The sequence below is a fragment of the Bubalus bubalis genome, chromosome 2, assembly GCF_019923935.1.
Source record: "Bubalus bubalis isolate 160015118507 breed Murrah chromosome 2, NDDB_SH_1, whole genome shotgun sequence".
Taxonomy (NCBI): Eukaryota; Metazoa; Chordata; class Mammalia; order Artiodactyla; family Bovidae; genus Bubalus; species Bubalus bubalis.
This window is the reverse complement of record NC_059158.1, coordinates 170,975,040-171,218,205: the sequence shown is the minus strand read 5'-3', so window position 1 is coordinate 171,218,205 and position 243,166 is coordinate 170,975,040. Positions and strand designations below refer to the sequence as shown.

The following is a 243,166-nucleotide window of genomic DNA, read 5'->3' as shown; positions in this document are numbered from 1 at the left end:
CTCAGCGCCTACCGTCTTACTGGAGAAGGCAATAGCAAACCACTTCAGTATTCTTGCCTTGAGAACTCCCATGAACAGTATGAAAAGGCAAAAAGATAGGACACTGAAAGATGAACTCCCCAGGTTGGTAGCTACGCAATATGCTACTGGAGATCAGTGGAGAAATAACTCCAGAAAGAATGAAGAGATGGAGCCAAAGCAAAAGCAACACCCAGTTGTGGATGTGACTGGTGACAGAAGCAAGGTCCAATGTTGTAAAGAGCAATATTGCATAGGAACCTGGAATGTTAGGTCCATGAATCAAGGCAAATTGGAAGTGGTCAAACAGGAGATGGCAAGAGTGAACGTCGACATTCTAGGAATCAGAGACTAAAATGGAACTGAATGGGTGAATTTAACTCAGATGACCCTTATATCTACTACTGTGGGCAGGAATCCCTCAGAAGAAATGGAGTAGCCATCATGGTCAACCAAAGAGTCCGAAATGCAGTACTTGGATGCAATCTCAGAAATGACAGAATGATCTCCGTCTCCAAGGCAAACCATTCAATATCACAGTAAACCCAAGTCTATGCCCCTACCAGTAATGCTGAAGAAGCTGAATGGTTCTTTGAAGACCTACAAGACCTTTTAAAACTAACACCCAAAAAAGATGTCCTTTTCATTATATGGGACTGGAATGCAAAAGTAGGAAGTCAAGAAACACCTGGAGTAACAGGCAAATTTGGCCTTAGAGTACAGAACAAAGCAGGGCAAAGCCTAATAGAGTTTTGCCAAGAGAATGCACTAGTCATAGCAAACACCCTCTTCCAACAACTCAAGAGAAGACTCTACACATGGACATCAACAGATGGCCAACACTGAAATCAGACTGATTATATTCTTTGCAACCAAAGATGGAGAAGCTCTATACACTCAGCAAAAACAAGACCGGGAGCTGACTGTGGCTCAGATCATGAACTCCTTATTGCCAATTTCAGATTTAAACTGAAGAAAGCAGGGTAAACCACTAGACCATTCAGGTATGACCTAAATCAAATCCCTTACGATTATACAGTGAAAGTGAGAAATAGATTTAAGGGACTAGATCTGATAGACAAAGAGTGCCTGTGAACTATGGATGGAGGTTCGTGACATTGTACAGGAGACAGGGATCAAGACCATCCCCAAGAAAAAGAAATGCAAAAAAGCAAAATGGCTGTCTGATGAGGTCTTACAAATAGCTGTGAAACAAAGATAAGCAAAAAGCAAAGGAGAAAAGGAAAGATATCCTCTTGAGAAATTTGCATGCAGGTCAGGAAGCAACAGTTAGAGCTGGACATGGAACAACAGACTGGTTCCAAATAGGAAAAGGAGTTCGTCAAGGCTGTATATTGTCACCCTGTTTATTTAACTTATATGTAGAGTACATCATGAGAAACGCTGGACTGGAAGAAACACAAGCTGGAATTAAGATTGCCGGGAGAAATATCAATAACCTCAGATATGCAGATGACACCACCCTTATGGCAGAAAGTGAAGAGGAACTCAAAAGCCTCTTGATGAAAGTGAAAGTGGAGAGTGAAAAAGTTGGCTTAAAGCTCAACATTCAGAAAACGAAGATCATGGCATCCACTCCCATCACTTCATGGGAAATAGATGGGGAAACAGTGGAAACAGTGCCAGACTTTATTTTTCTGGGCTCCAAAATCACTACAGTTGGTGACTGCAGCCATGAAATTAAAAGACGCTACTCCTTGGAAGGAAAGTTATGACCAACCTAGATAGCATATTCAAAAGCAGAGACATTACTTTGCCAACGAAGGTTTGTCTAGTCAAGGCTATGTTTTTTCCTGTGGTCATGTATGGATGTGAGTTGGACTGTGAAGAAGGCTGAGTGCTGAAGAATTGATGCTTTTGAACTGTGGTGTTGGAGAAGACTCTTGAGAGTCCCTTGGACTGCAAGGAGATCCAACCAGTCCATTCTGAAGGAGATCAGCCCTGGGTGTTCTTTGGAAGGAATGATGCTAAAGCTGAAACTCCAGTACTTTGGCCACCTCATGCAAAGAGTTGACTCATTGGAAAAGATTCTGATGCTGGGAGGGATTGGGGGCAGGAGGAGAAGGGGACGACAGAGGATGAGATGGCTGGATGGCATCACTGACTCGATGGACGTGAGTCTCAGTGAACTCCAGGAGTTGGTGATGGACAGGGAGGACTGGCGTGCTGCGATTCATGGGGTCGCAAAGAGTTGGACACAACTGAGTGACTGATCTGATCTGATACCCATTTGAATGCAGAGTTCCAAAGAATAGCAAGGAGAGATAAGAAAGCCTTCCTCAGCAATCAATGCAAATAGAGGAAAACAACAGAATGGGAAAGATTAGAGATCTCTTCAAGAAAATTAGAGATACCAAGGGAACATTTCATGCAAAGATGGGCTCAATAAAGGACAGAAATGGTATGGACCTAACAGAAGCAGAATATATTAAGAAGAGTTGGCGAGAATACACAGAAGAACTGTACAAAAAAGATCTTCACGACCCAGATAATCACGATGGTGTGATCACTCACCTAGAGACAGACATCCTGGAACGTGAAGGTGGGCTTTAGGAAGCATCACTACGAACAAAGTTAGTGGAGGTGATGGAATTCCAGTTGAGCTATTTCAAATCCTAAAAGACGATGCTGTGAAAGTGCTGCACTCAATATGCCAGCAAATTTGGAAAACTCAGCAGTGGCCACAGGACTGGAAAAGGTCAGTTTTCATTCCAGTCCCAAAGAAAGGTAATGCCAAAGAATGCTCAAATAACCGCACAATTTGCACTCATCTCACACACTAGTAAAGTAATGCTCAAAATTCTCCAAGCCAGGCTTCAGTGTTACGTGAACTGTGAACTTCCAGATGTTCAAGCTGGTTTTAGAAAAGGCAGAGGAACCAGAGATAAAAGTGCCAACATCCGCCGGATCATTGAAAAAGCGTTCTATAAAAACATCTATTTCTGCTTTATTGACTATGCCAAAGCCTTTGACTGTGTGGATCACAGTAACTGTGGAAAATTCTTCAAGAGATGGCAATACCAGACCACCTGACCTGCCTCTTGAGAAACCTATATGCAGGTCAAGAAGCAACAGTTAGAACTGGACATGGAACAACAGACTGGTTCCAAATAGGAAAAGGAGTACGTCAAGGCTGTATATTGTCACCCTGTTTATTTAACTTATATGCAGAGTACATCATGAGAAACGCTGGGCTGGATGAAGCCCAAACTGGAATCAAGATTGTAGGGAGAAATATCAATAACCTCAGATATGCAGATGACACCACCCTTATGGCAGAAAGTGAAGAACTAAAGAGGCTCTTGATGAAAATGAAAGAGAGTAAAAAAGTTGTCTTAAAGTTCAACATTCAGAAAACTAAGATCATGGCATCTGGTCCCATCACTTCATGGCAAATGGATGGGGAAACAGTGGAAAACAGTAGCTGACTTTATTTTCTTGGGCTCCAAAATCACTGCAGATGGTGACTGCAGCCAAGAGGTGCTTGCCTCTGGAAGAAAAGCTATGACCATCCTAGACAGCATATTAAAAAGCAGAGACATTACTTTGCCAACAAAGGTCCATCTTGTCAAGACTATGGTTTTTCCAGTAGTCATGTATGGATGTGAGAGTTGGACTGTGAAGAAGGCTGAGTGCTGAAGAATTGATGCTTTTGAACTGTGGTGTTGGAGAAGACTCTTGAGAGTCGCTTGGACTGCAAGGAGATCCAACCAGTCCATCCTAAAGGAGATGAGTCCTGGGTGCTCATTGGAAGGACTGATGCTGAAGCTGAAACTCCAATACTTTGGCTACCTGATGCAAAGAGCTGACTCATTTGAAAAGACCCTGATGCTGGGAAAGATTGAAGGCAGGAGGAGAAGGGGACGACAGAGGATGAGATGGTTGGATGGCATCACCGACTCAATGGACATGAGTTTGAATAAACTCCGGGAGTTGGTGTTGGATAGGGAAGCCTGGTGTGCTGTGGTCCATGGGGTTGTGAAGAGTCGGACATGACTGAGCGACTAAAATGAACTGAACTGAATAAACAAGGGTGGTTGTGTTTCTTATTTTTTTCCCATTATTTTTCAAATAATTCATAAAATAGTTTAACTCCTTCACTGATATTAAAGTCATGCCTATTCACCCCAGGAATCAGATTCAGCTCTTTGGGTTTAGGGGTTTCATGGTGGGGAGAATAGTATTCAATCCATTTATTTACAATCCAGTCTGAAAAATAAACAAGAAGTCCTTGTCCATCTGAAGATCTTAATATATTTATTTGAAAACCAAGTTGTGTGAAAGAGAACACTAGTCATATACCATCTCTTCAACCAAAGACTTGCAGACAAGGTCAGCACAGAGGCAATGATACATGCAGTGAATAGCAGGTCTCAGCATAAATTTCCTCACAGGCATTTCCAATATGAGCCTGGACAATCTTCTTCAGGTGAGCAATAAGATCCTGGGGTAGTGGGGAGAGGGAGAAGCTAGGGTTACTCTTAAAACATTAAAAACCAACAACAACAAACCACCCCCCGCCCCCCATCGCCCCAAAGACACTAGATGTTGAACTTTAAAACTAGCCCCTAGGGACTTTCCTGGCGCGCCAGTGGTTAAGACGTCACACCTCCACCACAAGGGGCACAAATTTGATCCCTGGTCTGGGAACTAGGATCGTGCATGTGGCCTGGTGCAGCCAAGACATAACAAAATAAACAAAAAAAACAAGCTCCTAACCCTGCTGATACAGTCCCAATATGCCAGTTTGTACTAAGACAGACTATGGGTTTCAGATTCTTATTGGACTGAATGTTTTGCCCTTTTAAAAACTAACAAGAATCCAATTTTCAACTGAAAACTTCTACGCCATCTGGTAGTTCACGGCCCTGAAAGACTTAATTGGGAGGTTTTCAGTAAGGGATTGTGAAAGGCTGCCAGGGGCTAATGTGAGCTCAGTTCTGCACACAAACTGAGAGCTCAGGGTATTAATACTGCTGTGTGCTGGTTGGGTAAAGCTTAGGAAACCATCAAGAGCTGAAAGGTAATTTTCAAAAGCAGGAATGGAAATTATAAATCTGAAAATTGTCTCTTGGGGGTCTGACTATATGTTGCTACTAAGAGCAGGGTTTCCGCCTTAATTATTTATCTGAGAAAGCTTTAATTGTTACTTATGGAGCTAGATCTGCAACATGACATTTAAAATGTATTTTTCCTTTGTCATAACGATACTATTATCTTCTTTGAAGAGTACAATTCATGTTTGTTTTATAACCTATTTGTCCTACGGTGGGATTAGAGAACCTTGATTATACAGTTTGTGCTTAGTTGCTCAGTGGTGTCCGACTCTTTGCGACCCCATGAACTGTAGCCCTCCAGGCTCCTCTGCCCATGGCAATTCTCCAGGCAAGAACACTGGAGTGTGTTGCCATGCCCTCCTCCAGGGGATCTTCCCAACCCAGGGACTGAACCCAGGTCTTCTGCACTGCAGGTGGATTTTTTATCTTCTGAGCCACCAGGGAATTGCATCTTCAAATATGTAACACCCATTTGAAAAAGAAATAGAGGAAGAGATGATAATTTTGTGAAATTGCAATCTTTTGCACCTAAAAATCCCCTTCATTAGGAAACTAGCATAATAATTATCTTTTTCAACTGGACAAAGCTTTGTTTACAGTCTAACTGACCACAAGTACCAATAAGCACTATTGTCTTATACATATTAGATGTTCAGTAGCTTCACTGAATAAATGAATTGTAAGGCTTTTAGAGCCAGAAGTATTACCAAAGGAAAGAGAGAAGAATCATGAGAAATTCAGACTTGTGCTACTCAAAGTGTAATCTACAGAGCAATGCCAGTCCACAAACTATAACTGATCCACAAGAAGGAGCTTACATCAGAATGGAAATCAACTCCATTACTGAATAGACAGACAGTTCAGTTATTTTTGGGGGGGTTAGGGAATAGCAAGGCTTTTTGATGAGCGAAGCACTGAGTTACATTCTGGAGCAAGCCCCTTCCTCAGGGACCTATGAAAACAGTTTGCAGATCAGCCACTTTGAATAGAGCTGGCAGAACACTAGACTAGGAGAGAGACTCAAGAAAAAAAGAAAAAGGAATTGGTGGTTACATATTCAGGAAGAGGTCAAATAAAGAGAAGTTTTAATGTCATTTACATAAATAGGGATTAAGAACAGAAGGGGAAAGTGAGATCACGTCCTTGTAAAAACATTTGTGAAGAATCGACAGAGAGACTTCTCACGGTACACAGTTTTGCTCCACACGCACCTCTGGTCCTTAGTCATCAATATACTCAAATGGTTCTGGAGGTTCTGGCTCTTGTTCTTCCTCCTCGATTTTTGGGCCATGAGCTGCCACGGGTTCCACCAGCTCTTCAATGTCTTCACTGGTATCCTTCAGAATGATGATGCCTCCAATGGACAGCTATTAAACAGAGCAAGGAATGAAGATGCTCAAGCTCCACTCATATTTCCAGAATGCTCCACAATCTTGAGTGCATACTTGTTAAATGGTACCCCAAGAGAACGAGAATGATTTGGAAGTAGAAAACTGGAACTACACTCTCCTAGATGACAGTCAGGAAACTTGACATTTGTCCCTGTGTGAGGCTACACCAGTAACTTAACTTTTCAACTGTAAGATGGGGCTAATAATATCTTCCTCATCTATTCCTTCAGGTTAGTCTGAGGACTGAATGTGGACAGCACTGCCAGTGTACACAACAAAGGATAAAGATAACTGTCGGCTATAGGAGTATCTTCAAATTTAACCCAATGGCTCTGGAGGGTGGAACACGCGGCGTTGCTCTGTTTGGATGATGCATCCCGATTTAAGAAGCATTACCAAGTACTGTACTAGCCTTAGCTGGACTGCAGGGAAAATGTTTACTATCCAACGAGGCACTCTAATGCCGTGCTACTTAACATGTGGTCCTGGGCCAGTAGCATCATTATCATGTCAGAGCTTGTTAGAAATGCAGAAAACTTAGCCCTACTTTAGAATTCTGAATCTGTGTTTAACAAGATCCTCAGGTGATTTTTACGCATGCTAAAGTTTAAGACACACAATCTAATAGATCCTTTTATCATGTGTGTGAAAAGCATCATTTTGGACACAAAAGACAATTTATAAATGAAAAGAGTATTTTTCTCCAGAAATTTTAGAATGACAGAACAATATAAATATCACAAATATCTGAGTGTTTTTCATTTTAATCTACAAATCATTGTGATGCAAGACAGTGAAAAACTAGATGGGAAATAAAAGGGAAGTCGAATGTAGAAGCAATTCTATTAAGCCCTCTCCCAAACATATTAGCAAAAGGTAAATTCAAGCGCCAAACTGTTCGCCCATCTCTGGTGTACCAATCTTATTCTATTTGTTTGCCTGTGTCAAAGGAAATGGAAAGCTGCTCTAATTAAATCAGTCAACAGTGGAGGGCACATCTGGAAAAAACACATTTCTACCAAAGCACATTACTGGGAAGGAAAAGAAGCCCAAGCACATTAGTCAAATGATTCACATATGTATAAGCATCTCTGCGGTTCAACCTAATCTAATTTTCCCATCAGAACCCTGCTCTGCCACGCTATAAAACTGGTGTGCCTGCATTTCTAAACTACTTCCCCTGTCTCAATACACACATATCCATACATATTAATCTATAACCCTTTTCCTAAAAAAGTTTTCTTGAAAAAAACCATTTTATGAATGGTCCCTGACTTTACTACCAATATTCACCCAAGAACAGAGTTACTTGGCCACTATCTTAATACTCCATGGTCTAAAAGTGTGTATGAACCTCTAAAGGACTAATGGAGAGTCAGCAGAGGACTTCCTGCATTTTGGAAACAATGGCTCTAGGTTGTAACAGTACTATTTCGTGCTTAACTGGAATCCTCCAGCCCAAATCCTGCAGTATAACCAACATATAGGAAGAGCTTTTTATACCTACATGGTTTAGATTTATTAATGCCTTATATGTTAGAGAGTTCACACATTCTCTAATCAGAAAATAAGATACACGACAGTCTGTTTTCTGAGAAGGCTAGTGACAACTGAAGACAGAGGCAATGGGACACTTCCTGCTGCCAAAAGCTCCACACTCTCTGTAAGGCGTCTTTTAAGATGGACAGGAAACAGTAGGAATGCAACCCATTTTCAAGATTAAACGCAATGTCTGAGGAAGGACCTGATGACCCTGCCAGCAGGGTACTAGAGGAGATGAATCAGGGGGCACTCTTTTCTTCACCACAAACACACAGAGACAGTCTTTTTTCCAAAATTGAGATATAATTCACATAATAAAAATTAACTCTTTTAAGTATACAATTCAGTGTTTTTTATAAGTATATTCACAGAGTCATGCAACCACCTCCACTATCTAATTCAAGAGCACATTCTGATGAATGTTTAATCTAAAAGAAATTCTGCATCTATTAGCAGCCAGTCTTCATTTTCCCCTACTTCCAGCCCTTGCAACCATTAAAACAACTTCTGTTTCTATGGATTCGTCTGTTTTGGACATCTCAAATAAACAGAATCATACAACATGTGGTCTTTTGTGTCTGGCTTTTGTCACGTAGGATAATGTTTTTAGGTTCAAACATGGTGCGGTATATATCACTATGTCATTTCTTTTGGCTAAATAAAATTCCATTGTGCATATCATTTTTATTTATTCACCCACCACTTCATGGACATCTGAGTTATTTACACCTTTTGGCTATTATGTGTAAAGCTGATATAAACATCAGTGCACAAGTGTTTGTGTGGACATGGTTTTCATTCTCTTGGGCATATACCAAGGAGTGGAATTGCTGGGTCATATGATATGCCCACATTTAATTTTTCAAGGAACTGTCAAATTGGTTTCCATAGAGGCTGCAACAACATTGTACACTCCTACACCAGTGCCATCTGAGGGTTCCAATCTCCCCACATCCTTGCTAACTTTAATCTAAAATTTACTGTCTGTCTTTTTGATTACAGGTATATTAGTAGGTATGCTGAAGCATCTCCTTGTGGTTTTGATTTACATTTCCCTTACGATGAATGACGTTGAGAGTCTTCATGTGCTTTTGGCCATTTGTAAATCTTTTTGGAGAAATGCCTATTCAAATCCTTTGCCCATTAAAAAAAAATGTTATGTTTTGTGACTTTTCTAGAAAGTATTTTTATTGTATGTGACCACTGAAATCTCTCAGTTATCTGACTGGACAGCTAATAACTAGTGAGGAAGATCCTTAAATACTGGGAATAAGTCTCCCAGTCTTTGCTGAGGGGCTATGTGTATGACTGGGGGTCTTACCAACAGCCAGCCAGGCACAGACAAAGGAAATATATTTCCTCTGATTTGAGCAAAGGTTTAACAATCATTTAAGTTCCAGCTGAGGCAAACCAGCCTCCTCATATGGTGTCATGACACTGAGCATTTACTTTGCTGTCTTTAGTTCTTCATAACTGTCAAAATCACTGGGTATCTTGTGTGCGCTTAAAGTGTTCACTGGTTGTGTACTAATACAGCTGTTCTGGCAACAGCAGTTTCGAAAGCATGCTGTTAGAATATATTTTCTAGAAACATGTCACTTAGGTGAGCTGGGTTGCAGATTAGACAGTGACTAATATAATGTGTCCACTGGTGAGTGAGTAAAAGTCGCTCAGTTGTGTCCGACTCTTTGCAACCCCATGGACTGCAGCCCACTAGGCTCTCTTCTGTCCATGGGATTGATTCTCCAGGCAAGAATACTGGAGTGGGTTGCCATTCCCTTCTCCACTGGTGGTTCTAACAATTCATTCATTCAACACTACAGGCCAAGTAGTATTGGGTCCTAGTAATGCAAGATTAATAGGAGGTGGGAGAAGACCTTCAAACTGTTCTATCCTTCCTGGCCTGACTGCTGCTACCCACAGAAATGACTTGTCACCATCACCAAGTAATAGCTACTGACTGAGGATTTACCACTTATAGATACTGTTTTAGGTATTTCACACATAACAACCTATTTAATCTTAACAATATTCCTGAGTGGTAGGTAGTATCACCATTCCAATTATTAGATGAGGAAACAAACAGGAAGCAATTTAAGGAGCTGTCTCAGTCACACAACTAAGACATGGCAGAGCTGCAATATAAACTCAGTTCCATCCAGTTCCAGCTCTTCCATTAAAATACAGCTATCCTCCATCCTCTGCCCTTGTTTCCTGATAATCTAGTCGGGTAAGACCCTGACTCACAATTGTGAGTAAGAGTTGTCACCACCAGCAGGGAACACCTTCAAGCCAATGAGAATGGGTTTACTTTTCCAGAAGAATCTAGAAATCTTATCTATGACATTTCAGATTGGTCCAGGATTTGAATGTACTAAGTGTATCTACTAATGGTTCTCCAGTTTGCAAGATACAAGAACCCAAAAAAGAAAGACATTACCATGCTCAAATTTCTGATTAGCATTTGTTTCTAACACGAAACTTTCTGCTCTAGAATAAATTAAGTGGCATGAAGATCCTTTTCTAATTGTAAAACAGAACACTCTTGTGCTTGTGTATTAACTGTATATGCTTGTATACAAGCTTGTATATGCTCGTATATTACGTTGTTCAATCACATTCTCATGAGTTAGGGATGATAATTCTTATTTTATAGTAGTGAAAAATGATGGAGAGAGGATTAGTTCTTGGCTTAAGATTACTCAGGCTGAAAGTGGTAGAATCAGGATTCAAACTCAGGATGTCCAGCTCCAGAGTCCATGGTCCTAATCACTATGCTGTATTAGTAACTCTATGATGTAAACCTTTGGTAGATGAATGGTTACACAAAACTCAAGAATCCAAATCTCTATGAATGGAAGGGTATGTTCACTTTTGCTAAGAGATTTATTAGTACTAGAGAGCTGTTTCCAACATTTGGGCAATTTATCCTTCTCTATAAAGATTCCACTGCCTTATAGATTAACATCCTACTGGTACATAACTAAGGGCCATTGGTAACTTACTGGTTTGAAAGGCTGGTATCTACAGGTCTCCAGCATGCTTAGGACCTTAAGCTGGGCAGGCATAACTCGGGCTGGGTTATCCAATAACTGGAAGTTTGGCTCAGGTTCTTTTTTCTTCTCTTTTTCTTCCTTTTTCTCTGCTTCATCCTGTGGGGGAGGGAAAAAAATATAGTCCCATAAAGGTTCACTTCTGTTTTACAGCATTGTTTAATAAATTTACTGAGCAACTATCAGGTGCAAAAGGTAGTTAGGATTAGATATAATGGAAATAGAACCAAAATGATACCAGACTCAGAAGACAGAGATGGTAACTGCTTGGGGTGAGAGTGATATCTAACTTAATTGAAAAGGGTAAGAAGATTTTTCCATTAGCAGAGATATTTAAATAAATGATGTTGCCTTTGCTTGAAAGGGCTTTTCTTTCTCCTACCATCACCGCACTGTCTGATGAAAATCCTACTCTGCCCTTCAAAACCCATTTTAGTTGTCATTCCTTCCAAGAACTCATTCTTTTTTTTTTTTTGAACTCATTCTTGATTTGTACCCTACTATTATTCCCATGAATGAGTTTAATTTCTAAAGTCTCTTTCAAGTAAAATTTTATGAGTTTCCATGCTTGGAACAGGATAATTATTTAAAGAACTCAAGAACAAGGTATAACAACGTTCAACTAAGGAAGAATCTGGACCATGACAGAGATAGCTACATCAACCCATATTACCAGAAAGTTATACCCACCACTTCCATTTTCTCCTCTTCCTTTTTTTCCTTTTCTTTTTCCTTCTTTTTAGCCTTGGCAGTTATAGATAACACAGCAGTGGAAACCTAGAGGAGTGAACAGAGTAAACTATTGTAATACTTACATGGGCTTCCCTGGTGCTTCAGAGGGTCAAGAATCTGCATGCAATGCAGGAGACCCAGGTTCAATCCCTGGGTCAGGAAGATCCTCTGGAGAAGAGAATGACAACCCACTCCAGTATTCTTGCCTGGAGAATGCCATGAATAGAAGAGCCTGGCAGGCTACACTCCACAAGGTCACAACAATTGAGCAACTAACAGTTTCACTTACACACAAATGCACAAGCCCAGTGAGAATTCCGTTCTACAATGCTGTTGTTTCCTGGTAGTAAAGAATCAAAAAGAACAAAATAATCTGGGAATATAAGGATAACTTACTGTTACAGTCATCAGGTAAATCTTTATTTGCTAGAGGCTTTTGTCCAATATAGCTCTAAATTTTTTAATTTAAATCTGTAGTATACCTTGGATGTTAATTTGCTATGATAAGTCTCTGAGACAGAGATCTGGGTGCCGCATCCTTTTTTACTTGATAGGGAAAGCACTGGAAAACAATAATTTTCTCCAAACCTGGTTGTAAAGCTCTCTCACTGGACTAGATGCCCTACAATGGTAACCAACAGTGGCTAAGTGGTTAACCTGGAATTATCATCCTTGATGGGTCTCACTGAAACCAGAAGTGAAACAGGGACCTTGAAAGGCTAGGCAGTAATTGTGTAAAGCTGCCCTTGTTTTAGACTCAAAGGTAGGGGGGGCACCCTGAAACACAGCTGATGAATAAGAAACACAGCTGATGAACAAGATGCTATTATCAAAGGACACTATCACCTACCACCTGGAAATTTCGTCAATTACATAATTATCCCTACTTAACCATAACATTCGGAGAAGGCAATAGCACCCCACTCTAGTACTTTTGCCTAAAAAATTCCATGGATGGAGGAGCCCGGTAGGCTGCAGTCCATGGGGTCGCTAGAGTTGGACACGACCGAGCGACTTCACTTTCACTTTTCACTTTCATGCACTGGAGAAGGAAATGGCAACCCACTCCAGCGTTCTTGCACGGAGAATCCCAGGGACAGGAAGCCTGGTGGGCTGCCGTCTATGGGTTGCACAGAGTCGGACACGACTGAAGCGATTTAGCAGCAGCAGCAGCAGCAGCAGCAACCATAACATTTACAGCAAACAATCAACTGGCTAATACGGAATATTCTCTTAAGAGAAAAAGTCATTTTCCTAAACCTGAAGTGTCATAAAAGATAATTTTACTGCGAAAACTACAGGGACAAGCACAGCTCTCAATTTTACCATAGTTTAACTGAATATCTTTATACTCATTGGGAGGACTATAAATCGGTTATATCCATTTTGAAAGGAAATTCAGTTAATACTCATAAAAATGAACAATTTGCATTACTTTTGATCAAGCAATTCCACATCTAAGATCCTAACTTACAGATATTCTTGTACAAGTGCACAAATACACATGTATAAAAATTCTATACCAGTCTCATCTGTAACAGTGATAAATCAGAAATAACCTTAAATGTCTATCAGACAAGGAACTGGTAAAACAATATACACACAAAGCTTGCTCTGCAGCTTTGGAAAAAATGAGATCAATACACATTAAAAGAACCGCTAAAATGAAAGCAGTAAGATGCAGAACAGCATGTAGAAAACATGATTTGTGGTATAAAAAGTATTGACATGTGCAGAAAAAACATTTGGAGGATTCACAAATTATGACTCCTGAAACACGGGACCTGGATGACCAGGAGAGAAAAGGACTTTCACTCCATACTCTTGTGTAATGCTGGATTTGACCATAAGAAGTATTACTTTAAAAATACCTACTTTAAAACATAACAGTATTTAAAACAAACCCAAGTAAAACACTAAGCAGCTCCTATATAGGTACAAATGGTGCTCAAAGTAACAAAGAACCTACCTTTTCCTTTTCTTTTTCTTTTGGTACTTCCAGAGGGGCAGGATACGCAAATGTTGATGGTTTACAGTTTGATTTATATTGAACTTTCGGCATCTGAAGAAATAAGAGAATTCTTCCCCTTTATTAAAATAATCAAAATCAAGGTTTAAGGATTCTATACTCAAAATAAGCATACAGATGCAAAGGGATGCCAGAAGTTTCAATTCACATTAAATTACACAGCTATTCAATTATGTTACCACACTTCCCTTAAAGGCATCTGTCTTCTTTCACTGAGTTAGTTTTGAGGTGCTTTACAGAACCACTGTGGTTCCTATACTTTCTTGAAGCTCTGTGCCTTTGAACAGGCATCCCTTTCATTTTTCATTTTACCATGCACCCTGCTTCAGAGGGTTAAGTCCCAGTCATGGTGTGAGCATCAGATCAACTGTTACCTTTTTTGTAGTATCATCTGATTATCTAATCTGCACACCTAACTTCCACGTCCCTTCCTTACACTACAGAGTCTAGCATGAGCCTAATGGAAAAGTTGGCTTTGCATTACTTGGTGACCAGGTTTAAAGTTCTCTAGTCTGAAATTTTCTCTATTTACCCAATTTGCATTGATAGGGAATGGTAATAAGCATGACATTTACTAGGACAAGCAACCTTGTCTTTTCCATCCCACTTTCATTGTAAGGAATGGATATAGAGATCACAAAACTGTGTGCCAGAGGAAGAAGTCCCTAAGATTACACTGTATGTTTAACCACAATGTTAGAGATTGGGAAACCAAAAGATTCTTGCTCTAAGAGAGCAAACTGCTCAATATATATATACAAGTAGTTAATACTGAAACATTTACAAGACAATTAATTGGCTATACAGCTATACTGAAGAAAAAAAAAATCAATCCAGTGAAACACTCAATCTTTATCTGTCATTTTTTTACCTAAAATTTTTCCACCTTGAAAACTTAAAGAATATTTTAACAACAGTGATGACCAAATGTAAGAGTTATTTAAAGGTCAGAAAGCCTCTGAGAGGATGGAAGACCAAGAAAGTGAATCACTGGGCCAAAGGACTGAGAAAGACACAAGTGAAACCACGACCCCTGCCCCGTTCCCCTCCAAAATAGTGTGATGACAGGGAATGCATCACCTTAAGTCTTTGACTTATGTGACTAGTTTCATTCTATGACTGCCCCTGGCTCCTCACCTCCCTGGTCCTGTTTTGTCACTACCAAAGGGACATCCACCTATCTGGTTTTCCCTCAGTAACAATCCTTTCCTCCAGCAAACACTCTAGCACTGCATAACAGTGGAACATACCCGTCTCTAACTTTCCTTTCTTAGTAAGGTTTAGTTTAGGTCTCCCTTGCCCAGACGGTTGTAACAAATTTCCAGTGATACCAGAATGATGTTTCTAAACTGCAAATCTCACCATGTCATTTATCTGCATGAAATCCTACAACAGCTCTCACAGACCTTCAATATTAAATAAAATTCATCAATGATTATAAAGCCTTTGCCCCCTCTCACCATTTGTTAACTGATTTACCGAAGGTTACACTGTTAGTAAAGAGACTTAATTTTCAAAACTTCCACCAACACACTCCTCTCAGTAAGGTGACTCAGTCTGAGGGGAAAATATTTTATTAATAAGATGCCAACTAATCTTTAAGATTTTCATGAAAATCCTCATGAGTGGGTGGCGAACAGGATAGTGAAGATATTCTATAAAACTGAGCTCTTGCAAACATACCTTTAAGTCTTTGTTCAGGCCAATGACACAGGTAGGGGTATAAGCCAATGACAGGAAGTGTGAAAGAGGAAACCAGAACCAGAACTGGGTAAAGACAAGGACGCCAACCACAGAAGGCATATGGGTGTGTCCAGTTCTGGACTGCAAGGAGATCGTGACATTATGTCCACCTGCAGAAAAGGAGAGAAATCACGAACATGAATCTAGCAGAGCAAACTACAATTTCTAAGTACTGCACTAGAAAAGAATTTGGTGATTAGTTTGAGAGTATAGTTCATAAAATCTAATATGAAGTCACTGGAATTAGCCAGTGATCTATCAAGGGTCTCCAAAAGGAAATGCTGGACTCAGGGTAATCGAAAACTTCTTTACACACACACACACACACACACACACACACACACACACATACATACACACAAACATACACTAGGCATTTTTTAAAAAACTAAGCCTGAAGGACATCAGAACTTGTATGCTAAATTAAATATTAATCTATATTATACACTGGCTTTTAATGTACAAACTAAAAGTAAAATTTTAGTACATGTCATATTTGCAAACAACAGCATAAGACAAGAGGTAGATACTGTTTGCTTATTTTTGTCTTTCTGCTTTAGTATTGTCTGAACGCAGGTAGCACCAAGATTAACTAGGCTTGTGATCTTATACAAATCATTTTACCTCTAAAAGGTTTTTTTTGCCCCATTGGCAAAATGAGAGTTTGAATCTGACCATCTGCACTAGAGCACTACCATGAAAAAAGAAAAATTTTAATATCCAATCCTTGATTTGATTTAAAAAAATTTTGGAGGAAGCATAATATATAAAACAAATCAGAGCTAATTCTACTAAATCAGAAGAGATTTTGGGCTTGAACCTGACCTATTAATCTACCAGCTGCCATGTCTCCTAGACTACCCCCTGAGGGAGTACAGAGAAATACAGTTTGAAAGCTAGTAAAAAAGGACTAAGGGCCAAGTGTCAGTTAGCTATATCTTTACAGGCCCTCGTAAGGCTGGGATTCTAGGATGCTCTGGAGGTTGCAAACATGAATGTCTTTAGGAACAGGTCAGGTAAACAAATGAGAAAGCAGTACGGTTGAAGCAAACTGAAAAGTTCGTATCATATTTAAAGAGGACATGTTACTCGGGGTGTAGGTCCATGGTCATCATGTATTTTGTTTTTAAAAGTACACTTGAATCTGGATTTCTGACAATATTTGCAGATTTTGCTAGGCAGGCAAAAACACGTGTTTAAGCCAGATATGGCCCACGGGCTACTGTGTTGCTGCTTCTGGTCTACAGTCACAGTGTTAGTGTTGGACCCCAGAACTCAAGATGTGAACTTTGTACTTCATATAATATAGCCTATGAAAACAGGGCTCGTTTGCGCCTAGTCAACATCCTAATCTGAATTCCAATTGTGGATCTCCATTGCTTGATTCCACTTCATCTCAGCATCTCACAGATGCCTTCATGTTTTGCTTGGAATCAGGAAGTGAGTACAAACTTAAACCAAAACGCATTTTAATTTTTTGTAAGAATCAGGGTTCTACTGTTCAACCAAATAACCTAGATTTTTTCGTTACTCCTTTATAGATATTTCATTTACAATTTTACCTAGAAAAAATCAGGTATACTTTAAATGTATTTTTCCAACAGGAATGAGTTCTACTTTTACTGTTGGCTTATATTCCTCCTCATTCTGACCTCACATTCACAGAATGCTTACTACAGATTGAGAATTCTGAACAAAATGCTGAAAAAGATTCCAAGCAGCTTCAATCTAGTGAAGATGGATAATTTGATAATTAAAATAAGGCATAAAAGTATTATGACAGACATAAAGCTAGGCCCACCTAACCCATGGCAGAGGCTGAAGAGGGTAGAAGGGAAGGAAAGGCTTCCTAGAGAATGTGATATTTGACCTAAGTTTTGAAGCTGAATTTCCTTTTATTTCAATGAAATCTATCTTCTTCAGACTTAGAAACTAAACCTGCCTTTTGTTCTAACAGTGTGTGTTTGTTCTAACAGTGTGAGATTAATATAAAACAAGGGAAAGTTTATTTTACTGATAGTATTTGCACAGTTTTATAAACTTCAACTATAAACTTTCTTAATCTCCAGCTTTTCTCCATGAAGAGACTAAATCATTGAATGAGTTCTCATAAACTTCAACTTCACTCATTTCTTTGAAGTTTCCCTCTCCAGATTTTCTCTATTACCATTAACTTCTGAGACAAATCACAGTACTAAAATTTTTTCTAAAGCAAAGTGAAAAAGGGAAAGGAAATAATTTTATGCTCCTAATAGTGAACATGGCACTACAGAACTTTTAATAACACTAAAAAGAAATGGAAAGAAGCACCAAAATTTAATTGGCTCATCACAGATCAAGCAGACACAAAAAAAGTGGCAGAAGGAGAGAGGGGTTCAAAGAGGAAGGAGGGGAAAACACAGAGAGGACTTCTAGTAGAGATGGCAGAATAAAGCTAAAATAAAGAATTGTTCTCTCCCCAATTCCTTAACAAATGACTCTGATTTAGTATAAACCAATGAATGAATGAGTAAAGGGTTGAAATGTAAAATCATAAAATTCAAAACGAAGCAGCTAAAAGAAAAAATAAAAGATTACAGAGTGGTAAAACGTTACTTCTAAATCCTATTTAAAAACCAATTACCAAAAATAGTCAATCTGAAAAGGCTATACACTGTATGATTCCAAGTGTATAACATTCTGGAAAAGGAAACACTAAAGCTAAGAGATAGCAAAAAAGATTAGTGGCTGCTAGGGGACTGGAGATAGGAGGGAGGGAGGGATGAAAAGGTAGAGCACAGAGGATTTTCAAGGCAGTACAACTATTCTGTATCATACTGTAAAGGTGGATACATATCATTAAGCATCTATCAAAACCCACAGAGTGAACCTGAATGTATACTAGAGACTGACAAAATCCAGTCAGTTAAGTGTCAAGTCTTAGTATAGATACCCTGGAAAAAGCAGCAGCATAAAAGAAATGGTGGTAAGCAAGAATTCATTTAAACATGAATCTAAGACTAAACTGAGAACGATAATTTCACAAGAGAATGTATTTGTTATGAGCCATGACAACGAATCACAAGCTGGAATCAAGACTGCTGGGAGAAATATCAACAGCCTCAGATATGCAGATGACACCACTTAAATGGCAGAAAGTGAAGAGGAACTAAAGAGCCTTTTGATGAAGGAAAAAGCTGGCTTAAAACTCAATATTCAAAAAAACTTAAGATCATGGCATCAGATCCTATCACTTCGTGGCAAATAGATGTGGAAAATGTCAAGAGTGTCAGATTCCATTTTCTTGGGTTCCAAAATCAGTGCGGATGGTGACTGCAACCACAAAATTAAGAGATGCTTGCTCCTTGGAAGAATAGCTATGACAAACCTAGACAATGTATTAAAAAGCAGAGACAACACTTTGTTATCAAAGGTCCATATAGTCAAAGCAACAGTTTTTTCAGTAGTCATGTACGGATGTGAGAGTTGGACCATAAAGAAGGCTGTGAAGAGTGTGAAGTGAAAATCACTCAGAGAATTGTGTCCAATTCTTTGCAATCAAATGGACTGTAGCCTGCCAGGCTTCTCTGTCCATGGAATCCTCTAGGGAAGAATACTGGAGTGGGTAGGCGTTCCCTTCTCCAGGGGATTTTCCCGACGCCAGGGTCTCCTGCACTGTAGGTGGATTCTTTAACAGCAGAGATACCAGGGAAGCCAAAAGAAGGCTGCATGCTGACGAACTGATGCTTTTGAACTGTGGTGCTGGAGAAAACTCTTGAGAGTCCCTTAGACAGCAAGGTGATCAAACCAGCCAATCCTAAAGGAAATCAACCTTGAATATTCGCTGTAAGGACTGATGCTGAAGTTGAAATCCCAGTACTTTGGCCACCTGATGCAAAGAGCTGACTCACTGGAAAAGACTCTGATGTTGGGAAAGATTGAGGGCAACAGAAGGGGATGACAGAGGATGGATGGATGGATGGCATTACTGACTCAATGGACATAAGTTTGAGCAAACTCTGGGAGACAGTGAAGGACAGGGAAGCCTGTTGTGCTGCAGTTCATGGGGTAGTAAAGAGTTGGACATGACTTAGTGACTGAACAACAACAATGACAATGTAAGTATAACATAAAAACCTTGAAAGGTGGCAAAGAATGAGAAGGAAGAAACTATGGCATGTCAATGTCTGTAATGTTTATAACCACAGGAAAAAGAGAATCAATATTGTCAAGAACTGAAATGGTTTACTTCATCTGAAGTATCCGTAGAATATGTTCCTTATTTATATACAGCTGCAATAACTTATTTTTAAATTGAAAAGAGAAAAATATAAACTGTACCATAAACACTAAAAATTTAAGCAGAAAACTCTCAACTTCTTGGAAAATTAAAACAAAACAAATGCCATTAGACAAATGGATTAAAAGATAAGAGTATTTGCCTTAGAAACTTAGAAAACTGCACTAACATTACAAAAAAAGAGAGAGAGAGAGAGAGAGAGGAAAAAAGCAAATAAGAGTCAAGCCAAAATAATCTAGGGGGCAGAAAGACTAACAGTAGCATATAAACAAATATGAAGAGAAATCTAATAAACTTAATCAAGAAAAAGGTAAAACAATCAAATTAGAAAGGAGACAGATTTTTTAAAAAGCCTCATCTATAAGGGAGATTACCTAAAATTATAAAATAAGGACACTGAAAATCGTGCTATGACTAAAACATACTCCAAGTGGAAAATATGAAGAGGTTAACCAAAAAAACCTAAGGTATCAAAACATTCAGCTTCTTTTCCTGATCTCATTCACTAGAAATTTAAACACATTTCTAGTTGACCAATAAAACAGTGGTAATAAATATGGTTAACAGTTATTAGAAGAAATTAAGATAACTAATAAGTTTGAGAGCTCACCTAATAATAGAATTACTATGAAAACCTTGAGATACTATTTTTTACCTTCCAAATCAGCAAAGATTAATAAAAAAGATTATACAATTTTTTATTCTTTTATGTATAATTCATATATTATATACATGCCTAGGGTACAGTTAGAGAAAGAATCTCACTGAGTGAAATATCACCAATAATAACAGTTAAAGAATATGCTGCTAAATAAACCCAAAGTCCAAGGTCCTAAAACACACCATTCTATCTTGAAAAGTCAGCCCATTTCTTTTGAAACAAACCATAGCGTAGTAATGACGAATGTGAATTCAGGAGCCGGTACAATGTGCTATGCATATGAGGCAAATATTGCACGTACCTTACTTTAGGATGATTTGGTTGCTATAATTTATCTAAAACTTATTTTCCTCAAAAAATTTCCAATGTCAACTTGTTTAAAACTGATACATACTAAGAAAATCAAAGGAAAAAAATCAGCCAACACTCATCAAACACTTTACTAAGGTACTGGAATGGTTTTAATTGCTTTACATGTATTTTTAATCCTCCCAACACTATGAGGTAGACTCTACAAGACAAGAAAACAGACATAAAGAGGGGAAATATAGCTAGGACTGTAAAGTAACTGGGATTCAAACCCTGACAGTTTGCAGCCTTAACTGTACTAAATTATTTCTATGAACTGCAGATTCCAAATTTTTTCCAGAAATAATTTGTCTCAGACTCAATTTCTACTTTGTCATATAGTCAGAAAAGATATTTCATTAGATTTAGTTTAAAGAGATATATAAATCTGGAAGATTTAAAAACATTTACCTGCGTCCAGTATGCCCTGGGCCAGAATAGCGCCAAACTTGGCCATGACATCATCATGTTTATCATTGATGACTTTGGAATACAGCTGTCTGAACTGATTCACCTGAAGGAACAAAAAAAAGAATTACAGCCTAATTCTATTCCCTTGCTGTGTAATTTTAGAGCAGGGAACAGATTGCTCAAGTGGTAATGAAACCTCAATTCTGATTCACAACATGCAAAGAGAGGGGGGTCTGGACCAGATTTGACGGCAGACCTGTCCCATGGTTGAAGCACAGATGTCACGACTTTTCTGGTATCAGAGCACCAGTTCTGTTTTCAATCCTCATTCCACAGTGGATGATTCAGACTCGGGGGAATGCTGAATGCGATTTTGTACTGCACCACTGTTAGTCAGCAGGCTGAAACTGTGTGAGTGAACACAGGCTTTCGCTGCACTGTGAATTAGGGCTATTCTGCTCACCATCCACCTACAGGGCTCCTATGGGGCAAAGTCCTTCCATTCTACCCTAAAACAAACTACTCTTCACTGCAGCTGCATGAGTATGTTTTGGATTTATATTCACACATACAATACAGATTTTCATTATGCACGCACATTAACTTTTTGAGGAGTAATAATTACTCTTACCAAAAGAACACACCAAAATGGAACACACATGCTGACACATTTTGGGAGGGATTATGGGTAATTTCTATTTGCTTCTTTATTATTTTCTGTACTTTCTAAAATTAACATATATTAACTTTTATAACTAGAAAAGAGGATTTATAAAATATATGCTCTTGTTAAAGTACCTATGATTTTTGTGTGACAATAAAGGAAATATTTTATGTTTCTTCCATGTCTTACGCTTTTCTTTTCCCACCAAGCACTTTTCAAATGGTAGGTACTGAGAAAGAGGCCTGCTTGTTCAAGAAGGAATGATTATGGAGTTCCCCAAATCTGCCAAAAGCGGAAAATACCGAATTTGAGTTTCCTAACATAATGATTTTATCTACACCACATATTCTTTCAGAATCTCTTCTCCTTTCAGTTATCTTGGTCTGGGAGGTCACACTGTGCTATAATACAGAGTAATACAGGATCAGACAACACTGGCTTATAAATACCTCTGCTCTAATAAGCTGTTTGGGTAAGTTCTTGATACTGATCTTTTTTTTTTTTTTGTGGATACTGATCTTTTCTGAGTCTCAGTTTCTTCATGTCTACAGGGATTGTAACACCTACATGGCTGTTTTAAGGATCATACGAGGCAATATATACATAATGTGTCAAAGGCATTGTATAGTTCAATAAGCACGGCTGTCTTACCATACCAGAGAAGAATCCCACCAGTCCTCCATGACTATTACCTCTAACAAAACAATACTTCTTAAAATGGTGCTCACTCTTATTCATAGGCAGCAACAGAATGTGATGGGGAAAACAATGAGCTAACTGTGCCACTACCCAGCTTATGACCATTAACAAGCCACTTCTCTACATCTTACTTTCTCTAACTATAAAACCCTGCATGATGAGATCATCACCAAATTTCCTTCCAGCTTTAAAAATCCTAAGGTTTGATGCCTTTACTCTAGTTCAACAGGTCAAATTCCTTTGATTCTGAACTTATTTTAGATGAACACTTACATTACCTTATATAGGATGGAAAATTTATGTGCTAACAGTTTATGAAATGGTTCATGAACTTATAAAAAGAAACACTGGACAAAGCACTGTATGTACATTATAAGGAAAAATTTAAATATAAAATCACACCCAAAATAAGAAGGCAACATCTGAAAGATGGAATTAAAAAAAAAAAATCAATACAAATACATAATAGGTTTATCCAATTAACATTAAGTAGACTAGTACTTAAAAAGCCAGTTTTTGTTCATCACTTAAAAATTTTCCTCCTATTTTATTACTTATGCAGCAGTGACTTCATTTTCATTATTATGATTCTTCATAAAGAATTTCATGGCTAAGGATCATGATTTTCTGACTCAACTTCATCAGTATGAATAATATGGCCCCTACAGAAAACAAATTAGAATTTGTAGAAGAAAGTCATATTAACTTTCCATTTTATATCATGATAATCTCAAAGAAAAGATAATTAAATTTCAGACAATGCTGTGATCCATGCTTTCTGCTGTGCTTGATTAAAGTCTGCTGCTGCTGCTAAGTAGCGTCAGTCGTGTCCGACTCTGTGCGACCCCATGGACTGTAAGCCTACCAGGCTCCCCCATCCCTGGGATTCTCCAGCCAAGAACACTGGAGTGGGTTGCCATTTCCTTCTCCAATGCATGAAAGTGAAAAGTGAAAGTGAAGACGCTCAGTCGTGTCCGACTCTTAGTGACCCCATGGACTGCAGCCTACCAGGCTCCTCCATCCATGGGATTCTCCAGGCAAGAATACTGGAGTGGGGTGCCATTGCCTTCTCTGTGATTAAAGTCTACCCTCTCCAAATTCCTACATTTTAAACATTCATCATGTTTTTAATTCTACACACCTTATACTGTTGGGGGGAAAAAAAATAACCCATGCTTGTATGCCACAGAGAAAAATAAAGGTAGGGGAGAGAAGGGAATAAAATTCCATTAAGTCTCTTCTGTTGTTACTTATCACCTAGGTATGTCTCTTCCTCTGTCTCTTTTTTTTCCTTCAGTTTTCCAGGATATAGAAATGAAGCTGTACATGAGGGATCAGTTTCAGAGGGTTTTTCTTGCCCCCTTTTATCTTTCTATAATAATACATTAGCTCTTATGACTTCAACTAGGTCTCTTAATTCCTTCCACAAAATCCTTGAGGCCAAATGAATTTTGGAATTCAGAATTCACAGTTAACATGGTGCATACACCATTAACTATGCAATAACCTCAGTGGAGTATGGGGGTAGTATCCCATAATTAACCAAATTAATATTTCTGAAGCAGCAAAATGACTGAATATTTTACTAAATGGGATAAAGGCTATAAACATGTTCATACAAGGTTAGATTTTACAGCCAAATGAGAGTTTAAAAACAAAGAAAATTCTTAGTTTTTAGAGTTTTCTGGAATTTGGAATTGCAGATAAAGGGCTCTGGACTTACATAATTTATCTAGACTGGCTCCTATTTTTTTCTTTAGTTCTGATTATTTCCCTATGTTCTCATCTTATCTCCAAATGACTTGCTATAATCTCAAACTTAATGTGACTAAAGTGAAAATTATCTTTCTTCTTTTTCAAGATATTCCTGGCCATGCTATTATAATTTCCTCCTATAAACATACCAAATCATGTTTCTAGCTTCCTCCTCAATTTTACTAGCATAATTTTGTTCATGTTAGTTGCCTGTGCCTTATCTTTATATTACCAGCAACACCTGTAGTGTCTAAATCCCCTCTTACTTCAGGCAACAGTATGTAATATAGATTTCTATTTACAAATGTGTTATACCGTAAAATAAACCTTATAAAAGTTGATGCTGATTTATTTTAGAACTGCAAAAGCTTATCAAACTTGGCCAAATATGATCCTACTTCCAAAAGGGGTACCTGTCAGTGGTAGGAGAAGCTTCCTTGTAGCAGGTCTTAGGCTTGATGATATTGGACAAGGATGAGCACTAGATCCTATTCTTACACTTCAATATTTTTATCTGATGCTATGTATGTTACTTGCTATATACATGTTCAAGTAACCGCTAACAGTGGAGTTCATTTAATAAGAAAAACAGAAGTAGATTCTTCATAAAGAGTTTGGTTTTGGAGACAAAATAACTCTCAAGATCTATAAAAGAACATTATTCTAGTTAAATGGTTCTGATCCTCTGGTATAACAGCTTTTTAAATTGGGTCTGTAATCACCCAAAAGGGTATACAGGTTCTTAGGCCTATGTTTGTGAGAGTAAGAAACCGGCAGAAGAAAAGCAAAGATGTACTGGAGTTAGTTCAACTAAGACCACAATGTGTAGAGCTTAGTGTTAAGACAGCATTCTACAAAAGGATGTGATATAGATCACGATTACATAAAAAACATTTCCTTTGGAAATTTCCATTGAGAATCTCACAAAATGTCTCAGAAATATCTCTTCTGGATTCCTTTGAGGAAAGGGTTATAGTCTTGATTAAATTAACATGCGACTTTTGATTTCAAGGCATTTTCACTTTATTTCATGGACTGGTTGTAACCTTGTGACTAGGACCCTGTAGCCTCGAGAACTTCTCTTCAAGCTTGTTAACAGTTGTTTCTTTTCAGCAATAACACATACCACCCTAAAAGAATATCTTTTTTTTTTTTTTGCCTCGCTGTGAGGCTTGCAGGATCTTAGTTCCCTGACCAGCTTCTCTGCAGTGGAAGTGTGGGGTCCTAACCACTGGATCACCAGGGAATTCCCAATCAATGTTGTCTTCTTAGCAATTATCAGATAAAAGAGATGATATGAACTATAGTCTACAAAGCTCTTGATCATATGCTTCAGAGCAGAAAACAACAAAATAGAACTTAAACTCTAAGGATTTATGAAACTTTAAGGATTTATGACCTGAGTAACAATTTCACTCTAAGGGCTAGCGTTTATTGTATAAAGTTCTGCTTTTTTGTCCTTGGGGTACACATTTAACTTTCCCCCATGCAATTTATATTAATGGCATAGGCTACCAGGTATAACTACATTTCAACATTCTGAATCAATACCAAAGATTCTGATACAATGTGAAGATGGAATTGTGTTCCACATATTCACATCAGCTAAGACTTGCTTCAACAAATGTTTAAGAATGATTACAAAATAATAATTATTCTAATTGTTGCATTCTTTTTAACTTTTTCTAGATATGAAAAAGTTTTACTTATTAGTACTTGGCCATTGTTGGTACACAGTTTATGGTTATAAAATCAAATCAATGAAATTCTACAGCAGAGGATGGGAAGATGGTAAAACATATGTCATGTTCATAATACATAAACATGAAAGTAACAGGCCAAAGTGAATAAATATCAGGGTATATTACTGTTAGGGGAGATGCATTCCATGACCAAACTTCCTTCTTTAATGACATTACTCAGTTGGATAACTTCTAGCTAACAAAGTTCAACAGACGATCAAAAGCAGACATAAAAGATGCAGAAACTACTCATATTATAACTGCTGTATTTAAAAGCAAAACCCAAAAAGAAACGTGGTCTGTTTGAAAAGATGTTCTAGAAGTAATATATTATTAAAACAGGATGCGAAGTTTGATTCTATTTCTGCAATAATCCAGTTTTTAGAAGTCTTAGAAGTGATTTTGAAAGAGTAGAACTGGATTAAAAAAAAAAAACCCCAAAAACAGCAACAAAAATGATAGCAACTGCTCAGAAACTGAAATGTATTAAAGTTTCACAGAATAATCAATGAATTCTAAAATTATTTTTCTCCTTCACCCTCCCTTGCCCCCTTCCCAGTCTATCTACTTTGCTGAAAATTAATCTACCTGATGAGCAAAAAGACAGTATACCAATGGCATTTTCTATTGTCAATCTCTTTCACTGCTTCTCATACAGAAGAAGAAATAATACAAGCTTGTTAAATGCTCTAAGTTTAAATTAAGAATTAAAAGATCTGAAATTACTGCATAAACTATATACATCTATTACATTATGTCAAACATGGTAATTTTAGTATATGTAAATACGATCTATACATCATCTGTTTCTCAACAAAATGAGAAGTTCTGGCTGAGCTGCCAAGATCCATTAGACACAAAAGTCTGAAATAAGGTCTGAGAGGAGACTCTGTGAGATTTTAAAATAGATGCCTTGAAATCTGTTATGGAGTCACCCACATGGTCTATGTGAGGACTAGATGATAGAAGGATATGTGAAAAGGACTTGAATGGGGAAAGCTGGGCTTAAGTCTGTCCTCCTAACTCCAAGCCTAGAAATGGGCTTCAGAGAGACTACACCGTGGGCTTAATATGACCAGCGGTCACTGTGCACTGACATCTGACACATGAAGTGAGAGGCGTTTGCTATTGACTAAGGCAGAAGCAATGCAAGAGGGAGGGAGAAGAAAAGGAAGGAGGGAGAGAGAGGAAGAGGCAAGCAAAGCTGCAATGAAAACCTATTACAATCTGACCTGCAGGAGGGCAAAATATGTAAGAGTTGTGGATAAAGATCAGTCTTCCTGGAGCCACTTGAAACCCCGCCCAAGGGGTCTCCAATGAAGGCAACGACATTGCTACAGAGAATCTGGATGAGCTCTTTTCTTAACTGAGACTGTATACTCTATATAAAGTGACTGCAGAACTTTTTATTGCCCCAGAGGACGAATCAAAAAAGTCATGGACCACTGAGTTTGTATCATGGATTAGAGGAACAGGTCATCCCACTGAACAAACTTTAAAAGGACAGCAGAAGGCAGAAATTAAAGTTGATTTTTATGATTCTGCCAACCCATGAGTTCCAATTTTTCAAGTATGGCTATGTAGCTGAATTAACAAAGTGACCATAAATTATAAAAAATGCATTCAAAGAATATTATATACTTAAAGCTTTCCCATTCTCCTACTTCTTTACTTCCTATGCATTGTGTTCACAATAGCTGAGGTAAAAATGTACTCAAGAGAAGATAAGCTACTAAAGAAAAGTCTGAACTAGTTCTCTCCTAGAGAATATTTTTGTCCGCTCACCTTTGGACAAGTGATTTCAGTCTGCTGGATCATGATGAGAGCCGAAGCTATGAGAGCTCCTTGCCTCACATAGTTCACAGGGTCATTTGTCATTGGTTCGAGCAAATTAATTGCTTCCTGAAAGCATAAAAAAAAACTTTTAATAAAGTTCATGTGGCTAAATTTTCAAATTTGTTACTGTTTTTCTAACACAATATTTCCATCCAACATTGTATTCACAAGTTAATTTTAGACTACTTGGATGTAATGGTCAGAACTGAGCATGCTTTAAGTTGCAATATAACTGATGGTAAGTGAAAAGGAAGCTTAGAGAACAGGAGTGCCCCTGTTTTCAGGTAAAAGAGGTCAGGAAGAAAGTAAGAAAAAATGAGATTAATGTTTGATAAACAATATTATTTTCCAGGTGCAGTAGAAGATATTTTATATATTTATCACATATTCAGGAATGAAGAGGGTTTATTCATCCTAAATATATAAAATACCTTCCACTAAAACAACAAGAGCAATAGAAAACAATCTTTATAAATAAAGAAACAGAAAGGTGAACTGCCAAAAATCACCTAAGTGTAGCAAACTCAGGCCAGTCTGACTCTGTATCCAACTTCTTTCAAATACTAGAGAAAGATAATATCTTAAGATGATTTTACAAAACCTAATTTAAAAAATTAAATAAATCAAATCTAAATCGAAACAAACAAAAAACAAACAGAACTCTGAAAACAAGATTTTACTTGCTAGTAGAATGGCAACACAAATTAAATCAAACAGGATTAGAACTGATTCCATGGTTACACTTTGAAAGACTATATATGGTGGAATTTTCCAAAATGTTTACCAGGATTGTCCCAATATTAAATTCTTCAGAATATCAGTTCTATGAAAACAGGATTCCTTGATTAAATAAGTTTGGGAACTCTAGCATACTATATATTAACCCCTCTTGCAGATTCAAAAATGTATCTAGCACATCAAGGGCTCCAGGAATGTATATATCATAACAAAAGGTTTAAGAAACCTAGTTAAAGGAACCGCTAGTAAACAGACTCATAGATTTAGAGAAGGAACTTATGGTTGCCAGGGGAGAAGGGTGGGGAAAGGGATAGTTAGGGAGTTTGAAATCGACATGCACACACTGCATATTTAAAATGAATAACCAACAAGGTCCTACTCCTTAGCACAGGGAACTCTGCTCAATGTTATGTGGCAGCCTGGATGGGAGGGGAGTTTGGGGGAGAATGGATACATGTATATTTGTGGCTGAGTCCCTTTTCTGTCCACCTGAAACTATCACAACATTGTTAACTGGCTGTACTCCAAAATAAAATAAAAAGTCAAAAAAAAAAAAAAAGAGAAAGAAACAACTACAGCTTTGTATATTTGACCAGGAACTCTTTTGCTCTATTAAACACTCTGCAGGAGCTTTGTTTAGCACCTCTAACAAGGTCCTTAGGTAAGTATAAATCTGGAAGAACAGAACAATGAGTTTATATGATTATCAAACTTCTTTTAATATAGTATGTAATTTCTCAAATGTCCTTTGTTTCAAAGCCGGGTAAATGAATTGAATCCTTTTTTGGGGGTGGGGAGTAATGATTTCCTTACATGTCAATTTATTTATTAAAAAAAAATCAAGAGTGATTAACAGATAAACATCACATAAGTACATTCTTTCTCACTTCCCTGTAAAATGTAGTGTTGTTGTTTAGAAGAATAAGTTTTTCAAATATTATTCATATATTGTTAATATTGTTTATGAAGTAGTCATGATAAAAATCTAACAAAATTTCCAACTTATAAGTTAGAAGACACTAACTTGGCCTTTAGAGTATGTGATATAACCTCAAAGACATATTTTAGAATGAACAGAGTGTTTCAGGTTTTTCAGAAAGAAAATTAAAGTGCCAAACTTCAGAGAGATATTCATAAGTAGATCATATAAACTATCTAGAAATAAAGCAGACTTGTTTAGTAAGAGTAATGAAAAATGTTCATTGAATTAACTTGTCAGATGCTGTGTCTCAAAGAACATTTGCTCCTAGATACCATATTAAGTTCAGAATAATCTGGAAAGAAAAAAAATCTAATTTACATTTAACTTATGAGGTCTGACATAAATGTCTACTAAAGACCCGAGGGAGAAAATACTTTGCAAAACATTCAACTATATTTTTCCTTTATTTATAGAACAGATGTGTCTGGAAAAAAATGAAGGCCAATTTCTATAAACTGTATTTTTACACACAATGACTTTTCTAATAAAACTGAAGATACATTCTCATGTAAGAAATTCTCCTCCAAAAAATGAAAACATTTAAAAAAACAAAACTGTGAGGGCAGAAACCATGTCCAACTTGCTCCTCATCATATCCTTAAAATGATCTTCCCTCTATCATTCAATTGACAAATGTTTACTGAAACTCTACTATGTGTCAGGTCTGACTTTAGGTTTTAGCAGTGAATATTTGGTTCTCAGGGACCCTACATTTCAGTGGAGAGGAGACAGACAATAAATAAATAGGTCAAAATAAAAAGTAAAAAAAAAAAAACACGACAAAGAAACCACTAGAGCTTTGTATATCCCAGCATTTGTTCATTGTATTTGACCAAGAACTCTTTTGCTCAATTAAGTCATAAAAATATGTCAGGTGATGCTAAGTGCTCTGAAGAAAAATAAAGCAGGGTAAGGAGACAGAATGGGAATACTGGAAGGGCATGTCTCTCTATAAATTTTTTATACAATTCTTGCCACACAGTGAAAATGCCTATTTTAATTTCTAGCTTCAATAATGTTTTATGTGACTAGGAAAAATTATTTGTATCCAATACTAACCCTCCTTATTAGAGAAAAAGTCAAGCAAGTTAAAATCTAATTTCTGGAATCAATCAATAAACTAAAAATTATGCTTTACTTTAGTTTGGATAAGAAATGATTTCTAAAACATGGCTCCATTCTGATGTAAAGACTCTGGGGATATAACCATTTTCTTGTTCTCTCTTTCACACACAGACACACGCTTGTGCGCTGTTAAAAGAAAAAGTACACCTTTTGAGGAACTAGGCAAGATGTGTTCATGTGTGCTATGAAAGGCAAAATGTGATGATTATGTCATTGCTGTTGATCACGAATACCTGTTATTAAAACACTGGTGCATTTCTTTATGAATTTCATGAAAAACTGCTAGCCCAACTCTTTCTGTCACTTTTGAGGGCTTAACAAATACCATGTTACCTATTACGTTCTTGAGGAAAAAACAAACAGCAGTTAGGTATAAGGTTAAAACACACACACGAAAAATCAAACTGAATTGACCATGGTGGTCTCAAGAAGAACTTTGATTTCCACAATACTAATTATGCAAATTAAATATGTGAAATAACAATGTAAAATGGCCAGAGTAGTTCTTCAAAGAGAAAAATATTTTTTCTTCTTTTTAAAGAAATCAACGCTTTTCAAAAAATTCAACAGCATTGTTTCTACTAGAGCCACCCATATAATGTGGTTTGTTCTTAAACCGCTTTCAGCAATCCGGCACAGTAAAGTGGGGAAGTTCGGGAAAGCTTAGCTTGCAAGGCAAGTACAGATTACAGCACACTTGTATTTTTACAGCTGTTACATAAACTTTTCTGCTGGGAAAAACAGTCTGGCGCCAGGAAAGAGCTGCCTGCCTGGCTTTGGGCTTTACCTTGTTTCCTGTACCAGCACAGCAGATGCCCAGGGCCATGGCAGCTCCATAACGCACGTGAGGATTGTAACTCTCTGACAACAATGAAACAACGCTAGGGCATTGTTCAGGGGTCCTGATGAGAAATAGAGACATATTTTAAATCAAGATGGAACAACTTTAATCAATTTTGTGAAAGTTATGGGGAACAACAGAGTTATATTCAACACAGAAGTTGCTGACTTAAAAATCTCCAACAGAATTCTAATATTGATATTAGAAATCTATCATCAACGTTCAGAGACTGTAAGCAAAGAAAGTATCAGGTGATCCCTCGACCACCCAGCATCTGTCATTCCTTGTCTCCTCCAGCCATGGGGGGAGGGGGTGGGGGCAAACGCCGCTCTGCATCTTCTCATTACTCCTGCTTTACTCTGGGTCTTGCTTCAGAAGACAAATGTCACGTACAGAGACTCCAACATGATTCCAAATGATTTAAATCTTCCAGTTATTACTCTGATGGAATATTACATTGGTAAATAGGAGTCGGTATGAAAAGAATTCTGATTTTTGTTTTTTGCCTTCAGCAATTATTTTTGTGTTGATAAGAAAAGAGAAGTTGTTCTTTTCTTATCTTCTTCATTATTTGCAGCAAATAGAGAAAAGAGGACAACCCTGACAAATGAAGTATCTGATCTCCTCTCTGAAAGACTATCCTGTTAGGGTGGTTACTTGTGAGGGGCAGCCTGATGCGTATAATAACTGGAAGAGACTGTAAGGGGGATTCTGAAAGGCTGGTGCTGATGTTGAAGTAGGTCTGGTTACACAGGCTGTTCAGCTGTGAAAATTCACCAAGCTGTAGGCTAATTATGTGCATGTTTTTAGATGTATATTATACTTCAATAAAAACTTAAAAAAGAGACTATTCATATATTACATTTCAATAGAAAGTTAAAAAAAGTATCTTGTGAATGAAAGCAGTTATTACATACAGACCAATTCAAACCTATAATTCTATGCTGAAACTGTCCTCTAGCCTCAAACCCCAATGAATGGTAAATTCAAATTTCCAATGAAGTAGAGCCAAATTTATGATAACTGTCTATAAAGGTGAATTTGTGGGGAGAGGCAAGACAGGGGTAGAGGATTAAGAGTACAAACTACCATGTATAAAGTAAATAAGCTATGAAGATACATTCTACAACACAGGGGATATAGCCAATATATTATGGTAACTATATATGGAACATAGTCTTTTAAAATTGTGAATCAGTATGTTGTACATCTAAGACTTATACAATATTATACATCAACCATACCTCAAAAAGTTGGGGTGGGGGGGAAGAACTTTGATGAAAGGGAAGGTTGGATTATTTACTAACTTTATTATTTAAAAAAAACGTAACTCATACCCAAAAGTTCACTCAAAACAATGTAAAAACCAGTTGGATATCAAACCCAGGAAACTGATTATACCTAGGATTCTGACATCCAGATTTCTTCACTGACTTTCAGAGAGTTGGTGGTACAGAGAACACTCCACCCACTTTGCCCCTTAGCTGCAGCAAGGACAGGATAGTCCAGGGAAAAGTGACTCACAAAGACTTTATCTGAAATGTATCAAAATCTTATTTTATGACTCTCCCCTTGTTAAAAGTATTATGCTTAAAAAAAGTATTAACTATTTCATGAGGTTTAGAAAAAAATTTGCCTATGAACACAAACACAGACCTTTGTTTGGGAGCTTAATCAGAGAGCTTTACTTAGTTTATTACCATAATGACTGAGACAGGCTGTGAGGGTAGAAACTCAAAAAAGCACATAAAAAAATCCTTATATGTCTCTCAGTCTAATAATAATTATTCCAACTCTGACACATTCTTCAGAAAATTTGTTAAGACAAGGAATGACAAACTCATTAATAAATTAGCTTAGACATTCAACTTCTTCAAGAGCAAAATAAAATAATGCAAGAGTGCTAAGTCGCTTCAGTCGTGTCTGACTCTATGCAACCCTATGGACTGTAGCCTGCCAAGTTCCTCTGTCCATGGGATTCTCCAGGCAAGCATATTGGAGTGGGTTGCCATTTCCTTCTCCAGGGGATCTTCTTGACCCAGAGATTGAACCTGTGCCTCTTATGCCTCCTGCACTGGCAGGCGAATACTTTACCACTAGCGCCGCCTGGGAAGCCCCCAAATCATAATATTCTACGTTTACTTTAATTTTTCAATAGGCAGCTCTCAAAGTACAAATGAATTTTTCCAAGCAATGATCGCAATGCAAACATTCACTGAAATCAAAACTTCCTTATGTTAATCTTTATCCAAACACATACATACATGCTATTATTATTGTTTAGTTGCTAAGTCATGTCCAACTCTTGTGACCCCATTGACTGTAGCCCGCCAGGCTCCTCTGTTCATGGGATTTCCCAGGCAAGAACATTAAAGGGGGTTGCCATTTCCTTCTCCAGGGGATCTTCTAGACCCAGGGATCGAACCTGTGTCTCCTGCATTGGCAGGAGGATTCTTTCCACACAGCCATCAGGGAACCCCACACATACATGCTGGTAAATATACAATTTTTAAAACTAAGCTAATAAATGAATAAATGACAAAATGTATCAATATCATCAATATTTTGCAACATGTAATGAAATTAATGGATATCAGCATCATTATCAGACTGCTAACATCATGAAAAGAAAAACAACTAGACCTTATACCTTATGCACACTGCCAGCCTCTCCTTAAATTTAAAAAAAAAAAAAAGAGAGAGAGAAAAAAGAAGAAATGAGTGAAAAACTGACTCTGAATTAGACCAAGTCTTTAATGTATCAATTTATAGGAAATACAGAAGAGCAAAAAACACATTATATTACACAGAGATGCAATGAGGGTGGGGAGGGCTAGGCAAGATATGGAGGAAGAACCTGAAAATTAGTAGAAAATACACTAACTCTTTAATAACAGTTCATAAGACTTTCATTCAGTTGTTTTAGCTAATTCTGACATTCCTTGAATGTTAGTTTTTCTATGTAAACATTTATCTCTTAAGATAACATCATCAAATAATTTCTGTATTTTGTTTTAATGCCTTTGGATCAGTATAATTAAGTATTTAAATGACTAATCCCTAATCAGAAATAAAAGTTCATCTGTCTCCATGAACATTTCCTGCTCTATTTTTTGGCTAGTTTATAAAAGTTTAGAAAGTGAATAAGAGATTTAGAGATTAAAAGAGGGGCGATAGTATACACTTTGAATTTTGTTTTCATCTCAATATAAAAAATATATAAAATATTATCAGAAAAATAACTGAAAAAGAAAACAGTTTCATCTCCAAAAGACAGTGTCCCTTGAGATTCTGGATCCTAAGCTACTGCTATTTGCAGTTTTTAAATTAGTTTTTGCTGCAGTTTTTTACCATCAATTTAGTATTTAAAGAATGATCCATCTATTACATGTAAAGTACCATAAGGAAAACAAAACCACACAGACCCTGCCTCAAACCTTATGATTTCAGTCCTATCTTTAATATTTTTTTTATCATCTTAGTGTATTTTGAAAAACTAAAAATTATTATAGTTTTAGATAAGCTTGTGGTATGTTTCCAGATTAATTGCTTTCAGGTGATGCCAAAATGGAATGAAATCTTCTCAAAGAGGTGAGAAGAAAGTAGATTCATAAGATTTATATAAAGAAATTGCTACTTCACTATAAGAAGTGAAAGTGAAAGTCACTCAGTTGTGTCCGACTCTTTGCGACCCCATGGACTATACAGTCCATGGAATTCTCCAGGCCAGAATACTGGAGTGGGTAGCCTTTCCCTTCTCCAGGGGATCTTCCCAACCCAGGAATCAAACCCAGGTCTCCCACATTGGAGGCAGATTTTTTATCAGCTGAGCCACAAGGGAAGCCCAACAATACTGGAGTGGGTAGCCTATCCCTTCTCCATGGGATCTTCCCAACCCAGGAATTGAACCAGGGTCTCCTGCACTGCAGGTGGATTCTTTACCAACTGAGCTATCAGGGAAGCCCGTAATAAGCAACAAAGCTCTTAAAAATCTCCGAGTGCATTTCTGAACCTAGAGTAACATTCAAAAAGTTACAGCATTATCAGCATGTCTCCGAGCCCTGCCCTTTAAATGAGTAAACTAAGAAATGAAAAATTTACTAGAGGGGGCTCAACAGCAGAACAGGCAGAGATAATATAATCTTTCTTAGGTTAATTGAGAATTGAAGTTAGTTGGCTGAGACAATCCAATCTGAGGAGTAGAAAAAGAAAAGAATGAAGAAATGCGAACAGAGCCTAAGAGACCTGTGGGCATCACAAAACATACAAACATATGCATAATAGGAGTCCCAATGGGAGAAGAAAAAGAGAAGGCTGAAAGAATACTTAAAGAAATAACGGACAAAAACTTCCCAAATTTTGATGAAAGACTAGAAACTTAACAAACTCCAAGCAGGATAAACTCAGAGAACGGTAAACAAAAAAGACAAAGACTATACTCTAGTAGGAGACAGACAATAATAAGTGATAAAGTAAGTAAAAAGCTGAAGCTCTATGAAGAACAAAAAAACTAAATCATGGTAAAGGGCCTTGGAAGAGCCAAGAGAATGGGGCATTTTGCAGCATTCATTGGTGCAGTCAGGGCACCTTCAGTGATGAAGTGACATTTAAGCTAAGACAAGAAGGCAGTGAAGAAGTGAGCCAAGTGGCTACCCAGAGGAAGAATACAGGTAGTGGAAACAGCTCATGCAAGTGCCCTGTGGCAGAATGACACCCAGCATGTTTGAGGAGGGGCAAAGATGCCAACAGTTTGACGGTAGTGAAGAGGGAAGAGCAGATGAAAAGAGGGGCAGGTTATAGGAAACTGGCTTTTACTATGAGTGAAATGAAGGGCTATCAGGATTCTAAGCGAAGGAATGATATGATCTGACTTGTTTAAAAACAGTCATTTTGGCTGCTCTACTGAGACCAGAGGTAAAGGTAGAAAAAAGGCCAATTAAGAGGCTACCTCAGAAATCTGGTTAAGATATAATAACCAGTGACTTGGAAAAGGTTGTAGTCATGAACATAGAGGGGAAAAGTTTGAAATTTGTCACCTGATGTGAAGAGCCAACTCATTAGAAAAGACTCTGATGCTGGGAAAGATTGAGGGCAGTAGAAGAAGGAGACAACAGAGGACGAGATGGTTGGATGGCACCAATGACTCAATGGACATAAGTTTGAGCAAGCTCAGGGAGATGGTGAAGGACAGGGAAGCCTGGCATGCTGCAGTCCATGGGGTCGCAAAGACTTGGACACAACTAAGCAATTGAACAACAAAGAGTTATTTTGGTAGAGTGCTGGGGATAAAAATCTGATTGCAAGGGTTACAGACTAGGTAGGTAGTAAGAAGGAAAGTGAAGTAAAAGTCGCTCAGTTGTGTCCAACTCTTTGCGACTCCATGGACTACACAGTCCATGGAATTCTCCAGGCCAGAATCCTGGAGTGAGTAGCCTTTCCCTTCTCCAGGGGATCTTCCCGACCCAGGAATCAAACCAGGTTCTCCTGCATTGCAGGCAGATTCTTTACCAACTGAGCTATCAGGTAAGCCCAGTAAGAAGGAAAAAGGATAGGCAATTATCTAAAGTCAAATGATGAAGGAAAGAGACTGAAGGGATAAAGAAAGGTTTTATTTTTCATTAAGTGGTAAACCTGAGCACGTCTGCAAGAAAGAAGTTAAAGCTGAGAAAACGAATATTTAAGGCATGGATTCTATGTGTGAAAAAGATACTTTATTTAGCAAGATTGCAAATAATATCATAAAGAGTTGGGATTAAGAACTTAGGTAGAAGTTAGTTATGGAAAAGAGGGATGACAACATGATCCCAAAGAACAGGATGGATGAAAAGACATTTTAAGAAGAAGTTGAAAGCTGACTGCGCTTTCAGATTGGTTTAAGCCTTTCATGAAAATAAGCGGTAAATTCAGTCATCAGGGGAATATGAGCACAAAGAGTCTAAGGAGAACAGACTAAGTCTAAAACAGCTGCTCTTACTAAAGTTCAGTTATTTCACTGATCTCATCAAAAAAGAATGAATAAGAAAGAAATTAAAAAAAAAAATGTCAAGATATTTTTGGGCTGCAGTGCAGGTCCTGTTGAAGTGAGCTAGTCTTACCTCTACCATACCTATATTGTGAGTGAGTGAGTGGAGTTGCTCAGTCGTGTCTTTGCGACCCCATGGACTGTAGCCCACCAGGCTCCTCCGTCCAATGGGATTCTCCAAGGCAAGAGCACTGGAGTAGGGTGCCACTGCCTTCAGTATCAGTATACTGTTTCCACCCTTTTTGCCCCCTACCTCCCTCCTCTTCTTTCAACCTGGCTTTCTGTCCTCCCTTTGAAATCTTTGAAGACCTGAGAGATTTTCATTTACTCTGTTAGTACTTGGATCTGAAGTTATGTGTCTCTATAGGAGGTTTTCTGAGAGACTGTAATCTTGTATTTAAGGGAGTGTCTGATTAGGAGAATCAGATTGGAGCATCTGATTAGAGAAGGAAATGGCATCCCACTCCAGTATTTCTGCCTGGAAAATTCCATGTACAAAGGAGCTTGGCGGGCTATACAATCCATGGGGTCGCAAAGAGTTGGACACAACTGAGCGACTATCACTCACTCACTCACACTGTTTGCATCCCCCATAGATTATAAATTCTATATAAAGGCAAAACATGCTTATTCTGTTCTTCACTGTATCTCCACAAGCAAATGGAACTCAACAACTGCTTTACACATGAATGAATATGTAATGAACACAATCCACATATTGTCAAAGATTCATTAAGGTGTTAAGTGTTTGAAAGGTATCATGACTGAGAGGTATACACTATCCGACTAGCCAACCATCCCTGGCTGATATTTAAATTGCCTTCCTAGACCTATAAAAGATACTACATTGCCCCTTTAAGTAGAAGACAGATTCTGTTCAACAAAACAAAAGGCATCAGGGATAAAATTCAGTATTTTAGGAAAAAAGGCACCAATTAGGTGTTTTGGTTATAGTCAGATTAGAGTTTGAAACTGACCTTTAAGCTACTTAAGTAAGAATTAATTTATCTGGAGTTCTTGATAAATTAATTTATTTAAGTTAATTAAATAAACTTATCTAGTTCTCTAAATAACATAACACAAAATTTCCAGATATTTGAAATCTCAAAAAAATGCATTTCACTTATTCCAGTCATCCAGAACAGAGCTGAATAAAGATGATTTAAGCTCTCAGCTGGTAAAGACTCTGCCTGCAATGCAGGAGACCCCAGTTCAATTCCTGGGTTGAGAAGATCCACTGGAAAAGGGATAGGCTACCCACTCTAGTATTCTTGGGCTTCTCTGGTGGCTCAGATGGTAAAGAATCTACCTGCAACAAGGAAGACCTGGGTTCGACCCCTAGGTTGGGAAGATGCCCTGGAGAAAGGAAAGGCTACCCACTCCAGTATTCTGTCCTGGAGAATTCCATGGAGCCAGAGGAGCCTGGCAGGCTACGGTCCATGGGGTCGCAAATAGTTGGACGCGACTGAGCGACTTTCACTTTCATTTGAAGCTTTATTAAATATGTGATAGCCATCACTATATCAATTACCATACCACACAAGAGTTGTGGAGGGCTGAGTTATGAGAGCTACAAGTCTCTATTTTGAACAGAACTACATGCCTGTTCTTTGTAATTCTTGTTTTTTCAGTTGGCCCTATTTGCTATTACCAAAGAGCCATCCACCTTTTAATCTGTTACTCTATTTTGGAGAAGAGATGGAAATGTGTTTGTTAAAACTGTCTCAAGAGTGAATTTATCACTGAATATTCTTTTGTACTGCTTAGATTTACTACCATGGGCAAATGGTTTTTTTCATTAAAGACAGGGGAAAGACAAGTTTTTGTGTGTGTTTAGTGTAAAAAAGATTTGAAGTGGTGACTTACAGTCTTCTACCTAATGTGCATGAGGTTTTAGAGCACAGATTTAGTTATTTGTCAATTAGATTCATCTACTCTTTTATTTAGTATTATTATTTTGCTTTCTCTCTGATTGTCAGCTATGCTTCTAATAACTCAAAGTTGTTGTTAACTACAACAATAAGTTGTTGTTCTAACTTCTTATGGTCCCTAGCCATTAAGCTAATTAAAAATACAAATATAAAATAAAAACATTCTAGGAACCAATTTTAACTACTTTTAGTTAAGGTTTAAAAAAAGAAATGAGTCAATGTGGGTAGAAGGGTTAGTATTGACACAGAATTATATAATAATAATGGTCGGTATTTTTATAATATACTCAATGAATATTTTAAAAAACTTATCTGTAAACACAAATTGATGAAGGTTTACTTCATACACGTCTTTTCATTAAATATAATGGTGCTATTTCCAATCTGACATTACTCGTTTTGCAGATACCTACCTGCCTGCATGAGCACAGAAGCCAAACTGTGGTTCAGAATAAAGCACTATTTTAAGGTATTTCCATATTCCTGAAAAGAAATTCTGGCACATTAAAATTTATCTGATTGTTCTTGAGGATTATTTTGTCTTCACCCAAAATTATTAGTAAATATTTTTTTCTAAAATATTGAAGTTTGAGTTAAAATAAAGCAGCAAATATTGAATAAAATCTGAAGTGCTCAGCAGAACTGAACAAAACATTTTCTGGTAACTTTCACACAAGCTAAGGAACATAAATTTGAAACGGCATAAATGCTACTGTCAACAGAGAAGTAATTAAATAACTTAAAAATATGAGTGATCTATGATGATCTTTTATTTATTTCTGTGTAGCATGTGGGATCTTTAGTTCCCCAACCAGGGATTGAACCTGCACTCCCTGCATTGGAAGCGTGGACTCTTAACCACTGGACCAATAGGCAAGTCCCCTATTACATAATCTTTTAAAGGGAAGCTTTGAAAATGCCGAAGTTCTAATACAAAGCTAGTCTTTTAGTTTAAGGATGCTTAGATAGCATAGCTGTTAAGACTTCTACACTAATTTTCTAAAATAAGGCAGAAATATATTTTCATTACCTATCATACACTTTTCCCAATATATCCATGGAGGGGGGGACCCAAAAAACTGCCAATGAATCAACTGCCAAATCCAGAGGTCATCTTTTTAAAAATAAGCAATGAAAAAGTTTCTTCTAAAACTTATATGGTGCTGGTGCTAAGTCGCTTCAGTCGTGTCCAACTCTGTGCGACCCCATAGACGGCAGCCCACCAGGCTCCCCCGTCCCTGGGATTCTCCAGGCAAGAACACTGGAGTGGGTTGCCATTTCCTTCTCCAATGCATGCAAGTGAAAAGTGAAAGTGAAGTCGCTCAGTTGTGTCCAACTCTTTGCGACCCCATGGACTGCAGCCTACCAGGCTCCTCCATCCATGGGATTTTCCAGGCAAGAGGACTGGAGAGGGGTATACGCATGTAACAATTCAAACCTTCCTGTGTTCTTCTATATAAGGTTGTAATCAGAGCAAATTAATTATGTTCCACAACAAAGGCATGAAAGCTACATAAGACACATGTTTCACTGGTAGAAATTAAAACTCTGGAAATCACTTTAAGGCTCACTGGGCAGAATCTCCACAGAATTCAAGCTCCAGTATCTCTAGACTGTATCTTATTTTTTCTCAATTAGGAAAAACAGCCTAGGGTTAATTGAAAACAAAACTATCTTAAGCTATAATGACAGAGTTTATCACAGTCCCCCAAATGAAAGACAGCTCTTAAGAATATAACTTGAATAAGGATCATGAATTGGTTCAACATATTTAACTGGTGATTTTATGAATTATAATAAATGCTGCTACTCTCTAAAAATGAATGTATCGAAGATGAAACAACCTCCTTGGCACGCTTACAGCTACACAACACATTTGTATGATTTGAAGCACCAGTGCTGGAGGCTCAGAATAAGCCAACAGGAGGAGGACTCCCACCAAAGCAGCACGCAGGTCTCCTGAGTAGATCCGACGAAACGCTTAGGAGAGTAACCCGCAAATAAGAGGTAAGCACCCAATAGATAAATATAGAGTTAATCTAAAGGCTTTTCCTTTTCTTTCTTAAAAAACTCTGCTACCATAATTTTTTATTTCTACTCAGTGCTTTAAAAACCAAAATGAAAAATTTACAAATGTTAAAGGGAAGATTTTAATGTGGGATTTGTAAGGCTTTATGAAAAAATGATTTAATCTTCCTCCTAGCCTCCCCTCCTTGCCTCAGAAACTGGGAAGGTTAAGAAAAAAAGAAATTACTACTTAAAAAAATAACTGGTTCAAACTTGGCATAAAGTGATAAATTTGGAAAATATCTGTACAGAAACATGCTTTCTTTGAAAGATGAAACAAGTAAAAACAGTTATTTGGATCCTAGGAATACTTTCTCCTCTTCTTTCAAACTATAGAGGAGTTCTAGAAACCCCAGTTTTTTAGAATGAGTTATAAAAATGTTTTATAAAAATGGCATTTATATGAGTATTAAAATAAACTTGATCAGACCAAATCTAATTACAAATAAGGATTCCTATGCTGGTAAATCATGGTGGGGCGGGGGGGTGGGGGTGGGGGGCTTGGAGTCTTTCTAGGTAGAAGGCCAGTGTGTATGAAATGTTCTGTTTGGTGTTTGGATGTTTCTAATCTTCTGTACATATTCTAAAGTAAAGGTAAAATGACAATCAAGGGTCAGCAAGCACCTAGGTTTTCATTATACCACTGAAAAAAATTAATGTATCTCCCACTTCATTAATTGGAACATATCAGGCATATATATGATTTTAGAACTGGTTGTATTGTCACAAATGCACAAGAGACCTATGGAGAAGGGAGGGGCTACTAATAAATTCAACTGCTTTTTTAAACTGGGTTTTATTAAGAAATAAAGAAAATAATGCAATTGATATATTTTATATCTAGGGAGAACTCTCTGGCATTCAAATTCAAACTCGATTCTGCCACAACAAGCAAAAAAAAGGGAGAGAGAGAAACCAAAAAACAGCCTTTTTTTCCCACAGCTATCAGTTTCTTTCACTAAGCCTTCCGAAACCTGAGCCTCTGCAGAACACTAACCACTCGGGCCTCACCTACAGACATGGACAGATGTACTTACACTTTCATTTTATAGAACTTGAAATTCTCTTTTTAAGGAAGGAGTCAACTTTGGCCTTGAGTGTTTGGCATGGGTACAAAGCCTTAAAAAAGCAGATGACCAGCTTAGCTACTGACCATGCTGATCAGTGTCCGGAATCAGATCAAATCAAAGAAAAACAGCGAATGGCTTTCTCTTTTAGAATATTCGAGCAACGTACAAGTCCTGGGCATGTTTTGCAGAGCTCATTTGACCACTTAATCTCTTCTAACTGGTCTGGATTACAGACAGAATCAATAACAGAGAAAATGAAACAGACTGGTGAGGAACAGGGAAATAAACCGCGATGGGCAGCTCTTCTGATACTCATGGTGATAATACCCACAATTGGTGGCAACATCCTTGTTATTCTGGCTGTTTCACTGGAGAAAAAGTTGCAGTATGCTACCAATTATTTCCTAATGTCCCTGGCAGTGGCCGACTTGCTGGTTGGATTGTTTGTGATGCCGATTGCCCTCTTAACAATAATGTTTGGTAAGTATTTCACTTTGTTCCTGCCATCGAACCACAGAACTATGATATACTATTAGAGAAATGGATACTCATTCAGGGTTTAAATATGAATTTGGACTATTTAAAGATACAGGGAGTAAACAGTCCCTCATTTTTCATCATTTTCTATGGTTGATAATCAGTTTTAAAGAGCAAAAAATAATTTCTTAAACAATTCTATTCCCTCTCAGTCACCTAAAACAATCATTAAGAAGTCATCCAAGTTAGCAATATTCATATATTCTGAATGTATTACCTAAAACTTATTGTGAAGAACAGACGACTCTATACTTTATCCCATTACTAGTACTTTTTTTTCTTGATAAAGCAATAGCTAGAACACTACTGTGACAGTTAATGTGCTGGGTTAATTATTAATAATAAGATCTCTGAATCACTAAATGCCGAAATAAATCTCTAAGCTCAAATTTCAATTGGAATTGTTCTGAAAAGTCTTGCTATAGCTCTTTATAGTTTGTGTACTTAAACTGAAGTGTTACACATGTGTTGTGTTAACAAAAAATTATGTTTAGTTGCTAAGGAATGGTCTGGCTCAGAAAATCCCAAGAGATGATCCATCTGTTTAATTTTTATAATTTCTGACCATTCATGTCCTTGATGTATGTTAGAGGAATAAGACCTCTAAGTTATTAAAATAAATGACCAAATCTGAGTTATTACAATAATTTAAAACATAATTAGAACTAAAATTTTAGTTTGTCATAATAAAACAGAAAATGATATTAAAATGATGCAAGTAGTGTATGATTCATGCATAACATCTCTAGTTATGTAATTTGGGTAAATACAATTCTGATGATGAATTATGAAGGCTCTCAAGAATCAGCATTAAAAGGGTATATAACTTATTTAATGCTTGACACAAATTGATAGTCCATTCATTAATTGCTGAAGAAGATGATTATTTACAGCAAATAGAGCTTTTTAGAGTTGCTTATATGGTGAAGATAAAAATATTTCAGGTTATAGAAGTAAAATTTATTAACTAGAATTAGATTGCATGTTTGATTGTACTCAGGTTAAATGTTACATTTTTGTAAGTAATTATAGAAAGGTATCTAATATTAATACTTGATCCCTCAAATACAATTAGATGGTGACAGGCTAAAACTTTCCATTCTTAGCTAGGTGTTAAATTCTTTGGCGGGACAAATAGTAATGTCTTTTCTGCTTTAAAAGACTCTCTCTTCATTAGTATTCTCTATCTATCCCCTCTCTTGTAAGTCTGTAAAAATCCAGTGCAACACACAACCAGGGAAATGATTGAGAAATCTACTCTATAGGACAGCCTAAACAATCTTAATTCTGAATAAAGTTTAAAAGAAGTAAATGAGGATTATATAGGAACATTTATGCATATTTGGTAAAGATTGTACAGGCACCAATTCAAATTTTTATCTCCATGTGCACAACAGTTTAATGTGTGAAGTTACTCTTTAAACTGTGCTGTTAGGCATACGGAAAATGTTAAAATGCTCATACCAACTACAACAAAATTTAATTGACATGTTACATTGAATAAATGAGATTGAAATGTATTTTAACTTTAAAATCCATGAGTTTATAAATATCAATCATCTATTAGTATTTGCAAAATACTGTTGTAGACACTTAACCAACAGTTAGACATTTAAGGAATCTTAAAAGGCAAAGTTTCATGACATTAAAGTAAGCTGATAAACAAAATACAAGAGCAGGTAACAGTGATAATCCCATGTATTTCACAGGAAAACAGCAGGCATACAGCAGCTGAAAACTAAGTTTATATTTACATATTCGGGGCCCAAGATATTCTTAGCTATAAGAGCAAAAAATCCAACATATTTTCACATACAAACAAGCTAAACTGAGAACCACTATTTATTACTGCATTAATTCATTATTGAAAACATTCTACTACGAGAAAATGCATGTTGCCCTCTTAAAAGCTTCAAAAGGATGCATTCATAAACTTGGAACTGCGTATATTATAAATAGGGACCTGAGTTCAAATACTGTTGAGTTTTTAAATAACCTTTCATGTGTTAACTAAATCAATGCATTTATAAGAATTTCTGTAACTTTAAAATGCAGGGGTAGATTTTGTGCATTTTTCTTTCATTATAGGAAAAATCTTCAGAATTTCTGAAGTCTGTACAAACAAAAGTATCCCTGGTTATTGAAATTAAAAAAAATTAACCACTATTAGTGATAAGAGTTATTTCAGTTATCTTAGGGAAATTTAAAGAAAGTAACACTGAAACTTTATATTCTAACAAAATTAAATGAAAAAAAAAAGGACAGCACTGACAATTTTAAAGTGGCTTTTATACTGAGTAACATTTTATCTAAGCAATAATTTGCATATTTGATTATATAGTATTTGAATTTCTATTTTACCAAGATTATTATGACTGATATAACATGGTTTTTCAAATAAATTGTGCTACATTAACTTTTCTGTCACTTCCTCCTCCTTGGGAGCATTGGACTTAACCTTTACTTTCTAGTTTTTTCACTGTCTTGTCTATAATTCTTAAAAACCATGATCATGAATTAGTAGCTTATAATATAAGGCTTGAAGATGCCCAGGTTAGACATATTTGAGTAGAACGCAAAGGAAAAAAGAGTATCATATGCCAGTATAAAAAACACAGGTTATTTACAGTTTAAGAATGTCTCTGAACTTTCCCTTCTCCCATTAAACAAATTATTTAAAATGTAAAGGGACACATTTGGTCATCCATTGGTCATTACTGGCTTCTTTATAACAAATTTAAAACAATGTTTCATGATCTGTAAGTTGAAACAGTATCTGTGGCGCAGCTGAAAGTGGGCATATAAAATGGCTGAAATATGGGGGTTCATTTGAAGCAAGATACCATATGCTTTGAATCCTGGTTCTCTTGTATTGGCTTAGGCAAGTCACTTAACAACATACCAGAACTCAAGCACCCTGTGTGTAAAATGGCTATGCTACATCTTCCACTGCCACTATCCTGTGAAATTGTCAAGTAGGTCCCAGCACATATTATACACTAATAATTGGCAAGTATTTGTACAACAAGCAAAAGGTTTATATACTTAAATACAATATTTAGTTTAGATGTGAGTTTGACCAGAGATGAAATAAATGTATAGCAGTAAAAGAGAAAAAAATCAGTTATTCATTTATACACTGAAAAAACAAGGGAGCAAAGCAATTAAAGGCACTTCTTTCTTAAAAATGGAAATTTTAAAAAACCAATGTAAAATTTTCACAAGTATTAAATCACTCGAAACATTTATAACACTATATTAGACATTTAACCCTATGATCCTTCATATGCTCAAATACAGTGAAAAAACAACAATAACAAAAACAAAGAAGCTTTGTAATAAAAATTTAAGCACTGATCTAGCTGTCTTTTCCAGAAGATATATATAGAAACATAATAATTTCTGAGATTTAAAAAAAAAAAACATACTTGAAAACTATGTCCTTTCTGGACATCAGGACAATTTAGGACTTGTCCTGCTCCAGTATCTTCAAGAACTATGTACCTCAATGAACAGAGTCCCCTTGGAATGGCTTTAAAAATACTCTTTAAATCGTCAAGAGGGAAATCTTTTATGTCCCAGATTCAGAGATTAATGTCAATTACTTTCCAAACTAACAGCATAACTCAGCTTTTCAAACTAAAACTTGCCCCAAGGATAAGCAAGTTTCAGATGAAAATTAATCTATGTCATCAAGAAGCCAAGTTTGTGGTTTAAAAATTCAGGTTTCTATACCAGTTAAAAAGAAAGCCAAACAAACAACTCACCCAAAAGAAAACAAAACAAAAAAGGCATGGCAATGCACATAGGTTATTTATGCTTCTTAGCCATATTTGATATAAATAGTTAAAATTCAACTTTAGTAAAAGGCATACTTTCATGACAAATTTAGTTAAAAGTTGAACAGTTAAATATGTTCTCATGCCCTTTTTCTGAAGTAGAGTTTTCATTTTAATTGGATGCATTTTGCTACCGCAGGCAGGAAAACAAACACTGATTTCATACTGATGGTACGGCTCATTGTTTATAAGTGGGAGGGTTTTAATGGCTGGATTAGTTGGCTAGTTTCTGCCAAACAATAAGAGTAATAAGAACTAACATTTATTGGGTGCTTTCTGTATGCCAGACGTTGTTCTAAACACTTTACACACATCACTGTATTTAATCCTCAAAGCAGCTCTATAAAATGGTATTATTGTCCTCCTCATTTTACAAGGGAAGACATAGGAATAAATAAATGATATTATCTGAACCTAGGAGAACTAATTCTAGAATTCACACTCTTAACCTCTTTTACTCTGCTTTCTCAAATGAAATGAGAAATTGTATCAACCAAAACTGTTGTATTTGGCAAGCAGGCAACATTTTTATCTTAAATAACTTGATCTTAACAGGAGGGCCACAGAATTTTATCTAGAGACAAGGCAGAACCCAATATTGTTTTAAGTTATATTTCATACTAAATGATACATACTATATAATTTAAATGTTTTTTCTTCTGTAATAGTTTTTATTAAAAAAATACAGCCTCAGGAATTTAGTTTAAGTATCTGATAACTTATTTCCCTTAGATTCTTAGATACACTTTTCTGTTTATGTAAATCTTAACTTCCATTTGAAATAATACATTACATTCTTATGGAAATAAGTTAGACATAATACATTGCAACAAATAAATGAAATTATAAATCTTTAAAACCTTTCCAGTTACTCTGAGTAGTAACAAACTTTTCTGACCTCAAGCCTGTCAAATCAATACTAACTGAGAAGACAATTTTAGAATGAAAATATCTGGACTAGGAAAAGTCCTTTTATAAACTGAGAATGTCCAGAGTTTTTAACTTGCATAAATTATTATATTACATGAATTCTACTTAGGCAATTATTTTGGCTTTGTATAAAAGATTTCTATAATATAATCCAATCATCTGTTACTTTTGTTAGTTTCATAAAAACAGCCTACTCACTAATATTTCATGAAACCTGGAATCATAAAGGTTAAACAAAAAGATCTATCACTCTTAATCCTAAATCTCAGTCTCTTTCTTTCTTAAAGAAAATTCTCTATCACGCTTCAACATTTCTAACTGTTATTGATTAAGAAAGCACTGACTAAAGCAAAATATTCTAATGATCTGCATTAATTTTAGTAACCCCTTTCTGCTCCAAAATTGTAGAGTTTATAAATTCTTTTTGCTGGAAAACAAAGCTAACAAGGCTTCTAGGCTTAGCTAAAACCAAGACTAAAGAGCGTTCCCTCTTAGTTCACAATCAGAAGTATGTAGGTCAAACAGTGCAATTCCAGAGATATATACTTTTAATATGAGAGTTCTACTGTGGCCTGCTGCTCGCGGCTACTAGATTTCTGACCAGAATTTTCCAGACGATAACTGAAAAGAACACAATCCAAAATTAGAATAGCTAAATAGGCAAGTGTAAATTATTAGCAACCCATTTAAAAGATGATAGAGAGCAGGCATTTTACAAGAGGAAGCCTAAGACATAAGACCTTAATTAACTGCCTTTTAAAATCTTTAACTATGATCAGAATCTCTGGCTGGTAGCTCTAGATTTGAGTATTTTTCTGTTTGCTGCTCAGTTCTAAACCTGAACTTCAGGACAGTTTAAAATGCAGCCTCACTTTTAAATAGTTTCCACTGCAAAACTATCTCAGTCATAGATGATTCTTTTCACTCTATTTAGGCCATTAATTTCCTTAAGCTCAGGTCAAAGAATACACTGCTGCCTTTGACTGTTCAAGGTCCTTTCCTGCTAGTTAAAAAGAAAACTGAACACCACAGCTACGAGGGAGAAAATCTAACTGATTAGATTCTTCCTAAACACAAGTATCTCTGCCATATTTTATTTCTTTTGTTTATTTTGAGCAGTCTCCCATTAAGTTTTTTATATGGAATTCTGAGTGCCTATCCTATGCCAGCAAACTCAACAAACAACCTTTTCAAGAAAGCAGGGCTTCTCAAACACTAATCTGCATACAAATCACCTAAGCTTATTTCCTTCACCTGCAGTCTGATTCAGCAGGTAGGGAGCCTGCCGTTCTAAAAAGTTCCCAGGTGACGCTGATCCTTGCAGATCTGAAGAGCGTATCTTGAGCAGCAAGGTCCTAAAGAACACTTTCAATTAACATTTACATTTTAGTAAGTTTTGATAAATAAATGCTCCCCCTCACATTTAAAGACTTAATTATACCTGATTTTACCCATCTGCAAAATCAGGATATAATCTCTAAGGTCCCTTCCAGCTCAGTGACTAACTTTTATTATCTCCATCCCTTATCCCCACCCCAATTCAATGAAGTAGGAAAAGCCTGATTAAAGTAATTTACTTAAAAGTATGAATTACTCCCTCCATCTGATGCTTTAAAGCCTTTTTAAAGAATCTGCTGAAGATGCAACCAAGTACAAAGGAATCATTTATTCTTTTTCAATAAAAAAAATCTCAATACGGATTTAAAAAATATTTTAATATTCCTGTTGGGAATGCCACATACCAACTGCGGAAGCAGAAGGCACCAATGGGAGTATTTGTCAACTTTGCTAGCTTTTTTGGTGAAATACCAAGTATTTTTCACTGAGATCCTACTTGATTCTTAAAAAAAAAAAAAGAAATTCAAGTCTATCTAAAACATCTTTCCCTAAATTATAGTCTTTATTTTGGTGGGGTGGGGCTGGGGTGGGGTCTAACCTCTCTCCACCCCTCAGGCTTCCTGAATTTAAACAGTTTACAACTAAAGGGTCTCTTGGTCCTCTGAAATCCTGAGATAATCTTGGTTCCCCCTCCAATTACCTCAATTATTTTATACCTGTCAAAGGCAGATACACTTGCAAAAACCAAGAAAAGTAGTTTACATTTCGTCAGCGGACATACAACAATTAAACCATACAAAGGGTTTAGATAATCTCATATGTATGGCATTTGTTCTACACAGAAGCAATGTGCCTTTATAGGAAGTTCTAAAATTTATGTGTTTATAAAATGGATTCAAACTGAAATACTCTAGGGCAAATGCTATAATAAATTTTAGTTGTTTTAAAACTGCAAAAAAATATAGTAGTGAGTATATATGTACAATGTATAGTCTATCAAATTCATATATGTATGGATACTCTTCTAAGTAAGTTTATTGGAAAACTACATAGAATATTCAATAGCATACCCTAAACCTGAAATTTTTAAAAAAATTTAATATTCTAAAGTGTTTAAGACTGTATGAGGTATAGGTATGAGGTATAAATGCTTTTTAAATACTTTGTTAAATTAATCACCATGCCTAATAATGAGATGTTCTTTTTAAACCCAAAATCTGTATTATATCTCAAGTGCTTAGAGTGAAGGACGGACTTTTGGAAGGGTAACAATCCACTTCTCTCTGGAATAACCTAAAGCCATTCCTACTGCAAACTTTATTTCAGAACTACTTCTGTCAAAAGGAAAACTCAAGTCATTCCACTTAGTTATTTCACCAAATTAGAGTTTGCTATAAACAAGGCTCATGCTGCTGCTGCTAGTTAATGCTAGAAATGAGCCCAAATCCCAGGCCTGAGACTCCCATGCTAATATTATTTTTGCCACATTACACTGCTTCCTCTATCTGGCAAAAGGTGTTGTTGTTGTTTTTAAATAGCAGCTTAAAAATAAATTTTATCAGAATAGCAAAATTAAGCTGTAACACTATATACATTTCTAAAAAATTACAAAAGAAATAGACAAAGAGTAAAGGTCAAAATCATGCTAAAAATGCTAAACTGATTTAGAAAGAGTTGTAATTACTATACAAAACAAAATCTATTTAAAAGGTGCCATCTATAGAAATGTATATATTGTCAACTTTATTATCTGAAGTTTTCTTGGAAGTTAAGTTGTAAAATTTCAGATGAATATTGAAAAAGGTTAAAAAATATTTATCAGTTAAAAAAGAAACTGCAGGAGAATATGATTTTGTTTTTTTCTTTCTTTCTTTCAGAGGCTATGTGGCCCCTCCCACTTGTTCTATGCCCTGCCTGGTTATTTCTTGATGTTCTTTTTTCTACTGCATCCATTCTGCATCTCTGCGCCATTTCAGTGGATCGTTACATAGCCATCAAAAAGCCAATCCAGGCCAATCAATATAACTCACGAGCTACAGCATTCATCAAGATTATCGTGGTGTGGTTAATTTCAATAGGTACGTGGGGAATGCCAGGGTGTGGGGTGGGGTATACATGCTTTTGGTTCCTTTTGGCTAGGAGATTATCAGGCCTGGCAGACAGTGATACATCAATACAAACTCCTCATAACATTACACTCATCATATAGCTTCTAAACCACTGTATCACAAAAAAGGTGAAAAAGCAGAAAAGTTCATGGCTTGTTGTTGACATGCAGGAAGACTAAATCTGAAATAGTTTTCATATTTGTCAACCAATCATTAAGGCCTAGGTAGCATACAGAATCTTGAAATGTTATTAAAGTAACACCAAAAAATGCCATGCATCTTAAATAACACCTAAGAAAATAAATAGGAAATGAGAAAAAGAATCAAAACATTTTATGTCGATATCAAAGTTCATATAGTCACCTTGGAAATTAATATGTATATAGACTAGACACATCAGTGTCTGTTTAAGTGTTTTGAACATGTTTATAATTTTTTTTTTGGCTATACTGCATGGCATGTGAGATCTTAGATCTCCAACCACAGGGATTGAACCTGTACCCCTTGCAGTGGAAGTGTGGAGTCTTAACCACTGGACCACCAAGGAAGTCCTTGAATGTGTTTAATTAGAAATGTTAAGAGAGATATAAATGACATTCAGAAATAATTTCTGTATATTTCTTAACTGTTTTATGCCCCTGTGCCCATCTTTAATACTCAAAGATAGCTGCTATAATAGAGTATCTGAGAATGAAGTAAAGCATAAATGGTAACTCAAATCTTTTATAAGCTAATATCACAAAAACAAATAGATTCACAACAGTTACAATGATCATTAACAGACTGACCAGTATGTTCACTTCCTCCTAGTAAGGAAAATTCAAAGAGGAAAAAAATCAAGAGAGACTTGAAATAATTGAGAGACTTGAAATGCTAGAAAGAAATCAAGTAAAGATGTGACTTCTTTCTCTAATGAGAAAAAAAGAGACACTGGGGATTAGGGGCAAAAAACAAGAAAGCAAGACATTGAAAATGACCTACATATTCTTGGAATACAGATACCAAGACCAACCCTCTTTTGAAAACTTTGGAGGTTAAAGGAAGGAGTGTTACTACTCTGGCTTGGGAAGAAATTAAGAGTCAAGGAGAAGTCTATTTATCTGCAAGCAGTGAGAAAAAGCTAACTTTGGGGAAAGAGGCTGATTGATAGAACAGAAGAGGTCCCTAAAAAAGAAGCTATGGAAAGGGCATCAGAGATAATGGGTGACAACTGCCAAAATTTAAAGTGGAGAGAAAGAAAACTGAAGTTCATGTCAAAAACCCCATATCTTTTTGGTAAGCTCAGGGCAATGAGAGGAAAGGAAAGGGAAACAGTGTGTGTTGCAGTAGGGTGGAAGCGAGGGGTGGAATGGGGGACAGGGCAAAGGTGGAGGGAAAATAGGAGAAATGGCTCCTTAAGAATTAAAACATTTGAAACTGAAATATATATTCAAGCCAATATAGAGCCTGTTGGTAGAAGCTGTACCTCGATTAAGCCTGGATGACATGAATTTATATTGATAAAACTGATCAAATTTATAGAGTGCTTATATGTTAGACACTAAGAATACAAAAATAAGAAAAAGAATCTTTTCACTCAGGAAGATGGTCTCATAGTAAGTACTAAGTATACAGAAGAAAAGAATAAAAAGATGATCTCAGATTTACAGCTTACAAGGGATCTTACAAACCTATTTTTTCCTTCTATAGATGAGAAAAGAAACCTAGAGGTTTTAAATAGTTGGCTTAAAGACCTATGGTTTTTAGCACAAAGGCCAAGATCAATGCCATTTTCATTTTATCACACTCTATGCTGTAGAACCAATGACAATTTAACAAATTTGTAAAAGAAAAGGCAGATAATGATGTTAGTTCAGTTTTTAAACTCTGAAAGTGCTGAAAAGAGCTCACTTTCTTCTTCTGGATTTACAGTTATCCCAGGTAACACCTGACAACAGTAAGGTTGAAAGGAGAGTAACAGGGTAAGGTATAAAAAATACCAGAGAAGACAAAGGTTACTGACCAACAAGTTGGTTGAGAAGATAACATAAGCCTTGATGGGAGTTAATGGAATTTGGGAAAAAGTGAAGGATGAACTAGAGGTCAAGATAACTGTGAAAAGAAGTTCTACAGTAATGAAGAGCAGCAGGACAAGAAAGGGAAATAACCGTTCATGATTTTAGATATGGGATAATTTTAAGTGGACTTATGGATGGCTTCTTGGACTGCAAGGAGATACAACCAGTCCATTCTGAAGGAGATCAGCCTTGGGATTTCTTTGGAAGGAATGATGCTAAGGCTGAAACTCCAGTACTTTGGCCACCTCATGTGAAGAGTTGACTCATTGGAAAAGACTCTGATGCTGGGAGGGATTCGGGGCAGGAGGAGAAGGGAACAACAGAGGATGAGATGGCTGGATGGCATCACTGACTCGATGGACATGAGTCTGAGTGAACTCCGGGAGTTGGTAATGGACAGGGAGGCCTGGTGTGCTGCGATTCATGGGGTCGCAAAGAGTTGGACACGACTGAGCGACTGAACTGAACTGATGGATGGCTTCAGTAATGCAAACAAATAACTGGAGGTGAAGAGTTCAAGAAATATAAACTTAGGCATTAGAAGAGTCATCAATGGGATGAAATTATGGAAGATGATAGAATGGAACAGGGGATAGAAAACTATAGCAAAGGGCTAAACCCATTAAGGAAGACAGACAATATATCCTGGAGGTTGGTAGAGGATCCAGATGGAGAACAGTGTAAGTAGCTTACACACGCTTTGAAAGAGATGTGCTTTTGGGGGGGGGGGGGTGGGGTGGGGAGAACAGTGTAATGGTTACTGGAAGTAATAGGACAGAAGGACCAGTGAAAGTTTTCTGCAAAGGGCAAGATAGTAAATGTTTTGGTCTTACAGATTCTGTATGATTTCTGTCAAAACTACTCAGCTCAGCAGCAGAACAAAAGCAGCCACAGACCATATATTAACAACGGGTATGGCTCTGTTCCAACACAATTTTATTTACAAAAATGGAAGACAGGCCAGATTTGGCCATTGAGCCACAGTTTGTTGACCCCTAGAGTAGAACAGAAAGTATACAGATCATCTTTCTGGTGATATACCTGAGAAAAAGCAGACAAGGCAGCAGCCTTCATTAGAAAGGGTTTGAGGAATACATTCTTGTCAAGGTCTCTATGCTACAATAAAAAGGCGATGTAGATGACAGGAATATGTTCAGATTCAGAGAAGTGAATCCTTCTATGATACCTCAAGAATCCTAGAGGTGTCTAAAGATCAATTAACTCAGGCTTACTTTAAAATATCTGCTGTTTCAAAGGGAAAAGATTAGGGCCAACCCTTGTGTTCTCTTCCTAATAAGCTATTTCACTAATAAGCAAGATCATATTTAAATACCTACTTCATAATATTTAAAGTATAAGAAAATTAGCATGAAATATATTGCTTTCATTTCTAATGGAGGAAAATGCAATCCTGAAAATAAATTTCATGATCCACAAACTCTTAAGTAACATTTAATAAAAAACAATGAACCCTTAGTTTTCCCTAAGAAGTCAGAAAGAAGAAGTTAAAAGACATTCACAAATATCAAAAGATAAACTGTCTGTTAAATGAAACTGGGTAAGCTCAGAGATTAAAAAATAGGTATCAACTCAGAACTAAGATACTGCATGAATGTATTCTTAAGTCTTTTGAGCTCAATCACATGGGATATTAAGATAAAAGCAGCTTCTCTCCTATATTCCTTTCTTTAACCTGGGATAGCTCAAGAAACAAAAATAGATACTCTGAAGTGGAGAATAAATGAAGACATTCTCTATGTCATGGGTACAATATAGTTTTAGGGACGCTTTAATTATACAATTGAAACCACTAACGTGTCTCTTTAAAAACAGCAGGTTTGCCTACTTAGATTCTGTTTGTCAAATCTTCCATTGATTAAGTGCTTTGATTCTGCCTTGCGGGTACCAGGAATTAACATATACTAATAGTGAAATGTCAGTAAGACAAACTTTAAAAGGATCTAATCAAAGGTCATAACTCAGTTTATCTTGTTTTCCTTAGGCATTGCCCTTCCAGTTCCTATTAAAGGGATAGAAACTGATGTGGCTAACCCAAACAACATCACCTGCGGGCTGACAAAGGATCGTTTTGGCAGTTTCATGCTCTTTGGCTCACTGGCTTCCTTCTTCACACCTCTGGCCATCATGATTGTCACCTACTTTCTCACTATCCATGCTTTACAGAAGAAAGCTTACTTGGTCAAAAACAAGCCACCTCAACGCCTAACATGGTTGACTGTGTCCACAGTTTTCCAAAGGGATGAAACACCTTGCTCATCACCAGAAAAAGTGGCAATGCTGGATGGTTTTCACAAGGACAAAACTCTGCCCAATGCAAGTGCTGACATACTTATGCGAAGAATGTCCACAGTAGGGAAAAAGTCAGTACAGACCATTTCCAATGAACAGAGAGCCTCAAAGGTTCTCGGGATTGTATTTTTCCTCTTTTTACTTATGTGGTGCCCCTTTTTTATTACAAATGTAACTTTAGTTTTATGTGACTCGTGCAACCAGACGACTCTCAACATGCTCCTGGAGATATTTGTGTGGATAGGCTATGTTTCCTCAGGAGTGAATCCTCTGGTCTACACTCTCTTCAACAAGACATTTCGGGATGCATTTGGCCGGTACCTCACCTGCAATTACCGAGCCCCCACATCAGTAAAAACCCCTGGAAAATGTTCTAGTAATATCTACTTCCAGAATCCAATGGCAGAGAATTCTATATTTTTTATGAAACATGGAATGCGAAATGGCATTAATCCTGCCATGTACCAGAGTCCAATGAGGCTCCGAGGTTCAACCGTTCAGTCTTCATCCATCATTTTACTAGATACACTTCTCCTCACCGAAAATGAAGGTGACAAAACTGAAGACCAAATCAGTTACTTATAGTAGAAATGGCACAATTTTAATATAATGATGAGTAAGATGATTAAGAAAATATAAATATACCAGAATTATATAAAGAACTTTATATCATGTATCAAAAATCATCTCTTAATAAATTAAGAATTATGTATTAAGATTATCCAATTTTCTTTATTTGGGCAAAACTATTCTACTACTAATAAAAAATCATTTTTGTAGAGTTGAAAATTAAAACAATCCAGCACACTGGTTAAATGTTAAGATAGTCAAATGAAATAAAATTAATAAATCAATAAACTTGTGGTTTAGAAAAAAACAATGTCACCATACAAAAAAACAATGCTACCATAAGAATTTATTTAGTTCCTAACTGCATGCTAAGCTATGCCAAGAATGAAATAAACAAAACAAACAAGCATTAACCTTGTCTTCAAGGCAGAACAACAGTGATAAGAGGTCTAAAAATAAGAGTATCAAATAATGATCACATCTGAAGATAAGCTAAGACTGCCATTTAAGTTTGGCTTAGTTAAATGTGGGCTTCCCTGGTGCTTCCCATGGTAAACAATCTGCCTGCAATGCAGGAGACCCAGGTTCAATCCCTGGGTTGGGAGGATCCCCTGGAGGAGGGCATGGCAACCCACTCCAGTATTCTTGCCTGGAGAATACCATAGACAGAGGAGCCTGGTGGGCTATAGACCACCGGGCCACAAAGAGTCAGACATGACTGAGTAACTAACACTTTCACTTTCACTTTAGTTAAATGCAGCCACAATTTTGCACTGATCAGGAAACTGTCTTGATGAAAGGGGGTAAGGGAAGAGACTATCTGGATATCACACAAAAGAACTGGATCTTGGAATTACAGCTCTTTGTTAAACGGCTCATACCAGGCATTTACTGAGCAGAGGCAGGTTTCCTAGAGGAAGAAAAAGCAAATGAAAACAGTCTTGGGTACATGAACCTTATGTTTCTCGAAGAGCATGTGTAAACTAGAGGCATGGGACTTTAATCCAGGAACCTAAACTTTAATGAATTTATAAATAAGATCATGGCTGCCCAAGCTTGCTCAAAGAGTTGGCTGAACTTCTGGCACAGTATTTTTTATTCATCGGTTTGTCATTTTAATTTGCACTGCTAGACGTGGAACAAATCCAATCTGTGTCATTTACTAGTTATTAATAATTTGAGAACTTGGTTTTAACTGCAGCACCTTAGACAAGTTGATTACATTTAATTTTCTTCATCCATGAAGTTTTAGATAAAAGCATTCCTAACATCTTTTATCGTTTCTACTTCTTATAAGAATCATATTATGAAGGAAACACACACACACCAAAACCCTGAATGGCCTTTTAGAAATAAAAAACACATAATTCATTAGCTGGATCTGAGAATTCTTAGCAAAGCCTAAAAGCAGCTCAGGGAAGACATCTGCTGCTGAAACTGGGAATTGAGCACATGTATGAGCTACAGTAAATACAAGAGCAGAAATGAATTTTGTTAATTAGAGATCAAAGCATGGTCAGGTTAAAAAAGGGAAAAAAAAAACAGTTTTCATGAAAACTCAACTTCCTGTGTGGCAGAATATACACACGAGGTGACTGAGTTATATGATATAAAATATAAAGTGACTAATAGGAAGAATTAGTAGCTGATAATGAATAAATAAAGGAAGAGATCCTGATGAGTAAGATTCTTTATACAGGCCAATAGTTACTAAGGGTACACCTAAAAGAATATATTTCTCATATGAAAATTATCTTCTCATAAAAAACCCTCCCTGAAAGGCAAAAGTAAAACCATTAATTTTTGTTTTTAAATTGTGTCTAAGCTTAGAGCAAAAATAAGGAAAGGTTAGCATCACAGGTTGGCTAGAATGATATGCCAAAGACAACAGGAAGGAAACAGAACTACTCAGCTTCTATTCTGCTTCCATCTTTTGTCTCAAGAGAATGATTTTTAGACCAGAAAAAGTAATGTTAAAACTGATCAAAATGTAAAATAGGTGAAGAGACTGGCTACCTTAAATGGGTTCAAGTCTCTAAGCTAAATGAATCACATCCCTGAAATAGAACCTGTGAATATAATTATAGAACCATCGCTGACAAATCTGAGGAAAAACAGAAAATGGCAAAGGTACAAAAGGACTGTAAGTGGCAAATATCCTAACGTTCAAAAAGAGAAAAAAGGGATGGGAATCAAGACATTTAAACTGTGGAGTCTGTTGTAGATCTTCTGAAAAAAATGTGGAATAGCTTAATACAAATAGGTTTTATCAGATCTTAGAAAAGAAATCAATGAACACCTGATACTTCTATGAATCTACTAAAATCAGTAATAACCAATTAACCACATACTCTGTTTTAGAGGTACGAGACTAGTTGTTTTGTCACTAAGTTGTATCCAACTCTTTTGCGCCCCCATGTACTGTAGCCCTCCAGGCTCCTCTGTGCATGGAATTTTCCAGGCAAGAAAACCAGATCTGTATAAATACCACGTCTTCAGGATTTAGTGAAAGCTCTCCAGTGTTTTTGTGAACAAGCTGGACAAATGAGGGTTAGAGGATAATACACTGAAGGAGATTAGTATTTTGTTAAACAACCTCCTTCAACAAAACTGACTGGTGAAAGGAGAAACCTATTAGCATGCTATATGGATCTGAGCTTTGCTGTTTTAGCCAACATTTTTATCCAAAATAGGAAAAAAGTATTTAGTGTCTACACTAAATGGCTAACTTTCTATCTTGCATCTTAGAGAAGGTCCTCTAACCAGTTCAATGGATGCTGAACGAGTATTTGTTGGAAAAAATATATATGTATATATATTATTTGTTGAATTACATTACAATCTTTACAACAAAGGTTTATTCCAGGAACTTGGGGTAGAAAATCTGTACCAGAGGTTAAAAGAACACGAAACTCAATCTTACTTGTTCCTTCAGATTCCCATCCCTAAATTACAGTTCAATTTCATCACAATATCCAAAAAAAGAGTATCCAATATCCAGCCAAAAAAAGAGCTGAAAGAAGTACTTTTAATCTTCCTGTGTTGCACTTTAAAGTACCTTAGTGAAAAGAAACTATGTGAGATCAGACAGCAGAACTATTTTAAGAGGTGTTATTGCACCTACTGCCACCATTACAATTGCTACTACTCACACCCACTTGACTAGCACTTACTAGTGCCAGATACCATTCTAAGGGCTTTAGATATATTAACTCACTTAGTTGTCAAAAAACAGTCTTAGATACTATTACTCTACCTCTTTTACAGAATTTTACAGATGAGGAATCTGAAATTCAAAGAGGCTAAGTAACAAGCTCTAAGTCACTCAGACTTTGAGTGACTCAGTAAGCGGCAGAGCCAAGATTCAATTCTGGCAGGTTGGTTTCAGAGTGTGTCCCCTGGATCACAACCATACTATGATGCCACGGGCATCTCCACATCTGCAAATTGTTCCCTCTTCTGCATTTTAACTAAGCCTATTACTTTTCACTCTCATTAAAGAGCTTCAAGAACTCTACAAGCCTGTGTGAAAGACAGCATCCCACTTGAATTACCAAATGAGAAGAGGACTGCTACTTCTCAAATAGCATCCCAATCTCTCGAAACATACTGGCTTCTTTTTCAGAGGAACAACACTAACTTTATTATTAAATGGTCCACATTCTGAACCTAGATAGATTTCTCAGAGAGTCAGTTACTGTGTAACTACTAATTACAAATGGGAATGGAATATAAACAGAATCAAAACTTAGAAATTATTACCTGAAGAGAATGAACCCAAGTGATTCTACTGCTGCCCTCCTGACGTCATCATTAACATCGCTTACCTAGGAAAAATTTCAAAGGATGATTACATTATATACTACATGCATTCTATTACTACAATCATTGTATTGCATGCATTCTATTACTAGAATAAACTGATATGAGTGGCCCACATCATTTAAATGTAAATTAGATCTCATCTGTATATTACCGTAGCTATCTTCCTATTCACAGTTTCACTTTCAGCAGTTTCAGTTACCCACAATCAACTGTGGTCTGAATTTATTTATCGAATGGAAATTTCCAGAAATAAACAACTCACAAGTTTTAAACTGCATGCATTCTCAGTATTGAGATGAATTCTCATGCTGTCCCACTCTGTCCCAACTGGGATATAACCCTTTGGTCAGTGTATCCAAGCTGTATTTGTTATTCACCCACCAGTCACTTAGTTACCCACTCATTTATCAGATCCACAGGGTTTTACAGTGCTTATATTCAAATAGGGTTTCCCGGTAGCTCAGCTGGTAAAGAATCTGCCTGCAATGCAAGAGACCCTGGTTCGATCCCTGGGTTGGGAAGATCCCATGGAGAAAGGATAGGCTACCCACTCTAGTATTCTTGGGCTTCCCAGGTGGCTCAGCTGGTAAAGAATCCACCTGGGTTCGATCCCTGGGTTGGGAAAATCCCCTGGAGGAAGGCATAGCAATCCACTCCAGTTTTCTTGCCTGGAGAATTCCTAGGGACAGAGGGGTCTAGTGGGCTGCAGTTCATAGGATCACAAATAGCCTCTAATTTACTTAATAATGGTTACTTAAAAGTTTATTATTGTTTACTTAATAATGGTTAAGTTTATTTAGTTAACTTACATTATTTAATTTACTTAATAATGGTTTACTTAATAAAGGTTATATTAGTTTACTTAATACTGGCCCCAAAGCACAGAAGTAGTGATACTGGCAATTCAAGTATTCTCTTACTATGCCTAATTTATAAATTAAACTTTATTACAAGTATGGATGTATATATGAAAAAACATAGTATGTTTCAGTACTATCCATGGTTTCAGGCATCCATTGGTTGTTTAACAACATATATCCATGTATAAGGCGGGCGGACTACTATATTCCTCTATTAGAATGTCTTACCCAAATTTAGAAAGATTCATCTGAGAATTTCTTCATTTTAAGACTTAAAATCCTTTACAGCTTGGTTAAGTTTAAGATTCAGGGATAGTTTTAAAGATTATTTCAGCTGTACTATAGCATTTGTGGCCCACACCAAAAATCTAATCGTTTCTTCATTGTTGTTTTAAAAAAAATATGCCCTAAACTTAAGCAAAAGACAAACATCTAGAACATACCACATGTTGCACTGATAAATAATAAATTGCTAATAAATACTGTGTGATGTGAACATCTCTAGGAAGAAAAAAATATTAACAGTATTAAACCCTTTCTTGCATAGGAAGATGACCTTGGGTCTACCTTCTCCCAGCACCAAGATGGTAGAAACGTCCTGGGTGAAGACATAGGGAATGTCCACTGTGTCATCAGACAACATTATTGAAAAACTACACCTGAATTGGGTGACTATGAGTGGAAAAAGCCTACTGGAAAACATGGGCACTGGCTCTCCTGTGCAGTGTGTCTCCTGTCACAGAGCATGTCCCTCAGGGTTACCTGGAAGCTAACTTCACAAGTAAAAAGAAGTTGTCTCTATTGTTCATCAGATTTCCCTACCCTGGGGTGGCTGCACACATTCACATGGTCTTGTCTCTTACTAACGAGGGTTTCCCTTGGAACAGAGTTCCAGAAGTTGCCCTGAATGACTTTAAGGACTTCTACTCAAATAAGACACACCATTATCTGGAAAAGCTAAGTGACCCTGGTGCTCAGTTATGGCTGACTGTATTCAATGGAAGAGAATATGAATCTGAGACCACTGGTGGTGATTATGTGGTGTGGGTGTTACAGTCATCAACACATTGAGGGTCCATCTCTATACAAGAAAGGGTTAGAATACTTACAGCAACATGTAGCAGGCGTCGAATAGCTTTGTTGTTACCTGAGCCACAATAAGCCATGGCTACAGTATACATTCCAGATCGTCGAAGAATTGGATCCTAAGAAATAATTCAACATCATCAACTTATTTCAAATAGTAACTTCTTACAGGCTTAGTTGCATCCATAAGGGGAGCTGGTTTTAGGCAGAAAATGAACTAAAAGAGAACCATTTTGTGGTTGGTAGTTTTCTAAATGAATGGGAAAATTAAAGGCTCTAACACGGGAATAATTAATTACTTTTAATTCCCAGTATTCTGTTCAACATATCTATGCTGCCTCACACTTTTTAGGATGTATAAACTCAAGCCAACTGCCCTATATCTTTCATTTGTCAAACAACAAAGAAGCTTGCTATTCTAATTTGCTTTTTACCTTATCACTTAATTCTTGGGCACTGAGCTATGAGTGGAAGAGATATGGAGTTTGACAGCTGAGCAAAATAATTAGTAGTTTTATCAATAAACTATAGCAGTGGATTTTTTTTATCCGATTACAGAGGACAGTACTGTTTACCACTATCTACTTACTTTATGCAATACAGAAAAAATGGTTTCACTGTTGTAAAAATAAGACACACACACACAGACACACACACACACACACACATCTTGTTTTTTGTTTTTACAACAGTAAAACCATTTTTACTATATTGTATATGGTAGGTAGACAAGACAGGGGCTTCCCTTGTGACTCAGTTGGTAAAGAATCTGCCTGCAGTGCAGGAGACCTGGGTTCGATCCCCAGGTCAGGAAGATCCCCTGGAGAAGGAAATGGCAACCCACTCTAGTACTCTTGCCTGGAGAATTCCATGGATAGAGGAGATGGGCAAGCTATAGTCCATGGGATCGCAAAGAGTCAGACACGACTGTGTGACTTTCACTTTTCAGTTTTTCAAAAACAAGACAAAAGGCAAAGGAAAAAGAACTCATCCAAATAAATAAGTCCAGAGATGGGCACTGTTTTGTGATGAAAAAACAATGAAGTAAACTTTGTATCCTATTAAATGTTTATGAAATCATCCCCAAAACATTATTTCTAAAATAAATCAACTTACAATTTCTAAAGATCTTTTCTAAATCTGCTTATTTGAAAACCACTGAAGTCTTAATCTCAAATTAGCCCTGCTCACCTCTTCTAATTAGTGTTTTTCTTGCCTAAATTTTATTAGGCTTTATATATCTTTCGAGAAGTTTCATCGATAAATGTACCTAGGAGTTCTGATGGGAACAGAGATAATTTCTAGTCAAGGTTAAGTGTTTCTGTAAATGTTAGATATAATAATTAAAGGGTGAGGAAAAGGAGGGAGGAAAGGATGAATAATATGTGATCTCACCTTATCACGGCAGAGAGATTCAATGAGAGCATCAGCCTCTTCCATCCTCCCGTACATCACTAACGCAATGCCAACTGCAAGACCACGGAGAATCTTCTCATGCTGAGTTTCCTGTGCATAGCCAACCATGTCCTCAATAGCCTGGGCATTTTTAGAGCCCAACATAACCAAACCTAGGGCCAGGCCAGCTGCTTCGCCTAGTGAATAAGCAAAACATTAAATAATAAGAGTTAAGTATGTAAATAAAACATATTCTACTGGAAGTGCTAACTATTAACAGCTATCAAAATAACCATCAACTTCTGTAGCATTTTTTCCAAGCCATCAGATATAAAGGAGGATAGTTTATATGGAAGTCCATCCATATATTTATAGCTATTTTCCTTTTAGATTGTGATAGGATATACCATGAAATCCTGCAGTGATTTCAAATGAGATACTATGGCAATATTTTTTTTTCATTATCACCAAGCAGTATAGATAGTCCCAAGATACAAGGAGATCACTCTAATAAATTTCTATTTGCAAAAGTCAGTAATCAGACATACACACAAGATATACTATTTTTAGAAGCCTATATATCATAAAACATATTTTTATACAATGAATTTGATAAATGTGGCAAAAATTAACTCCCTCTACAAGTAGAGAAATCTATTAGATTTTTAAGAGACCACAAAATACAGGCAGAAAACAAATGTTACAGTTACATTACTTAATCCTACAGTATGTCATCTTTGGAAAGAATCACTTACCTGTCACAGCATCATCCTGATAGAGGTTTGTTTTTAGCAAATCATACACATCCTGGCGTGCGGTCCCCATGGCAGCCAAACCAAGGCCTAGACTGCCACCATGTCTAACGATCTAGAGAAAAAGCATGGGCTCCATTTATCTGGTACACAGTACTTAAAATCCAACCTTTCATTTTACTTTCAAAATATATTGTGCTGTTGGCATGGAGAGCATTTGGCCTAGTGGATATTATCAAAGGATACAGAGGGTCAGTGGTAACCTCACAATTTCAGTTTTGAAAGAATGCTGCCTGCTGATATAAAATAATGGGGAGTTAAGGAAATGAAAACAAAGTGGAGACAGTACAGCTCTCCTTTAATAAGTTTACACAAGAAGGGAGGAGACAGATGACAACAACTAAGAGAGAGAAGCAACTGCAAGAAAAGAGTCTTTTTAGGATAGGTGAATATGCTTATGAACTGAGGGAGGAAGCACAGAGGAGAAGAAGGAATCTAACGGAACATGGTTATGAAGAAAGTGGGAGAAAATGGTGTCAGGAGCAAAAGTTAGTCTTTATTTGGAGAATATTTGTGTGATGATCTGTTACTTTTGAATCTACAGTATCCTTTTATTAGTGACAGTACCCCAGTCCTGCTTGGGGAATATTCCTCCCTACTGGTTCAAATCTTGGTGAGACTGTCATTGAAAATAAACTCTCATATTCCCCTGGGGAAAGTGTGGGCCTGTGACTCTAGACAGGCCAATCAGATGCTCCTCTGGAATTTTAATCTTTCTTAAGTGGAATGACCCAAGGACCAAAAACATTTCAAGTTCATTCATCCTGACAGCAGAGCCCCGACGAGACCATTCCATTAGTTCCTATTACCAAGATTCCCAGAATCACCCTGCTTTAACCTTTGTGAGAACTAGTTCACCAGCTTTTCCTTTAATTATATAAGCTAGTTCCAATAAACTCCTTGTTTAAGTTGGTCAGCAGAGGTTTTTGTTGCTGGTAATCAAAAAGCTTTATCTGCTAAGAAAATTTTTACCTGAGATCACCAGAAATTTCAGGCAGTGATATCTATAAATTACGTAAGATTTGTGGATAGGGGCATATTAGCTGAGACAGACCATCCTACTGATCTCAGTCTTTTCGCTAAAGTAGGACAAAGTTTTCTGGCTCACTGAGCTACTCTCCCGATAGCTTTCTAATAGAGACTACCCTAACATAAAACTTTAAAAAGTCTAAAATCCTGTCATGGCTCCTTAAAATAAAAACAGGGATGCTTAATAAGTTTTTCTAAAAGAGTTACATTTAAAAATCACCAAAAAGATTACACAAGCAAGAATTCTGACTCCCAAAAGAGTACCGGCAATTTTGGAGGGGCTTTAGTTTCCTATAAAATAACAGAAAATCACTCATGTAACATAACAAGACTCTAAAGTGTCTTACAATGCATACAATGTACATTTTATAAATATCTGATACTTTATTTCACTTTTCACACATAAGGTTTAAGGGACTAGAAACACAATTTTAGCTTACAGAGGAGGAGAGGAAATTACCTTTAAAAGATAAGATTCTATGAAAACAGTACTTTAGATCTGGGAATGTAGATTTGGGAATCCTACAAGATTTCTTCTATTCACTGAAATAATTTGGCAAATATAATGTTTCCCTCATTCTTAAGTAATGGGAATTTAGTTGTGCATTATAATACTTACGTCATTGCTGGCATTCTTAAGCTGGTTAAGCAGATAGTCAATTATATCACCACCATGATTGGCATGAATGAGACCTAGTGCATAGAGACCTCCACCTTCCTGATAGGCTGACCCTGGAGAGGTGTCCTTGGGAAGGTATGTTGCCATTAACTGTAATGCTTCCTTCTCATGACCCTGTAAATGTGAGCCACCACAGAGGTGTCAGTAAAAGAAAGTGAGAGAAACATTTTCTATGACTATTGCTTTTTCTCCAGAGTGAAGGAGGAAGTGGAGTTCTCTTCTAAGCAACTTTATCACTCACAGAAGACAGATTTAAGTGATCTTAAATCACATCTTAGTTAGAAACAAACGCTTCCATTCCCCTCCTCTTTGTTTCATAACATTTCCCCAAATTTATCTTAGACTCTGCAAATAATTATTTCAATTCATCTTTTAAGAAAGGGCTTACTCTTTACACAAAAAAGATTTCTACTTCTTATTAAAAAAAAACCCCACACATTTCTTATTTACTTCATCCTTCCCTGTATAAGGACTGATCTAATTTAACGAAATGTACTTGTCAATGCATTATAGTAAACATGTTTCTCTATTTTTGTTGTTGTTGTTGCACTACGTGGCATGTGGGATCTTAATTCCCTGGTCTGTCTGCTGAATTGGATGCTCCGAGTCTCAAGCACTGGATTGCCAGTGAAGTCCCGATTTTTTTGGTCCTTAACTCGAGAAAAATTGCTTCTGTTCTGATGCCTGCTCACAGTGACCAGTATATATTACCTTATGAATCACACCCAAACTGGCTGTAGCAGTAAATTTTGCCCAATTAGTGGCTCTGGCTAACCATTCCAAGTTATCTCTGTAAGAAAACAAAATTTAGCAATATTATTAAAATGAATTTCATAAAGCTTTTTATAATACTAAAGTCAAAGCTCTAACATTTTTACCTTGAACTGTTAAAAATCATTTTACTTTATGGATTTCAAGTTACTGATGATTCTGTTTTACCTCTTAAGGCCTCTTAATATTCTGAGGACTTTCTAAAAATACATATGTAATTACACTATGAGCAAAAGCAAAATTGTATCAAACTTCAGAGGTTAATATATTTCATTAAAAAATCTGTATTCAAGGCAACTAATGAAGAAAATTAATTTTACCTCAAAACAGGTAGATAAATGCAATTAAAAAAATTTATAAAATAGCAAAAGTAGAATTTAAAATTCAGGACTGACAAGCAGGTAAAGTTCCCCAAATCCATGTAATAGTGACAACAGAGTCTCTGTCACAGACACTTTTAAACTGAAGTGGGAGCCTACGAGCCTACGAGTACATTTACCTAAGAAACTGGTCACTGGTAGTGCCGCAGTGCATAAAAGAGTTTGCTATGACAGTTGCCGTATGACAGACAGAATTCCTTACTGCATCCTAAAAAACAAACACAGATATTTATCATCTGTATTCATACAAATGCAAGCTTGCATGCAAACACAATAAGAAGCACTATTTTGTGGTGAAAACATGAGTAAACTGAATCAGCATTTAAAATATGAATCTTGGAAATTTCTTTATAAAGATTAAATAGCTAGCTTATTAAAAAACAGCAAGTCAAAAGTTTTATTTGTGGTCTTAACTTGAGGTCAATAGATTTCAGGTAAGAATTTAATAGTAGATATTCTAATTGTTAGTTTCTAAATAGTTTGCCATTTCTCTTTGATATTCTGCTCAAGGTCTCCAAGAATGGATGTAACTTGAGGAACAATGGTATACCTCTTCTGGCACTGTACCTCTGGCAGCACCAGAGCAATTTTGTTTAATTCAACTGCACTATAAAGATAAGCATCAGAAAACTGACATAGATGCAAATTTTTCTCTTGCACACTTGTAAAAATTATTTTAAAAATCCAGAGAAGCATGATTACATACACCTCAATCAAACAACTTCATATTAATGAAATAATATATGACTATATAAAATGACTTTGGGAAAGGATTTGGGTAAATAACACAGGCAAGGCAGGAAGATTTTTTACAGTATGTATCTTTTCATACTAAAACTTTTTTGGAACCAGATGAATAGATTATCTGTTCAAAAATTAAAATGAACAACTGTCTTCATTATGAATATCTCAGCAAAGGTTACAATACCAAGGTTAAGAACCCCTATTCTCAAGGAGTCTGCAGTTCACTGGGAAAAACAAACACACAACCTGTATTAATGCTCTGATTGTGGTATCTGTCCAAATGCCACATGTACACATTCAAATAAAACTTAGCTATTACTGTATGTAAAGTAGATAGCCAATAGGAATTTGCTATATGTCTCAGGAAACTCAAACGGGGGCTCTATATCAACGTAGAGGAGTGGAATGGGGAGGGAGGTTCAAAGAGAGGGGATATATGTATACCTTGAAGAAGGAAATGGCAACCCACTCCAGTATTCTTGCCTGGAGAATCCCATGGACAGAGGAGTCTGGCAGGCTACAGTCCATGGGGTCCCAAGAGTCGGACACAACTTAGCAACTAAAACCAAACCATATGTATACCTATGGCTAATTCACATTGAGGTTTGACAGAAAACAACAAAATTCTGTAGAGCAATTATCCTTCAATTAAAAAATAAACAAATTAAAAAAAAAACAAACCACTAAACTTCCCAGTGACAGACTAACACAAAAAACAGTTCAATCAGTATTAATTCCCTTTCTTCTTCAGTAAGAGCAAGTGTCTCTCCCATTGTTATTTTTTCAAAAATGTATTTCCTTGACAAAATGCAACAAATTATTCAATAAGAAGTATTAAGTACTTATAATCAACAAAGAAATAAATATAAGAAAAAAGCCTCCATTACAGATGAATTTTCTACCTTTGTGTTTTTTAGAATCATGAGATCTGTATTATTGTTTCGTATTAAAAACTGTAGATGTAACTCAATAGCCATTTCACCACTTAGAATTTTAATCATTTTCAAAGTCTGGTCCTTGGGCTCTGGACTCTGCCAAAACAAACAAGAATGAAAATTATTATATTACTGAAATCCAGTAAACTAATTTTAATAGCCTTAAACCAGTGAAATTCAGTCATACACATAAAAAAACTTAAGCACTCTTCCAATACAAAAAATTTTTTAAAAATCTGTAAGAGTAATGATGATATGCAGGAAGAACTATTTTATACTTAGTCAACTCATAGTTTAGGTGAGAAACTCTCTCTTCAAAATTCAGGAAAAGCACCTTTAATCAACACATATATATGATCTCACGAATTATACCAAGCCACCAACACAACTCGTTCCAACCACAAGAAGAGTTGAAATTTATATACCTGATAACCAGAAACCAAAAATTCTGATGTAGGACACATTACATCCAACAGACTACTGCTCTAATCCTTGCCTCACTCGTAAGTACACTATGAATATTAAAAATAAAGACAACTAAACAGTCCTCTGTCTCTACAAGTTGCCATTTATTTGTTAGAGGCCATAGTTTTTTTCTCATGCTATGACATGTAATTCAGAGTTATTCTGAACAGAGTTCATTCTTTGGTAAGGATCTGGGGACTTGATTTCTTCTAAGGCAAGTGTTTTCTGGGATCAATCTTTTGCTTTTTGCCTGTGCTGTGCAGCTTGTGGGATTTTAGTTCCCCACCCAAGCAGGGAGTGAACTCGGGCCCTCAGCAGTGAAAGCACCAAGGCCTAACCCTGGACCACCAAGGAATTTCCTGAGATTAATTTTTAAAATTTTACTTTTTATACAAAATCTATTTTTATAAAATAACTTTGATATCAAACTTAATAATAAACCTCCATAAAAGCAGGTATGTAACACTTTTAAGTAATTTACAATATAGTGTGGAAATCTATGTTTAAATGGAAACCTCAACTTCAAAAAGCACACTTACCACTTCTGGTGTCTTTCCTACAAGTACACTACCTGTCTTTTCTTCCGTTTCCATCGAGTCACTAAAACGAAGAGAACCAACAGTTATCAATGTGATAAATCTTTTCTGAATGGTATGTGTGGGTGACTTTTTCTCTTTCCTTTTAATCAAACGGAAGATCTGAACCATGTCCATAATAAGTATTTTGCAAGGAAAAAACACTAAATAACTTTTAAAGTACTGCTGTTAAGAAACAGAAAAGACTGTAAAATAAGATGGAGGCAGTTCAGTTACCAAATTTCCGCCAGATAATTTCATAAAACACGCAAAGCAACTAACTAGGTTAGCAAAAAAAAAGGACAATAAATACAACGAAACCAGGGGACAAAGTATCTCCCAGATTCCCAGAACAGAGCCACCACCACCAGCCACAAAACCAGTCTGAAGTAAAGCAGTCAGAGCTCCAACAACTCTTAAAACCGACCGGCCAACACTCTCTTCTAGGTCAAAGCAAAACACAAAAGAGAAAATGCTGGGCATAGAATTCAAATTAAGAAAGCAGAAACGAGGGAAAAAGAAGGCCAAAATGAACGTGAGAAAGGAAACAGAGCCAGGAGATCTCACAACACAAGACACCATTCTGTTTAAAACTCCACAACACAACAAAACAGGAAGTTCTAGAAACTATCCTAAACAAGCCTCCTTTGTAAATACTTAGGAAAACTAATTTCAGTACAGATAAACTACAGGTTATAAAAGAATATTACTATAAAAAAATTTACTCGACCCACTAAATGACTTAAGTAAGGTTGTGGGATTCAATTTTAATATACAACAATCAAGTATACTTCTACATATTAGCAATAAGCAATTTAAATTGAATTGAAACTTAAACATACCACTTACGATAGTATCAAAAGACATAATATACTTAGAAATAACTTTAGGGGAAAATGTACAAAAGTCCTGTACCAAAATCTACAAAATAATGTTGAGAAAAAATTTTTAAAAACCTAGATAAATGAAGATTACTGGATTATAATAATTTTTATCAGTTCTAATAAAAGCATAAAAAAGCTATGAATGTTTCTACCTGTAAAAAATCTAACCCAAACACCTAAAATCTAGCCCAACCTACCCTACCTAAGATTTTTAAATTTACTTGATAAGAAAGCATGCAGGACCCACACCCGCCCCATCAGACAACCACTTTCACTGTTTCCAGAAGGGTCCATTTTTTTTTCATTTTCCTTAATGTGCCCAGCAGAGTGCAAAACACAGCAATAGTCTTCTTAAGAGTTTACAATCTATGAAACCTAATGGTATTTATTCTTAGACTACGTTGTCTAGAAATACTCTATCTACTCCCCAAATAAGATAAAGATAGCTGGATTAGTTCTATGCAGAAACAGATAGGCGTACCTTTCTCTCTCTGATCCTGGAACAGTGCCTGTGTTGGTGGACCCAGGCACAGAAGCAAGAGGGGTGCCAACAGTTCGAAGATTCTGGATTACAGATGACAAAAACTGCTGGCTAGCACTTTCATACAAATCAAAACAAATCTGATAGGCCATCAGGAGGTTGTCTTCCTTTACCAGTTTTTCTAAGATATCACTCACGGCCTGAGGATCATCTAAGAAAATTAGGCACTGAAACGCAGATAGAGAACAATTACATAATAATTGAAAATTTTGCTCTGTAAGATACTTAAAGAGTTACAGTCAACAACACGGGAAACCATAAATAAAAGTGAAGGCAAACTGCAGCAAACTATCTAGTCTAATAATAGCATTCCCCTTCTCATCCTGGCACCAAAATTTTCCTGAAAGTAGAATCTGCCTCCTATAAGAAAGTCCATACAAGTTATGCTCACGGCTCCTAATACTGTGCCTGGCAATTAGCAATACTTAATAATAACTGGTTGGTGAATGAATCCTGACTTCTTTAAAACTTACTCATAAATCACTATCAAGTGCTCTTTTACTTCTAATTTCTGCTTTACCATAAACTGTAGGAGCCATTCATTTATTCATTTATAACACACTGTATTGTGCTGGGCTAGGACAAGAGGCACTAACATGAACATTTGGAAGCATTTCTCTTACTACTCTTATGATCTGCCACATGTTTTAACAAAAGCCATCCAATAAACTTAGGATATTTAAGAGTTCAATTTACAATTTGTTTTAAATAACAAATAACTCAATTTCAAAATGAACACATTAATCAAAATTATTATAAACTTAAGAATAGGAAATTATGGAAACAAAATAAATGACCAATAACAGGAGACTGGATAAAAAAGGCAAAGAACACCCACTGAATGACTAATGCATAATCAAGAAAGAGTTTGTACAAGAGTTTGTGAAGAGTTAAAACATGGAAAAAACATTAAACTGAAGGACATATATAATTGATAGTTTGCTTCCAGGTAAGGGAACTTGGAAGCCAAAGGGAGAAGTGGCAGGAAGACTTTTAACTATATACCCCTTGGTCCTTCATGAATTTTGAATCATGTGAACGTAATATCATCTGTTCAAAAATAAATTTTAAAAACGTAAAATTCAAAAAATATTTTTTCAGGGACAAGGAATAAAATAGCTAAAATAAATAAAATTACTTCTGGGAAATAAAACTGAAATACACTGAGAAAAGAAGGCAAAGGACTATCGTTTTTCATGTAACTTTTAAAAAAACATTTAAGAAACTATTAAAAACTATTTAGAAGCAAACAAAACTCAAAAAAAAACTATATAGAGAAAAGTGAAAGGAAATATACTAAAATGTAAGTAGACTTCAAGTGACATAAAGGTAGATATTTTTCTTCCAACTTTTTCTGTGTTTCACACTTGCTTTAAAAAGCATCAAAAAGTACACATAAAACCGATGAGCAACAGAGTTCAGAGAACTATATTCACTATCTTGTAATAGCCTATAATGATTTTTTTAAAAAAAGCATTCAAAAACGGATGCATTAATCTAAATTTTAAATATGTATAGAGGATAGAAACACATATTGAGAATACATTATAGTGAACAAATAAAAAAATGTGTGATAAAATGCTATACTGTAAGCAGAATATAGAAATTTACAGTGTGGTAACTGTTAAAAAGCAAACTGAGCATTTCCAATCAATAAAAATACAATCCAGTCATTGAGAAGAACGACGTAGCTCCATATGTTTTTGGAGGAAAACATCTATGAATCTTTTAACTGGGAAAATGCCCAGGGAAAGGGATAGATACAGATTTCATTTTATATATTTTCTGTACTGTCTTAATTTTTTTTTAATTAGGCAAGGAAATCCATACATTAAAAGATAAAGAAAATACCCAAAGGTCCTGGTTGTGTTTGGGAAATGAAACCAACGATAATTTTTATACGTAAAATTCTTTTAGAATGACATAACATAGGTACTGTTTTTATCTTTATCTTTTCTTCTATTTTTTTTTTAACCTCATTTCCAAAAATTTCCTTAAATGACTGGATTATTTTCAAAATGAAAAAAAAGAACACAAGGAATACATTATAACAAAATAGCTTTTTAGTTTTGAGAACTTTAGTTTTTTTAAATCAGTAAAACAGAACATAAATACACAACTTATCTTCACAGGGCTGTTGTAAAGATCAATTGACAGATATATGCATGAAATTATAGTGATGTGATGAGGTACACACATGAGGTAGTGAGGCATTACCCAGCAATACAGTGTAAAATAATACAATGTTATTACCTGACAAACATTGATGAAATCAGGTTTCTCTAAATTCATGTAGATTTTAACTAGGACTCTCAGTACTTTATTCCGAAACTGTTTATTCTGCATTAAAGACATGCAGAGCTTCAAGCTATAAGCCAGCATTCCTGGGACATCATTCTGAAAGACATAATTTGAAGAGACATCATTATCTAGTTACTGAAGCATGTTTATTTAGAAATCAAATTATTTAAATCAATATTCTTTAGTCATTCTAGGCAGCTAAAGCTTTATTTGCTACTTAAATAAAATTTAAAATTTTTAACTATTTTAGATGAAAATCTTAAAAGAAAATTACCTATTTCCCCGTCTTCATGAAAAAATGGGTTGAAAACAAATATTTAGTGCTCATCCAGGATCATCACTATATGAACACAGTATACTATAACAGAGTGGTACTGTTAATTATTATAAAAAGATCTACACAACTGTCCATATACCAAGCAGACAACCTAGCTAATCCTCAGGATTTATCGCCTATATTCAATGACCAGGAACACAAGACGATAGAACTGTTCTCTAGCTCTGAGTGACTCAAGCTTTGACTGCTGTCACATCTAACTGGCACTCTCCTGAGGAAGTTTTGACTCCTGATTATTTATGTTTACCTTGTGGTTCTTCAAAGCATGCCTGAATTTTGAGATACCAACCTATAAAAGTTCTTCAGCATAAACAAGCATGCTGAAGAGCTACAGGAGTATTTCTCAAAAATGGAGTTGAGAAATGCAAAATTCAAAAAAATTCACTAATTCAGAAAGACTTCTGTTGTGCATCCCAATATTCATAGCAGTGTTATTAATAATAGCCAAGATATGGAAGCAACTTAAGTATCCATCAACAGATGAATGGATAAGGATATGTGTGTGTACATATATATGCACACACACACACATATGTATATATACAAGGGAATGCTACTCAGTCATAAAAAAGAATGAAATTTTGCCATTTGCAGCAACGTGGATGGATTTGGAGGGCACTATGCCAAGTAAAATAAAGTCAGATAGAGAAAGACAAATACCATATGGTATCACTTATACGTGGAATCTAAAAAACACAACAAACTAGTGAATAAAATAAAAAACAAAAGCAGACTCACAGACATAGGAAACAAACCAGTAGTTATCAGAGGGGACAGGGAAGGGGGAGGGGTGATAGAAGAGTAGGGGATTAAAAAGGTTTAATACAGGATTATATAAAAAGCATGCAAAACTTTTGAAAAGCTGTAAATTGCTATAGAATTTAAAGAAAGTTAATATTCAATGATAAAATAAAATTTATTTTGTAAACAAGTTGTGACAAATCAGTGCACACATAATGAAATAATGTCATAATGGGTCTGGCGAGCGTCATCACAGACAATGGTACCCAGTTTTAGGAATGTGGAGAAAGGAGTTCTGTTGATTCCGTTGTGGAATCTGTAGCGGTATGCATTCGTTCTGTTAAGAGCAACTATAGGAGAAGTACTTGAGCTGCTTGGCGTGCCGTGGGGGGTTTTTAACACATCGCTGGAGAGCACAGCCCAGTGTCGGGCCGGAGTGGCCGGCGCCCGACCCAAGAAGCATCCTCTGCAAGTGTGTTCTGCCACGACAACCACTGTCTCTGTTACCCATCCCGAACACCGGCGCAGCCACCCTGCCTCACCCTGAGTTTCCCGAGTGCCGCGGGTGTCCCGGGAGGTGGGCGCCTCTCCTGGGTCATCCAGTTCCTATTTTTAAGACGGGGTTCTGACCCTGCTACACTACAGGTGGGATGGTCTTTGAAGTCCACTAGCGAGAAGCGGGATGAGAAGCTTACTGCCATGACCCCGGTGGCGTGCAGAAGCGGGGCGTTCTCGAGGGCTCCGAGTGCTACACGCCCCACCGTGTCTGTGGCCCCCGAAAGGCGGGCCTGGCCCGCTGGTGTGGAGAGGGGCCGACGTGCTTGCGGGCTCCCTGGGGGGCTCCCGAGCCAAGTAGCACAGTTTGTCTGCGGTTCGTGATGATCCAAGGTTATCAAAAATATTTAAAGATATTTAAATTGTGAACCTATTGATAAAGAAATATTTATAAAAACTGATACGTAGGCCTGTACTAATCTCTACGCATTAGCAATATTGACTGTAACCCCCCACTCAAGAAATGCGGCGGGGATGCAGGAGCATCGCCAGTGGCCCCAGGACGGAGCCCCAGGCCTGGGCGCCAGGCTCCAGCCCGTCACGGTGAGCGGATGAATTGGCCTGGCTCCCTGTGGCCACACACTGCGGGCTGGCAACAAGATATATCATGTTTCGATTTTTTTTGTGCGTGAACAACAATGTGGAAGCTAAAATTGACATATTTTTATGTGAAGTTTTTCTATTCTTTGATTTTTAATAAACTTGGGAAACCAGAAAAAAAAAAATAAATAAATAAAATAAAATTTATTTTGTAAACAAGTTGTGACAAATCAGTGCACACATAATGAAATCAACTTAATAGGACTAACATTTTTCAAAAAAATGAAGTACAATTTTAAAATACCATGATTATATCACAAGCAGAAAAAGTAGGTATTATTTCATCTTATGGGCTTCCCTGGTGGCTCAGACAAAAAGAAATCTGCCTGCAATGAGGGAGACCTGGGTTCTGTCCCTTGGTTGGGAAGATCCCCTGGAGGAGGGCATGGCAACCCACTCCAGTATTCTTGCCTGGAGAATCCCCATGGACAGAGGAGCCTGGAGGGATACAGTCCATGGGGTGGCAGAGAGTCGGACACAACTGAGTGACTAAGCACAGTACATTTCATCTTAAGTTACATCTATTAATGTATGTCGGAGAAGGCGATGGTACCCCACTCCAGTACTCTTGCCTGGAAAATCCCATGGACGGAGGGGCCTGGTAGGCTGCAGTCCATGGGGTCGCTAAGAGTCGGACATGACTGAGAGACTTCCCTTTTACTTTTCATTTTCACGCATTGGAGAAGGAAATGGCAACCCACTCCAGTGTTCTTGTTTGGAGAATCCCAGGGACGGGGGAGCCTGGTGGGCTTCCGTCTATGGGGTCGCACAGAGTCGGACACAACTGTAGTGACTTAGCAGCATTAATATATGTACATGAGCACTGGGAGACAAAGTCAGATGTACTTCTTACTCTGCTTTACTCTTTTTTTAAACATTTATCACCCCTTTACCTTACAGGGAATAGGTGTCACTGCCGGTTCCCCTAGTGGATTATTCCATTTGAGCAGGAACTTTGTTCCTTGCTTCCCACTGTTATCTCCATTGCCGAGAACAGTGTTCAATGAATAAAAACCAGTATTTTAGTTCTAGTCACCTGAAGACAAGGAGTAACTACAACTGCACAAAACTCAAACAGCAAAATAAGGGCTATTCTATGACACTGGGCCATTCATATATTTACACTCATTTAAACAAATCTTACCACTGCTGCTAAATGCTGCCTTAGGCTTTGGGGACCCAGTGGTAAAAGCACCTGTCCTCAAGTAGGTTCTGATCTGGTGGACCTAGTTGGATCTAGGAGTTAAGGAGGATATGGCTGGCAGGGAGTGACAGAAGGATCTGTAAACAAATGACAGGTGAACTGAACTATGAATCTTGAACAGGAATAAAGCAGGTAAGGAAAAGAAAAGGATGTTTTCCGGAGGGGCAATATTTTTGGTAAGGGGAGTGAGGCACGGTCCATCTAGAAGAAGAGACAAAGTCAAGATGGCTGAAGTACAAAGAGCTAGCTCGTGGAGAAGGATAGAGGGTGAGGCAGGCTAAGTGGGCACTTAACAGATCAATGTTCATTTAACTCAGGCTTGCACCTCTCTGACCACATTGGTTGGTGACTTACAATTGTCATAATTATTGCAAAACACCCCCAAACTAGGAAAGTATAGTTTTAGCCGTAATACAGGCACTACAATAGTAGCTATCATTATAGTCTTCTTTAAAAGAGCAGAGGACTTCTCTGATGGTCCAGTGGTTAAGAATCTGCCTGCTAATGCAAGGGTCACAGGTTCAATCCCTGGCCTGGGAAGATTCCCCGTGCCTTAGGAGAGCCACGGCCATGTGCCATACTACTGAAGCCTGCACCCTAGAGCCCATGCACTATAGTAAGAGAAGCCACGGCAATGAGAAGCCCAAGCACAGCAACTAGAGAAAGCCTAATTAAGACAACTTCCCCATGCAAGACCTCAAAGGAATAAAAGTGGTAAGACAAAGGAGGCTATTCAACAAGCACAGCCAAAGTTCCTTCATAAATACATTAAAAATATAAAAAAGAGGCTATTCAACAAGCACAGCCAAAGTTCCTTCATAAATACATTAAAAATATAAAAAAACATATTTTAAAATCATAAAAATAAACTTTTTTCAAAAGAGCATTGCATTTTATTCTATCTAAGCTAGAGTTTCTTTTCACTATAATTTTCAGTTTTAATAATTTGCTCTGCTGATTCTTCATCAATAACAATCTCTAAAGTTGCACCCTCTACCTACCGACTCAAGTATAGTCTTCTCAAAGACGTCCAGTCTTCGTGTCTCCAGAGCAATGCCGATAGCTTGCTTATACTTGTGATCATCTAGACATCTTTGAAACATTTTATTCACAATGCCTTCCAATCTCTGGTCAATTGGTTTTTTTTCTCCTTCGGGCAAATCTGCATTTTCCACACATTGTTTGGTGTAGTGATCAATGCACTTTGCTACAGGGAAAATAAAATAACTGATTACTTTGTAAATTGGGCTGATACTACTAGAAAGGACAATACCTACATTTATCACCATGAAAACTTACGGGATGACTGTGGAGTAATAAGTAAATTTCAAATATTTTAAATGCTAGAAGTTACACCTTCAAACAATACTTCCCTTCATAACAGTTAAACTAATTCCATAAGTTGACATTATTTAAAACATTACTATCTTGTTACTGTACTTTGACCAAAATTACATTATTCAACTTGGCCAAGCTGCTTATTTTACAGAGTTGGCTACAAATAGCTGACTGTTTCACTTTTCAAAAAACAAACACTTGCCATTGAGAATATTAACAAAAACCTATTGTAGCAATTATCATGTGGCAATAAATTATCAGTCTTCACATTAATGAAAACTATTAGCTCCTTGAGAGTACAGCCTGCCTTAATCATCTTTGTAGAATAATGGTGAAATGACCTGAAATGTGTCACTGGTCCCAAAGGCAAACCCAAAGAAGATTTCCAAAACCCTTTCCAGCAATCAGCTAAAATATTCACTGCCTCAATGTGAGGGTGAACTTTTCACACATATTTCCCCTCTCCCTTAAACAGAGAGTATGAAAATTCATGCAGTGGTGCACATGCACTATTTGGCTTTCACATTTCACAATGATTTGGATGAAAGGGGAGGAAGTATCATGTTTACAACTTACACTACTTTACCATCATACCATAAACTTGTTAAGAGCAACCAAAAAGGGAAATTACCCTAAGACTTCTTCCACCTTCATAAGGAAGATAGCCACTCAAGCTAAATGAGATATATAACAGCTGTCCTCTCTATAACTCACTGGCTTGTCACTCCCCTTTTCAAAGAGAAAGGTACAAGGAAAAGATTAATGAGTTGCAAACTACAGCCTTAGCAAACAGAAATGATTGAACTAGCATGAAGAACTGCCGATCGACTACAAGGCCCATGTCAATGGGGCTATATTCGGGGGAAGCAGAACACTTTCCTAAATTGGAATATACCAGGTTCAGGATCGATCCAGGAAGAATTAGACAGGTTCAGGTACAGTTAGTAAGAATAAAGTGGCAGTCACAACACAGACCTTAAACAATTTTCATTGCAGAAAATCTTTACAAGGCCCCAACAGCTTTTTGAAACAAATGTAGTTGCGAGGAAACATTATCCCTGTCTCACCAGAGAGGAATCTCAGCTTTAATAATGGAGAAAGAAAAACGTTACCTCCTAGTTTCAAATGAGACTCGTGCTCTCACTTACCAGGTATATACTAACTGTAGCCTCATTTCTAGCTAAAGTCTTATTACAATTGGGAGAAAATTTTTAGCCTTGAGTTTTCTGAGTGTACTGCTTATGACATTCATTTAAGGTCCTAGGAAGGTGTTCCTAAATTCTATTTTATGTATCTTTTCACAGATCTCACTGACATTATGAAAAAAAAAAAAAAAAAATCCATTCTAATAGTCCCAAGAAAACTAGAAGGGTGAACCCCATTTCTACCTAAAGAAAAGCAAACAGAACTGGTCTACCAGTCAATAATCACCTCTTACAAGCTAAGATTTAAGATGATACACAGGAAGGAAGCTGCCACCTCATGGACCAACTGTCCTGATTAAAATCATCATTTGTAAAATGGTAACATTGCAAGCACCTGCAGATCACTGCTGGATAAAATTAGCAACACTCATCAAAATAAATCCTTCAAATAAAAGAAAAGAGATAAAAGTATTTAACTCCCCATTCCTAACAATGCAGGGGAAGTGTTCTGGTTTCAAATGATATGGTCTATTCTTTAAAATAATCTGTTCTTCCCACAGGATTCACAGATGAAAACTCCAATTTAATGAATCCCCAACAACAATAAAGCTTGAAACATCCTCTTACCATCATGGCAAAAAATTTTTAAATGTGAACACAAAATCTTACTACAAACTTCAGGGACATTTGAAAAGTACCCCTTTGGACTCCCTAGTACGGCATTTCCCAATTTCTGAAAGAGAATACCAATTTTCTCCCTTTAAGAGTTCAGGGGAATAATACAGATCTCCTCTTAATCAGGAATTCAAAAAACTAGCTATACTATACACATTTCCAGAAAACACTCTTGGGCTATCTGTAATTATGACCTAAAGCTTGATATTCATAAAGACATGTCTGAAGGGTACACAATCTCTTCTTTCATCTATTAGAGCAAGTGTTTTCTAACATTTTTAAAGCTACAAAAGCTCAGAACAAAATCTTACAGAGCTGATTCAACTTGCAAGATGGAGAACCCAGAGGCTTGCCTGTGTGCTACCCTCTCACTTCAAAAATACAGAAAGAAATAAGACAACAACGGTTACTAGTAGAAACAATATGGATTTCGTAGAGGTTAAGCCTAGGTTTTAAATTCTGACCCTCCTATTTAATAACCATGTGTCTTTATCATCTTGAAACCCAAGTTTTCTCATCTTTACAACAGGGTGAGCTCCCCCTTCACAGGGAAGCTGTGAATAAACCATGAAATGAAGAATGACCAAGACAGTGCCTAGCACAATGGAAATACTGAATAATGTTTTCCTGTGCTAGAAACAGTTCTATAAATTGCTATCATTTAATTTCTGTTATTCACAATAACCTGATTTAATTTTTCTGTATAAGCATATGCTTACTGGAAAAGAGATGACCATAACCACTGAGATAACTAACTTTGCCTTAAGTCAGCTGTTTCTGAATAATTTCTTAGAGTCACTCTTAAAATATTTTGTGAGGTGAGTGCTTTCATTAATAATTACTGTTATTGATGTTACTGTTTATTATGATAAATAACAGCATAGAATTCTAAGGCAGATCTAAAAACTCAAGTCTGCATAAGATTATTGTAGAAAGATTATGAACTTTCATTAAAATGAAACGTGCCAACATCAAAGAGTAATTCGGGGGGGAAAACGCTGTATGTAGGAGAGCAAGAAAGAGGCCAACAAGATAAAGCCTTACTAGATGGAAGATAATTACCTATAATAGTTTCCACATATTCAGAGTTATCATTGACATTGAAGAGGTCACCTGCTCCAAGTGCATAATTCAGAGACTCCTCAAAAGCCCCCAGGTGATAAAATACTTTAGATGCCACTAAGGCCGCAAACTGCCGACTCCGGAAACCTTCATCTTCATATAAAACTTCTCTGAAAGAAATTAGGAAGTATAGGCCTAGTTCAAACTGTGGTTCTCTTTAAAAATTCCAAATCTATATACTCAAGTCACAATTTAGTGGCAGCAAATTTCTAAATGAATTAATAAATCATAAGACCCACATCCATGGATAATTAAGGTTGATCTACTTTATTCCAATTAATAGAAACAAAGTCTTACATTTTGTCTACAGACTCAGAAATTTCTGCCCAGAAGTCATTGACAACTGCATTCAATTTGTGTAGTGCAAATTCCTGTAGAAGATAAAACCAAAATTCAATTTTGAGACAGGCTTATCATTCTATTTCCTTAAAAAAAAAAGCAAACAAATCAATGGCCAAATTCTAAGTCATATTTACTAAAAGTTTTAATCTATGACAAATATAAAAGTTTACCAACTAACTTACATTTTCTCTTTGGCTTACATACTTCCTTTCTGTTTTCAATCATAGAACATGAGACTAGCCATATAATGTCACTCCTTATCCATACTGAACATTTTTCTTCTTTGACAGTATGTGTAAGATTGACTCTAGGTTGCTGGTTTGGATATAAAGGAATTCAGGTGCCTAGAGCCAACTAAAGTATATTTAAAATTTTTGTCATATGAAAAAAGTTTTAAAATATGTGATTTCTGTTGATATAGAAAATTGGAGCGGGGTTGGGGGGGTTGGTTTCTAGGTACCATACTGAGATTTATTTGTCTCAGCTTTGCTAAACTCTAGGGAAAACCAACTGCTGTTGCCAAAACACTGTCTTCTGGGTCTAGATTTCAATGACTGGTTATAGACTGGGTACGATGCTATTTTAAATGATGGAATATACACAAATATCAATATAGCCAAACAGTTTCAAAGTACAAATATTAAGCCCCAGTTAATTTCCTTCAACTCATACCTTAAGCTGTGGTTCTTCTTCATCCAGAAGAGAAATAATTCCAGCTACAAGACAAAAGGTAGACTGTGATTAATTTAGTTGCTCAGTTGTGTCCAACTCTTGTGACCTGATAGACTGTAGCCCGCCAGGCTCCTCTATCCATGGGATTTCCCAGGAAAAAATACTGAAGTGGGTCGCCATCTTCCAAACCCAAGGATCGAACTGGGGTCTCCTGCATTGCAGGCAGATTCTTTACCAACTAAGCCACCAGGGAGGCTATATATTGTGATTATGCAATATATATGCTAAGATAAACTAATGCTTAATGAAAAATATATCACAGTTGGAAAATAAGTATTTTTTGAGGGTTGACTTCATTATAGGAATGATTATTTTTCTTTAAAACCAAAAAGTTTCTATTTCAAAGTTCAAGAGTTAACTATGTTATCAAACTCTCACGATACCACATATATCACATTATGTGCCTAATTCAACAGTTTTCAAAGTATGGCTCCTGGATCAATTGGTACAAACATTACTTGGGAACTTGTTAAAAATAAAAATTCTTGGCCCCATTACAGATCTAGTGAATCAAAAATTGTGGGGGTGGGGTCCAGTAATGGGGCCACAAGCCTTCCTTACAATACTGATATTCATTATAGTTTGAGAATCACTGGCCTAATTGACTGACCAAAATGAGAAACTTCCCTACACAATTTTAGAATAAAATTATTCACATGAAATAAACCAAGAGTCATAAAATTATTTACAGAAGCAGGAATATTTACTTGTCAACTCAACGGAGTAAAATAATTTGACTATTTCAAGATGCTTATATTAAGGCACCTCTGTTGTATCACAAGTAACCTACAAGGTTTCGCTAAATGATGAGCAATCTCACTTGTTCTGACATGTTACTGAAGCAAAGCAATCCTCATGCAAGCCTGAGGTGTTGGCACCAACAGCGGAGAGTAGAGGAAATAACTGTTCTCTCCCAAAAATGCATCCTGAAATACAGTCACATATCAAAGGGATTATTAAGGGGGAAAAAAAAAAGTGGGACATTATTGTCCTTGAACCATAAAGGAAACTAAACTGTTTCTCAGATATGTTTTCCATGTAGGTCCTTAAAATCATTCTGCAACAGTGAGTTGAAACTGTAAGCTGATACAAAAAGTGTCAAGGCAACTTTCCTTAGTAGATGTAGCCATTTCTAAGTGGTAAGTGTAGGTCTGCCAAACAGCTTCAGGAGTCTTTAAAGAGTCATATGGGAAAAGACACAAAATTCAGCGAAGGAAACTATGCCATGGTTCTAGCTAGGGCATATTACTATTCTAAAACTTTAAATGCAGATAAAAGGAACCTCTTGGTGCTATAGGCTGGTATAACAAATCCAGAACAGAGAGGCTGAATTGAAAGCATGAAGAGAAAACAGATTAAAGAATCCAATGTGGGGGGTGGGGGGAGACTGGGAACTAGTGACAGTGAAGAGCTAATAGAGAAGAGTGCCTTAAATCTGGAACAGATGGTAAACAGCAGAATGCTTTATCAAAATACTAAAAATGCTACCCATTCCCTTATCAACAATCAACGGTATGCCTGAACTGCTTTTACCAAAAGACGTGATGGATTCTTGTACACTCTCCTGTTTGGTTTCACTTATGACTAACGCATTACAAGGTTGTCCTGGCTAAGAAATGCTGCCATTGTCCATGGAACACAATGAAATCAAATACCTCACTTCATACACAAATATTTCCCATCTTAAAAACAGGAGAACTCACCTTTAGATGGGGGATCGGTGCACTGGGGAATGGGAAAGGTTTCAGATGCTAAAAAATCTCCTGTGCCATAATACGAAGTCAGCAAGTACTATCTAAGTTACTGTATCAACTTATAGCATTATTTAAAATAGCATATTATTCATAAACATGAAGCTATGCTCCAGAAGACACAGCTTGAAGTTGAAACAGTTGCCCCAAAGAATTTCATTCCAACATCTCCCTCTTAATAACCCCCTATCTCTATCTCTCCACTCCCTTTCACAGCCAAAACTCTTGAAAAACTTAACAGTACATGCTGACCTTTTATTCACCACTGTGTCTGTAGCATCCTGCAAGTGCCTAGACCATAAATGAACAAATAAACCGACTAATTCAAACTGGAACCTGTTAGCTTCTCTTTAGCACCAGGGACAGATCCTAAACCACAGCCAGCCAAAGAACAGGAAATCAGGTGACAAAAAGGTTTGGAGCAGAAGCTGATTAAGTAATCCTGTAAATGTAACCAATGAGTAACAAATAAGTACTATTCTACCATCACTGAGTCTCAGAGCAGGACTTCAGAAATCATCAGGTTTAAATTCTATTAAGTTCCGTACAAGTGTTTTCTTTTTAGCCTCTACTTCAAATACTCTAGTGACTGATTTATTGATTCGATTAGTTAACTGATTTCTTCATTCGAGATACACTTTTGAAGTTCTGCCATCTGCTTGGCAGTTCTAAGAATTATGAAAGGTTTCCTGCCCAAAATTCTACCACAGACAGAAAGACAGTAGTCAGGTAAGTAAACAAAGTAATTACAGGACTGTAATGAAAGAAGGGGATGGATGAGGGGGAGAGACCCAGCATGTTTTAATAGGATGATCAGGAAAGACTAAAATGTGATCAGAAACTAAGGACTGAGAAGCTAAGGGAAAACTTGAGGAAGAAGAGTTTAGAAAGGGGGAAGAGAATGTGACAGGACCCATAGGAAAGAAACTGACATATTCAAGGAACAGAAAGGCCAGTATGATTATGTAAAACCGAAGAAAAGAGTAGTACAAGACAAAGCAGGAATCAAATCATGTAGGTCTTTAAACTTGTATTTTATTATAAACACAACAGAGAGCACTGAAGGATTTTAAGCAGAAGAATATTATGTGATTAAAGTTTAAGAAAGAATACTCTGACTACAACAAGAAGAATAAACTATATGGAAGTAATGTTGGAAAAACAGAATCTTAGGGCTCTCAAAGCAACCCAGGCAAGAGATGAAGCTACTTTGGGCTAAGAAGATGAATCTGAAAAATAATGACTCCTACATTTACAAGTGGTAAGAAATTTAATGCTAATTTTATCCAGAATTCTGACTGGAAAAGCTTTTACTTATACTGAACTAAAACAAAAGTCTAAGTCTATGTACCGGTGGCATTTCTTCAAGTGTAAAATTATGCCTTCCAGGGTCCCGCCAATTTAAGCAATCTTTAGAAACATAAGTTCCTTAAAAGTACAAGTCACTGTCTTCTGATTATCAGTTTGTTTACAACAAAACACTTGCGGGACAAGTGCAGAGTAATCAGGACGAGAAAAAAGGTCTGTGAGCAGGCAAAAAAAAAAAAAAAAAACGGCACCAAGACTGTGGACAACTTTGTGCAGATCGATCTGTAGTGAGGGGCTTAAAAATCTCCACTTGAAAACTGACTTCGGAGCTGATACCACTGCAAATGTCATTCCACGAATCCACGCGCGCAAGGGTTAAGTAGAGGAAACCCGCCCGCACACCCAGGAGTTCCTTCTTCAAGGTAGCAGAGTTACCGTGCATCCAGCCTCAAAACCTTAGGCTGATTCTCAGTACACAGGAAAAGTTCTCGGGGTACCTAATTAAAATATCCTTGGAATAAACTCAGAAACGACCTGCCCCAGCCCTCGTTTAATTTAGATTTCACTCCAAAGAAGACAAGAGCTGGGTCAGGTCGGGAAGTACTGTGTAGCATGGGCTGCCTTACTGTCCGGCTGCACAGAGGGAACCATCCCACCCTAACCACCCGCGAGAAAGGGCTGGGATCGGACGGCCCCACACGCTCAACCTCGGGAGGGAGGGAATTAAGGAAAGCCGTAGGGGTCGGAGACCGGCCCGGGAAGCCCCTCGGGTCCGGGCACGGGTCGGGGGGAGTGGCTGGGGAGGGACGACGAGCCGGTCCACTCAGCGCGATTTTCCCCCCCGAGCCGGAGGTGGTCGCGGGGTCCCCCTCGGAGAGGCCGGGCCGCAGGGCCAGCTCCCTCCCGGAGGTGGGCTTCGGACAGCGAGGCGCGCGGCGCCTCCGCCGAGGTGCCCAGTCACCGGCCCTGACTCAGCTAAAAGCCGGCGTGGCGGCTCCTCCCTGGCGGCGCCGGCGGCGGCCCCACTCACCGGCCGAAGTGATCATGGCTGCGCCCCGCACTCGCCCGCCCGCTCGCTCGCCGCCCGGGCCGCGCCGTGTATCTGTCAGCTCAGGGCCCGCTCGCTTCGCCGAGCCTCCTGGCTCCCCCCGGTGCCCTGCTCGAGTCAGTCGCCGCCTCAGGCCGCCGGCTCACTTCTCACCCAGGACCCTGCCCGCCCAGGAGCTGCCCACGATGCCGCCTGCCGCCCGGCGCGAATTCTGCCCCCTGGGCCCGTGTCTCCCCGGGCCGCCGCTGCCGCCCCGCCTCGCGCGGGATGGGGGTGCACGGAGAGCTCCATGGTCTTCTCTAACCCTCCTCGAGGCCACAGCTCCCGCGGGGACAGGAACTCGCGTCCGCACCCGGGGTCAGGCTTCAGAATAGCCACCCCTAGAAAAAGGACCCCACCGTCACCCGCCATTGCTGAGAAAAGGGAGGTTGAGGGGAGGTTGCTCGCGGTGTTCTCAGCGCCACCTGCTGCCTGGGCGGTCTCCCTGCAGCGTCCCCCAGCCAAGCCTTTGAGGGTCTGGGTAGCGCAAAGAGCATTTTCTTAGAAAAGTGATTTTCAAATTTTTTAAAAACTGGAGCCCAGCTTTAAAAGAAATTCTCACATCAGTGCTCTATTATCGTATCACAGTGAATGCCTAAGTAATCACTGGTTTATCATAAAGTTGAACAAGGAAAGTTTTAATTTACATTTGGAATAGTGAATATTGTAAATGGTTTAAAAATCAGAAATATACAAAGATATACAGTGAAAAGTGTTCCAAAGGAAAAAAAAATGTCGTTGTTGCCTTCCCTCTGCCCAGTTCCTCTCAGCCTCCATAGCAGCGGGTTCCTGTTTTTTAGTATATGTGATTTGAAATGGCAGTTATGATTGCCATCCGCGGTTTTATTCCAGCTTTAGTAGACAACTTACTTCAATAGTCAGTACTGAGAAAGTCTTGACAAACATGAGTGACAAATGGTGGCATTTTAAAGCTTCTAGCCTCGGCACTATCAAGCTAGTCTTCAACAGGCTAGTTATTACTAAAGCTTATTTCTGAGGCCTTTTAAAAAAGGTTAACCTAGTTCCACAAACCATTGTTTCTCACTGGAAATAAAATTTGATTGATGACACACTTGAGTGTCATCAACTAAAAAAAATTAGTATTCTTAAAGCTATGTGTTAAAATATATTAAATGTAATTATTAAACACTTTTGAAGAATCTAGCTCAGATTAAAAGGCACTGCCCTCAGAAGTGTGCATGAAAAACAAACAGGCTGAGTACTGATCAGTACTCTGACTGATCACTCACATAAAGACTCTTGTGTGCCCCAAAGTCCTAAAAGAATCAGATACAAATGCTAACAGGTAGTGGAAATGAGTGAGGCGCGTCTAGTGTAAGAAAACACCGGCTCAGCGGGATAGTGCATGGAAACTGATACTAGTGTGTGAGGGGCAGTAGGGGGTAGTGGCAACTGGGACAAAGTGAAGAGTGATGCCCCGATTCAGGGCTTTCCTGATGGCTCGGTGGGTAAAGAATCCACCTGCAATACAGGAGACACAGGAGACACAGGTTCAATCTCTGGGTCAAGAAGATCCCCGGAGGAGGAAAACGGCAACCCACTCCAGTATTCTTGCCTCAAAACTCCCATGGACAGAGGAGCCTGGCAAGCTGCAGTCCAAAGGGTCGAAAAGAGTTGGACTGAGCGATTGCGAATGCTTGCCCACCCCATTTAAAGACAGCAGTGGCTGCTTGCTCCTACTGCGGTGGTCGGCACGATGCGGGCTACTGTCATGAGGGCTTATGATTTTTTTCCAAGAAAAGCCGGAAACCACAATTTTTTGTGAAATCCTTGGAATTTTTAAAGTTGGTAACTTGGGTGAAATGGGTGAAGAGGGTAGAAAGGTATAAACTTCTATTTATAAGAAAAATAAATTTCCCCTCTTCTTTTTTGGCTGTAGCAGCTCCCAACAGCCTTGACTTCCTGCTCACCACCTCACAATTCTGCGGGCCATTCTTCACAGCCAGCCTGGAGCACTACTCAAAAGAAGGAAGACAGGAACTCTCTCCTCCGAGCTCCTCCAGGACTTTCACCCAACCCTGCTTACCCTCCACCTGCATGCCCCACTCCTCTGCCCTGTGGGCCACGCTCCTGCCATCCTGAGCAGCTGTGCAGCCGTGCACCTTGTCTCTGACCGCCCTTCTACCTTCAAGGCCTTCTCCCTCTCATACCCAGCTAACCAGACTTGTCCTGAGTTCCAGTCAAGCCACACCTCCTCCAGGAAGCCTTTCGTGACCACCTTACGATGTGTCCCCTTACAGCCTTTACCCCACACAGCTATAATCTTATCTCCTTGCCTATGTTCCAAGTAGATGAGGAACTACTCAAGGGCACAGCCACATCTCATTCATCTGTGTCCTCTATGGTAACTAGTACAGGGTCACGCACGTAACAGATGATCAATAAATGTTTATTAGACCAATGGCACAAGGCTAGAACTCAGACCTATATCTTAGAAACCCCTGCCTCTCCAAGACTCTAAAGTGATTTCTTTTCAAAGGACACAGCAAGACCACAGAAAGAATTCTTAACCCAGTGCTCTGTTCATAAAACAACAATCTCCCTCCAGATTTAGGGGTAACACAAAAGATTTCAAAGCCCCAACGAGGTCAGTTGTGGTCTCACACTCGTATGGGCTGGGCCGGGGTCTCTGTCAGAGTGAAAGGAGGAAACCATGATTCTGATTTTTATTTGCAGATACACCCACCTTGGTGCTTCCCTGAAGCTCAGTGGGTAAAGAATCCGCCTGCAATGCAGGAGATACCGGTTCGATCCCTGGTTTGGGAAAATCCCCTGGAGAAGGGAAACGCTACCCACATTCCAGTATTCTCGCCTGGAGAATTCCATGGACTGTATAGTCCATGGGGTCGCAAAGAGTCCGACACGACCGAGCGACTTTCACTTTCACTTTCATACCCACCTGGAGCAGGATTCAGTCCGAAGTGTAGCGGGAGCATCTCCGTGGCCCGCGCAGCGCCCTCTAGTGGTTGCAGCGCCTCCCAGAAGGCGGAGAAAGTGGGTAAGGGGCGAGCTCTCCAAAGCCAGCACCGTCTATCCGCTGCCCCAACCTCCCCTCCGCCTCCGCCCAGTCCGTAAGCCTTCTGGCATTTAAATCCTGGGTCTTCGGAGGGCCCGGTCCTCCTGTGAAGAACTGGATTTGATTGCTTTCCACCTCCCCGCCCCCCGCTACTTTTTTAAAAATTTGGGGTTTTTTGAAAAATAAAAAAAATTTTTTTTGGCCTCCGTTTGGCATGCGGGATCATAGTTCCCCAACCACGGATGGAAGCCCTGCCCCCTCTAGTGGAAGCCCTGGGACTTTTTCTTTTTTTAAAAAAAAATTATTGATTAATTGATTTTTACAACATATTTTAAGCGAATTGAATCTACTTATTTGTTTTTGGCCTTGTCACCTGGAATGCGGGATCTTAGTTCTCCCGCCAGGGATTTAAAACAAACACCACCAAAGGACACCATCTACTCCAATCAAGGGCAGGGGCAGAACTCAAGGGATAGCTCCTCTACTTAGAGGTATTAGACACATATACTTAAGCGTTGTCCGATGACTGAATTGGGTGTCGGTTTTTAAATTTCAATGAAATAAAATTTTAATTTAATCTAAAATCAGTTCCTGGGTTGCACTAGCCACATTTCTTTTTTTTTTTATTTTTTTTTTATTTATTTTTGTTTTTGTTTTTTTTTATTTTTAAACTTTACAAAATTGTATTAGTTTAGCCAAATATCAAAATGAATCCGCCACAGGTATACATGTGTTCCCCATCCTGAACCCTCCTCCCTCCTCCCTCCCCATACCATCCCTCTGGGTCGTCCCAGTGCACTAGCCCCAAGCATCCAGTATCCTGCATCGAACCTGGACTGACAACTTGTTTCATACATGATATTATACATGTTTCAATGCCATTCTCCCAAATCATCCCACCCTCTCCCTCTCCCACAGAGTCCAAAAGACTGTTCTATACATCAGTGTCTCTTTTGCTGTCTCGTACCCAGGGTTATTGTTACCATCTTTCTAAATTCCATATATATGCATTAGTATACTGTATTGGTGTTTTTCTTTCTGGCTTACTTCACTCTGTATAATAGGCTCCAGTTTCATCCACCTCATTAGAACTGATTCAAATGTATTCTTTTTAATGGCTGAGTAATACTCCATTGTGTATATGTACCATAGCTTTCTTATCCATTCATCTGCTGATGGACATCTAGGTTGCTTCCATGTCCTGGCTATTATAAACAGTGCTGCGATGAACATTGGGGTACACATGTCTCTTTCCCTTCTGGTTTCCTCAGTGTGTATGCCCAGCAGTGGGATTGCTGGATCATAAGGCAGTTCTATTTCCAGTTTTTTAAGGAATCTCCACACTGTTCTCCGTAGTGGCTGTATGCACTAGCCACATTTCAAGTGGCCCCCTGGGGCTGCCAAAGACAAGTGCTGGTGGCTGAGGTGAGGGTGGCAGATCCACTTTTCTTTTTTAAAAATTTATTTATTTTAATTGGAGGCTAATTACTTTACAGTATTGTGGTGGTTTTTGCCATACATTGACATGAATCAGCCACGGGTGTACATGTGTTCCCCATCCTGAACCCCCCTCCCACCTCCCTCCCATCCCATCCCTCAGGGTCATCCCAGTGCACCAGCCCTGAGCACCCTATCTCATGCATCGAACCTGGACTGATGATCTATTTCACATATGGTAATATACATGTTTCAATGCTATTCTTTCAAATCATCCCACCCTCGCCTTCTCCCACAGAGTCCAAAAGTCTGTTCTTTACATCTGTGTCTCTTCTGCTGTCTCGCATATAGGGTCATTGTTACCATCTTTCTAAATTCCATATATATCATTAATATACTGTATTGGTGTTTTTCTTTCTGACTTACTTCGCTCTGCATAATAGGCTCCAGTTTCATCCACCTCATTAGAACTGATTCAAATGTATACTTTTTAATGGCTGAGTAATATTCTATTGTATATATGTACCACAGCTTCCTCATCCATTTGTCTGCCAGTGGACATCTAGGTTGCTTCCATGTCCTGGCTATTGTAAACAGTGCTGCGATGAACACTGGGGTACATGTCAGACCCACTTTTCATGGGAGTGATCTTGATCTCCACAGAGGTGATGAGCTCAGAAAACACAGGCAAATATTCAGAAGACCTCCCTGCACGTGCCCTTTGCTTGGCTCTGCCTCTCTGTCTCTTTCTGTGTCCCTGTCTCTATTTTTCTCCTTTCCTTCCTCTCTCTTTCTGCCCTTCTCCTTTCTCCCTCTTTTCCAGCCATGTGTCTTTAATCACTGACTGCCAGGGATTGCCTTCTAAGCTGCTGAGTGATAAGGTGCAAAGGGCCGCTGTCGGTTCCAGGACACCAGGGATCAGATCCCTGTTGCACAGTAGTTCTGCTGTATAGGGGGTGGGTCCACCTACGTGGCAGCCGGGCTCGTGCCGGGAGGTGCTCTCATCAAGGGCTTGGCAGAGAATAGCGGGCAGTAAAACTGGTCACGTGGCTCCTGGTTGCTTCACGTACAGCCCGCAGGCCACATGCTTTTTGACTGAAAGCACTTATTCATGGAGCAGAAATGGGAAATGCAGATGGGGACTTGGGCCTCCAGGGGTACGTGCTCCATTGGAGGGAAATGCCAGGCTGGGGCTGGAATTGGCCTGGATGGACTAAAGCATGAGAGAACCCTGGAAGCCATTGAAGATGTTAGGGTCTCTTTCCTCGAAGGACAGTGTCCAGGAAGGCAATGCCTATCTTGGGAAACTGGAAGTCTGCTATGGATGAGCTGATGCTGGAAGCCACTGTCCCCTCGTGGGGTGGGGGAAGGGTGTGGGGAGAGGGCATGGTGGGTATACGGTCCGGAGTGGGGGCTAGGGTGGCTGAGAGAGTGAAAGGTCTAAGATGACGAGCCAGCTCTGGGCTAGTGGCCAGGGGTGGGAGGAGTCACAATGAGCCTTCAGGAGAGGTCTCCTGCACTCTGGCTGGTCTATCCGATGGCTACTAGCCCCAGGTGGCCACTTGAAATGTGGCTAGTGCAACCCAGGAACTGATTTTAAATTAAATTACAATTTTTTCCCATTGAAATTTAAAAACGGACACCCAGTTCAGTCACTGGACAATTTGTAAGTGTATGTGGAACAATCTGAAGATGTAAATCTATTTTTGCAACTGTAAATTTAACAAAATCTAAATATAGAGTAAGTATTTTGAATAAAAACTTATCTGAAGTGTAAAATTCTCCCTGGGATTTCAAAGACCCAAAATGTCTCATTAAAATGTATTAAAAATGTTTGCGGTTGGAATGATACTATTTTGGACCTACTGAGCTAAACAAAATGTTATTAAAATGATTTCCCCTGTTTCTTTTGATCTTTTTTACAATATGGCTACTAGAAAAGCTAAAGCTATAGGTGTGCCTGTAGGTTCTCCTGAGACGAGCTGGTCTAGACTCACCCAAAGGCCGTAGTCCCTCTGCCCTTGGATTCGGGCCAGGCCCCTTGCCTTACTTCATAGTCATGGCTGCTCCTTGGTGGTGGCACAGGCAGGGCCAGACCAGACCAGGGGCAAAAGCTGAACACGAGACCCACCTCTCTCTGGGGTTAAGGGGCTGGGAGTGACCGCTGTGGCAGCTAGGAGTTCTGGAGAGCGCAGTGCCCCTGGGGCGGGGGAGGGTCAGGGTGGTCAGGCTGGAGGCCTTCTGGGGTTGGGGTAGTGATCTGAGGCCACACCCTGCTCTGCGAAGACCTTGTCAACCAGTGAGGAAGAGAAAGAACTCCTGTGACAAGACAAAGGCCCGGTTTCTGCCACCAGGACTCTTTATGAGGGCTTGGTCACAAGGACTAAGCACAGCACCTAATTACTCCAAATAAATGCAGAGCAGGACAGTCACAAGCATGATTTAAGACTTAAATCTGAATTTCTGTCTTGGAAATGCACTGGTCTGCACTTGCAGCAGGAGGCCTGGCTGGGACTGGGCAGCTCAGGGAGGAAGCCAGACAAGATTCACGCTCTTGTCAAAGCCCTGGTCCCACGGCAGCCTCAGCGCCCAGCCAGTCACATCCCATGGTCCCTCGGAGTCGAATTCCGAGATCTCTGTGAACCACAGCATGGCTTGGTCTCTGCCTCTGCTCCATATTGTATATGTGTGTTAGTCAGTCAGTTGTGTCTGACTCTTTGCCACCCCATGACTGTAGCCCACCAGCTCCTCTGTCCATGGAATTCTCCAGGCAAGAATACTGGAGTGGGTAGCCACACCCTTCTCTAGGAGCTCCTCCCAACCCAGGGATCAAACCCATGTCTCCTGCAATGCAGGCAGATTCTTTACCATGGAGCCACTAGGGAAGCCCCTGCTCCAATTAGGTAGCCCCGGATAGAAGGCAACCGGAGGGTTCTGGCCCAGGGACCAAAGGCTTCAGGGATACATGTGGGATTCTGGGTGTCACTCCTGCCTTGTACCCTGTTTCCCCCTGAACTTTCCACATGTAATCATGTGGCAGGCTGCCCAGGGCAGCTTCCACTTCTGTCCCAATCCTTGAGCCACTTACACACAAAACCAGGTCATGAGGGGGTTATACAGGCCTCGAGTACAAAATAAGCGGCTTCCTCCTAAATAACTGGCTTCCTCCGCTGTGTGGGCTGTGTTTGCCTCCCAAACAGGACAAAGTGCAGCCTCCTGACCACAGAAACAGCCCTGCAGCGGGGATCTGCTACAGCATGGATGGCTTTCAGGTTAACGTGGCCACCGTCAACCTTCTCCAGGCACATGGGGTCCTAGGTGGTCTGTCCCGGGTGAGAGGGGCTTGTTTAGACCACAGGTTTGGGGGCCTCAGCCCCTGGCCCCTTTGAAACTTTGCCTTAAGCTTGTGGTTTGATCACCAAGGGACCCCTGTGCAGGGTCCTCTTGTAGACAAAGGCTTTGAGAGGAAACCATGACGCATGTAGTATAAAGGGTTCTCTGAGACTCCGTTAGGCTGTCTCGGCTTGTTAAACATTCGCGTGTGCAGACACACACCCTAATAAATACCAAGTTAAATGCTATCTTTTAAAGAAAAGGCAGTCTCTTTTAAATGTTTACTGATACTTTCCAGCTGCCGGTTTTCCAATCCTAAGAAATGTGGTCGTGGACATGTCACCCTGGCCAGGACTGGAGGATTTTCAGACCAGATGATTCTAGAGGCCCTGCCATTCGCCCTGATGCCCTGCTCCCAAAGGTCCCTTCAAGAAACATTTTATGAGAATAAAGGGGAAGATCCATTTTGTTTTTGATTAGACAGCAATGAGGTGTGATTTTATTAGTTATTAGGAATTCTTGATTCAAGTCAGAACCACGGCCATATTAGAAAGATTAGCCCCCAAGAGTCCACACTGGGACCTGACCAGAGGCCCCTTGCTGATGGCTCCTGGTACCGTTGTTCTAATTGCCCCCTCAGACAGGCCCACCCCAACCTTTGCACCTTGTGAAGAGACTCACCATCAAGGGCATCCCTCTGGTACCCAACTCTACTGTCTGCTAGAAGACAGCAACCATACTTCCTGAAAGGATGGGGCTTGTCTTAGCAATTTCTCAAGATGGCAGAGAAGGCAGGCCAGGGCTTCCAAGCAGGAACTGTGGGGTGGGGAGGGGAGGAGACCCTGCCCGAAGAAAGCAAAGGTGGGTCTCAGTCCCATTTAACATTTGGGAGGCAGAACCCAAATCTCAGTAAAGAAAGACCTGCTCTCTTCAACTATTCACAGCAAATACTGAAGGTAATGAAAAAATCATGTGTAAACCACCCTTTGGGCTTCCTCAGTGGCTCGGCGGTAAAGAATCCACCTACAATGCAGGAGATGGAGGAGATCTGGGTTCGATCCCTGGGTCTGGAAGATCTCCTGGAGAAGGGAATGGTATCCACTCCAGTATTCTTGCCTGGGAAATCTCATGGACAGAGGAGCCTGGTGGGCTACGGTCCATGGGGTTGCAGAGGGTCAGACATGACTGAAGCGACTGAACATCACCAAACCACCCTTCACACCAGAGGCTTGCAAACTTACTTGCGGGTCTCAGTAGTGGCAGACTTTTTTTGCAGTGCGTGGGCTCAGCTGCCATCTTACTTTGGATCGAACCCACATCCCCTACATTAGAAGGTGGATTCTTAACCGCTAGACTGCCAGGGAAATCCCTACAAAAGATTTTTAAACACAGCAGAGGCTGCTGTCGTGTGACTTCTGCCTTAGACAATTTCCCAACTTAAAAAAAGCTCTCGCCCCCCCCCCCCACCAGATAAAAAAACTTCAATCAAATTATTACAAAGAGGTTAACAGAGAAATAGAAATATATAGCAGCTTCAAAATTACCAGCCTTCCCATTTTATTTAATTCCTTTTTATTTTTTAAAGTTTTCATCGTTAACGAAATGACTTTGGAAATAATGTACATTTCCCTGACACCAGTACTACAAGTTTTCAGAGTCACAGTAAGATACACAGAATTACATCCATAATTAATATGAATGCCAACATTTCAAGCAGTAATTTCTGTTACATGGCAAACAAAATTCAAGAAAGCAATCATCAGGGACTTCCCTGGCAGTCCAGTGGTAAAGTCTCCACCTTGCAGTGCAGGGGGTGTGGGTTCGATCCCTGGTCTGGAAACTAAGATCCCACATGCCATGTGGTTTGGCCAAAAAAAAAAAAAAAAAAAAAATTCCAGGATAGCATATGAGAACAGTTGCTGCTTCAGAAAAGGGTTTCTGGCATAATCAATGATGAGGCTGCCGAAGACTGTTCCAGTACCAGCACTGGAACCAGCCACTCCTGTTGTTGCACAAGTGCACCAATAAATGCGGCCGCAGTCTCAGCATCTCTGCTGACTGCACTGGTCTGAACTCCCCCTGGATTAACTGAGACACACCATTCTGGGCCCCACTAAATACCGTAGAGCCCTCTGCAGTCCTAGCCTCCAGTAGAGATAATACTGATGCAGAAATTGGTCTGCCCGCACCTCTGGATCCAGCTCGCAGTGGGGGTGCAGGCAGACAGCTTGCCTGGCTGGAGGACATGGGAGACAGGGGGACATGGGCTACTCTCCCGCTTCCTCTCTTCCCAGGAGGTGGCCATGGTTGAAGGAATGGGGCCCCTTGTTTTAAAACAAAACCAGCAGCAGTTCATTGATCCATTCTTGTGTATGGGCAAGTCAGCTGGGTCCTTCCTGTCATCCTACCTGCCCTCACATTGATATGGATTGTGTGTCTATGCTCAGTCACTCAGTTGTGTCCAAGTCTTTTTGACCCTCTGGACTGTACCCTGCCAGCCTCCTCTGTTCATGGACTTTTTCCAGGCAAGAATACTGGAGTGGGTTGCCGTGCCCTCCTCCAGGGGATCTTCCTGACCCAGGGATCGAACCTGCCTCTCCTGCATTGGCAGGCGGAGTCTTTATCGCTAGTGTCACCTGGGAAGTCCAATATGGATTAGGCTCCCTGTTAGAATAAACAGGAGGCCTGGAGCAGAAAGGCCTCCTCCTTAACATCAAAGAGCTCCTGGGCAGCAGAAGGTTTCCCATTCCATGTTTGGTTGCCATCATAGCAAGAGCTGAAATAACTAACACAAGTTATGTAGCATCTTGTAGAGTGCTGGGCAAATAGCAGTCACAGCTGCATGTCTGCTGAGTGAATCATGCATGGATGAATGCATTTAGCTGCTTCCCACAGATAATGCTTTCTACTTGGGAAAATCAGAGCTCTCCTTGCCATTCTAAAGACTGGACTTCTCCAGGGGCAGGTGAGAAGGACAAGGGAGGTAATACAGAGTTTTCTCTCTGAGTAAACACAGATGGTCTTCCTGACTTTTAAAGGAACTTCACTGACTCTGATGGACTCATAAGCAGAGCAAAAAGGATTCTGGAACTTGGTACCTCTGGGCTTCATCAGCTTTGATCTTGTGTTAGGACAGGATCTGAGATCCAAAACAAATCCTATGCTCTTGTAATTCCTACCCCTAACTTTCCTTCTGTTTGGTGACATGGTCAGTTCCCAGCATCTTTATTCTCAAAGAACTTGGTACAGAAAGTCAATGTCAATGTGGAGAATAAAGATGCGCAAAACTACTTATACTCTGGGGCTGCATCATGGACCATCTTCGCTCTGGCCCCAGAGGCCCCCAGGATGGCAGTGCATCTTTACTCTGGCTTGCTCTGGGAGCCAAAGCCCCAGGAAACCCAATTCCCTCCGCTCTGGGGACTCTTCCTAGAATTTGACTGGGAGGAGACAGTCCCACCCAGCGTTTCTCAAAGTTGCCACAATTGGCATTTTTTAATGGAACAATTTTGCACCATTGGAGATTGTCCCGTGCATTATGAGGTGCCCACTAAATTCCAGGGGTGCTCTACAGTCACAGTGATTCTCCTAATACGCACGCGTGCGCACACACACACAACACAATTTCCAATGCTGCCTGGAGGAGTAGCTTGGCCCCTGGTTGAGAGCCACTGGGCTGGTAGCGCTCCTACGTGTTTGAGAACTAGAAGCCCCAAAGGTTGAGTGAGAGGTCTAGGGCTCCTCTCTCAGATCTGATGATTTCTGGTCCAGCTGCTCTTGAAATGATGGATGCTCATGCAAACAACGACAGGACGCCACAGCACCACAGGACCTCAAAGCCCATAGCTGTCTGTTTCAATGGCATAGAGAAACCGAAGCACAGAGAGAAATAATAACCCCACTGTGACCAGAGAATGAGCAGACGCAAGGTTGGGGGGCAGGTTCCCAGAGGATACATTTTCTTAGGCCCTACTTAGCTTCCTAAGTCTCACTGCCTGGCTGGTAACATGTCAATGCAACAGCCCCCGGCAGGTGGGGCCTTGTAGTTACCATCATCCCAAGGTCAACATGGAGGCAGGGGGACTCAGTGAGAAGAGCCAGGTCCAAGTCTGCAGGTTAGGGCTGGGGCAGCCAGGGGTCCAGCCTTCATCTCAAGTCTCTGGCGGGCTCAGTGGGAGCAGAGGCAATTCTGTCACAGGGTTGTGACCCCTCTCCGGGATCCTCGCAATCTCCGTTGGGATATACAGCCGTCAGTACCAGCTCCTCCTCAGAGTCCCGGAGGTCACCTGGAACACAAGAGAAGGAATCACCCAGTCAGAGGACAAAGTTTCTGAGTGGGTACGCTGGGAATGAAAGTGAAGAAGTCGGCCCCAGTAACTATCTACTTTAAAAACCCAACAAATGCATAGCAAAAACCTTAAAAAGGTACATACCCTTTGACCCAGCAATTCCACTTCTAGGATTTTATCCTAAAGAAATAATTAGGAATAATTAGAATTCCCAGTGGTGGTGGCTCAGCGGTCAAGAATCTGCCTGCAGGGCAGGAGACAGGAGGCTGAGCTCAATCCCTGGGTCAGGAAGATCCCCTGGAGGAGGGCACGGCAACCCATTCCAGTATTCTAACCTGGAGAATCCCATAGAGAGAGGAGCCTGGCAGGTTACAGTCCATGGGGTTGCAAAGAGTCGGACACGACTAAAGCGACTTAGCAGCAGCATAGCAATCAGCAGCAGTGGAACTGCTCCAGCCATCTTGCTCCCAGCCTACCGATGAAACAGCATGGACAGCCCGGCAGGGAGAAGGAAAGAGCCTGGATCCTTGATGGGGTCGCTGGGCCCCTGACTCAATGAGCCCTGAAGCTGATTCCATCTCTAGACTGTCTTTTAGGTGAAATAATGAATTCCTTGGCTGTTGATACTGGTTTGCATCATGGTTTCTTCACCCGGAGCTGAGAGCACCCTAATTGATATGAGGTCTGACAAAGGGATTGGCTGAGTAAACTATCGCTTACTCAGTCATATGATGGGATTCAGGCATTAAAAATGATGTATCAAATTCCCTAAGACTAAACACACGCACAAACGCAAGTAGAATTAGGGAGATCTGAATAAAGCCTGTGGATTGTCTCAGTGTCCATATCCAGGTTGTCGATATTATCCTATAGTTTTGCAAGAAGTTACCACGGGGAGAAACTGGGCAAGATGTACATAGAAATTCTTTACGTGGTCTCTTCCAACTGTGTGTGAATCTACGATTATCTCAAAGAAAAAAGAAGATGAAAGATGCTGACATGTAATTGTTGCTGTGGAATACTGCACAGTCACACTGTTATTGATGAGGAGAGCAGACTCTAAAACAGTATATGTATGTATGTATAATCTACTATTTATGATTTACATTATAAATGTATACATATGGTCTGTACATGCAATTTGCATCTTAATGTATTCACTTCTACATGAGACTAAACAATCTGTTCTATGCTACAGAGGGAAGTGATCCAAGATTTACATAAAGTTGTTTATGATTCCTTCACTTTCTTTCCCTTTAGTTTCCAGATACATCCAAAATGATGATGCAGAGATTGAAGTCAACATTTTTGTAATTAAATATTTTAAATATGTGATGCATTTTGCAGATGATTTATCTATTATATAGAAGTGAATTTATTAAAATGTAAATAGTACAAGGTGCTATAAATAGGTAGCTAGGGAGACAGAGTAGTCTATCCAAATTATAGTTACCTTTGACTGAGGGAATTAAACGAATGATTTTTAATATTTGTGTTTCTCCTTTTGTATTTTTTAAGCTTTCGATTGTGTGGGCAGAATTCTAAGACAGCAAGTTTCCCACTCCTTGGGGCACTTATGCTGCATAATCCCCTCCTTTGTGTGCGGGTGGGACCTGTGAATATGATGAGATAGCCAGGCCATTGATTTTGGTTTGTGCCAAAGGTGACAGGTTGTCCCTCCTGTGATTACATTATGTTACATGAGGCTGGAGATTCTCTTGCTAATGGAAGGAGCAGCCACCATGAGAGAGAGCCTGGGAGAGAAGGCAATTTCAGGGCCTCTTGGAGGTGACAGCCTGTGAGGCAGGGACCCCAGCGCCCCAGCAGGGTGCAGTTCCCTCTTAGCTGGGCTCTGCCTCTGGTCTCTCCCTGCTCCTGCAGTCCAGCCACCTCTTTAACACCCTAATCTGCGCGCCTTTGCTCAGAAGTCGCCAGTGGCTCCCTATTCCTGAGAGACCTGAGCCCAGGGCCCTGATTTGGTTCTGATTCTCTTCTTCAGCCTCGGCCCTCACCAGTCCTCTTATGCGTCTCACACCCCGGCCCTCTGGGCAGGGGTCCCTTTTCTGAGCTTGACATCATGCTGTCAAGCCTTGGTTCATAGTGCTCCCTCTCCAAAGCGTTCCCATTTCCGTCTAAGAAAATCCCCCAACCCTTAGCTCAAAAGTCACTTGCTCTGGGGAACCTCCCAGGATCCTTGGGGGGAGGGGGCAGGGGTGCAAGGGTGGGGCAAGGCAGGGAACAATGCTTTTGGCTCCAGGTGCCCCACCAGGCAAGTCTGACATCTGCCTTGCGGCCCCGCCCACACGGCCTTCCTTAGGCGGAGACTCCTGGGGCTAGAGCCCCCACCCCACCCCACCCTGCTACTCCCCGCCTTCCTGGATGTTGGTCCACTCCATCCCTCCGGTCCCTGTGTGCACCTGACTGTAACCCCAACCCCACCCCCCCTCAGGATCCAGGAGTCCAAGAAGGCGACACACTCACCCTGAGCTGGACCACTGCGGGAGCTGGAATCTGGGTTCTTCCCCCGGCCCCAGGGACCCCAGGAAAAGCACGCCAGCAGTGCTGGAAGGCCTGGTCTCTCCCAGGCTCCTTCTGCTAGAAAGGACACAAAGTCTCAGAGGCCGTGGGTCAGATGATTCTTGATGCAACTGAGAGAATTTTCAGTTCAGCAACCAAAGTTTCAGCTGTCAACTGCCCTAGTTTCAACTAACTAAAAAATAAATAAATAAATAAAAAGATTCTAATTTGCAAAAGGGGGTAGGGTTTTTGAACTTAACTTTAAAAACCCAGTTGTTTTTATATATATTGATATTATTTCATTTCATTTTCACAGAAACCCTATGTAGGTACCATATTGGAGAAAAAACAGTAACCAAAACGATGTGAAGTTAATTACAATTATATAGCACAAAAGAAAAAATTCAAGGACCCATAAACCTCCTCCCTCGATTTTTTAGTTCAAACAAGTTTTTAAAATTTTATTGAAGTATAGTTGATTTACAATGTTGTGCTAATTTCTGCTGTGCCACAAAGTGACTCAGTTATACATTTAAAAAATATATTCTTTTCCATTTCTGTTTATCAAAGGATATTGAATATAGCTCCCAGTGCTATACGGTAGGACGTTGCTGTTTGTCCCTCCTATACATACTAGTTTTAACCCCAAGCTCTCAATCCTTTCCTTCCGCATGACCCATCCTCCTTGGCAAACACAAGTCTGTTCTCTAGGTCTGTGAGTCTGTTTGTTTCATAGACATGCTCTTTTGTGTCATATTTTAAATTCCACATATAAGTGATATCATATGATATTTCTGACTTACTTCATTCGCTCAGTAAGATAATCTCTAAGTTTATCCATGTTGCTGTGAATGACATTATTTCATTCTTTGTTATGGCTGAGTAATATTTCATTATATATATATAAATGACATTATTTCATACTTTGTTATGGCTGACTAATATTTCATTGTATATATATAATGACATTATTTCATTATTTGTTATGGCTGAGTAATATTTCATTATATATATAATGGCATTATTTCATTCTTTGTAATGGCTGAGTAATGTTTCATTATATATATATATATATATATATAAATGTCATTATTTCATTCTTTGTTACGCTGAGTAACATTTCATTGTATATATATCTCATCTTCTTTGTCTCTCCATCCGTCAATGGACACTCAGGTTGTTCCCACATTTGGCTATTGTAAACAGTGCTGCTGTGAACGTAGGGGTGGTGTACCTTTTTGAATTATGGCTTTCCTTGGATATATGACCAGGAGTGGGACTGCCGGATCGCGTGGAGACTCTATTTTTAGTTTTTTGAGGAACCTCTATGCTGTTTTCCACTGTGGCTGCTCCACTTTACATTCCTACCAACCGTGTGTGAGCAGTTCCCATTTCTTCAAACCCTCTTCAACATTTATTATTTGTATTTTTTAATGATGGCCATTCAACTATTCTTGAAAAAGCCAGCAAACTATTTCTTAATAGGAATAGAATTAATCGTTTTTGATAATCATACACAAAATAATTACATGTTGATTCGAGTTTCCTTATTATAGTATCACCTCAGTTATCTGGGGATCCCTAACCATCTGCAATCAGGTCAACTGGAACAAAGTTTTAAAAAAGGACTCCAGAGAGCCCAAACACAGAAAATCCTTATTTATGATTCTTTATGTGGGGCTCATTTACTCTTAATTTGTACCCAATTTAATAAGATTGGGTCCTTAGTTTTGCAACCAAAAGACAGCTGTATTAAGCATACACTGAGTAAACAACCACTAGCAAGAGGCAGGTAGCCTAAAAGTCTAAGAATAGCCACCAGACAGTGAGGGAAGAGACTGGAAAACTTTGCTATCACTAGCAAAACCGTAGCAGCATGAATCCATGGCATAGCCTACCGCAAAAACCTGAAAGGAATTTCTGGACAATGAGTTATAATTACACCCATGACCTTCAGTCATTAATGAAAGGTTTCATGTTCAATACGTTTTGATGAAAGTATAATTGACTTTAATGCAATAGAGAATGATTCCCTCACAAACTTTTAAAAGATTTTAAGTGTTCCTGTTTAAAAGGAGGCAAGGATTCTGTGTGCTGAGCAGGGTGTCGGGAAATGGGAATACAGTGGTGATTCACAAGGGAAAGTGACAAAACCACCATGGTAAGAGCTTGGAGAGCAGAAGCGGGTCCTGGGGTTTGATTTGTGAAGGGGAGTGGGTCAGGGAAGGCTTTCTGGAGGAGAAGTCCACTTCTGAATGGTGAGAGGAAAAGGAGGATGGAAGAAAACGCTTTTCATGCAATTGCAATGTTAAAAAAAAAAGTAGAGGCCAGAGCAAGCTTGGCTCTGGGGAATTAAAAAGTTGTTCCCTGGGAATAGTAGATAGCTAAGAAACTAAGGGCTCAGATAATTTTCTAGGCACAAACTCACTAAGGAACAGAAAATTTTCCCCATGGGGCCAGGTCAGCAAAGGTGCTGGCAGCAACAATCTGAATGACAATCCACCTCGGGACATTCTTATGTCTTTCTGGATGCTAGACACTGTGTTTCAAATTCAGCTGGCTTTCTCACAGACTCAACAGAATAGATGTGGGAAGGGGTGGGGGAGGTTAGGACAGGCTCTACAGCTGAAAGGGATGGTCTTCACCTAGGCTGGCCAAGTTGGCAGGGAAGCCTGTGACATCAGGGGTACCAGGTCTCCTTGCTGGAAAAGGAGACCCATCCCCACCCCTGTTAAGTCTGGCATCACCCAGTTGCTGGGTTAACACACGAATGCCCAGGGAGGCAGAATACAGCCTCTATCTTAAGAAACTCTGTAGCAAGAAGGGTTGGCAGAGGCTGGAAGGCTTGGGGGGCGGCAGATGCTGGAGAGAGGAGTAGGAGAAGGATGCTCGAAGTGCAAAGATCGCTCTGCCATTTCCTAGCTTTGCCAGGTCCAGCTGTACTTAGCGTCCGTATTTTAATCTCGGGGCCCTGGAAAGCTTCTGTAAGACCTCGTGTACCAGAATGGAGGAGATTCTCACCCTTTCGCTAATGGCAGCAGTCACCGGGGCTGGGAAAAGACCCCCACTCCCCTCCCCTCTCCTTAGGAGGAAGAGAGGCAGATACTGCGGTGGGCAGTCAAGAAGGACTGGGAAAGCCTGTGCCTCAGTCCCTTACATCCTTTTCCCCCAACTTCCAAGTGCCCCGCATTTATTCCTTGCCTTGTTCCTTTGACCCCACGGCGCTTCACCATCGCATCCGTAGCGCATTCCGCATCCCTAGCAGCGCGCGTCCTAGAAGCTCCCAGCACCAGAAACACCCTAGTCCCAGTCCTGTGCTCCTCCCACCTTTAAACTGGCGTTTCGCAAGGCTTTCCCGTCTCCTCGCCCCCCTTCTCCTCCCAGAAACTTCTAGATCTTTGCCCAGCGCTGTCCAGCCCTCTCTCTACCAACCTCCCCTGCCTTCTGCTTGGCTTTCCTAAGCCCCTGTATTTCGCATACACTCAGGGTCCTCCCGGCACAGACTCGGCCCCTTGCCCAGGGCCCGCTCCGCCCTAGTTGGGAGGTCTAGGGCTAGGCACCGCCTCTCTCCCGGCCTCAGTTTACCTCCGGGTACCACTAGGCGGGGGGCGCTGGCCTAAAGGGCTCCCACCCAGTGCGATGTCCAGCTGCCGCCCGCCCATGCCCCGCGGGCCTCGCGCCCCCCTCACCTGGTTGCCAGGGCCCGGCGGCTTGCAGGGCTCTGCAGGCGGCCGCCTGAACCGCCAGGCTGGAACCCGGCTGGCCAGGGCGGTAGGCGGCCGCCTGCACTGGGCCTCCCGCCTGGCGGCCGAACACAGTGCGCAGCAGCGCCTCCAGCAGCCGCAGCTCCGGGGCCACCGCGTCCTCCGGCTCCGCCTCGGCCACCAGCACCCCGACAAGCGCCGCGCCGGCCCGCCGCCGGCCTCGCACATCCCGCAGCATCTCCCGCAGGTGGCGCCGCGGCCCCCGGGCGGCCAGCGACGACGCGCGGCACAGCACGAAGACGAGCGGCGAGCGGATGGCGCGCGCCCCGGTCGCGTGCCTTTTCGGCGCCCTCGGCGCCCCGGGCCCCGCGCCCTCGGCGGCCCCGCCGCCCGGCTTGCCGGCGGCTTGTTGGGGCGGGAACACCGCTCGGGCGAAGTCCCACAGCAGCGCGCGACTCTGCTCGCGCTCCCACAGTTCGCCCACCAGCAGCACCTGCCCGCGGCCGCCCGCCGCCTCCACCAGCGCCTGGAAGGGCGGCTCGCCCGGGCTCTCGGGCCGGGCGGCCAGCGCCTCCAGCTCCCTCTCCATGCTCGCGGCCGCCCGACCTCTGCGGCCGCTGCGGCCCTGCCGGGCCAACTGCCCGCCTCTCGGGGCGGCAGCGCCCGACCCGGGAGGACACGCCTCCAGGGCTGCGCCTCGCCCGACCCCCGGCCCTCGGGCCGGATCGCCCCGCTTCAGCCGGGAACTGGGCGGGGGCTTTCTCCCCACCAGCTCTCTAAGGGTGGCGCCTCCCGAGGTCCCCCGGGCGGCAGATAAGGGGAAACTGAGCGGTTCATTCAACATTTACGGAACACCTACTAGGTGCACTGGAGAAGGGAACGGCCACCCTCTCCAGGATTCTTGCCTGGAGAATTCCACGGACAGAGGAGCCCGGTGGGCTACAGTCCACCGGGTCACAAAGAGTCAGACACGGCTGAGCAGCTCACACTTGTGCTAAGTGCACAGGAGTCGAAGGTGGAGTAAGACAGAAAATTATCATGTGAACAAATGTACCTTCACAAGCAAGACTGGTCTGAGACCTGGAGCAGATATTTCTGAGGCATTCTCGTGGTGTGGGGACAGAAAGTTTTGGAGGCGGGACTGTCCCTGACTGCCGCTTTGGAATTTGGGGAGGGTGTGTGGGGGTGGGGGGGCACCAGAGGTGAGAAAAGAAGGGAAGCAGGAGTCTCTTCCGTTACTTCGGTCCTTGACTCACTTTGGGGGCCTTCAGCCTTGAACAAAAACGTATTGAGGGCTCATTGTTTCAATAAATCCTATGACCTGCAGGGCCCTGGAAGTAAAGGCAAATAGTGTTGCTCCCTGTGGAGCAGGAAGTCTGTAGGGATGGGATGCTCTGGAAGACAAGAGAATGTCAGTAGGCCAGGTCAGCAATAGGAATGAATTTCCTTTCATTCTGAAGGTCTAAGTCAGCTTTGTCCAATAGAACATTCTGTGATGATGAAAGTGTTTTATATATTATCTGTACTGCCCAGTGATGGCTTCCCAAGTGGTTCAGCGGTAAAGAATCTGCCCGCAGTGCCGAAGATGCAGGTTCGATCCTTGGGTTGGGAAGATCCCCTGGAGGAGGAAATGGCAACCCACTCCAGTATTCTTGCCTGGGGAATCTCGTGGAGAGAGGAGCCTGGTGGGCTCCAGTCCATGGGGTTGCAGAAGTGTCGGACAGTGCTAAGTAACGACACAACTGTCCAGTGCAATAGCTACTAGCCATATGTGGCTATTATGGAGCGCTTGAAATCAGTAGCCCTGGCTAGTGCTATTGAGAAACTGAATTTTAGATTTTATTTCATTTTAATTAAGTGTAAATAGCCACACGAAATGAGTGGCTAGGGCATTGGGCAGCGCTGGTCAAGGCTCTTTACCTGCCCTCTATGAGACGGTATAGACCAAAGGCCCTTTTGAGTCAAGAACACGTTAGTATTCCATTCTTTCCTCCACCATATAACCCCCAAACTGCTCTTGTAGTTACCCTGTTTCCTGCCCCCGGTAGTTATGTTGAAACACCTCTTCCTGGAGAGTTTGTGTGTCTATTCAATTAAAACAAAGCTTTCTTGAGCTCAAGCCATGAGGATTCCATGGACAGAGGAGCCCTGCCCTACGTCTGATCATCCAGCAGTGATTTCAGCCAATGTTTCGGGAAGGACCCAATATCATTGTTGGGGTCTTAGTTAATATGACCTCTCGCCTCTCTACACCATTTTTGCCCAGGAGATCCAGGGACTTAGGTGGGAAAAGCACAAGATATGGAGCAGGAATCCCTGCGCTGGAATCAGGTTGTGCTCCAGCACCAGCTCAGTGATTCAGTCAACAATTTGGATTTATCAAGCATCTCTACCATGCACTGTGCCCAGTGCTGGGAAGACAGCTGTGAACAGGCGAAATTACAACCTTTGTGGAGCTGCAGATCTAGTGGAGGTTTCGAGAGAAAGACCATAAACAAATACATGTATAAATATCAGCTTCAGATGGTGATTAGTACAATGAAAAAATGCAGGGCTGACAAGATGGTAATGTGCCTGAGATGCCGGCACACTCCCGTGAATACAAACCTGAAGATGCTATGGAAGCAAGAGGGAGGTTGAAGAAGACCGAGAGACAAACTTAAAAACCATGAGATGTGCCCTCCCCAACCCTACCTTCCTGGTGGCCGCAGCGGGGAGGCCACATGTGTGGGAGAGACACAGAAACCCTTTCCAGATGAGAGCTGGGTGCCCTGGAGAGGGATAGGCTGAGTGATCGATCGCCTTGTGATGTGTTCTTTTCTCCCCACAGAGGCCTCCATAGATCATTGCCCAACTCCAGACTCTCCCCACCCCACCTCCCATGGCACTGAAAACAGCCCCAGATGGTAACATCAGGCTGAGGGCAGAAGTACAGACAAGCAGATCTGCAGCCTAGCAGTCCCTTCTTTCCCCTGGCGAGAACAGGGCATTCCAACCACAAGGCCTGGCTCATGAAAAGGGTCATGCCGGAAGAGTGTGCCCACAGGTCCCCTGATGGGGGTGGTAGTGGTGGCACATGGGGAGTTGCCAAATTCACACTGTCATGCCAGAGGCCATTCCTATGCCACTCATATTCCTTGAGCTCACTAGGAGGGAGCTCAAGATAAAACCTAAATTTCAGTCCCTTTCATGTTTACCCGCTGCCAGCCAAGATAGCTGATATCTGGTGAACAGGAACTCACTGAGAAAATTAATCAGATTTCTGGAAAGTATAAGCTAATGCAGATTTAATCAATACATGAAATCAGATTCATTTTAGCTGCTAATGACACGGACTACACATAACCGTATAAACACATTGTGCATAAACACAATGAACATTTATTTTTCTCTGTTGTAGAAATTTAAAGATGGATAGTTCATGGCTGATGTTGTAGCTCTGTTTTACTGGGTCTTTGAAGACACAGGTTTCATTCTGGATCACTATTCCATCTTGTCCTCATGATTCAAACTGGCAGCGAAAGCTCCAGCCATTACCTCTATGCTCCAGGCAACAGGGTAGCGGAGGGGTGAGGAAGGAACAAAAATCAATTGCCTTCAGATTTCTAAACAGTAACACTGGATTTAAGAAAATAGTTGAATGATATTTTTAAAGTATCAAAGAGAAAGAAGTTGGAACCTAGATTTTGATCTCTAGCTAGATTATCAGCTATATAAAGGGTATAACCCCTTTATCATATACAGCCCCTCTTTGAAATCACTGTTAGAGGAAGCCTTCCAACAAGAAGAGAAATATAGGTGTGCTCAACAATAGGGAGAAAAAGGGATTAAATACTTATTTAAATTACTCTTGTCTAAGTAAATTGTTCTGTGCAATGCTGGCAAAGTACAGCCTGGGTGGGCATAAGCTGGGAGGTGGCAGAGTGGGTGGGAGCCCTATCAGGAACGTGGAAGGGAAATTGACTCCATTGGGTTACCTTTTTGAGAAAGAGAGGAAAACTTATCAGCTGACTGGAGAGGAACTCTAAAATGTGCTGGTGTTTTTATACTTTCACTGGTCTAAAATCAATATGCTCTGCCTCTTCAGCTATTTGTTCTCTGCTCAAAATTTCCAGGTAACAATTCCAAACTTTCCAGAGGTGGGATGGAGGCCAGATTGGAGAGGGGGCGGGGCATTCAACAAAGGTCAGAGTCCAGGGCCAGTGAAGTTTATCTTTACCTGTGTTATTTACCTGGCAAAGATTCAGGTCTTAAATTAACAGGAAATTACGAAGGCCTTAGAAAAAGAGGTAGGCTGCCAAGAATATTTCTTCCTTCCCTCTGTTCATGCCCTAAAAATCAGGAAACAAACAGGCTTGCTCTTATGTCTCTGGTTTAGCAATGGAGACGTAAAGTGAAACTAGGATTTCTGAAACAATTTGCTTCTTTATATTTGCTCAGCTTCCCAGTGGCTCAGTGGTAATGAATTCCCCTGCAATGCAGGAGACACAGGAGACCGGGGTTCTATCCCTGGGTCAGGAAAATCCCCTGGAGGAGGGCATGACAACCCGCTCCACTATTCTTGCCTGGAGAATCCCATGGACAGAGGAGCCTGGTGGGCTACAGTCCATGGGGTCACAAAGAGTCAGACATGACTGAAGTGACTTAGCACACGTATTTGCTCAAGTAGAGCTTGGGAGGAGGAGTAATAGAAAAGTGCTGATTTAGAAATCAAGGAGTAATGTTGATTGAGTTGCTGGCACCTCTTTCTCTTCTCTTTTCCCTCTTTTTCATCCCAGTCTTTTCTTCCTTCCTCCTTCCCCTCCCTCCCTTGTGCTAGAAGTTCATCTCCTCATTGTTGGGGAAGAAAAGGATTCTTTTCCTCCATTCTAGATTCTTTGGCTGGTGTAATAATTAAATTGACAGATGACAAATTAATAGGAGAAAAACAAATTATGTGCATACTGGAGCCCCCCCAAAGACAGAAGATGCAAAGGCAGTTGGCCAATTGAGGCTTTGCTGCCATCCTGAGCTGAGGAAAGGGTTAGGGGTCTGGGGTGCCAGAGGGGGACAAGGGCCATTCACAGGAAGATGGGAAGAGCAGATGGTTGGCATAAGATATTACCCAGGGCGGTAAGTCTCTCAGATTAGAAAAAAGTTATCTCTGGTAAGAGCTGTCTTTTTGATACAGGCTTCCTTTTAAAAATCTCTTAGGCTTCCCTGATGACTCAGATAGTAAAGAATCTGCCTGCCAAGCAGATTCGATCCCTGGGTCAGGAAGATCCTGGGTCAGAAGGACAATGGCAACCCACTCCAGTATTCTTGCCTGGAGAATCACCTGGACAGAGGAGTCTGGTGGGCTACAGTCCATGGGGTCACAAAAAGTTGGACACAACTGAGTGACTAACATGTTCACTTTTCAGGCAGTTAAAGAAGAGGTAAAAAGGTTTTCCTAAGTTTTCAGGGTCTTAATCGCCTTCAGTTCAAAATAATCCACACACCAAAGTGGCACACTTTCGGGTGGCATGTTCTGCTCCCCTTTGTGTTCTCCCTGGCCAGCACTGGTTCCCATTAGGGCACTGGGAGTGCAGATCTCTGGGACAGCTGGTGTTCTTCTGGGGGTTAAACATCTCAGCCTTACCTGAACTCTAGGGTCTAATGAAGGTTCATTAAGAAGCCTGGGAGAGGACGCTGAACCAGAAACCCTGACTTAAGCCCCCGTAGTGCCCCGGAGGGCCCATGATAGTACAGCGGTGTCAGGGGGAGTGGTGGGCAGGCCCTCAGGGCACACCTGCACTGGCTGGATGGATGGGGGAGGGGCACAGAGGCACCCCTTCCATCAGCAGAAACCGGCACTCAAGACACATTTCAGCCATTACCCCATCCCACCCCCACACATCCACTGAAGGGCTCATGGTAGAAGACCCTAGAGCAACAGCTGAAAGGACATCTGGGTGAAGGGTGCACACCAGCCCACCCTGCTTAATTAGCATCCAGGAGCAGCCAACAGGCTCCCTGAGCAGGGCTTGCACGTCTGCATCTTCAGCACAGTGTTGGCAAAAAGCAGCCTCAACCTGCACCCTCAAAGAGGGCATCTGCACCCGCTGCCGGGGCCATGGCTTCCAGGCGGCTCCAGGCAGCTCCAGGAGGCTCTGTCCGCATCTGAGGCTCGGTGGGGCAGGGAGTGAACAACAGCTGAACTGTGCTGTAAGAACTCCAAAGCCACTCAACTTGGTCTTCCTTTAAAAATCCACCTAGTCAGACTCTGTAGGATTTCGATACCTTTAGACCATGAAATTCTTGCACCCTGGATATGTTCCAGTGTCTCCTAGTTTACAGTCTATGGGAACGTGAATAGAGTTTGTATCCTGCTGTTGTGTGAAAATTGTATAAATCTTAATCATGTTGAATTGGTTCATGATGCTTTTTAGGTCTACTATATCCTTCTACTTCTCTGTATATTCTTTCTATTAATTTTTGAGAGTTTGATATTGAAATTCCAATTAAAAAATCTTAATTTATCTACTCAAAAATAATTGTAATATATAGTGGAACTGTATGTAACTTTGTTCTATATTTTCCAAGTCTCATTTAAATGTATTACCATACTTTTATAATTGAAAAAATAAAAGAATGAGAAAAAAAATCCACCTGGTTGTATCAACTTGGAGCTTGAGCCTGAGTCTCTCCAGATCCAGCTTTATGGTAGGATGAGGCTGGTCATGAGTGGCCAGGAAGCTCTAACAGTAGCTCTAATGGGAGCTCTAAAAGTAGAATGAGACCATACCTCTCCAGGACATCATGAATGTACAGATCTCACCAACCAGGCACACTTTCCCTGCCAGGCACCTCGAGATCAGAGGGGATGAAAGGACAGTATTCACAGGCGTCATCTCCATTCCTCAGTCAAGACTCAGAGCAAGCTCCACTTTACAGAATATCAAATAGAAGGTCAGCTGTGTCCATGGGGTGGACCTGAGGGCCAGCACTCACCACGGACTCCCTGCTCCTCTACCTATATGTCTCATTCTGTGCATTTTCAGCCTCCCCTTAGTCCCCTAGTTGATGAGATCTAGGACGTATGTGTTTTGGCATGTGGACATCAGTGACTTCATGATCACCGTTCATAGGGGGACTGGCGTAAGATGAGCGGACCACTAAATATGAATCTTATTGTAACATTTCTTGCTCAGACCAGATCCTGGCTGGCACTTCTCTTGCCCAGAGGGATGGATCAAGGATTCAAAAAGATGGGCTCAGGGAGTGCATGGAAACATGTGTTCCATTGACAGATCTGTGTGTTCGATGGGACCCCTTGTTCCCTATGAAAACACATGGAAGAAATGCCTTTCTGGTCTTGGAATTAAGCACGTGATTGTTTTTAAACTCACAGACATCCTGAGTAAAACAGCTGGTCTTGTTTCTTTCTTTGTATAGGCTACTAGGAAGCTCAAACTGTGGCTCGTAACTAGCAACTGTGTAGAACTTCCATTACAAGCATTTTGTGTATCAACCTTATCCCTGGCTTCACATTATTTCTCCTAAGCTAATTCTCTCTTCTTCCCAATAGCATCTGTGACTTCTTAAAAAATATTTTATTAATGTATTTTGCAAGCAAGCTTAAATTTTTTTTCTCTATTTTTTAGTCAGAGCAGGATCAAAATAAAGATACACATAAAATATCTCAAATGTTTTCACTTGGGCTTATCCTGAACTCTGTGCCATTCTCTAATCTGGGAAGCTCAGGGGTTTTATTGAGATGAAAGTTTCTATTTCAGCCTTTGAGAATAATCATTGTGTTACCATTTCTGTGATTCCTGCAGTAGAAAGAATTTTTACCCACTTGCAGTCTTTCAAAACTCCTCTTCTTCCATCTGATGTTTACTTGACACTTGACATAATAGTTATGAACTTATCTTTATTGCTTGGATAGTGGAATGGGATTCAGAAACTCATGTCCTCATGGAGCTTTATAATCCTCAGGAAGAATTCTAAGAATTTTGAGTTTTTAAGCACTTTTCCCCTCTCTGGTCATGGATCTGGTAGATTAACATCAGAAAGTCACTAGCTTGTCTGCGAGGCAAACTTGAGAAGAACAAAATGCAGTCACTAAAGCTTCATTAGAGCCTCCACTGGCCTCCAGCTCTCTCAGGCAGCAACACAGACAACAGGGACCTGAAAACCCAGTGTATGCTTACAGAGCAATGTATGTATTCATTACGGTGTAATTCTGAAGGCAGCAGTCAGTCCTCTTCTCAGCATATTTCTTGCAGAAAAAGAACAGACAATAAAGACAGTAAAAAAGAAAAAAAATCACCCACTGTTCTATTATTAACAGGTAGGGGGTTAACCTTCAAGGTTTTTAACAAAGTCTTGATTATATTTAACACATATTTATTGAGGGCCTAGAATATGTAAATCCCTGTGTCATGTCCTAGAATATGACAGTATTAAAACCCAGACACAATCCCTGGTCCATGACTCCTGCTGCTGCTGCTGCTGCTGCTGCTAAGTCGCTTCAGTCATGTCCGACTCTGTGCGACCCCATAGACAGCAGCCCACCAGGCTCCCCCATCCCTGGGATTCTCCAGGCAAGAACACTGGAGTGGGTTGCCATGACTCCTACCATAGGTCTGCTCTACCATTAACTATTCATGCAGATGGCACCACGCAGTGTTCAAGTATCTGCTTTTCTCCCTGGACCATATATTGCAGATATCTTTCCATGTCAACATCTATAGACGGACACTGTCATTTCAAAAGGCTAAATTGTGTCACGTATATGTAATTTGTTGTTGTTTAGTCGCTAAATCGTGTCTGACTCTTTTGTGACCCCATGCACTGTAGTCCGCCAAGCTCCTCTATCCATGGGAATTCCCAGGCAAGAATACTGGAGTGGGTTGCCATTTCCTTCTCCAGGGGATATTCCTGACCTGGGGATTGAACTCACGTCTCCTGCATTCGCAAGTGGATTCTTTACCACTGAGCTACCTCGGAAGCCCCATATATATGATTAACCATGCGTATGTACATGCTCAGTTGCTTCAGTTGTGTTCAACTCTTCTTGCAACATCATGGACTGTAGCCCTCCAGGCCCCTCAGTCCATGGGATTCTCCAGGTAAGAATACTGGAGTGGGCTGCTATACCCTCCTCCAGGGGATCTTCCTGACTCAGGGATCCAATTGGCATCTCCTACATTACAGGCAAGTTCTTTACCATCTGAGCCACCAGGGAAGCCCATGATTAACCATACTTTATTTCAATCAGTACCCTAATGTTGGGGATTTTTCAGTTTAGTTGCTCAGTCATGTCCGACTCTTTGCAACCTCATGAACCACAGCACGCCAGGCCTCCCTGTCCATCACCAACTCCCAGAATTTACCCAAACTCATATCCATTGAGTCAGTGATGCCATCCAACCATCTCATTCTCTGTTGTCCTCTTCTCCTCCTGCCCTCAATCTTTCCCAGCATCAAGGTCGTTTCAAATGAGGTGGCTCTTTGCATCAGGTGGCCAAAGTATTGGAGTTCCAGCTTCAACATCAGTCCTTCTAATGAACACCCAGGACTGATCTTCTTTAGGATGGACTGGTTGGATCTCCTCGCAGACCAAGGGACTCTCAAGAGTCTTCTCCAACACCACAGTTCAAAAGCATCAATTCTTTGCTGCTCAGCTTTCTTTATAGTTCAACTCTCACATTCATACATGACTACTGGAAAAACCATAACCTTGACCAGATGGACCTTTGTTGACAAAGTAATGTCTCTGCTTTTTAATAAGCTGTCTAGGTTGGTTATACCTTGCCTTCCAAGGAGTAAGCGTCTTTTAATTTCATGGCTGCAATCACCATCTGCAGTGATTTTTGAGCCAAAAAAATAGTCAGCCACTGTTTCCACTGTTTCCCCATCTATTTCCCATGAAGTGATGGGACCGGATGCCATGATCTTCGTTTTCTGAATGTTGAGCTTAAGCCAACTTTTTCACTCTCCTCCTTCACTTTCATCAAGAGGCTCTTTAGTTTTTCATTTTCTGACATAAGGGTGGTGTCATTTGCATATCTGAGCTTATTGATTTTTCTCCCAGCAATCTTGATTCCAGTTTGTGCTTCTTCTAGTCCAGCGTTTCTCATGATGTACTCTGCATGTAAATTAAATAAGCAGGGTGACAATATACAGCCTTGACGTACTCCTTTTCCTATTTGGAACCAGTCTGTTGTTCCATGTCCAGTTCTAACTGTTGCTTCCTGACCCGCATACAGGTTTCTCAAAAGGCAGGTCAGGTGGTCTGGTATTCCCATCTCTCGAAGAATTTTCCACAGTTTATCCACACATTCAAAGGCTTTGGCATAGTCAATAAAGCAGAAATAGATGTTTTTCTGGAACTCTCTTGCTTTTTTGATGATCCAGCAGATGTTGGCAATTTGATCTCTGATTCCTCTGCCTTATCTAAAACCAGCTTGAACATCTGGAAGTTCACGATTCACATATTGCTGAAGCCTGGCTTGGAGAATTTTGAGCATTACTTTACTAGCATGTGAGATGAGTGCAACTGTGTGGTAGCTTGAGTATTCTTTGGCACTGCCAAAGAATTGGGGACTTTTATGCCATTATAAAAAGCACCTCTGTGCACAGCCTGACACATACAGATCTTGTGCACTGGTCTCATGATTTGAAAATGCTCTCAATCATCATTTTAAAGAAGCTCTTAAACCATCCTCAGATGCACCAGTGTGGAAAATTGGCTCCAAGTCACCCATAATTGTTCTGGCTTTCCTAGTTCAATGACTTCTGCCTGTTCCCAGGTAATCATTTTGTATAGGAAGCTTGACTTGTTTGCATTCAAGTCAAGCTGACTGGAACTGCTTGGGACATGATTGAAGAGAGTCTGCCTTCATCCTTGTAATGGCCTTACTTTCTCCAGTGACAGCATCATATGAAAATATTGGTCTTAGAGATAATGATTGCACTGCCTTGTCACTTCTGGTGGTGGAAGGAACCATGCGCGCTTAGTTGCTTCAAGTCGTGTTCAACTCTGTGATTTTACAGACCATAGCCTGCCAGGCTCCTCTGTTGATGGGATTCTCCAGGCACGAACACTAGAGTGGGTTGCCACGCCCTCCTCCAGGGGATCTTCCTGACCCAGCGATTGAACCTGCATCTCCTGTTTCTCATACATTACAGGTGGATTCTTTACAGCTGAGCCACCGGGGAAGCCCAGAAGGAAACATATCCTTTTCCATTTACACTTCGTTGGAGAACTAGCACCTCCTTCCTGCAATATCCTGGTGCTCATTAAGTGTACCTGATAGATGAATGCATGAATGAATAGCTTCTATGACTGGAAAACTGCTGTGGCTGAGGGACAAACAGTTCACACGTAGGAAGTAGCATGCAGGTGGTGGTAGGCAGGCTTGAGATCATAACATGGGTAAGTTAAAGATGAATGTTCCAGTTTCTAGAAAAAACAAAACACTAGAAACAACACCAAGAAGTTTGGCTAAAAAAATAGATGAAATAAATGGCAGACTAAATATACTCAGGGAAGAGATGAATAGCAAAAAAGAACAGATGGGATAAACAGAAAACTAAACCAATACGGTAAACTGAAATCTAAGCATATTAATAATTATTTACATCAATGAACCAAATACTTTTATGTGAAAAATAGAGATTGTCAGATTGTATCAAAAAAACATGTAGCACTTTCACTATGATAGACTCATCCCCCAGCTTCAATCAATTTCAAAGGGTTGAAAACACACAGGTACATTATCTGAGGTATTTAATTAGTCATCAATAAAATATCTAGGAATTCCTCAAATATATGGGACACTTTCTAAGTAGCCCGTGGGGCAAATGAAAACAAGTGAAGTTAGGAAATATTTTTAATTGAGTAAAAGTAAAAATAAAACACCAAAGTGTGAGGTATGACTAAATCAGTACATAGAAAGTTTTTTTGTTATAGCTATGGACTGTATGTCCCTCTTTCCCCTCAATTTTTTTTTTTTTTGGCTGTTGTTGTTTTTGGTTTTCTTTCAAAGTTCTATTTAAAAAAATAATTTTATTTGTTTATTTATGGTTGTGCTGGGTCTTCACTGCTTTGGTGGGCTTTCTCTAGTTACGGCAAGCAGGGGCTATTCGTTGCGGAGCACAAGCTTCTCATTGCAGTGGCTTCTCTTGTTGCAGAGCACGGGCTCTAGGCACACAGGCTTCAATAAGTGCAGCTTGCAGGCTGCGTACTTGTGGCTCGTGGGCTCTAAAGTGCAGGATCAGTAGTTGTAGCATGTGGACTACATTGCTCTGCATTATGCAGGATTCTCCTGGACCAGGAATTGAACCTGTGTCTCCTGCATTGGCAGGCAGATTCTTTTCCACTATGCCACCAGGGAAGTCCCTGTTTTTTGTTTTTAAATATTTGTTTAGTTGTTACCAGTTGCAGTATGCAAGATCTTTTAACTGCAGCATTATTTTTGTTTTTTTCCAAATTCAAACTCTTAGTTACAGCATATGGGATCTAGTTCCCTGATCAAACCTGGGATCAAACCTGGGGCCCCCTGGCATAGGAAGCACAGAGTCTCAGCCACTGGACCACCTGGGAAGCCCTCCCATCAACTTTTTGAATGAGAGAGCATTGCTGTTTTCTGTCTCTGTCTCACTGTTATTTGTCAGGTGTGTATCAGAGAGCTAATTAGTCTTTGTACTTCACAGAATTAGTCTAAAGACACATGGCAGTTGCACCCACGAAGGTCTCTGACCAGGATTTCTGGCCCTCGGGGAGTACTCCCTGGCCGTAATTGGCTTCAGTGCAGTGAGAATCAGGCCTCACTTTTTCCTGGACAGCCACCCTGACTCATTTCTGTCTTTGTTACTCAGGCCATGGAGATGATGACAGTGAAGGTGTCAGGCAGCTTGTTCTTGGGGCCTCAAACATGGAGAGAGAGGTATACTGCAAGCTTGAAGACGGTATTGGGGGTCCTGTGCAAAAGGGTGTGTATGTTTAAGGATGTTCATGGTAGTACTGTTTTTAAGAGTGAAAGATTGGGAAAATGTGTGTCTTCATCAGTGAAAGTGAAAGTGTCTGTTGCTCAGTCATGTCCAACTCTTTGCAACCCCATGGACTGTAACCCACCAGGCTCCTCTGTTCATGGAATTCTCCAGGCAAGAATACTGGAGTGGATTGCTATTCCCTTCTCCAAGGGATCTTTCCCATCCAGGGATCAAACCCAGGTCTCCTGCATTGTTAGACAGATTCTTTACTGCCTGAGCCAACATGCACATTATTATATCCATCAGTAGGTGACGTGTTAAAAAAGGAAAAAACCAATACTGAGAATGTACATGTTGATCATCTCCTCAGCATTCCATGCTTCCTTACTGAAAGTGAAAGTCACTCAGTCATGTCAGACTCTTCACGACCTGGAATTCTCCAGGTCAGAAAAATGGAGTGGGTAACCTTTCCCTTCTCCAGGGGACCTTCCCAACCCAGGTCTCCTGCATTGCAAGTGGATTCTTTACCAGCTTAGCCACAAGGGAAGCCCAAGAACACTGGAGTGGGTAGCCTATCCCTTCTCTAGTGGATCTTCCTGAACCAGGAATTGAACCAGGGTCTCCTGCGAAGCAGGCAGATTCTTTACCAACTGGGCTATCAGGGAAGCCCTTACTAAATAAGCTTCTTTACTAAAACAACATAATTTTCACTCAGATCATATGCCTTCTCTCATGCAATCTACTCACTTCAGGGGAAGCTAATTCAACCCGAATCTGTAGGTGGCCCCTGGGAGGTCTAAGACAATCAGCATACTCCACTCCCCTGGTCTCCATCACTGGTGGTTTGTAACTAAAAGGGGTCCAATTAGAGTAAACTATAGGACTGCTGCTTGGAATGCTGGGAAAGGCACAGGCTTGTGGGCCCCTTCTCTGAATGTTGACAAAGACATATTGCAACTATCAGGGAGGCAACCTTTTCCCTGCACCCTCTTAGGGTTTTTCGACTGGGCTTGAGATGTAAACTGACATGAGACAGATTAACAAGAGGAAAACATACACATTTCTAAGAATGTTATATGACATTGGAACCCTTATAAGGAAATGAACACCCCCAAAAAACAGAAAAACATATATGCTTTTATATTAGTTGAAAAAAGACGGGCAATTGTGGAAAAGTTACTAAACTGTGTGGGGAGGCTAAAGGAAGATAAGAATTATTTTAACAAAGCCTGTTTGTATAAAATTCTCTCAGTCCCAACTGTCAGTTTTGTCCATGATAAGAATATTACTTTCTTTCTGGTACACGGAAGGCTTCTTTCGTATGGGAGTTTTTAATTTCCTATTTTCAGGAAGGAAAGGGGAGATTAGGATGCCATTCTTGCATCATCTGTGCTTTAAGTGTTTTTAGCTCAAAACAAATATGGCACATTTATGGGTAAAATACGCTGTCACCCTTCATGGTCCTGGGTGTGTCAGGCCATGGGACCTTCCTGGGACAGACTCCTTCCCCATATTCTCTGCCTGCCTCTTGTTTGTAGAAAAGCTGTAGTCACCTAGGCCTCCCCTGAGTCACAAGAGCTGGCTCAAGAATTAATGATTCAAAGAATGTGAACATGTAGTGGCAAAAATAGCCAGTTGAGCCAGGAGAGCTGGTAAGAATTTAAACAGAGAATCAGCCATATTCAAACTGAGCAGAACACAGCAGGGCTCCTCCCAAGTACAAAACTGAGCAGTTAATGATTAGCATAATAAGAGTATATATGTAAGTGGGCAACTAAAATTGTTAGCAAGGAGATATTATAGACTATGTTGACAGCTTCCACTCCAAACTTGTGAGAATGTGGTGCCCTATGTCCGCATAGGTTCATTGAGCATTAGCTGCCCCAGATGCCTCGTCTGGTACCTTACAATAAACACTGCACTTTCCTTCACTACAGCCTCGTGGTGGTAGATTGGCTTTACTGTGCGCAGGCAAGTAGACTCAAGTTTGGTTTGGTAACAGGTGCGGTTGGCAGCCGTCTTACAACCATAAGGAGTCTTAGTACGAAGCTAACTTCATGGAAGGCAGAGTGGAGAAAAAGAAAGAAATGGGATCTTTGGATTAAGCCCACCCCAGAGTCTGCTTGATCTGTAGACTCTACAGATCATGAGCCACTGTTTCCCTTATTGGCTAAGCCAGATGCAGCTAGGTCCCCCTTCCCCGTCTGTGAGTCCGACAGGCATCATAGCCAGTATTCGCTGATCAGCACTGGGAGCCAGCAACATGCGGAACCTGCAGAGGCTCATTTGGTCAATTAAGGAACAGTCAGATGACAGCACCTCATGTAGCTGTTAAAAATGATGTATTGCATGGAACAATTTCCAAGAGAAGTGACAAGAGCGGGTGGCAAATATAGGCATGAAATCTTATATAATCAGGGGAAAAAATGTCCATTTTAACCAAGTGATCTCTTTGGTGGCATTGGGAAAGGGCATAACAGGAGAGAGGAATCTTGTTTGCCTCAGTTATTTCAGCTTAAACCCCATCTGAGGCTAGAGAGAGATTAGGGCACCCCCTCCTGGGAGGTCACCTGGTCAGAAGGTAAGAGGGTGAAGGTCAGAGGAGAAGCTCAGGGGAATAGACCTACTCTTGGAAATGCTAACGTGGGGGCAGCCCAGACAGGACATCAAGCCTTAAAACACCCGATACTTACTGACCCAACAGTTGCCCCAGGGCGGATCTGCTCTGTCCAGGAGGCACTGAGGCCCGAACCTCCTGGTTGTGGGGGTAAAGGGAGCTGGGCTTCTGCAAAATGGAGAGCTGGCTCATTTCAAGGCTTGTCCTCCTCCCTGGATTTGAGCTTCTGGTGAGTGACAGCCGTCTTGTTTTGAGTTCCCAGTTATCCAGGACTAACATGTGCACTGGTGCAGGGCAACTCTGAACAGAGGGGCCCAGGCCTAGGTGAGGGTGGGGCACAAAGATCAAAAGTGAGGGTTTCACACCTGCGAAGCTCTGAGAAACTGGGCTCCCTCCCTTCATGGTCAGGCCTGACTTGATAGCTGGAAGTTCTGCTTCCTGGCAGTTTCAGAAGCCTCTCCTTTACATGCAGGTATCATTTTTAAGGAGCCCTTTACCCAGGAAAGTCTTGATCTGCTTAAGGGCTCTCAGTAAGAATACACTTGAAAAGAGAAATCCAATACTGAGGAATTTGCATATTTAGAAAGCTTCCCACAGAAGGCCGAGCCTTGGAGCCTGTGAATGAAGTCTTTCTATGTTTGTTGTGCCATGTGAAGGATACAGAAGGGAGGAGAGAAAGGAGTGCAGGGCATCAGGCGGCTGAGCCGGTGGGGGAGGTGCATGTGCCAAGAGCGCGGAGGACTCTGGGATGTGTGTGGAGTCACCTCCCCCTGCAGGTTTCCAGGGAGCTGCTTTGCATGAGATAAACACGCAACCTTGTTCTCAATGCCAAGGGCCGCCACCGTTCGGTGTTCTGCAGCCTCCTCTTCCCTGGAGGACCGGGCCTGGTGGGGAGGGGCAGGGCATCCCAGTGGGCAACGCTGGGGAGGGGCAGACTCTAGCCGTTTGGTGTTTCTAAGAGATTCAGCCCCACACTCAGAGGGGCTCCTTTCCCATCCCTTCTCACTTCCCTGGAGTCCTGTGGGAACCAAGGGGCAGTCAGGAGACCTGACCCTTGTCGTTTGCTCCCTTTGGCCCCACCCCGTGCTCGTCTTCTTCCTGCTCTGGAGAGGGTGAGTGAGAAAACCTTGAGGAGGAAGGAGGCTTTAAAGCTTCAGTTCAGTTCATTTGCTCAGTCGTGTCCAACTCTTTGAGATCCCATGGACTGCAGCAGGCCCGGCTTCCCTGTCCATCACCAACTCCAGGAGCTTGCTCAAACTCAGGGCCAGGAATTGGTCCCAGTACGGGTCCGCATTGTGGGTTCCTGGCTGGAGGAAGCAGGAGGCTCCCCCTAGAGGTCACAGTGAGAAAGATGTGGGTGTTTTAGCAACACCCCTCCTCCTCTTCCACCCCACCCCAGGGCCTGTTGGGGGTATCCTCTTGGAAAGGTGAAAGACCCTCTGAGGTTGCTGTCCCAATTCTTGTTTCAACTCCTGAGTGTGCACTTGGGGTCAAGTTGCTGAGGGGTCTACATGTGTAAAAGCAACAGTCAGAACTGGACATGGAACAATGGACTGGTTCCAAACTGGGAAAGGAGTAGATCAAGGCTGTATATTGTCACCCTGCTTATTTAACTTCTGTGCAGAGTATATCAAGCGAAATGCCAGGCTGGATGAAGCACAAGCTGCAATCAAGATTGCCGGGAGAAATATCAATAACCTCAGATGTGTAGATGACACCAGCCTTACGGAATAGGAATTAAAGAGCCTCTTGATGAAAGTGAAATCTAGGAGAATGAAAAAGCTGGCTTTAGTTTTAAACTAAACATTCAAAAAAACTAAGATCATGGCGTCTGGTCACATCACTTTATGGCAAATGCATGGTGAAACAATGGAAACAGTGACAGACTTTATTTTCTTGGGCTCCAAAATCACTGCAGATGGTGACTGCAGCCATGAAATTAAAAGACGCTTGCTCCTTGAAAGGAAAGTTATAACCAACCTAGACAGCATATTAAAAAGCAGAGACATTACTTTGCCAACAAAGGTCTGTCTAGTCAAAGCTCTGGTTTTTCCAGTAGTCATATAGGGATGTGAGAGTTGGACTATAAAGAAAGCTGAGCGGTGAAGAATTGATGCTTTTGAACTGTGGTGTTGCAGAAAACTCTTGAGAGTCCCTTGGACTGCAGGGAGATCCAACCAGTCCATCCTAAAGGAAATCAGTCCTGAATATTCATTGGAAGAACTGATGCTTAAGCTGAAACTCCAATACTTCGGCCACCTGATGCGAAGAACTGACTCATCTGAAAAGATCCTAATACTGGGAAAGATTGAGGGCAGGAAGAGAAGGGGCAACAGAGGATGAGATGGTTGGATGGCATCACTGACTCATCAGACACACATTTGAGCAAACTCAGGGAAGTAGTGAAGGACAAGGAAGCCTGGTGTGCTGCAGTCCATGGAGTCGCAAAGAGTCATAGTGATTGAACAACAACAAAACTACATGTGTAACCTCAGATACTCCTAGAAGACAGTGATATGACAGGATGCCATTCCCAAAGGTCCAAAATATACCCCAAATGATCCTTCATCCCTGGAGGATGAGACAGTCAGTGTTATCCAACTCCCAGGGCTCAGCCAAGGGCCTGCTGGGAGCCCCAGGCTCCTTGAGCAACTGTAGTCTCTGGAACCTTCCATACACACTGTGTCTCTGAAGATGGCTCATAAACACATTAAAATCACCTCCAACCACACCTGCAGATAAAACTACACCCCAGTGCCATTCTCCAGCAGACTGCAATCCAAACACCATTTTTGGGGTATAATCGGATTCCCCAGAACATGGTAAAAGCAGTTCACTAGAGCACTGGAGGTGGGCAGGCAAGAGAAGGGCAGAAAAATGGAGCGAGGCGGAGGAGAAAGGCATATAGGAGAGTCCAGGGAGGGTGTTCAGCGTTTTCATGGAATCAGCCATCCCAGACTCTTCACCCTGAGTCCAGTGGAAGACAGGTGGGCCTTCCTGTGTGTCTTTTATGTACTCAACTGGGGTCGGTCACCCCAGACTTGTACAGACTTTTAGCTCTCTCTCCTGGAGGAGTCTGAGCTTAGCTTCCTTGCTTCAACCCTGCAGCTGGGACCAAGCGGTCCTCTTCTTGGAGAGCTTCCTCCTTGTCAGCCAGCGGTGCTACACGTCGAGCGAGGAGGTGCCTCAAGGCTCTTGGTCCCACTCCTTCTGTCAGCTCATGGCTCAGTTCCCCCTGGCTTTGGCCAGGAATGCATCTTGGGATGCTGACAAGGGCACTTTGCTGATTCAAATCCCTGCTTCGAGTCTCTATGGGTGTGCGAGGTGTGATCACGTATATAATCTGCGTATTATTTACGTATATGCTGTTTCTACATATACAGAAGAGGAGTTGCTTGGGGACACAGGATTTGCCTGAATTTCCTGGTAAAGCCACAACTTGCAACGGCAGTGTGAAAAGCTGTCCTTGCTCCATTGGGTTACGACTTGCCTTGCCTGACACGACAGTGAGCCTGAGACCCTAGGCAGGAGTTGGAAGAGGCTGTACTTAGGTGTTTCTCATGATTTTTATGGATGGATTTGTCAGTTCAGTTTTCTGGATCATAGTTACTAACGATCTGTACCTATAACCCACCATGCTTCATGACCAGTGGGACAATGTTGTCCTCCGGAGGTGGCGATGGGATGGATAAAGGCCACAGTAGTATCTGAAAGCTCAGCACCTTTCACTTGGTCCTAGGTTCCTGGCACCAATGAGCTGGGTGGACCAGACAGGGAAGTGCTGGAGAATGGGGCTTTCTGGACTTGGTTTCACCTTTTCCTTCTTCTACTCTCATTTCCACCCTTGGATGGATTGCTCCAGTGGGACAGACCTGATTTTCCCAAGAAGAACCAACCCGTGGTCTGGAGACCATATTCAGAGTTGAGGTCTGAGTCCAGCCTGTTGAAGATGCTAAATCCTCAAGCCTAGCCTCAACCAGGCTGTCTACAAGCTCACAGCCATGACAACCTTAGTTATTGCACTATGTGCACAAATATATTTGGTTCTACTTCTCTCTAGTTCTAAACTTCGAAAGCACCTCTTGGAGCTATCTCGGCTACCCCAGTGGCTCAGTGGTAAAGAATCTGCCTGCAATGCAGGAGCCGAGGAGACGCAGGTTCGATCCTTGGGTCAGGAAGATCCCCTGGAGGAGGGCATGGCAACCCACTCCAGTATTCTTGCCTGGAGAATCCCATGGACAGAGGAGGCTGGTGGGCTACAGTCCATAGGGTTACAAAGAGTTGGACACTACTGAAGCGACTTGGCACTCACAGAGCTATCGCTTGAAATTGGCAGTAATTAAAATACATTTGACCCTTGAACAACATGAGGGGTTATCTGAGTTAATTTATAGTTGGCTGCTATATCTGCGCTTGCTCTGCTTCCTCACATTCAATCAGCCATGAGCCATGTAGTACTGCAGCATTTACTGTTGAAAAATATCTGTGTACAAGTGGATTTGTGTAGTTCAAACCTGAATTGTTCAAGGGTCAACTCTAGTTCAATCCCATGATTACATTTATAAACCACTCTGAATACAATAACCCAAGCCAAATCTGTTTGTTCAAAAATGGTCCTAATTCACTCACGAGGCAGGCCTATTCACTCACGAGATTCTTTTATGTTCTGGGAAGGATTTGAGAGAGGAAAACACCTGGTCTCTGCCTCTAGGACCTAATGGGGGGCGGAGGGGGGAGGGGATGGACAACAAGGCCACACAGCAGGATGATGGGGGACTCTTGGAACGTGGCTGTTCTCAAGGGGGGAGGGTTTCCCATTCTTTAAGAGTGATGCCTATGGTCCATGATAAGTACTGTGAGACCCAAGGCTAGACCAGCACAGCAGAGTATCTGGGGTGAACCCAATGGCGTTGATTGCCAAGGAGGATGCTCTTGGCGTTTTGGGGTGGGATACTTATTTATTGTGTGGGACTGTCCTGTGCATTGTGTTATTGGCCGTCACCACCAGTGGCCCATAGTATCCCCTAATTACTGTGACAGTCAGCACTGACTCTACATTTCCCTGGGTGGAAGGGGAGTAATGCGAGGTCACCACTGCTGGGGGGAATCTGACCACCAGGGGTCTGGGGCTCAAAGCAGCTGGAAATCCTCAGCTCCCCGCTACTTCCATGCTGGTGAAGCGGTGGGGGTGGACGGGAAAGAGGCAGGAGTGGGAGGTCAGCACCAAGGCCCTGGTCGCAGGTCCAAACCTACCTGGCATCAGTATCTGCTGTTTGTAGCTGCCTAGGATGCACTTCCATTTCCTTTGGTTAAAGGTTACCAAAACACTGTTTGGTCTCTTCCCTGCTCTCAGCCCTCATAGTTCCTGTGGAGCTGACCCTCAGTTCCAAAGGTGGATGTGTAGGGCTAGCCTGGCCAATCAGAGCACCGCATTGCCCTGGCTAGAGTGCAGTTCCAGGAGGGACCCAGACCTAATAAGAGCCGGATCAGGGGCCTTCTGCTTCGGGGACAGGCTGCCTTTCCCAGCCAGACTTGACTTCAGAGGTGGGGTGGGGGGTGGCAATGGCTGGTGCACCTTGAAAGATGAACTTGCCTGAACACGGAACTGACACAACAATGCAGACGGAGAGAAACGGGCTCTGGGGGCACGGCCTGCACCCCGGGAACAAACCACATCTGGACTGAACTCTCTCTTGACTTTTACTGGAGTCCGTACACGCTCCTTTTGCTCAGGGCACTTGGGGTTAGGTTGTCTGACATTTACAACCAAAGGGGGCCTGATAAATATGCCAGAAAAAGGAGCTAAATATCTTCAGAGAACTGGGCTGACCGGACGCAGCAGTCTCGGGGTCCCTGGTCCCCCCACCGTGTCTGTGGGTCCCTTTTATCCTGATCTGCAGGTCAGACGGCAGCAGGACCCCACCCCACCCCAGCAGAAACCAGCATTCTTCTTCCCAAAAGCTGACTGCCCAGAGAAGGATCCTGGCAACCCAGGGTACCCTCTCCAAGTCTCCCAGTGTCTGCTCAGGAAGGGAAATCCTGGGATTGGGAGGTGGTGGGTGGGCTCTGGGATTCCTGGCAACCTGCCTTCCCCTTCCTCCCACTCCCCCACCTTCTTGCTCAATCCCACCTGTGCTGTTGCAGGTGGACCTGCCTCCCCTAGGGCTGTCCTGCTGGTTCAAGCCTGGCCCCTTCTTAGAGGCGAGCGGGTCACCCAGGTGCTCTGTGCACTCGCTCACTTGAGTTAGGGGTTGTCCTCACCTCTCCCTGCTACCCACCCCTTCCTGTTTGGGTAACAGGCTTCAGTGCATTCTCAACTCCCAACTTCCACCATCTGCATTCCCCTGGGCCCCCTCCCCACAGAGGGGGCAGGGCACAAAATTAACCACCTCCCTCCCAGGAGCCCTTAACCGATGAGTGTATAAATAATACCCAACTTCCCCTCCGGGGCAGGGTGACTCTGAGGTATGTGTTCTGTTTCCTTGCACTGTGTTAGAAGGATACAGCTTCATCTGCCCCCAGTGGCCACTGCACCTGTTCCACACCTGTCTCCCCTATTGGTGTTTCCTGGGATCACCTTGAACTAAGACTTCTGCCTCAGCCGGTCCAGGAACTAGATGTCCAGACCCAGCAGGCACTGGCTGGGGGCAGCTACGTCACCCGACAAACCACAAGGCTGTGAGCCACGCCTCGACGGGCTTTGAACTTCCTCCATCCCAGGTGAAGCTGAATGAAGCCATTTCCCAGGGACAGAGTTTTCTGGTGGTGGATATTAGTGCCCATTGACTAGTTACCTTAGGTACTGAATTAAGTTGCCTAATTCCTGCATTTAGAATAGGAAAATCTGAAATTGTTTCTTCTGTGAGTGTGTGCAGAGAAAGTTGCCTCCCTTGGGTCCGTGGCCCCCAAAAGGAAGGGCAGGATTCCACCTTGGTTTACCTTGGGGCGGGGGGGCTCACAAAGTCACCAAGGCCCTCACATTTCCCTACCCATTTGCCAAGACCAACTTTTGTGTCTCTAGGTAAAATACACTAAAGAAACAGAACTCCTTTTTTTGATTTTTTTTTTGTTTTGTTTTGTTCTATTTTGGTGACAAGAGAGATCCTTGATGGAAAACTGGATCTGTAAGAAAAATAAGGACAGAGCCATTAGCTTAGACAACACTCTGTGACCCCAGAGTTCTGGTGGCTTTCCAGTTTTATGGCCTCAGGGTGAGGGTTTAGCAGCTAAGATCCTCCTGTGGGAAAATAAATAATTTAGGATTAAAATTTCTTCCATTCATCACCTTCCCTCTTCCTTTTGTCCGAACTCACAGAGACTTTGTTTTTTTCCCTTCAGGCTGTAACGAGCTTATGCAAAATGCCTGGCAGGAACTGGGCCTGGGCCACTGTTGGCAGCTTCTGTTTCCTCTCCCTGTCCCCAGCAGCTAAGATGGAGCCTCTCTCCCCGCAGATGGAAGGCCGTGGTGGTTTTACTCCACTCAGTGCCCAAAAGGAGAGGGGAAAGCAGCTGATTTAGTGCTGTGTCAGCCACTGGTGGGATGCAGCGAGAGAGGCTCACCAAGTTTTTGGAAAGAAAGTTCTGGAAACGTCTTTCCCTTGAGAGGAGGCTTTGCCACTGTCATCATATGGTTCCTCACTCTCTAGGGTGAGAAGGACACCCAACTGCCCATCTCCCTCTCAGAAGGTCTAAAAGCTGAGTCTCTGAAGCTCAGGATGACTCGGCAAAAGCCCGTAATTCGTCCCTCCTCCACCCACCAACATGCGCATGCGCACTGATTCACGCATCCTCAGGGTGGCTTTCAGTGGCTGAAATACTGAAGTCAGAGAGGTCTCCAGGCCAACAGGTCTGCACTTGGCCGTTCATCCTGCACTGCCTAACACATCATTTTCTTAAAACGCTCTTGCCCGCCATAGTCGGTGCTGCTGTCTGCTTCTCCCATAACCACTCTCACGTCTTCTTTCCTGGCAGGGGCCTCCTTTGGCTGGATACGCCCCTCCTTGTCCCCCCTTGTCCATAGGGGCAGGGTGTAGGGGACATCTAGACCGGTCTAATCCAGTCACGAAAATTCACCCCGCTATGCTATTAATTTGCTTAAGAAGGAGCAGGAGATCCAGTGCAGGGGCTTGTCACCCCCCAATGAGTGAGCAAGTATTCCAGGAGAGGGGCACCCTGGGAACAGATTTTTAACTCAAGAAGAGACCCAAGGGGAGGTGGCCTTTTCCCTTGCTTCTGGCTGTCAGGGTGTGCATACGTGCTGTCGCTTCAGTTGTGTCTGACTCTTTGTGACCCTATGGACTGTAGCCCGCCAGGCTCCTCTGTCCACAGGATTCTTCAGGCAAGAATACAGGAGTGGTTTGCCACGCCCTTCTCCACGGGATCTTCCCCACCCAGGGATGGAACCTGCATCTCTTAGGTCTCCTGCATTGGCAGGGGGGTTCTTTACTACCAGCGCCACCTAGCTTTTTAAGGTATGAGGATACAATTCTGAGAGCTCCACCAGCCATCTGCCCAGGAGGGGAACTAGCCAGCCCAGTGCTAAGGGTGTCAGAGCCGGAAGCTGGAAAAGTCCCCAGGTGTCTCATGATACCGTTGAGTTTACCAGCTCTGACACTTGCCGGCTGTCCTATTGTTATGTGAGATAATCTCCTTAATATCATTTTGAACTGGATTCTCTGAAATTGGCGGCACCAAGTAACCTAACTCATAATCCACTTGTAAATCAAGTCGTAAAAGGCCTTGTGGGCATTTGGAAACCTACCAGTTCCCACTTTCATTTTACAGCTGAGTTAAAAAGAGGTGTCAGAGCGATGCCATTGGTAGAACACTTCCCAGGATTTACTGGGAAGCACCTTAACCACATGAGAGAGGTAGGTAAGCCTCGTTCAACTGTCAAGCTAAGGAAATTTTCTCTCGAAGCAGTGAAAACTCTTTGCACTTGAAAGGGTCTGCATGGAGAGCAGCTGCTGAGCAACAAGATGCCTGGCAAGTGGGGGCTCCGTGAGCACCAGGGTCGGCCCATCCAATCAAGAGGCAATGAGACCCAAACCCCAGTGCTGGTTCAGGGTCTTCCCACTGTTCGCTACATGAATGGGGATGGGTCCTGGCACCAGGTTGGGGAAGCGCACGTCTGTCTGTCCACGTTTGTCAGGGAACAGGGGAACAAGCAGAGAGAAGCAGCTGGAGCCTCACCACCAGAGGTCACAGCTCACCAGCTCCTCCCACTGAAATACATCTCTGTGACCTTTCCAAGTGTGGATACTTGTTGACCCGAGCCTGCTTGCTTTCCTTACCTCTGGAAACCTCCTGATAACCCAGGTGCTCGCCTAGACCCAGAGAAGACCAGGTGCAGGGGTCTACTCCGCAGGGTCTCCCTTCACTATCAGACTTCTCCACGTTGGCCCTCTGCTCTATCCATCTTTCCTACATCAGCTATTGCTAATGACCCTTATGTTCACAGCTAAGACCCGTCCTTTCCTGCGAGCTCCCTCTATCCTCCTACCTACTTGACATCTCCACTTGGTTGTCCAGCAAAAATAACAGTAAAACAGAACTCTTGATTCCTATCCCTTGTGCTTTCATCCTCTTGGAGTCAACTTTGAGGCTTCCCTTTTCCTCATTGTCTCATCCAGTCTACCAGCCAGACTTGCTGGTTCAATCCCCACACTGTCCAGTGAAGCCAAGTGAAATCGCTTAGTTGTATCTGACTCTTTTCGACCCCATGGACTGTAACCTACTGGCTCCTCCATCCATGGAATTTTCCAGGCAAGAGGACTGGAGTGGGTTGCCATTTCCTTCTCCACAGGATCTTCCTGACCCAGGGATCGAACCCGGGTCTCCTGCATTGCAGGCAGATGCTTTACCCTCTGAGCCACCAGGGAAGCCCACACTGTACCTGTTCACTTTTCCCTCAACACCCATCACCCTGGTCCAAGCACTGTCTTCGCCTGTCTAGACCAGTGCAAGTGAGTCCTGCCTGGTCTTCCTCCTCCATTCCCATTCTTTACCCAATAGATACTGTGATTGTTTTGAAATCAAAACCAGGAGCTTGAGATATTCCCGTTTGAGAGGAGGATGCATGAGTTAATATTGGGTTGGCCAAAACATTTGAAGTTTTTCATACTGTTACAGAAAATTTCCAATGATCTTTTTGGTCAGCCCAGGTGGTGCTAGTGGTCAAGTCCCCGCCTGCCAATGCAGGAGACATAGAGACTTAGGTTCGATTCCTGGGTTGGGAAGACCCCCCTGGAGGAGGAAATGGCAACCCACTTCAGTATTCTTGCCCGGAGAATCCCATGCACAGAGGAATCTGGCAGGCTGCAGTCCATAGGGTCGCACAGAGTTGGACATGACTGAAGCAACTTAGCATGCACGCAATAAATGTAAAGTGTCCAGAAGTGTGCTTATGTAAGGATTTGCTGTTGCTCTGTAGCAGGGGCTGTCCACCACATCTAGAACACAATGGAAACTCCAAGACCTTGCCTGACCTTGGTCTCCCCTAAAGTGGCATCCTGACCCCTTAGCTCTTAGCCATACTGGCTTCTTCTCTGGCCCTAAAACTTAACATTAAGAGTCTTTCCTGCTTCAGGGCTGTAGGGTTTGCTGTTCTTCTGCACAGAATGCTCTTCTCTCAGATCCGCATGGTCTGGCTCCTTCTGCCAAAGGCACCTCAGTTCAGAGGGGTCTTCACAGAACAGCCAGGCTCTGGCAGCGGCCCATCCTGCTCAGCCCACCTCTCTCTGCTTTTTATCAGATCCACTTTATTTCCTTGACAACATTTACCACCAAATCAAGTGATCCTGTTTATTCACTGACTTGTCCACAGTCTGCCTGCATCCACTAGCATGTAGGCTCCCCGAGAGCTCTTGTCTGGCCTGCTTTACTCCTATAGCACAAGGTAGGTGCCCAGGAAATATCTAATGAATGAATGCATTATTTAATTACCAAATACTCCCCACTGTGTTGACTCTGCCACCTTCTAGCTTGGATGGCAGGTAAGTGTGTGGGCCTCCATCTGAATTTTCGCCTCTGATCTCTTTGCCTGGAGACCTTGGCTGGCCTAGATCCACCGATTTTACCAGACCTCAGAGTCGCGAGTCTAGCCTCGGCCTGTTGGTGGACTTGGCTGTCCACGCCCTACTGTGTCGTCACATCTCACAGCACCTGGTGTGGTGCTGGGCACATGGTCAGTACTGATATGTGATAGCCCAGCTGACCCACTTGCATACCTACATGGGGAGGGGTGGGGGGGGGACACTGGGGAGCCAGGTGGGAGATACCATGGCCACCAGTGGCTCTTCGTTCTGGGCTTCCAGAAAATGCTTCCCTGCTCCCTACTGGTGGTGCCTGGATCCAACCCTCAGAACCCTCAGCATACACTGAATGACGGGGGAGTTTACATCACAGCCTGATCCTGACAGAAGCAAGTCTGGAAGTGAGGTCATTTAAAACACATGTCAAGCGACCGGATGCCAGTGAGCGTGGATCTCAACGCTGGTTCCCAGTTACCAGAAGAGCAATTTGACAGAAGCAGAGGGTCTGGTGAGGAAGCGCCCTCTCCTCACAATCACCAGGCATGGGCTCTGGGGCTTGGGAAGGGCTCTGTCTCAGGCCACTACATGGGCGGGGGCGCTGGCATAGTCTGCCTCTTCTCCAGGGAAATCATGGGACCGAGGACAGAGGGTCTGTCTGTCCCTGGGAGGACCCACCTGTCCTAACTCTGTGTTGGGAAAGAGGCCTGCCCTAGGGAGACAGAGGAGTCACCGCTCAGAGCAGAAGAAAGAGGCAGAACTGTGTGATGTTGGCACACGCGTGGTTTAAAAGTGACGGCAGTGATGCTGGGGTCCCCAAACAAGCCCCACCCGCCAACTGGACCCCCGCCGGCAACATACACACAGCTTTAGGGCTGGAGTGGAGCCCGGATTCAGTCTCTGGGGAGCCTTGTTAACTTTGCCACCAATGCAAACTCTCAGTTAGTCCCAGGGAGGTGACCTAGTCCAGGCAGGGCAGGTTTCCAATCCACTCCTTCCTCCCTTCTTCTCCTCTCCACTCTCCCTGCAATCTGCACCCCCCTTCACTTCCCCTCCTCCTATCTCTCCTCCTGTCATCTCCCCATCCCCCAGGGCTCAGGGCTGGACACATACCCCACGTGGACCACAGACACTCTGAGCGGCACTGGACACCACAGTCAATAATGTGGAATCACTACCTATTCCTGCGGTCTTTCAACCCTCTGGTTAAAGAGGGTCTCGGTGTGGAGCCGGCTAGTCTTAACACCCAGCACTAAATCAAGTATCTTTGAACACACAGGACACTGACATCAAAGCTGAGATTTTTTCAGGCACCCTGTCAGCCAGAATTCTAGGACATTTCATTTTTACAGTGTTTATATTTCCCATGAATGACAAAACATAGGATTTTGCATTTATGGCCCATTTGAAGATAATCTGGAAAACTCAGCAGTGGCCACAGGACTGGAAAAGGTCAGTTTTCATCCCAATCCCAAAGAAAGGCAATGCCAAAGAATGCTCAAACTACCACGCAATTGCACTCATCTCACACACTAGTAAAGTAATGCTCAAAATTCTCCAACCCAGGCTTCAGCCATATGTGAACTGTGGACTTCCAGATGTTCAAGCTGGTTTTAGATAAGGCAGAGGAACTAGAGATCAAATTGCCAACATCTGCTGGATTATCAAAAAAGCAAGAGAGTTCTAGAAAAACATCTATTTCTGCTTTATAGACTATGCCAAAGCCTTTGACGGTGTAGATCACAATAAACTGTGGAAAATTCTTCGAGAGATGGGAATACCAGACCACCTGACCTGCCTCTTGAGAAACCTGTACACAGGTCGGGAAGCAACAGTTAGAACTGGACATGGAACAACAGATTGGTTCCAAATAGGAAAAGGAGTATGTCAAGGCTGTATATTGTCACCCTGCTTATTTAACTCCTATGCAGAGTACATCATGGGAAATGCTGGGCTGGATGAAGCACAAACTGGAATCAAGATTGCCAGGAAAAATATCAATAAGCTCAGATATGCAGATGACACCACCCTTATGGCAGAAAGTGAAGAAGAACTAAAGAGTCTCTTGATGAAAGTGAAAGAAGAGAGTGAAAAAGCTGGCTTAGAATTCAACATTCAGGAAACTAAGATCATAGCATCTGGTCCCATCAATTCATGGCAAATAAATGGGGAAACTGTCAGACTTTATTTTTTTGGGCTCCAAAATCACTGCAGATGGTGATTGCAGCCATGAAATTAAAAGACGCTTGCTCCTTGGAAGGAAAGTTATGACCACCTAGACAGCATATTAAAAAGCAGAGACATTACTTTGCCCACAAAGGTCTGTCTAGTCAAAGCTCTGGTTTTTCCAGTAGTCATGTATGGATGTGAGAGTTGGACTATAAAGAAAGCTGAGCGCAGAAGAAATGATACTTTTGAACTGTGGTGTTGCAGAAGACTCTTGAGAGTCCCTTAGACTGCAAGGATATCCAACCAGTCCATCCTAAAGGAAATGAGTCCTGAATATTCATTGGAAGGACTGATGCTGAAGCTCAAACTCCAATACTTTGACCACCTGATACGAAGAACTGCTGCTGCTGCTGCTGCTAAGTAGCTTCAGTCGTGTCTGACTCTGTGCGACCCCATGGACTGCAGCCTACCAGGCTCCTCCGTCCATGGGATTTTCCAGGCAAGAGCACTGGAGTGGGTTGCCATTGCCTTCTCTGTACGAAGAACTGACTCATCTGAAAAGACCCTGATGCTGGGAAAGATTGAAGGCAGGAAGAGAGGGGGATGACAGAGGATGAGATGGTTGGATGGCATCACCGACTCAGTGGACATGAATTTGAGTAAACTCTGGGAGTTGGTGATGGACAGGGAAGCCTGACGTGCTGCAGTCCATGGGGTCACAAAGAGTCGGACACGACTGAGTGACTGAATTGAACTGAACTGGAGATAATTGCATTTAAGGTAAAAAGGAAGCTAATTTAAAGAAAATAAATGATCAGCTGTAAAACATAGCTTGACTATATTCTGACTTCTAGTTTACAAATTTCTCATCTACTAATGTTAACAATTTTAGGTTTTAATAAAACTACAGTGTCTGTGGCAATCATTGTGTAATGCATAGAATCACTATGTTGTTTACCATAACTAATGGAGCATTGTAGGTTAATACTGCTCTAAAAAATATTTGAAAAATAAATTATATTATAGCTTTCAAAGGTCAATAAAATTTGTTGACTGAGTTAAAAAATGATGATGATGATGTAGCCGCTATGTTGAGGTTTTTTTTGTGCCAGACACTGCACTGTCTTTTACATGTGTTTTTTTCACCGAGTGCCCCCACTTAATGTGGGCTGTACTATTATTATCTGCACTTAGCAAGAAAATGAAGCGTCAGGAGTTAAAAAAAAAACTTGTCCAGGCCCCAGAAATACTGGGGGTAGAATGGGGATCTGATCCCAAGGTTTCCTGCCCAAGCTCACACCCATGGGTGCTGCCGGAAGGAGAGTCTAAGATGAAACGCTTTAGCTCAGGCACCATCTTCAAACGCCAGTCACTACCATCTTACCCAGGGCCTCCCAGGTGGCGTTAGTGATAAAGAACCAGCCGCCAGCGCAGGAGATGTAAGAGACGCTGGTTCAGTTCTTGGGTTGGGAAGATCCCCTGGAGGAGGGCATGGCAACCCACTCCAGTATTCTTGCCTGGAGAATCCCATGGGCAGAGGGGCCTGGCAGGCTATGGTCCATAGGGTCACAAAGAGTCAGACACGACTGAAATGACTCAGCACAGCACACCGTCTACCCAGCCGGTGACCAGCCCGTGAGGGCTGCACCTCCCTTAGTTGATCCTCACAACCACTGCCCTTGAACGTGCTGTTATTCTCCCCACTTTAGAGATGATACCAACTCTCACAGAAGTTAAGTAATATGGGCCCGAACACCCAGCGACCTGGGAGTGGAGGCCAGACTAGAACCGTGGGCTCTAACTCCAAAACCAGCATCTTCCCAACCATCTCCAAGATGATAACAGTAACAAGACCCCTGGCCAGCTCTCTGCCCTCTAAGCACCCCGTCTCATGCTCCCAACCATCTCAAGAGGAAGGTTCTATGATGTTTCCTGTTTACAGATGAGGAAACCGGGGATCTCAGCTGCTCTGGAATTTTGTGAAGCTTAAGGTGCTTCTCTGCTCTTTTATGAATGGTCCCATGATCAGGCAGCAGAGCCTTTGAGGAGATGGCGAGCTCTCCCTGGAGCTTATTTTCTGGGTTGGGCTTTTGAGCATCTGTTCCCACCACACATCCTGCTGTGGCTGCTAGAGGTCTGGGACTGGTTGCCACTGAGGAAGGATGTGGGAAGGGACAGTTAGGGAGTTTGGGATGGACATGTACACACTGCTATATTTAAAATGGATAACCAATGAGGACCTACTGGATAGCACAGGGAACTCTGCTCAGTGTTACGTGGCAGCCTGGGTGGGAGGGGAGTCTGGGGGAGAATGGATACATGTATACATATGGCTGAGTCCCTTTGCTCTTCTCCTGAAACTAACCACCTGAAAGTAACTATTGTTAATTGACTATACTCCAATATAAAATAAAAAGTTTTTAAAAAAAGAAAAAAAAAGCTCCCATTACTGCCTCCCCTTCTCCTCTCCCTCATCACTTATTAAGCTTTCATGGCACATGGATTTGACAACGGGGATAATTATAGGCAGGAGGAGAAGGGGATGACAGAGGATGAGATGGTTGGATGGCATCACTGACTCAATGGACATCGGTTTGAGCAAGCTCAGCGAGCTGGTGATGGACAGGGAGGCCTGGCGTGCTGCAGTCCGTGGGGTTGCAAAGAGTCGGACATGCCTGAGCGACTGAACTGATAATTAAAGGTTGCCGGGAGCCATCTCCCAGCATATTGCATATTGAGTGCAGCACTTTCACAGCATCATCTTTCAGGATCTGGAATAGCTCAACTGGAATTCTATCACTGCTGGGAGCCAGCGTGAGGAACTCCGCCCGTGGCAAAGGTCATGAGGAAGGAGGCTCGGCATACGCAAAGGCGGGATCGAGCCTCAGGAGTCCCCCTGGAAATTCTCGAGCATCTACCCCCCAAAACCAGAGTCTGCCTACTTTCTGCTTTGTGCTCTCACCTACACCTCTGACTTTACAGGGGGCTGTTCCCCGCTACCTCTCTCTGAAAAAAGAGTTAACTTACAGCTCCAGTTAATAATTCCTGGGTGTGATAGTGTTTCAACCTACAAACTCGTTTGGAAGTCCTCTAAGCCTGCCTGAATAGGTTTTTCCGGCCACATGTGATTGCTCAGAGCCTCCCAGCTGTGAGAGGCATGAGATGTTCTAAACTGTCTAAATACAGATTCCTCTGAGCAGTTAAAAGATTGATTAGAAATTGTATTGGTGAAGGGTTTTTCACTTGTTGGGCCAATGTTTGCTGCTAAATTTCCATATCCCTTACCTACTGTGTCCCTGGCAGTGTATTGATTACATTCAGGAATGTAAGTAGTAGCTTTAATGTTTGTAACCTTGGACCCTTGAGTTAATTCTTTTTCTTGTTATAGCCCACCACACCTTTGCCCTATAGGAATGCAACTTTATCTAATGCTTTTGGAGGGTGGCGCCTGACTAATCACCTTTAGAGAAAAATAAGTTTTCTGAAGAAAGGGTCTTAAAATGTTAACAGGCCTCCGGGCCAGAAGATGATGCAAATCACCTAAACTTTTGCATATGGTAAGTTTGCAGGAAGAAAGCCTGGCTTACTGCAGGACTCTACCCCTTCCCCCATTATCCTCTGTGCATAACTTAAGGTATAAAAACTACTTTGGAAAATAAAGTGCGGGCCTTGTTCACCGAAACTTGGTCTCCCCATGTCGTTCTTTCTCTCACCTTCTGGCTGAATTATTCAGCCTCTTTTCTCCACTGAATTTCCTCACTGAGCTATCCTTATTCAATTACTCTTTATATCTTTAATTAACATTTAAATAAGCTGTTGTTTCCTGATTCCTTCCTTCTCCGTTCCTCTCTCCTTTTCACTCTTTAGCTCTTTCTCTGTCTTTAGATCTTTCTCTCTTTTCTTTCCTTTTTTCTTTTTCACCTTTTTTTTTTTTTTGAGGAGAATGTATTTTTAATATGTAAATATGACAAACAGAATATATAAAGAAGCTCTCTAAATCAATAGAAATGTGGGAGAAATATATAAACTGGTATTTCATTGAAAAAAACACAGAATTGTCCTGGTAACCCTCACAAGGAATAAGTGGACACAATTGAAACCCAGTATGCGGCATCAGTGCACCCTCCACATGTCAGGAGATGGTTAAACATATGATACCAGATGATGCCAATTACTGGTGATGTAAAGCAATGAGAATATCGATATAATGGTAAATGGAGAGTACTTGAATCAATAATTTTGGGATAACATCTAGAATTATATCAAAAATTACTTATTTCCCATCTATGACCCTAGAATATGTATTATAGGGTATATAACCAAAAGAAAAGGAAAGAAAAGAGAGAAAGATCTAAAGACAGAGAAAGAGCTAAAGAGTGAAAAGGAGAGAGGAACGGAGAAGGAAGGAATCAGGAAACAACAGCTTATTTAAATGTTAATTAAAGATATAAAGAGTAATAGAATAAGGATAGCTCAGTGAGGAAATTCAGTGGAGAAAAGAGGCTGAATAATTCAGCCAGAAGGTGAGAGAAAGAACGACATGGGGAGACCAAGTTTCGGTGAACAAGGCCCGCACTTTATTTTCCAAAGTAGTTTTTATACCTTAAGTTATGCACAGAGGATAATGGGGGAAGGGGTAGAGTCCTGCAGTAAGCCAGGCTTTCTTCCTGCAAACTTACCATATGCAAAAGTTTAGGTGATTTGCATCATCTTCTGGCCCGGAGGCCTGTTAACATTTTAAGACCCTTTCTTCAGAAAACTTATTTTTCTCTAAAGGTGATTAGTCAGGCGCCACCCTCCAAAAGCATTAGATAAAGTTGCATTCCTATAGGGCAAAGGTGTGGTGGGCTATAACAAGAAAAAGAATTAACTCAAGGGTCCAAGGTTACAAACATTAAAGCTACTACTTACATTCCTGAATGTAATCAATACACTGCCAGGGACACAGTAGGTAAGGGATATGGAAATTTAGCAGCAAACATTGGCCCAACAAGTGAAAAACCCTTCACCAATACAATTTCTAATCAATCTTTTAACTGCTCAGAGGAATCTGTATTTAGACAGTTTAGAACATCTCATGCCTCTCACAGCTGGGAGGCTCTGAGCAATCACATGTGGCCGGAAAAACCTATTCAGGCAGGCTTAGAGGACTTCCAAACGAGTTTGTAGGTTGAAACACTATCACACCCAGGAATTATTAACTGGAGCTGTAAGTTAACTCTTTTTTCAGAGAGAGGTAGCGGGGGACAGCCCCCTGTAAAGTCAGAGGTGTAGGTGAGAGCACAAAGCAGAAAGTAGGCAGACTCTGGTTTTGGGGGGTAGATGCTCGAGAATTTCCAGGGGGACTCCTGAGGCTCGATCCCGCCTTTGCGTATGCCGAGCCTCCTTCCTCATGACCTTTGCCACGGGCGGAGTTCTCACGCTGGCTCCCGGCAGTGATAGAATTCCAATTGAGCTATTCCAGATCCTGAAAGATGATGCTGTGAAAGTGCTGCACTCAATATGCAATATGCCGGGAGATGGCTCCCGGCAAAAGGTGCTCTCAGTGCCTGCTCAGATCCTCTTTGTGCGCTTGCACATCCACTGCCCAGTCCTGTGAATTATGAACGCTGTCTACTGATGGCCCAGAGCTGCCTGCTTCCCCAGGAACTTGTCCTCACCCAAACGGGAGCCACTTTTTCACAAAGACACGCACTCCCAACCTCTCCCAGTAGCTAACGACTGACTCACAGAAGAGCAAGAAAGGCCAACCCTCTTGCCCCAAGGCTAGACCCCCTCTGGGTGTCATTCAACGTCCAGGCCTGCCTGGACCAGGCTAAGTGGACTTCAGCTGAGACCTCATCCTTGCTTTGCTCCGTCCCCTCCCTCTCTGGCCTTCCCTCGCTCTTTTTCCCTCACTAAATCCCGTGCACCAAAATCCTTGTCTCAGGCTCTGCTACTAGGGAGCCCAGCCTGAGACAGGGGAGGATCCAAGATGTTGCATAAGGCAGGCTCCCTGCCCTCAGGGATCTTGTACTAGAAGGTGGAGACAGGCCACCTATGTACATAAAAATCATCCACAATACAGGATGGAATAGGCTGTAGAGAACAGTGGTTTAAAAGATGGGAGAAGGTTTCTGTGGAACACGAAGTTCACAGAGGACAAGAAGGGCTGGAAACAGTGGGAACCACAGGGAGAAAGTTCTTAGGAAAAGCTCCAAGAGGTGTAGGACCCCCGGCTCACCTCTCCTGTCTCCTCCTAGCTGGTGTCTGCGAGGAGAGGAACCACCCCAGGTCAGCAGGGAACAGGGAAATCTCTGTTTTGACGATCCCAATAACGGGTCTAGCGTTGTCCATGAGTGTCCAGGGCTGCCCGAGAGAGCCATGCCAGTAGGCCCTGAGGCCAGAAATGAGTCTCTTACTCTCACGTTTCCCTTGAAAGGCTGGCGGTCTTGGTGCCCCCATAAAGACCTCCTCCTTTCAGAGAAGGGACAGACGCTCCCCATGCTACAAGGCTGGCGAGTCGATGGGCTCTAGGATCACTCTGCAGAGGGCCCCAGGCATGAAAGGGGTCCACATACCTGCCGGACTGCGGGCCTGGGGACTTGTTCACAAAGATTCAAGGATGTAGTAGGCAGCTCCTAGGGCTCCCAGAGCCACAGCAACAGTTCCGAGGGCTCGGAGCACGCGAATTACGATGAGTGGAATGTTTTCTTGGAGGTCTTCTGCAGAGCAAAGCAGAGAACCCATGGGTTGGGGGCAGCTGGGCTTTAGTGCTCATCCCTAGGCAGGGGAAAGTGGAAACCATGAGGATCACAGGAACACCCATCTCCCCGCTAAAGGTCCTCCTCTCAAGGGAACACAGCTCCTTTAGCCTCTTTCAGTAACGCTCTACCACAAGACTCCCTCCAGGATCCGGGGATGGGCTGGCCTGTTATGCCAGCTCCCCTGGACACTCAGAGATAAGATGACAAGGTGCTTAAGGCCGCCGTGTGCCAGGCCCTGTGCTAAACACCTCCCTCCCACCCAGTGTCCTCCTCAGGCCTCACAACCCCGTTGTGGAGGAGTCCTGCCGCATAGCTCTGTTCTGGAGATTAGGCAACTGAAGAAGCCACATATTACACCCCCACAAAGCAGGTGGGAAGGGAAAGTGTACGATGCTGCTAGTAAGGATGAGCAAAGTGAAAATGAAGTCCCTCAGTCGCGTCTGACTCTTTGCGACCCCATGGACTTTAGCCTACCAGGTTCCTCCGCCCATGGGATTTTCCAGGCAAGAGTACTGGAGTGGGCTGCCATTTCCTTCTCCAGGGGATCTTCCCAACACAGGAATCGAACCCAGGTCTCCTGCATTGCAGGCAGACATGGAAGGCACTCAGAAAAAGCAGTAGCCATTTGGACAAAAACCCTACTAAAGCAGAGATTCTTAATATTTAAGCACTTAAAAATTTTATTTTAATTTAAAAATAATTAAAATTTTAATTTAATTTAATGAATTTAAAGCCAGAGCCAACACTCCACTCTGCATAGAAATGGAAAGGTTACAGAATCAGGTGTGAACTTGAGCAGAATTAGGTGCATGCCCAACACGGGCCAGACTGGACCTCGGCCCCTCCCCTTCACATTCCTATTTATGAGCCTCGCTTGTACCTTTTCCTCCACCCGGGATCCTTTCCCTTTAAAATAGGCCGTGTGTATGTGTGTGTGTGCGCATGTATGCGTGTGCTAAAGAGCATCCTAAAATCCTTCCAGATTCAGCTCAGATATGACTGATAACACAGCATCCACCTGGACCCCAGCTCAGGAGCAAAGCGCTTTGAACATCTCTTTTGGGACACAGATCCCTTGCTGGTTTGCATCGGAGTTTCTAGATGCACGTCGTAGCTTATCATGTAGAAAGTGAAAGTGAAAATCTCTCAGTCATGTGCCACTCTTTGCGACCCCATGGACTATACAGTCCATGGAATTCTCCAGGCCAGAATACAGGAGTGGGTAGCCGTTTCCTTCTCCAGGGGATCTTCCCAACCCAGGGATCTAACCCAGGTCTCCCACATTGCAGGCGAATGCTTTACCAGCTTAGCCACCAGGGAAGCCCATGACCCGCTGAGGCTAAGGGCAATTTCATAAACAGAAAGATGAGTGAAGAACTGGTCCCTGGGGCAAAGGAAGCAGGCAGCTAGGGCCCTGGCCTTGTGGGCAGGAAAGGCAGGCCTTCCCCCTTGATCTGGTGGCCACGGAAGGAGCACGAATCAGATACCATGTGGATGGCACAATTTTTAAGAGTAAAGTTCCCTGTTCTGGTTTCCCTCACCGTGCTTAGCATCCTATGCAGAGGAGGTTTTCCTATTTGGTGGTTTGTGAATCCATGGCACTCCCTGGCACCAGATGGATGAATGTACTGAATGGAAAGACAGCTGATCATGGCAATGGTGGGGGCGGGCACAGGCCCTTCCCAGCCAGGACGTACCAGGTAGCAGAGCATTTTAGCTCTGGCGTGTTCTCCCAACACACCTGGGTATCTGTTCGCCTCGATTCACAAGGCTGAGAGATGCTGATTTTCAAGAATGTATAAGACAGGGGAGTTGGTGGGGGAGGGGCTGGGAAGAGGAGTAGAATGGAGATGGGGGTGGGTGGGTTCTGCTTTAGGGTGGGTGAAGCCCAGATGGAAGACGTATCCTGTTGGACACATGTGACATCTGAGTATAAGTGGGGCTTCCCCGGCTTCCAGAGCTGGGGGGAGGTGGCGGTCCCGCTCCAGCCCTTGTACGTAGCCCTGCTGCTGCTGCTGCAAAGTTGCTTCAGTCATGTCTGACTCTGTGTGACCGCATAGATGGCAGCCCACCAGACTCCCCCGTCCCTGGGATTCTCCAGGCAAGAACACTGGAGAGGGTTGCCATTTCCTTCTCCAATGCATGAAAGTGAAAAGTGAAAGTGAACTCGCTCAGTTGTGTCTGACTCTTCGCGACCCCATGGACTGCAGCCCACCAGGCTCCTCCATCCGTGGGATTTTCCAGGCAAGAGTACTGGAGTGGGGTGCCATTGCCTTCTCTGTATGTAGCCCTGCGCCACTGCAAAAGCTACTGGAGAAGTTCCCTGGACAGGTGTCTTCCCACCAGGGGAAGTGGCAGCCACCTGGGGGCTTCGTGGGAGAGGAAGAGAAGGGTGAGGCGGTGGGGGCCACTGGGTCAGGGACAGACCCCTGTGGGGCTGCCAGGAATAGCCTGAGACCTGCTGAAGGAGGGGGAGGACTTCCTCTCACCAAGAGGTACGTGACTTACATTCACATGTATCTCTAAATTCTGGGGGAAGTTCACATGCGGGTCAAGAACGGGAAGCTTTTGGCTGTGGCACAGGCCATGGAAGGAGGCAGTGGCCTGACAGAGCGTTTAATCACCGAGCTTCTGAGTGACAGGGAGCTTGTGATGAAGGGGCTGTGGGAGAGTGTGCTCTGTAGCAAAGAAGAATGAACCCCAAAGGAGAAAACTGGCACCTCTCTGTGCAGGGGTCCAGGCAGAAAAGGCCAGAAGCCCCACCCGAGGAAGCAGCTTTCCTCTGGGCCCTGGAGTCCCCAGAGGAGGCTGAGTGCATGTGTGTGCGTGCCAAGTTGCTTTAGTTGTGTCTGACTCTTTGAGACCCCGGGGACCACAGCCTGCCAGGCTCCTCTGTCCATAGGACTGCAAACATGAGGTGGGCCCAAGATCCAGCACCTCCCCCCAGGGGCTACAGAACCTGTAAAAGGTGAGGAGGTTTGGGAATCCTCTCCCTGACATGGTCGGCCAGGCCCGAGGCAGAAGGACATCGAAGATGCGGCTGTGGCAGAGGCCCAGACGACGCCAGCAAGCAGAGCTGCCGGGGCAAATGGAACAGGAACAGAATGCACGTGGGCCCACTAGAATCAGAGGCCCTGCTGGACAGAGAAGGAGAGAGGTGAGGGGCCCACTGCTGCAGGAGGTGTCCATGCGAGGAGCAGTGGCCTGTGTAGAGGAGAGAGGAACGACTGCTTGGGGAAATAATGCATGCTACCTGGAAATAACACAGAGAACACCCATGTAATAGCTCATACCTGGACAGTGCTCTGTATGGCATTATCCATCGCATCTCATTGTCAGCAGTCCTGGGGTGGGGAATATTGTTATCCTCAGCTTACAAATAAGGAAACCGAGGCTCAAAGAATATCAAAGATGTGCCCCGATAGTAAGGAGATGGAAGAATCGGGCTTCAGTTCAGGATTACTAACTCGCAATTTGGGGCTCTTTCCACGGAATTCGAGGGAAGGGATGGCAGCAGAGGTCTGCACATCCTAGGAGAGGTGGCATTGACATTCCTGCAACCAGAGCGGCCACGTTCCGTTTTTCTGGAGCTCACAGATTCATCCAGAAGACAACCAGTCCAGTGGACCGTCTTTGAGATCCTTTCCCAAGCTCATCTTCCATTGCTGTCCCGAGCTGCAGGTCCCAGAGGAACTTGGAGACAGCGCCCTCTGCTGTTTTGCAAGAGGACTCCCGGATGGATCATTCCTTCCTGTAACTACTTCCGCCTTGGCTCCCGCTTCCTTTTTTTATTTTTTAAAATAATATTTGCCTGCCCTGGGTCTTAGTTGCAGCATGCAGGATCTTTGATCATTGTTGTGGCAAGTGAGACCTTTAGTTGCGGCATGTGAACTCTTAGTTGAGGCACGTGGAATCTAGTTCCCTGGTCAAGGATCGAACCCAGGCCCCCCATGTTGGGAGCTCAGAATCTTAGCCACTGGATCACCAGGGAATTCCGTGTCTTGGCTTCTTGACTGAGCTGCCAACCCTAAAGCCCAGGAAGCCAGTGATCAACACCCATTCTGCTTAGACTTGCCCACAACAGAAACTTTTCCTGGAAAGGGGAGGGACAGGATTCTAAAGATAAGACTTATCTATTTTCTTTTAAAAAACTGGGAAAAAACAAACAAACAAACTGGACACACGATTTCCATTCTAAAGTTTACCCCTTTGAAGTGTTCAGTGGCTTTCAATATATTCATGAATGTATGCAACCATCATCACTAATTCCAAACTTTTCCGTCCTTCCCCAAGCCCATTAGCAGCCCTGCATATTCTCCGCTCCCTGAAGTTCTGGGCAATAGATTTGTCTACTGTGGACATTTCATAAATGGAATCATACAATATGTGGGCTTTTTCGAGACTGCCTTCTCTCACTTAGTCTACTGGGTCTGAGGTCCATCTGTGTGGCAGCATGTATAGGCATTGCTCATGTCTTTGATTTTGGCTGCACTGGGTCTTGGTTGTGATGGGAGGGCTTCTGTAGTTGTGTGTGGGCTCCAGAGCACGCAGGTTCAGTAGTTGTGGCACCTGGGCTTAGTTGCCCCAAGACATGTGGGATCTTAGTTTCCCTGACCAGGGATGGGACCTGTGTCCTCTGCATTGGAATTTCAATTCTTAACGGCTGGACCACCAGGGAAATCCCCATCATCGCTTCTTATTGCCAACTAGTATTTCATTGCACAGATGTACCATATGTTGTTTATCCATTTATCATTTGATGGTCACTGAGCTGTTTCCACTTTTCGGCTATAATGAATAATGCTGCTGTTTTAGTTCTGGTGTGGATGTATGTCTTTAATTCTCTTAGGTATATACTCAGATCAGGAATTGCTGGATCAGATGGCAACTTCATGTTTAACCGTTTGAGGAACTCCCGGACAGTTTTCCATGGCAATTTAACAATTTTACATTCCCACCATCAGTGTGAGAAGGTTTTGACTTCCCCACAGCCTCACTGAGGCTTGAAATTGTCCATCTTCTTGATTACAGACATTCTTCTGGAAGACTTGTATTTTCTTGAGCTACAGTATTCTCTGCATATGAAAAGATTTGTATTTTAGAATATGGCATCCTTTATTTAAAGGTCCTCATCCCTTATCACCAACATTCCTTCCCACTCTGGCTCCAAGGGAGACAATTCCTTTGGCAGAAGAGTGGGTGTCCATTGTAACCACGGATGAGCCTCACCAGTTCCCGCTTTGCCTCCACCACAAACAGAATACCAACCTGGGGGTGAGCCACACGCATTCATGAAAAGATGTGCAAATAGAAAGTCTCGTGTTCTACAGATCAGTTCTCAAGGCCATAATCCAGAAAGGTTTATCTCAGTGGTTGACGATCATCAGTTCAGTCGCTCAGTCGTGTCCGACTCTTTGTGACCCCTTGGACTGCAGCACGCCAGGCTTCCCTGTCCATCACCATCTCCTGGAGTTTACTCAAACTCATGTCCATCAAGTCGGTGATGCCATCCAACCATCTCATCCTCTGTCGTCCCCTTCTCCTCCCACCTTCAATCTTTCCCAGCATCAGGGTCTTTTCAAATGAGTCAGCTCTTCGCATCAGGTGGCCAAAGTATTGGAGTTTCAGCTTCAGTATCAGTCCTTCCAATGAACACCCAGGACTGATCTCCTTTAGGATGGACTGGTTGGATCTCCTTGCAGTCCAAGGGACTCTCAAGAGTCTCCAACACCACAGTTCAAAAGCATCAATTCTTCAGCACTCAGCTTTCTTTATAGTCCAACTCTCATATCCATACATGACTACTGGAAAAACCATAGCTTTGACTAGATGGACCTTTGTTGGCAAAGTAATGTTTCTGATCATAACATATACAATATTTAGTATCATACTCAAAACATTTCCATATGTGAGTGGATTGATCCCTAGCCACAGAAATATTGTTGTCACAGCTATACTTGGATTTAGGACTCACCCTTACTCCTCGCCTTTATTTTATGTCCACACAATCTGAGAGGGAACGCTGTGGTCCTGGAAGTGTGGTGGGCTCAGGACCACAGAGTCACGGGCACTGGCTCAAGGTGGATCCAGAAGCTCAGAAAGGATGTTCTTCCTCCTGGGAAGACCACCAAACCTTCCAGGATTGGAAGATCATTGCTGCAGTTGAGGGAGGATTCTAAAGTCAGAATAGACCGAAGTTCCCCTCTTAGTGCTACCAGCAGCTGCATGAGCGGCAGCTGTTACGCTTGCTTGAGCCTCAGTTTCCCCATCCACAAAATGGAGATGATACTAGTATCTCCTTTATAAGACTGTGAAATAAGATCATTTGGCTGAGTCGAATGTCAGGTACATGGTGAGTGCTCAGTGATGAATGTTAGCTATTACCATTATTAGTAGCATGGTATTAACCAGACCACTTCCTGAACTCTGTTCGAGTTCTCTCGACACAATCCCATGCTCATTCAGACTCTGGCTACCCAAGAAGATGGGGGACCACTTTCCCTGTACAGCCATTCTATTTTCAGACAGAGCTAATCGTTGGATACTTTTTAAAGTTGAGCAGAAATCTACCTTCTACAGTGCCTTCCATGGATGAGTTGCTAGACTTAGCAAATAAAAATATAGGAAGCCCGTGCAATATTCAGGACACACTTATTATTTATCTGAAATTTGGCAGGGAGGCCTGTATTTTATACGACAACCCTATCCATTGGTCCTTAGTCGGACATCTGAGAACAACATAGAACAAATCTACTCATATCTTCCAGCTGACAGACAGATAACCTTCAATTCCCTCAACCAAGTCTCCTATACCAGAAGGCCCTTGCCTCCCCTGATTGCTCTCAACTCCCCAACCTGGACTATCTTCCTTGGACTAGATTGTTAGGCATCTTTTATGCACACAAACAGCCTGATGAGGACAGAGTAAAGCAGCATGACCGCCTTCCTTGTCCTTCACTGGATTCTTTTATTAATGCAGTGTTGGTGTTTATTTGGGTATGTATGGCTCCCAAGGAGCTAATACTACCCATCGAGCCACGGCAAATGTTAATCTGTCTGAATACCCTGTGGCTGTCTTTAGAGAGACTCAACATGGTGAGGAATGACAAAACCCAGGAATCCTGGGCTCTTGGGTAAAAAAATGAACCCCAAACCCTTCACCCTCGCCCTCACCCACACACTCCCCACTGCACAGCTCCAGAATACACGTTATCAGTACATCACGACCCAATCAGAAGAGTTATCAGCCTCTGGGGCAGCCCTGGGATCCATCAGCAGAAAGCCTAGAACCACTTGAGCAAGAAGGCCACCCACCTGCTTTCTTGGACCGAGAGGATGCTTTGGAGTTGGGGTCTGGAGACACGATGTCCCGAGCCGAGTGGCTATGGCTGACTTCTGGAGCTGGGAGGGCTCGGGGTGCAGGCTGCGGGGGAGTAGAGTTGCTGCTGGGCTGTGAGGTGCACCCTGAGCTGGGCTGCTGTGGGGTGGGCCCTGGGCTGGGTGGCGGTGGGGCAGGTGCTGGGTTGGGTGTCAGGGGGGCCGATCCCGAGCTGGGCAGCTGAGAGGTGGGCTTGGGGCTGGGTGGTCGCGGGCTGGATCCGGAGACAGGCTGCTGGGAACTGGACTCTGAGCTCTGCTGCTGGGGGGTGGATTCGGAGCTGGCGTGCAGGGAGGTGGAGCCCCGGCGCCTGGTTTCTGACTTCTTCCTCTTGCCCTTCTTCATGGTGGATCCTCCTGACCTAAGCGTGCACCTACATGGAGCTGCCTAATGTCCCGGCTCCCTCGCCGAGGGGCCGCGTGCCCCTGCCCTGGGGGAAGGCTCTGGCGTCCGTTTGGGCTAAGGCCCTGAAGCGAAGAGTCACCCACCCGCCTCCTGTGAGGTCACAAAAGACAGGGGGGCTCCCATGGCAGGGGCTCTGGGGACAGTCTTCTCTGCTGATACCTGCCTGCTGCCCTCCGTCCTCCTTGGCTCCTGGAGGTGCCCACAGACCTGGGCACCTGGTTAAGCCTGGCCTTGGAGCCTGTGGCAACTTGGACCCTGGGATTCTGCAAACTGAGACCCTCCTTTGGGCACCTGCCTGCTGGTGTGTCCCTGGGTCTCTGTGTGCTATTCCTTTCCAAGACACCCTGGCTGAGATGCTTCCTCTATCACTGGTTTTCACGTAACCCCTACCCACTCCAAACAAACAAACCACTTCACCATGCATTTTGTGAATTTTCGGTAACTGAAGATTTGAGGGTCCATGGAAGATCTACAACCTTTTACTGTCTCGCTGTCTGCTTCCCCACACCAGATTATCCCGTTTGGAGTGGCTTCCCCATTCTCCCAAAGTCTGCTCTCCTCACTGTGGGAAAGGACTTGGGGGGGGTTCCCCAACTTTGATAAGAAACATTGCAATGGGGAAAAGAATTTCCACAAAAACATAACAGCTGTTTGGAAAAATGAACCTTTTCTGAAACTCATTACAATGACAATAGCAGTTGCTGTTGTTCAGTCACTAAGTTGTGTCTGACTCTTTGTGACCCCATGGACTGCAGCATGCCAAGTTTCCCTGTCCTTCACCATCTCCTGGAGTTTGCTCAAACTTATGTCCATTGAGTTGGTGATGCCATCGAACCACCTCATCCTCTGTTGTCCCCTTTTCCTCTTGCCCTCAATCTTTCCCAGCATCAGGGCCTTTTCCAATGAGTCGGCTCTTTGCATCAGGCGGCCAAAGCACTGGAGCCTCAGCTTTAGCAACAGTCCTTCCAATGAATATTCAGGGTTGATTTCCTTTAGGATTGACGGGTTTGATCTCCTTACTGTCCAAGGGACTCTCAAGAGTCTTCTCCAACACCACAGTTTAAAGGCATCAATTCTTCAGCACTCAGCCTTCTTCATGGTCCAACTCTCAGACCTCTACATGACTACTGGAAAAACCATAGCTTTGACTCTATGGAACTTTGTTGGCAAAGTGATATCTCTGCTTTTTTAATATGCTGTCTAGGTTTGTCATAGCTTTCCATCCAAGGGATAAGCATCTTTTAATTTTATGGCTGCAGTCACCATCCACAGTGATTTTGGAGCCCAAGAAGATAAAATCTGTCACTGTTTCCACTTTTACCCTATCTGTCATGAAGTGATGGGACTGGATGCTATGATCTTAGTTTTTTGAATGTTGAGTTTTAAGCCAACATTTTCACTCTTCTTTCACCCTCATCAGGAGGCTCTTCAGTTCTTCTTCACTTTCTGCCATTGGAGTGGTATTATCTGCATAACTGTGCTTGTTGATGTTTCTCCCACCAATCTTGATTCCAGCTTGTGATTCATCCAGCCCAGCACTTCACATGAGATACTCTGCATAGAAGTTAAATAAGCAGGGTGACAATGTACAGCCTTGACGTACTCCTTTCCTGAGTTTGAACCAGTGCATTGTTCCATGTCTAGTTCTCACTGTTGCTTCTTGGTCTGCACACAGGTTTCTCAGGAGGCAGGTAAGGTGGTCGGGTAGTCTCATCTCTTTAAGAACTTTCCACAGTTTGTTGTGATTCACACAGTCTGACAGTAGCAGACCATCTCTCAGACTCCCAACTCGTCGTGCCGATTAGGAGACTAGGCTTTTTCTTGAAGTTAACAATGTGATCTTCATTTTAGGACAGAAGAGGAAACAGGATTTTAAAAAGACAACCTTAAACTTCACGCTGGGACTGCAACACAGAACATGTTCACAGTAGGAGACTCTGCCATTAATGCATCACTAGGTGAGTGAGTTTTCGACTGTTAACCTTGAGAGTCTGGAGGCTGATAATCTTGCCCCAGGATACGGTTTAGGGTAGACCTTTTATGGTTTAGGGAGAATCCCTATGTAAGGCCAGACCTGACATGAAATATAAAATGACAGGAAATATTTTAAGGATTCTAGAGCCTGAAAACATCTTAATAATTCTCTTTTTGCAAAAGAGAAACTGAGGTTCAGAGAAATTAAATTACCTTCCCAAGGTCACACAGCAGGTTGGAGGCATCAATAAGTCCCGTTCAAGGCTCTTTCTCTTAGGGAGTCAGATAATTATACAAGCCTTAAAATTAATGAATTTTAAAATTCCTTGATAGGATTGATGAAAACAAAGGCACGAAGGATTAGAAATGAAAGGAAGCTCAGATCAATAAAGCTGGGTTGAATCTGATTGACCCTTGGCGTGAGGAGTTTCATGGAACAGGTGAGTCTGCAAGAAGGTGGTAATTCCCTGAAGTCAAGAGCAATGGATCTCTCAGCAGGGGATTCAATTTAGAATCAGAGAGACTGGAGGCCTGAGTTGGGAACCCTGTCCTGATTTAGTAGTCAGGTCAGGAACTCCTAAGGCATTTATCTCTGCACAATTTGATTTTCAGGCACCGATGGGCTTTTGACTGAGGGCTTCAACTTGGTTTATACCGTTTCTCAATCTCAGCCCTATTGACATTTTAGGTCAGAAAATTCTTTGTTGGGAGGCTGTCCTTCACTGGAAGTGGTTTAGCAACATCAGTGGCTTCTGCCCATGACATGACAGTAGCCACCAGCCTTCCACCCAAGTGGTGACAACCCAAAATGTCTACCAACATTGCTAAATGTCCCTGGACTGTGGTGTGTGTGTGAGAGAGACGGGGTAGGGGGAGGGGGAGAGAGAGACTCAGCATGATTTAAACTGCCCCTGGTTGAGAACCACTGGTTTAAGTGAATTAGAGATGGGCAGACACATATGTAAGGAGATCCAACCAGTCCATTCTGAAGGAGATCAGCCCTGGGATTTCTTTGGAAGGAATGATGCTAAAGCTGAAACTCCAGTACTTTGGCCACCTCATGCGAAGAGTTGACTCACTGGAAAAGACTCTGATGCTGGGAGGGATTGGGGGCAGGAGGAGAAGGGGATGACAGAGGATGAGATGGCTGGATGGCATCACTGACTCGATGGACATGAGCCTGAGTGAACTCCGGGAGTTGGTGATGGACAGGGAGGCCTGGCGTGCTTCGATTCATGGGGTTTCAAAAAGTCGGACACGACTGAGTGACTGAACTGAACTGAAGTGAACTGAGACACATATGGGTGGGCTTCCTACATTGCTCATTGGTAAAGAATCCGCCTGCCAATCAGGAGACCTGGGTTTGCTCCCTGGGCCGAGAAGGCCCCCTGGAGAAGGAAATGGCAACCCACTTTAGTATTCTTGCCTGGAGAATCCCATAGGCAGAGGAGGCTGGCAGGCTACAGTTGCAGAGAGTCAGACACAACTTAGCAACTGAACAGCCACAGCAAATGAACACATGTGGGTAGCATTTCCTGGTAGCAATGAAAGAAACATTCCATTTCACATCAAAAAGCCAGAGAGCACAGAAAACAAATGCCTGTACCCCAGGAGAGTGATGAAGGGAACACAGAGGGTCAGGCTTTGGGAGGAGTGAGGAGTCTTCCTATGGCCATGGAGAAAACAGCAAGGAGGTCCCAAGAAGCAGGATGATGGCACCTGTGGAGTAAGAGCTTGCCCCAGAAGGATGGGGAAGGATAGCACTACTGCTAAAACATCTTCCACTCTGCCTGCGGGCATGAGCACACGTTCCAAGCCCGGAAGTCTGACTCTACAACACGTGACTCTGTGACAGTGAGTCACAACTCATTGTCCCAGGCTCATAGGCTACCTCACTGCTACCCACGTCCAGTTCCAGCTGTTGGTGAGCCCAGGAAGTCTAGGAACACTTTCTTGCATTTGTGGAAGCATTTTCCCCCTACTTGAGCCCTTCTCCCTCTCAGAGCACTTCCCAACATCAAGATCTACCTCAAGTGGACATCTCATAAAGCCTTTCTTGGGATTCCCAATGAGAAGTGATCTCTCTCCCTCTGAGTCCCAGGTCACATTCTGTGTGGTGTGAGAATGATTTCTATGCTGGTCTTCTCTTGAGTTCCCTACTCCCGAGCTGTGGAGACCGAGGAGGGCCAGAGTCCAGAGAAGGGGCTCAACAAGCTGCTTGACGGTGACGGTAGGAGGACAAAGAACACAGGGAATTGCTGACCGCAGGGTGGGCATGGCTGATAGGGGACAAGGCTCCTGGGAACTGCATCACCAAGAGCTTGTTTTCAAAGATGGAGTGGGATTTTCTGGACTTGCCTGAGGATCCCCGTTGGAACAATCCCCAGGCAAGAGGCTTTCCTAAGCAGGCAGGCTGGCCATGGGAAAACCTCATGGACTATTTAGGAGAGGGAGGAGAATGGGCCTAAAAGGGATGCAGCTAGGTGGTCGGGACAAGGTCCTGAGCAGAAGGTCCCTGACGCTGCTGGCCCTGACGCTGGTGCATCTGGGGCACCCAGATCAGGAAGTCACCATTTGTCCCGAAACTAGCATCTTAGAGCTGGAAGGCACCACAGATGCCAACTGACCCTTCACCCCCACGTGTCAGGAGGGCAGCTAATCAGCAAGAGGGGACAACTAGCTCTGGTCACCAGCAGAAGGGTGGCATAGCCTCCAGTAATGGAGCCTTGACTACCTGCCCAGAGCACCTCCTTCTTCTGGACTGATGCCCCTGGAGGGATTCTAGGAGGCAGAGGCATTAGGTGCTCATTTAAGAGCCCAGAGCCCTCAGACCCATGGATTAACCCATAGGTCTGGAACCCTCCATAGGGTCTTGAGGGCTGGAGGTAAGAATCCCGAAATGAGGGAAGGAGGAGGGTTACTAGGCTAACACAGGGCCTTCCTTATTGGATTGTTGTGAGGATTAGTCGTGAAAAGCCCTTAGAACAGCGCCTGGCTCACCATAGGCATGTTTTTATTGTAGTTGCGATTCCTTGGAGGAGAAGACTAAAGAATCAAGTTAAGAAATAGTGGATTTGGAGAGGAGGGGGTGGGCTTGGGAACTGGAGACTCCCAAAAGAGTACCTTAGAAAAGTGCAATTGGCAGGAGCAAGCAAGGGGGAAGAGGGTCCGGTGGATTGGTGGGAGGTTTAACTACAAATCATTTCCAACACTTTTTGACCAGAGATTGCCTCAGCAAGTGAGACATCTGGTGTGAGAAACCCAGTTCATCTTTACCCCAAACGAAGCAAGTGGGGGCATTAGGAGAGGGACCACGACATCAGGAATTTGTCTACCACTTGGGCTTCCCTGGGCTTCCGTGGGCTTCCCTTGTGGCTCAGTCAGTAAAGAATCTGCCTGCGATGCAGGAGACCCGGGTTGGATTCCTGGGTTGGGAAGATCCCCTGGAAAAGGAAATGGCAACCCACTCCAGTATTATTGCCTGGAGAATCCCATGGACAGAGAAGCCTGGTAGGTTCCCAGTCCATGGGGTTGCAAGAGTCAGACAGGACTTAGTGACTAAATCATCCCCACCAAGGGCTTCCCTGGTGGCTCAGATGGTAAAGAATCCGCCTGTAATGCAGGCGACCCGGGCTCGATCCCTGAGTCGGGAATATCCCCTGGAGAAGGCAATGGCTATCCACTCCAGTATTCTTGCCTGGAGAATCCCATGGACAGACCATGGGGTCGCAAAGAGTCGGACACGACTGAGCGGCTAAGACTTTCCCTTCTGGGACCAGCAGGGTTGGGACTTCCTCCGTATTTGCACTTTCCCACCCCGGGGGCGCCCCTGGCCACCCGGCGTTCCCGCCCCCTGCCCTCCCTCGGGCCCCTCACCATCCGTCTGGGTGGCCCGATCCACGAGGCGGACGCAACCCGGCGACGCGACCCTGTGCGCTCCTCCGGCGGCGCGCTGGACGTCCAGGGTGCCCTCCGCGCGGCGGGGGCAGAACACGGCCGTGTGCACCTCGGCGTCGGGGCTGTGCGGGGCGAAGGCGCCGCAGAGCAGGCTCTCCATGCGGCGGCGCGCCTCGGCCTCCTCTTCGCGCCGCGGCTGCACGATGAGGCCGAAGAGCGCGGCGGGCCGGCTGCGCTCCCTGGCGCTCACCTGCTGCAGAAGCAGCTGCAGCCGCGGGAGCTGGGAGCGCAGCGCGGACGCGCGGCACAGCACGAGGAGCAGCCGCGCGCCGGGCTCGGGCGCCGCCCGCTGCGGTCCAGGGTCCCGGCAGCCCGGCGCCGCGTCCTCAGCCGGCCCCGAGCCCGGGGTCCCCGCCTGCGCCGCCTTGCCCTGGCGCTCTGGCGCGTCCCTGGCCTTGCACGGCTCGCACGGCTGCTTCTGCGAGCAGCGCTTGGACTTGGCGGCCGGGCAATCGGCGCCCTGCTTCCACGAGCTGTCCCCGCAGCGCTTGAGCCTCCCCCTGGCGCAGTTGCTGGAGTTGCTGTGGCCGCTCGTGGCTCGGATGGACGAGGGTCGGGAGGGCGGATCGGTCGGGTCCTGCTCCAGAATGTTCTGCAGGGTCACACAGCACTCATCCTGCTTCCAGAGTTCGCCCAACAGCACCACCTGGCCATGGCCCTCGATGCGCTGGGTGGGGGCCTGCTGCTGCGGCTCGGCCTTGCCCTCCCCCAGGGCCCTGGAGGGCTGGGCCCCAGGCTCCATGGCCGGTCCGGCTCCCTTGCCCCTCTGGGCCGGGGCCTCCAATGGCCAAGGGAAATACTGCCCTTCCCTGGGGCATGTCACAATACCCCTGCCCCCTACCTCTTCCCGTGTGGCCAAGGGCCTCTGCCAGCTGTTCCTTGGAAATCTTCCAATACAGGGAAGTTGCTGCGGGCGCCGCTGGCACGCTGGCTGTTGATTAGTTTCGCAATCATTTTGTGTGTCTTTGGCGTCAAACGAACAAGTCCGTTTATCCCATGGATGGATCATTATGTCCAAGGCTCCAAGTAAAATGGATTTCTGTGCATTTAATAAAGCGGTGGGCCTAGATGCTCACTGCACCTGGAACGTTTGAAAAGCAGTGAGGAGCAGAGAGGCTGGCTCTATCTAGGTGGCTGCACCCTAGGAGGCAGGTCCTACTCAGGTTCAGTCTGACTGCTTGCTCTCCGGTCTTCTATGTTATGCGTCTGAAAAATCCAGTCTTTCCTGCCTGTGTTTCTCCTTTACCCGGCACACAGAACACTTCACTGATGACACTTCTGGCCGCCAAATGAATTATGTGCTTTTCTCCACCTATGTCAAGTAGTTCTGTATCCTACAGGTTTACTGGATTCTGACACTATCAGGTCTCACAGGTGCTGTCCCACAAGACTGACCCCTGCTTCCCCTCTGCTGATCCAAAGTCCAAGTGGTTACCTATGCTTCTGACTGTAAATAGGGGGTTCCCTTGACCCCCTCCTTGGGTTTGATGAATTTGCTTTAGTGGCTCACAGGACTCAGAAAAACAGTTTACTTATTGTTCGCAGTTTATCACAAAAGGATATGATACAGGATACAGATGAAGGGACTTCTCTGGTGGTCCAGTGGCTAAAACGCCATGCTCACAATAGAGGGAGCTTGGATTCAGTCCCTGGTAGGGGAACTAGATCCTACATACCACAACTAAGTGTTCTCATGCTGCAACTAAAGAACTCATATGCCGCAACTAAGAAGTCTGCTTGTCGCAATGAAGATCCTGAGAGTTGCAACTAAGACCCAACGCAGCCAAAATAAATAAATATTAAAAAAAAGGATACAGATGAGCATCCAGCTGGAAGAGACATACAGGGCAATGTGTGTGTGTTGGGGGGGAGGGGTATAGAGTTTCCATGTCCTCTCTGGGTGCACCACTCTCCCCCACTTGTGTTTAATAACCTGTAAACTCTCCAAGCCCCATACTATGTGGGTTTGTGGGGCAGCCTCCTCATGCAGGCAAGATTAGTGATTAACTCCGTTTCCAGCCCCTCGGCCCTCTCTGGAGAATGGGACTAGGGGATGAGCTGAAAATTCCAAGCTTCTAATCATGGCATCACCAACTCGATGGACATGAGTTTGAGCAAGCTCTGGGAGTTGTTGATGGACAGGGAAGCCTGGCATTCTGCAGTGCATGGGGTCGCAAAGAGTCGGACACAATTGAGTGACTGAACTGAATCATGGCTAGTTTTCCTGGTGACCAGCTCATGTCCACAAAGCCTACCCAGAGTGACCTCAGTAGAACAAAAGACACTCCTATGACCCAGGAAATTCCAAGGGATCTAGAAGCTCAGTCCCAGGAACCAAGGTCAAAGATCAACTATTGGAACAAAAGATGCTGCTTGTGTTCTTAGCACTTAGGAAATTACAAGGGGTTCAGGAGCTCTGTGCCAGGACAGGTGCAGGATAGGTGCAGAGACCAATCTATATATTTTCTCACAGGGCACCAGAGGTCTGTCAAAGTGCTAGGAAAGATCTTCTGGAAAATAAAACAAAAAGCATAAAAAGGCCTTATCAGCCCAGCACATCAGGTGAGCAAAGAGAGCCGTGGGGAGGGAGGACAGAGCTGCCCAGGACAACTGCAGTGACTGGGAATTCTGGTGGGGACACTTTTTTCCATTTATTAATTTGTTTAAGAAAATGAGCTTTCAGTTCAGTTCAGTCGCTCAGTCGTGTCCGACTCTTTGTGACCCCATGAATCGCAGCACGCCAGGCCTCCCTGTCCATCACCAACTCCCAAAGTTCACTCAAACTCATGTCCATTGAGTCGGTGATGCCATCCAGCCATCTCATCCTCTGTCGTCCCCTTCTCCTCTTGCCCCCAATCCCTCCCAGTATCAGAGTCCTTTCCAATGAGTCAACTCTTCGCATGAGGTGGCCAAAGTACTGGAGTTTCAGCTTTAGCATCATTCCTTCCAAAGAAATCCCAGGGCTGATCTCCTTCAGAATGGACTGGTTGGATCTCCTTGCAGCCCAAAGGACTCTCAAGAGTCTTCTCCAACACCACAGTTCAAAAGCATCAATTCTTTGGCGCTCAGCCTTCTTCACAGTCCAACTCTCACATCCGTACATGACCATAGGAGAAACCATAGCCTTGACTAGACGAAGCTTTGTTGGCAAAGTAATGTCTCTGCTTTTGAATATGCTATCTAGGTTGGTCATAACTTTCCTTGCAAGGAGTAAGCATCTTTTAATTTCATGGCTGCAGTCACCATCTGCAGTGATTTTGGAGCCCAAAAAAATAAAGTCTGACACTGTTTCCACTGTTTCCCCATCTATTTAAATCAAAGACTCTGGAAAGTAAGCTGCTAACCAGAAAACTTTGAGCTGGCGTCCTGCTGAACGTTTCCAGGAGCCCCAGGCCAGGAGGCTCTGGGGGACTAGGTGAAGGTCGAAGGCACAAGTCTACTCACAGGCCACTGACTGGAACTAGCCACGTGACCACATTGGCTGCAGGGAAGGCTGAGATATGTGACCTCTGCTTGGGTGGCCAAAGTGAAAGTGTTAGTCGCTCAATTGTGTCAACTTTGTGACCCCATAGACTGTAGCCTACCAAGCTCCCCTGTCCATGGGATTTCCCAGGCCAGATTGCTGGAGTAGGTAGCCATCCCATCTTCCAGGGGATCTTCCTGACCCAAGGATCAAACCCGGGTCTCCCGCATTGCAGGCAGGCAGGCACCCAGTTAATCCTTTGGCGTGTCTATTACAAAAGGGAAGAAGGGGTGAGCAGATATTGAGGAACATTTAACAGATCCTTCTTTGTGTCTAATAATTGCCCCCATTAATTGAGATCCCTATGTGCTGAGTGCTCTACACATGTGACCTTTAGTGCAACCCAGCAATGGAGAGGGCACCATTTCCAAGTTACAGATGTAGAAACAGGTTCAGAAGGTTGGGCAACTTGTCCATATTCAATCAGCTAGTGAGTGCAGGTCTGGGATTTAAATCCAGGTTTAAATGGTTGCAAGTTATAGGTGGCTGCCAGGACACAGTGAATACCCCAGCATCCTGAGGCCAAGAGGTGGAGCTGACCCTCTGTCATATTGGCTTCTGGAGTCATACTGACTCTCTGTAGTTCTGACTGGGGAGGATGGTGGAGAGGGAGGGGGTGGGGGAGAGCAGAGCACCTAGAGCACCTAAAACCCACTTGTTTAGGCTCTCAGGTTGCAAAGCATTCTGGATGCACAGTTTTCAGGGCTCAGTGAGAAAAAGTCAGAAATTCCTGTTTGAATCAATGAGTAATCCCTCCTTTGAAAGGTGGGCAACTTTCTGGCTAAAGAAATTATAAAATAAAATGTCATCATAAAGGGCTTCCCAGGTAAAGAAGCTGCCTGTCAATGCTGGAGACCTCAGAGATGCAGGTTCAATCTCTGGGTCAGGAAGATCCCCTGGAGAAGGAAATGACAGCCTGCACCAGTATTCTTACCTGAATCCTATGGACGGAGGAGCCTGGCGGGCTATAGTCCATGGGCTCTTGAAGAGTCAGACACAACTAAAGTGACTTAGCACAAGCATGTCATCATAAAGGGACATTAAGAGGAAAAGACTCCAGGAGGAGGAAAGAATAGCTGTGTTACCATTTCAGATCTCATCAAAGCTCTTATTTCTAGCTTTGGAAAATCAGGAAGTTCTTGCTTAGATAAAAGGTTGGATCCAGAGGTTTGTAAACTGAGGAGTGAGAGGCACAGAGATGGTGGATTCCTGGGGCTCCTATCCTTTTGGGTCACTTGCTGTTGTATCTAGTTGTCATATCGGGATTTTCTGTAAAATTTCATTTGAGGGAAGAACTCTGCTGATAGTGCTTGGAAACTTTTGAGCTAGACCAAACTGAATAATGTTATTACTCAGTAATTTCTATTTATTATTTTGAAAAATTATTTAAAAGTAGGCAGTATAGGTACGTGGCTAGGTTAAAAAGTGGGCTTCCTAGGTGGCGCCAGTAGTAAAGAACTCACCTGCCAATGCAGGAGATCTAAGGGTTCAATCCCTAGTTTGGGAAGATCCCTTGAAGAAGGGAACAGCTACCCACTCCAGTATTCTTGCCTGGAGAATTTCATGGACGAGGAGCCTGGTGGACTATGGAGCATAGTATCGCAAAGAGGTGGACGCGACTAAAGCGACTGAGCACAAGCACAGCACACGGGTTGAAAACTAGACATTGTGGCCGCTGTTTTGCTTTCTTGGATCACTCTCTCTGGGGGGATCCAGTTGCCACGTTGCGAGGACACTGGGGCAGCCCTTTGGGGGGCCCACATGCAAGGAACTGAGGCCTCCTGCTCACAGCCGCTGAGGGAAACATCTTGGAAACTTTCAATACTGGCCGATATTTCATGTTTGGTGCCTGGGGTGATACCTTGACTTCACCCTAATGGAAGACCCCCCTCTAGACTGCTCAGTTAAACTGCTCACTAATTTCTGATCCTCAGAAAAGGTAGATGATGATGCGTTATGATACTAAATTTTAGGGTCATTTGTTCCTCAGTAATTAAATTACTAATATAATCACCCTCCCTAATCCCTGCTCCAACCATTGTAGGAACTCTTCTTCATAAAGAAACAGACTCTTGGAGATTATATAATTATTCGAGGTCTACTGTAAACAGGATAATGGCCCCCAAAAGGTGCCAATGTCTTAATCCACACAACCTGTGAATATGTCAGCTTTTTGGTAAAAGTGAATTAAGGTTTCAGATGGAATTGTGAGTGCTAATCCTTTATCTTGGGGTACTGGGCCCGCTTCCAGGAGGGGCTGTCATGGCCACCTGCAGGCTGAACCCCACTTTGGGGCAGAGTCTGCCTGTTCGAGGAAGCCTGAGGCGATTTGGGGAGGGGTCAGGAGGTGACATGGGGGTCTGGAGCTTGTGGACGTGATGCTCTTCTTCAAGATGGAGACTCCTTCCTCCACTCTTGCTTTGCGTTTCAAGGGTGGATTTGTGGTTCCAGAGATTTAGGGCAAAAAAAGATGCTCCAGTAAAGAACAAACTCTTAGATGAAAATTGTCTCTGGGGACACTTCAGGGTGGAAGGGTCTGAGTTGTTATTTAGTTGGCTGTCAGCTTTCAAGTTGATCAGCTCTTGGGGCCTCAATGGTCTCTGCCACCCTCTCTGGGTGGAACAAACTGCCCCAAATCCTTTCCTGATCTAATTTGTTTTGACTTTTATGTCCTGTCTAGCCACTCCCTAGAAATTTTTGTGTCTCAAACTTAGTCTGTCACTAAATTTGTCTCCCCATTAAAACAAAAAGACTTTCTTCAAACTCTTTTTTTTTGAATACACATCTCTTTTCAGATTTGAAGCCCAGAGTAGAAGACTCTGGCCCTTTTCTGTCCAAAGTTCCCCTAGGGTTTGGTCCCTCCCTGTTGGATGACCCAGCCTCTTTTCCCGACTTAACAATGCCCCAACTGTGGTTTAACCATCTTGCATTTGGTGTCTGGTTTTCCCTGATGCTAGTTTCAGGACTGCACTTTGCTGGCTCCTCTTCATGTCTCTGATGCTTGAAGTGACCCCTTCCTGTCTTCACCAGTTGGAATCCTCAGTACTGGCATCAGATTGCCTCTTTCAAGAATCTGATAAGGATACTTGCTTAGCTCCTAAGAGCTTCCCTGGTGGCTCAGACGGTAAAGTGTCTGTCTACAATGCGAGAGACCTGGGTTCGATCCCTGGGTTGGGAAGATTGCCTGGAGAAGGAAATGGCAACCCACTTCAGTACTCTTGCCTTGAAAATCCCATGGACGGAGGAGCTTGGTGCAGGCTACCGTCCATGGGGTTGTAAAGAGTTGGGCACGACTGAGTGACTTCACTTAGCTCCTAAACTCTGCCTTGAGGTCCTGATTCTAATTCCATTTATTCAGCCATTGCTGTTGAGTGCTTACCTTTTTGTACCATATCCTGTACTAGGTGCTGGGTTGGCATGAATGGAGGGGGCGTTTTGTTCGTTGGACCCAACTTTGGGATATGCCTTTTTGGAACAACAGAATGGCTTCCCTGATGTTCAGTGGGTAAAGAATCTGCCTGCAATGCAGGGGACACAAGAGATGTGGGTTCGATTCATGGGTCAGGAACATTCCCTACAGGCGGAAATGACAACCCACTCCAATATTCTAGTCTGAAAAAACCCATGGACAGAGCAGCCTTGTGGGCTACAGTTCATGAGGTTGCAAAGAGTTGGAAATGACTGAGTGACTAAACACAATCCTTGATCTTAAAATAGGGAGATTATCCTGGATTATTCCAGGCAGGCCCAATATAGCCACTGTGTGCATGGTAAGTCTCTTCAGTCATGTCTGACTCTTTGTGACCCTATGAACTATAGCCTGCCAGGCTCCTATGTCCATGAGATTCTCCAGGCAAGAATACTGGAGAGGGTTGCTATTTCATTCTCCAGGGAATCTTCCTGACCTAGGGATTGATCCCGTGTCTCCTGCAGCTCCTGCATTGCAGGGGATAATTTACTGCTGAGCCACTTGGGAAGCCGCAATATAACCACAAGGTCCTCAATAGGGAGACAGGAGGGGTGAGTCTCAGGGAGATATAACTGCAGAAGAGTGTCAGAGTGCTGGCTTTAAGTATGGAGGAAAGGGGCCATGAGCCAAGGAATGTAGGCAGCCTTTACAAGCTGTTTAAAAGGGAAGGAAACTGTCTTAGCCAGCTTAGGTTGCTATAACAAAATACCACAGACTGGCTGGCGGAGAACAGACATTTATGCCTTGAGGTTCTGGAGGCTAAGAAGTCCAAGATTTGGTACCTGCTGCCTGGATCTCAGGTGGTGGAAGAGACAAGGGGTCTTTCTGTTGTTGTTGTTGTTGTTTATTTGGCCACACCCCACAAGATCTTAGTTCCCTGACCAAGGATCAAACCTGCACCTCTTACCTTGGAAGCACAGAGTCTTAACCATTGGTTTTGTTTAGTCATTAAGTCATGTCCAACTCTTTTGAGACCCCATGGACTGTAGTCCACCAGGCCCCTCTGTCCATGGCATTTCCCAGGCAAGAATACTGCAGTGGGTTGCCATTTCCTTCTCCAGGGCATCTTCCTGACCCAGGGAGTGAACCGCATCTCCTTCATTGGCAGGTGGATTCTTTACTGCTGAGCCACCAGGGAAGCCCTTGGAGCAAAAGGAAAAGCCAGAAATGGATTTTCCCCTCCATCCTTCAGAAAGGAAAACAGTTCTGCTTCAGACTTCCAACCTACAGCATTTTAAAATAACAAATTCATGTTGTTTTAAGCTGCTAAGCGTGTGGTAATTTGCAGCAATAAGAAATCGATACAAGATCATATTGCCAGAAAGTGGCAGAGCACAGACTTAAGTCTGGTCTTCGGACCCAAGGCCCAGTCTCTTCCCCTTCCCACCCCGTCTCCCAGAGAGTGGAGAGACTTAACCTTTTCTGCTGCAGAAGGAGCTCCCATTGCTGATGACTGAGTCACCTGAGCAAAAAGTGCAGGTGCTGTGCTGCTGGTGGGGTAAAGCCCAGAGGCTAATCTGGCTGCTCTGGAGCCTGTGGATAGAATGCAGGTTGGATCTGTTAAATTAACTAGGCAAGGAGACAGCAGACCAATGTGGCTGTGATGCTGTGATGCCTTTGAAAGCAAACCAATCTAAGCCTGTCAGTGCTCCAGGGCCATGAAATCCAAATGCTAAGGACAGCCACTCACAAACACCAAGTTGCCTCTAACTGACAATCAATCAAATGATTTCCTTTCTTTGCTTCCACACTTTCTCTGTACATCTGATCTTCCCTTGGCTCCTTTGGGCTAGGCCCTCCTAATCATTTCTAGTATGGAGCTGCCCAATTTGAATCAGTTTTTGCTCAAATAAACTAAAAAAATTTTAATATGCCTCAGTTTATTCTTTAACAGATCCTGGCAGCACTGCAGTATTCTTGGACTTCCCTGGTGGCTCAGATGGTAAAGAATCTCCCAGCAATGAGGGGAACCTGAGTTCGATCCTGGGTTGGGAAGATCTCCTGGAGGAGGGCCTGGCAACCCACTCCAGTATTCTTGCCGGGAGAATCCCCATGGACAGAGGATCCTGGAGGGCTGCAGTCCATGGGGTCGCAAAGAGTCGGACACAACTGAGGGACTAAGCACAGCACAGGACCACTGCATCATCTTCCCAGAGTGGACAGTCATATCCTTTCCTCCCATGGAAAAGCATTCATCTTTCAGTCATTTGGTCCATGTATATTTTGTGAATGCCTGTGATGTACAGGCATCGAGCAAATTCTACAAGGATACAGTGGTGACTGGGATAGATAGGGAAGCTTCTTACCCATTGGGAGATTGCCATCTGCCAGGGTGGGAGAGAAAGACCTGTCTTTGAAACAACCTAGCATGATCACCAACCCCATCTTGCCACCCAGGACGTCACTGCCATGCAGTTACAGGCCACATCCATGGCCATGCAGCTGCTGAGTGAGGAGCTGCAAGAAAGGGATTAGACCCCACAGTCCAGTTCCTGAGCCAGGTCCATGTTGTCTGAGGGCAGCACTTGTTTATTTGTGCTGTAGAATTCAGCCCTGCTTAATCTGATGGCTCAGATGTTAAAGAGTCCGCCAACAATGCAAGAGACCTGTGTTTGATCCCTGGGTCTGGAAGATGCCCTGGAGGAGGGCATGGCAACTCATTCCAGTATTCTTGCTTGGAGAAGTACAGGCTCCAGAGGAGCCTGGTGGGCTACAGCCCACGGGGTTGCAAATAGTTGGACATGACTGAGCGGCTAGTATATTAATGTGTAGAATTCAGACTGGTACCTGCTACAAATGGCCTGCAGAAAGCAGAAAGGGGGCCCGTGGTGAAGTACCGGAAACTAGGGAGGATCTAGCGCCTGGGGGGAAAAAAAGGAATCAGGACACGATAATCAATGTCAGATGTCAAAGAGTCTTACATTACGTCTGCATGGAAAACTAGACTATAAAAGAACATGCAAAGATGTTCACGTAATGTTGTTCAATGGAGACATTATGTTGCAAAACAGTCTACCTTATGAGCCTCTCTCCCCTTTCTGGGTTAAAAAAATGTACATATTGGGATTTTAAAAGTGTATAAATACACCTCAACATGTTACCCAGAGTGTTAACTGGGTTATGGTATAGAGTTGCCAGATTTAGCAAATAAAAAATACAAAACATCCAATGAAATTTAAGTTTTAGATAAACAGCAAATATTCGTTTTTAGAACAAGCATGTTCATGCAATTATTTGTTGTTTATCTGAAATCCTAAATTAATGGGAAGTTCTGTAGTTTATCTGGCAGTGCCACATGGGGGAGTTTTCTTTGTTTACTTTTTTTTAAATGATAAACGCACTTTAATTTTGAAATAAAAAGGAGAACTTACTAGAGTTCTGCTTTGTGTAAGAAAGATGTGTGCAGGGTGGATTCCTGGATTCCCCCCAGATCTAAGTTCCTTGAGGTAGAACATATTATCTTCACTTACTCAGGCCCTGGCCAGGATAGGAATTAACGACACGGGCTGAATGATGCTGACCCCCAGATGGCGCTGTGGGGCTAAGGGTCCAGATGGCCAGGGATCGCAGCATTAGGGAAGAAAGAGCAACATTACCTCCTTTGGGCCAGGGGCCTTGGGGATCCTTCTGTGCCAGGGGTGCAGGAAGAGCTGGATACAAAACTGGAACTCTGTTTCCAAAGCACACCCCTGCGCCTTTTTCCTCTGCAGAGCCCCCGAACTGCTGTGACTGTGGAAGAGCTGAACCAAGGTATCAGCCACCCATGCCCTCCTGTGTGCCCTGGCCCCTTCCTTCCCACGAGTCCCCAAGCTTCTCCTCATTGATTCAGTTCATATTCCTCCAGGGAATGAAAGGGTATCAATCTGTGCCCTGAGACACTCAGCTGTCCATGAGTAGATAACAGGAGAGAGATGGAAAATAGCTCCTGTCCTCAGGGAAGGGAGAATCTAGCTCCCAGGGAGAGAGGAATGAAGGATCTAGGGCCCGAGGATGTAGATGCTCAGAAATTGTAAATTGCTGACATAGCTGAGCTGGTGTCCACGCCTTGGCACAGCATGTGCTGAGCAAAGGAGACGTTCAGTAAACATCCTTTATCCAACCAGCACTCTGAGGCCCTAAGCTGTGCCCAGCACTGGGCTAGGCTCTGGGGATGAAGCCCCTTAGTGCTTCAGGGGATTATATTACGTTTTGGTGGGAGAGAGACAGCAATAAACAGGTAGAATAATGCCATGATTTCTTTTGGTGTTAAGCTAGAAGAAAATAACGCAAAGTTATTGGTTTCTATCTAAAGCTTTTTCCTTACTGGTCCAGGCTGATAGTGATGCACACGGAAGCGAAACTGGAGGAGGGGGCAGGGAGAGCTACTTCCAACCCCTGGCACAGCCAACCATGCTTGGGTCCCTCTTGGAGGGGCCTGGAGGAAAATATAGTTCTGGGAATCGCCAGAGTGATGAGATCCAGCTGGCTGGAAAGAAAAAGGTCCAAGAAGGAGGAAATTCAAGTCCCGGGGGCCTCTTTGGGTAGAACAGGCCAGGGGACAGCTCAGGGTCAGCCCAGCAGAGAAGGGAGTGGATGCAGAGAATTAGAGAGAGAGAGAGAGCGCCTCAGTAGGGCAGGGATAGGGGAACATGATGGTTAATTTTATGTGTCAGATTGACTGGGCCACCATGCCCAGAAACTTGGTCAAATATTATTCCAGATGTTTCTATGAGCGTTTTTATGGGGGAATGGTGTAATATTCAAGTCAGCAAGTTTTTGAGTAAAATAGATTGCTCTCCCTAACCTAATATGGGTGGGCCACATCCAATCACTTGAAGGCCTTAAGAGAAAAGACTGAGCTCCCTCGAGCTAGGGGGAGTTTGTCAGCAGACTGCTTTTAGACTTGAACGGCAGCATCGGTTCTTCCCTGGGTCTCTAGCCTGTTGGCTCACTGCTGATTTTGGACTTGCCAGTGTCTGTGATCACGTGCGCTTCATTCTCTAAAATGAATTTGTCTCTCCTTATACACACATCCTATTCAATTTCTCTGGAGAACCCTGACTAATATAGGGAACCTCGGACCTTGGCTGAGGTTGGCAGACCTGAGAACTCCCTGAGACTTTCAACATTTACCAGGCATCTGCAGTGCGTTGAGCTCCCAGACACTGGGCATGGTAACTAGGAACATGGCTGCACCCGAAAGTCTAGAATTAGATGATGTGGGCCTGTCCTTGACATGGCTTTGGATGAATATTTAGCCCAGAAGGAAGGCACTGGACCCGGGCAATGAGGTGAGATGGACAGCTCATCCTAGAATTCCTCTTGATGAGACTAATCTTCAGAAAAATACCTTAGAGTTACTCGGGGAAGTGAGGCCCCCCCCCCACCCCGGAAGTGACCACACCACTGCCCTCCTTCCATTTCTCCCTCAGCATCTTGATCCAGCCCCTGACCTGCCCAGCCTTGCACAGGCCCTGACCCATTCTAGAGGAGAGGAGATTTCTACCCGCTGTCAGGGAGCTTGTATTCAGGGTGGCTCATGAGATAGTTGGATGGCATCACTGACTCAATGGATGTAAGTTTGAGCAAGCTCCTGGGAGTTGGTGATGGACAGGGAGGCCTGACGTGCTGCAGTCCGTGGGGTCACAAAGAGTCGGACACAACTGAGTGACTGAACTGAACTGACATTTGTGGGAATAACATCCAGTGAGTTGCCACACACATGCCCATAACAGGAAATCCAACTGAAAAGATAGGGATGAAGAAATTTTTTAAAAGTCTTGTTAATTCATGTCCCTCTTCCCACTCCCATTTTCAAATCAGATCTGCCCCCAGGGCAAGGGCAATTCTGCCTATAGTGCAAGGGGACAAGTTGGTTTTTGCTTTCGAGCTTCAAGTTCTGGCTCTTGGTGGTTTAAAAAAGGGATCTTCGAGGGTGATTTTGGCTACAAGGATTTAAGCTTCTTGTTCTGACTTTTGAACTTTGCACTCATACCACCCTCACCCCCCACCCCAGCCATAGGAATCTGGGAGTTCACAGAACCAGTTCAAGGCTTGTGTGAGAAGCCCTCAGCAGGATTAATGGCCAGATGAGTTTTCTCCTAAGCCTGGGGTCCAGCACAGAGTAGGCAACCAGCAAATGTTTGTCAAGGGGTTCAAACAAGATCGATTCCCAAGCTCGTGGAGTCTGATGGAAGGCGACACAGCTGGGGCCTGGGTGGCCGGCAGAGAGACCTCAAGGCAGGGGGGTTTGGAGGCAGGCCCGAAGAGAGTTCTGTCTGCGTGCTGGGAAGGGGCTTGGGGCCCACCAGCATTTCCCAGAATGCCTTCTGTTTTCTTCTTGACAAGCGGTGAGAGCCTGAGGGAGTTATGGGTTTCTCAGTGCAGTTATAGTATGAGTGGTCTTCACCACAAGGCCCCAGAGCCAAGTCAGAAAGAAAACGAGGCAAACCACTGCCTCTCCTCTCCCATCTTCTGTGAAAGTCTCACACCGCTGTAGGTTGAATGGGGGCCCCCAAAGAGACATCCACCTTATAATTCTGGGGACCCGTAAATATGACCTTATTTGGGAAAAGGGACCTTGCAGACATAATTGAAGATCTTGAGATGAAGAGACCTGTGGGAGCCTTATCTTGATGGACCCTAAATCCAATGCCAAGTGTCTTTATCAGAGACACACAGAGGACAGACACGCGGCAGAGAAGGCGTGGGAAGACAGAGGCTGAGATTGGAGGGTTGCTGCCACAGGCCAGGGGGTGCCTAGAGTCCCCAGAGGCTGGAGGATGCAGGAACACAGACAGCCTTAGCGTTTTTGGAGGGAGTGTGGCCCTGCTGGCACCTTGATTCTGGCTTTCTGGTGAGAGCATACATTTCCGTTGTTTTGAGCCACTGACTCCGTGGCAATTTGTTGCAGGAGCTCCAGGAAATGAAAACAGATTCCAACCCCACAGTTCCTGCTCATTCCAGAGGGTTTGTATTTCTAGGACGCTTTGCCCACGCTTGCTTGTTTTGCCGTGTTTTGCCTTGTTTTGTTCCATGTCCACCTGGAAGTGAGGCTTAGTCCCTTTGTTTCATTCCGAGTAACAGTGCACTTGCACCAAGAGTTTCTTGTTTTTAGGAAACTGTCGGTTATGGGATTGGGGAAAGGAGGGTAGCAGAGGAAGGTTCCAGTCTCCAGGGTGATCCTGGGTAAATAAAATGATCTCTAACCTTTGCAAAGCAAATCATAACATCTCTGCGGTGGCCAGGCCTCAGAGGCAGAATCGTGTCTATGACTGTGTGTGTGTTTATGTGTGTATGACACAGAGTTTGTATTTGCCTGTTGTATTTGTATTGAGCGGTTCTCCTGTCCCCATCCTAGTTTCCAGGAGAGAAAGGCAAGGCACCCTCCTGGCTAGCGAGCCAAGGGCTTGTCCCCTGGAATGAGGGATGCTGCCCAGAATCTGCTTCTGAGGACAAAGGAGAGCGGGGAAACAGGAGCCTGCACAGGACTCAAGACTTGTTCTTCTGTGTTCTTCGAGAAGTGGCCGAGGTTTCTGGAGGAGCGGGGCAGGCCCTGGCCACACACAGCTTCCGTGACTCCACACAGACCCAGAGCACAGCTAGGCCTCTCTTCCGTGTGCCTGTCGTGCACTTCCCTCCACTGGGGCCACTCCCGGATGTCCTGTGAGGGCCACCACCGTCTATCCGCTTATACAAGCCAACCCTCCTGCTCATCATTCCCCAAATCCACCCCATCCCCAGAGCCTGCCGGTTGTACCTCCTGCTTGCCACTCGACTGTCACCCAGGCGGTTCCCCCATTGCCAACTCTGCTGGCACCGTGTTCCTCCCGTTCAAGGCATTTGTGGTGGTTGCAGTTTGCCTGTGAACTTTGGGAGGGCTGGGACCATGGCTGCTCTTTCATCGGGGTGTCCCTAGTGCCCCAAATAGTGCCTGGTGTTCAAGAAATACTTGTCAATTAATTGAGTGAATGAAGGAACAAACACAGTTTTGAGCCAAAAGAGACCTGGAAAGGCCAGGGCTCCTGCCCTAGCACAGCCTGAAGCCTACTTAGGAAGAGCCCCAGGGTCCTAGGTGAAAAGAAAGGAGAGAACCCCTGGTGTGGTAGGGGGACCTCCTCTCCCACCCATGCTCAGAGCTGGGACCAGCCAGAGGCCTCACAGGCCCTGGAGCTTGCAGGGTGGGTCTCTCCATCCCAGGGCTCTTCTACCTGTATTTGTATGTATGTTTTCCATTCATTAAACTTTTCCAGGAGTACATCAAGGCTGTATATTGTCACTCTGCTACTCACTCTTGAGAGTCCCTTGGACTGCAAGGAGATCCAACCAGTCCATCCTAAAGGAAATCAGTCCTGAATATTCATTGGAAGGACTGATGCTGAAGCTGAAGCTTCAATGCTTTGGCCCCCTGATTCGAAGAACTGACTCATTTAAAAAGACCCTGATGCTGGGAAAGATTGAAGGCAGGAGGAGAAGGGGAAGACAGAGGATGAGATAGTTGGATGGTATCACTGACTCAATGGACATGAGTTTGAGTAAATTCTGGGAGTTGGTGATGGACAGGGAGGCCTGGTGTGCTGCAGTCCATGGGGTCGCAAAGAGTCAAACACAACTAAGCTACTGAACTGAACTGAAACTTTTCCACTGAATGCTGGGTTCATGGTGTCTGTAAATGGAGAGAGTTTTACCAGGTGCTTAGTGGGGCCGAGGGTGTTCAAGGAATGTGAAATATAGACCCTTCCGTCTTTTAGGAAGATATAAGAGGGTTAGTCTATCGTAATTTAGGAAGCCTTTCTAAACTGTGTGGGTGGCAGACCCCCTTGGGTCTGGCAGCAAGCTCGATCACAGCCTTCTCTGTCTGCTCTGCAATTCCCCCCTGACCCCAACATTTTATTTTGAAATTGTCAAATCTACAGACAAGTCGAGTATCGTGAACAGCCTTATACCATCCCCTGGATTCTCCAACCGTTAATGTTTTGCTATATTTGTTTTCTTTTTCTCCCCTTCTCTGTTTATCTTATGTACTTTTATTTTGCTGAACAATTTGAAAGTAAGTTGCTGACTTTTTGACACTTCACTTCTGAATATCTCAACATCTCCTAATAAGGATGTTCTCCCACGAAACCACAATACCATTATCATCACTGTAACAGCATCCAGTATACCATCCGTATTCAGATCTCTAGAGTTGTCTACCAACAGCAATTTAAAAATTTTTTAACATATTTGGCTGCCCCAGGTCTTAGTTTCAGCATTCGAGATCTTTAGACGTGTCGTGTGAATTTCGTAGCTGAGGTGCACAAACTCTTAACTGGCAGGTGAGATCTAGTTCCCTCATTAGGGATCGAACCCATGCTTCCTGCATTTGGAGCGTGGAGTCTTGGCCAGTGGACCCCAGGGAACCTCACAACAAATGTCTTTTATAGCTGGATTTTTTTTTTTCCTATCCAGGATCCAATCAAAGTTCACATATGATATTTGGTTATGTCCCTTTTGTCTCTCTTAATCTAAAAAAACAGTCTCTCCACTTCCAGCTGTTTTACTGCTATTTGTCTTTGTGACATTGGTTTTTCTGGAGAGTCTCAGCCAGTTGTCTTGTCGGATGTGCCACATGGTGGATTAATCTGGTGATTTACTCGTGGTCAGATTCAGGTTTAGTATTTGGGGCAGGAATGCTACCTCAGTGATCATCACATTTCTCATTGCATCACACTGGTGGGCAAACATCGTTGTGTCGAGCACTCTTGGTGATGCTGAATTTGATCACCAAGCCTCTCTCCACTTTGTAATTAGTAAGTGATTTATGGGATTGTCACATGGGCAGAGGATCAAGTGAATATCTAGTTCACCCAGTAGTTTAGCAATCATTGATGAGACTTGCCTGAATTGAGTACTACAAACAAAAGTGCTGGGTTTTCATTCTTTTATTAATTCTATATTTATTAGCTGGCATTTTTCTGTAAGAATCCTCCCCCTTCCCCCGACCCCCGCCCCACCACCCACCTGCCTTTTACTTTTTTCTTCTAAACATCACTGTGGATTTTTAAAACAGTGTTATAATTCAATAATATTGTTATTCATTTTGATGTTCACATTGTCCCACACAGCCTCTAGGTCAGAGCCTGAATCCTTTTGACACAATCACATTTATCTTGTGTACTTTTTTTGCTTTCTGGCATGGCAAGATATTCCAGGCTCACATTGTACATTTTCAACCCCAGACTTAGAATGAACCATTTCTTCAAAGAGTCCTTGTTCCTGGTTCCCTCAGTAGTGAATGATACATAGGAAACAAGAACTTAGTGTTATGTGTGTTCACTGCTACAGGAGTTCAGTCACTTCTGGGCCCAATAGTGAACAATCCAGGAAAAGTTAAAAAAAACAAAAATCAAGAACAACGTGAGTTCAAACTGATGTTTCTACCCCAAATTTAATCTCATATGGTTTTTCTTTAACTTTTTTTAAAAAATTGATATTTATTTATTTTTGTTTGCCCTGGGTTTTTGTTGCTGCGTGTGGGCTTTCTCTAGCTGCAGCGATGGCGGGCTGTTCTTCCCTGGAGTGAACGGACTTCTCATTGCTGTGGCTTCTCTTGTTGCAGTGACTTCTCCTGTGGAGCACAGCATCTAGGCTCGCGGGTTTCAGTAGCTGTGGCTTGGGGACTCTAGAGTGCGGGCTTGGTAGTTGTGGCACCGAGCCCAGTTGCTTCGCAGAATGTGGAATCTTCCCGGACCAGGGATCGAACTCGTGTCCCTTGCCTTGGCAGGCAGATTCCTATCCACTGTGCCACTAGGGAAGTCTGTCTTTAGCTTCTTTTACTTATTATTAGTATCTTTTTTCTCTTACAGTAAAATATGTATTTGCTTAATACTGTGTAACTCATAAAAGTTTCAGAGCTACAAGACTAGTATGACAACTAACCATACACCTACTAGGTGAAGTTGACCCTTGAACAACATGGCGGTTAGGGACACCCACTGTCTGCCCCAAATCCGTGTATAGCTTGTTGTCAGCCTCTGTGTCTGTGTTTCTGCATCTGTAGATTCAAGGGACCGAGGATTGTGTAGTAGTGCGATACTACTCAGTGAAAAAAATCTGTATGCTGGTGGACCCATGTAGTTCAAACCCATGGTGTTCAAGGGTTAGCTGTTCAAGAATTTTTCTGCCTTTGCTTTTCTTCTTAGAACAATTAGAGTACTTGAATCAATTCCTTTTGTGTGGTCATATCAGTTTGTTCCTGTTCGCACTCCATGGTAGAATTGCTTTATCCCATCCTTTTAAAGTTAATTTTTAGACTACGTAAAACATTTATATGGTTCAAAGTTCAAATGATATAAAAAGGTATATAAGACAATTCTCACTGCCATCCCTAGTCCTTCTACATTGCCCCCTCCCACCTCCATAGTTAACCCTTTTCTTTAGTTTCTGTTATACTACCTGTGTTTCTTACACGAAAATAAAAGAGTCTTATTTTCTCCTCTTCCTTATACAAAAGACAGTATAATATATATCTCCTCTTTTTTTCATATTACCCTGAGTTTTGTTACCCATTTAAACAGACCTCTGGTGTTCCCTGTAATTTCTTCCGGTTTTGGAATATTCTGCCTCACGTGGAATCCTTGGAGTGTTGGTTTTTGTCTCATCTGTTGATGTTGGATATGTGGGAGGACCAAATGTGATACCCTTGATGCCAGGGCATGGGAATGCCTGCAATCTCCTGGGGCTGGCACGGCCTCCAGCTACTGAGACTGCCGCGAAGGCAGGAGGGCCAAGGTCACGCTGACCTCTCCTCTCCAGCATCCAGTCCTCAAGTGTCTCTTGGGAGGTGGCTGGCTTTGGGAGTGGGTGGGGAGGAGGGTCTCTAACACTAGAGTTGTGGGGAGAGTAGCAGCTTTTGTGAAAAACACTTGCCTTAGTCAACGTGCCCCCACAAAAAATTGAGGCAAAAGTCACAACATAAAATTCAACACGTTAACCATTTCAAAGTGCACATCTAGCGGCTTTCAGAACATCCACAGTGCTTCGTAACCACATTTTCATCACCCCCGGAGGAAACCTCCTACCCATTTAGCAGTCACTCCCTGTCTGCCTTCCCCCATAGCACCGGCGAGATCATTAATTTGCCTTCTGTCTCTATGGATAACTTGCCTATTCTTGACATTTCAGGTAAATGGAATCATAAAATATATGCCCTTCGTGTCTGGCTTCTTTTACTTGGCATGTTTTCAAGTTTCATCTGTGTCTCAGATGTTTCAGTAATTTATTCTTTTTTTATGACTAAATAGTTTGTGAAAGAAAAATCTTGCCTGCTAAATCAGTAAACAAAGGATGTGGCAACCATCAAGCCATTAAAGGCCCCCATTTCTCCCCCTCCCCAGTGGTGAGCCCTTAGGGAACTCAGGGGGGAGACTGACAGCCATGCCCTGCCAAGCCCTCAGCCACTGCAGCCACGTCCGTTGGTGTACCCTGAGGGGGTGTAGGCCGCGGAGAACAGGACACTGGCCTAGGATGGCTAGGGTGCATACTAAAAGAATAGTTTCAGTGAGCCCAGACTCTCGCATCTTCCCATACATAGTGTTATTCGCTCATTCGTGTCTGACTCTTTGCGACCCCATGGACTGTAGACCTCCAGGCCCCTCTGTCCATAGGATTTCCCAGGCAAGTATACTGGAGTGAGTTGCCATTCCCTTCTCCAGGGGATCTTCCTGACACAGGGATTGAACCCTGATCTCTTGCATTGCAGTCAGATTCTTTACTGTCTGAGCCACCAAGGAAGTCCATACATAGAAAAGTGCTAAATTCCTTAACTTAAGATGTCTGATTTTCTTTAATTAACTTTTGAAGTTCTGACTACCTGGTCTTTATTGCAAAAGCTCATGTATATCTCAACTCCTCCCTTACCCATTTGGAGCAGTCCCTCCGAGCTATCTGAGATGCCATGTCCCGGGCTTAAGTCCTTAGGTTTGTCTGCCAAAAACCCCCCATAATTTTCAACTTGGCTGCGTATTTTTTTTTTTCCATTGACAAGTTGTCATATAGATATACTACAGCCCACTAGCTGCTTATCAGCTGATAAGTGGACTTCCCTGGTGGCTCAATGGTAAAGAATGCGCCTGCAATGCAGGAGATACGGGTTTGATCCCTGGGTCTGGGAAGATACCCTGGAGAAGAAAATGGCAACCCAGTCCAGTATTCTTGCCTGGGAAATCCCATGGACAGAGAAGCCTGAAGGGCTACAGTCCATAAGGTTGCAGAAGAGTCAGACTTGACTTAGTGACTGAACAACAACAAAATCATCACTGCTTCTACCTTTTGGCCATTGTGAACAGTGCTGGTATGAATATTCTTATACAAGTCTCTGAACATCTATTTTCAATTCTTTTGGGTATATTCCAAGGAATAGAATTGCTGGGCCATGTAGTAAACTCTGTTTCTAATTCTTTGAGGAATCACCATGCTGTCTTCTGCCACAGCTGCTCTATTCTACATTCTAGCAGCAGTGAGATCAAAGCTGTATGAGGCTTCCAGTTTCCCCGAATCCTTCCCAACACTTGGCAATTTCTGTGTTCTTGATTCTAGTGACCCTTGTGGGTGTGAAGCAGCCCAAGTAGACACTTTTTGACAGAAGCTTGAGATGTCATTTTATGTGTTAATGTTACCCTTTAGTTTCATGAGGCTGTTTACAGCTTCCATTTTCCTGTAAGTAATATTAGTCTCTGTTATCCTTATATTGAGTTGGTGATCCCAGGGATTCACAGCCATCGGAGAAGAATCTTAGTATATATTAAGCCTGATGTCAGACTTCCCTTGTGGCTCAGTCTGTAAAGAATATACCTGCAAAGCAGGAGACCCAGGTTCCATCCCTGGGTAAGTAAGATCCCCTGAAGAAGGAAATGACAACCCACTCCAGTATTCTTGCCATGGACAGAGGAGTCTGGTGGGCCACAGTCTATGGGGGTCTCAAGAGTCGGACGACTTAGTGACTAAACCACCACAAACATGATGTTAGCTTAATGTTTGCACAAAAAAAAAAAAGAAAATTGAAGAAACCAACTTTTCATAGCATATTGCCACACTCACAATGTGCTACAGTAAAACAGAAATCATTTTATTAACTTGGGGGGAAGGGTGTGAAATACTTAACAGAGACAGGCGACCTTTAGGACTCATTAAAAATATACAGTGATAATGTGTGAGCAAGGTCACCTGGCCCAGGCCTGCAGTATCCAGGCATCTTGATAAAACCACATGAGTAGGGGAATAACCTTCTCACGACCAGCTACCCCAGGGGAGTTTTTCAGCCAGACATCTAATGTGCTGCTCAGAGCCTTAGTGACATGGAGGCCAGGCTCTGGGCCTGGGGGACCCCTGTGAGTCAGAGCCCGAGACTGGGGAGTTTAGCATTACCACTTCCTTTATATGAAGAAGACTCAGGAGAATGTCAGTTCCCACCATCGCCATGAATCAATCAGATTCTTTCTCCACGCCCTTGACAAACTCCTGAAAAAAACAAGGTGCCTGCCCAAGGAATGTACATAGGGGAGGTCCAAGGTAGTTTTCCTATGGCTCATAAATGAATTTACTCATGACTATTTCTCAGGGTTGTCAGCCAAGGAGATGTCAATAACATTCATTCAGTAGTCTAGGTCTTAACTCATGTTATCTTCACGTCAAGTAAAGTACCACGAAGTTTGGAAGCGGAGGGATTCCATCTGATGGGTCAGAAAAGCCTGGACAGATGAGGGGGCATTTGTGGGAAGCCTACTTTAAAGATGGGTGGGATTGGGATGGAAGAAGATATGGGGAGAAAGGGTGGGGACAGAGGCAAAAAGGTCCAGGGGTGTCCCACATACATGTCCTGATGGCTGAGCCTGGAGCCCGAGGTGAGTGTCCCAGAGCAGAATGGGCTTCTGGAATAAAACCACAAATCAGAAATGTACCCAAAAGTAATTGTGGCAATTTTATTTTAAAAGTTTAGTGGCCAAATGTAAAAAGCTGGAGATTATGGAACAGGCATAATTATTTCTTAGCACTGTGAGCTGTAAGATTTCTTCCATAGTTAACTCTCCTGAATATTTGCCAGACTGAAAACACAGTCAATGTCAACTTAGATAGAAGCAGGGTGTATTAGTAGCTGGGTTATCCAGGAAAGTTACGTTCACCTTAGGGTCCAGATGTAGTTATTAAAAGCATGTACTCTCACAGCCCCAAATGTCCCAGTTTGGACATATCGGCACTCTATTTATCATGGATTATTACTACTATTAATTTTTAAAAATGTGGTAAAATACACACAACATAAAGTTTTAAGTGTACAGTTCAGTGGCCTTAAATATATTCTCACTGTTTTGTAATCATTATTACCATCCACCTCCAGAACTTTTTTCATCTTGCAAAACTGAAACTCTTTGTTCATTAAATATTTACTCCCGATTTCTCACTCCCCGCCAGCCCCAGGCAACCACCATTCTACTTTCTCTCTATGAATTTGACTATACTAGGCATCTCACATAACTGTAATCACAGAGTGTTTGTCTTTTTGTGACTGGCTTGTTTCACTTAGCATAGCGTATTTTCTTTCTTTTTGCCCAAGCTGCTTGGCTTGTGGGATCTTAATTCGCTGACTAGAGATCAAACCTGTGTCCCTGCTGTAGAAAGGCAAAGCCCTCACCACTGGATAGGGAATTCTCGGCATAATACTTTTCAAGATTCTACCATGTTCTAGTGTGTGTCAGAGTTTCCTTCCTTTTAAGGGCTGAATAATAAATCTTTCATTGTCTATGATACATATACTACATTTTGTTTATCCATCTATTCACATGTAGATGGATGTTCAAGTTGCATCTTTTGGCTCTTCTGAATAATGCTGCTATAAAAGTGGGTGTTCAAATGTCTGTTGTGTCTCTGCTTTCAATTCTGTGCAACTCCAGGAGTGGGATTGCTGGATCATATGATTTTTCTGCGTCTAATTCTTTGAGGAATTGCGATACTGCTTCCAATAGTGACTGCAGCATTTTACCAGCAGTCAACAGCTGTTCCAGTTTCTCCATATCCTCACCAACTCTAGTTATTCTCTGTTTTTGTTTTTAAATCATAGTCATCCTACTGAGCGTGAAGTGACTACTTGGTGCAAATGAAATCGATTGCATTTTCCTATTGATGAGTGCTGTTGAGCATCTTTTCATATGCTTTTTGGCCAGTTGTACACCTTCTTTGGAGAAATGTCTATTCAAGTCTTTTACCCATTTTTTTTTTTTGCTGTTTTCAGGTTTTATTTTAGAGTTTATGAAATTCCTGTGCCATCCATGAGCTTTTACTCATGTTTGCATATAATCTCCATGTTTCAAAATTAAAGCCAATGGATGGATGGTAGCTGTCTGGTATCCATTTTAAGATCCAATTGTTTTGTATAAATGATACATAGGGATAAGAAAGAAGAAAAATTCTATAGCACACAATAAAGGAAACCTAAGAATAGGGATTAGAAAACAGTATAGGTTTTTTTTTTAATTTAAAGGTTTATTTATAAAATTTCCCACTTGATGGGGCCTTATTTTTGCGTGCTGATGAAGAACTGCACAAATGAAAGTTAATAGAGTTAAAATCAGCTTGCCTACCCATCCATAGTACTGTATGGATGCAAGAGTTGGACCATAAACAAGGCTGAGAAGGAAAAGACTCTTGAGAGCTCCTGGACAGCAAGGAGATCAAGCCAGTCAATCCCAAAGGAAATCATCCCTGAGTATTCACTGATGCTGAAGTTGAAGCTCCAATACTCTGGCCACCTGATGCAAAGAACTGACTCACTGGAAGAGACCCTGATGCTGGAAAAGACTGAGGTCAGGAGGAGAAAGGGGTAACAGAGAATGAGATGGTTGGATGCCATCACCGAATCAATGGACATGAGTTTGAGCAAGCTCTGGGAGATACTGAAGGACAGGGAAGCCTAGCGTGCTGCAGTCCAAAGAGTTGGACACGACTTTAGCGACTGAACAACAGCAACTCATAGTAGAAGCAGGTTCTTGGAAGTTATAATTTAAGGTACCCCAAAAAGTTGGAAATAAAACAAATTTAAACAGTGAAGTACCCTGTGAAATGCCAAAAAAAAAAAAAAATCAGGTTATTAAAAGGAAGTTCAAAAGAGAGGGGATATATGTGTAGCTGATTCATTTTGCTGTACAGTAGAAACTAACACAAATTGAAAGGCAAGTATACTCTAATAAATACTCATTTAAAAGTAAATAAAATTGGGTTGTTTATTTTTTATTTATATTTTTTGAGTTTTAGGAGTTCTTTGTATATTCTGGATATTAATCTCTTATTTTATATGTCATGGATTTTGCTTTATATGATTTTGGAACATAGAATCCCCAAATTCTGCTTGTACTTGAATGACTCATAGTCTAAACATATAATTGAATTGCATAACTACAATTTAGAATGCCAACTTAAAAGTTATTTAGTTTAATGTTACAAATGGTAGTACATCATTTTTACAAAGATTAGAATTATGATAAAATCTAATCTCTATTATTCTGCTTAAATAGTCTCCCTTAAATTAGTCTCCCTTAAATCTTTATATTACATGTCATATTATAAAGGATCCATTATTTTTCTTAAATTTATCTGGCTAACACATTCCCTCTTAACCATCAATTTACTTCCTGATTTATCTATTGGAAAGCTCTTAATAACTATTTTGTTAGATTAAAAAAAATGCCTTTCGTAATCATCATTAATTCTTGCAGCATTTTACTCCTGCAATTGGTATAATTTTTTCCCCTTAAATATTTGGTAAAACTCACCAGTGAATCGTTTGGGCCTACTGCTTTCTTTGTTTTGAAACCTTATTAATTATTGACTCAATTTCTTTGAATAGACCTATGCAGATTATCTACTTCTCTTTCTGCCAGTTTTGGTAGATTGTGCCTTTGAAGGAATTGGCCCATTTCCCTAAATTATCAAATTTGTGGGCATAGAGCTGCTCATAATATTCCTTTATTATCATTTTAATGTGCATGGGATCACTAGTGATTTTTATCTTCTCTCTTTGGTTATCCTGGCTAGAAGTTTACCAGTTTTATTAAATATTTCCTCCCAAACAAGCTTTTGGTTTTGTTGATTTTCTTGAATTTTTTTTTTTTTTGGCCATGCCAAGTGGCTTGTGGGATCTTAGTTCTCTGACCAGGGTTTGAATCCAGGTCCTCAGCAGTGAAAGAATGGAGTCCTTTTCCACTGAATCGCTGAGGAATCCTCAAATTCCTGTTTTCAATTTCATTGATTTCTGTTCCAAATTTTTATCGTTTTCTTTTCCTTTGCTTACTTTAGATTTATATTGCTCATTTTTCCCTGTAGTTTCTTCAGGTGGAGGCTTAGATGATTAATTTTAGATCTTTTTTCTCTTCTAATACATGCATTCAATGCTGTAAATTCCCCTCAAAGCACTGTTTTTGCTGCATCCCACCAATTTTGATGTTTTATTTTCATATTCACTTAAAATATTTAAAAAATATTTTCAAAATAATTTTTCTTTGCAACTTCTTTGATTCTTATGTCATTTAAAAAAGCTTCAATATTTGGGGATTCTGCAGCCATCTTTCTGTTAATTTTTAGCAATTCTATTAACTTCTAGTTTCAATCCATTACGGTCTGAGAATATAACTTACATAATTTCTATCCTTTTAAACTTCTTTAGATCTGTTTTATGGCCCAGAATGTGATGTTTTGGTAAATTTTCCATGTGAGTTTGAAAATAATGTGTATTCTGCTGTTGTTGGATGAAGTATTCTACAAATGCCACTTAGATCTAGTTGAGTGGTGCTGTTTAGTTCAACAGTTCAACTGAACTTTTGAATTCAATTCAACAATTGAGTTGAATTCAGTAACAGTGCTCACTGATTTTTTTTTTTTTTTTGCCTGCTGAATTTGTCAACTATGGATAGAAGAGTGTTAAAATCCTCAGCTACCATATTTAACTCTTTTTGTGACTGGCCTATTTCACTGAGCATGTCCTTAAAGTTCATTCCTGTCATAGCATATGTCAGAATTTCCATCTTTTTAAAGGCTTCCATCTTTTTAGCTTTAATTTATCTGTATCTTTATATTGAAAAATTTTTTTAGGTAATATATAGTTGGGTCTTCAGTTTTCATTCCAATCCCAAAGAAAGACAATGCCAAAGAATGCTCAAACTACTGCAAAATTGCACTCATCTCACATGCTAGTAAAGTAATGCTCAAAATTCTCCAAGCCAGGCTTCAGCAATACGTGAACTATGAACTTCCTGATGTTCAAGCTGGTTTTAGATAAGGCAGAGGAACAAGAGATCAAATAGCCAACATCCGCTGGATCATCAAAAAAAGCAAGAGAATTCCAGAAAAACATCTATTTCTGCTTTATTGACTATGCCAAAGCCTTTGACTGTGTGGATCACAATAAACTGTGGACAATTCTGAAAGAGATGGGAATACCAGACCACCTGACCTGCCTCTTGAGAAACCTATATGCAGGTCAGGAAGCAACAGTTAGAACTGGACATGGAACAACAGACTGGTTCCAAATAGGAAAAGGAGTATGTCAAGGCTGTATATTGTCACCCTGCTTATTTAACTTATATGCAGAGTACATCATGAGAAATGCTGGACTGGAAGAAACACAAGCTGGAATCGAGATTGCCAGGAGAAATATCAATAACCTCAGATATGCAGATGACACCACCCTTATGGCAGAAAGTGAAGAGGAACTAAAAAGCCTCTTGATGAGAGTGAAAGAGGAGAGTGAAAAAGTTGGCTTAAAGCTCAACATTCAGAAAACGAAGATCATGGCATCTGGTCCCATCACTTCATGGGAAATAGATGGGGAAACAGTGGAAACAGTGTCAGACTTTATTTTTCTGGGCTCCAAAATCACTGCAGATGGTGACTGCAGCCATGAAATTAAAAGACACTCCTTGGAAGGAAGGTTATGACCAACCTAGATAGCATATTGAAAAGCAGAGATATTACTTTGCCAACAAAGGTCTGTCTAGTCAAGGCTATGGTTTCTCCTGTGGTCATGTACGGATGTGAGAGTTGGACTGTGAAGAAGGCTGAGTGCCAAAGAATTGATGCTTTTGAACTGTGGTGTTGGAGAAGACTCTTGAGAGTCCCTTGGACTGCAAGGAGATCCAACCAGTCCATTCTGAAGGAGATCAGCCCTGGGATTTCTTTGGAAGGAATGATGCTAAAGCTGAAACTCCAGTACTTTGGCCACCTCATGAGAAGAGTTGTCTCATTGGAAAAGACTCTGATACTGGGAGGGATTGGGAGCAGGAGGAGAAGGGGACGACAGAGGATGAGATGGCTGGATGGCATCACTGACTCGATGGACGTGAGTCTGAGTGAACTTCGGGAGTTGGTGATGGACAGGGAGGCCTGGCGTGCTGTGATTCATGGGGTCGCAAAGAGTCGGACACGACTGAGCGACTGAACTGAACTGAACTGAGTTGGGTCTTGCTTTTGTATCCACTATGACCATCTCTGTCTTTTATTAGATCTATCTAGACCATTCACATTTAAGTCATTATTGATAAATTGTATTGCTATCTGCCATGTTTGTAATCATTTTCTAATCATTGCACTTGTTCTTTGTTTCTTTTTAAAACTCTATGCTATTTTTCTACCTTCTCTGGCTTTGAGTATTTTAAATTATTTCATTTTCTCTCCTCTCAGTGTATCAATTATACTTTTTTTTTTTAATTTATTTGGCTGTGCCAGGATTTGTTGCAGCACAGGGGATCTTTTTTAGTTGTGGCATTTGGGATCTATTTCCCTGGCCAGGGATCAAAACTGGGCTCCCTGCTTTGAGTGCATGGAGTTTTAGCCACTGGACCACTAGGGAAGTCCCTCAATTATACTTCTCTCAGTGGTTGTCCTACAGATTGCAATAGACATTTACAACAAATCCAAGTCCACTTTCAATTAGCACTATATAAATTCACTGGTAGTGCAGTTGCTTATAATGGAGGGTTCCCAGTTCCTCTCTCCTGTCTCTTATAATATTGTTGTTAATCATTTTACTTATCCACAAGCTGTAACCACCCAATGTATTGTTGTTATCATTGCTCTGAACAATTATCCATTAGTTCAATTTAGATTAAGAAAAATAATTTTATTTTACTTTTATTTTTTCCTTCTCTGACATTTTTCCTTTATGTAAGTCTGAGTTTCCAGGTACATTGTTTACACTACTCAATTTGTGGGACTTTGTTATGGCACTCCTAGGAAATTAATATACTAAGGTATCGGGAGAAGGGAAATATTCTATAATCTTATGATTAAATCTCAGTGGTCTGGAGTTCCTAGACTTGACCTTCAGAAGCATATCTTGCCTTTTCTTTCTTTCCTCTTATATGAGACTAGAAGTTTGGAGGAGGCTGAAGCTGTCTCACTGAGCTTCTTCCAGGGCAGAAAATGCTCTGGTAAAGCAGTATTCCTTGATGGAAGATCTTAAGGAGAACAGAATGCTCCGGGCTTTCAGATTGGTTACATTCCCCCTGAGTGTATTTTAAATGGTTACTTTTCTCCTCCCCTTCCTTAAGCAGGTGGATTCTTTCCCTACTTTCGCAGCGGGGAAACTGGTGGGGCTCCTAGAGATAAACCCCTGGAAAGTGTGGAACCCTTCCTTAAGACTGGAACCCCAACAGTTTTTAACTCTCAAGCTGGTCCACACTCAGCCTCCAGGAATTCATCAAATCATTTGTGTTCCTGCCAGTTGCTGGTTCCTGTGGCAGCTTCTGCTCCTGGTAAGTTGTGAGTCTCTTCTTTCCCTGGTATCTCCAGATTTCAGCTTGGTGGTTTATCCTGTGATCTCAGTTCTCCAATGAATCTAAGAAAAGTCGTTGATTTTTAGTTTGTTCAATTTTTTATCATGTGAGGATGGAGGAAAAACTTTCAAGTCTTTACATATTAAGAGCTGTGTTATGGTGGCTTTTTGTTATTCAGACTTGTACATGTTTTAGTATTGTGATTCAATCTCCTACTAATTCTTCTTTTTGCCTTTTTAAAAGCATCCTCCTCCCCACTCCCCCACTGAAGACTATAAAGAAACAGATATGGAACAACAAAAATAAAAAACCTGAGAAAGTTAGGTAGGTCTAGAATCTTATAAAGAGCAATGACTTTCTGGTCTGTGATTCTGACTTCTCTTTTAGAAATTTCTTGAAACCTAAGTTACCTCTCCTGCATCTGACCTTGGTGGCTGATCACTGCTCTTATTCTGCTGCCAAACTTTTCTTATCTTGTCCTTCTCAAAAATGGTTTCTTGTGTGTTTCCTTGTCTTGCTGTTACTTTGTAGACAATTTGAGGTCCAAGGCTCAGTCTTCTCTGTCTTTGATAGCTGCCTGCAGTCTTGCACAAAGCCAGTCTGTGATTAGGACTCTGGGAAAGTGTACCCTTAGTTGAACTGGATTCTTTCCGCCAGCTGGTTTGGTGTAGAATGAGTCAATGGGTTCAATGACCACTTACTAGCACATATGCCCACGAGTGCACCCATGTGTCCACCCCATGAGCCTGGCTGTATAAGGGACAGATGACCCCCAGGAAGAGCTTTTATGAATTTGACAACTAGAAATTTGCCCAACTCATCAAAGATGTTCATTATAGAAAACTTGGGAAATACAACTAAGCACAAAGAGGAAAATAAAAATGACCAGTAATCCTGTGGTCATTATTTTGGTACGATTGCTCGGCCTTTTTACTACACATTGCTAACAATCAGGGGTAAGGAAGATGAGTGCCCTAGGAATCAACAAAAATCAAGGATCACCATTGCTGTGATTGTCATATATGTATGCAAAAAAGGATAACAATGGTTTAGGAGCGAGAATGGGCAGGAATACAGCTTTTTCAGTCATTGTGTTTAGTGCAAAGCCCAGTCCTATCACCTTGGGTAAATTGCTTCTTTGTGTTTCAGTTTCCTCATCTGCAAAATGAAACTAATACCATCTACCTTCGAGGTTCCTTGGGAGTAATTACATGATCAATGTACCTAAAACACTTAACACAGTACTGGGAACAGGTCTTCAGTAAGTAGAGGAATTGGAGGGAAAGAAGGGTGAGGGTGAGAAAATGGAAGTGGAGTTGTGTTGAGGAAACAGTATGTTGAATTCACCATTGTGCTTCCAGTGGAAGATTACCTGCTGTTTTAAATGTGATTTATCACAGATAGATCTATATTTCAGCTTGTCTTCATAGAAAAATGCTGGCTAATAAATAAAGGATGATAGAATTAGATAATCACCATTTTGCCAAGACCTCTGTAATAACTGATCCAATCAATATCATCAATAGATGCTAAAGTCATTAAGTAAAGGGCTGTGGAGTACAGGATAGTTGCCTAGTACAGAGTATCATTTCACAGATTTTCTGTTGATTACAGTGGAGAGACATTCTTGCCAAAAATAGTTAATCTGAATTACATACTAAGGAAGCAATTAGGAAAACTGGGGAATAGTCCAAAAGGCTCTTAAAAAATGTCAGTGTCATGAAAGACGAGAAAGGTCAAGGGACAGCTTTAGATGAAAATATATATTAAACAGTCAAATGCAATGTGAGAAACTTGAATGCATGTAGGATAATAATTTTTTAAACTAGATATAAAAACATTTTGGAAATAATTGGGAAAATTTGAATAAGAAATGTGGATTAGAGAAAATTATTGTGTCCATGTTAAATTTCTTAAGTGTGATGATGGTATCATGGTTATATAAGAGAATATCCTCTGTTAATAGAAGCAGGTGAAATATTTAGGGGTGAAAGTGACCTTATGTTTGCAACTTACTTTCAAGTGGTTCAGCAAAAAGTTGTATATATGTACAAATATGTGTTTATGTGTGTGTATATATGTGTGTGTGTGTGTGTGTGTATGAGTTGCTCAGTTGCTCCAACTCTTTGTGGCCTCATGGACTGTAGCCTGCCAGGCTCCACTGTCCATGGAATTCTCCGGGCAAGAATACTGTAATGGGTAGCCATTCCCTTCTCCAGAGGATCTCCCAACCCAGTGATTGAACCCAGGTCTCCTGCATTGCAGGCAGATTCTTTACCGTCTGAGCCACCAGGGAAGCCCATATATGTATGTAAGTAGAGATACATACACAAATAGATACATATTATATATATATAATTGTTAAAGGGTAAATGGGTAATTATTTGTCTTTCAACTTTTCTGCAAGTTTGATCTTTTAAAAAATAAAAATTGGTGTAAAACCCAGCTTTCAGACGAATGCTAGAACACGATCTCCCACCAGCCTAGACACTGGGACTCCCTCATAAGGAGAATTAGAGATCTGCTGGCTTAAAGACACTGGGATGTTTTTCTGGCTGCATTTTGCTATATACACACATACCTCCTTTATGGACATCTGGTCTACCAAGGGGATGTGTAATCATTCTCTTAGGCTTGCTTTGTTTTCAGTTTTGCTTTATAGCTGTAAGAAAATTTCCACTGATCTGACATTTAACAGGCCCATAAGTAGTGATACTACTAATGTGGTACTAAATTTAGATAAGATTGTCTTGAACAAGCCCAAGAGAAAGTACAGTGAGAAAGAGCCTGTGTTTAGGTTTGGGTATTTTGCAGTTTTCTAGGGAGAACAGGAGTCTGTATGGAAACCACTTTCTTTTCTAAAAACATCTGATCCATTGTCACACGTGCTCATGACAAGAACTGAGACCTGTCATCACATCAGGGAAACATAGAAAATAGAATGTTAAGACCTTTTTACCAGGTGATCCCCAAAGAAATAACAAGTAATCAACTTCCAGTGCAGTGTGGTTTGAATCGTTTTATATAATTTCAATAGGGGACTGTGAGCTAGTCTTTTCTTTGCCTCTCAAAGCACGTGGAAATTATTATTGCACAAAGAAGATAAATGAGTTGGGATGCCAGCTCTTGGGGACAGAGGAAATTACTGTCACATGGTAAATGGATAAGAAGTGTGGTGCGTGTGCATGCATGCTAAGTTGCTTTGACTCTTTGCTACTCTATGGACTGTAGCCTGCTGAGCTCCTCTGTCCGTGGGATTCTGCAGGCAAGAGTACTAAAGTGGGTTGCCATGCCCTCCTCCAGGGGATCTTCCCAATCCAGGGATTGAACCAGTGATTGAACCTGAGTCTCTTGCATCTCCTGCATTGGCAGGCGGATTCTTTAATACTAGCACCTCCTGGGAAGCCCAAGAATAGTGGGGGAATTTCAAAATATGAAATCGTCACTAATTTGCAGTTGCATCAGGGGATGGCCCATAAGTTTCTCTTCACCTGCCAATACCAATTGTTTGATGTGGACTGCACAGAGGTCTGTGCTAAGAAAGATTCCTGATTTAGGGAGAAGAGGGCAGTAATTGATTAATGATGTCTCTGTTGTGATTTTTTGTAAGAGTGTAATGGTATGCATATCACATTTGCTGTCTTTGAATTCTCATCATAAACTAAATTGGATGCTTGAAAAACATAAAGTCTTCAAAAAAGCATTTATTAAAGTAATGATTATAATAATAGTCAACGTTAAGCACTTAGAATGGGCCAGACGGGAATCTAAGTGCTTTGTATGGATTAACTCATTTAATCCTCACAATTTGATGATCTAAATACTTTAGATCATTATCGTTCCCATGGGCTTCCCAGGTGGCGCTAGTATAAAAAAAAAAACAAAACAACCCACCTGCCGATACAGGAGACCTAAAAGACAAGGGTTTGATCTCTGGAAGATCCTCTGGAAGAATGCATGGCAACACATTCCAGTATTCTTGCCTGGAGAATTCACATGGACAGAGAAGCCTGACGGGCTACAGTCCACAGAGTCGCAAAGAGTCAGACACGACTGAAGCTTGCTTTGTATTCAGTTTTGTTTTATAGCTGTAAGAAAATTTCCACTGATCTGACATTTAACAGGCCCATGAGTAGTGATACTACTGTGTCTGACTCTTAGGGCCCAGGCTAGCCACAGATGCACCCCATCTCCAATGATTTTTTGTCTCAAGAACAAATAGGTTGAGAGATGTTGTCTGTGCATAGAAACTATCAGGAAGTTTCTGCCAATGATGTGGAAAGAAGAGAAAACTGTTATCTAAAAGCCAAGTTTTGTTTCTTCAATTTATGTCAATGTAATTGGCAAAAAAAAAATCCTTGGAGCTAGGGGTGCTCCTGTTGCTAGCCTGGACCCTAAGATGGCTCTGGGTATCCATCTGGGAGGCAGGCTTTGGGTTCTCATCTCCATCCCAGCAGACTGCAGTTGCCCAGCTCCTCATACCCAGGGGTATGCTGCCTCTCCTGGCTTAGGGGATCTTAGTTCTCCAACCAGGGACCAAACCCAGCCCCTTGTCAGTGTGCTTTGCTGGTGTCTCAGATGGTAAAGAATCTGCCTGCAATGAGGGAGACTCAGGTTCGATCCCTGGGCCAGGAAGATCCCCTAGAAAAGGGAATGGCAACCCACTCCAGTGTTCTTGCCTGGAGAATCTCATGGACGGGGGAGCCTGGTGTGCTACAACCCATGCGGTCACAAAGAGTCAGACATGACTGAGCAGCTAACACTTTTACTTGGCAGTGAAAACGTGAAGTCCTAATTACTGGACCATCAGGGAATTCCCGTGAACGCTAAGTTGTAAAATCAATAGATAATGGACCCTGAGAGGGTTAAGCCAAGTCCAAAGGGCTCCTGAGCCAGAGCAAGGGCTTGGGTTGTCATTGCAGAAACCCTGAAAAAGAACTGTTAAGGCTGAAGGCTGAGGCCTTGGCAGTGCCAGCAACACTGTCAGGGGGTAGGGTTGAGGGCACCAGGCCCGAGGATACACACAGCTCACGTGGCACGGGGGGCAGCTACTGTGCATGCGACGTGGGGCTGTGTAGCAGGGGCTGTGAAACATTTGACTCAATTTGCTCAGAAGCCTTCTGGTTATGATCTGGCTTTCGGGGTATCGTGGTTCGAGAGAGATAGGGTCCAGATAATCTGCAGCTAGTGGCCTGCTGCCTCAGGAGCTGTGGTTCTAAGAATGAGCTTGGCTAATGTAAGTGCACCCCCTGTTCTTGTTCAGTCGCTAAGTCATGTCCAACCCACCCAATAGCCTCCAAGACCAAGGACCTGTGCTGGGAATTCCCTGGGGGAAGTGGTTCCAGGAGACCCGGGGGACTGCCAGCCTGTCCTTCCTGGTTGTGTGCAGATTCACTTTCCAGGCTCATTGTCTTTGATGAGGTCTGTTCGGAGTATCTGTATCCTGGATGTTTCCAGCCTCCCCGATTCCTGGCTAACCCTGCTTCTTTATGCCCTATTATAATCCCAGGGACTCAGGCTATGCAGACTATTACCAACAGTAAGTTGTCTGGATCCAGTGTCTGGAAGCTGTTAGTTTCCTGTGGCTGCTGTAATAAAAGACCATGTATTGAGTGATCAAACCAGTCAGTGCTAAAGGAAATCAACCCTGAAAATTCACTGGAAGGACTGATATTGAAGCTGAAGCTCCAGTACTTTGGCAACCTCATGGGAAGAGCCAACTCATTGGAAAAGACCCTGATACTGGGAAAGGTTGAGAGCAAGAGGAGAAGGGGATGACAGAGGATGAGAGACAGCTGGATGGCATCACTGACTCAACAGACATGAGTTTGAGCAAACTCCAGGAGATGCTGAAGGACAGGGAAGCCTGGAATGCTGCAGTCCATGGGGTCGGAAAGAGTCGGGCATGACTGAGTGACTGAACAGCTGCAAGTGGTTCCAGGAGACCTGGGGGACTGCCAGCCTGCTCTTTCTGGTTGTGCACAGATTCACACTTTCCAGGCTCGTGGTCTTTGATGAGGTCTGTTCTATGTATACCAGAGGTTTCCAGCCTCTAGGTTTTCCTGGCTAATCCTGCCCCTTACTGCCCTATTACAACCCCAGGGGCCCAGGCTGTGCACAGGTTCCCTTCTCCCTATACTGTCTGGAAGCTATATTAGCTTCCTGCGACAGCTGTAACAAATGACCATGTATTGAGTGGTTTAAAGCAGCACACTTTTTTTTTTTTTTTGGCCATGTCACATGGCTTGTGGAATCTTAGTTCCCTGATCAGGGATCAAACTGGGGGCCCAGCAGTGAGAGCACTCAGTCCTTGCCACTGGACCACCAGGGAATTCCTAACAACACACTCTGATTATCTTGCAGTTCTGTAGGCTAGAAGTGCAACACAGGTCTCACTGGGCTGCACGCAAGAGACTGGCAGGGCTGCATTCCTTTTGGAGGCTCCAGGGGCAGCCTCTTTGCTCGACTTTTGCAGCTTCTCAAGGCTACTCTGCCCAAGGTTTCGGCTCCTTGGCCCGCCCCTTCATCGTCAAAGCCAGCAACAGTGTGTTGGGCTCCTCTCCTATCACTGCCCCCACCCCTGGCTTTCTCTCCTGTCTTTTCCTTCTACTTTTACGAACTCTTGTAAAATTTTATCATGCCCACCTGGAAAATCTAGGATAATCTCCCAGTTTTGGGGGCCGTTGGTCAGCAGCCTTAATCCCGTGTGTGCACTTGTCCTCATTGTGTCTGACTCTTGATGCCCCATGGACAGTAGCCCACCAGGCTCCTTTTCCATGAAATTTTCCAGGCAAGAATATTGGAGTGGTTTGCCATTTCCTTCTCCAGGGGATCTTTCCAGCCCAGGGATCAAACCTGTGTCTCGAGTCTCCTGCATTGGCAGACAGGTTTTGTTTTTAACTACTTTGCCACCTGGGAAGCCCTCAATTCATCAGTAACCTTAATTCCCCTTGCCATGTCCCCCTAACGTTCACAAGTTCTGGGAATTAGGACGTGGACATCACTGCGGCAGCCATGATCTAGCCGACTCTAGGAGGCCTGAGGAAGGCTCCAGGTCCCACAAAACCTTCCTGGTTGCTGCTGGTTCCTTAGCCAGCATCTCTCCTTCTTCACCTCTGGCCACCTCAGAACTAGCTTCTCTGGGGTGAGCATTCTCCCTGAGCCACTGCCCTGCAAGTGTGGGCCCAGGCATTGCCCTAATTCCCCAAAGCCCAGTTGAAACAGGATAAAGAAGTCACTGTAACAGCTGACACAAGAAGTCCTCTTGGCCAAGGAACCATCTCGACAACTGTGGGGGCAGAAGGTGGGACTTAAGGGTGTGGGTGTCAGCAGGAACTTGAGCCACAACACAGAGGCTTCAAGTGCTGCAGGAGGTTGGGGTGGAGAGAGAGAGAAAGTTGAGAAGGCTGTGAGAGGAGCCTGCCAAAAAGAGGCTGGGCAAAAGAGCCTGCCATGTAGGGGCAAGCCTGAGGCCATTCCCCCACGACAGGGTTACTGTAGGCCCTATTAGTTGTGGATAAGCTGAAATTTGTGCTTTCTGACATGAACTCTATAGTCTCCTTGCAGCCCCCAAATTTAAAGAACTCCCCAGAGAGAATGATACATATGTATGTATGACTGGGCCCCTTCACCATTCACCAACCTGACACTATCACAGCGTTGTTTGTTAATCGGCTATACCCTAATACAAAATAAAAAGTTAAAAAAAAAATCCCCAGAGATTCCTGACTACCAGGGGGTAGGGAGGCTTGTTGGAGCTCTAGGAAGAGACTGACAGCAAGGTGGCCAGAGGGTGTGGTGGAGACGTCAGCAAGCCCTGCCCAGGGTGCTCCCAGCGAACTTGGGAGCATTTTAGCTATCCTTCATCCATGAACATCCCCGAGGACAGAGTCGGGGAGCTTTGTCCTTCCTCAGCTCCCTGAAGCCCAGGTGAGCCAATCTCATCAAGAGCTTGAAGCGGGGTGAGATTCCAGCTGATTCCTGGATCTCATACCTAAGCCCAGCTGTAGCTTTTAATCACGTTACTAATGGTTTAAGAGTAACAGGAGTGTTCAGATACGCATTCAAAGTGATCACCAGGTTTGCCAGAAGCTGGCACCTGAGTGGTGCCTCCCTCGAGCTCCCTGCTCTCTGCAGACCCTGCCCTCTGGAGAATTTGCCTTTGGCCATGTTGTTTCTGGGCTTCCCTGATGGCTCAGATGGTAAAGAATCTGCCTGCAATGCAGGAGACTCGGGTTCGATCCCTGGGTGGAGAAGATCCCCTGGAGAAGGAGATGGCTACCCACTCCAGTATTCTGGCCTGGAGAATTCCATGGACAGAGGAGCCTGGTGGGCTACAGTCCATGGGGTTGCAAAGAGTCGGACGCGACTGAGTGACTAACACTTTCACGTCCATGTTTTTTCTGCCTAAAGTATGGTAACCCCCTCCCTCCCCAATTTAATCTTCTCTGGGTTGAATAAAAGGGGAAAAAATACCTTCTTACTCTTAGTTCTCAATTCCAAATTGCAAGTGGCACAAAGCTGACCTGATAAACATTATATTCTGGGTCAAAATGTAGGCTATTTTTAGGACTCTTGATCGGTATGGCCACTTTGCATTTTAGAAACTGCATGAAAATGTCCCTCCCTGGACTTCTGCCAGTGCTAAGAACTGCCATTTAATAAACCTCTGCCAATTTGATAGGGAAAAAATCTCATTTTTGGTTTCAGTTCTTTGACTACATGTGAAGAGGTGTTTTAAAAATATACACATTACTTCTTTTGACTGGGATGGGTAATAATGCCAAGCCCATTTCAAATGTCACTAAATCTTTAGATGTCAGAAAAAATTTCAGTTCATATGAAGAAGGGGTGGTGTCATTAGATGTGCAACTTTTAGTTATGGGAATTGAGTTGGCACAAGGGGGAAGGAGAGGGCTTTCCAGGTGGTGCCAGTGGTAAAGAACCTGTCTGCCAATGCAGGAGATGTGGTTCGATCCCCGGGTCAGGAAGATCCCCTGGAGGAAGACATACTGGAGGAACCACTCCAGTATTCTTGCCTGGAGAATCCCATGGACAGAAGAGCCTGGCAGGCTACAGTCCATGGAATAGCAAAGAGTCAGACGCGACTGAAGTGACTTGGCATGCACTCAGGCAAGAGGAAAGGAGAAAAAAAGCAAAAAGCAGGGTAAAGTGAAAAGGCAAGGGGAGAAGGAGTAAAAGTTGTGAAGATGAGATTTTTTTAAAATGTAGCATTTATTTGCATGTTGTTCCAGGTACCTTTTAAGGGAGATAGGCTAGTAGGAGGTGGTTGAAATGAGTCCCACTCAGCTGACCCTGAACTCTGCCACATCGTGTCCAGGCCAGTGGTTCTCAAACTATGACCTTAGGAACACTTTACACTATTAAAAAGTTATTAAGGACCCTCCAAAACTTTCATTTATGTAGACTGTATCTATCAGTATTTATATTAGAAATTAAAAATTTAAATGTTTACATAACATTTTTATGAGAAACAATTTTATTTTCCAAAACAAAAATATTAGTAAGGAGAGGCATTATTTTTACAGGTTCCTAAATCTGTCTGATATCTGACTTAATAAGATGATTGACTTTTCCTTTCTGCTCTGTGTTTAATCTGTTGTGATATCACATATCTTGTTTTCTCTGGAAAACTCTGCTATACATTCATGAGAGGAAGTGTATGGAAAAAGCTAATAACATCTTAGTAATATTATAAAAATGGTTATGATTTTGTGAGTTCCCTGGAAGTTTCCCAGGATCTCTCTCCCCCGGGGGTGTCTGGACCACACTTTGAGAACCGCTGATCCAGACAGCATGGACTGATACAAGCCTACTCCTCCTTCCCCAGAAAGGGATATCTAAAAATATATATCAAAGGCCATAAAAATATTAATGTCTTTGGGATGGACATGTACACACTGCTATATTTAAAATGGATATTGGACAAGGACTAAACAATAATCCCCAAAGAAGGAAAATTGCCCAAATGATTTACAACTGGAAAATGGTTAAATAAATGCTGGTATATCCACTTGGTCGGATACTTAGTGGTTCAAAAATGACAATTATTGAGAATTTGCTGGCTGTTCAATGGTTAGGATTCTGCATCTCCACTGCAGGGGGCCCAGGTTCCATCCCTGGTCAGGGAACTAAGATCTAGCATGATGTGTGGTGGTATGGCCAAAAATAAAAAAGCAAAAAGTATATATATCATTATGGAGGGAGTGGCCAAGATGGTGGAGTAGGAAGATCTTGAGCTCATCTCCTCCCACAGGCACACCAAAATGATCACTACTTCCAGAGCAAGTATCAGTGAGAATGATGAAGATTTTCCACAACTAGAGATATAAAGAAGGAACCAACACGAGATGAGTAGGAGGGGCAGAGACATGGTAAAGTCAAGACTCATATCCCCAGCTAGGAGAACCACAAACAGGAGGGTAATTACAATTGCAGAGGTTCTCCTCAAGAAGTGAGGCATTCAAATCACACATCAGGCTCCCCAGCCCGGAGGTCCTGAATTGGGAAGATGAGGCCCCAGAATTTCTGACTTTTTGGCCAGCAGGGATTGGGTATGGGAGAGCTGGGAGGCTAGAGGAAACAGATTCTGCTCTTAAAGAGTACATACAAAATCCCACATACTCTGAGACCCAGCAGAGGCAGTAGTTTGAAAGGAGTCTGGATCACACTCACTTGTTGATCTTGGAGAAACAGAAAGCAACTGGGACTGGGACTCACTCCCCTTAGCCATATAGATGCTGGCAGCAGCCATTTCTGGAGCTCAATCTATTATGAGGATGTTAGTGCAAAGGACCATTTTGAGGTCTTTCCTTAAGCCTATTACCGCTGGTGGCTTACCCGCCCATCAGTCAGCTGGTCCCAGTCCTGGGATGTCCCCTGCCCAGCCAACCAGCCTCATGGTGATTTAGCCTCACCCACCAATAGGACTGTACCAGCTGTGGACTGTCCCCACACCCAGCCCCTTAGCCAGCTGCCCCAGGACCTGGCTCCACCCACTAGCAGGCCAGCTGCCCCAAGACCTGCTCCAGATCCCACAAGATGCACCAGGGCTCAACCCAGCAACCCACCATCGACAGGCAGCCTCCACTTGAGGTAAGGCCTGGGAGCCAACTGGGCTTGGAGCCGGTCCCAACTGCCAGCAGGCTCATTGTAGTCAGTCCTGCCACAATGGATGGGCCTGCACAGTCCACACAGGGGACACCTCTAGAGCATATGGCTCTGCTGACCAGAGGGGAGTGTGCTGCTGGGCCTCAAAGAGCATCTCCTACATAAGGTCACTTCTCCAAGACTGGGAAACATAACCAACCTACCTAGTATGTAAAAATAAAAATAGAGAATTAGGCAAAATTAGGTGACAGAGGAGTATGTTCCAAATAAAAGAACAAGATAAAACCCCAGAAGAAGAACTAAGAAGAGTGAAAACAAGCAATCTACCCAATAATTAAAGGTAATGATAATACTAGTGCTCAGTGAACTCAGGGAAAGAATAGATGAACATAATGAAAAGTTTAATGATTAAGAATCAGAGTTGAACACAAAAACTGAAAACAACAGCAAAAAACACTAGAAGGAATCAACAATAGACTAGATGATACATTGGAATGGATCAGTGATCGGGAAGACAGAGTAGTGAAAATCAACCAAGCTGAACAGAAAAAAGAATTTTTAAAAACGAGGACAAGTTCAAGAGACCTCTAGGACACCATTAAGCACACTACTAATATTGACATTATAGAGGTCCCAGAAGGAAAGAAGAGAGGGAAAGGGGCAGAGACCTTATCATAAGATGAGTGATAGTTGCTCAGTCATGCTTGACTCTTTGCACCCCCATGGACTGTAGCCTGCCAGGCTCCTCTGTCCATGGAATTCTCCAGGCAAGATTACTGGAGTGGGTTGCCATTATAAGATATAATAGCTAAAAACTTCCCTGACCTGGGAAAGGAAATAGACATCCTGGTCCAGGAAGCACAAAGTCCCAAATAAGATGAACCCAAAGAAATTCACACCGAGACACATTGTAGTTAAAATGACAAAAATTAAAGTTAAAGAGAGTATCTTAAAAGCAGTAAGGGAAAAATAGCACATTAAATACAAAGGAAAGTCCATAAGATCATCAGCAGACTTTTCAGCAGAAGGGAGAGGCATGATATATTTAACATGATGAGACAAAAAAAGCCTACAACCCCAAATACTCTACCTAGCAAGGTTATAATTCTGATTTGAAGGACAGATAAAGAGTTTGGGTGTTTTGGAGACCATAAAAAAGGCTGAGCACTGAAGAATTGATGTCTTCCAACTGTGGTGCTGGAGAGTCCCTTGGGCAGGAAGGAGATCAAATCAGTCAATCCTAAAGGAAATCAGTCCTGAATATTCATTGGAAGGATTGATGCTGAAGCTGAACCTCCAATATTTTTGCCACCTGATGTGAAGAGCTAACTCATTGGAAAAGACCCTGATGCTGGGAAAGATTGAGGGCAGGAGGATAAGGGGGCAACAGAGGATGAGATGGTTGGATGGCATCACCGACTCAATGGACATGAGTTTGAGCAAATTCAGGGAGATGGTGAAGGACAGGGAAGGTTGGAATGCTGCAGTCCATGGGGGTTGCAGAGTCAGACATGACTGAGTTGCAACAACTGAGTTGTTGTGACTGAACAACACCACAATATACATTGATATATATGTTGCTATATATATTCCTCATGGTAACCACAAACCAAAAATATATACTAGATACACATGTGAAAAAGACAAAGGAATCCAAACATAACACTAAAGATAGTCATCAAATCACAATGGAAAAGAGCAAAAGAAGAATGGAACAAAAAAGAACTACAAAAACTCAAAAACAACAAAATGGCAATACACCTATGAGTAATCACTTTGTTTTCTTAATTTTAATTTTTGGCCATGCCCCATGGCCTGCAGGATCTTAGTTCCCCAACTAACAGTTGAACTATACCCTTCATAGTGAAAGCATGGACTTCTAACCACTGGATGGCCAAGTAATTTCCTAATAATTACTTTAAATGTAAATGGACTAAATACTCCCATCAAGAGACAGAGTGGCTGAGTAGATTAAAAGAGTAAGGTCTATATACTGCCTACAAGAGACACACTTTAGATCTAAAGACACACACAGCCTCAAAGTGAGGGAATGGAAAATGGAAACAAAGAGAAAAGCAATACTTATATCAGAAACATATACTTTAAAACAAAGACTATAACAAGAGACAAAGAAGGACATTGCAAAATAATAAAGGGATAAATTCAACAAGAAGATACAACACTTGTGAATATACATGCAATGAACATAGAAGCACTTAAATACATAAAGCAACTATTAACAAACATAAAAGGAGATATTGATAGTAGCACAATAATAGTAAGGAACTTCAACACCCCACTTACATCAAGGATAGATCATACAGACAGAAAATCAGTAAGGAAGCACTGGTTTTACCTTAGAAATGATGGACTTAAAAGATACATATACAACATTCTCTCCCAGAGCAGCAGAAAAAAAACATTCTTTTCAAAGGCACGTAAAACATTCTCCAGGATAGGTCACGTGGTAGGCCACAAAATAAGTCTCAGTAAATTTAAGAAGATTGTAATCGCATTTTTTCCAACCACAATGCTATGAGACTAGACATTAACTACAAGAAAAAGCTGCAAAACACACAAATATGTGGAGGCTAAACCAATGGGTTACTGAATAAACCAAAGAGGAAATGAAATACATGGAGACAAAAGAAAATTGATACACAATGATTGAAAATCTACAGGACACATCAAAAGCAGTTTTAAGATAGAAGTTTATAGCAAAAAAAAAAAGCCTACCTCAGGAAACAAGAAAATTATCAAATAAGCAACCTAAACTTACACATAAATCAACTAGAGGAAGAACAAAAAAACCCAAAGGAAAGAAATCATAAAGATTAGAATAGAAATAAAGGAATAGAGTAAAAAAACAATAGAAAAGGAAATAGGGCTCAAATAAATAAATCAGAAATAAGAAAGAAGTTATTACTGACATGCCAGAAATATAAAGGATTATTAGAGAATACTACAAAGAACTACATGCCAATAAAATCGACAGCCTATGAGAAATGAGCAAATATCTAATAATGTACAGTCTCCTGAGAATGAATCAGAAAGAAATAGAAAATATGAAGAGATCAATTACCAGTAGTGAAATTGAATCAGTTAAAAAAAAAAGAAAACTGCAAACAAACAGAAGTTCAGGGCATGATGGCTTCACATGAATTCTACCAAATATTTACAGTAGAGTTAACACCTATCATTCTCAAGCTATCCCCCAAACTGAAGAGGCAGGAACATGTCCAAACTCATTCTCTGAGGCCAGCATAGAATGATATCAGACAAAGGCCCCCCAAAAGAAAATGACTGGCCAATATCACTGATGAACATAGTGGCAAAAAAAAAAAAATCTCCACAAATCATTAGCAAACCAATTCAACAATACATTAAAAAATCATACACCACAATGGAGGGGGAATTACCCCAGAGATGCAAGGATGGTTCAATATCTACAAATGAGTCAGCATAAAGAATAAAACCTATATGATCATCTCAAGAGATGCAGAAAAAGCTTATGACAAATTTTGACATTCACTTATGATAAAAACTCTCAACACAGTGGGTATAGAGGGACCATACTTCAATAAAATAAAGCCCATATAAGATAAACCTACATCTAACATTGTAAACCATGGTGGAAAGCTGAAAGAATTTCCTCTAAGATCAGGAACAAGAGAAGGATGCGCACTCTTACAACTTTTATTCAATGTAGTATTGCAAGTCCTAGAAAATAAGGCACATAAAAGAAATACAAGAATTCAAATTGGAAAGGAAAAAGTTAAACTGTCAACGTTTGCAGATGACATGATATTATATACAGAAAATCTTAAAGATGCCACAAAAAAGCTATCAATTAATAAATGAATTGAGCGAAGTTGTAAGTTACAAAATTAATATACGGAAATCTGTTGTGCCACTGTACATGGACAGCAAACTATCAGAAAGAGAAATTAGGGAAACAACCCCATTTGTAACTGCATCAAAAAGAATAAAATACTTAGGAATAAATTGACCAAGAAGATAAAAGACCTTTACTTGGAAAGCTATAAGAACTTAATGAAAGATATTGAAGATGACACAAACAAATGGAAAGATACACCATGCTCACAGATCCAAAGAATTAATATTGTTAAAATGACCATATCACACAAGGCAATCTAGAGATTCAGTGTAATCTCAATCAAAATACCAGCGGCATTTTTTTTACTGAACTAGGACAAAATATGCTAAAATTTGTATGGAAACAAAAAGAGTCCTAGGGCTGGAGAGCTGGGACACAGACTCCACCTAGGCAGGACCAGGGACAGGTCTGGGTTTCAGAAAGCCCTCACTGGTAGCTGTGTGTAGGCTGTGAGAGACTTGGGGAGACTAGTTGAAGCTGAGCACAGTGGTGCTTAAAAGACAGCGCTGAGGATGTTAAGTCTAGCAACAGACTCAGAGCTAGCTGGAAAGGACAGGGAGTATGGAATGGGTCCTATTCCCCACCCCCAATTGAAAATTCAACCAAACCTCTAATTGCACCTTGCAGCCTAAATGCAATCTTCTATGGCCACGACTATGCACACGCTCTTTGACTGTATTCTTGCCCTTCATACTGCGGCATGTGTGGCAGGCTTACATCCAAATGCAGCTGACCGAGGCCAAAGTTGGTTGCTTCACCACATCTCATGATTTCTGTCTTCACCTCACCTGTATTAAGGTCATTTCCTAGCACTAGCATCAGCACTTTCATTTTTCCATTTTCCATTCACCATCATAAACTATAAGGATTAACCTCAGTAAAAATCCCATGAACGGCAAAACTAGGGTAATACACAGACCAAGAGAGGCAGATGCACAAACAGCTGTGGGTTGCCAGACAGGTGCTCCAGGCCATAGCTCTTGTGTTGGACAACTAATCTTGAATAAAGACCTGATCAAAGGAAAAAAAAAAAAAAAAACACAAATATCCAATAGATCTCTTTGGGAGTCTTCCCAGGTGGTGTGGTAGTAAAGAGTCTGTCTGCCAATTCAGGAGACACAGAGATACAGGTTCAATCCTTGGGTTGGGACGATCCCCTGGAGTAGAAAATGGCAACTTACTCCAGTATTCTTGCCTGGAAATTTCCGTGACCAGAGGAGCCTGGTGGGCTACAGTCCATGGGGTCACAAAGAGTCAGACATGACTGAGCACAAACCCATACACAGATCTCTTTGGGGTGGGTGTGTGAAAGGGGTAGAGAGTGTCGGTCTGGACTGTGGCCAAGGGTGATGGGGCTGTTGGAAAGTTGAATACACTAAAGTCAAACATGGGAATGTTGACAATGGCTTAGGTTGACCAAGGTCCAGCATGAACCTATGACAAGTCTTATTTACTTTGGGGGCTTCACTAGAATATGGATGTGCCTAAGACGTTCTGATCTCCAGTTTGGGGCAGTGTGTCAAAGAATCCTAGTAGAGTCCTAAAGAACCACACCTGGGCACCCACCTACCATGGCCCTGATAGGCCTCAGAGGTCCTCAAGGATTCAGTGGGCAAGTCCTGCTCTCTTCTTTCACCACTGGAGCAGAAACTCAGCCCCAGCAGGAACTCATCTTGCCCTACTGGGACTCCCCACCCAGCAACCACAGCAACAAACTTCTGCCAAAATTCCTGCATGGATTCCCTCCCTCATTAATCCCACTGACCTCACAATATGTCAGCCTAACACATCAGGAGGCATCACTTCTGTTGAGGACACTTTTTAAAATTTCCGTGTAGTAATAGTTGATTTACAATGCTGTGCTATTTTTCTGCTGTATCGCAAAGTGAACTCAGTTATACACATACTAATATATACATTTAAAAAATATTATTTTCCGTTATGGTTTATCCTAGGAGATTGGATATAGTTCTCTGTGCTGTAAAGTTTGTGTGTGTGTGTGTGTGTGTGCGTGCAAATGTTCACGTGCGCTCAGTCGTGTTTGACTCTTTGCAAGTCCATGGACTATATAACCTGCCAGGCTCCTCTGTCCATTGAATTTTCCAGGCAAGAATACTGGAGTGGGTTGCCATTCCCTCTTCCTGGGTATCTTCCCAACCCAGGGATCAAACCTGCCATTGAACCTGAATCTCTTGTGTCTCCTGCATTGGCAGGCAGGTTCTTTACCACTGTGCCACCTGGGAAGCCCATGCTATACGGTCGGACTTTGTTGTTTATCCATTCTAAATGTAATAGTTTACATCTATTAACCCCAAGCTCTCAGTTCATCCTTCTCCCTCTTCCCCTCCCTTAGCAACCAGAAGTCTTGAGGACACCTTTTAATGCAACCATCACCCATCTTAGCTTAAAAAAAAATTAAAAGTTAGTCTTTAAAATCATTTACCACCCAATCTGTACACAGATTTCCCCAATTGTCTCAAGAGTATCTTTTTATAGCTAGTTTATTAGAATCAGGTCAGGACCCCAATGTGGGCACACATTGCATGTTCTTTCCTCTTCCTAAATCTCTCTCTTTTTTTTTTCCATGTCATTGTTTTTCGGAGGAAACTGAGTCACATGTCTGGGAGTACATTCTTAATGCTCAGCAAATAAGTGAAAACCTCCTTCCATTACTCAGCCTCGAAATCTGCTTCTTACAGAAGGCAGCTGCCTCCTGGGACTCCCTCTTCTTCAGCCTTTTTCTCTCTTCAGTCCTAACCACCCAAGCTCACTTCCCCCTAGGCTGGTCTGCAGGGCTTTGCTCTCCCAGCCACACCGTCCTTTTGCACAGATCACCCGAGCCTCCTGACTTCTTTATCCATGAGCAGGGTTTGTTATCACAAAAGACAGCCAGAGTCGTGGGCCAGCAGGTACACTCTGGTCCCCTTAGAGCCTGCGTGGGGGTTGCAGGATGAGGAATGAAGTCCCAGCAGCACAGTGAGAACAATGCAGTGAGAACACCCACTCCTGTTTCACAAGGGGGGGGGGTGGTGTGTGGGGCACTGTGACGTGTGTTCAGATTGCCTGGGATGGGGACGCGTCTGACTTCATCATGGCATCTGCAGGGCTGAGGGCAGTGCCTGATGTGTGCAGGGCGTCTGGAAGGATCCCTTATCGTGAGCACAGGCAGTGGTCCTGCTTTGTCCTCTTTGGGACCGGGGTCTGCCTCTGTGGAGTTGTGACAACGAGCTCCATGCCAATTTGTGAGAGGGTTTTCGGTTGTGCTCTTCTCAATACCTGAAAGAGCGTCTTCAACTCTAGCTGTAGCAGAACATCCCGTGCGACATCAGAGCTGAGTCACTCTCAGGGCTCCCACACACACACACACACACACACACACACACGGCATTCTCGTTTTCACTCTGAGAATTCGCTCTCGTGCTGTTGTCAATCGTCTCACCACAGAACCTTCCCTCAGAACAGCCACAGTTCCTGGAATCCAAGCCCCCTCCACGAGCTTTCTTCCAAACCTGCGGGGTTTGCCCCAGGATCTGAGCCTCCATGCTGTTGGGGCCGTTCATGTCTCACTTCATAAAATCACATGTGATGGGGCCAGAGTGTCTTCCTTTCTTTCAGGACTTGATTTCTGTTTTGAGAGCCTCTAGTCTTGGTTAACTCAGGATTCTCCTCCTCTTTCCCCAGGATCTCACGAGGGTGGGGGTTCGGCTACAGGGGGTGGGGGCAGGTCAGCACCAGTCCCTAGGGGCTTCTCTGGGCCACGCCGACCAACATCACCCAGGAGCCCTGGCCATCAGCTCTTGCAGGTATGCTTATCTGCCCATGTCTCTCCTTAATGGAATGCTCACCTGTTTCAAACTCTTCCCAGGCTCAGGGAATCATTCCATGGCTCCTGGTGTAGAACCCCCCAGAGCTGACTGGAAATGGTTTCCACTCTTAGGTGTGCAGGGATCAGACCAGTGATCCCACACCAGGCTGAGCCATGGGGGTCTGTGGCAGGGGGTAGGGGGTGGTTAGGCACACTGCCTTGGTCTCAGTCTCCAGCTGGGCAGGGGGATGGCATCACCACCCTCATTTTCTGATCCCTACATCCAGTCTGGGACCCTGTCGTACCCTCCCCTTGCCTGCCTCACTGTGAGAAGCAGAAGTCCTTCTCAGCAACCCTCCAGCATCTTGGGGTATTGGCAAGGAGTCATTGTAATGAGCACTGGGGAAGACCAGAGGGGAGTGGAGGATGGTAAAGAGCTGATAGAGTGAAGGATGGTGGCCCTGGCTCTGGAGAATCATTCGAAGGGAGCTCAGAGATGAAATGAAGATGAGGGAGGGGGTATGATAGGATATGACATGGGGAATTGCTTGATGGGGTTCAAGATTTCTTGCCCATTTGCTTGAAGACTGAAGCATCTAGAGGGAAAGGCATGAGGGTCACCTGGACTTGCAAGGAGAGGCCACTCAGTCTCCAGAACCCAGGTTCTTTGGTCCTTGTTGTGAAACTCATGGAAGTTCTAGGAGAAATCAGTCAGTCACACATGGGAGAGATCAAGTGTGCCCCAATCCAGTGTCCAGTCTTGGATGATTTCTGTCACTGTCCTGGGAGGTCTCCTTGAAGTCCTTCCTGGGATTCAGAGAGCACAGGGATCCAACTGTGTGAATGATGGAAGACGGGTGGAAGATGTCTCCACGGAGAGGTTTCTTATCTGACAATTCTCACTGGTCCTGACTCCAGGGAGAACGGGGGCAGAGGCTGGCTCACCGTTTCCCAGCACATAGCCCCGGGGGGACTCCATGGTTTTTGACCAACCTCTGTGGCTGCCTTTGCTGCCTGGGCCCCTCTGGGTCAGGGATGCTCAGAGACAAATATGGGGATCTCTGTTTGCTCTAGGAAATTCCTCAGCCCAACATCTCCCAGGCACCCAAGCCCCTTGAGCCTGCCATGGGAGAGGGGTGATGTGCCTAGGAGGGAGGGGCCACTCTGGAATACCAGCCAGCCAGGTTCTCAGGCTTCTCTCCAAGGGGCGAGGGGGAGCCAGGAGTCTGTCTCATAAGCCCCCAAATGGGGCCTGACACGGGCTGGCTCAGGTTGGAGAGGGAACTTGCCCCAGGAGAAACACAACCGGTTCCAGCCTAGGTGCTGTCTTTGATGGTCTCCATGTGGACCTCAGTCTCCTCAACTCTACAGTGGACACCGTTGTGGTGCAGGCAGGGCTCTTCTCTCTGTCTCTAGAATTCTCCACTTCTAAGTTCCCTCACAGCTCAGTTGGTAAAGAATCTGCCTGCAATGCAGGAGACCCAGGTTCGATTCCTAGGTTGGGAAGATCCTCTGGAGAAGGAAGTGGCCACCCACTCCAGTATTCTCACCTGGAGAATCCCATGGACAGAGGAGCCTGGCAGGCTACAGTCCATGGGATCACAAGAGTCGGACACAACTTAGCAACTAAACCACCACCACCACCAAGGTGACAAGAACACGTCCTAAGGGAAGAGAGGCAGATTCCAGAACCCCAGGGTCCAGCACTTGCCTTGTTCACTGGCAACAATGAACCCTACTGTTCCTCTGCTGCCCCCAGCCTGCCCCTCCCCCTCCTCCTTCCCTTGCCTCTTACCCCTTACCAGCTTCCCCCTACCCCTGCCTTCCGCAGGCTCCCACTCTCAGCCCTGGTCTGGCCCTCCTCCTCCTCACCTACCCTGCCCAGCCATGCTCCCACCCCTCATTAGCAGGCTCCCTCCCCACTTTGGAGCCCCCAAGGCCCAAGCTTCCACCAGCCCCTGGGAATCTCCAGCCCCTGGGAGGGCTAGCCCCCCTCCCCCCACCGTCCTCCCTTGTCACCTGGCCTCTTCGCCTGGCCTCCCTTTCTGCTCTGTACTCCTCCTTTGCCATGGACACCCCTTCTGGCCTGTCTCTGGCCTCCAGCCACTCAAGCAGTCTGCTCTCCTGTCCCTACAATTTTCCTACCCAGTCACCGCCTCCCACCGTCTCCCTGCCTTTTGCAAACTGGCCCAGGGGCCTTGTGCCCCTGCCAGTGGACTTCCCTGGACCTCTGTGAGCCAGGAGCCTGCCGGGCGTAGGGAGCAGCCCGTGGTGGGAGGCTCTGGGGCAGGCTGGCAGGCCTCCAGCACTCCAGGAAGCCCCCTCTTCACAGTGAGTTCTCAGCCCCCTGGGGGAGAGAGCTCCAGCTGGACCAGCATTGGGGTGGGGAGGATGGGTTCCCTTTCTGAGCCTGGAGGCTCCCGGGCTTCGGGCTTTGGAGGGGGGCCTCCCTGCGTGAGTGCTAAGTCATGTGTGCTAAGTCGCTTCAGTCATGTGTGACTCTTTGCAACTCAGTGGACTGTAGCCCACCAGGCTCCTCTGTCCTTGGGGTTCTCCTGGCAAGAATATTGGAGAGGGTTGCCAAGCCCTTCTCCAGGGGGTCTTCCTGTCCCATGGATCCAACCTGTGTCTCTTGAGTCTCCTGCCTTGGCAGGTGGGTTCTTTACCACTACTGCCACCTGGGAGGCCCACGCACCCTTTCCTAAATTCCCTTCTGGTGGGCTCCTCTTGTTTCCCATTCAGGACAAAAGCAAGGAAAGGCTGAACCAGCCAGAAACAGGGGCATCCATGTTTTTACTGTTCTATCTGCCCAGCCCGGGCCAGACAGCTCCAGCTGGGGCAGCCAGAAGGTGGTGGCATGCCCCCGCCGGGAAGGTGAGTGCTGGACCACTGACAGAGCAGGGAGGGGTGACCCCCGAGAGCCCAGACACAGAGTGCAGTCTGCCTGCCCCATTCCGAGGGCACAGTGCGGTGTGGTCAGCGTCCAGAACTATGCTTTCTTTTGGCCCCTGTACACTTCTCAGTCTTGACAACCGCCTTCCTGTGGGACGAGAGCTCTTGCTGTGAAGACAGACCCCCTGATCAGTGCCTATTCTCCAGGATTCATGGACCAGGGCGGCTGAGATCTCTGCCTGCTAATGGCCTCAAGTTTGCTAATAGTTATGAAGTGAATGTAGTACCATGAAACTGTAAGTCTGAGCTCTGAATTTTAATACCAAGGCCAAGTGGGGAGATGGGAGTTTGAGGAACCCTCCACAAGCCCCTTCCGGAGTAGTTACCCCCTTCCCCTCTTGATCCATCTGCTCCAGGGGTAGGTCCTACCCCAAGTAGAGTTTCTGCTGAGCCCTGGTCCAGGCACTGGCCAAACAGCCAGGAAAGAAACTGCTCCTCAGGCTCTAGCTTCCCAGGCCATTTGTATCCTTGTAGGCATGGCGTGGCAGGACACCAGGGGTGCCATCCAGACAGGATAGAGGGACTGGCTCTTCGCGGAGCCCAGCAGGACGCTTTGGGCCTGGGTCTGCTGGGGCTGGGGGTGGCAGGCCAGGGAGATGACTGGGGAGTGGGGAGTGGTAGCCTCTCCTTGAACTTCCCCTACCCCACGATGTCTTGCCAGTGGATGGGCTGCCTCGTTGCTGCAGCCTGTTGGCCACATACTGGGGGAGGAATCATGGCACCGACCCCACATTCAGAACAAGATTCTGCCCTGTGCACGGTGCCTGGGCCCAGGCCATGTTCAGCTTCCACACACACTCCTTCACCTGACCCCTGACCCCCAAGTTCCTCCTGTCCTTTCTCTCTCTCACACCATACCACACACAACACAGCAGTTCTCCAAATTCGATATGGGGACCTCTTTGTTCACTTCAGACCACTCACTGGTCTGTAATGGGTCCCTCCCTCTTATGAATGAGTTCAGTGGACACATTTAGCCCCTGTCATTGCCCAAGACCCACAGAAAACTTTACTTTGGGGGTCCAGGGCCACATGGCCACCTGCTCAGGTGTCCAAGAAGATACCCCTATGCATGTCTATGGAGCCAGTGGTCTGAGGCCCAGACTGCTGCAGCCCTGGGGGCAGGCAACCAAGAGGATACAGTCTTCTTGGGGCAGCAGAACTGGACTGCTTCTGTGAACACCACTTCAGACCACCCCCACTCTTTTTGGATTGGAAATTTCTCTGGGAAACGTCTGATTCCCATCATTTCCAGGCTCCAAATCACCCCACTCCTGAGGACCCTCCTTTCTCTCCTTGACCTGTGACACCTCCCAGCTCCCCCCAGGTCCCAGCATTTCAGACAGGACCAACCAAAGACAGAGCTTGAAATGTCCAGCCAAGTAAGGAAACCAATGACTCAGTTCCTTGGAATCATCGGAAAGGAGCCCTGGCCCTAGAAACCCCTGGCCCTCTTTTCCCCGGGGCAAGGGTAAGCAGTGGGTTCTGGGAGAGTCTGCCCAGCCCCAGGGTGGAGGGGGCGGAGGGGGCCCCCATGTTTGCCCACTCCCCATAGCTCTCTATCTTGGAAGCTTGTTCTCCAGGGGAGTCCTCATTCATGATGCTTCCCACCCCAAGATGGGAGGTGGGAACCATTTCAAAGCTGACTTTCCTCCTCTAGTGTTTGTTCATTTGTATTCAGTCATGCAGTCATGTCTGATTCTTTGCGACCCTGTGGACTGTAGCCCACAAGCCTCCTCTGTCATGGGATTTTCCAGGCAAGAATACTGGAGTGGGTTGCCATTCCCTACTCCGGGGTTATCTTCCCAACCCAGGAATCAAACCCAGGTCTCCCGCATTGGCAGATGGATTTTTTATCACTGAGCCACCAGGGAAGCCACAGAGGGTGGCTGTGAGCCTGGTCCAAGCCCTGCTCTTTGTCCTCTGCTTGGAGTTCCTGAAGAGTTTCTCATTGTCCAGAGATGGCAGAATTCAGACGAAAGAGGATCAGGAAGCTTCATTCACTCTCCTGATTCCAGTGTCCCCAGCACCAGTCAAGCTGCCCTAATTTTTCTTTCAAGTGAGAGTCTATCTGTAAAGAGCAAATATTTCTCAAAGCCATATAAAAAGTATTTGTTAAAACCTTTTAATTTTTTTCTGGCCACAGAGAAATGACAAAAGATCAGAGTATGCAAGGCTGGCTCAACCATTTTTCAGTCATCTGGTTACAGAAAGAGACCCTTGATTGTACTTCTTACACATTTTAGGAACAAATGACATAACATCTTCTTTTGTAAAGAAAATCAATTCCGTATGAAGCCCTTGGAAGCCCAAGCTCTCCTCACTCCTCAGTAAATTTTCTCTATGCTTTTTTTTTTTTTTTTGGCCACATCACGGCATATGAGATCTTAATTCCCTGACCAGGAATCAAACTCATGCCCCCTGCAGTGGAAGCAGAGGGTTGTAACCACCGGACATCCAGGGAATTCCCAATCTTCTCTATTCTATTCGGTAATTTCAACAGCATCTGTGCTGCATAGTTTACAGATTTTGAGAAATTGGCATTAACTTTCTCCTAGATGGACTTCCCCTGTGGCTCAGGCGGTAAAGCGTCTGCCTGCAGTGCGGGAGACCCAGGTTCGATCCCTGCGTCAGGAAGATCCCCTGGAGAAGGAAATGGCACCCCACTCCAGTACTTTTGCCTGGAAAATCCCATGGACGGAGGAGCCTGGTACGCTACCATTCATGGGGTCGCAAAGAGTCGGACACGACTGAGTGACTTCACTTTCACTTTTCTCCTAGATGAGACTTTGTCACATGATGTTTTTTGAATAACACAGGCAAATTTATTTTCTTAAAGTTATATTCTAGCTTATGTATTACTCCACAGAATTAAAAATCTAATACAGTTCTTTCGTGTGAGATATAGCATAATAAACTAAATGTTTCACTTTCATAAGCACTACATTTTTCATTTCTTATATATTATTCTCCATAGAATTCATTCTTTAGTTGTTTTTATTGAGTTTGGGACTCTTCAAGAAACTTTTGGGCTAATGACTCTCCAAATGCAAACTGTAAGAATATTTTCTTTTTTGTTTATTTCCAGTTTTACTGAGTTGTACTTGCCACACAGCACTGTATAAGTTTAAGGTGTAGAGAATAATGATTTGACTGATATTCATCATGAAATGATTTTCACAATAAGTTCGGTGAACATCCATCATCTTGTATGGATACAAAATTAAAGAAAGAGAAAAAATATTTTTCCTTACAATGAAAACTCTTAGGATTTATTGCAAGAATATTTTCAAATTCTTCTCCAATTGCATCTTGAGGTGGTGGGGAGCTCTGGGGTTTCACCCTGGCCCACGGGTGACCATGAATATGTGTTACAGGAGGGCGATGCTCTTGTGTGTCAGGGTCGCTGGCTCAGGCCAAGTTTGCTGATACCCTGACTCCATTCCCTCTCAAGTCTCGAATGACCTGCCGTCTTGTCTCCTGCTCAGGACTCTGGGTAAGGAAGGCTTGGGAAGCCAGGACTGCAGCCTTGAGGAGGCAGAGGCAGTCATGAACGAGCTAGGAGGTAATGGCGCTGCGGCCAATCTGTGCATGGTTCAGGGGTGTGCCTGTCTGAGAATGTGTAGCTGTGTGAGTGTGTATGTGTATTTTTCTGACTTTAGGTCTCCTTACACATTTGTTTGACTTGTCTGATTGCGATTTGTTGTAATTTGACACGTACCTGTGTCTTCAGGTGTGAGTGAGTCTGTGTGTGTGTGTGTGCGGGAACAGAGGTACGTGTGGGTGTCCTTGGGTATGTGTATGTGGGAGTGTTTGTGCCTCAGTGTGTGTATCTTTGGATGAGTTTGTGTGTGAGTGTGTGTGTTTCCAGGTTAGGGCATGTCTCTGGGTGTGTATTTGTGTGTGTGGACATGTCCATACACCTGTGTGCCTCTGGGTGTGTGTACCTCTTAGGGTGGGTGTGTATAATTCCGGTTGTGAGCCTGTGAAGGTCTGAGGAAAGATGGTTGCACACCGCACAAATAATTTGGACTCTGGGACAGACTAACTGGGCAAAGCCTCCTCTATAGCAAGGTGGTCTGTTACCTCTTTGAGGGTCAGTTAAGAAGGAAAGACTTCCTGATGGAGAAAATAATGAACAGACGTGTGGAATCCTGCCTACTTTTGCTGCCTGGGCCTCTCATCCAGACAGGAGGCTGAGCTGGGCTGGGGGTGGCCGCTGGGTCCAGGACCACACACTCTAGTTTCTGAGACCTGGCTGCTTCATGTAACCTGAAGCCCTTGTCTGATACGTTCCAGACGTTCCCGTGTGCTGGCAGCAAGCATGGCCCGAGGTAACACAGCTCCTTTGTCTGACTGTGGCTCTGGGAGCCTCTTCTTGGAAATGTGGTCACTGTGGTGTTGAAACTGGGGTGCCTGCCAGCCGGGTTTGAGGGAGAGAGGGAAATACCCACCCCACCCCCAGGTGTTAGCTGTGAGGCCCAGCAACTCTGCAGTGAAGGGGCCTGTGTGTGCTCGTGTGTCCAGGCTGGAGGGTTGTTGTTGCTCAGTCACTCAGTCATGTACATCTCTTTGCGACCTCATGGACTGCAGCACACCAGGCTTCCCTGTCCTTCACTGTCTCAGAGTTTGCTCAAATTCACGTCCATTGAGTTGGTGATGCCATCCAACCATCTCGTCCCCTGTCTCCTCCTTCTCCTCCTGCCCTCAGTCTTTCCCAGCGTCAGGGTCTTTTTCAATGCATCTCAAGAGCCAAAGAGGATCAGAGCGTCCTGGGCACAGTCAGTGGAAACAAGGACCCTGGGCCAAAACCCAGCAGGACAGTGTCCTTCCCTGGGGAGTGGAGTTGGGGAGAGGGCCCCTCAGACTGCTGGGAGGCCAGTCCCCAAAACTCCCTCCCTGTCCGGCTGTGGTGCCTCCTCCACATGAATGAAGCTCAGTGTCCCACGAACCCCCAAAGCCCTGGGCCACCAGAACAGTCAGCCACCTGAACCCCAAGGGTGCAAACTAGCGTCTCCAGAGGGGAAGCTGCCTCTTGCCCAAGAAATAATTCGGACCCCTGAGGATGGGTGTAGAGACCGGGCACCAGGGTCAGTCTAAGCATCTTGTTCACCCACTGGATTTTCCCACTGCTTCCAGTCATGTCTACCTTCCCTGAAATGAAAAGCTCAGAGTGGAGGCTTTCAGTGGAGATTTACACTGTTTAGAGTCGTTGGTCAGTTCACGTTTGATCTCCAGACTTAGCTGCCTGAGGTCCTGGGACAGAAAAAGCCAACAGGGCAAGGGGATTGGGAGTGTGCCTGGGGACCCATAAGAGTTTAATTCGAGTACATTCCATTGCCACTGCCAAGGGAGGGAGAAGGTCAGAGAGGTCCTGGCCCTCATGCAAATTGAGGTTTTGTGATTGTAGAACCAGAGCTGGGTTAGAAACCACCAAGTTCTATCATGGGAGGGGGGATGAAATCAGTCTTTGGTGTTAAGGGTGCAAAGGAGAAGCATCAGGGCACAGAGGGGTCCCACAAACGGGGTGACTTTGGTGGCCAGTGCCCCATGCAGGCAATTGAGGGCTCCCCTGGTGGCTCAGACAATAAAAAATCCACCTGCAATGTGGGAAACCTAGGTTCAATCCTGGATTGGGAAGACCCCCTGGAGGAGGGCATGGCAACCCACCCCAGTATTCTTGCTGGGAGAATCCCCATGGACAGAGGAGCCTGGCGGGTTACAATCCATGGGTCCCAAAGAGTCAGACACGACCGAGGGACTAAACACAGCACACAGCCCCATGGAGGCAATCATGTTATTAGCTCCAGAAGAGAGCCTTTACAAGGTGGGCCAGGAAAGCACATGACCCCCGGTGGCAATTTGGACAGCCGAGGTGGTTGGGGATGAGAGGGGCTGACCAGAGTCTGGCCCAGCATCTCTGGGGTGGCAGGATGCTGTATGGTGGGTTAGCTGTGACCTCAGAAACCTAAGTCAGGTTCTTCTGAGGCCAAGCCGGGGTAGGGCAGGGCTGACCCCCCTCCCTGCCTGCTTCCTGCAGGCTTTTATGCCCCAGTACGTTATAGCCTGGCATGACCCTTCCTCCTGCTGCCATAGCCACCCCTACTTAGGCAGCCTTTGCTCTGCCAAAGGGATGCCCAGTGCTGTCCCCTGGAGGCTGGTTTGGGGCATGGGTTATGTACTAGGCACAGGGACAGCTGCTCCTGAATGAGGTGGTCAGTGCCTGGCGACCTGGAAAGGAAGGACCTTGTGGGAAAAGATGCTCTGAGTCCACCGAGTCCAGCCACCCCCTTCCACTGACGGCTTGGAGAGCCTGGAGGGGCCCTAGAGTAGACACAGGGGAGCTTGTTTACCCTCTGTGGACTGATCCCAAGGAGGGGCAGCCACCAGGTGACACAGGCCAGTCCCCCCAGATGGCTGAAAACTGACTGTAGGGGGGCCTTCCTGAAGCACTGGCGGGCCCGCCAGACTCCCTGAGCCCAGGAGGTAGCCAACTCATGAAGCTCCAAGTGACCCAGGTGCCCACTGGCAGGGGCATACGGCTCCTGGGATGGTTTGCAGGATGGCTCACAGGTAGGGAGATGGAAGGTGGAGGAGACTGGGTAGGAAAGTTGTGTGGACAGAGGAGCAGTCTGTTCAGGTGGCTGGAGGTCAGAGAAGGGCCAGAAGCAGGGTTCAGGGCAAAGGAGGAATGAAGGGCAGAGATGGGCCAGGAGGCCAGGGGAGAGGGCAGGGGCAGGGGGGCTGGCAGGGCAGGGGAAGCAGGGTACTCCCAGGGGACCAGTGGAGGCGGCCTTGCAGGCTCCATATTAACGGGGGCAGAGGCGGGGGAGGTGCTGCTGCTGGTGAGAGATGGGACCCTGGCTGGGGGGGGTGGGTAAGTAGGAGGAGGGTCAGGCTGAGGGCCAAGAGTAGGGGCCTACAGAAGGTAGGGATGGGGGGAGCAGGTAAGGGGAAAGAGGGAGGGGAAGGAAACAGACTGGGGGCAGCAGAGTAACAGTAAGTCTGCTTTTTCTTCCTTGCTGCCAATGAACAAGGTGAGAGTTGGACCCTGGGGTTCTGTTTGCTTCTGTCTCCTCGGACATTAGTGAAAGTGAAAGTCGCTCAGTCTGACTCTTTGCGACCCCATGGACTGTATAGTCCATGGCATTCTCCAGGCCAGAATACTGGAATGGGTAGCTATTCCCTTCTCCAGAGGATCTTCCCAACCTAGGGCTCAAACCCAGGTCTCCCTCACTGCAGGCGGATTCTTTACCATCTGAGCCATCAGGGAAGCCCAAGAAGACTTCTCCAGCGGATCTTCCCGATCCAGGAATCAAACCAGGGTCTCCTGCATTGCAGGCAGATTCTTTACCAACTGAGCTGACAATAGAATCAGATAATCCTAGAGAGAGAGTTTGTGCAAGCTGTGGCACAACTGTGCCGAGTAGAGATGAGGAAGCTGAGACCTTAAAGGAGGCTGTCAGAGGGAATGCTTGTGCTTTTTCTGCAGGAGGCTGGGAAATGATGGGAACAGGGACTCAATTGGGTGAGAAGTCCTGGCCCGGGATGGAGGGTAGAGCTAAGCAGGAAATCCAGACAGCAGAAGCATCTGGGCTAGATGAGTGCCTGGGGAACAACCCCCCACCCACCCCCACCACTGTGGAGATGGTCCGTGTAATTAACACCTTCTTGAGTTCAGAACTTTGAGGATGTTGTTTAGTCCAAGGCCTCTGTGCTTTCATCTTATCAATATTCACACCCATGTTCTTTGCATTTAGAAGAGGTGTAGATCCATTATTTTAATGAACACTGAAAACTTTTCCTTCCATAATAGCTTTCCCTTCATATAACAGTGTGTGAGTTATGTAACAGAGGTTAGTGTTCTTTCACAGAAATCTCTTTAAAAATCATATCACACCTACATTAAGGCTTCTGGTCACCTTAGATTATAGAACAAGTACTCATCCAATTTGCGAGTCATTTTCTTCCTTCAATACCAACACGTAGGGAATGAAGTTTTGTTCTTGTGACATCCTCGAACATTTTTCTATGCCCTAGGGACACTCCTTATAAACAGTAGTGATAGCTTGATGGAGCAGGTTCCCTGAGGTGACAGGTGAGGTGGGCTGGAGCTGGGAGGTGAATTTCTCTAAGCTGCAGAAACACCTTGTGGTAATTGGCTGGATGCAGACTGTGCTGGTTTGAGGATAAGGAGCCTGAGGTTCACGCTTGAGAAGCCAGATTTTGTCTGTGACGTTGGAGGCAGAGGTGTCTGTGGGTGGTGGGGATCCTGGTGAGGGCTGAGGGAGATGTGGGAGAGGCTGGGGTGGGTCTAATCTCGCACCAGGAAGGGGTGCTGGTGCTCCAAGACCACCACTTTGAGTGGCTCTCTTTGACCCTTGGTGTGTTTTCCGCTGTCCCAGTGGCCTGGGGGTGGAGTGGCTCAGGGGTGGGGACCGATCCGGGCTGGGGGGCACTGGGCAGTGGAGTAGAGGGCGGACTAGAAGGGGAGGGGAGCTTTCAGGGGCTGAGAGGCTGCCACGTGTTCCTGTGGGGAACGGGGGAGGGGCAGGAGGCGAGAGGAGGTCACACAGTGAGAGCAGTACATGGAAATTAAAAGGCGGTTAGAGTCCCAGTGACCGTGGGGCCTCTGCAGTCAGGCAGGTGTGGTTTGCGTTGCACCTCAGCTTCTTAATAACTGGGTCATCTTGGGCAAGGTGTTTAACCTCTCATGTCTCCGTTTCTACACCCATGAAGTGGAGGTGCTCAAGGGCCCTCCCTTAGAGGTTTCTGAAGATATGCCCTGAGGTGGTGCAGGTGTGTGCTGAGTGCCCCGACTGGCAGCTGGGAATCTGGTCTTGACCTTGCTGTACCTCACTTTCCTCATCTGTAAATGAGGCTAACGATAGTAGACGCCTCACAGTTTGTTTGGAGGAATGAACGGATTTTATTTATAAGCGTGTAGGCCACAGTCTTGAGACGTGCCCTGTGAATGGCGGAGGGTGCTGTCTTGGCCTTCCTGAGGTCTCCTTGAGGGGTGCAGTGTCCAGGGGTGGAGGTGGAGCCAAGACTGGGGAGTGGCTGAGAAGACATGTGAGGACAGTAAGGAGCAGATGTGGGGGGCGGGCAGCACAGCTTGGGGGCAAGAAGGTCCAGGGGTCAAAGGGCTTTTGCATGAAAATAGGGGGGTTGGCTTCACCCTTACAGGGATCTGTCAGGCTCTTGGTACTGGAGAAGCTTTTTCATCCTCCAACCCAGGATAAAAACATATTTTTAATTAAAATTAATTCAAAGATTTCCAGGAAGGAAATGAACATTGTTTACTGCAACGGCAGAGGGCTGAAGATGGGCTCATTAAGGTGCTGCGAGACAATTCATGGCGACAAAAGGACCTACCATTATATCTCCATTAACAATTTTCATTTTCATGCAGCAAAGATAAAAATATGTGTCCGTGAGAGAGGGCTGGGAAGGAATGAAGTGAGGAGAAGACACTCACAAAGAGAAGTAGGACAGGCATTTAATAACTAAAGTGGGAGATTGTTACACTCCCAATGGACACATGGGTTAAAGATGGAGTGCACTTTACTCAGCAGGAAAACATGAAGAGAAAAGTATTCCAAAATGATCCACTATTCCCCCAAGTCCTCAAGAAACGTACAGTGTAACTGGGAGCAGGTGTCAACGGGCCTGGGAGGCCGGAGGTGAGAAGCTCCCAGGGACCAGGCAGGAGGAGGGGCTGCGGCCCTGTTAGCCAAGCCCCAGTAGGAAAGACCAGGAAGCTCCCTCCATGGTCCAGCCCAGGACACTGTCCCCCTAGAAGGCCAGACTGCCCAGGGGCCTTGAAAAATCTGGACAGGAAAGCTAGGGGTGGTAGCTTGGAGGTATTTACGTTCAGACTCCCTGGAAGTGCTGGCCCCACTTGCATAACTCGCTGGCCAGAATCATGACAGGAGCCGAAAGGAGAGCCCAGACCCAGATATCTGAGCATCCAGAACTTTCTGCCTTCACCTCACACTGTACTTTCGGAGACAGCCAGAAGGGGCGTGTGGGAGGGGAGGGTCAAATTCTAAAGCTTTGTTGCCCGCCCCCACCATATTCTTCCTGCTGTGAAGCGCCATGACCTTGATGCTGTTAGCTGCCCCGAGTGCTGAGTTTCTGGGTGGCTGGACACTGTTGGTCTCTGCAGGTGCTATTAGGGTTCAGCTGTCTTTGCCAGATGACTAGGGTGCCTATTGCAAGCAGTCCTCAGGGACTCGGTTCAGGCCTCGGAAAAGGGCCTTGTCTGCGCTGCAGTGGACCAAGTCAGGCAGGCTAAAGGCACAGATCGAGTTTGGGGACAGATGTGTGGCTGGGCCTGGAGGTGTGGTGTTGAGGGTGTCTCCCTGCCTGCCCACCCTCAGTTTCTCCTGCCTTCATGTCTCCGTTGAGCCTGCCTCTTATTTCTGGGAAACCTTCCATCAGGAAGGGTTCATTCTCCTTGTTGCTGTTTTTCCTTTTTTTCTAAGCAACCCTTGAGGCAGACATAACATCCATGAGGTCTCAGCAAGTACCAGATACTTGTTGGTGCTCTGACCTCTGCTGTCATGTCAGCTCCTAAAAACAGTGTTCTGAAGCAAGTCCTACTGTCTGTCTTGACCACCACTGCCTGGTGAGGCGTTTGTTGATTGAATGTCTGATCCCTAATTTAGGCAGCCAGCCGAGTTTGCCAAGTGGTTATCTTGTTCAGTCATTAAATTGTGTCCAACTGTTTGCAAGCCCGTGAACTGAAGCATGCCAGGCTCCACTGTCCTCTACTATTTCCCTGAGTTTGCTCAAACTCATGTCCATTGAGTTGGTGTTGCAGCATGGGCCAGGCTCCTCTGTCCATGGGATTTCCCAGGCAAGAATACTGGAGTGGGTTGCCATTTCTTTTCCGAAGGGATCCTCCCAACCCAGGGATCAAACCTCCTGAAACTCCTGCATTGCAGGCGGATTCTTTACCATCTGAGCCACCAGAGAAGCAAAGTGGCTATATGGGGAGTGGCTACTGAGCCTGGCTGGCTTGAGGCTTTAGGAATTAGGCTGCCTCTGATGCCAGTGGCCCTTCTATCAGACCCCCAACCACCCCTTTCCCTTCCCGATTCCTTCCTGTTACTGCTGTTTCCCTCACTGCACCCTGACCCTGTCACCTGAGAGGGTCCGGTCCCTGAACTGCCCCAGCCTGCAGTAACTGGTCCTGAGTTGGCTGGGAGTGAGAAGAAAAGCTCTGGACTATGTCAGACCGTTCTGTTTTATTGGACAGCTTCCTGTATGACGTTTGAGTCAGTGTATATGTTCCTTGGGGCCCCTTAAACTCCCCTGCCCCTGCTGCTGTCTGGCCAGCCCTCCGATTATGCAGAGAAACCCCTGGATCCCCCAGAATGCCAAGCTCCTCTCCACCTCGAATCTGCACTAAGACCGTTCTCTGTACCTCCAGTATCTTCCTCCCCAACCTTGTCCTCGCCCCTGTTCCCAGAGCAACCCCCTCTGGGCAGGGTTGAGAAGCATCCTCTGACCCAGCACTCACAGCCTGCAATGCCCCCCACCCCCACCCCGTGGACCACTCCTCACCTGGAGGGGATGCTCCATGAGCACAGGAAAGGCTCTGATGCTAAAGGAAAGAATAAAGCAGCGTTGGGAGAGGGTGTGGTGATTCCCCAGTGCTGTGAGCTGCTCTATGGCAAACATAATGGCTTGTTCCTTGATCTAGGAGTGACTTCCAAGCTCGGAGGCTGCCCAGGAACATGCTGAGAGTGAAGGTTCTAGCTCCACTGCCCTCCTGCTCTGGGCTCCCCAGCAGGCAGGTCGACAGGGACCCACCCGAACTCCCAAGGCCTCTGATTTGTTCTGGGTGGTGAAAGGTGGGGCAGGACCAGAGGGGCTGGTTCTGGGACTCTTAGCAAAACCTTCTAAGAAAAAGTCTTCAGAGTTTTGACTTTGACTCCCCAGGGCAGTGGCTGCGGTGAGGGAAGGAGAGGAGCTGGGTAGAGAGGCTGGAGCCATGGGTCAGCCCTAGGCAAGTCTCTGCCTGGTCTATCCCTAACAAGCCAGCACACTCTGAATCTCTCTGGACCACATGTTCTCCTGCCTTGCTCTTTAATGGGATTCCTAGTTCCTCCTGGGCAGGAGGGGAATCTGCCAGCCTGCTTTCAGCCCAGACTTCCCTGCATCTCTGGAATCTGCAGAGGTTCCCTGCTGGGAGCACCCTGGGGCCCAATGGTGAATCTCAGCTCTTGCTACACTGGAGAGACCTCTGCTCCCAGGGCTCCTGAGAGCCGTATCACCCCAGGCTGACCCCAATCCCCGTGGAAGCTGGGCCCAGAGAAGCCAGGGCTGGGGAGCAGCCTGGCAGCCGTGCTCTGTCCCTTAAAGACACGCAGGCAGGGGCTGAGGTGTCCTCCTAGGCTGTCCTTCCTAGCCCCCAAGTCCTAAACATGAAGGCTTCCAACACCACCCTCTTTTCTGTGGGCAGCAGTTCTGAATCCTAAACCCCAGATGTGCTGGAAGCCACAAGGGCCCTTTTTCAGAAGCTTGCTGCTCCTGGCATGACGCCAGGCTCCGAACCTCTGCTGTGGGTGATGTGTCCTCTTCCAAAGGTTCCTCACGCCCTGGCTCAGGCAGTGGCTCTTGACTTGTTTTCTTTTGTTGGAAGCTGAGCGAGTATGCAGACCCTCTGAGAGGGCACGAGAGCCCAGAGCCTCTTCCTGACCACATCCCCCGAGCCCTGCCCAGGCCACATTCTAGCCATACTTAGGAGGGAACCCCCACCCCCACCCCAGGGAGCCCCTCTCCAGATCCTAGAGGAGAAACCCCTCTGCCAGATGAGACTGATGCAAAGCGGCTTGATATATGTGATCCCACCCCCTCATTTCACAGACGAGGAAGTTCAGCCCCAGAAGGGGAAGTGCCTCTCCCCAGAGTAAGGTGGTGACCATGCTGGGAAATGACATCTCACACCTCGCTCAGCTGCACTGGACTCCCAGGAGGTAACAGCCCCCAGGCGGCTCAGAAAACCCGATGCACCCGGAGTCCACCCACTGACGTTGGTCTCGGGGACTGCGAGGTGACTTTCCTTCGGGGCCTGGGCTCCATCGGCAACTGCCCCGACTCGCCTGGCCGTCTTAGACGTCAGGGACAGCAGCAGCCCCCCCAGGCAACCTTCGTGACAGCGGCAGCAGCAGGGGAGGACTGGTCTGTCCCTGATTGCAGGTGACATTTTCTATGAATCCTCAACTTCCTCCTGATTTGACTCAGAGTGGCAGCATGGGCTGGGTGGGGAAACCTCGCTGTAGGCAGCCCAGGAGCCGTCCCCAAGGGAGCTCGACTTGCGTGTCCCCACCTCCCTCCCTCGGGTCGGCTGCCTGCTGCCCCGGAATCGGGGCCGGGAAAGCACCAAGAGGCCAAGATGACAAGCTCTAGGAATCACCCTGCAGCCATTGAGCAAAGTGCTCACGGCAGGCTAGAGCTGCTCTCGGGAGCCCAGGCCAGTCCCTTGCCAGCTGGGTAATTTCCCTGGCCTCAGTGTACCTCTCAAGGGAATAGGAGCAATAAGAATTTCTTCCTCACAGAGCTCTTGAGAGCAATAAGTGATGGAAGCGCTTGTCCCACAGCTGCCCACCCCGTAAGCTTTCAGCAAGCTTTGGCCACTGTTATATCTTATAACTAGATTATTCTCCAACCCTCATCAAGTGTCTCTTGGAGAAGCTAGAAGGGAAGTTACAGTATTTCTTACGAGTGGAAGCGGAGAACAGGAGGTGAAGGAATGTCTGTAGGACTGGCCTGGAATAGGCTGTGTGCTCCTGGGGTGGTGAGGCAGGGGTGGAGGTGTGCACAGGGCAGCCCTGGACTCCACAGAAGGCTTGGTGCTCTCGAATCTGGCCAGTCATCCCAGCTGCACAGGGGACGCCTATCACCCTGGAGCTGCTGCAGACCAGGCCATTTACTCGGTCCCTCTTTCATTGAATAAGTCCTTGTTGAGGGTCTGTTTTGCATTATCTTCATGAGGTGGTATAAAGCGCAAAGGATATATGGTCATTGTCCTGGGGTTGTTGGAGGAAATCAGGGACATGCCCCAGTGGCAGGTGGCCCCACCCGGCCATAGCAGGGAAATCACATCAGATGATGCTGGTGGTTTATGAAAGTAGATTGAAGGAAGGGATGGGGTTTTTAGGATGGGAGGTGAGTCTGAGGGGATCAGACTGTTGGGTGGTGCCAGCTGCTGAAAGGTGTGAGAAAGGGGTTTACCAGATGGATAAACCCCTGGATTTACCAGGTCTTCTTGCTGGTGATAGGCTTTCCAGGTGGCTCAGTGGTAAAGAATCTGCCTGCCAATGAAGGAGATGCAAGTTAGATCCCTGGGTCAGGAAGATCCCCTGGAGAAGTAAACCCACTTCAGTATTCTTGCCTGGGAAATCCCATGGACAGAGGAGCCTGGTGGGCTACAATCCGTGGGGTCCCAAAAGAGTCAGACACAATTTAGAGATGAAACAACAACTTGCTGGTGATGCATGTGGGGGTGGGGTAAAGGAAAGATGGAGAGGTCCAGAATGTGAGTCCATCGGAGGCCCCTCACTACCTGTTTGAGCTTGGGGGAGTGCTTTGGTTTCTGTGATCCTCATTGTCTTCGTCTGTAAAATGGGCATAATTATAATAGCATCCCAGGAATGAACGTATTGAGTTCCCTCCATAGAGCACTTAGCACAGAGCTGGCCACATCTCAAATCCCTGAGCTCGTCCCTGCACTCCCCCACCCACCCCCACCCACCCCCACCAAGCTTAGTGTGCAGCTCTAGCAAAATTCTGGACTCCCGGAGATTCTGTCTGTGCGTTCCATCCCCTGTGTCCTGTTCTTTCTTAATCATGATCCCCAGAAGTCCAGCTCAGGTGTTAACCGATGAGTTTACTCACATTGTGGTGTTAGTAGCAGATAACTGCATTCAAATAAATGCTTATTTTCTGCCTTCAGGGCTCACCACTGCCTCCCCAGAGAAAACTGGAATTTCAGGTGAGGATGCTTCTCCTGCCATGACACCCCTTCAGTTGTACTGATGCCGCTCTGCCACCAGCTGGCCCTCCCACCTCTGAGTTGGCTCACACCTCTGCTCTCTGTGTGGATGAAGGATCATGGCAGCACAAGAGACGCTTCTTAACCTGCAAACCACCTAAGGTTGCATTTTCCCCATTGCTGCTGTTTTCTGGAAAAGCCAGGACTTTCCAGGAAGGAAGGGTGGCTTGGTCTGAGCCACACAGCTGGGTTTAGATGCTCTCACTGTGGAGACATGGGATCAGGGCTGCCCCAAGAGGGGTGCTGGGTCCTTGAAGGTGTGGGTAGCTCTGGGTCCTGACAGCTGCAAGAATCACAGCCCAGCGTGGGGTCGAGTTGGCAGTCAGAGAGCCACCACGGGCCCCTGTCCCCAGGGCTGGGCAGTGCTGTGTGGATGAGAGAAGCCAGACAGGCCAGAAAGAGGCCCCACAGCCAGAGAGAAGCAGAAGCAGAGCAGGGGCCTCAGGGCTCCCAGGCCCATCCTCTTTCATGTACAAGATGTTTCCTCTCTTCACCAAACATTAGAAAAACACATATTGCCAGAATATTCTATCTCAGCCTTTTTTTTTTTTTAAGCCTTTCACATATGTGGATTTTTTTTTAAATAACATTCCAAATAAACAGATATTCTGCCTTTGCCTGCATATCTCTGGGGACAGAGCGCTCATTGCATGGCCAGTTGGTCTGCTCTCTGACTTCCAGTGGAAGATAGGTCTGCTTCCTACAGCATCTGAAACTTTCTGTTATGGCCCCATGGAGTCATACAGTGGAGCCTATCTTGAGCCTTGGAGATGCTGATATAACATCTCCAGAATGATGGAGGCATCTCCAGGTGACATCTCTAGAATAGCTATAAAAATATCTATACTTCTATGGCTTATGAGCATCGCTAGTCCTTCCTTTATGTCCTCCTGTGTTGGGGCATCCTAGGCTCTCCACATGATGCCCCTGCAGACTGACAGCCTCTGGGGCCTGGGTGCAGTGCAAGGGCCACTTGTCACATGTCCCCCATGTTCCTCTTCTAGAGTGTCTGTGTGTAACCAGGTTCACCTCATTTTTCACTGTCTTTCCTGTCTGCAAGAATACTTAGAAATTATTTTCCTTTCAGCTGTGACTTCACTGGTGTTTCATCTGTAAATATTTGTTCCTTTCCAATATTTCGGCACTGTACTTCTGACTTTATCTCTGACACATTACTTAAGAGACTCCTTAACAAGAATGCATGAAAATGCCTATTGTATATTATGATTAATACCATCAGTGCTGCAGCAAATACTTGTGTTTTCTTACTTTCTGCGGAAAAAGGATCTGAAAATCGAAGGGTGAAATTGCCATTGCCTTGGAGTCCTTGGCTGGGCCGGGAATGGGATGAATTTGGTGAAAGATACTTGCCGTCTCCATAACAGAGTGTATTTCCTCGATTTATGACTTGGTCCTCACTAATCTGTTAGTTCTACATTATTAATTGACCTGCTCAGAGCTCAAAACAGCTCTGTCTGCTTGATCAATGATATTCTAAGAGGGGAGCATTAGGGTCTCTATCTGCAATTTTATTTCTTTCTCTACTGTTTTGCATTTCTGCTTGTTCCCATCATGTACAGAAGTACATGGAACATAAATTTTGTATTTTAATTGTTTATTATAGCATTTATCTTGTAGGGTCTCCATATTAAAAAAAATGACACTGTCACATTTCTTTCTTTTCTAGTGGTCTTTGTATCTGATAATCCATAGATGATCTCATCATTTTACTCAGCTTATGCCTTCTTTTTGGGTGTTTCTTATCAACACAAGATGATTGGGTTTTAATTTTTTTGATCAGATTCCCCCCCTTGACAGGGAGTATTGCAGTTAATATAATTATTAGTCAGTATGGCATCACCGACTCGATGGACACGAGTTTGAGTGAACTCCGAGAGTTGGTGATGGACAGAGAGGCTTGGCGTGCTGCAGTTCATGGGGTTGCAAAGAGTCGGACACGACTGAGTGACTGAACTGAACTGACTGAACTGATTATGATTTGATTGTAATTGTTACATTTGTCTAAACCTCCATGGGGTTGCCCCTCTGCTCTCTATATGGAGGTATTGCAGTTTTTTTCACTTTGTTTCTATAGTGAATTTTCTCTTCCTTTTGTCCCTTTAAAATAGACAAGATAATTTAGCCTAAATAACCACTTTAGAAAATAGTCAAGTTTAATGACTACATTTATTTCTATTAATAGCTCTCTCAACTTTGGGAAAATTGTGCTTAAAGATCTTCCTTCCTCTTCACACACTCTCTGGCCCTTGAATGATCATCTGGCAGTTTGAGTCTCTTTCACATGTTTCCTTCCTCCTTAAAGTGAAGTCGCTTAGTCGTGTCCTATCTGCAAACCTGTGGACTGTGTCCAGGGATTTTCCAGGCAAGAGTACTGGAGTGGGCTGCCATTTCCTTCTCCAGGACATCTTCCCGACCCAGGGATCGAACCCAGGTCTCCTGCATTGCAGGCGGACGCTTTACCATCTGAGCCACGAGGGAAGTCCTTCCCCTTATGTTACACACAATTTTGATGATGTGATGACTGACATGCAGGCAGAGGAAACCTTGCTTTTATCATGGATTGGTTTCTTGTGGCTATTCTCTGGTCTCTTAGGTGGCACCGGCTTTTCGCCTGTCCAATTCGTTGTCATATCATGCTTTGTTCTCAAGTTCCTCTGATGCTACGTGTTGACATCTTTGACCTGGCAAGATGTATGCCTCATCAGCTGAGTATCTTTCAGTTCAATGCATTCCTTTAAATTCTGTGTAAACCTCCCTTCCACCCCCACCGTGCCTCCAACACAGACTCAGATGTTGCTTCTTTGAAAGGAAAGTCAAAAGCTGTTGCTATTTTTCTTCTTTTGCCCCAGCATTTAATACATTAAACCATTTAAAAATTGTTTTCATTTTATTATTAATTAGAAAAATACACACACACAGAAGAAAAAGAGAGATAAAGATAAAAGATTTAGAAATCACTCACCATTTAACCGTTTGAATGCAACCAGTGTTTGGCATATGGAAATTTTTTTTCTAGGTTTTTTCCTTGTGCGTAGGTTTTTTTAATCATATTTGAAATCATTCTGAATGTATAGTTCTGTAGTTTGTGGGTTCTTTATTTAATGTAGTCAGCATAAACATAATATAGTCAGGCAAAAATTTTCCATTGAGTAGATTTACCGTAGTGAAATTGAGCTCTTGTTGACATTTAAATGAATGTGTGTATTTTTTGCTATGAGAAAAAGATGCTAAAGTGAACATATTTCTGTACACATTTTTTCCTTTTTTTTTTTGCATAATTTACTTAAGGTAAATTTTTAGAATCACTGAATGAAACCTTAAAAAAGATTTCTAGGGCTTGTAATATAAGTTATCAACTTCCCAAAGTTGGGTACCTATCTGTATGCTCACTAGCATATTGATGATTATTTTATGGAATCCTTGTCAGCATCTCTAGATAATATAAGCAAAAAATTTATTTCTTCGTAAATCTTATGGGAACCACTTGTGTCTTTTTCTGTTAATCTATTGTGTGTCTTGATATTACTCATCTTTTAACACTCTTCATAGCAAAGGAACATCATTTATCTAACTTATTTGTTGTATTTTCTTTCCTTCAGTATATTCTTAGATGTTAAGCTTTTTTAAACAAAAAGAAAATTTCTAATTTTTGTACAGTCAAACCTGTCCTACCTGTTTTCTGATTCTTTTGCTTTTCAATTATTTTAAGTTGCAAAGAGCTTTTCCTTCCTTCCACTGGCTTTTATGAATTGGCCACTAAGTTTTCATGTAGTTTTACTATGGTTTGATCTCCTGAAGTTTTTTTCACTTATGAATTTGGAATTTCTTTTTCTACTAGGTGTGAGATGAAGATTCGAAAGTTAGTTTTTAGCCCCCAAATTCTTCACTGATAGTCTTAACATCATTTCTTGACTAAGCTTTCTATTTGAGTTATTTTTTTTTATTGTTCTTATACTTTTCCCTTTTTATTGATTGGTTTTTTAAATTTTTATTGGCGTTTATTTGCTTTACAATGTTGTGTTAGTCTCTGCTGTACAGTGAAATGAAGCAGCTGTATACCTATATATATGTATGTGTGTGTGTGTGTGTGTGTGTGTGTGTGTGTGTGTATACATATATATATCCCCTCCCTCTTGGACCTTCCTCCCACCCCACCCTCCCATCCCTCTAGGTCATCACAGAGAACCAAGCTGAGCTCCTTCTGCTATACAGCAGATTCCCACTAGCTATCTATTTTATACATGGTAGAAGGCAATGGCACCCCACTCCAGCACTCTTGTCTGGAAAATCCCATGGATGGAAGAGCCTGGTAGGCTGCAGTCCATGGGGTCGCAAAGAGTCAGACATGACTGAGTGACTTCACTTTCACTTTTCACCTTCATGCACTGGAGAAGGAAATGGCAACCCACTCCAGTGTTCTTGCCTCAGGGACAGGGGGGCCTGGTGGGCTGCCATCTATGGGATCTCAGAGTCGGACACAACTGAAGTGACTTAGCAGCAGTAGCATCAGCAGTGTATATATGTCAATCTCAATCTCTCAATTCGTCCCACCTTCCCCCTTCCTCCTCTGTGTTCACATGTCCATTCTTTACATCTGTGTCTCTACTCCTGCCCTGGAAATAGATTCATTTGTACCATTTTTTCTAGATTCCACATATATGCGTTAATATATGACATTTGTTTTTCTCCTTCTGACTTCACTTTGTATGACAGACTCTAGGCCCATCAACATGAAGGAGAGGATGTGGAGAAAAGGCAAACTTCATGTGCTGTTGGTAGGAATGTGAATTGATACAGCCACTTGAAGAACAATATGGGGGTGCCTTAAAAAACTAAAAATAGAGTTACCATATGACCCAGCAACCCCACTACTGGTCATATACCCTAAGACTTAGTCTTTCAGTTGTATCCTGTTCTTTGAGACCCCATGGACTGTAACCTAGCAGGCTCTTCTGTCCTTGGGATTTCCCAGGCAAGAATATGGGTTGCCATTTCCTTCTTCAGAAGATCTTCCTGACCCAGGGGTCGACCCTGCAGGCAGATTCTTTACTGCTGAGCCACCAAGGAAACCCATAGTCTGAGAAAACCATGATTCAAAAGGACACTTGTATTGATTCAGGGGAATACCTCATTTCTTATTGTTTCTGTTAATTGTCTAGCATGTTATTTGGAACTTCTGGGTGTCGGCAAGTGTCCAGTTTCAATAAGAATGCCTCTTTTTGTTTTTTTAAATTATTAAATGCACAGTTGGCCGTTAATGTGAACAGGTTACTCTTTATCAGGTGTAAGAAGTATCCTTCTTTTCCTTCATTTAAATGACTTGTGGAAAAACTATCATACAATGCGATGGCTTTTCATTTTTGTCCTAATGATGTAACGCACAGTATTAGCAAATTTCCTAACATTGAAAAAAGGTCTTACATTTCTATGGTGAATATGACTTGGTAAAATGATGAGTTATAAATTTAATATATTGAGTTCTATTTGGTAATATTTTAACTCAGATATTTGCATCTATTTTCATACATGCATTTGAGCAGTTTTCCTCTTTTGTGCTACATTTGTCAAGTTTTGGTGTTTGGGTAAATTAGTTTCATAACAAATTCTTGATTATCATTATCTTGTGTATCTGAAACTATTTATAGAGTATGGGAATTATCTGGTCCTTGAAAGTTAAAATATGCTAGAGCCCCCCACCTCTAGATATATTAAAATCTATTTATTCTTTGATAACATTCTCAGTTTTACTCATGGCTTTTGATCTAATCAATACCACTTATGTTAATTCTTGTATTAATTGTGGTAAGTTATGTTTTGCCCTTAAATTGTCAACTACTTCATGGTTTTTAAGTGGATTAGTAATAAGGTAATTTCTTTTTATTTTTTTCTCTCTCCTCTATTAGTCTTAGAACACCTTCTCATTTCTAGTTTTGCTTGAATCTTGTTTATCGATCACAATTATTAGAAGTGTTTGTATTGTTTAGTTTACTCTTCACCTCCCTCTTTCTGCCAAAGAATTAAATTTACAGTTTCTGGTTATTTTCCTCTTTGCTAATTCTTTTATTTTCACTTTTATCTTTATAAAAATTTCCTCAATTTCTCTATTACTTTAGTGTTCTTTTTTCCCCTAAATGCCCATGTTGACTGTTTCAATCATTTATTTAGTTTCCTTTAAAAAAAAAAAATTCAAGCTGTCTGGGCTATGTATTTATCTCTGAGAATAGTTCCAGCTGCATCTTGTGAAATTTTTTCTAAACAATCAATCCAGAAAGCTCTTGTCATTGTTGACTATGCCCCATGCATTTTGTTTTGTAATCCTGGCTTTACTTAGTTTTTAAAAAGCCAATTTTGTTTTTTATTTCCTAGGCTTCTGTGTATTGTGGTCAGAGTATATACCCCACAAAATTTCTGCTTTTCTTTTAATGGAAAGCTTTTTTCTTGCTAGACAGGTAATTTATCATAACAACTTTTTCTCGGATACTTGAGAAAAAACCAGACTGTTTGTTTATTTAAAATAAAATCTAAGAGCTATTAATTAAATTATATTCATTACACTATTTATATAATTCTGTATCCTAATTTACATTTTGCCAATTTGATCTGTTCAAATCTATTCCACATTAAAATCTGAAACTGCCATATTTTTGCCAATGGCTCTTGAATTTTAACAGTATTACTTTATGTACTTTTATACAACATCATCTAGTGCATAAATTACTATATTTGTCGTCACAATTTTTCTTTTATTAATATAAAATAAGCTCTTAATCTTGATGTGTAGTTTTATTCTTAATTCTACAGTGCTAGGTATGAATACTGCCACTCGGACTTTCCTTTTGCTCATATTTGCCCGATATCTCATCCTGGGACTTTTACTTTGAATATTTCTGTCATTAAGTAAGTGTGTCCTTTATAAGCAATAAAGAATTGCATTTTATTTTGTAATTGAACTGAAAACATTGGTTAATTTTTAAAATTTTAAATCTCCAAAGTTTATTTGGAGACTGTAATTTATTTTATTGATGTAATTTCTATGCTTGGTTACTTTTTCCCATTCTATTTACTCCTTGACGGTTTTGTCTGATTTGTTTCTCTTTTTCAACTTTAGTGATGTTGAGGATAAGCATCCTGTTTTTAATAGTCAGTTGTTAGGTCAAGGTTTAAAAAATCTTATGCTTTCTGTAACTATCAAAGTTAAAAAAGAAGACGGAACAATGACCTTTAATTTCCCTTTTATGTAATGTTTTCTTTTCCTGTGTCCCAGTACTCTCTTTCATGCTTGCCCTCTGCAACCCAAGAACATCCTCCTTCTTCGTTACCTTATCTGAGGTATTACAGCTTGTCTTTTTTTAAAGACATGGAAGATCTCTTAGGGCTTCCCGGGTGACACTGGTGGTAAAGAGCCCACCTGCCAATGCAGAAGATGCAAGAGATGCTGGTTCAACCCCTGGCTCAGGAAGATCCCCTGGAGGAGGGCATGGCAACCCACTCCAGTACTCTTGCCTGGAGAATCCCATGGACAGGAGAGCCTGGCGGGCTACATCCACAGAGTGGCTCTGAGTTGGACACGACTGAAACAACTTAGCATGCACGCAAGATCTCTTTTACTTTTTTTTTCTTCTAAATCTGTAACTATATTCATCATAGCTTTGGTCTCTTTCCAGTTTCCTGCTTCTGATTCTCTGAACTTGCCCATCTTGATGTTTGCATCTTTTATTGTTGGCATCTCTTGGAGAGCTAAAGTTCTGCCTCTTGGAGGCAGTTTCCCCCCACCCCCTTTGAAAGCCGTACATACCTAGTTGGCTTTCTATGATCTTCACACCTGAACAGCCACCCAATTGGGCATGACGTTCTTGTGCTCAAATTTAACCCCTTGAAACTTTTCTGGTGTTATTTTTTTCAGAGAGGTTTCCAGGAAACTTGGTTTATTTAGTCACAAAGTTTGTAAGCTTTTATATTAATGACATTTAAAGATGTTAAGTCCTGGAGGAGGGCATGGCGACCCCCTCCAGTATTCTTGCCTGGAGAATCCCCACGGACAGAGGAGCCTGGTGGGGTACAGTCCATGGGGTCTCAAAGAGTCAGACACAACTGAGCGACTAAGCACAAAGATGTAAGTGGGACATCTGAGAGTGGCTTTCTTTCCAAAAACTGCATAAAACATGGTTCCTCTAATCCAAGTTCTCATCTTCTCTGTGGTGTAATTCAGCCTGCCTCTCAGGCATCAGCTGCTTGTGGTTAACAAAGTTCCTCTCGGGCCCTTCAGGTCTGTTCACAGGCTCAATTCGTTTGATCCATGACCTTTCCCCATTCATCTTATTTCCTTCCTAGTATAAAGCTGGGACCAGGGCCCTGGTGACTGACAGTCCAACTGGGGTCATGCCCACCTTGGGCTGGTTCTAGCCAATGACGGGGCTCTGAGGAGGCACTGGTCCTGGGAGATTCCTGCTGGACATGGAACTTGAACAGGTGACTTGTGCTTCCGGTCTCTTCGATGACCTGAAGAAGTCTTCATCATTCTTAGAGCTGCACTATAGTCTGAAGTTCTTCCTACCCAACTCTTCCTTCTCTCTCTTCTTACACAGGTGTCAGACTGCTTTGCGGTCTGAGGGCTCTTCCTGTCCACTCCTATTTTTGTTGTTGTTTAGTCACTAAGTCCTGTTCGACTCTTTTGTGGCCCTATGGACTGTAGCCTGTCAGGCTCCTCTGTCCATGGGATTCTCTGGGCAAGAATACTGGAGTGGGTTACCATTTTCTCCTCCAGGGGATCTCCCTGATCCAGGGATCAAACCCACAGTCTCCTGCATTGAAGATGTGTTCTTTACCAGTAAGCCACCAGGGAAGGCCATACACTCTTGTCTCTTGCCCTTTATCCTTCACCAGCCTTTCCCTTAATATATCTGTCAAATGTCTAATACTGTCTCAGCATTTGCTTCTCAGCCTCCCCCCTGCACCATCTTACAGTTGATTCAATCAGTTGATTCAGTGGATTTCAGCGGATCCCAGAGCTGGCCAGAACAGGTGCCATCCACAGCCCCAGACAACAGGTCTAGAGTGGGAGGTTGCTAGCCACCACTACAAGTGGATTGCTTTTTATTTGCAGCCCATCTTTGGGGGAAAAAAATGACTTTTACGTCTTGCTGCAGCCTGGAGGTTTTTTTAATCTTATTCCAATGAAGTTCCTGATCTTTTTAGAAAAAAGATGGTTAAAAAAGATGGTTTCCTTGAACTTTCAGAGGGAATTCAGGGGATTAATTTTTCAGATTCTTTGCTCACTCTACCATTAGCTGGAAGTATTTTTTTTCAACCTGATTTCTTATTGCCGATCCATGGTGTGCTTTTCTAGCTTCAAAAATTAACATTTGAAAAGCTCACATTTGAAGTCGTTCAGCAATTCAAATGTGACCTTTAGGATTTCCCTGCTGGAGGACACTGATAGCTGACTTTTATCTTTTCCACAGGAATACTTGAACACGAATAATTGGTACAGTCAATTCAGACAAGCGCTGGCATCTTAGAACCATTTTTTTCCTCTGTTAGTTTTTCATCAATTTGTTCAATTCACCCATGTTTTGGGCTTGAATTTGGGTTTATCTTTAAACATCACTAATTTTTTTTTTTTTTTTCTTGGCCACTTTAGTTCTAATCTTTGAATCAGAAGCAATGAGCTGGGTTCACCCATGGAGTCTGCTTGAGCATGACCCAGCCCCAAACGGATGCCCCAAGTTCTTTTTTTGCAGTCTTGTCGAATCTCATTTGCTCTTATCTTTGTGGTTCTTGGTTTGCTGTTGTTTCTGATGTTAAAGGTGACTTTTCTTAGCCAAATGCGTCTTCCTCTTTGGTGTTGCAGCACTTTCAGTTAGATCCAAATTGGGTTCTTGTCTGTTCTTTTTGTCATTTTTGAAACTTATCTTGTTGGTTCCAAACTATTCTAGCTATTTTTTTTGAGATAAGCTTGTTGCATAGTTGGGGATATTCAGTCGGGAGAGGGCAACCCGCCAGTTTACAGTTAATTTATTCCAGGCTTCCTAGGGTTGGGGCAGTTAAGTTACACCTGGGACTTACACTGCGCAACTCCAGGAGGTGCCACAGGAGTCTGAAGATTTTAATACGAGTCAGTACATTTTCTTAGATCTTCCATGACATAAATCTATAAGAAAAGTTAGCACATAGGAAAGTGTTGAATTTCTGGAAAGGCACCAAATAATGTATATTATATATTTACTATATAGTGCTCAATGGATGAGAGATTTTATATATATATATATATATTTCTGTTTTTGCCAGCAGTTAGAGAGGGTTTGGGAATGACATTCTAACAGGGTCTTAAAAATACTCAACTGCTGCATTCCCAAGGGCTTGTGATCTCTGTCTGCTGGTATCCAGCGACCATCTGCAGCCACACCTGCAACCTCGGACCTCTTGTTCCTGAAGCCAGCTCTAATTTTCTCTCTGTTCAAAGGCCTTTCTTTGCCTTAGGGAGACCTCAAGCCTTCACTTCACTTCCCAGTGACTCAGTGGTGAAGAATCTGCCTGCAATGCAGGAGATGGAGGTTCGATCCCTGGGTGGGGAAGATCCCCTGGAGGAGGGCATGGCAACCCACTCCAGTATTCTTGCCTGGAAAATCCCATGGACAGAAGAGCCCAGTGGGCTACAGTCCATGGAGTCACAAAGAATTGGACATGATTTAGCGACTGAGCACACACACATGCACAAGCCCTCACTTCACTCCCTTTGGGAATGCTTTTTCTTCCATGTTTTTCCAGTCTCTGTATGGTTTTCTTCTTGGAGAGCAAAAGGCTCTAGCAGCTTCAGGCTTTATCCTCCCAATTTCAAATCCCAAAGAAAAAGCCCCAACACCCTTCCTAGAAACCCAAGCAAGAGGTTCATTACTTTTCATCTGCTCTGGGTCAAATATTTACCCCTGGACCTAAAAATGAACCAATGACAGTGTCCTGGGGAATGTGATGCAGTGATTGCCACCAGCCCTACAGTTAAGGGTGGGGTCAGCTCTGTCCAACCTTAAGGGTGAGGGTGAGGTAGAGCAGAGGGGCAACATACAAAGAAGAACTGGGTTCTGAAAACAGCATTTGAAGCTGTACAATCTGCAGCTAAAGTCAGCAGTGCCCTAGTTTTCTTGTTTCCAGTTCTGTGAAATTCTCTCTTTGATGAAACCAGTTTGGGTCAGGACTTATGGTCTTGCTGATACTTTCAACAGAAAGACTTCTGATCAGAGAAAAGGGAACAGAGAAAGGGTCATGCATATTCTGTTTTTGTAAAAGATAAAGACACACACACACACGTATGTACGTATATATCTATCTATACACACACACACACACACACACACACACACATATATATATATCACAGTGATTACATCTGGGCCACAGAATTAGAAGGTGATTTTCCTTCCTGTGTTTTCTAATTGTTGTTTGGAGAGCATAGATTGCTGTGTGATAAAGGGGGTGTGTTCATGAGTCTTGACAAAGTTGTTTGACTCCATTAGTTCTATAGAGTAAGAGGAGCTTCATCTCATCTATTGTTGACATTGTAGGAAGGAATATGAGCCAGCAGAACCACAGCAAAAACTGCTCCTTCAAAGATGTGAACGAGCTGATGGAAACCGTGCAGTTGGCTGTCCACATCCCTACCTTCATTCTCGGTCTGCTCCTCAATGTGCTCGCCATCCGTGGCTTTAGCTCCTTCCTGAAGAAGAGGTGGCCTTGCTACACTGCCACCTCCATCTACATGATCAACCTGGCAGTCTTTGACCTCCTGCTGGTGCTCTCCCTCCCATTCAAGATGTTCCTGTCCCGAAGGGAGGGCTCCTTCCTTCCCTTCTGTACTCTGGTGGAGTGCCTCTACTTCATCAGCATGTATGGGAGTATCTTCACCATCTGCTTCATCAGCCTGGACAGATTCTTGGCCATCCGGTACCCAATCCTGGTCAGCCACATCCGGTCCCCCAGGAAGATCTTCGGGATCTGCTGTATCATCTGGGTGCTGGTGTGGGTCGGGAGCACTCCTGTCTATAGCTTCCATGGCAAAGTGGAAAATTACACGTGCTTCAATAACATGTCTGATGGCACCTGGAGTGCCAAGGTCTTCTTCCCTTTTGAGGTCTTTGGCTTCCTTCTTCCCATGAGCATCATTGGTTTCTGCTCCTCCAGGAGTATTCACATTCTGGTTGCTCGTCGGGACCACACCCGGGACTGGGTCCAGCAGAAGGCCTGCATCTGGACTATTGCAGTCAGCTTGGCTGTCTTTGTGGTCTCCTTCCTCCCCGTCCACCTGAGTTTCTTCTTGCAGTTCCTGGTGAGGAATGGCTTCATCGTGGAGTGCAGAGCCAAGCAGAATATTATCTTGTTCCTGCAGTTGTCCATGTGTTTCTCCAATTTCAATTGCTGCCTGGATGTTTTCTGCTACTACTTTGTCATCAAAGAATTCCGCATGGACATTATGGCCCACCGGCCTTCCAGGAGCCAGCTAGTCCACCAGGACACCCTGACCACCATGGCTAAGGGAAAAAAGTCATGCCTGGAGGAAGGAAACCTCAACCTAAATTCCATAGTGAATGTCCCTTCCCGGGGCCCTGATGTGGTGGGCTGACAAGTGGTGCATTTGCTGGTGTGCCCTCCCTCTGATGGTCACTTGAATGCCATCTTTGCTCACTGTGGCCCCAAAACCTTTCCCCTGAACCCAGACAACTTGACATAAGCCACTCAGTGTCAGTATCTGGGGAAGTCTGAAGAACCCAGGTGAATTCTCAATTTCTCAGTCTCCAAAGCAGGAGGCCTTTGACTATGTAGATCACAACAAACTGGTAAATTCTAAAAGAGATGGGAATACCAGATCACCTTACTTGCCTCCTGAGAAACCTGTATGCAGGTCAGGAGGCAACCATTAGAACTGGACATGAAACAACTGGTTCCAAATTGGGAAAGGAATACATCAAGGCTGTATATTATCACCCTGCTTGTTTAACTTATATGCAGAGTACATCCTGCAAAATGCTGGACTGGATGAAGCTCAAACTGAAGTCAAGATTGCTAGAAGAAATATCTACAACCTCAGATATACAGATGATACCACCCTAATGGCAGAAAGCAAAAAGGAACTAAAGAGCCTCTTGATAAGGGTGAAAGAGAAGAGTGAAAAACCTGGCCTAAAACTCAACACTTGAAAAACAAAGGTCATGGCATCTGATGCCACCACTTCATGGCAAATAGGTGGGGGAAAAGTAGAAACAGTGACAGATTTTATCTTCTTGGGCTCCAAATCACTGTAGATGGTGACTATAGTCACAAAACTAAAAGATGCTTGCTTGCTCCTTGGAAGGAAAGCTATGACAAACCTAGACAGCATATTCAAAGGCAGAGACATCACTTTGCCGACAAAGGTCAGTAGAGTTGAAGCTGTGGTTTTTCCAGTAGTCATGCATGGATGTGAGAGTTGGACCATGAAGTAGGCTGAGTACTGAAGAATTAACGCTTTTGAATTGTGCTACTGGAGTAGCTCTTGAGAGTCCCTTGGACTGCAAGGAGATCAAACCATTCAATTCTAAAGGAAATCAACCCTGAATATTCATTGGAAGGACTGATGCTGAAGCTCCAGTACTTTGGGCACCTGATGCAAAGAGCCGCCTCATTGGAAAAGACCCTGATGCTGGGAAAAATTGAGGGCAGGAGGAGAAGAGGGCGACAGAGGATGAGATGGTTGGATGGTATCACTGACTCAATGGACGTGAGTTTGAGCAAACTCTGAGGGTTACTGAAGGACAGGGAAGCCTAGTGTGCTGCAGTCCATGGGGTCACAAACTGTCAGACACGACTCAGCAACTGAACAACAACAAACACATGAGGCAGAAGAACTGAGAGAAAGAGACCATCTGAATAAGGCTGTTTTCCAACTCTCCTCTGTCCTTCTGTTAGGCTAGAAGATTCTGGAAAGGAAGAGAGTTAGGAGAGAGAATCAGGAGGGTTGGGCATGGAGGAAAGATGGAGTGGGAGGGACTGATGAAGCTCCTTTTTAGTTTGGGATCCCGGGGTGGAGTGGTTGGACTTTCTGGTCTCTTCTGGAGCTCTGTTGACCAATGACCACATAGAGATGCCAGCAGAGGGGGTGACTGGGGAAAGCAAGTATGCACAGAGAACCCCAAGTTTTCTATGGGCCTTGAAAAGGCCTGAGAGGTCACTCAAACCTTCCTGTCCCCGGGAGAAAGCTGCAGAGGGACTGAGGGGGACTGGTGTGGACCAGGCTGTGTGAAGCTGTGGACACCATGTGGAAGCAGTGGGGACAGAGTGAAAAGCTGTTGGTGGCACCTGAGAGCCATGAGGGGACAGGATATACCTGGGAAAGTTAGGCGACAGAACAAGAGCTGGAAGTGGACAGCCCATTCCTTGTTGCTATCTGAGCATCTGCTGTGTGGAGTTTGAGCACTGGCCCAGGGGGGAGGAGAGGCAGTAGTGACAAGCCTTGGAGAAGAAAATTCCCGGACGTGACCAGCCTGCTCTGTTGAACAGGCTGGGATGTTGTTGGTTTAGTTTTAGTTTTAGATTTAGTTGGATTTCGTTTCCTTGAGAATGATGAGAAGGAATCTGGCTTGATTTGGTACAGCCAGAGAAGAGCAAGGTGTTTGACTTGCCCATCAGAGTCCTGGCTAGGCAGCTGGCCATGGTGGCACTGTTCATAGAGCTGTCCCTGTTCTGTGGCTGGGAGGGAGAAGATGAGAGAGCCAGGGACAGGGATGGAGGACCCATCACAATGCAACAGGGGTCCTGGCAGTTCCTGGCTGGAAACTGTAAATGATTGACTCAGAGTTTGGACTGGGCTTCTTGATGCTCTAGACAAGGTGCTGTGGTGACAGCTGAAAGCCTGCAGATGACTCAGCTGCTCTGGGGAGTGAAATGATTATCAGGATAAATTATAGGGTGGTTTGCAAGACGGAGTGAGTGGGATGAAAAGTGACGAATGAGACGATGTGCACAGAGGGGAAGAAGTCTTTAGGAGGAAAAGAAGCCACCTTCTACCTGCAGCATAAGAGGGGAGGGGATGGTGGGAGTGCAGTGGGGGAGAAGAGGGCGATTTAGATAAAACCCTGAGTGGGGAGGAGGCGAGGTTGGGTAATTGCCCAAGTCTTGAAGTGCTGGGGTTCTGCAAGGGGTGCAGTGGGGGGTGGGAGTGGCAGGAAGGATGGAAGGCAGGGTGGCTTCCTGCCTGAGAACCCTCAATTTGACGGAGAGCAGTTGACGAGCAGGAGCCTCGCTTTCTCTTGCCTCCCCTGTGGTCAGTGGTCAGGTCCCATTCTGTGGGGCTGGAGGGAAGGGTGAGGAAGAAAGGGTAGAAATGGAGCAGTGATCATGCCCAGGACCAGAGACTCTGGCCCTCAGATGGGGCCGCACGGGGCGCCAGACAGAGTCAGGGCTCTGTGGACCCCGAGATGAGTACTGCCCAGCTGCCCCAAGCCCTGAACACTGCTCCTCCTGCCTAGGGCTACACGGTCCCATGGCTATCCTGGACGGAGGCACACCTGTGCCACTCTCAGAAAGCCAGACATGCATCAGCAGGACACTCGGCTGGATGCCGTCAGAGCCCGGGGTGGGTGGAGTTATGAGTCGCCCCTCCCCCAGTTTCTCTCTTTGAGCCAGAAGCTGGGAGCCTGCCTGGTGGAGCTGAGTGGACAGTTCATGCCACCATTGCATTCAGGGCCAGACAGGCTTCTAAAGAGGAAAGGGATGAGGGGACCATGACACCCCATCATCCCCAGTGATGGAGATGTCTGTAAGCATACAGTCTTGTCTTGTGGGCAGCATGACTCTGCCTGAGCCAGAAGACAGAGGGTGGGAGGGGAGTCTAGACTCAGAAACTGTGTAATTAACTGTTAGGTGTAGGTCCTCGGGGGCATGTGATGGTATGGGGGGGATGTGACAACTGTGGACCTGTGGGTGAGCCGTGACTGATCCCAGTACTCTCGGGAGGAGGAGATGGATCTGCTCTCTCTCCCCAGGGGGACCCATCCTGGCCTGTGGGGTGGGGCTGGGCACAGGTCCAGTGCTGCAGGCCAGGCTTCTCTGTAGGAGGGTCCACCCTCGGGGCTCAGCCTGGCCCATAATCAGCAGTCAGGCCCAGCTGACACAGGAGGGGCAGAGGGGCAGGATTAGGGTCAGGGTGCTGATGAATCCACCTGCAGCAAGTAGCAGTCTGTGAGTTGGGGACAGCTGTGGAAAAGCCGAAATTGTCACCACTAAAATCAGTTCAGGCTTAGGGACCTCGTCTGGGCATATGTGTCACCTTATTTGTACTCCTAATCTGAAAAACTCTGAGATACACTTGCTAAACGGACATGTATGAAACTAAGACAATTAATTGGAAACGGTAATTTGATTGATCTGATTTTCCAAATAAATAGATTCTTGTGATGCTGAGTAACCTTGTGTTAGGCTACACTTATTGGCTCCAGAAAAGAGCTAGCAGCTGATGGCCCTTGTCAGGGGACCCAGTAATCTTGGTCAAAGGAACTATGAAAGGGCCAGGTCAAAGAAGCCACCTAGACACTGAGTCTGGGACCACAGAGAACTGCACTCTGGCCTCACGAGCATAGCTGGGACCTGTCCCAAGTGGCCAGGAGCCAGACTCTGCAGGGTCACAATGCAGCTCCTCACAGTCACTTGGGTATATCTGGTTCTCTCTGGTGGCAACTGGGCCCCCTGGACCCCACAGGCTGTGGTGCTGAGTCCACCTCACCCTGCTACTGCCATCTTGTCCCACCACCACCATGACGCTGGAGCCACCTCCAAAGGCTCTGGTTCCTCTGCACACATTGTGCAGCCCAGCACAGGAGACCTGCTGACCATGAACAGGCTGAAGACACAGGGCCAGTTCTCCAGGAGCCTTCCACCAATGACCCCTCCCTGCTCTGACTGCCCACTGAGTGAGTCCCTTTCGCCCAGGTTAGATCTGATTTTTCCTTCATGGCTCATCCCACGTGAGTACTTCTGACCTATCCAGCACTCCTGGAGAATGTGAACAGCCAGGTGCTGGCTGTTCTCCTGAACCTTCCAGAATCCTGAACTCAGTCCAGCTGTGGCATGGGTGCCAAGGGACGACTGGGGACACCCTTGCTCCGTAATGGCTGTTGTGGACTGAATTATGTTACCCATCCTCCCCACCAAATCAGGTTTATTATTTTCTTGGTCTCCAAAATCACTGTGATGGTGACCACAGCTTCAAAATTAAAGATGCTTATTCCTTGGAAGGAAAGCTATGACAAACCTAGACAGCATATTCAAAAGCAGAGACATCACTTTGCCTACAAAGGTCCGTAGCGTCTAAGCTATGCTTTTTCTGTAGTCATATGCAGATGTGAAAGTTGGACCATGAAGAAGGCTGAGTTCAAGAATTGATACTTTTGAATTGTGGTGCTGGAGAAGACTCCCGAGAGTCCTTTGGAGTGCAAGGAGATCAAACCAGTCAATCCTAAAGGAAATCGACCCTGAATATTCATTGGAAGGACTGATGCTGAAGCTCCAATACTTTGGCCCTGATGCAAGGAACCAACTCATTAGAAAAGACCCTGATGCTAGGAAGGATTGAAGGCAAAAGGAGAATGTGGCAGCAGAGAATGAGATGGTTAGATAGTATCACTGACTCAATGGACATGAACTTGAACAAACTCTGGGAGATAGTGAAGGACAGGGAAGTCTGGAGTGCTGCAGTCCATGGGGTTGCAAAGAATCTCAAAGAGTCTGCTACAACTTAGTGACTCAACAACAGCAACCCCAATCTGTATGTGAAGCCGTAACCCCCAGTATGATGGTATTTGGGGATGGGACCTTTGGGAGATACTTAGGTATAGATAAGGTCCTGAGGGTGGAGCCCTTGTGTTGGGATTAGTGCCCTTATGGGAAGAGACACCAGAATGCTTGCTTCCTCCCCCTCCTTTCACTGAGAAAAGGCTCTTTGAGGACACAGTGAGAAGATGGCCTTCTGCAGCACAAGGAGAGAGCCTTCAGCAGACATCAACCCTACTGCCACCTTGATCTTGGACTTCCAGCTGCCAGTACTGTTGTTAAAGCCACCAGGTCTGTGGTATTCTGCTCTGGCAGCACAAGAAGGCTAAGACAACAGCCATCTTCGGCTGACCCAGAAGTCACCCCACATCTGGACCACGATGTCCCTTCAGGGGGTAAGGATGGACCCTCCCTTGAAATATCGGCCTGCAGGGAGCTTTTACATGGAGAATGCTAGTCCACAAACTGCACTCGCCACTGTATTCCCGTTGAGTCTTTCTCTCTCCGGAGACCCTGTGAAGCCGAGACTCATTGTATGAATGCTGTGTAGCTGCCACAGGATACAAATGACATTTGCAGTGAGATGACAGCCTTGTTACCACAAATAAACAGAGTGCACGGAGGCTTGAAATTGTTGAGACCTGGTGGGCGACTGTAGAGACTAACAGAGGTTAAAAAGCATTCTGTTGAAAGATAAGTTAAGAGAACAGTTGAGAGGTACAATTGTGTGGGTGTGAGGAGATTCTGGTGTGCAAAACAGTTAAGAGGTAGCGACAGAGGCGTCCCCACATAGGAACCGTGTGGGGATGGTGGTCATACCCACATCAGACCCCCCTCCATCAACCCAAGAGTGTAGGCTGTGCTATGGGCTGTCACCTTCCAGGGCCACTGTTAGACCCCACTTCTGAGGGGGACAGAGAACTCAAAGGTCTGCATAAAAGTGCCACAGAAGGTCTGGGGAAGGAGGGTTGGGAATAACCCCTGAAATCTCCATCACAGCCACCTCTTGCTTTTTTTCACCTAGAGGCAGCTTCTCCAGTGTTCGCAGAATGCAGAGCCATGAATGGACATTTGATGGAGAGCGTATGGCAGGCAGGTCAAGGTGGGCACAGGAGCTTGGGGTGGAAGGACCAACAGACGTATTTCTGCCCTAACACTGGCCTGAGCATCCCATCCCTCCCCCCCATAAGCCTGCGAGATGTGTCCTCCAAACAAAGGCACTGCAGGAGGGCCTACAGGGCGCTTGATCTGGAGCTAAACGTGCCCCTCAGGGCTTTGAGGTCTTCGAAGCCTTGTCACTTCAAAGGCTGACATCACTTCCCCTGGGGAGAGGGGCCCTGAGTTCACCCTGAAGCCTCAGACACACTTTGTTCTGTGGCCCTCGAAAGCAACCCTGCAGGGAGGCTATTGAGATCTGGGAATCCGAGGGGCACCTATAGTCATGCAAGAGGAACCTCAGGGTGCGTCTGTATAAGGAACGTCTCTGTGAAGTGTGTTCCCGGCCAGAGAGCCCTCTCCGCCGGTGGCACATTGTGGATGGTGGTGCACAAACATGTGTGTGCGTGGCCTCTCATTCAAGGTGTGAGGGCCAGTAGAAGCCACAGAGAAGTTAGGGAAGAGGTGCAGTTATCAGCCTTGACCTGGCTAAATGCAGAGGATCCAAGAAGCTGATTGTCATGGCTGGTGGTGCCTGAATGACCCTGACTTGGGAAACATAACAGGCGTCCAATGACAGAGGGACCATCGTGTGAGGTCCAGGATCCAGCCACAGCTCTAAGGGTGGATAGTAGGGTTTCATCTTTCCCTGAAGGACAGAGAGGCCTCATGGCCAAAGGTCTGAGATGGTCAAGGAAGCTTCCAAAAGACCTGGCACCACACAGGTGGGCAGACCACCCCCAAGATGTGCTGGATGTTGTTGGCCCTGGGTTCTGAGAGGGGCCACCTCCAACAGCAGATACAAACCTCTTGGCTATGCTTTCCTTCCCATTTTTCTGAGTCCTCAGCACAGACTTCAAGTGGTAGCTGGGTTCACCTCTCACTGATTGGAATCACGCACATGCAGCAGAATGGAGCAGGTGTAAATGCAAAACCAGGAGGCATATGGGGACCTTGTCAGCATGTCTGGGGGCAGGAGACCCAGAAGTACTCGGGGAGGGAAAACTGGCAGGAAAATGCACTCCTGCAAACTAATAAAAGACGGGAGAAAGGTGAACATTCTTGGAGTATTAAGAAAATTTGACTTCAAAGGCTGGGACATTGAAGTCACGTGGATGAAATGGGGATGAAAATTGATGTCATGGAGCTGGAAACTCTTGATATTTCTCTTTTGTTAAAAGATTTTTTTGGATGTGAACCTAAATTTTTAAAGTCTTCATTGAATTTGTGACAATATTGCTTCTGTTCTATGTTTTGGCTTTTTGGCACGAGGCATGTGAGATCTCAGCTCCTGGGCCAGGAATCGAACCACATCCCCTGCACTGGGAGGTGAAGTCTAAACCACTGGACCTCCGGGGAAGATTTCCTCCCTGGGACCTCATGCTGCAAACCCATTTCTAGAAAGAGACTGGTGCCTAACCTGTAGGGCTGCCATAACAAAACACTGCCGATGGAGGGGCTTAAACAACAGAAATTTATTTCTCACAGTTCTTGCAGTCTAAGTTCAAGGTCCCGCAGCGTGTGGTTTCTGGTGAGAGGGCTTTCAGGCGCCTTTTCAGTGTGTCCTCAAAAGGCGGCTCAGCTGGTAAAGAATCTGCCTGCAATGCAGGAGACCCTGGTTCGATCCCTGGTTCGATCCCTGGGTTGGGAAGATCCCTTGGAGAAGGGAACAGCTACTCTCTCCAGTATTCTGGCCTGGAGAATTCCATGGACTGTGTAGTCCATGGGGTTGCAAAGAGTCAGACACTACTGAGCAACTTTCACTTTCACAAGGCAGGAAGAGAGGGCAAGAGAGACAAGCACGTGAGCTCTGGTATCACTTCTTATAAAGACACCAATCCTGTCAGATCAGGGTCTCAACTTTACGACCTCATTTTACCTTAATCGCCTCCTAAAAGCCCTAGTTCCAAATGCAATCACATTGGGGGTTAAGGCTTCAACATATAAGTTTTCTTTGTGGGGGAGGGACAGTTCAGGCCCTTGCATACAGATTTACTCTGTGACCTGGAACAAAAGAATCACTGTGCTTCTTTTGTTTCTTCAATGCATATATAACCTGCTCTGAGCTCAGCAAGCCTTACTGTAGCTCCAGCTACAATATTATAGTATACTCTGTATTACTGTACTGTATATTACAGTATACAGTATATTCCAGCTCCATCATCTGGGGCTCGCTCCCTCTCCCAGGACATGCCCAAGCCCTAGGAATGGGGTCCTTTGATGGCTGCCCTATTTACAGGGGCCTCTGAGTCTCAGGTCCTACTGGTCACAGCCACGGTGTGCATGTAACAGGCTCTTCAAACACTTGGGCAAAAAGCTCCTCCCTGCAGCCCCTGAGAACTCAGTGTTGTCTTTCTTCTTCAAGCCCGAGGCTCTCTTTGGCCATCCTGACACTCCATGGGGTGGCCGAATCTTGTCCTGGCTGTTCCAAGGAACCAGCCCAGGCCTGCAGTCTTCCAGGTTTGGGGGCTGGTGCTCTAATCTTGAGCCCAGCCATATTCCTCTGTACCCCCCAGCCCCTAATCCTGCAGGGCTTTTTTTTAAACCTGACCTTTGGACGCAAAACCTGGCTTCCTTTTCAGATAGAGGTAACAGAAGAGACTTCTCACCAGTGTGCCCTGGTCCTGTGGTCCTGATGGGCAAGTGCCCTTTGCTTCTGCAATGGAACCACTTTCAGCTCCAACTCAAGTCCACTGACCTCATATTTCCTGAACAGCCACTGTGTGTCCACTCCTGTGTGAGACAAAAAGGACAGAACTGGGGGCTCAGAGCCCCTCTGAGAGATGTTGAATACATGGGGATCAGAGAACAGGGCGAGTCCTGAACCCATACCACCTGTAGATCTTGTATGTGGCGTGTGGTTTCTAAACTTAAAAAAAATCACAGTGGCCATTTAAATGACAGGCCATGGTGGTCTGATATGTAAAATGATAAAAGAGGAGCAACATCGGGGGTGGGTCCCCCAAGTGTCTCTACAGAAGCACCCCAACGCAAGCTGGCTTAGCTGTGGGCTCACAGAAGGTGTCCTGAAGCCTGTGGTCTGAGTGGCCAAGACCGTGGGGCTCTGGTGGTACCCACAGATCCCCCCACTGCCACCTACACCTCCTCCCAGCCCCACTCTCTCCTCTGAAAGACCTGGCTTCCTCCCCAGACTGGAGCCTAAGGGCATCTTGCAGGTTGGGTTTCCTGAAAAGCTAGCTGCCTCTGAGATGGAGCTTAGCATGTGGGTGGTTTTTCAAGGAGCCTCCTAAGCAGTGGGGGTGGGTGGAAAAGTCGAGCTGGGATGCAGGCCTGACGATGCCTCAGCCAGTGCCCACAAGACCTCTTCAGCCCTGAGGTCTGTCCTGAGTTGTCCCAAGTTGGAATGGGACCCACGCCTGCAGACCCCAACTGACCCAGTCTCAGATGTCAGCCTTGGAATTCATGACCTAGCGTAGGAGGCTCCCTGCACCGAGGGCCTGAGAGCTGCTGGGCGGTAGGTCACTGCAGGGAGGCCCGGGCCACTCCTCCACCCAGAAGTGAGCAGGCCTAGTGCCCAAGCCACTCAGCTGGATGTTCAGCTGGGTCTGGGAGGCGTGATTGAAGGATCATGTGTGGCTGGCCCCAGGAAGCAAGTGGCCAGGTCTGGGAGAGGTGGGAAATCACAGAGGGCAGAGTGAATCACCTTGTTTAAGAAAGGAAAGCAAAATGGGCAGCTGGACAGAGAGAGCCCTCCGGAGCAGAGGTGGCGAGAGACCTCAGTGCCCAGGTGTGGGGTCTTCAGAGAGACCAGACCGAGGGGCCCTGCCTTGAAGTGTCTTTGGGACTCTGTGAGGGCGCGGAGTATGTTCAGGGCAGCTCCCCGATCCTGAGTGGGCCAATGGGGCTGGGGCTGAGTGGTGGGCTTTCTCAGCATGCAGCTAATGCCTCTTGTTTCCTGATAGCTGGGCGGCACAGAGGATGAGCTGAAAAAGCCCCAGTATCCGTCATGTGAAAGAGTGATGTCCAATCTCAAGGACCAAGTTCAAACATGTCACCTATTCAGGGCTCCCTCCTCCCTTGATTGGACACTTGGGGGCTGTTAGAGACTGAATATTTGTGCTCCCCTCTCAATTCATACGTTGAAATCTGCCACTGCCCCTGCTCCCCCGCTCCCCAGTGTGATAGTATTAGGATGTGGGGCCTTCAGGAGGTGGTTAGGGTCATGAGAGTGGCGCCCTCATGAACGGGATTAATGCCCGTATCAAAGAGACCCCAGAGAGCTCCCTCACTCCTTCGGCTGTGGGAGGACACAGTGAAAAGTTAGTTAGCAGTCCAGGACTGGGAACAGGACTTTCACCGTATCCCAGCCGTGCTGGCGACCTGATCCCA

General features: G+C 43.6%; 5 protein-coding genes and 1 pseudogene across 19 annotated transcripts; 2 read left to right on the top strand and 4 right to left on the bottom strand.

Annotated features, from left to right (window-relative positions):
- Positions 1 to 4,279: 4,279 nt before the first annotated feature.
- PSMD1 (proteasome 26S subunit, non-ATPase 1) lies at positions 4,280 to 86,772 on the bottom strand. Of its 2 annotated transcripts, XM_006050128.4 has the most exons (25): positions 86,609 to 86,772; positions 82,460 to 82,503; positions 81,743 to 81,816; positions 81,386 to 81,555; positions 78,167 to 78,372; positions 73,681 to 73,824; positions 71,368 to 71,594; positions 69,967 to 70,027; positions 68,930 to 69,058; positions 67,403 to 67,491; positions 66,844 to 66,922; positions 66,073 to 66,246; positions 64,368 to 64,479; positions 63,613 to 63,809; positions 62,241 to 62,336; positions 60,209 to 60,273; positions 31,614 to 31,728; positions 27,931 to 28,047; positions 21,286 to 21,388; positions 15,527 to 15,696; positions 13,784 to 13,876; positions 11,773 to 11,859; positions 11,035 to 11,181; positions 6,308 to 6,463; positions 4,280 to 4,483 (listed from the first exon to the last, which is right to left on the bottom strand). In XM_006050128.4, exons 1-24 carry the CDS (start codon positions 86,622 to 86,624, stop codon positions 6,317 to 6,319), a joined length of 2,862 nt encoding a protein of 953 aa, XP_006050190.1. In that variant the 5' UTR covers positions 86,625 to 86,772; the 3' UTR covers positions 4,280 to 4,483; positions 6,308 to 6,316. The 2 variants fall into 2 exon arrangements, with proteins under 2 accessions (XP_006050190.1, XP_025134237.1); XM_025278452.3 differs by lacking the exons at positions 81,386 to 81,555; positions 86,609 to 86,772.
- HTR2B (5-hydroxytryptamine receptor 2B) lies at positions 41,504 to 56,589 on the top strand. The gene is made up of 4 exons (XM_025278453.3): positions 41,504 to 41,627; positions 42,532 to 43,237; positions 51,279 to 51,479; positions 55,569 to 56,589. Exons 2-4 carry the CDS (start codon positions 42,715 to 42,717, stop codon positions 56,459 to 56,461), a joined length of 1,617 nt encoding a protein of 538 aa, XP_025134238.2. The 5' UTR covers positions 41,504 to 41,627; positions 42,532 to 42,714; the 3' UTR covers positions 56,462 to 56,589.
- Positions 86,773 to 96,027: 9,255 nt separating the features above from the next.
- Positions 96,028 to 98,123, bottom strand: LOC102396639 (annotated as a pseudogene).
- A 182-nt stretch (positions 98,124 to 98,305) lies between these two features.
- Positions 98,306 to 105,731, bottom strand: C2H2orf72 (chromosome 2 C2orf72 homolog). Of its 5 annotated transcripts, none has more exons than XM_025278450.2 (4): positions 104,968 to 105,731; positions 101,243 to 101,356; positions 98,906 to 98,941; positions 98,653 to 98,758 (listed from the first exon to the last, which is right to left on the bottom strand). In XM_025278450.2, the coding sequence occupies exons 1-3, from the start codon at positions 105,569 to 105,571 to the stop codon at positions 98,937 to 98,939; spliced, it is 723 nt and encodes a 240-aa protein (XP_025134235.1). In that variant the 5' UTR covers positions 105,572 to 105,731; the 3' UTR covers positions 98,653 to 98,758; positions 98,906 to 98,936. The 5 variants fall into 5 exon arrangements, with proteins under 5 accessions (XP_025134231.1, XP_025134232.1, XP_025134234.1 ...); XM_025278451.2 differs by having other exon boundaries at positions 101,243 to 101,353; XM_025278446.2 differs by lacking the exon at positions 98,906 to 98,941 and having other exon boundaries at positions 98,306 to 98,758; positions 104,968 to 105,711.
- Positions 105,732 to 115,449: 9,718 nt separating this feature from the next.
- On the bottom strand, positions 115,450 to 155,058 carry SPATA3 (spermatogenesis associated 3). 8 transcript variants are annotated; one of them, XR_003107277.3, is made up of 5 exons: positions 147,825 to 148,890; positions 143,470 to 143,647; positions 140,325 to 140,468; positions 139,988 to 140,140; positions 122,925 to 127,687 (listed from the first exon to the last, which is right to left on the bottom strand). XR_003107277.3 is itself a non-coding variant. In XM_006050126.4 (4 exons), the coding sequence occupies exons 1-3, from the start codon at positions 148,231 to 148,233 to the stop codon at positions 140,363 to 140,365; spliced, it is 693 nt and encodes a 230-aa protein (XP_006050188.1). In that variant the 5' UTR covers positions 148,234 to 148,630; the 3' UTR covers positions 122,925 to 127,687; positions 140,325 to 140,362. The 8 variants fall into 8 exon arrangements, 5 of the variants coding, with proteins under 5 accessions (XP_044793883.1, XP_006050188.1, XP_025134228.1 ...); XR_006548980.1 differs by lacking the exons at positions 122,925 to 127,687; positions 139,988 to 140,140; positions 143,470 to 143,647; positions 147,825 to 148,890 and adding exons at positions 115,450 to 116,416; positions 120,642 to 121,895; positions 154,144 to 155,058; XM_006050126.4 differs by lacking the exon at positions 139,988 to 140,140 and having other exon boundaries at positions 147,825 to 148,630.
- A 62,606-nt stretch (positions 155,059 to 217,664) lies between these two features.
- Positions 217,665 to 232,781, top strand: GPR55 (G protein-coupled receptor 55). 3 transcript variants are annotated; one of them, XM_025278437.3, is made up of 3 exons: positions 217,665 to 217,992; positions 219,749 to 219,787; positions 231,427 to 232,781. In XM_025278437.3, the coding sequence occupies exon 3, from the start codon at positions 231,435 to 231,437 to the stop codon at positions 232,479 to 232,481; it is 1,047 nt and encodes a 348-aa protein (XP_025134222.1). In that variant the 5' UTR covers positions 217,665 to 217,992; positions 219,749 to 219,787; positions 231,427 to 231,434; the 3' UTR covers positions 232,482 to 232,781. The 3 variants fall into 3 exon arrangements, with proteins under 3 accessions (XP_025134222.1, XP_044793882.1, XP_025134223.1); XM_044937947.2 differs by having other exon boundaries at positions 219,749 to 219,949; XM_025278438.3 differs by lacking the exon at positions 219,749 to 219,787.
- Positions 232,782 to 243,166: the final 10,385 nt, after the last annotated feature.

What these genes read in the sequence shown, in the direction of transcription:
- SPATA3 (XM_044937948.2), bottom strand. Translation starts at nt 154,966, where the DNA reads ATGGAGCCTGGGGCCCAGCCCTCCAGGGCCCTGGGGGAGGGCAAGGCC. An exon ending in TCGGGCCACCCAGACGGATG is followed by an intron (nt 140,469 to 154,143) that starts GTGAGGGGCCCG and finishes TTTGCTCTGCAG; the next exon opens with AAGACCTCCAAGAAAACATT.
- C2H2orf72 (XM_025278446.2), bottom strand. Translation starts at nt 105,571, where the DNA reads ATGGAGAGGGAGCTGGAGGCGCTGGCCGCCCGGCCCGAGAGCCCGGGC. An exon ending in CGCCGGGCCCTGGCAACCAG is followed by an intron (nt 101,357 to 104,967) that starts GTGAGGGGGGCG and finishes TGTCCTTTCTAG; the next exon opens with CAGAAGGAGCCTGGGAGAGA. An exon ending in CCGCAGTGGTCCAGCTCAGG is followed by an intron (nt 98,759 to 101,242) that starts GTGAGTGTGTCG and finishes CTTGTGTTCCAG; the next exon opens with GTGACCTCCGGGACTCTGAG.
- GPR55 (XM_025278438.3), top strand. Translation starts at nt 231,435, where the DNA reads ATGAGCCAGCAGAACCACAGCAAAAACTGCTCCTTCAAAGATGTGAAC.
- PSMD1 (XM_006050128.4), bottom strand. An exon ending in GCCTGAACAAAGACTTAAAG is followed by an intron (nt 13,877 to 15,526) that starts GTATGTTTGCAA and finishes TTATTTCTTCAG; the next exon opens with ATGCCGAAAGTTCAATATAA. An exon ending in AAGAGGAGAAAATGGAAGTG is followed by an intron (nt 11,182 to 11,772) that starts GTGGGTATAACT and finishes CCTCCCCCACAG; the next exon opens with GATGAAGCAGAGAAAAAGGA.
- HTR2B (XM_025278453.3), top strand. Translation starts at nt 42,715, where the DNA reads ATGTACTTACACTTTCATTTTATAGAACTTGAAATTCTCTTTTTAAGG. An exon ending in CCTCTTAACAATAATGTTTG is followed by an intron (nt 43,238 to 51,278) that starts GTAAGTATTTCA and finishes TCTTTCTTTCAG; the next exon opens with AGGCTATGTGGCCCCTCCCA. An exon ending in GGTGTGGTTAATTTCAATAG is followed by an intron (nt 51,480 to 55,568) that starts GTACGTGGGGAA and finishes TGTTTTCCTTAG; the next exon opens with GCATTGCCCTTCCAGTTCCT.